Source organism: Sorex fumeus, unplaced genomic scaffold (genome assembly GCF_029834395.1).
Source record: "Sorex fumeus unplaced genomic scaffold, SorFum_2.1 ptg000002l, whole genome shotgun sequence".
Lineage (NCBI taxonomy): Eukaryota > Metazoa > Chordata > Mammalia > Eulipotyphla > Soricidae > Sorex > Sorex fumeus.
The window spans coordinates 44,671,917-44,960,274 of record NW_026606059.1 but is presented as its reverse complement, the minus strand read 5'-3'; positions in this window follow the sequence as shown (position 1 = coordinate 44,960,274).

Here is a 288,358-nt window from a genome sequence, read left to right as displayed (position 1 = left end):
AATAAGTTTAGCTTAGTTTAGACAATGAGTGCTGCAAATGTGCCCTCAGGCAGGAAATATCCTGCTAGAATAGAATAGGAGACAACAATGACTTTAATGCCATATATTAAAAGTGTATAGCATAGTTTATTACTCAATTACTATCGCTTATGAAAATATTCTAGCTTTTGCTCTTAATATACCTGCAATTATTCTTTTTTTTAAAAAATTTTTATTAGTGAAACACCATGAGGTACAGTTGTAGATTTACAAATTTTTGAGCTTGGGTTTTGATTATACAATGATCAAATACCCATCCCTCCACCAGTGCCCATTTTCCACCACTATGGATAATATCCCTCCCACCCCCATCCCTCCCATACCACCCTGCCTCTGTGGCAGGGCAATCCCTTGTGTTCTCTCTCTCCATTTGGGTGTTGTGGTCTGCAAAAGAGGCATTGAGTGGCAAACATGTTCAGTCCATAGTCTACTTTCAACATGCATCTCCCCTCCTGGGAGGATCCTCCAAACACCCTTTATTTGGTGCTCCCTTCTCTATCTGAGCTGCTCTTTCCCCTAGAATGCCCGGCTAGCCTCTAAGCTATGGAGTAATCCTCCTGGTGCTGATCTCAGCTATTCTTGGGTATTAATCTCATATTTTGTTACTTTATATCCCCCAGATGAATGCAATCTTTCTATGTCTATCCCTCTCTTTCTGACTCATTTCGCTTAGCATGATACTTTCCATGTTGTACCACTTGTATGTAAATTTCATGACTTCATCTTTTCTAAGAGCTACATAGTACCCCATTGTGTATATGTACCAAAGTTTCTTTAACCAGTCATCTGTTCTTGGGCACTCAGGTTTCTTCCAGTTTCTGGCTATTGTAAAGAGTGCTGTAATGAACAAACAAGTGCAGATGTCACTTTGACTATACAGTTTTGCCTCTCTGGGATATATTCCCAGGAGTGTATACCTGCAATTATTATTAATGTAGCTCTTTTTTTAAAAAAGTTATTAGTGAAAAAAAAATGAGGCACATTTATAGACTTGCAAATTTTTGTGCTTGGGTTTCAGTTATACAACGATCGAGTACCCATCCCTTCACCAGTGCCCATTCTCCACCACCACTAATCCCAGTATCCCTCCCACTCCCCACGCCGCTATCCCACACTGCCTCTGTGGCAGGACATCCCCTTTTGTTCTCTCTCTCATTTTGGGTGCTGTGGTTCGCAAAAGAGGCAATGAGTGGCAATCATGTTCAATCTATAGTCTACTTTCAGCATGCATCTCCCCTCCTGGGCGGATCTTCTCAACACCCATTGTTTGGTTCTCCTTTCTCTATCTGAGCTGCCTTTACTCCCTAGGGTGTGCGGCTGGCGCCAAAGCCATGGAGTAACCCCCTGGTATTTATCTCGGCTATTCTTGGGTGTTAGTCTCCTATTTTGTTACTTTATGTTCCCAGATGAAAGCAATATTTCTTTGTCTGTCCTCCTTTCTGACTCATTTTGGTTAGCATGATGCTTTCCATGCAGTACCACTTGTATGTAAATTTCATGACTTCATCCTTTCTCTAACAGCTACATAGTACTTCATTGTGTAGATGTACCAAAATTTCTTTAACCAGTCATCTGTTGTTGGGCACTCAGGTTTTTTCCAGATTCTAGTTATCGTAAACAGTGCTGCAATGAACAAACAAGTGCAGATATCACTTCGACCATATATCTTTGTCTCTCCGGGATATATTCCCAGGAGTGGTATTGCTGGGTCAAATGGGAGCTCAATTTCTAATTTTTTGAGAATCGTCCATACTGTATTCCAGAAGGGCTGAACCAGTCAGCATTCCCATCAGCAGTGAAGGAGGGTCCCTTTCTCACCACATCCGCGCCAGCATTGGTTGCTTTTGTTCTTATGGATATGGGCCAGTCTCTGAGGTGTGAGATAGTATCTCATTGTGGTTTTTGATCTGCATCTCCCTGATGATTAATGATGTAGAGCATTTTCTCATGTGCCTTTTAGCCATTTGGATTTCTTCTTTGAGAAAGTTCTGTTCATTTCGTTGCCCCATTTTTGATGGGGTTGGATGTTTTCTTCTTGTGGAGTTCAACCAGTACTTTGTATATTCCTGATATCAGCCCCTTGTCAGATGTGTATTTGGCGAATATCCTTTCCCATTTTGTAGACTGTCTTTGTACTTTGGTCACTGGTTTTTTTTTTTTTGAGATTCAGAAGCTTCTTAGTTTAAGATAGTCCTATTTATCTATCTCTGTTTTCACTTACTTGGCCAGTGGAGTGACGTCTTTGAAGATATCATTAGCTTCAATGTCGTGGAGTGTTTTGCCAACTTTGTCTTCAATGTACCTTATAGATTCTGGTCTGATGTTGAGGTCTTTAATCCATTTTGATCTTACTTTTGTACATGGTGTTAGGCAGAGATCTGATTCCACTTTTTTTGCATGGAGCTGTCCCATTTTGCCAGCAAAATTTGTTAAAGAGTCTTTCCTTGCTCCACTTCACTCTTCTTGCCCCCTTATCAAAGATTAGATGATCATATGTTTGAGGGGAGATGTCAGTATATTCAACCCTGTTCCATTGGTCTGCAGCTCTGCCTTTGTTCCAGTACCGTGCTATTTTAATTATTACTGCTTTGTAGTTGAGTTTGAAGTTAGGGAAGGTGATTCCTCCCATTTTCTTTTTCCCAAGAATTGCTTTAGCTCTTCGTGGGGGCTTATTGTTCCATATAAATTTCAGGAGTGTCTGCTCCATTTCTTTGAAGAATGTCATGGGTATTGTAATAGGGATCACATAGAATTTGTACAGTGCTTTGTGAAGTATTACCATTTTGACAATGTTAATTCTCCCGATCCATGAACAGGGGATATTTTTCCATTTCCTTGTGTCCTCTTTTTTAATGTAGCACTTAATGTAAATAATGGGTCACATGTTTGGAACTAAAGATCCAGAATGAGAGATCAGAGATTGTATTCAATAAAAGCCTAGTTTAATCCTTGGCTTGGAGCGATGGATGTTAGCTTGTTATCTGGAAAGCACTATCTTCTCATTCTTTGCAACTGATCTTCCTAGAACTGAGGCTGAAAGTGCTAGTCCAGATGACTTTATTGAGGTGGATCATAACAATATCTAATAAGGTATTTTGCTATTTTGAAAGACAGAAAGGAGAGTAGAGGGGGAAAATGAGTGAAAAAGAGAACTACATACACATAATTTTTATACTAGCCATTTTTAGAAGTTTTTTAAACAATTTTATTTATATATTTATCTGTTTAGGGGCTGCACCTGTCAGTGCTTAGGGCTTACTCCTGGCTCTGCTCAAAAAGATCACTCCTGCTGAACACTCCAGGGGATCATATGGGATGCCAGGATTGAATTCTAGCCAGCTGTGTGAAAAGCAAGTGCTTTACCTGCCATACTATCTCTTTGTTCCATATTTTTGGCTTCATTTTTGGGATCACCTAGCGATTTTTAGGGTTTATTCCTGGCTTTACACTCATATAATTTCTTTTGATGCTTAAGGGATCAGAGGTGGTACTCAAGATCAAATGGGGTCTGCTGGAAAATTCCTGTACTATCTCTCTAGCCATGTTTTGTTTCAGTTATTGCTGTCACTCTTGTATTTTATTCATAAATAAAACTGGAAGTAGGCATACATGATATGTAGGCATAGGAAAAACATTGCATATATGTGCACTATTTCAAATATTCCCTGAGAATATTGGAATTTATGTCTTCTGTGGAACATGATATTACCATAATCAGGTTCTGTGATGTGAGTGTTTTCATCAATCTGTTTTCCAGAAGAGGAAGTCAAATCCAAGAGACCCAGCTGGCATATTCATGAAGCAGTAGAGATACCATTCACCCCCTGTCTTTTGATTCATGCACTCTGTCTCTAGACTCATGCTGTCTTTCCAAAGGAAAGATTCATTAAGAGCTAAAAACTCAGATACCAAGGCATAAACTTAGAGATCTAATGACCTTTCTGATGTTCTTGTGGACTTGTCACTTTGACCTGACTCATCTATTCTATATGTGGAAATAGATAAAATTCCTGAAAACTGTTTCCAGTTGAATAACAGCCCCCAAAGTCTTAAAACCAGATAAATTCTTCCCACGTATAACTAATCTACACAACTCCTATTTTTTACTTAGGAAAAAGGCAAAAGCCTTTACATTTTACTTCAAAAGTCAGTATTTGGTCTTTATCTGTAGCTGAATATAAAGTCCCTCCTAATGTCTGATTCAATAAATTGATTCTGTCCTTCAAACTTTGCAATGACCTCAGGCTACCAAAGTATGTGAAATACCTTCACAAATATCAAAGGCACAGCAAGTATTTATCTTTAAATGCTAAATCTGAAATAACCAGGACTCTGGGGCAATAGACCTTCTTGCTCTACTGGCCTCATTGCTGGAGGCTGTGGTTCTATCTTGGGCTACCAGAGTCCCCCTTTCCCTGAAGAGAGGTCTGAGGTTGTGTAGACTTGCAGCCTGCCAGGAGGCCTTTGAACCCAGGATCCAGGGAAGATCATTTTTAAGGTTTTCTGTGGCATCTATGACCTTCTCCACTGGCATTTTATAATATGCCTAAGATCTAAGAAACTGAAAGCAGATAAAGAATTTATTTCTTGGTCTAACAGATTGGCTAGTATCTCTGAAATGCCAATTCTTTAGGAACATATATTATGAGAATTGCAATTATATTTAGTCAAGCTAAAAAACTTACACAGATAATAATTATTTCATAATTTGTTATTATTTTCTACCTCGTGTGCCATATGTGTTTCATATCCATTATTTAATTTCTGTTGCATAGTTCTAAGCAAGATATAGCATCTAAAAGTTACAAATGAGAAACAGAGTATGACAGGTAAGTAATTTTTTCTGTACTCACATGTTAGGCTGGTAATAGAATTATAATTTTCATTCTTAGTCTTATACAAAAGGTAGCACTTTTCTTCATCTTATTTATTATTAGCAGTAGTACTAATAGTAGTAGCAATAGAAATATTCATTGTTAATACTGCATCATTTCTGTTAGATGGACTATATGATGCTTCATTTCGAGTGTCAACTAGATCTAGTTACTCACGTCTAACAATTGGTGAATGTTTCTTCTGAGATCAGGTTAAAAAGAGATGACAGCTTCTAACAGTAACTCACTTCTAACAGGAAAATGATGGGATATATTTTCTGAGATTAGGCTATGAAATGATTAAGTTGTCTGTCTTATATACTTGCTCACTACTCATATCCCCATTGGGAGATGAAAGATTCATATGAAAAGGTCCATGAGGACTTACCAACAGTAGGTGATCTTGAGAGTAATACAGACAGTCTAGAAAGTTGGACTGTTCTTTACAAGAGAATCAGAATCAGAATCAGAATCACCCTGCTAATTGATGCCCCAATCCTGTCTCATTGAAACTGTGAAATAATGTGTATTATTTCCAGTCAGAAGGCTCTGGGATAGTTTGCCATGCAACAGTAGAGAGTTAATACACCATTTATGAGGTAATTCTGAACTGATATGAATGTAACAATAGTCATTACTTTTGAATATTTTACAATGTAATAAGTACAATCTAAGTGTATCCAATGTAGCAATTCAAATTATCTTTTCACCAATGATGTTATGTGTGCATTGATTATAATTGGAGAATGATAACCAAGGATGTTAGTGAACAAGGTCCTGGAGCTCACACATCTGGCTCTATTTTGAAGATATTAATACTAAGTGGGTCTTGACTGGCAAGAAGGCTTTGATGAGAAGGACTAATCATGTAATAGGAGTTTCTCAAACATAACTTGATACTTCTAAACCTAGGTGGACTCTGTTAGACTCATTGTGGGATTTGTATGCTGGACTTCAGGGTACAGACTGCAGTTTAGTGCACATTTCCTCTATATGATATAATTACCCAGAAGAAACATTTTTTAAAATTTTTTTATTAGTGAAACACCATGTGATACAGTTGTTGACCTTACACGTTTTTGTATTTGGGTTTCAGTCATACAATGATCGAGTACCCATCCCTTCACCAGTACCCATTTTCCACCACCAATGATCCCAGTAACCCTCCCATGCCTCCTATACCCCCATCCCATCCCGCCTCTGTGGCAGGGCATTCCCTTTTGTTCTCTTTCTCCTTTTGGTTGCTAAGGTTTGCAAAAGAGGCATTGAATGTTCAGTCCATAGTCTACTTTCAGCATGCATCTCTGATCCTGGGAGAATCATCTGAACACCCTTTACTTGGTGTTCCATTCTCTGTCTGAGCTGCCCTTTTCTATAGCATGTGCCTTCAATTCATGCCTTCAAGCCATGGAGTGAAACCTCCTGTAACTTATCTCGACTGTTCCAGGATGTTAGTCTCCTATTTTGTTAAGAGGCATTTTTTTTTAAATATGTCTCACTATTAGGCCAACTAAATGGGTGGTGTCTATCTAGAGTTTGTTCTTCCAAGGTAGGAATTTGAAGTTTCTAAAAAGGCAAAGTTCATAGGCAGGACTAGAGAGATGGCTCCAAAGACTGGAGTATATGCTTTATATTTGGCATTACTGGACTATAGTTTGAGCATTACATGAGTATCATTACGAGTGACTCTTGAGCAACAAATTGGCATTAGAAATAAAATATCTGTCATTCTAAGGTTAATAAAGTTCTCTGATTCTCTAGTCAACAAATAAAATTTTGAGCTGACATCAAGATGCTCCAAAATAATCAGTAATTCGTAGATTAGGAAAGGAAGTTAAATTTGGAGTAAACAAAAACTACTTAGATTGTAATATGTAGTTCTGTAGCACTGGGTAGGAGCGATAGCACAACACGTAGGGTGGTTGCCTTGTGTGCGGCCGACCCAGGTTCAATTCCTCCGTTCCTCTTGTAAAGCCTGGCAAGCTACCGAGAGTGTCCCGTCCCCATGGAAGAGCCTGGCAAGCTCTCTATAACATTCAATATGTCAAAAAGAGTAACAAGAAGTCTCACAATGGAGACGTTACTGGTGCCCATTCGAGCAAATCGATGAACAACGGGTGGGCAGTGCTACAGTGCATCCTAGTTCTCAGATTGTAATATGAAGGAAAACAAATAGACTGAGCAATATGGAAACAAAGGACAAACAGGATTATTTTGTATTGTTCTTGTGGATAAATTCCAAGAATACAGTCTGATAACAGTAGAGATTAAATGTATAGTTTTGAAATAAGTGAAAAGAAATATTTAAAATATTAGTAACAAAGAGATGCTAATGATTAGGATAGTTAGGTAAATCCAGGGCCCTTGAAACAGACATGCCAGTGTAGTTTGGACCGTCAACTCTGTAAACTTGGGCAAACAACTTACTCTTATTGACTCTTTCCCTCATTAACATATACCCTGTTAACTATAAAGTACTGATGGCTTTATCACATAAATATTCTGTCATTCCACCTCTGCTGTTGTTTCTATCCAATTCACTCTTCTTCATAAAATCTCATTAGATAAAGGAAATTTGGTGCTATGTTGACCTAGGAAAGACACGTTAAAAATTGAGGGTGATGTTTAGCCCATTGACGTTGAGAGAGATTATTGTTATGGGGTTTTGTTCCACTGGTGGTAGGGAATGTGCACTGGTGGAGGGATGAGTGTTTGATCGTTTTGTGATTGTAACCTAAACATGAAAGCTTGTAACTATTTCATGGTGATTCAATAAAATTAAAAATAAAATAATAAAAATAATAAAATTATTTTTAAAATTAAAAAAAAGGAGGGCAAGGGAAGGTGCATCAGTGAAGGTTATCAGGGGAACTAATCATTGGAATAAACCATTTAGGGTGAGAAGAAATGTGTAGAGGGAGAAAAGCAAAATACATTTTCTAGGAATAGAAATCAGCATGTGCTGAGTCAGGAATTTCCACGGATTATTCTGATGACTGCCTGACAGATGAGAAGTGGAGGAATGTGGAAAAATCTGCAGAGGAGCTAACTTACTTGAATGATTAATCCAAACCTCTTACCACTTCCTTTATTCCTTACTCTTTCAATCTAGGGAACCTGGGAGAAGATTTAAGGAGAAATTAAAAAGAAAGATGCTTTATTTTAAATTTTGTTTAATTACTATTATAGTTTAGATAACATGGTTACAATAATGCTAAGAATTCTGATGCACTTTAATTTGATTAATTTATTTTTTCGGGGGTATTACACCCAGTAATCTCAGTGATTTCTTCTTACTCTACTTAGGCATTGCTCCTGGTGGTGTCCTGAGTCCATATATGGTGTCAGGGATTGAATCTGGGTTGGTCATGTACAATGCAAGTAATGTGACTGTTGTACCTGCTATCCCTGTAGACGCTTCTGATGTATCTTTAAAAGAAAGAAGCCTTTTTTGAGTTTTATAGTCACCCATCATTCATTCATTTATTCTCTCAGCATGCATAATTGAGACCCTATAGCATATTAGTTAATGAAGTAGTATTACAGCACTGCACTGCACTGCACTGTTCTCCCATTGTTCATCGATTTGATCGAGCAGGCCCAGTGATATCTCCATTGTGAGACTTGTTGTTACTGTGTTTGGCATATTAAATATGTCACGGGTAGCTTGCCAGGCTTTGTCATGCGGGCGAGATACTCTCAGTAGCTTGCCAGGCTCTCCGAGAGGGGCGGAGGAATCGAACCCAGCTTGGCCGGTCTGGCTATGCGCAAGGCAAACACCCTATCACTGTGCTATCGCTCCAGTATTACAGGAGTATATTAAACCAATGAAAAGGCTGCAAGTTTTATCCTACAGAGTGCAAAGTCAAGTGGAGGAAACTTGTAAACAAATTGTACAACACACTGTCTTATATCTTATAACAAACCAAAATACAAAGTATTGTGGGAGAAGTTAGTCTGGAGAGGTATAGAATAGAGTTGATGCCGAACAACTAGAGAATATAACGGAGAACAATTTCTGAATGAGGAAGGACATTGCCTGGAGAAGACAAGGTATGTACAAGAGCTCTTCAACCAGACAGTACCTTGTTCAAAGGTGTGTGGAGTGAAAGGTATATTCCAAGAATAGTAAGTTCAGTGATGCTGGCAGAGAGAGAGGCAGTCAGTTACTGAGTGACAGAAATCAATCAATAGACAGTAGAGACAAAGACTCCATTTGGCTTTCTACTTCACAATTCTTGTTGTCAATGTTTTTTCTATCTCATGTCTATGTGAGCATTCTTGCTATAATTGATTTAATGGACTATTGGTGCACATTAATGCTAATAACAAGCTTTGCTATCTAAAATTCCTTCCTACTCTTCAAGCCATGAATCTCATCAAAGACCTCTATCTACTGGATTAAATGAAGATGAGTTATTTTCCTTTTTACTTTTTTATCTGTGTGTTTGTGAGAGAGGGGTAATATCCAACAGTACTATGTATAACTCCTGACAATGCTCTCAGGGATCACTCCTAGTGGTTCAGGAAGTGCCTGGGTCAGCCATGTGCAAGGAAAATGTCCTACCCACATACTATCTCTCTGGAATGAAAGATGATTTCTTCCAACTTTTCCTTAGTGCTTTGGTTAGATTAGAAAATTAATGATAAACAGTTATTTGTAAAATGCATTTTTTAAAAAGTAGATATTAAGACTCTATAGTGTTTTATTTTTATCTTCAGCCTGCAAAGTCTACATGAGACAGGATGGAAGTTAGGAAACTTGATTGAATAGAATAAGGGAAGTGAGACTTGGGGAAAGGGAAAGACATCTGCTAGGCTCTGTGCAAGGTGTTTGTCATGTATAATTTTCTAGAATCCTCCCAGTATCTCTAAAAGGTATTATTACTCACCTCAGTTTGCAGATGTACAAATACAGGAAGGTTAATGTGATTTTCCCAAAGTCACATAGAAATAGGTAAATCTATGTCTGAGCCCTTATCTATCTGATCTTAGAGTTCAACTTTTCCTCATTAAATCTTGTTAACTCTCCATCTACCCAACAAAAGTTGATGCACTTTTAAGTTACATGGTAATGCCTAATGCTCACCAACAACTGAGCCAAAGATTTTCAGCAATCAAAAAATACACATGTGTGGACACTGCAGCACATATTACTTTATTTTTTACTAAAGATAACCCAAACTACCTTCATTTTCAGTTTTCCTAACCTGGACAGGAGTGATAGCAGGTAGGGTATTTGCCTTGCACATGGCCGACCCGGGTTCAGTTCTTCCGTCCCTCTCGGAGAACCTGGCAAGCTACTGAAAGTATCTGCTACTGAAAGCAGAGCCTGGCAAACTCCCATGGCATATTCGATATGCCAAAAGAGTAACAAGTTTCACAATGGAAACATTACTGGTGCCTGCTCGAGCAAGTCAATGAACAAGAGGAGGACAGTGCTACAGTGACAGTGCTAACATGAAAAGATAGATTTCATTTAGTTTCCTCGTTTCACAAATGGTAAACAGTGATAATACAGGAAATAAATATTGTACTTAGCACTCTTTTAAAAATGATGATATTGGGAGTTGATGAAGGACAGGCGGGCGTTACGAATGCTTTTCACGGCTTCTGCCACATCTACCAGCACTGCTGCTCTTCTCTCTTTGAGGTCTCCCTTGATCGCTTCTCTGCACTGCTTTGCGAGCTCGGACACTTGCTTGCGGTTGCCTGAGCCAAGCCATGTTGACAAATAAGCTCAAGAGTTTTCGAAGGCAGGCTTTTTTTGTGTGTGGTTATCTCTCTCTTGGCGTTCCTCTCAGCTGAACCATTCAATTGTATCCTTGTCAATGTTGTCAATGATGGCATCTTCCCATGTTGCTGCAACAGAGCCAAAGAACTCCCATTTGGTGGTCATTCTGGGACTTCTCTTCTTAAACTTTGTAGTCCTTTCTCCCCACTCTGTGAAGTAGAATTTTGCTCGAAGGGGATGGTGGACTGATCACGTTTGGAATTTTGGGACAACAGCAACATCAGTCAGGCAATACTGTCAATTGAATATGATGTGGTCAATTTCATTGTGGAACCGTTCACTGGGAGATTTCCATGTCAATCATTTAGATTCAGCCTTTTGTAATTGTGAATTACCATGGATGTTCATGGTTGACATGATGAACTCAGACAGTCTGTCACACTGCTCATTCCATTCTAGGCCATGGGTGCCGGTGTGGAGTTCTTTGGCTGATCTTCTCAGTCCGATCTTGGCATTAAAATCACTGACAATGGTCTTGTATAAGGTGTGGTCTTCTTTATAGAACTTCTCCAGCTCCATGTAGAACTTCTCAATTTCTCCTTCATCACAAATGGATATTGGTTCGTAGACAATGAAGACAGAAACTGCCGGCAGTGAGCCACATCTCTTCAAGTGTAATTGTTCGATTCGGGTTGATAGGCATTCGAATGAATCAATGCTCATGGCCAAGTTTGTCTTGACAAGGACACGGACACCACCGATGACTCTTTTGTCGCATGTTTTGAGGAACAATTCTCCCATGTGGAAAATGGTGTGATGTGATTGATGCCTTCTGATCTCGGTCAGACCAACGATATTGTACTTGATCTTTCGAGCTTGCACCAGCAGGTCCTCTATGGATGCATATAATGCCAGCATTCGTGCATTTAAAGTACAGACAGTCATTTTTGTCTTTCTTTGTTTTGGCAGCATAGTTCAGATTTGAGATTTTCTTCAGCCTCTCCTTCCACACTCTTCTCAATGCTGCCATATTGGTGGCTCCTTCAGGGTCAGGGGAATGAGACCCATTATATTTGCTGGATTTGGAATATCGAATATTCCTGTCCTTTACCAACTACAAGACCAAGATGACTGCCCCCCGATGTCCTGGTGAATCAATCACATTTTCCAAAAGGGCAATGGAGAAGATTATTCATGACTTCTACTCAGATCTCTTTGATAGCCACGTCCACCTGCCCACATACCAAATTCCACAGGATGGATATGTCATTCCCAATGTTCTCCCTTCCGAAATCCAACATGCCTTCTCATTGGTAAAGAAACAAAGAGCACCTGACCCAAACAAGGTCAGACCTGAACACCGGAAGAACCTATTGTCAGTACTCATCAATACACTGGCTCGGCTCTTCACAGGCTACCTATCCGAATGCAAGGTATCCTCCCAGTGGAAAACCAACAGGACCGTACTACTGTACAAGAAGGGAGACATCCACGACATTGGCAACTATCGCCTGATCTGCCTATTGTCTGTCATCTACAAGCTGTTCACTCGAGTCACTCCTGAATAGGATTGGCAGACACTAGATAAAGGACAACCATATGAGCAAGCCGGGTTCTGAAAAGGATTCAACATGATCGACCATATCCACAAGATAACCAAGCTCATTGAGGTTTCTCGGGAGCTCAAGATGCTGCTCTGTCTAACGTTCATTGATTTAAAGAAGGCCTTTGATTCTGTTGAGACGGAAGTGATCCTCAAAGCCCTAGCCAAGCAGGGTGTTCAAACTTAATGCATCAGGATCCTCCCTGAGCTGTATTACAGATTATTACCAGGATCTCACCATTCTACAAAGAAGTGATCATCAATGTCAAGAGAGTGGTTTGGCAGGGTGATACTATTTCACCGAAACTCTCCAGTGCCACCCTCAAGAACATCACGCAATGACTGGAATGGGAAGGAATGGAAGTGAAGATAGATGGCCGGCAACAACACCACCTCTGCTTTGCTGATGACATCGTTCTAATAACACCAAACATTAGCCAAGCAGTAAAAATGCTGACCAACTTTGACCGTGAGTGTTGAAAGGTCAGATTATAGCTGAATCTCACAAAGACAATGTTTATGAGAAACAGTCTTGTTCCTGACATTCCATGTGCTCTCAACGGAATGACCATTTCTGAATGCAACAGTTATGTATACCTAGGTAGAGAAATCAACATGATGAATGACCTGGCACCTGAGTTGCGCAGGAGGAAGAGAGCAACTTGGAATGCCTTCAAGAGTGTTGAAGAAATAGCTAAGAGGACAAAGAAGCTCTAGCTCCAGGCACATATCTTCGATTACACTGAACGATCGTCAAACTGAACGATCGGTTTGACACTCTTCATGTTCCTAGAATGAGCAGATGCCACTGGGCTACACTAGCACGTTGCAGGGACTAATGAAGATGTTACTGGCGCCCGCTTGACCAAATCGATGAGTAATGGGATATCAAGTGATCAAGTGATATTCGGAATCACAGGTATGGGACAATAAGAACAGATTAGGAACTATGTGACTTTTGGTAAGTCAATAATCCTTCATCCTCAAATTTCACTTTGACAAACTGAATGAATGTAAATTTAATTACCATTTTGCACTGCTCTGTACTCCTATTGATAAGTGTGATTGGCAATGGCAATACAGTATGTATTGGGACAGGGAATGAACAAAATCCTAGTCTTTCATTCGATGGATTAAACATACTCAATCTTCCCAGTTCCTGAAATTATGCTATCACTGTCACTGTCCTCCTGTTGTTCATCAATTTGCTCGAGCGGGCCGAGTAACATCTCCATTGTGACACTTGGTATTTTGTTCTGGCATATCAAATAGGTCACGGGTAGCTTGCCAGGCTTTGTCATGCGGGCGAGATACTCGTGGTAGCTTGCCAGGCTCTCTGCTATAATGAAAATAAATTAAAACAGCTTGAAATCCACTAAGGGGACAATATATGATATAAACCAAAACATAGGTAGACACCTAAAAGTTGATAAAGGACTTGAAAAACTAAAAAGGACAAGAAATAAGAGTATCTAAATTTATAAATAAATTGTGTCACATCTATTAGAACCAAAAATAATCTGAGATTAAGATATGAAACATAGGGAAGATAAGGCTGAAAACAAGGATCTTATGAATCTATATAAGGTGCAGCAATTCCCTCACCCCATATAGTTAGCTTACTTGAAAAACAATGTCTAACAATACTTCTTTTATACCTCACCTCCACCCAAATCTCCCACCAAAATACTAGACAGTCATCCTCAGGTAAATCACTCTGAAGTAAACAAAACAAAGTTGTTAAGAAGTCCTATCCATCTCAAAGAACTCTCAAGGAATTTTATTGACTTTCTTCTTAAATGTGAACAGATAAGATAGAATTTCCATGCACAGATCACATAGTAAAGTAAAGTAAAGTAAAGGCCCTCCCGTTGATCATTGATTTGCTCGAGCGGGCCCAGTAACGTCTCCATTGGAGACTTTGTTGTTACTGTGTCTGGCATATCGAATACTCTCGGTGGCTTGCCGGGCTCTCCGAGAGGGGCGGAGGAATCGAACTCGGATCGGCCATGTTGGCTGTGTGCAAGGCAGACGCCCTACCCGCTGTGCTATCGCTCCAGCCCAAATCCTTTAATATCTTCATTGAAATTAATGGTCTTCATTTTTTTAAATTGAATCAATTAAATCAATTGAATTTACTTGGGATATACAGTACAAAGCTGCTCATGACTGAGTTAGTCACACAATGATCCAACACCTATCCCTTCACCAGTACACATTTCCTGTCACCAATATCCCTCATTTCCCTGCTGCCGGTGTTTCCCCACCCTGACCCTGCAGACTGACTCCATGGCATCTCTCTCTCTCTCTCTCTCTCTCTCTCTCTCTCTCTCTCTCTCTCTCTCTCTCTCTCTCTCTTTCTCTCTCATTTTCCTTTTAGATACTGTGGTTTGTAATATTATTACCAAGAGGGTATTATGCATATTTGTGACCAGAGTGATCATTTTCAACTATCATTGTCATAGTGGTCCCTTCTCTGTTTCTAAAGGCACTCTTTCTCCCTCTTGGTGGCATGCTTCCTACCATTGACCAGTTCTTCAGGCCCTTGTTTCTCGTATCTTTCTATATTAGTCCCATGATATGTTTTTGTTTTAGTTTTTCATTTCCCACAAATGAGTGCAATCATTCTATGTTTGTCCTTCTCCCTCTGATGGATTTTACTCAGCATGATACTCTCAATATTCATCCATGTATAAGCAAATTTCATGACTTCTGAGGTATGTGCATTTAATGTAAAGCTTTGGAAATTATGACTTTAAAAATTAAATGGCTTACATATATGGAAACCAAGTTCCCAAATGCCAACATTTAGTTCAACTTTGGATGAGATTTTTTTCATCAATGTATTACAAAATAACATTGCACCCCAAAAAAGTCATTCTTGGACCTTGGATTTTCAGTACCTGAAGAAAACCTCCAGTGATGAAAAGAAAATAAAAAATTTAAATTAAAAACCAACTTGAAGAAATAGAAACAATATAAAAAGCATAATAAAACTACAAAAAAGATATAATCTGTATATATATATGTAACTTTAATTCACCCAGGAAATATGATTAGGAATCAATTGACTATGGAAGTCAGAAAATAATGTAATTCTATTAATTTAAAAAATGAAACTGGTAATTTGTAAATGAAAGGTAAGACTCCTATGTGTAAGACTTTTGTGAAAAAATAGCATGAGTAAATCACTCAAGGGAAGAGATGGAAGACTAAAGAAATTTTCACAGTTCAACCAAAAGATGAAAGATATGGGGGAAAGGAGGATATAAGAGTAAGCTGTAGGGTCAATTCAGTAAATCAACATATTATTTAGAATCAAATAAATTTATTAAACTATGTTAAAATATATACATAAATATGTCTGCTACAAGGAAACTGAAGTAGATATACTTTTCCCTATTTATATCAATATGGTCAGTAAAAATTTGTATTTTGTATAAAATATAGGTGGAGAGAAAGCAGGCTATCTAGAGACTCAGCACCCTAGCAGAGAGACAGCAAAGTCCTGGAATTTCTTTCTGAATCTCATATCATGGACTTGAAAGAGAAGAAGGCATATATTTAGAAATATTAGTGGTTAGAGCCAAGAAGAAGAGACACCCTTGGAATCAGAAAGGAGCATCCCTGAAAGATACAAAGTTTTGTCCAAAAAATGTTCCACTCCACCTAAACACCAAAGAATAAAGGCATAATTCCACCATATTTTTATCAGCAAAGGTGAGTGAGGAGCCTACACTCTTGATATAACTGAAATGGACAGCCAATAACCTGCTACGGGTAGAATATAAATGGGACAAGAGGGATCCTGATCCTTCATGTCTACAGTTATTGGGTGACCTCTTTCAGACCCCTGCAGTGTTAGAACAGAGAAGATGTGGTAATCCTGTTCTCTTTCTTCTGCCTGTAGTAATGAGAAGATTCCCTATTTCATGCTGGATAGCTTCATAGGAGGTTTGGGGGGAACATTAAGACTTTTCTCTCATTATTCAGCACTAACAAGGTCAACACCATCATAGTATCAGACATCATCATTTGGAAAGCCAGCTCTTTGCCAATCTCGAAGTAATAAAGAATCCCACTTTACGTGTCAATAGATGATATATTTGGGTAGCTGAGGTTATAAATTAACTTGGAAATAATGAGGTGGATTATTCTTTCTTAATTTACTTGACCAATGTCCAAAGAATTGATCTAAATGAGAAGTTTTTAATAAGAAAATAGTGTTTTATAACATAAAGTGAAAATGTTCTGGGTTAAAGAGAAAAATCACTATACCAAGTACTGGAGAATCTCAAATTGGATAAAAGAAAATATGTGCTAACAATAAATGATGGTGAGGGGGCAGAAGTGTTAGAATGATCTGACATAGATCTTAAGGAAATTATTATACAATGTATCAAAAAGCATTATAAATATACTTGAAATTAACGGAAAGATATAAAACATCAGGAAAAGTTAGCAAATTCATAGAAGATACCAAAAAACCCTAGACATGTTATAACAAATATAACCATCAAGTTAAAAAGAAAAACTGTAGTGAATAGATCCAACAGCAAAATGGAAGGGACAGAGGAATTAGTGACCTGGAAGATAAAGTGAAATTACCGAATCTGAACATCAGAAATTAAACAACTGAGCAAAAAGGGTAATAATATTTCCTAGGAGTCAGAAGAACTATAATTAAATATGACACATATCTTCATAGCTCCAGAAAGAGCATCAAAAGAGGTAAGGGCTGAAAAGCATTTTAAGAAGTAAAAACTAGAAAGCTCCCTAAATCTACCTAAACATAAATCTACAGATTTAAGAAGCAGAGAGAAACTAGCATAAATAGGGTAAATCTAAAGAAATGTACATTAAGGAACATCATAAATGTCTAAAAGTTAAGGAAAAAGTATTGGCATTTGCAGAGAAAAATCTTACATCTTAAGTATGGTGAAAAACAATTAGAATTATACTGGATTTTTTTTCATAAACCATAAAACCAGGAAAAAGGAAAAATATGAAGAACAAATTATTATTGAGAAGGATATGTTGGATGGGGAGAGAATAAGAGTAATGGGACAAATGAAGGCTATTTATAGTGATATTTACTGATATGTAGTATCCTTGTAATATTACATGATGATTTTGAAATCTGTTTCCATTGGAAAAATGTGGGCAAAGGATAAAAATATCCCTCTGTATTCTTTTTCTGATTCTTTTAAAATGTAAAAGTATAACTAAAGTTTAGGTAGTTCGTATGGTTACAAAGTATTACTGTTTATGGTTTTGATGTACCCAAACCTTCTAACTACTTATGTTTTTACTTGTAATTTATCTCTTTCTTCTTCCCAATTCCCATCCTCTACTGCTAGATAATTTAATTTTTATATTCTCTTTCTGTCTCTCTTTTCCACAAAAGCATATAGCTGTATAAAGATCTCAATCTTAAATTTTAATTAAAAATTAAATTAAAAATTTTAAACTTAAAAATATTATGGGACTATTTCCTAGAATTAAGATAATATGTTTCTGCCAGGGTTCACCTGAGTGTCCAAAATAGACTTATAGCAAAATCTAATTTTATGTGTAATTTTAGAATAAAAAGTAAAAATATTATTAACATATACATGAAATATAGTAAGGACAAAGGAGACCTGAGGGGGAACAGAGAGGTAAGGACAGAGGGAGGAGAGAGATGAAGTGGAGGGGAAGGGTTGGAGGGATAGAACTGGTCATATAGGAAAGATTGATTATATGAGTGATATTCTTAATAGCAACTCTGGTGGCAAGGAAAAAATGAATCAATGCATCTATTTTTTTAAATTGCATTTTGACTTAAAACTTCAGGATGTTCCAATCATGACACACAATTGCACTGCACTGTCCTCCCATTGTTCATCGAGTTGCTCGAGCGGGCCCAGTAACATCTCCATCGTGAGACTTGTTACTGTGTTTGGCATATTGAATACGTCACGAGTAGCTTGCCAGGCTTTGCAATGTGGGTGAGATACTCTCAGTAGCTTGCCGGGCTCTCCAAGAGGGGCAGAGGAATGGAACCCAGCTGGGCCGGCCAGCTGCACGCAAGGCAAACACCCTACCGCTGTGCTATTGCTCCAGCCCGACATACAATTAAGATAAGATATTTGATTTATTTTGATCAATCTAGTATTTGCTTTAACATGATAATATAAGTACATAAATCAAATTGAACTAAAACCACAGGTTTTTTTTTTTATAGAGTTTTGTTTTTCCCCCAAAAAAGCTGTCAGTGTTGGGAATTTGCCTTATTATATTCTATGATTCAAATTTTCCAACAAGATTGTACTTTGTCGGGGGTATGATGCTGCTAACAGGTCAACCTGTATCTGCGGGCAAGTGCATCCACAGTTTGATGGTGCCTTCATATTTCCTAAGATTCCATCAAAAATGTCATAAAATATGTCCAAAATCAAGAATGAATCATAACCAAAGCATTTTAGATAATATATTATCTGGTGATAATAACTAAAATTTGAAATTGGTCACTATTGAGGAATGAGAGAGTTTGAATAGCTATTTGCTAATTTGATTTCCAGGCACAGTATTTGTGACATTTTTAAAATGCATATGTATATATATATATATAGCATTATTTAAAATAAATGAATTTTAAAAATTGAGAGGAATTATGAAGGCAACTTTCCTTCATTCAGTTACACTGTGGTCTGCTTCAAGGCATGCAGTGATCTAAGGGTATTTCAGAAAAGGTACTTTCTAGATATTTCCTCAGCAACTTCCACCAACCATCTGTGCTAACAGTCACCATGGTGATATGCCTAGATGCTCTAGTGGCTGAGTCAGTGAAGATGGTACAGATGGGAAGATGGTAGGTATGATCTGATATTTGTCTCCCTGGCTCTTGCCTTTTGTTTTTTTGTATTTACAAAGACAAAGGATTTGGGATTGTGATAATAGAGCAAATCCATGTACATCCAGATAATGATCTTGTTTTTCTTTTCTTTATGAGTTTCTGAGAGCTGAGTGATTAAAAACCAAATGTGTTAAAATTCAGCAGCTATCACAGCTATATCAACAAAGAACAAGAGAAAGAATTAGCCCTAACAGATGCTGCTTTTATATCTGACCCAAGAAGGACATTTTTTTGTGACTCTACACTGTATAGGCTAAAATTTTATTTCTAAGTTGCAACATGATTTTCTCATTATCCTAAAATTTCTGCCAATAGGTAGATAATTCTTTATGTCTCACTGAGCTGAAAGTTCACAAAGCACCAGATGTCTTGTCTGCATGGAAGTAAAGAAGATGTTCATATTACAGATGAAGAAAATAAGCTTTAAATTTATCCACCAATATAGCAAAAATGTTTAACAAGAATCAAGTAATAAACAGTCATTTTCCTGGGCACCTAGGTATGGAGATAAAATTCAGGTGCTATGCTGAACACAAGAGGGCTGTTATCTATCCCTCTGACCATCTTCCCATTCATTGTGTCCATCCATCTTTCCATCAATCAATCCATCAACCCACCCACCCATCCATCTATCTGTAGTAGTTATTAGGACTTAGGGTTAATTACTACCTGGGATTCTAAAGATACAGATAAAATCAATGTGATTTAGTTCTTGCTTTCATGAAACTTACTGTCAAATCAGGTAACTGTTTCTAATAAAAATTCATGGGATTCCATCTGGGTTACAAAGAAAGTCAGGTCTTAGGAAATTCTAGCATTTCTATAAAAGGAAGGAAAGAAAATAGCAATTCTATTTTTAGTAGCATTCAACCATTCTGCTATTTAAAAGATGTAATGGAGCCTTTTATAACAACATAGATAGAATTTGAGGTGATTATGCTAAGTGTTTAAGTTGAGAAGTGAAAGACAATTATCAGATGGTTTCACTCATATACGGAATATAAATAACCAAAGTCAACAAACTTGCAAAATTCAACAAAATAACTCTCAGATTCTGTAAAATATATGGTGATTGCTAGAGGGAAGTGAAATCGAGGTTAGAGGAATCAATAGAGGGAATTATTTTGATGGTGCAGTGTCACTAAAGGCTTGGTTGTGGATACAAAGGGATATGTATGTTTAAAGGGGCATGCAGCTGAATTATTACATAGTTTTTAGAGCATTATATTATAGAAATGTTTGTATAGTATTGTAAATTAATGGGAACTTGATGCAATTTATTCATAAAATTGAAAAACTGCTTTAACTATTTAAAAAATTTTAAATTATTCAAAATTTTATCATTAAAAATTTTAAAACATTCAGTGTACAGAAAGACATAAAAGACAACAGAGAGTATAAAGGGTAAGGCACTTGCCTTGCTTGTGGTTGAACCAGGTTCAATCTGTCCTATGGTTCCCTGAGCACTGCCAGGAGTGATCTCTGAGAACAGAGACAAAAGGAAGATGTGAGCACTGATGCGTGTGGCCCCAACAAATATAAATAAATAAATAAATAAATAAATAAATAAAGACTACTGCCAAATAAAGAAAACAAAAACCCAACAAAACAACCCATAATATTACTGGTAGAAGGTAACCACTGTTAAGAAGTGAATATGTGAACAGTATTTTATCTAGTTAATTTAGAGAGAGACAGAGACACAGAAAGAGACGGAAAGAGAGAGAGAGAGAGAGAGAGAGAGAGAGAGAGAGAGAGAGAGAGAGAAGAAAAGTGCCAGCCATAGAGGCAGGCTGAGGGTTGGGGGGTAATGGAGGTAATCTGGAGATACTGGTGCTGGAAAATGTACACTGGTAGAGATATGGGTGTTGGAATACTGTACAACTGAAACCTCATCATGAATAGTTTTGTTAGGATCTATCTCATGGTGATTCAATTAAAAAATAATAATACATCACTTGATCACTTGACATCCTGCTACTCATAAATTTTCTTGAGCAGACACCAGTAAAGTCTCCATTCATCCCTGTCAAGTGCTAATGTAGCCCAATGGCGTCTGCTTATTGTAGGAACACGAAGAGCCTCAAACCAATCATTCAGGCTCTTGACAAAGAAGTCTGACCATCTCATGGGTGGGCGGCCATGCGATCTTTTGATGTCCCATGGAATCCATCAGTAATGGCTCTAGTCCAGCAGTCATCTCCAAATCTCATTATGTGTCCAGCCCATCTGATTTTCGACACCTTGGCAAACGAGACAGCGTCCCTGATTCTTGACTGTCGACAGAGGTAGGAACTTCAGATTCTTTCTCTCATTTGAGTGAAGCATAGCTCTTTCAATTCCACTTTGGGAGACCCGAATAGCGTTCCCATCTTGTTTTCGTAAGGCCCAGGTCTCTGAGGCGTATGTTAATGCAGAAAGAACAGTGGAATCGAAGACATGTGTCCAGAGCCGGAGGTTCTTTGTCCTCTTAGCTATTTCTTCGACATTCTTCAAGAATGGCTTTCCAAGCTGCTCTCTTCCTCCCGCGCAACTCAGGTGCGGGGTCATTTGTCGTGTTGACTTCTCGACCTACATACACATAACTGCTGCATTCGGAGTTGTTTGTCGTGAGAGAGTGAATGGAACATCAGTAACGAGACTGTTTCTCATAAACACTGTCTTTGTGAGATTCAGCTGTAGTCTGAATTTTCCTCACTTACGGTCGAATTTGGGCAGCATTTGTGCCGATTGGCTGATGTTTGGTATTATAAGAACATTGTCATCACAAAGCGGAGGTGGTATAGTTGCCGACCATCTATGTTCACTCCCATTCTTTCCATTACAGTCATCACATGACTTTCTCAAGGGTGACACTGAAGAGTTTCTGTGAAATGGTTTCACCCTGCTGAACCCTTCTCTTGACACCGATGATCACTTCTTTGTAGAATGGTGAAATTCTGGTAGTGAATTTGTAATATAGTACATGGAGGATCCTAATGTATTAAGTTTGAACACCCTGATTGGCTAGGGCCTCGATGAGCACTTCAGTCTCGACGGAATCAAAGGTCTTCTTTAAATCAATGAATGTTAGACAGAGTGGTATCTTGAACTCCTGAGAAACCTCAATGAGCTTGGTTATCATGTTGATATGGTCGATTGTGCTAAATCCTTTTCAGAAACCGGCTTGCTCTCATGGTTGTCCTTCATCTAGTGTTCTTCCAATCCTATTCAGGATGACTAAAGTGAACAGCTTGTAGATGACAGACAACAGGCAGATCAGGCAATAGTTGCCAATGTTGTGGATGTCTCCCTTCTTGGACAGTAGTATAGTCCTTCTGGTTGTCCATTGGGACAGAACCTTGCATTCAGACAGGTAGCGTGTGAAGAGCTGAGCCAGTGTATTAATGAGTGCTGAGGGCAGGTTTTTCAGGTGTTCAGGTCTGACCTTGTCTGGGCCGGTTGCTCTTCACTTCTTTACTGACGAAATGGTGTGTCGGATTTCGGAAGGGAGAATGCTGGGAACGACATATCCATCATGCAGAATTTTGTATGTGGGCAGGTGGATGTGGCTATCGAAGAGATCCAAGTAGAAGTCATGGATAATCTTCTCTATTGCCCTTTGGAAGATGAGATAGATCCATCAGGACGTCAGAGGGCAGTCATCTTGGTCTTGTAGTTGGCAAAGGACAGGTGGGCATTACAAATGCTTTCCCCAGCTTCTGCTGCATCTGCCAGCACTGCTGCTCTTCTTTCTTTGAGGTCTTCCTTTATCACTTCTCTGCACTGCTTTGAGAGCTCGGACGTTCGCTTGTGGTTGCCTGAGGCTTGTGCCAAACTACGTTGATGAATGAGCTCGAGAGTTTTCAAAGACAGGCGTCTTTTTGTTCTATCTCTCTCTGGCGTTCTTCACACAATCATGGAGGTGCTGACCCAGTCGATCGTATTCATCATCAATGTTGTCAACGATGGCATCTTCCCATGTTGCCACAATAGTGCCAAAGAGCTACAAGTTGGTGGTTGTTCTGGGAGAACTCTTCTTAAACTTTGCAGCCCTTTCTCCCAACTCTGTGAAGTAGAATTTTGCATGAAGGAGATGGTGGTCCGATCCCGTTTGGAAATTTGGGACAACAGCGACATTGGTCAGGCAAAACCATTGATTGTATATGATGTGGTCAATTTCATTGTAGAACAGTCAACAAGGAGACTCCCATGTCCAATGTTTAGATTTCGCCTTCTGGAATTGTGAGTTACCATGAATGGTTTTGGTTCACATGATGATCTCGATCAGTCTCTCACCCTGTTCATTCCATTCTAGGCTTAGGGTCCTGATGTGGAGTTTTTTGCCTGATCTTCTCAGTCCCATCTTGGCATTAAAATCACTGACAATGATCTTGTAGAAGGTGTGGTCTTCTTTATAGAACTTCTCCAGCTCCATATAGAAATTCTCAATTTCTCCTGCATCATAATTGGATGTTGGTGTGTAGACAACAAAGATAGAAACTGCCGACAGTGAGCCACATCTATTCATGTGTAATTGTCCTATTTGGGTTGTTAGGCATTCGAATGAATCAATGTTTATGGCCAAGTTTATGTTGACAAGGACACCGACAACGCTGACACCTTTTTGTTGCATGTTCCAAGGAAGAGTTCTTCCCCAGTGTCGAAAATGGCGTGATGTGATTGATGCCTTCTGATCTCGGTCAGACCAATGATATTGTACTTGATCTTTTGCGTTTGCACCATCAGGTCCTCAATAGATGCATCTGATGCCAGCATACGTGCATTGAAAGTACAGACAGTCATTTTTGTCTTTCTTCATTGTGGCAGCCTAGTTCAGTCCTGAGATTTTATCAGCCTCTCCTTCCTCATCCTTCTTGATGCAGTTATATTGGTGGCTCTTTCAGGTCAGGGTAATGTGACCCATTGTATTTACTGGTTTTGGCATATCGAATACACTATGGATAGCTTTTCAGGCTCTGCTGGGTGGGCGGAACACTTTCGGTAGCTTGCCAGGCTCTCTGAGAGGGATAGAGGCTTTTAGGGTGACCTCTAATCATCCTTGCAGGTGTTCCCATGGTTCAAACCATATTTAAACGCAATCAAATATGGTGGTGCGGTAATCTTGTATTAAAAGTGTTTTATGATGTGATGGCCACACAATGTGGCCACGTGTTCCTGAAAGCATCCTGGAGTGTGTCGGCAGCTGGGTAGTGGAGGTAATGGAGGTCTGCCAGGCTCCTGAGAGGAGGCAGAGGATTTCTGTTCCTGGGTCCGTTGAGCCTGGAGTCTGAGGTCCAGAGTTCCGCTTCCCTCGCTCTGTGGGGCTTCACACGTATGTGAGTCTCAGCCTGAGTGTCCGGAAAGTGTCCTGGAGTGTGTCGACGGCCAGGTAGTGGAGGTACTGGAGGTAATAGAGGTCTGACGGGCTGTTCGGAGCAAGCAGAGGATACATAAGTTTTTTTTTAGAGGAATAGACATCTCTCTCTGTCTCTCTGTTTCTGTCTCTCTGTCTCTGTCTCTCTCTCTGTCTCTCTCTCTCTCTTTCTGTGGAGAGTGTGGGAAGTAGATTGTACATGAGCGTAAGATGGAACTTAGAGTCTCACACAGGTAAGCCTGTGCTCCACTACTAAGCTGAAACCTTGGTCAATTATTTTCTGGTTTTCTTTTTTCCTGTTTGTTCTTTAGATCATACTCAGTTGTGCTCAAGGCTTACTCCTGGTTCTACATTTAGTGGGTCAGTCCTTATAGGGTTGTGGGAACTGTATAGGGTGCTCAGGTCAGGCAAGCAACATCTCCACAGTACCATGTCTTCAACCTCATATTTTCCTGTTTTCTTTGTTAACTTTAAGCATTAATGATAATATTTTAAGCATTGATGATAATATTCCTCGTGGAGAGCCCGGCAAGCTACCGAGAGTATCTCAACTGCACGGCAAAGCCTGGAAAGCTCCCCATAATGTATTCAATATGCCAAACACAGTAACAACAAGTCTCACGATGGAGACATTACTGGGCCCGCTCAAGCAAATCAATGAACAACGGGAGGATAGTGTTACAGTGCAGTGCTATGATAATATTGAGGTCTAAAAAAAATTCACTTAATCACTTACTCACTTAATCCCCGTTATTCATCGATTTATTCGAGCGGGTGCCAGTAACATCTCCATTCATCCCGGTTGCGTGCTAGCGTAGCCCAGTGGTATCTGTTCGTTCTAGGAACATGCAGAGCCTCAAACCGATCATTTAGGGTCTTGACGAAGAAGTCTGACCATCTTATAGGTGGGCGTCCAGAACAACTGGACTCCCAGAACAACCACCAACTGGGAGCTCTTTGGCTCTATTGCGGCAACATGGGAAGATGCCGTCATTGACAACATTGATGAGGAATACGATCTAATGATTCAGCACCTCCATGATTGTGCAAGGAATGCCAAGAGAGAGATAACCACAAAAAACCGTCTTTCTTCGAACACTCTTGAACTTATTCGCCAACGTGGCTTGGCACGTGCCTCAGGCAACCACAAGCGAACATCCGAACTAGCAAAACAGTGCAGAGATGCCTTCAAGGATGACCTCAAAAACAGGAGAGCAGCAGTACTGGTAGATGCAGCAGAAGCTGGGAAAAACATTCGTAATGCCCGCCTGTCCTTCACCAACTACAAAACCAAGATGACTGCCCTCCGACATCATGATCACATCTTCCAGAAGGGCAATGGAGAAGATTATTCATGACTTCTACTCAGATCTCTTTAATAGCCACATCCACTTGCCCACATACCACATACCACATGATGGATATGTCGTTCCCAATGTTCTCCCTTCCGAAATCCAACATGCCATCTCGTCGGTAAAGAAACAAAGAGCACCTGGCCCAGACAAGATCAGACCTGAACACCTGAAGAACTTACCATCAGTACTCATCAATACATTGGCTCGACTCTTCACATGCTACCTGTCTGAATGCAAGGTTCCATCCCAATGGAAAACCAGCAGGACTGTACTACTATACAAGAAAGGAGATATCCACGACATTGGCAACTATCGCCCAATCTGCCTATTGTCTGTCATCTACAAACTATTCACTCGAGTCATCCTGAATAGGATTAGCAGAACACTAGACGAAGGACAACCATGTGAACAAGCTGGATTCCGAAAAGGATTCAGTACCATCGACCATATCCACACAATAACCAAGCTCATTGAGGTATCTCGGGAGTTCAAGATGCCGCTCTGTCTAACGTTCATTGATTTAAAGAAGGCCTTTGATTCTGTTGAAACGGAAGCGGTCATGGAAGCCCTAGCCAATCAGGGCGTACAAACTCAATACATCAGGATCCTTCGTGAGCTCTATTGCGGATTCACTACCAAAATCTCACCATTCTACAAAGAAGTAATCATCCATATCAAGAGAGGGGTTCGGCAGGGTGATACCATTTCACCAAAACTCTTCAGTGCCACCCTCGAGAACATCATGCGACGACTGGAATGGGAAAACATGGGAGTGAAGATAGATGGTCGGCAACTACACCACCTCCGCTTTGCTGATGACATCGTTCTAATAACACCAAACATCAGCCAAGCGGCACAAATGCTGAACGACTTTGACCGTGAATGTGGAAAGGTCGGACTATAGCTGAATCTTACGAAGACAATGTTTATGAGAAACAGCCTTGTTCCTGACGCTCCATTCGCTCTCAACGGAACCACCATCTCCGAAAGCAACAGTTATATATACCTAGGTCGAGAAATCAACATGATGAATGACCTGGCACCTGAGTTGCGCAGGAGGAAGAGAGCGGCTTGGAATGCCTTCAAGAGCATTGAAGAAATAACTAAAAGGACAAAGAACCTCCAGTTATGAGCACATCACTTTGATTCCACTATTCTTCCTGCATTAACATATGCCTCAGAGACCTGGACCCTACGAAAACAGGATGAGAACGCTATTCGGGTCTCTCAAAGAGGAATCGAAAGAACTATGCTTGGAATATCATGATTCACTCAAATGAGAGATAGAATCCGGAGTTCTGATCTTCGTCAATGCTCAAGAATCAGGGACGCTGTCTCATTTGCCAAGACATCAAAAATCAGATGGGCTGGACACGTAATGAGGTTTACAGACAACCGCTGGACTAGAGCCATTACTGATTGGATTCCACGGGACATCAAAAGATCACGTGGACGCCCACCTTAAAAAAATTGATGTCTAAAAATTATTAACCCTTATTTATTTGTCATTTTCATTAGTGTTTAGTGTTTTTTTGTATTTATAATTGATTTTAAGCATAAATGATCATATTGTCTAAAAAAGTTAACCCTTATTTCTCATTTTCATAAAACTAGTGCTTTGCTGTACTTATAATGATCATAACTTATACTTATAAACTGATCATTATTGACCAGTAGCCAAGAATATTACATAAATGATCATATTATCACATCTAGTCACAAAAACAACATTTCATGTGTAAGTGACAGAGCAAGCTTTGGAGAAAATTCTGTCTGATTTGACTGAGAATCCAAATACTTAGCGTCCCACTGATCTCTTTCTGCAATGGTTTGTCTCCTCTGGGGCTCATGGTGCAGATTGAGGGAGGTACTTAAAAAGGGAGGCTTTGTAAAATCCCACAGTATAGCTTAATTTGGGTTTCTTGAACAACAGCCCTTTGTGTTTGTTTATTTGTTTCTATTTTCCCTCTTGGTAAATTCCAGAAAGAAACTTCACTTTCAGACTCTTCTATTTTTTTTCTGCCTGCACTAAAAATTAGAACTCAATGAATGCTAAGTATTGCAGCTTATTCCATAGCAAAATGACTCAAAATTTCTCTTTTGAGTGAGAGTTACTTTTAAAAATTTTACTATAGAAATGTATAGAAATATTCTGGATGTCTCCTGAATAGAATAGTGCCTTATACATGATGTGTTAGAATAGTACCTTATACATGATGTGTCACCTACTGGTATCTATTGTCCTTGCTCTTCAAAATATGTTTGACCCTTGCCCACCCATTGTATAAATAAGATAAGAGACAAAAATTGTCTGGAGGCCAACCCGTTTGTACTCAGTGTTCAGAACTGCCCCAGCAAAGGCTATTTGTACTTGCTATCTAATTAACTCAATTTTGACCCTTTCCCAAATAGATACATTTGTCATAATTTTTTTGGTCAGAATTAATAAGAAAATTACCCCAATGAGCTTAAGCACACAGGAAATCCATTAGTTTACATAGCATTCAAGTATAAGTCAAGTATATGACTTCAAATATAACTAGATCTCATAATGTCAATGATACTAAGGACCATATTTCTTAGTATATTTTCTCTGCCCTCTTTTCTGGGTTAGATATAACTTTGGATATCATGAAGGACACAATGACTAAACCTAGAAGAAACGACAGGAGTTTATTCAGTAATTGTTCAAATCAGGGTTAATTCTCCTCCCATTGAATAGGAAAACTTAAATGTTGCAAATACAGCTGTTCTCTGCAAGTCAATAAGCATTTTCATAAAATTATCACTAGAAAATTTCTAAAATGTCCAGTGTTTTTCAGATGTGACACCATTAAATTTGAGGTCTCAAGTTGTTTTCTGGCTCCATCTTTTTCCTCTGAGGAAAGGCAGAAATTAAGGCTAGAAACGAGAAAGGGTGAGGAGCAAAAAGGATGATGTAGAGTTCGTATGTAGATAATGGGGTGGGACAGAGAGAATGGAGGGAGACAGGAGAGAGAAAGAAAGAGAGGAGAGAGAAGGGAAAGCGCTAGGGGAGGGGGGAAGAGAGAGGTGATATTGCAAAGAATTTGCAGTAGGTGCTGTGTGATTGTAGTCAGGCTCTTTTATATAATGCCCCTAGTACTGGTCAGGAAAGCATCATCCACTTCGCTTTTACTTGAGGAAACTGGTGACTTGGCCACCAATTAGATAAGTCTACCTCAACCTCTGCTTGCTTTTTTTCCTAAACAAAGATGCTAGGTTAGAAGATAGTGGCTACTAACTTGAAAAACCTGAAGGTGGAATGCAGACTGGAGTAAGTGTTAGGTACTATGATCATGTAATGTGCTTTTTAATTTCTGGGACAGCTTTGAAATCGATGGGTTTGCTTTCAAAATTGGCTTTTAAAGTCACTCTAATCAAAATAAAATCTATGAAGCACAGGAGTTTTCTTTTGCTCATCTTTTGCTCATGAGAAAGTAGAGTCCCAAGTCTCAGAGCTTCCAAGTGGATAAGACAGAATTCTCATTTAGGTTTGTATGTATGTTCAGACACCCTCTTTGTACTCATTGAAATGCCCTCTGAAGCCCCTGAATTCCACTTTTTTAAGTTATAGCTCCCAATAGAGGTTGATGGGTAGAGCTGGGTACTGCCAACAGCACCTCTCTGCCAATGCATTAGGGCCACCAATCCTTGAAATCTGTTATTCCCAGAAACATCCTGTCCTCACTTCCCCAGATGGAGGCTCCCTCTGTTTCCAACCCGGGGGACTGGGCAGGAGGAGAGATACCTTCTCTATTGCAAATGAAGGAAACCTAGGATTCTTTTTCCCATCTAACTACCTCATGTTTGTTCCTTATTCATCTACACCTATCCTGGCATGCTCATATATTCATCTGTTAAGTTATAACTAAGTTATAATTAAGTTATAATATCCATTAATCACCAATTTAATTATTGGAAAAGTTATTGAGTGATAACTCTCTGATTTAGGATCTTTGTTATATGTTGGAATTAAAAGAAGTAGGAGGGTCATGTTCTTTGTTTTCAAGGAGGTCACAAGTCATTACATAAGGAAAATTGTCCACATTATGTAATCAAGCAAATGTTGAGAGCAAAAAATGAATGTGGCTATTGCCCCTTTGGTATGGGGGGGTCAATGACATTTTCTTTAATGGATAAATATAAGTATTGGGCAGTTGTACCCACTAATTTACTCAGGACCCTTTCTATCCACTCAACAATTGTGCTTAAGTCTATTTGTGCCTAATGAGACATTACTGCTTAATGTAATATTTTCACAAATGCTTAGATCTTCTGCATATCATTCTCTGTGCCAGACACTGTTTATGATAGAAAATGTGCCTTTTCTATATCAGCTGCTCTTGGATCCTGCATTATGCCCAGCATAATGGTAAGCTGGGGAATTTGTTATCAATGCAGATTTGCAAACTCACTTCTAATAATAGGGACCTTCACTACTTAGGATAGTGACTTCAGAATCTTCACTATTACAAAGCATCTCAGGCAGTTTATAGTTTTGAAGCATTACTCTATTGATGTATAATGGAAATACAGCCTCATATTCCACCCACACACCATTCAAAACTGAAAGCATGGAGTACAAAATATCAATGGGAAGGAGATTCAATGAGCAAATAAATAAGGCTTCTAAAACTGGGGCAACCAGTAAACTAATGAATTGAAAATGTTGAAAAGAAACATACTTTTTAAAAACAAAATTGTTATTCTTGAGATAACATGATTTATAACAGTCTTAATATTTATTTTAAAGATTACAGTGTTATCACAGAACACTTACCACCGAAGTTCCAATATTCCATTACTGTCCCTAGATTCTTTCTCCTTCACCCTTTATCTCTCCACTTCATCCCTACCACCCCACAACTTGGTTAACACATTTCTATTTTCAGAGTCTAAAGATTTGTTTTCATTGACATTGTCTATTCTTTTGATTTGTTTCTTTATGTACCATCTATAGTGACACCATCATCTGGTATTTGTCATTCTCCTTCTGACTTAGATTTTGGTTGCAGGGATTGGGACCTCACATCACAAGATTAAGATTTATCTTACGGGCAAAGAAGATCATTACTAAGCTTCAACCATTTTGAAAATCTTTATGAGCATTACTGTTTTCATCTGTGAATGGCAGTTTGCTTTTCCATTTAAAAATAGAAATATCTAGCTTAAAGGGTAACCTAGAAATCTGATGAGATTAAGTGGCACATAGATTCCTCAGAATCTAGTAGTGTTCTTACTTGTATTATCCTTTGTGTTAAGGACAGAGGATGTGGCAGTTATTACAGGATATGTGTGAGACAAGATGAGAGATTTACTGACTTAAATGTAATCACATAATATACAAATATGTGGGTTGGGTAATATACAAATATGTGGGTTGGGTATATGCACCTTGTGCTCATTGAAGAGGATGATATAAAGGTAAAGAGAGTAAATATTTGGGTGTCAGTATTTACTCTTAATGGTGACAAGATTTCCCAATAGCTCTAGTAAAAAAAAACCCAAAACACACACCAAGATTTGTTCACCACCCTAGCCTTTACCCTACTGTACTCTCTATGCTTTCTCCTTCTCTCTTCTCTGTGTTCCTCTTCAACCTCCTGAATATCTGTTCTAGGCTGCCTCTTCTGCTATAGCCAAGGTCCTTGAGGGAGAGTTGGCTAGTGCAAGCAGTCTCCAGGCTTCTCAAATTCCTGGGGCCTAAAATAGGTGTCCAGGGTATCAACTCTGCCGTTGACATCCATATTCTGTACTTTTTTGAACCTTGGACACCTCTTTTTGGCAATACCTAGCTCTTTTTCCCTATGGGCAGAGTACTAGGTTCTGGAAACAGGACCACTTACAGGGTCCGCTTCTCTCACTAATGAGGGAGTTGGGTAGGTGCCTAGAAATCTATTAAAGTTGTTGATTCACTAATTTTTCTTTATCCCTTGGCCAAAAGACTCCAGAATAATCACACTATAATCTGGTGACTATTGCTGGGTAATTCAGCAAAACGTGGAAAACTGGAGTAAGGAGAGACTCTAGCTGCTGGGCCCTCAGTTATATTCATCTCGTATTTTAGATTTCATGGGATAACTGCAATGGGTCCAAGAAAACGAGTTCAGTAATGAGAAAAATATGATCCTTGCTTCTTTACAATTCTCATTTCAGGAGAAAAGACTTATGAGAGAAACAATAGTCTATCCTCCTCAAATTATTGATCTGTTTCCTTCATCTCCTTATCAATTTCTCTTTGGGGCAGGCTCATAAATTATATGTATTAAAATTCTCACATAATGATCTTATTTAGGCGAATTAAGCAGATAGAGGGCAAAAGAAGGAACACTCATGCTTATAGATCCATATATACATATACAAAAGATAGAATTTTGAAGAGGTAGCATTGTAGCCATGTGCTAGTGTCCTTAGGATGAAAGGTCCCAGAAAGCCAAGGTTTTATATTGCCAAATATATATTTTTATTTAATTAATAAATTTTAAGTAAAATGGTTTTATTTAGGAAATATAAGGGAGAGAGAGAGATTAACAGATCAGTAGTGATATGGGTACCTGCAGAATGGAATGCACCACAAAATATATATTTCTAGAACTTCAACATCAGAATTTTCTAAGTCCTAAATACTCAAGATCATTTCAAGGTCACCCTTACTTGCAACGGTCTCTTGAAGCCTGGACTTAGAAGTAGCCAGTCCTTTGGAACCATGACTCACCCATTTCCTTATGCTGGGAAAGAAAACACAGGAGGTAAAGACAGAATCCATTTCATTATGCTGTGCTAGCATCAGTCACAGGACTCATGTGAATGAGCTCATTTTGCTGCAAAATGAGTTGTTTATATTTTTATTTTCTGTAACAATATGGGGGGTGGGGTGATAAAGGAGGATCAAATTCCAGATTAAAGCAAACTGATTATGCAAAAACAGGGTGGTGTTGGAGGGGAGCGGGTTGAGCTTTCCTCCCCGCCCCGACGGGGGCTCCGTCAGCCGAAGACTTCCAGGACCAGCCACCACCATGCTGAGACCACTCTCCACACACATGAAGGTACTGGCAGAGGGACAAAGCCACGCGGGTTCCGGGGCCGAGATCTCCAAGCCTACTTGGATTGGGGCTGAGCATCCTACACCCAGATCCTCCAAATTCCAGTAGGCGGGGGTCACACCCACCAACTGGCCTCCTGGCGCCATGTAATCCCATCAACGGCCAAGACCCAGAGACTATAAAAACCAGCTCCCGGAACCGCGCTTATTATGACATCTTATTATCTCATTCCTACTTTGGACAAACTGGCAGGCTATCGAATGTAGCCTGCCCACACGGCAGAGTCTGGCAAACTCCCCGTGGCGTACCCAATATGCCAAATATCAGTAACAATGATGGGTCTCATTCTCCTAAAGAGCCTTGAATATAATCTCAGGGCTAGGATGAAAAAGACGTTACTGGGGCCTGCTCGAGGCAATCAACGAATAACAGGATGATTTGTGATTGTGTGATTTGTGAGGGTGGTGTCGAAAAAAGAACTGTCAACCAAAGAGCAGTTCTGAATCTACCAGAGGCAGGGATTCACGTTCAGTGATTGAGTTACTTATCTCTAGTCTATGCAGTTCCTTTTTCGACTGTTGTGGCAAAGAATAAACTTCTCTATATGTACCAAAGTAGTATGTAGCAGGACATACCACATGCTCCTTCTCTAAACAATTTTCCTTCTGAACCATGAGTTGTGAATATTTGCTCTCACTTATGCTCTTCATGCTGGAAAGGCAAGTTTGCTCAATGACCAGAGAATCTTATTATTGGGAGATTATGTGGACATATATTAACCCAGAAAATGCTATTCAAGTTCTGCATTTTTTCTTTCTTTTCCCCATCCATTTTTTGGAGGTATCCAGAGGACTCTTTTGTGTGATCAGTTCTCTTTCTTTCCCTCTTCTCTACAGATATCAAGTGATTCAATTCCGTGTCCTTTCCTTCTGGTTTCTTTTTTTTTTTCCTCTTTGGGTCACACTCGGCGATGCACAGGAGTTACTCCTGGTTCATGCACTCAGGAATCACTCCTGGCAGTGCTTGGGGGACCATAGGGGATGCTGGGAATTGAACCTGGGTTGGTCGCGTGCAAGGCAAACGCCCTACCCACTCTGCTATTGCTCCAGCCCCTCCTCTAATTTTCTTTAAGTGGGGTTAAAGCTCCTTCTGGTACATGTGTGTATTAGGCAGTACTGGAATCTGTGGCATATGAGAAAGCCAAGAGTCAGTGTAACAATGTAACAATGTGAGGTGTGCACACTTTCTTATATGAACATGCCCCACAGAGGCCACTGCAGAACCTGTATCCATATCCTGGCCATCAGTGAGGACTTGGGCTTTTCTTTTACCACTGGTCTGTAATGTGTGACTGAAGTTTAATGATTGTAGAGGGCATCTGGGGCTCTAATCACAATAGTTTCACTCTATTGAGCAGGAAGATGGGGGCTTAGAAAAATATACCCTTTCTAAGATCTTTCTTCAAAATTCCAGAGGACACCTTAGAATTTAGTCATGTGGCAAGAGTCAGGGAAACCTAATCATATGTATAGAAGCCCATGTTTTCTAAAAGTCATGGGCATACTCCTAAAGTGGGAAGAGAGAAAATAATAACAGATATAAATTCAGGGATCAGCTTCATAGGCACGCTGGGTTTAGGACTTTGGCATAATTTTAGGGGAGACATGATTAACATATAACTCTCTGATGTGATGCATTACTATATCCCGACCCTCTGCTCCTTGTCTTTTGAGTTTACACAGTATATGAACTAGAAAATTCTGAGCACTCCCCGCCTAGGTCTCAGTCTAAATCCACAATGTATCATGTTCGAAATTTCACTAAGGCACATGTGAAATTCTGAACATTAAATCTGGATACCCTTTCCTGGCAACTAATCCTCAGCCTTTCTTCCTAAAAACCTTCTCCTCAGCCCCATTATTATCGGATCTATTACGATCATATTGCTTGTCATTTCTCTACAGCCCCACACAATACATCTGTATGTGCAGTATTCCCAGCTCCACGTAATGTATTTGTGTGTGCATCTGTTTGTGCTTTATTTACTCACCTTGAGAAAGGGTGCTGTTTGTCTGAGTGCAATACTCAAGCACCAGAGTCAAGTTATTCTCATCTTTTGACATTACTTCAATCCAAATAAATCAAAATCATTTGCATATTTTCTTGGTTCCCTCAAACTGTGCACACCTTTGCTGATCACTTTGCTATGAGCTACAGAAAAGCATGTCTGCTTCTAGAAAAGCACAAGCTCCTGAATTTCGGGGATTCAGGTTCGTTCAGTTCAGTTCTGAGTTCCCATGCCTGTTCCAGCACTTAGTACAGATAGAGACTGTAGATATTTGGGGTATAAATGAGTGAATTAGTGGATAGATAAATGGATAATCAGAGCTCTGATTCATTTATTGTATAGATTTTGTTATTATTACACACCCTCTGTAATATCAGTAATTTTATCTTATTTAAATCTAAAATTTGCCTTATAGCTTCTGACTTATATACATGATGTGAATATGTTATTGCTATTTTTATTATTTTATTCAACATATAGTTGATATGTTGATATCACACAAATTCATTAGACACTAAAACAATGACACTGAATTTCTTTCTTTAAAAGTAATCACGCAAAATGTACACAAAGCAACATTATTGTGTGATTCAGTGAGCATGAATATAGTCCAAACTTGCAGCTACTTCTTGTTCACATAGAGCAATATGAACAAATCCCAATAACCAAGGTGATTTGGAATCTCCTGGGATTTGTTGATGAGAAGTTCTGGAAACCTCCCAAGGATGAGAGATACAAAGTTTGAGTACTCTTCACTCGTGGAGTTAATTGATTCAAAGTCCTAGAAACCTCAGGAGTCTAATTGCTGGCAAGAGCAATGTTCACTTCCAGCCTTCAGAGGTCCAATAAGCAAGGAGAAATATTCATGAGCAAAAGTGTTCACTAGAGAACTAATGGATTGATTGAGGGGAAGGATAGTAATTAAGGAGATGAAATAGTTATCAGTAAAAGGCTTGGAATGCAACTTGATGGAGACCAAGAAATTAAGGAGAAAAAAGACATATTACTCACAGACCTAACACACCAAGTACACAGGTTAATCAATAAGATTAAGAGGGGGAAATTGAAGAGAATTAAGAAAGAGGGTCTCTCAACTTCACAAGTCCCTGGAGAACATATCCCACCCCAGAAAGAAATATTGAAATCAAATATTCTCCTTATGAACATTTTCTATTTTATGTTCTTATTCAAATAACTTTTGTGTTTGTTTTAATAAAAAATTCTTATAGTTATTTTACCCTTGAAAAATAAGGTAGATAGGTGAGAAGATGAGGTCATCGAGACAAAGAAACCATGCCCAGTTTGTAGAATGTACGATTTTTATTGACCAGTAAAGTCTATTTCAACTTATTATACATGAGTATAATAAGTATAATATTGTATAAGCATAATAACTTAATAGTATTACGTATGATAATAGCACTGTAGCACTGTCCTCCCATTGTTCATGGACTTGCTCTAGCGGGCACCAGTAACGTCTCCATTGTGAGACTTGTTACTGTTTTTAGCATATCGAATACTACATGGGGAGCTTACCAGGCTCTGCTGTGGGGGCGAGATACTCTTGGTAGCTTGCCGGGCTCTCCGAGAGGGGCAGAGGAATCGAATTCGGGTCAGCCTTGTGCAAGGCAAACACCCTACCCTCTTTGCTATCATTCCAGCCCAGTTATGATAGTAAGTATAGTCATATAATATAGTATGAGTATAAATGATCTAAATACTATAATAAGCATACTGTCTGTCACCATCCTCCCGTTGTTCATCCATTTGCTCCAGTGTGCCCAGTAACATCTCCATCGTGAGACTTGTTGTTACTGTGTTTGGCATATTGAATATATTCTCGGTAGCTTGCTGGGCTCTCTGAGGGGGGAGGAGGAATCAATGCCAGCTGGGCTAGGCTGGCTGCGCACAAGGCAAACGCTCTACCGCTGTGCTAATCAGCATACAATAAATATCACTTGATCACTTGAGTTCCTGTTACTCATCGATTTGCTTGATACAATAAATTGTAAATATTGTAATACAATAAATATAATAGTACATACAAAGCATAATGATAATTTCTAAATATAGCTTATTATAGAACTGTCTTCCTGAACAGGGTTGTCTTTTTCCCAATATTTTGTTAAAGTGTACATCTAGAAAAGTACGTACGTCATAAATGTAAGTTATATAAGCTTTTGCACCATGAAAATACTTATGTAACCACCACACATATCAAGAAACTGAACATAAAAGCACAAAAAAGCTTCTGATGCCTCCAGCCAGCAAGGCCATTGTCCTGACATCTATTAGCATAATTAGCTTTTCTGCCTAGGTAAATGGTTGATGAGCACAACCCTTTGCTCTGCATGGCATTTATGAGATTTTTTAGTTTGTGGTTGTAGGTTTTTTATTCTCATTCTTGATTGTATTCTAGTATGTGAAAATTCTCTATTTTATAAATGAACATTTGGTTGTTACCAATATTAGCCCATGTTATTATGAATTTTAATATCTGATTAAATACAGACTAATACATAGGATTAGAATTGATTGGGACACACACATATTTGCTTTTAGTAGATATTTCCAGAAAAATTTCCAAAGCAGTTTGACTACTATAGTCTTAACGTCCAGTGTAAGATCATTCCTGCTGCTCATGATTTTCCCACCATTAGCTATTTTCTGTCATTTTAATCTTAACCATTCTTTTTCATTGAAGTTGTACAATATTTTAATTTTAAGCTTCTGATATCAAGTGAAACAGAGCATAGTTCATAATTCTATTAAGCCCATGTTTAGCATTTTAGTAAGCTTCAATAGCAAAGTTGAGTGGTCTAAGTTACATGTTTTCTCATGTAGTTCTAAAGGTTGGAAGTCTAAGACCAAGACCAAGGTGGTTGGCAGATTCCATGCTTTTCAGGAACCTCTTCCTACCTTCTTATCTGCTGTCTTCCTCCTTTGGAGAAGAACAAGGTTAGGAGAGAGAGAATGAGAGGAGAGAGAAATAGAGAGTGAAGGGTGAGCATAAGATTGAATGAGAGAAAGAGAATTCAATGTGGATTGGGAGGTAGCATCAACATAATGAATTTTTAAAGTGTGGTCATTCATTCTATAACAACCTGGAAAAGATCTTGTTTATCTCACCAGGCGCCCAAATCTTGATTGCAATTGTCAATAGGAATCCCCTCTTCCATGAGTTCAAAAGGGAACTTGTAATTATTCTTCAACATGGAACTTACTCAAACCAAATTCATCAAACTATTTTAAATGATCTAACATTAATCCTTTTATCTCTTAATTCATAACAGGCACTGTGTGTCTCATATTTTAAACTGTACTAAAGAATAGGTTTAGTTATATTTTTAAAATTTTGTTTTATTTCATAAGGCAGTTCACAATATTTTATTGCATTTAATATCCAAACACCAATGCCACCACCATTACACCTTCCCCCCACCAAAACATCCCAAGCCCCAAGCCCTCCTAAAGCACAACCAAAATAGCATATTTTGTATTGTCTGTTATGGAAAACTACTGAAAAATGCTACAAAAACTATCCATAGAGGAAACAGGGTGAAGATTGTTCTATTGTAGTTGCTATTAAGACATTCTTTAGGATATCATTAACATGTTGTTAAACGTTGAGTGATGAGAGCTTTGTTATATATACATATATCTGAAAATATGTATATATGCATATTTTGTTATACAGTGCCCTTGGGAAAATACACATGCACATGTCTACCCTCAGGCACATATGTATATTCAACACACACTCTACTCTGCAAGCCTACTTCACTCCTCCCCACACCATCTTCCAACCCCAACCACAAGAGGATGTATAAAGTCATGGCCAGATATGAACAATTAAAATATTTCCTTCCTGACCTTATTTGGGTTCTATTATTCATCCATATAATAGTTATTTGCTTAGCATATATATTACTGGTTGCTATTTTTTCCACAGGACATAGCAATAAGCAATCCTGACAAGGTCCCACGTAACTGAGATTATAGTATATGGTTTTATAAATGTTATAAATGTCAAAATATGTACAGGAATTGTCAAGAAAACCAAGTCATAGCACAATGCATCAGGGGTTTCTGTGAATATAGTCTGTAATGAACAATTCTCAAATGAATCTAGATTTAAGTTCATTTTCATAGCTTGAGAGGGGACACGCCCTCTATTTCTTTATCCATATTCTGTCACTTTAAGCCAGGATTCTCCTCTATTGAGCAAATGAAGACAGGTTTTGAGTGACTCCAAATTCATTTGATTTTATCATAGATATAAAGCAAATATTAGAGTGAAATGCCATTTTAAAGTGAAGCTCTGTTTTAAAGTGAAGTTCTGTTTTCAGAAAGACCAGCTTCAGGAAAGATAAGTGACTGATTGCAGGGGTTGGGGGCATATCTGAATGATCTGTGAAAACACATATACAATTATTTATGGTGTTCTTGGCAGGCTTTCTTCACTAATGAGAGATACAAGGAGTAACTCACACAGTAAATCTTCAGTGAAAGACGACATCATGTATTTCTAATAAAATTATGAGGAAAAATACATTATTTTTACTTTGCAAGCACAGTTTGGACTCTTCCCTGTGCTTTAGATGTTCTTTTGACCCTCAGTTCAATTGGAAACTTTTTGAGGAAGACCTCTTAATTCCATAAGATCCAAATAAAAAACACCTGCCCCAAACTGCACTGTACAATCCTGGTAAGAATTTCTTTGGTTGCTACAAAGTCAGACCTATTGGGCTTTTTCATCATATTTTTGACCCAGTGGAGCTTCTTTACCAATTATGGGATACTTAGCTTTCTCTTCTGTGAGATGAACATTGTACTTTCTGGTCCTTTATTTCCAGAACTAGGTTAGGAACCTAAAACATTTCTCATAGTGATAGCACGCATATAAGCATTATTGCCTATTATAATAGATGTTCACATATTAATATACCTGCTACTACTATGGGATATAGTAATTTCCCTGTAGAATAATATCTAGAAAAACACATTTATTTATTTTTATTATTATCATTTGTAAAGAATAACGTAACTATTGTAGAGAAAGTGGAGGTGCAGCACATGGAAGCTGCCAAATTTTGAAATAGAGTCCAACATTGCAAGAAGGGGAACTTTGAAACTAAAGAAGTTGAGATGCATCATTGCATGGTAGAGAAGAAATCAACTCTCTCACTCTTCTTAAATCTCAAGTTTGTGGAAATGTCACCTTGCAAAAAAATCTGGAGAGTGATGTTGATTTAAAATTTTTTCAGAATCTTCCCACCTGCTATGAGAATTATTGGCAAGGAAGCTAGCACAGAACACATCAAAAATCATGGTTGTCAGGGCACCAGTCTGCCAGGAATTTTGTTTTCACTGGACAAGTTTTTATACTCTAAAGGCAAGAACTTTGTCATCTCCCTAGCTCAGAAAAAGACACTTCAGTTTTAAGGTTTTCACCAAAGTCAAAAATAGAAAAAAAATACTTTTTTTCCTGTTTGACAAGGAAGAGTGTCCATCAAAGCTGAATTCAGAGTTGTATTCAGCAGAAGATGCCCATGGGAAAGGGTGTGTAAAATTGGAAACCTGTCTAACATTGAAGGTGACTAACCTCCCCCTCACTAAGGAGACAATTCAGAATGGAGGTGAACCTATGCCCATGGGACATTATTTGAGCAATGTGGGTAGAGGAGCCCATCAAACTTTTAACTTCATCTTGGATTTCTATCATTAAAAGTCATACCCTTGATACTCAAGTGATTTATTAACTGTACAGTCCCATGGGAATGTCCTTGGGAATGTCCTTGTTCAGCATCCATCTTTGATTACCTACTGACAATATGGTCATGATGGTGTATGACTGAACATGCTTTGTTGTGACCGTTTCAGCAGCATTGGTGGCATTTGGTGACTTTCTGAGTTCTGAGTGGTGGGTGCTCAAGCATGGCCCTAGGATTACTCATTTTGCAAATGCAGCAGAGGTGACAAATTTATAGCAAGTTGATTTCACTTTCTGGATATTTTTGTATTACATAAAATCATATATTAAATACTTTCCTACTTTATATTAAGTCCTTTCCTACTTAGCACACTTAGAATGCTGTTTATTTCCTGCTATTTCCTTCACAAGCCCTGACTGATGCAGGAAAACTATATCATATCTCTTTTGTGGATGAGAAAAAAGAATCACAAAGAGCTTAAATAGCTTCCACAAAATAGCAAAGCTAACATATAATCAAGCTAGGGCTCAAATCTAATTCAGCATGATGAGAGTTAAACTCATATTTTAACTTCTTTAGTCCAAACTAACTAAATCTAGAAACTGTTATTGTGAAACACAAATAATATGGCTATTTCTCAGCAAGACCACATTCGCATGTGACTTCTTCAGTTTCACTTTCTCCTGGTAATCTCTGCCTATTGTTGGGGAAAGAGGATCTGTGCTCAATTAGACTCTAGAAAAATACTTAGCATGAGAGTTGGTGGGGGGAAACTCTAGTATAATCAACACAGGATTCTTTCTAGTGAAGAGCAGATTAAAGTGTTAAGCGTTTTGGAAATCAACTTGTAAATTATCTTGGGGATGGGTGATCACTTTTCAACATTCTTATTTCTGTATTTATGAATATCCAACAATTTCATTCTCTAGAACCACAAGTCCCCAACTTTTTTTTTGATCTGTTGCTCCTTAAAAAAAAAAGGAAGAAAAATCACTCAGCTTTTCTCTAGAAATTGACATGCTTTAGTGAACAAATAGAAAATGTCCCCTAATTGCACTTGAAGCTATATCCACCTCCCTGGATCATTCTAGCCCTCTGTCAGGCCAGGAAAATACTACCCACTTTGGGAAATACTGCTATAGGTGATATTTTGTAATGAAATGGTTTGGTTACCAGAGTTCTTCCTGATGTGAGCCACAAATGTCCAATTCAAACCAGTTCAAGCAATAGTCAAAGATTTGGTTTTCTAGGTCCAGCTCACATTCTCATCTTTCATATCTACTTAAGACTATCCCCAGGGATGGTACAGAGCTCTCTTGACTTGGAGGCAGTTTTCTACTTCCATGGTTCTGGGTCAGAATTAATTGGGTGTGCTCGACTGGTTTTCTTAACTTTGAATTTTAGAAAGAAGGGATAAGATTCATTTAATATATCCTAGCAGACACTTGAACATGTGAAAAATAACTTTTTTTCCAGAGGGCCATTCAAATATGAGATCTGTGGTGTGTGTGTGTGTGTGTGAGAGAGAGAGAGAGAGAGAGAGAGAGAGAGTGTTTCTGTCTATGTGTCTGTGTGTCTATGAGTGTGTGAATTTCCCCAGAACATCAGAGGCTTAGGAGCCGCTCCCAGCAATACTTGTCCTCTTGCTATTGACTGGATGATTAAGACCTGATGATGCTACTTGATTCGAAAGGTTCTAGGGGATTGAGTTTGAGATCTTAAATTTGCAAAATATGTACTCTGTGCCTTTGCGCTATGAATCTGGACCAGAGTTTTCAAGTCACATCACGCACACTCAGGCACAACTACATACACATGAACACTCACCTGATACTCATGGTGCCATGGAGATGTCTCAGGTTATTCCTTGTTGCTAAGAAAAGATTTCGGAGAAGTGTATAAGGGGCAGACTTGTTGGGAAAGTGGAGAACAGCCCCTGCTCCTAAAACTAATCTTGGACATTTTAGCTGCCAGGATAAGATTGATGTAAATGACTTCTTGATGAGTAAGAGACAATCTATGCAGCCCTACTGTCTTCCTGGCTAGTCTCCTGACTACTTTATTCACATTGACTGTATCTGCCTTCTTCTGTCCTCTCCCCCTCTGATATTCATGGGCATTGTTTTTAATGGAAAATACTCCAGGAATGCTTAGAATCTGACCCTGGCTCAAAGAATCATAGTTTTGCTATTTCCTCTGGGAAGGCATCCCACAAGTGACTGCCTCACTTCTTCCGAGCCCTCTGCCAGGTGGCTGTCTTGAGTTAGGCCCTTTGAAGCTCTTTGGCAGAGATATGCTTGATTACACATTAAATTAGAACACACATTAGCACATTGGAAATGATGGAAAGAAAAATTTCAGCACAGCAGGATGGGAAGATTATAGTTCTAGAAGGAGGGGAATCTGAACTGTTATATGGTAGTGACCTTGAACTAGTATTTTTGCCCTTCTGAACCTAGACTATTGTGAAATGCTTGGCTTGGACTCAGTGAGTTTTAAAGTGTCCTGAAACTTCAGGGAAAGTGCTATGACACATACTGTATTGGATGCATTAAAAACATAGTGTCCTCCAGACTTTAGTGTCTGTGGGGTCATGGAAGTCTCCATTAGTAAGGAAGTAGACCAGTGTGGAGATTAGCCAGAGAAAACTCAAGGGTTTTCTGAGGGACTTTACTAGGGTTCCATCTCAGCCCCACACATCCTGTAAACTATATACCATCTTTCCCTGTGCACCATTTCTTAGCTAAGTTACCATGTTACTATGCTAAAGACCAACCCAACTGGAATATAATCATGTCAGTAGTGAATTCTAGATTTCAGTTTTTGACTATCTATAGGTCACGCAATAGTAAAAGGTGATGTGGGATGGTGAAGGGAATACAGAGAGAGGAAAAAAGGATGGGAGAGGAAACTGAATGAGAGAGTGAGGCAGATGGAGAAGGAGAACAGGGGAAATCATGATCACTACCACTTTTTTTTTAATTAATTTTTGTTATTAGTGAAACACCATGAGGTACCAGTTGTAGATTTACAATTTTTTGTGCTTGGGTTTGATTATACAATGATCAGATACCCATCTCTCCACCAGTGCCCATTTTCCACCACCATGGATAATAATCCCCCCACCCCCATCTCCCCATCCACCCCTGCCTCTGTGGCAGGGCAATCCCCTGTGTTCTCTCTCTCCTCCTTTTGGGTGTTGTGGTCTGCAAAAGAGGCTTTGAGTGGCAAACATGTTCAGTCCATAGTCTACTTTCGACATGCATCTCCCCTCCTGGGAGGATCCTCCAAACACCCTTTATTTGGTGCTCCCTTCTCTATCTGAGCTGCCCTTTCCTCTAGAATGCCCGACTGGCCAGTAAGCTATGGAGTAATCCTCCTGGTGCTGATCTCAGCTATTCTTGGGTATTAATCTCATATTTTGTTACTTTATGTCCCCCAGATGAATGCAATCTTTCTATGTCTGTCCCTCTCTTTCTGACTCATTTCGCTTAGCATGATACTTTCCATGTTGTACCACTTGTATGTAAATTTCATGACTTCATCTTTTCTAACAGCTACATAGTACTCCATTGTGTAGATGTACCAAAGTTTCTTTAACCAGTCATCTGTTCTTGGGCATTCAGGTTTCTTCCAGTTTCTGGCTATTGTAAAGAGTGCTGCAATGAACAAACAAGTGCAGATGTCACTTCGGCTACAGATTTTTGCCTCTCTGGGATATATTCCCAGGAGTGCTATTGCTGGGTCAAATGGGAACTCAATTTCTAATTTTTTGAGAATCGTCCATACTGTTTTCCAGAAGGGCTGAACCAGTGGACATTCCCACCAACAGTGAAGGAGTGTCCCTTTCTCGCCACATCCACGCCAGCAACGGTTGCTTTTGTTCTTTTGAATGTGGGCCAGTCTCTGAGGTGTGAGATGGTATCTCATTGTGGTTTTGATCTGCATCTCTCTGATTATTAATGACGTAGAGCATTTTCTCATGTGCTTTTTTGCCATTCGGATTTCTTCTTTGAGAAAGTTTCTGTTCATTTCATTGCCCCATTTTTGATGGGGTTGGATGTTTTCTTCTTGTGGAGTTTAACCAGTATTTTGTATATCCTGGATATCAACCCCTTGTCAGATGTGTATTCGGCGAATATTCTTTCCCATTCTGTAGATTGTCTTTGTATTTTGGTCACTGTTTCTTTGGAGGTGAAGAAGCTTCTTAGTTTAAGATAGTCCCATTTATCTATCTCTGTTTTCACTTGCTCAGTCAGTGGCGTGGCATCTTTGAAGATACCATTAGCTTCAATGTCATGGAGGGTTTTGCCAACTTTGTCTTCAATGTACCTTATGGTTTCTGGTTTGATGTTGAGGTCTTTAATCCATTTTGGTCTTACTTTTGTACATGGTGTTAGGCAGAGTTCTGAGCCCATTTTTTGCATGTAGCCGTCCAGTGATGCCAGCACAATTTGTTAAAGAGTCTTTCCTTACTCCACTTCACATTACTTGCACCTTTATCAAAGATTAGATGAGCATATGATTGAGGGGAGATGTCAGTGTATTCAACCCTGTTCCATTGGTCTGCAGTTCTGCCTTTGTTCCAGTACCATGCTGTTTTAATTATTACTGCTTTGTAGTACAGGTTGAAGTTCGGGAGGTTGATTCCTCCCATTTTCTTTTTCCCAAGAATTGCTTTAGCTATTCGTGGGGGCTTATTGTTCCTTATAAATTTCAGGAGTGTTTGCTCCATTTCTTTGAAGAATGTCATGGGTATCCTTATAGGGATTGCATTGAATTTATACAATGCTTTCGGTAGTATTGCCATTTTGACAATGTTAAGTCTCCCGACCCATGAGCAGGGGATATCTTTCCATTTCCTCATGTCCTCTTTTATTTCCTGAAGTAGCTTTTTGTAGTTTTCTTTGTACAGGTCCTTTATTTAGTTAAGCTGATTCCTAAGTACTTGATTTTCTGGGGCACAATTGTGAACGGGATTGTTTTTTTCATGTTGCTTTCTTCTCTCTCACTGTTTGCGTATAGGAAAGCCATGGACTTTTGTGTATTTATTTTATAGCCTGCAACTTTACTATATGAGTCTATTGTTTCTAGGAGTTTTTTGGTGGAGGTTATTGGGTTCTCTAAGTAGAGTATCATATCATCTGCGAATGGTGAGAGCTTGATTTCTTCCTTTCCTACCTGAATGCCCTTAATATCTTTTTCTTTCCTAATCGCTATTGTAAGTACTTCCAGTACTATATTGAACAGCAGTGGAGATAGAGGGCATCCTTGTCTTGTCCCGGTCTTAGAAGGAAGGCTCTCAGTTTTTCCCCATTGAGGATGATGCTTGCTGTAGGCTTGTGGTAAATGGCTTTAATTATGTTGAGGAAGGTTCCCTCTATACTCATTTTGGCTAGGGTTTTCATCATAAAGTGGTGCTGGATCTTGTCAAATGCTTTCTCTGCATCTATTGATATAATCATATGCTTTTAATCTTTTCTTTTGTTGATATGATGGATTATGTTGATTGATTTCCGAATAGTGAACCATCCTTGCATCCCTGGGATGAATCCTACTTGGTCATGGTGTATGATCTTTTTGATGAGTAGTTGGATTCTATTTGCTAGTAGTTTGTTGAGGATCTTTGCATCTGTGTTCATCAGGGATATCGGTCTGTAATTCTCTTTCTTTGGATCACTACCACTTTTGACATTTCAACATATAATTGGAAAGACATATCTGAGCCTATTCCTTTTTGTTTATAGATACCAGGCCTGTGAATGAATGTGCAGTGGGATTTAGGAGCCGTGGGACTATGATGCTTCATTAAAAACTGTTTTTGAAACTTCACCACCACTGAAGTGCCTAAGACTCTCCACGGCTGTCCTTGTCTCATTTATGATTTGTCCCTTGTTTCATCCTCCACCCCCACCCTCACCTGATATTTAAGCCAGACTCTGCACTGCTCCAAAGTTCCTCTATAGTCCATAACACTTTCAATGCCTTACATAATATTTACTTGACTTTTTCTTCATACAAACTGCAAATGACATGAGGAAAGAGACTAAGCAAAAAAAAATGAGTTTTAGGATCTTAAAATATTTTCATCTCTCTGTCTTGTCTGTGGTTCTTTGATCTTTGTCTGATAAAGCTCTGGATAGCTTATGGTTATGGAGGTATATTGGTATATTTTAGTGGTGGAAAGGGTGTGGTAACATTATACCCTGAAACCTATAAATATTTATGCTCTTATAATCCAATGTTACCTTAAATTATTTTATATAAAAAACATGGAGGGAAAAGAATTTCTGATGAGTCTGATTGAACTACTGGATTATAAATTTACTCTCAAAATATTCAAAACCACTGTGTAGTCTATTAACTTCATCTTTACAGAACTTTTTTCTGGAGTCTTATCATTTGCACTTATTTAGAAACGTTGATTTCATACCTGGTGTTCAGCCACTATTCTTAGATTTTCAGTTACTGTCATACTCTGAATGCCTTATACCTCTCTCCTGTCCTCAAAATCCACGTCTTTCCTTTTTAGGTCTACATCCTTACCTTACTACACCATAACAACCTCCAGAAGTTTCAAATAAACTTTCTAACCCTTTTTTATTTTTATAAAATGTTCATCTAAGTCATAAAATGGTTAATTACTAGGTGACAGCAACACAGGTGCTCTTAGTTTGCAGTATTTTAGTCAAGGTTTAAAACATAAAATCAAAGAAAGCTTAGGAAAATGAGATGAAAGATAATTCAGGAACAAAACTAGGTATCACACATCAGAAGCTACATTTTAAAATGAATAAGAAAACCACAACCAAGAAATGACCTAATTGTTTGTGCAAATAAAGTTTTAATAGAATACAGCCACACCAATTTATTTAAAGGTTGATTTATCATCTTCACAATTTTAATATTAGGACAGACAACTCCATATTCAGGAACTTTATTATGTATTGTAAATGGTTTGTGACATCCCTGGCTTTTACGTACGAAGCAAGCAGCATTGCATCAATGATGACAACTGAAAATGACTTTGAACATTCCCAACTGTCTTCTGAAGAGTACAGAAAAAATACAATCTTTTTTAAAATTTGTTTTGGGGTCACATCTGGTATAACTTAGGAATTACTCCTGACGTTGTGGTTAGAGTCACTCTTGGTGGGCTTAGGAAACCATGTGGGGTGTCAGGGATCTAAGCCTCATTGGGATATTCAAGGCAAGTGTCCTACCTACTGCTCCAGCCAACAAAATCATATTTATTGAAAGCAATTTATTTAGAGGTGAGTGAGAAGAGAGAAATTGAGGAATATGTACAGGTTGGGAGAACACAGATTTCTCCAGAGTGGAAAGAGGCTATATTTTATTAGTTTTTCATAGTCTTTGATTATTCCTTCTAAAAATGTCATTTTATTTTGAGAAAAAAAACCTGTATTTCCTTACCTTTCCTGAGCAAATCACTAAAATTTTAAGCATTTTCTTTGTATAATTTCCATTCTATGTTTTACTGTTTTTGGTCCTTATTTCTTTGTTAGAAAATTCTTTTGATATTTATCCTTAACTATTCCACTGTTTCTTTAAGAGGGTGTCCATAAACAGCTGTATAGAAGACCACAGGTGGGATTTGTAAACACTGGATTTTATTATGGGGTCATAGAATTCAATCAATTACTTAGAGAAATCTTCCTAAACCAGTATATTTAAGCTTTTCATTTGTATTAATCAGATTATTGACATAAGGACCCAGTGACCTTTTACCTTAAAATTTCAGGTTGATTATCTCAGTCTGGGAACAGTAAGTATGTAAACATTTACTTCATCTATCTGTTTTCATTAAATTAATCCTGACCATAACTACCTTACATCCAGAAATTTCTGTCTGAAAATTCAGTTTACTCTGGAAGAAACCTGAATGCCCAAGAACAGATGACTGGTTAAAGAAACTTTGGTACATCTACACAATGGAGTACTATGTAGCTGTTAGAAAAGATGAAGTCATGAAATTTACATACAAGTGGTACAATATGGAAAGTATCATGCTAAGCGAAATGAGTCAGAAAGAGAGGGATAGACATAGAAAGATTGCATTCATCTGGGGGATATAAAGTAACAAAGTATGAGATTAATACCCAAGAATAGCTGAGATCAGCACCAGGGGGATTACTCCATAACTTAGAGGCCAGCCGGGTATCCTAGAGGAAAGGGCTATTCAGATAGAGAAGGGAGCACCAAATAAAGGATGTTTGGAGGATCCTCCCAGGAGGGGAGATGCATGTCGAAAGTAGACTATGGACTGAACATGTTTGCCACTCAATGCCTCTTTTGCAGACCACAACACCCAAAAGGAGAGAGAGAACACAGGGGATTGCCCTGCCACAGAGACGGGGGGATGGGGGGATGGGGGTGGGAGGGATATTATCCATGGTGGTGGAAAATGGGCACTGGTGGAGGGATGGGTATCTGATCATTGTATAATTGAAACCAAAGCACAAAAAATTGTAAATCTACAACTTTAAAAAAAATAAAATAAAATAAAGGGGGAAAAAAAAAAAGAAAATTCAGTTTACTGTCAGGAAAGGTAAAGGTCAGTCACACATGGGAATCTAGAACCTAAATAATCATAAAGCAAAATTGGAATTTGTATATTTTTAATTCCTCTTTATTCTCAATTCCCTCCTATTTTGTGGGTTCTCAGTATGGGTCATGGTTCTCTTTGACTAGACACTGAAAAACTAAGATTCAGCTTTATAGATCTTTGTTTTTAAATGATCACTTTTTCATATGCTTCACAACTCCCAATAAATTTTCTCTGCTGTCTCTTCTCACATTCTCTTTGTGCACATGATGTTATATCTTTCAATAAATCCCTTCCCTGTATCTTTAATACATTTTAAAAGTGTGGTTAGAGAAATGTGTGTTCAATAATCACCTTTTACTCGACAGTCTTGTTTTTTTAAGATAAACTAAAATATTTTAATGAATTTCTTTCTCGAACCCTCTTGGGATGTATGTGCCTTATGTTCTTAAGATTTGATGGGAAAGTTAAAACAAAACAAGAATAAAATACTATACTGATATTAGTTCTTCTTTTCTTTTCCTTTTTTATCTACTAAAGATAAATGTTTTGTTTAAGTGACTGAAAAATTGAATCTTTCTTACCTTTACCCCCTGAACTAAAGAACTCTTAGAGAAATGATGGCCAGAACTCTTAGAGAGATGATCACACCTGGCCAAGGTAGACGTTCAAAGGGTAAAAGTCAATTAATTTAAATGTCAATGTCAACTTAGTGTCAGACTATACAGTTAGGATTTTCCTCCACTCAAAATGTCAAGAACTCCGTCTGTGTGATTGGTAGGAAATTGGAAATTACTTATCTAGATAAACATATGTCCAAAGTAAATTCTAAGGGAATTTGATTTAAGAGTTGGGCAGGGGGGGCATTCAGCCATAACTATGAATGCAAAGGTACATAAATAAAATTGTAATAGTCATGGTAATTGTGTATGCTTGACATACAAAGGACTAACTTATCCTTTGTTAGAGCATATGAACAATTATATCTCTGTTGGGGACACAGGAAATATCTGTGTCCTGTTACCAGGCTTGGTATTAAGTCAGGAATGGAGACTGGTGAGGTGAGAGGACATTCAGCCATGGAAGTCAACTAGAGGGAATTCATGTTGGCTCTAGGCAGGATGGAAGTGGAGGAGTTGCTTAGATAGAATGTGAGGTGACACCATTTTGTGAGCATTGTTTCTTCCAGGTGATTCCTGGATGAAATAGGACCAACGGCTACCACAACAGCACTCCGGAATCAAAGTGAATAAGGACTCAAATATTTGCAGATTTCAGTACTTTTACCTAAGCTATTTCAGTCTCTCTGTAAATCCAGGAAGACATTTCACAGGAGAAGACCAGGAAGAACTTTCACAGGAGAAGACCACAAAGAGATTTCACAGAAGAACAATGTTTACAAAACTTAAATTGATAATAGAATTTGTATGGGCTCATTGGGCATTTAACAGGCTTTTTTAGTTCTGTGTTTATAATGATATCAAGATTTTACAATCTTGTTTCCCTTCTTTTCCATGTCTCTGATTCTCTCTGTCTTTCTTTTTTCATTCTACTTTCTTAGTTAATAACTCATGGAAATACGTTTCCATGACCATTAGGGAAAACGGAAAAATTCTTTTCTGGGTTATGTTATTAAATAGACCTTTGAGAAATAGGAAAAATTTGATTGGTAAAGATCAAAGAACTAGAAGAAATAGATAATAATTTCTTTATCTGCAAAAACTTATATAAATGTAAATTACATAATAAAAAGCTAAATAACATAAATAAAATCAACATAACATAACTAGAAAGTCAATACTTTCTAATTTGAAAGAGAAAAATGCACTTGTCTCTTTTTTTTCATTGTAGCACCATTCACAGTAGTCAAAATTAGGAAATAGCCCAAACATCCAACAACAGATGACTGGATTAAGAAATTGCAGTGTATATACATGATATAATGCTATTAAACTCTAAGAAAAGATGAAATCATGCAATTTTGCATTATATGGATGGAAGTGGAGAGTATTATGGTAAACAATGTCAGGCATAAGGAAAGGGGAGTATGCAGAATGATCTCTCTGATATTTAGAAAAGCATAAGTTGATAGGATCTGAAGACAGGTTTTATCATGGTGGGGAGACAGTGAGGGAGATGAGATTTCAAGAAAGCAGAATCCATGAAACAATACTGGGGGGGGGGTATTTTGTTTTGCCTTGGGGTCATACCCAACAGTACTCAGAGTTTACTCCTGATTCTGTGCTCAGAGATCACTCCTCAAGTAGATTGGGGGAATATTTGGAGCAGCGGAGATCAAATCTAGGATGGCTGCATACAAGGTGAGAGAACCCTGGATACTGTATTATCACTTTGGCCCCATGAAACATTATTGGAGGGAAATCGATACTTTGGTAGAAGATGGAAGTTTGGAATGCTGGATACGCAAAATCTTTAACCAAACTTGATCATTAATTGTGAATCATAGTAGCTAAAATAAACTTCTAAAAGTATTTTATATTTGTCGATTTCTAATAAGCATTTGATACCTTGGCTCTCTGTTATTCCACAGCTTAGTCTTATTAAATTGGAAGTTATGTATTAGACTGCTGGTTGTATCCCAATATCAGTTTTCTCATTTATTGAATGATAAAGTTTTAGTCAGCCACAAGGACGTCCAGTTTTAAAAATATATTTATGAGCACACCTTGCAGGTAGGTGTGCTCATATCACTGAGCATTGACCAATGAAATACACACCAAGGTGATGCGAACTACTTTGGGGATATTTTTTCTTAAAGTAATTGGATGTAGACATTCCCTTCTTCCTGCTGAATGGGAGGTTATAAAAAGTGAAATATCTTAGGTCTCACACAATAAGTTGAAAATGGGATAGCACGGTGGTAGGGCGTTTGCCTTGCGCACAGCCAGCCCAGCCAAGCTGGGTTCGATTCCTCCGCCCCTCTTGGAGAGCCTGGCAAGCTACCGAGAGTATTCAATATGCCAAACACAGTAACAAGAAGTCTCACAATGGAGACATTACTGGGCCCGCTTGAGCAAATCGATGAATAATGGGAGGGCAGTGATTGTGATTGTGATGGTAACTATCATACCAGGTGTGGGGCATTCCAATTCTAAGGCTTAAAAGTGATGACATCTCACATTTGGTCCTTTATTGACTTTCAGCACTCATCTCCCATCCCAAATGATTCCTCCAACCATCATTGACATAGTGATCCCTTCTCTATTCCAGGTGCTTTCTCACCAAGTTCATGAGGCCAGGTTTCCCTGATAGGCTCTCAGTATCTGTATTGCAAACCATAATGCCCCAAAGTAAAGAGAGTACTGGGGAAATTGTCTGCCATAGAGGCAGGGGGAGGGTTAGGATGAGGGGGGTACTGGCGACATTGGTAGAGAAAGATGTGCACTGGTGGAGGGATAGGTGTTTGATCATTGTATGACTAAAATTCTAACACGAAAACTTTGTAACTCTATCTCATGGTGATTCAATAAAAAAAGTGATGACATGTCTTATGAATGTCATCATAGTTGGATCTCTGTCATTATTATGACTACAATAGCTTGCCCTGTGCCCAAATCTCTAGATCTATGCCAATTCCAAATAGGAATGGAGCTCTAAAAACAAAGGTTATGGGGCCGAACTCTCAAGATAAGTTCTTACAATGTTTTTATATGTCCTTATGTGTCTTTGTTTTGACATTACTCTTGAAGATATTTTTATTGGATATAGAAGTCTCGGTTGAGTCTTGTTTCCCCATCCCTTCTCAACTCTTTAAAGATATCTTTTCATTATCTTTTGGATTTCATTGTTTGTAGGGAAAAGAAAGTAATTTAAATCATTGTTTCTAGATGATTTTGTCTCTCATTTGGTAATATATAACATTTCTTTTTCTGAGTTTTGGAGGAGGTGGTTTACTATGAGGTATTTGGCAGTGAATTTTTAAAAATTTATTCTTCATAGAGTTTTCTTGGTATTTAAAATCTGTGAATTTGGGTTTTTCAACAAATCAATTAAAACACAAAATTATTATTTAAATTTTTCTTCCCTATTATCTACCTCTTATTAAAATTCTAATTACATGTATTTCACACTATTTTTGTCAAACATGTCATTGAGGATATTACCATGTTTTCTTCTCTTTTTCATATTGCCTATTGCTTGCATTCATTATCTTTAATTTGGGCATTTTTTTCCCTGTGGGGATGGTATTCATCTTTTTTATGTCTAATAACTTTGTATTCTATTCTGGAAAATAGGTTGTATGAATTGTATATTCTTTAAATTAGTAGTGATTTCCATTTTCCCTTTTATTTTTTCTTTTTAAAAGAATCATCAAGTTAATATGGTTCAGCTTAAATTCCAAAAATCTGCTTTTCCTTATGGTAAGCAGCAGTTGGGCTGGAGCGATAGCACAGTGGGTAGGGCGTTCGCCTTACACGCGGCCAACATGGCCGACCTGAGTTCGATTCCTCCGCCCCTCTCGGAGAGCCCGGCAAGCTACCGAGAGTATTCGATATGCCAGACACAGTAACAACAAAGTCTCCAATGGAGACGTTACTGGGCCCGCTCGAGCAAATCGACGATCAACGGGAGGGCCTTTAAGCAGCAGTTGAAAGAACAATTCATTCTTTTAATTTTAGCTGGACAGCTTGTAACCTGCTCGATAGCTATGTAGTTCAGCCATAGAAAGAGGAATAGAGGAATTGTTATATGCAGAAGTTAGGACACTCCTCTATGAAAATCTCCTCCCAGAGAGTTCCCTTCTTGCACTTTCCAGATGTAGTGATTGCCCTGAACACTTCTTTTTCATCAATATTTTTGGTTTGGGGATCAGGGAATGTAGAAAAAAGACTGGAATAAATGGTTTGCATGTGAGAGTACTGAGTTCAATTAACATCATCACATGGTACTCTGCACACTACTAGCAATGACTTTAAAGCAGCCCCAAGCACAACAGGGGGTGCCCTGCACCCCTAAGCTTGAAAAATTCTCTGGATCTTAGGCTGGAGAAATACTACTGGGGTTAAATCATTTGTCTTGCATGTAGTCAACCCAGTTTCTATTTCTGGTATAATGTATGGTCACAAGAGCACTGACAGAAGTGATGCCTGAGCACAGCTGGGTGTGACTCCTAAGCCCTTCCCACCTTCTTCTCAAAATGACTCTGTACTTCTATCTAAATCTCATACTTGCCTAAAGGATAAAACTGCATTAATCTATCATCAAGAAAATCTTCATTAAAATAGGAAGGTCAACTACCACCATGTTTTTTTTTAAATACAAATTTTGTTTTTATTAAGATATTAAGATTTATCAAGTTTTTCATAATAGAGTTTTTAGTCATACAATTTTTGAACACTAGTCTCATCATCAGTGTTCTCTTCCTTCCACCAATGTCCCTAAGTTTCCTCCCATTTCCAGTCTGATGCCTTGGCAGGCACATAGCAAATTTATTTCGTATTACTTGCTCCTACAGAACTTAAAAGAATGGTAAATGGAATTCTAAGAAAAAAAATCAACAAAACTTGTCTTGTGATGATTGATTGCCATAAGATTTTAACCTCTGTAAATAAAGAAATTAACAAAATTTAATACAATATAGTATACTAATTATTCTCATTTTCATACCTAAATTTTCAACTCTGGCATCAAAAATGTATTGAGTTAAATTTTATTTTGTACTTGGATCTTATTGTGGTAACTATCTCATCTTCCCCATCATAAATAAGAAACTCTTATTTAATTTCTATATGTTTTGACTAACCTCTAATACTTTCAGATATTTGTTTTATATATAGTTTACTTTTTAAATCTATACCATGTCTATATACATGGTAAAGGTAAAGGTAAAGGCCCTCCCGTTGATCGTCGATTTGCTCGAGCGGGCCCAGTATCATCTCCATTGGAGACTTTGTTGTTACTGTGTCTGGCATATCGAATACTCTCGGTAGCTTGCCGGACTCTCCGAAAGGGGCGGAGGAATCGAACTTGGGTTGGCCATGTTGGCCGCGTGTAAGGCGAACGCCCTACCCACTGTTCTATCGCTCCAGCCCTGCATATATATGTATATATCAACTAATTTACAGATTAGAGAGATTATAATTATTATTTTTATGAGACTTGGTGCCATATGAGGTAATTCACCATTATTGAAAGGAGTGTTCTTAAATTCCATTTTTCTGAGTAGCAAAATGTTACTAACAAAAGAGAGGAGAAATCATAACCATTCAAATTTTACTTATCCATTTTAGCTATTTTTAAGCTACAGTAGCAGAATTTAATGTTTTACCTCTTCCCTCCCTCCCTCCATCCTCCCTTCCTCCTTCCTTCCTCCTTACTTTCTTTTTCTTTCTTTCTTTCTTTTCTCTTTTTACTTTCTGGGCAACACCTAGTGGTGCTCAAGGCTTACACTTAGCTATGTGCTCAGGTGACACTCCTGGCAGGCTTGGGGAACTATATAGCATGTCTATGATTAAACTAGGGTTGGCCACATGGAGGATAAGTACCCTACCCACCGTACTATTTCTCTGGCCTGCAGCAGAGTTGAAAATTCTCAATAGAGATGTACAAAACCAAACTGTATATGAAATCTAACATAGTTACTGTGCGATCCTTTTCACAAAACTTTTTACAATGATCATTAGAAACATAGATAAACTATACATGGTAGGCAATTGCCTATGAATACAGTTCTTGTTATTAGAATTTTTCAAAAATTAAATAGTAAATGTTTAATGCTATATTTTCTTTCTAGCAAGACTTTGAGATTTAAAAATTATGTTTATTAAATGAAGGTCTACCTATACGTTCCAATAAGATAAATAAGAATTAGTGGGTAATAATTCTACCCACAAGCTATGTTCCCACAGATTGTGTTCCAAAACAGGTGTCATTTATACTACACCCACAGGACAATTTCAATGTTGGGGAGAGACAACATTTTTTCTGCCTTTTGTGAAAATTTGTGGAGAAAGCAATGAAGCTATGACTTGAACTACTAGATTCTCATCAATCCTCTTCAGGTTAAGAACTTTCTAAGATCAGAGGCCAATTTATGGGTCTTCTCCTTGACTTCTTCTCCTGTCCACTTTTATCCAAGTCTCTTTTCCAGGTGACACAGTGGCTCCTCTGCTTCTTTACCTCCATTCCCATACCAGCCTTGGCAGCTGCGAAAGACTTATCCTACTGTCACTCATTTTTTACATGTTATATTATAATCTGCTAAGCTATAGCCTGCTTATCTTCTGTTTCCTGAAACTGTCTGCTTTTGAATGAAGCTGAGTAAATATCTCCCCCATTGAAGATTAGGAGTCTTGTCCTTTTGTCCAAATTTCCCTATTCTTGCAAATCCAGAAAGTGTTTTTTCCAAATATCAAACATAAAGAAAAAAATTAATGGTGAATTTTTTAAATTCTTAATTCTTTCTCCAGGCATGTACTTTCTAGAATGGAAGTATTCAAAATTTATTCCCACTATTGCTCCTTAGTGAAGTGCAAGGAATGATATCTAGATTAAGGAAGTGGGTGTGGCATTTGTGAACATAATTTTACTTGCAATTACTGATAAATCCAGATGAAAGGAGTCAAATGAGTGTATGGAACACTGACTTTGGGAGGTTACTGCATTTTTCTGTGGGAGGAACATCTGAATTTATTATAGTGGCAGTCCCTGTGGGTACTTTGCTGTCACTGAGCGATCATCTAACTTTAAATAGGAGGTCAAGAAAGGGAGATTTTTTTTTTAACTTTGCCCTCTTTGGAGTGCTAGGGATGCTTGATTATTGTCAGGTATAGTTGAGAAGCATAGAGAACCAAGGTCATGGGAGATGAATTAGTATAGTGCTTTATTCCTAAAGGAGAAAACCCTCCTCTAATTACCAAAACTTGTAATCCTTCTCATTAAACTGGGAGGAAATTTTCTCTGCTCTTATTGCTGCCCTTCTGAGATAGTTTATTACCTACTGACCAACTCTCACTCCCCTGGATTCTGCTTCCAAATGAGTCCATAAGGCTTCCAATCATGCACTTAGGCTGGGGTCTGACTCTTGTAAATTATTACCTGGGAATATGACTAGCCAGAGGATTAGGGAAAGTGCTTCTGAGAATGATTTTATTTTTGTGAATGTTTGTGTATGTAAAAGGACAGGAGGTATCACAAAGAGACTCTGTTATAGAGATTATTCTGAGTTTCCCAAATCCCATTTCATTGTTTTCTACTGCTTTTGTACACAGTGCACTACATTTATCAATCTTCATTAAAGTCAGATCAGAGTTATGAATTGCATTTTGGTGAATATAATATTTATAAATCATGCTACATCTAGGTGTGATACTTAAAAATCATCCCAAGAGCATTTCTATTATCAGTTTCCTTGCTGCAACACTTTTATAAATTATAAACTGAGATGTTAGTATCACCATAAAGAGAAAAGTGTGACCCTTGAAATAAAATTGTACCAAATAATCTCCTGGCCATATTGGAATTCATATATGAAAGTTAAGGTGTCAAGATGTTATTGTTTCTAGCATCCAAGGACAGTGGAGACAAGGGCCAGGAAAATTGCTCCATGTTTAAAAACCTGCCTCATGAGCTGGGTGAGAAGGCAGCTAGGATAGAGAATCACTAAGAGAGATCACTAAGTCAATGATGGTTGGAGGGATTGCTCGGGATGGGAGATGTGTGCTGACAGTAGATAAAGGACCAAACATGATGGCCTCTCCGTATCTGTATTGCAAACCATAATGCCCAAAAGAAGAGAGAGAGAGAGAAAGAAGGAAATTGTCTGCCATAGAGGCAGCAAGTGGGGTTGGGTGGGGGTGGTGGGAGGGATACTGGGAACATTGGTGTTGGAAGATGTAGTTTGGTGGAGGGATGGGTTTTTGATCATTTTATGACTAAATCTCTATCATAAAAACTTTGTAACTATCTCGTAGTGATTCAATAAAAAATGATGCTATTATTTTACTCTTTAGGTCACAATAAGTCATTTTATACTGATTAATGTGTAGCTCATGACATAATTCCACTCATATGTGAAACCACAGATAATCTGAAATATATTTAAACATTTTCTACATATAAGGTACACATTGTAAGGATATGAACGTACAAATACATAAAAAGAGTTATCTAATTTCTAGTCAAATGCTCACAGCTTAGGCTACTTTAAATCCCAACCAATTTGATTTATTCCAACACTCTGACAATCCCCCTCAATTGATAAAGTCTTTATTTGTGATTGTTACCTAGGAAGTAGAGATCTATTCATCCATGTTCCTTTCAAATATAAATCTTTCTAGAAAATAAGAGCTTTTGATACCACAACTTGCTGTGAGAAATAATCATCCTAAGGGACAGAGACTATAGGATCTTCTCAGGATGGTCAATTAATGCAAAGTGTCAGGAGACCTGGAATTAATATATGTCTCTAATCTTGGGGCAATCCACTCAATTCTTTGAGTTTTAGTGTCTTGCAAAATCAAGGGTAATATGATCCCTACAGTATAGCTTTATGAGGAGACACAAGATAGTTATATAGAGCCGGAAGAGAAGGGCCACATGGAGGGCGGGACCCACAGCTTCCGGAGAAAAAGAAAAAAACAGGTTCCAAAAAGAGCCGAGATCATCGGGAAGTCCCAGATGGGGTAGGTACTGCATCCCACCTCCCCCAGATGGAACCCCGGTGACCAGAAGCCTCTACAAGCACAGCTCGAGTATGCGGGAACTAGGACTTTTCCTCAAAACCGCGCGGCCTCTTACGTGGCTGCGTGACATCTCTCTCCCACGAACGGCTCTCCAGCACGGCCACAGCCCCAGGCACAAGGACTTAATGCAGAACCCAGCAGCTTGGAGCAGAAAAGTGAAAGGACTATGCGTTAATCCAGGCCATCATATCTGCCCGGAGGGGAAAGGGTGTTGCTCCCTTCCGCCCTCCTCCCTCTGGAAAGAAAGATGGCGGCCGCAAGTGGAGCCTTGTGGACAGCAGGTATGAGCCGGGGGTGTGGGGGCGACTAAGACTTCATGGGAAGGGGGGCGTTCCGGTCCGTCCTTCATGCCCTACCGAGGTCACCAGTTGCCCCCCGCGAGCGGCTCTCCAGCACAGCCACGGCCCCAGAAGCACAAGGACTTAATGCAGAACCGGGCAGCTTGGAGCAGAAAGTAAAAGGACTATGCGTTAATCCAGGCCATCATGTCTGTCCGGAGGGGAAAGGGTGTTGCCCCATTCACCCTCCTCCCTCTGGAAAGAAAGATGGTGGCCACATGGGAGCCTTGTGGACAGCAGGTATGAGCCGGGGGTGTGGGGGAGACTAAAACCTCATGGGAAGGGGGGCGTTTTGGTCCGCCCTTCATGCCCTACCGAGGCCACCAGTTGCCCCCCAGGAGCGGCTCTCCAGCACGGCCACGACTCCAGAGCACAGAAACCAATTTCTTAACTATCTGACTTTCAGTAGAAGTACTTCCAGGGTCAATAAGTAAAATAGCAGAAATCCAAAACCAACATTTAATTCTTGAACCCAGCTGTAGAAAGCAAATCACTTCACAATGCTTTTTCAGCATGTCTGATTTGGGGGGGGGGTAAACTCTAAATAATAGTGGTGAAACTTTTAATGAAATAATGAATCTAATCAAAGCAGATAGAGTGTTAACTAGAATTCATCTGCCTCACAGGGACTGGGAGGGGTGGGGGGTGGGGTCTTATTGGGGTTCTTCATGGTAAAAAATAAGTATTGGTAAAGGGAAATGTGTTTGATATTTTCATGACTGAGACTTAAACCTGAAAGCTTTGTAACCTTTCCCACAGTGATTCAATAAATAAATAAATTTAAAAAAAGATAGTTATATAAAAGTTTACTATTGATACTTTAGCTCTACAAAAATGGCTTGAATGTATTCTATGTGTTACATTTGGCTAGATACTGGGATTATAGAGGTAAATAAGTCAGTATCTCAAGGTCTTGATGCTTTTAGTTAGGCAAGATAAGATAGTTATAAATCAATGACCCCCCCCCAGCCCCCTTATGTGAGTTTCAAAAGAAAGGAGCCAGGGTGCGCAAGGGACCAGAGCATTCAGTGGCCGAGAATTGTTGTCCTGGCCGGCCCAGGTGACAGATGGATGAAGGACCAGGGGAATGGAGAAACGGCCCCAGGTTGCTTGGTAGTCAGTTTATTTCTCTCCTCCCCATCGTAGTTTGGTCTCTTCCCTTACAGCACAACCATTGTAGCTATAGTTTTGGTCGTAGTCCCAGTCATCATAGTTCCATCATCCTAGTCTCCTTGTACCTCAAAGTCCTCTACTTCATTATCTCGTCTCTTTCCCCTTACAGCATAGTTATATAGAAATCCTGAATGGTGGGAGTACATATAGGTGGGGTTGAATATTGTCACAACAACAAACAGAGGCAAAGTCACTTCAGGGGAAGTTCTAGGAGATTAACCCAAGGACAAAATCTCATCTGAGGGTTCAGCACTCTTGATTATTAGGAAATCCATTCAAGGGCAGGATTCCATCCAGGGCATATTGCTTTCTCTTTTCCTCAGCTAGTGATCCATTTAAACAATCATAGTAAATTTACTTCTTACAAATATTTCTAGTCATATTATCTGAACACAGTCAGGATATATTAAGCTCAAAGTTTGGCTCTTCCTGGGGCCATCTCACTATATATTCCAGCCACAGTCCTCAGGCAAGGTTAGTCTTTCCTAACCCCAGCAGGGTTCTTATTCAGTTACTTCTTTTTGGGTCATGACAGAGTTTTTCCCAAGAACATGCTCTTATAGTTAGAGTGCTTAACTTGTCTGCTTTTTATGCCAGGGTAGCATAAAGCTTGCCCGGGTCCATCTAGTCCCTTTGTTGGGACCCTGCTTTTGGAGTGCTAGGAACTAAGGGTAATTGAGGCTTAAGTCAAGTAAATATGGATGGATGTCCAGGAGTAAATATTGTTTTAGAGTCAATTAACTCCCATGTTGCAAAGCATAGCATAGTCTGTATTCCTGTGTTTGTACAAAAAAAGGACATTGCTAAACCATGCAAGTGACATCAAGGAAATAGGAAAGCAATATAGGATTATTAGTGCTTGAGGAAATTGAGTGTGCCTCAGGGGCACTGTTGTGGGAGTAACTCAATAAACCTAAGCTCTCTGCAGGAGCATCAAGGACAACCCCATGTTATCCAACACCCTTGAACAATGCACAAGGTACTAAAAGTGCTTTGGAAGTAGAGGAGTGAATGCAGGCGTCTTAGAAGAAGTACTACCCAGATACCTCTGTTGAGAAGAAAGGAAGAAACCATAAGTAGAGGAATAGTATTCACAATGGTCTAGAGTCATAAAATCCTAGCCTTGGTGGAAAATTGGCCTGATTTGGTCAACTTCAGATATATGTTTTCCATATTTTAGTATTTTTTAATTCTATACAGCTCTCAAATCTAAGGTAATAAGATGTAATACACAGATTGGCCTTCATGGACCTATGTTCCCCCCAAAAAAACATAAACATAAAAATGTACCCTACAAAACCAAAAATTCAAGGGGTAGACATCGAGGATTTTTGTTGTCATTTTATTTTGTTTTTGTTTTTAAAGTTTTGTTTCAGTCACCACGCTTTACAATCTTACAATACTGTCAATGGTAGTGGTTGCAAGCATACAGCATTCCAACAACAGCATTCTCCACCCAGCAGAGTGTCCCTCCCCTGACCTTACTCCAGACCCCCAATCTCACTACCTGAAAGCTTCCACTTCCTCCTGCACAAACCTTAACTGCTGCATCTGGGCCTGGATGGCTAAACCTCCCTCTTGCTGCTTTCACAGCCTTCAGAAAAATAGTCATTCCACTTTATCCCTCACAGCCCCTGGAGTAGGGAAGAATCCATCTCCTTAGCAACAACTGACTGCCTTTGTGAGCTCCACTGTCTTCCAATCCTCTGCAGAAGCCCACTGCAACCACTCTGCTGCCACCTCCCAGAGACTTGTAACCAGTTCATCTTCCCCTGATTCCAGCTTTGGCAGAGCTTGTTGTTTACTCACTGGGTCTTGCCAACTACACCAATTTAATTTGACCAAAACTAAAACTTCCCAGGAAGGCTTTGGTGGGCCAAAGGCTGACTGGAAGAATGCACGAGGAGTTGAGAAGAGCTAAACCATTCCAAGTAGCCCCTCTCTCTGTGAAAATAGTGCACGGTGACTGATGAGGACAGCAAAACAAAAGTGACTGATTGCCGACCTCCTCTAAGTAGTAGTATATTACTCTTTGCCAAACAGTGACAGGAACATGGGTGCAAGCAGTAAACTGACACATTCGAGAACAGTGCACACCAAAGAAGCAAAGGGCATCAATCATCTTTCAGCATATGAGCCTAGAAGTGCCCAGAGGTTGTGCCACACATCCACAGAATGACTGAGGCTATTTTCTGTATATATTCTTAATCGATAGCACAGGGGGCTGGAGCGATAGCACAGCGGGTAGGGCGTTTGCCTTACAAGCGGCCAACGTGGCCGACCAGAGTTCGATTACTCCGCCCCTCTCGGAGAGCCCGGCAAGCTACCGAGAGTATTCGATATGCGAAACACAGTAACAACAAAGTCTCCAATGGAGACGTTACTGGGCCCGCTCGAGCAAATCGACCATCAACGGGAGGGCCTTTACCTTTACCTTTATTCTTAATCGATAGCAAAGCAGGTAGGGCATTTTCTTTGCACGTGGCTGACCTGGCCAAACCAAATTCGAGTCCTCCACCCTTCTCAGAGAGCCTGGCAAGCTACTGAGAGTATCTTGCCTGCACTGCAAAACCTGGCAACCTACCTGTGACGTATTCGATATGCCAAACACAGTAACAACAAGTCTCACAACGTTACTGGGCCTGTTCAAGCAAAATTGATAAACAATGGAGGACAGTGCTACAGTGCAGTACTACTCTTTATTTATGGATAGGAGGGAGAGATACTTATATGTCTTAAGGCAAAAATTTGGCTATTTTGAGTTTTGTTTTGATTGCCTCCAGCAGGCCCCAGTAACGTCTCTTTCGTCCTAGCCCTGAGATTATATTCACGGCTCTTTAGGAGAATGAGACCCATCATTGTTACTGGTATTTGGCATATTTGGTACGCCACGGGGAGTTTGCCAGACTCTGCCCTGTGGGCAGGCTACATTCGATAGCCTGCAAGTTTGTCCAAAGTAGAAATGAGATAATAAGATGTCATAAAAAAAAAAAAGTTCTGATAAGATGTTGCGCTGCCGCAAATGCGGCAGCGCGGTTCCAGGATCTGGATTTTATAGTCTCTGAGTCTTGGCCGCTGATGGGATTACACGGCGCCAGGGGACCAGGTGGTGGGTGTGACCCCCGCCTGCTGGAATTTGGAGGATCTGGATGGAAGATGCTCGACTCCAATCCGAGTAGGCTTGGAGGTCTCGGCCCCGGAACCCACGTGGCTTTGTCCCTCTGCCAGTACCTTCATGTATGCGGAGAGTGGTCTCAGCATGGTGGTGGCTGGTCCTGGAGGTCTTCGGCTGCCGGAGCCCTGGTCGGGGCAGGGAGGAAAGCTCGACCCGCTCCCCTCCAAGGGGTCCCGGCGAGGGACACCCAGGCGCGGGGGCAAAAGACTGCAAGCCACGCGGGTTCCGGGGCCGAGACCTCCAAGCCTACTCGGAGTTTTGTTTATTTGTTTGTTTTCTTTTGGGACATACTTGGTGGTACTCAGGGCTTACTTCTGACTCTGTGCTCAGCCATCATTTCTGATGGGTCTGGAGAAACATATAGGGTTCTGGGGATTGAACTCATGTCAGTCACATACAAGGCAAACATCTTACACACCATATTATCACTTTCGCCCCCTAAGGGATCAATTTGAAAATGGCATGGATCACTCCCACTATTGTCTAGCAAGTTGGATTGTGTGATTATATTGATTACTGATGGTGAAGAAAGGTCATTTGTAGTGAATACTTGTCACCAAAATATTACTATCATAAAAATAAAATATGCTGGCAGCCTGAGTCCCATACTAATTTACTTAGAGAGGACTACTGTTAGAACTTATTTTATTTAGCATGTTGCTTCTATCCATTCATTGAAGGCAGAAACTATATTGTCCATCTTTTTTTTTTCTTTTTGGGATACACTGGATGGTGCTCAGGGGTTACTCCTGGTTCTGTACTCAGGAATTACTCTTGGTGCTGGTCAGGGGACCATATGGGATGGTGGGGATCAAACCTGGGTAAGCTGCATGCAAGGAAAATGCCCTACCTACTGTGTATTACTCCAGCCCCTATTGTACATCTTCTGGCCCTTTATGATGTCTTCCATATAATTGACATCAGCAGCGTTATATTCAGATAATACATGAGCCCAAAGAAAGGGGAGCCAGAGAGATAGTAAGAAGCTAGGGTGCTTTCCTTGCACCCAGCTGACCCTGGTTAAATCTTCAACCCTTATGGTCCTTTGAGCACCATCAGGAGTAATTCCTGAGTGCAGAACCAGAATCTCTGAATATAGCCACGTGTGACCCACCCCCAAAACAAAACAAAACAAACAGCAAAAATCACAGGTTTGGGGGGCAGAGAGATAGTACAGTGGGTAGGACACTTTCCTTGTACATGGTTGACCCGACATCCTTTATGGTCCTCCAAGCACCACAAGGAATAATTTCCAAATGCAAAACCTGGAATAAATCCTGAGCAATGCTGGGTGTGGTCCCCCCAGCCCCCAAATGAAGGGGAAACTGTCTCTTTATAAGCAAAGTTAAGGTGACTTCCACTTTTTTTTTTCCAGTCCTTGGGAAAATTAGGAGAGTATGCTTGGTTGCATAGTGGTTTTTATTCTGGCCCTACATGATGGACTTCTAGAATGATAGGGTCAGCAGGCCTGGCCATATTCAGCTAATTGAAGAGAAAAATGGAATAAAACAGTTTTCATTACAAACTCAAAGGGGGAACTAAGTTGAAGGTCACACACATCTAATGTGTATAAATTTAAATGCCTGAAAATTCTACCTACATCAGTGTCTCAGCTCTCCTTGCTTCACAGCCCATTGATGTCCTTCAAAGGTGTGTTCTTGTTTCACTTCTTCCCGCAGGTGAGTGCTGCCTAGGGGACCTTAGACAGCCTAGCCAGACCGCCCTAGTCCTTGATGTCTCTAGAGATCACTAGTTCAACTATAAGCTCAGAAAGTATTTTTGTTAAGAAAATTCTTTCACATTCTTTTCTAAATTGCAGCTGCATTTGTTGTGGCAGAATCTGGACATGGGAGAATCAGCTTGTTTCTGACTGCGCTTTCCCTGACTCTGTTAAATCCCAGAGCCAGGATTGTACAGGTTATCAGGCAGCTGTTACAGGCATACTCTGAGTTCTCCTGGACTGGATCAATTCCATCTTGTTGCCAATTGTCGAGTTACATGCTTGGGGGCTGGGGTGGGTAGGACCTTAAGGGTCATTTTATCATGGGTTCATGGGGTCTGTAGTTCTGCTCTCTTCTTACCACTTGTGGTGCAAACAGTCTGTCCCTGGAGTCCAAGTCTTAGAGAAGGTCAAAGCAGCCAAAGGAGGAGGCCAGCTGAAGGAGTAGAAATCTAATTATTTACTGGAGTCACAGTCCAATCATCTCATTACAGCTCCCATTTTGTTCTCTAGAGAGCTCTCAGGGCTTACCCGTGGCTCTGAGAGGTCCAGGATAGCAGCTGACAGTAAAGGCAACTGCCAGTTGCTCTTCCAGCCTCTCTGAACTCTCTGGGCTTGTCTCAGAGGACAATAGCTCCCCTTGCAGCAGCTGTACCCCAACAGGTTCAACGGGTTCTAGCTGATTTTCTAGCTGTAGCTCTAGACTCCTCCTAACAACAACTGCTAAGGCGCCTCTCAGCTCTCAGAGCTCTCTCTGGGGACAGCTGCTTCTCTCTTTCTCTCGTTCTCTCTGGGCTCTCTAGACTCATCTCTGCTGCTGGGGTCAGGGGCAGTATAACTGGTCCCTTTAGCTAACTGTGCTCCAGTAACTTGCTCACTCAGAAGGATCCTTGTGCCTCAGTCACTCTTAGGGAGTCCTCACAGTCCTTGTAGGGAACCTGAAAAACCCAGAAAAATGCCAAAGTCTTCTCTGAAAGCCTGTGGGAAAACAAGTACCAGAAGTTCTGTTTCCAACGTCTGCTATTTTTCTTGTTATCATTCCCAGAGTGCAATCTCCAAGGTCTTGAATGTGAAATGCATGTGGGGTATCATGTATACTGAAAAACTCATTTCTGTCCTAAGACTCCTAAAATGTGCAATCAGACAGGTAAGTTTCTTCAGATCAAAGTCCAACTATACTATTGTGGAGAGATTAATTCACTTCCATTTTACCTAAGCCGGTACACAATAAAGAATCTTTAATTCATTAATAGTACTATGGACTTGCCATATTTTCCATCTATAGAAGGATGTCAGAGTTGACACTCAGCATGTAATCCAATCCTTTCATTTTACAGATGATTCCAATAAGGCTTGAAGTCAAGAACTCTAGCCAAAGCTTTAGAATGAACTTAGGACCAACATCTCTATAGTCCCAGCCCCAAACTCCGTTCCTCTTGTCTCAGTGGCCAGCAGGATTTTATTTTGTGGAAACTACAGCCACATTATCTTAATTCTCATTTCTTTCTGAAGCACCCTTTGCCTTTCCCTACCTAGTCTAACACCACTGTTATTCCTTTTCCATGGTGTTTGTCCATGCTCATTGTTTCATTTTTAATGATCATGTCTCTGGATTCAGATATTTTTCCAGGCTCCCTCTCAGTAACATATCCCTGTTCCACCCTTTGTCTGACCATTTTGACTGTTTTGTTTTATAGGAGGGTGAAGTTACTGAAATGAATGCATGCTTTTGGGTCTATTTTATAATATTAGCTTAAGTATATTATATGACCTCAGAGACAGACGTCATACAATATACTTAAGCTTACATAACATGCTTAAGTATATTATATTTTATTATAAGCAGGACAGAGACTGCTTGGCACTGGCCTCAGGTCACAGCAACTCTAATTATTTGTTGAAAACACGACTGAATGGGTATAATTGAGAATTTTTAATGGAATACAACTGAGATAAAACAAAAGATCAAATATTTCCCTTTCCATACAACTTGAATAGAAATAGAAGGTACCAGACTACAGTAAATTAACCAGAAATAGAAGGACTATTTGCTAGATGATCTAACTTCTATGTGATACATAAAGAAACAAAGCAAGGGAGTAAAAATGACTGGAAGAAAACAAACTCCTCTTCTTTAACAACAGAACTGAATTTCCCAAGTAGAGGACTGGGGGAGGGAGGGATGCACAAAAAAAAAAGTGGCATATAGTTAGTGGTAGAAGGTTTCTGGTACTTTAGATAATAGTGGCGCATCAACTTTGTCTACCAAAAGCATAAACATCAGCATTAACCCTATTACAAACCATATTACACTAGTAATAATAAAATTAATTCAAATAAAACAAAGTCACAAGAAAAACAGACATTTAAAAATATACTTCATTCAACAATGGATATATTATATTTAAATACATTTAATCAGAAATTAATGAGGTGCCAAAAGAGATGTACAGGGGTTAGTTGCCGGCCTTGCTCACTGTTGATCCCAGTTCGGGGCCCTGAGCACTGCCAGGAGTGATCCCTAAACACAGAGGCAAAGGTAAGCCCTGATCGCCACAGATGTGGACTTAAATCTCCTCCCCATTAAAAAGAAGAATATTATTAAAATCTCTGAAATAAATCAGAGCTTGTTTAAATACAAAGAAAATAGAATTCTCTAGTCACCTATTGTTGCTCTGGTTTTTAGATATTTTTCTTTCATTTCACCTTCCTTTTCACACAAAGGAGACCAAGTCTCAGAGGACTGTGTAGCCAAGATGAGGTCAGCTAATTAGTGGACACAGAGATCAGCCTGAATACAAAGTCCTAGTGTGTCTGTCCCTATCAAAAAGACTGAACATTGTTGAATTAACAATAGGGTAACCTTTCACCTCTTTTTTGACAACTAGACTCATGTTCAAGGGAGAAATGGGGACAAAGTGATTATGAACTCTGGGTGCTTTTAAATCTATAACTTAGGACCCTTATTTGTCCTGTCTCATTTGGGTCTTAGTCTTTTACCATTCTTAATGAATTTTCTTTAATGTGAGACAAAGGTGTGTTAAAAGGGAAAAAAATATATTCCCATATTTAGCCTTCCAGATGCAGGAGAAAAAAAAGAAAACACACTGGTAAGAAAGATGGAGTGACCCATCAGGGTTTAGTAGCCTGGAGCTCAACATCAAGGGTCAGAGAGAAAGGATCGTGAGTAAGGCCCTTGCTTTGCATGCTCCTGACCTGGGCTGCAACCACATATGATCCCTCAAGCCCTGCCAGAAGTAATCCCTCAGTCCAGAGTCAGGAGCATACAGTAGCACTGCCAAGTGTAGCCCTAAAACAAATAAAAATCAGATCTACAACTTTGGTAAGTTTATTACTATAGACAAATCTTTTCTTCTCTTTCAGTAATGAGATTACCATAGATACCTTTCTGGTTTATTTGGGAAATGAGATTATGGACATAAAAATCTCTGAAAATTGCCTGGCTCTTAATAAACTGTAAATGACAGCGATTATTATTGCCACTATGCTGCCTTTCTGGGGTTTTCTAAAAAATTTTAAATAAATATGGGTAAGCATCTTTAATAAGTATATATTACATTACAAAAGTATTGATATATCATAATAAAACTAATTGCCATGCTAACTGCATATTCAGGTTATTATACAGAGAAATTCTCATAAGGTAGTCTGGTTTTATTCATCAAAAATGATAAGACTAAGACCCAAATGAGGCAGGACAAATAAGGGTTCTAAATTATAGATTTAGAAGCATTCAGATTAGCTACAGACTAGGTACAGCATCCAAGATACAGACTACCTCCCTCCCTCCCTCCCTCCCTCCCTCCCTCCCTCCCTCCCCTTCCTTCCTTCCTTCCTTCCTTCCTTCCTTCCTTCCTTCCTTCCTTCCTTCCTTCCTTCCATCCTTCCTTTCTCTCTTCCTCACTCCCTCCCTTTCTTCTTTCCTCCCTTTCTCCCTCCCTCTCTTCCTCCCTCCCTTTCTTCCTTCCTTCCTCCCTTCCTTCCTCCCTTCTTTCCTCCCTCCCTCCCTCCCTCCCTCCCTCCCTCCCTCCCTCCTTCCTTCCTCCCTTTCTTCCTTCCTCCATTCCCCCTTCCTGCTCTTTTTACTTCCTTCTTTTTCGTTCCCTCCTTCATACGTTCCATTCCTCCATCCCTCATCCCTCCATTTTTTCTTCATTCATTTTGAAACATTCCATTCCATCATCCTGTTAATCGTCGATTGCCTCGAGCAGGCCCCAGTAACGTCTCTTTCATCCTAGCCCTGAGATTATATTCAGGGCTCTTTAGGAGAATGAGACCCATCATTGTTACTGGTATTTGGCATATTTGGTAGGCCACGGGGAGTTTGCCAGACTCTGCCCTGTGGGCAGGCTACATTCGACAGCCTGCAAGTTTGTCCAAAGTAAGAATGAGGTGTATTTTTGAAACATACACCTATATAATAAACATGTTGAGGCTGCTTGTTCCATAAAAATAAGTACACAATGGCAAAGCTTGCAAGAAAAAGAGGGATTATAAATATGCTTAAGAGAAGAGACTAAGATGGACTAACCTAGCTCAAGTTTTATTCCCTAACAAAAACTTTCAACCTTCAGGCAAGGAGTCAGGGGTTGAGAGTGATGGAGGGAACCTGGAGACTCTGGTGCTGGTGCTTGTGCTGGGAAATGTACACTGGTGGAGGGATAGGTGTTGGAACACTGTATGACTGAAATCTAATCATGAACAGCTTTGTAAGGGTCTATCTCTGTTACTTAATAAATAAGTAAAAAAAACCAACCCCCTCAACAATAACAGAAGGCAGTTACTGTTACCTCCACAAACAATCTTATAATAATGAACAAAAGTCAACGTCATTTAAAACATTTATTGTAACTTTTAATATATACAAAGTGAAATGCTTGGAATCTCAGCTTGGGTTCTAAATTTAACTGTGTGTTCTGGCAGCAAAGATACAAGGACCAAACATGATAACCTCTCAGTATCTGTATTTCAGACCATAATGCTTAAAACTAGAGTGAGATTATGGGGGAAATTGTCTGTCATGAGGCAGAGGGAGGGCTGGAAACGGGGGCACATAACGGGGACATTGACGGTGGAGAACGTGCACTGGTGAAGGAATGGGTGGTTGATCATTGTATGACTGAAACTCAAATATGAAAGCTTTGTACCTGTATCTCATGGTGATTCAATTTTTAAAAAATGGATACAAATGTGCATAGAACACAGTGAGTCTAATCATTGCTCTTATTCTGATACAAGGCAAATTCATTTCATAGGAAAACTATGGATTCACACTACAAACTATGGGTCTAGCCACAGTTCCTAATTAGAATACACATTCATTCATATATAAACTCTTTCAAAAGTGATATATATTGTATGTCATATTGTTCTGGATGATGTCATAACATTGTTAGTATATAGGTGGGGGTTCATGGTATTTAAGAAAATTAGAAACAATAATTAATTCTGCACAGTCTAACTTTTGACTTTTGAGTTTCTTTGTTCTTGTGCTGTGAACTTTTTGCCAATAATTTAGCTCCAATTTCTACAGAAACTTCTTTCTTGTTGAGACACCATTCAGTTTCCATGAAATATTTATCCCATGGCCTCATGTGTATATTTAACCACAGTCAGATCCACCTAGCAATATTGTCTTTGTCTAGATTATATTCTTTATTAGGGCTCCTTGAAGCACAGAGTCAGCTCCAGAAAGAACCCAGATGAATGAGCACAGCTTGGAACTCAGTTCTTCTGCTGCTCTTTGTGACTTTCTTCGCATGATATTTCACTCTTCTGAGGCATGCAAGTGACCTGCAAGTACATGCAAGTACAAATCACAGAAGTGTTGTGACATGTGCAGGGGGCTTTGCAATTTGCAAATCAATTTCCATACTTCATGCAGACTAACTTCTGAGACTATTTTTCAGTAGTGTTTTCCCCCACTTAATGTTATATAGTATATCTTCATATTGTTTTCTTAAATATTTTTTGTGAAAACCTCTCCAAAGACACAAAGTCTCTAAGTTCCTGTACTGTTGAAAAATTAGAACATGTCCAGTTTTTATTTATAAAACTTTTTTGAGAATATTTATGAAGAAATATGGGATCCATAGCATAGATCATTTCCCAAAGTTGGGTTGTTATCAACAGGATTTCTGAAACAAAGATTATATAGCATTTTAAGATCCTTAAGAAATATTTAATCTTTGCATTATTAGTAATGTTTTCAAGTGGATATACTAATTAGATGACATGAAAATATTAATTTATAAGGACAGATTAATTAAAGTGTTGTCATATACACACACATACACATGAGTTCTAGTCATCTAATTTCAGCTCTTTCTCACTGGGAAATCAGTAAAGTTCCTATTAAAGTATAGCCAAAGAAGTTATCTCTATTTCAATCATTGGGTCAAAAATTTTTATTTTTATTTTTGTGTGGGATTCAATCTCTGTCTTCTAAATATGTGGGTTATCCAGCCACTATCTCTTGCTTTAACCATTTTTACTTCACCCGTTTGTAAAATAATAAAATATAAATATCCTTACCCCCTTCTTGTAAATAGATGATCTGTTCACTGTGACTGTGTTTTTTTTCTGCCTGGATTCTAGAATCTACAGATCTTGCAATATTTTCTATAGATCCAATAGCCCAAAGCTATTCATCCAAAATTCATACTTTTGATGAGACTCAATTCCTCTCTAATATGTCCTCTAACATTTGTTGTTAGACTTTTGCTGTTTAAACCATTTTTTCATTCATGGGTCACTGCTACCATCTGAACAGGTTTAAATTTTAGTTGTTTGTCCAACTTTGAGATATTGGCAATTATTTTACTTTTATTCTATCATAGTATATTTTGCAATACTGAATAGTGAACACTTGTCATTTTCTTCCCTGATGTTTCTCAATGACATTTTCTGACCAACAACATATATCAGTGCCATGGAGCAGAGGGAAGGAGGGAAGCTACAAGTAGGGGGAGGTATTTTTAGGCAATAAAAACATCAATGCCAGTCCCTCATATTTCACAATGGGGAAAAAATACACAGAGTGTTAGAAACTGAGGGAAGAATTTAGCCCATATGTTTGGGTTTATAACAAGCTACTTTGCTCCCCAAAGAGAGCTCTGCAAGGGAAGTCAGTCAATGCAAAGAAAGCCAGCATCAAGGATTAAGAGCATTCCACGCAAGTAAAATTGGTTGAGAAGAAAGCTCTGGTGAAAACCATTAAACATATCTTTGCAAACAACACTTCAGCACATTGCTCGCTCAGGACTGGAGCATAAAGTAAACAGTGGCTTTAATGTACATAGATAACTCTCTTTTACACCAACAATATGGCCAAGGTCTCTACCCAGACCTAAGTTATATCCAGTCTCCTTCTTCTCACTTCCTTTATTAATTTCTCTCCTTCTTCACCAACATTTCTATAATTGAGGCCAGTAGAGCCAATGATACTGTAAACAAGCCCCCCAAAATGTATCTGGTAAGGAGGTGGGAGGAATGCTGACAATGGTGATAGGACAGGAATTGGAACACTTTATGTCTTAAATGCTATTATTAACATCGCTGTAAATCATGGTGCCTAAGTAAAGAGAGAGAAGACACTACAAATGCAGCACTTGACTGTCCCTACTTAAAGCTAAGGAAAGGACTAATAGAATTGAGATGTTGGTTGGCTTCTTAGGGAAGCCGAGGAGAAAACCACACAAAAGAACTTATGAGGCTTCATGAAAGTTTAATTTGATTTCTTGAAAAGGGAACTACTTATATCTGGGCTTGCTGTGTTTAATATTAAAGCAAGGTTGGTCTCTTATGACAGAGATGGAGCCAGGTAGAACCATAACTGGTGTGTGTGTGTGTGTGTGTGTGTGTATGTGTGTGTGTGTGTGTGTGTATGTGTGTGTGTGTGTGTGTGTGTCTATGTGTGTAATAGAATATCAACTAACAAAAAGAGAAAGAGATAAAAAGATAGAACATACAAATCACAAAAGCAGTGATGGGCATGTAGAGAGATAATTCAGGGGGATAAGGTGCTTGCCTTGAATCAGCTGACTCAGGTCTGATCTTGGCATTGCATTTGGTAACCCAAGCCCCACCAACAATGATCCTTGATTGTAGAGGTGGGAGCAAGTCCTGAGAACTAATGTGTCTACCCCACCCAAAAAACCTACTGAAATTGAGAGAATGAAAGAGGTAGTGGGTGATGAGGAAGAGGGAGAGAGACAGAGAGAGAGGGAGAGGGAGAGAGAGAGAGAGAAAAAAAGAGAGAGAAGGTAAGGGTGGACATCTGGTTCAGTAGCAAATTCACAAATGAAAAATTAGATATAGTCTGTCTAAATGAATGTTTTGAACTTTCTTTGGTCTTAACAAAACTGACAGTAGTCAATTATTTCAAACAAAATTTAAAACTCATCAGGACCTGTTGTGCACTTCAAATTAGAGTCTTGGAATAAATTCTATAACTGTTCATTGCAATTCATTATTTCATTGTTTTGTCATTGTGCATGCTAAACTATTCATACATTACATATTTAAACCATCTCCTTTTTTTGTAAGTCTGTTTTGGATTCTTTACAGATATACACATATATATTCATATATATTTATGCATATTTATATATTATATTAAAATGATAAATGAATAAATCTGCTAAAAAAAGCCTATTTCTTGGTCAGATCTTCTAATATATCTGAAATGATATTGAAAGTAATTAATGGGAATGATGATGATAATAGTGATAGCCGTAACAATGACCGTAATACCAATAGCATTAAGAATAATACTTAGTCCTAATGAGACAAGTACTAATCACTCTTTTTTCTATGTATTATAACACACCCTTTTCTATAACTCCTACTAGCTGAAGCCCACTGTGTACTAACAGTCGGAGGAGTCAGGGAGACATACAAGCATTGTTTTTGCTACCAGGTGTGTCTTATGCTTATTAACAGTCAGCTGTATTTGTTCTCAAACAAGCTTCTCCAGTTATCCTTGTTATCAAATTGTTAATTACCTACTAGGTAAAATGAAATACAATAAAGAGATACTGTTGGTATGAATATCACATTGAGTGCTTTAAAACCGTTTGTTGAACTTTTACTCTCACTCACTTCTCTACTAAGAGGGACGCATATATTAAGTCCTTTTCTCCTCATATTAACACCTCTCAGAGTTTGATATTATCTCTACTATATGTAGTAATAGCCAAAATGAAGACCATATTGCCAAGTACTTCAGGCGCTCCCATTCCCCTTCATCTGTCTTTCTGTGGGGCACCAGGGGTGTTCCCAGCAGTGAAAGCTTGCTGCTGCTGCCCTCTGAGCTAACTCCCCTGTCCCTCCCCCTTTCATATTTAAAGTTAATCATCCCTCCTCCCTTCCCTAGTTCTTTTACAATTTTTTTTTTCAGTTCAGTTCTTGCTTCAGCTATGTGGAATGACCTGTTTGGTTGAAGTAGTTAAGTCTGGATAGAACAACAGATGCCCCCTTTGTCTCCATTGGATTGGCTCATTTGCAATTCTGAGAACTATTGACTGGGAGGCAGCCTTCTGTTGGGTCCTTTTACCAAAAAGGGACTCCCACTCCCTTGCTGGTTCCCCTTCTGTGTAGCTAAAAAAGAATAGGGACAGTGTGAAGAAGAATAAGGGAAATGGCTGTTGTTAAGTATTTTATTTAATTTTATTTATTTATGTATTTATTTAATTTTCTTTCATATGTAAATGGGTCGGAGCAATAGAGATAGCATGGCGGGTAGGGAGTTTGCCTTCCATGTGGCTGACCTGGGTGTGATTCCTCCCTCCCTCTTGGAGAGCTCAGCAAGCTACCAAGAGTATTCTGTCCGCAGGGCAAAGCCTGGCAAGCTATCCCTGATGTGAGGTATTCGATATGCCAAAAACAATAACAAATCTCACAATGGAGACGTTACTGGTGCCCTCTTGAGAAAATCGATGAACAATGGGAGGATAGTGCTACAGTGCTACAGTGCATTACTAAGTAGCTCATACAAGGTTATCCATCCAATAAATGATGGTGCAAAACTATGAATTCAGTGTAGTACTCCACCAATTCTGTGAGCATCCCATTATACTGCAGAAACCAACCGGCATTCACTTTGCCCCTTCCTGGCATGGAACCAGGCTGCAGAACAAGACAGAAAAGACACCTCCCTTTGACCTTGAGCAGTGCAATCTTGGGGCAGGGATGAGAATGGGCAGGCTAACAAGTGAACAGACTGATTTTGAAGTACAGTTGCCTCTATGAAAGAAGCACCTGGGATGCACTGGAGGTTCAGATACAAGGTTTCTAACCAGAACTGGAGGAGGAGCCATTGGAAGATTCTGAAAGGCTAAAGACGGGATTTGCTATCAAAACATGAACAGACAGGGTCAGTTCTATGTTCTGTAGAACTGTAGAAAATTAGAAATTGAGCTCCCATTTGACCCAGCGATACCACTCCTGGGAATATATCCCAGAGAGGCAAAAATGTGTAGCCGAAGTGACATCTGCACTTGTTTGTTCATTGCAGCACTCTTTACAATAGCCAGAAACTGGAAGAAACCTGAATGCCCAAGAACAGATGACTGGTTAAAGAAACTTTGGTACATCTACACAATGGAGTACTATGTAGCTGTTAGAAAAGATGAAGTCATGAAATTTACATACAAGTGGTACAACATGGAAAGTATCATGCTAAGCGAAATGAGTCAGAAAGAGAGGGATAGACTGCATTCATCTGGGGGACATAAAGTAACAAAATATGAGATTAATACCCAAGAATAGCTGAGATCAGCACCAGGAGGATTACTCCATAGCTTAGTGGCCAGTCGGGCATTCTAGAGGAAAGGGCAGCTCAGATAGAGAAGGGAACACCAAATAAAGGGTGTTTGGAGGATCCTCCCAGGAGGGGAGATGCATGTCGAAAGTGGACTATGGACTGAACATGTTTGCCACTCAATGCCTCTTTTGCAGACCACAACACCCAAAAGGAGAGAGAGAACAAAAGGGAATACCCTGCCACAGAGGCAGGGGGGGATGGGGGGATGGGGGTGGGGGGGGATATTATCCATGGTGGTGGAAAATGGGCACTGGTGGAGGGATGGGTATCTGATCATTGCATAATCAAACCCAAGCACAAAAAATTGTAAATCTACAACTGTACCTCATAGTGTTTCACTAATAAAAAAAATTAAAAAAAAACATGAACAGACAGGGTCAGTTCTATGTTCTGTAGATTCTGCTCTAGATCACAGCAATCCATTTCAGAGATTCGGTTCCTGGTGAAACTCAACCCTCACAATCTAGCTTCACGCATCAGGTGCCTAACAGAACGAGAAAAGCAGCAGATCTGGGTGACTTGCTGCCCTGAGGTCTCTTACATACCATTCTAATTTTCTGCAAGGTAAATAGGACTCTGTCAAAAAGTTGAGAATTGCTGACCTTGTCTCATTCATCAATTTAAAAGCAATGAGTGAGGAGGGTAAGAGGGGGCACGGAGAGGCTCCAGGGACTCTTCCAGGCTCATTTGAAGTGAGAAATGCTAAGCCTGCCATATTTAATGGCAGGCCTGGGAGTTGAGTTGAAAGCCTACAAGCAGAACTCCCCCCTTGACTCTCACTTGCCCTGTAACACTGCCTCCGGGCCTTGCTAAGTGGTGGCCTCACCATGGATGGGGGCCAAGGGACCCACAAAGGTTCTCAGACAGTCCCTTACCTGCCCAGCCTGCTGATTATTTTAAGCAATTTTCTTTCTTTTTCTTTTTCTTTTCTTTTTTTTTCAAATTGGCTTTTTCTCAAATGGGATTTCTGAGATTCTTTGGAGGCTATGAAAGGCTTCAGAAACTGTTCAGAATGCAGTGCTGCAGAGAAGTTAGGTGGAGAGGACAGCCTTTAATGGAATTTGAAGTTATAATAACAGTTTGGGAGTCCCAGACCTCATTGCCCCTGTTTCCAGCTGTCTTTTTTTAGAGATGAAATCTTAATGACTGGTCAAGATCACTAATTGGAAGTAATCCCATTACAAGGCATTCTTGGATTAAAAGCTCTCTGGGTACCCTGGGATATCAGTTTGATCATCTTAACTATGTTTCATTCGGTACCAGATCCACTAGCAATTTCTGGATGCCTTATCCATTTGTTTTAGGGGCTGAAGTCTGGCCCCTATAGTGAAGAAGCTTCTTTTCCTACCTACTGGCATCTGATCAAAGCTCTGCCCATCAACTACAAAAATAAATAAAACTATATAAAGTAAAAGCACAGTATCAATAACTTTAAAAAAGCCTTTTTTCTGACCTTTTCAGGTCATCTCATTAATGATGTGAGTTTTATATAGCCTTGCTGATGAATTTATCAAATTTTGAAGCCTTGTTTGTTTGCTTCTCAATTCAATTAGTTAAGTGTGAGTTGTCACAGGTAAGACAGAACTCTGGGAAAAGTCCCTGCCTCTCATAGTCACGGCACTTCCTCCTAACTTTTGGGTGCCATTATTATTCTATTTCTTTATGTTGAAATGCCCAGACTGGGTTCCTGACAGACCAGCCAATCTCAATTTCTCTGGTATGCACGGAACAAAATAGGCTCAAGTTCAGGACAGAAGCCACAATTTCATTTCTTGTCAAAAAAAGGTCAGAGTGCCTGACTTACTTCCAGTACTCCCCAACCCATTACTTGATTATACTCAATTTAGGTACTTATAACAAATTGACTTGCTTTCTAATTAATAACAACAAGGGCTCACATGTTCCTAGTGTGTCATCATTTCTGGAGTGGCTTTTATACCTGATGAAAAGTTCAGGACAGTAATTATTATATTCTCCACTTATCAGAGGAGAAAATGGATGCTTGAAGAGTAGACATAAATTGTCTGACTATACTATATCATTTAATTGCAACAATTGTAATACATAACCCCCACCCTGAGAAATCAGTGACATGCAACAGAAAACGTTCATTTAGTGATGAGTCAGTCAGTGTAGACTGAGTTTAGCTGGGATGGTTGGTTATATTCCCTGCTCCTATCATTCTCTTCCAAATACAAAGGACTAGACAGAGCATACTCTGTTCATGATAATGATAGAGACAAAGAGCCTAGATTTGGGGCTGCCACATACTTACTCACATCTAATTTTAGTCAAAGAAAAGTCCTATGACTAATTTAAACCAAGGACTGTGGAAATACAATCTATTTACTTTGGTGGTAGATGCTGCCATGTCACATGACAAGAGGCTCCAAAGAGGGTGAAGAGTTGTGTTCAATAGAATAATACAGAGAGTAAGAGGGAATGTGCCTGCCATAGAGGTGGGCAGGGAATGGGAGGGTGGCAGGAGGGATACTGGGAACATTGGTCGTGGAGAGTGGGCACTGGTGGAGGGATGATGGGTACTCTATCTTTGTGTGATTGAAACATAATCACGAAAGTTTGTAAGTCTGTAGCTGTATCTCATGGTGATTCAATAAAAAATTTTAAAAAAAATAGAGTAATTCAACACTTTCACATTGGAAGAATAAGCAGAGCCAAAATTCTAACTATGATTGCATTTCAAACCACCTATTTTTTATTGTATAAATATTTCCGGGCACCTACACTGTGCCTTTAAAATGGGTATAGAGAAATAGTGGGGAAAAAAGCAATAAAACAGAAGTGTTTAAAGAAGAGATTAATAATCGGTGAAGAGAGACGGTGAAACTAATAGCTAAATAGGAGGGAAAAGAAAGTAAGTTTGTGACATGAACAATGGAAAGCAGGAGATGGAAAATTTCTGTGACAAACCAAATGATTTAAATACTTTAGATTTGGGGCAATGGGGTCTATGTTGTAACCATTTACAACAAAAATACAGCAGGAAGTAGTCAAATGCTGTGGTGAGAGTGTGTGTGTGTGTGTGTGAGTGTGTGTGTGTCTGTCTAAGAATAAATATAGAAGGAGAGACAACAGCAAGATTTTTTTTCCTGAAAAGACTGTCAATGCTTAGTGTCTAGAATCAAAAGCCTGATGGCATGGAATGATCCGGATTAATTAGATGAGATGAACAGAATGAGTATTTCTGTGATGATGATGCTTAGGACATATCTAAACAAGAAAGGGTCATTCAGGTGATAAACAATGTTCAGAAGGGAAATAGAGTCAGTACCAAGAAACCTAGGTGAGAAGGGACTCAAAAGTCTAAGGAAATAAAAGATGACCACGTGTTACAAATAGTTGTGGCGAGGAACAAGCAGAATCAGAAGATAATGGATTGGAAAAACAAATGTAAATGTACAAAGAGAAGCCACTGTTGATGAAGCCTTGGATAATGAAGTGCCAGTCATCAACAAACCCCACTTAGAAGCTATTTGGAAGGCCAGGTTTCAAACAATGACTCCTGGAAACAACTAATGCAAGGAAAAACGTCCCAAGGGCAAAACTCTGAGGAAGAGAGCTCTTAGTCTTACTCTGATAATCTGCAATCATTGAATTAGTGCTTCATCTTCTAGGACAGAACACAAGTAGTTGCTCCATAAATTGATTTGAAAAGTTGTATAAAGTATTCTAATTTCTCCAAAATCCTCACAAGTTATCCACTGTTGCTCTGACTTGTGCTATCCTTTCACATGAATGTCCTTGTCTCCTCAGTTAAGTATGAAGAAGGTGTAAGTAAGGCTTCAAAGACTAAAAAATTGTTCTATTTTGAAATGTAATGAAAAAGAAAAGTCTGAATTTGATGGGATCTATATTAAAGAGGATAAGGATAGTTGTCCAAAAATAAAATCAAGATCCAAGCTTCTGTGGAACCTGAGAACACAGAAGGAAAACTTATATGAGGGACAGGAAGGTTCCTGAAACATCTTCTCATTGTAATATAACTTTCACAACCTTCAAATTTCTCATTTATTTATCTACCCATACATCTCTCAATTGATTTTATCATTGTCAGTATTTAGTAAATCTCTCTGTACTGTATAGAGTTTAAAACATCTTAACCTTGACCTCACAGATTTTGCAGTCTAATGAAGAGAGTAAATATTATTCATACAGTTACTATGTGAAATTAATGTTTGCATCAGCAATATGTGATTAGTCTGGGGTATCAGTCACTGAGAAAGTCTTATGGAGCTTCAACCAAATAGAGTTAGTACTAAGAAACCTAGGTGAGAAGGGACTCAAAAGTCTAAGGAAATAAAAGATGACCAACGTGCTGCAAATGTTTCAAGACTCTCGGGATACTTTTGTAAGAAAGTGATAACTGTTCTGAGATCTGTAGGAGAAGGAGGAATTGACAAGGTGAAGGTGGCAGAGAAGAACTTTCATGAAGATGGGCAACCATGTGCAAAGGAGCTATGGCAGTCTAGAGCTTGGCAGTACAAGAAATTGGATCAGGATGACTTGAGTAAAGAGAGTAAAGAAAAGAATTGAGAACAATATACAGAAGGAAAATGGAGCTACTCCCCATACTAATTGTATGCCAAGCTAAACATTTGCATAGATCCTAAGTATGAGAAACCACTTAAGATATTTAAATAATCAGACTAAATAAATAAGGGTCAACTCCCTAAAGAGAGCAAAATAGAACACTAGAAGCCAGGCCATCTTCACCAGGGTGACTCGAGGGGGACAGGTGAGTTTCCCTTCCCACTATTACAGAGCCCTAGTAGCCGAAAATCTTCAGAACTCTATCGTCATCATGCTCACAGCTGCTCTCAACAGGCTCGGACAAGCCTCACCCATGAGTGAACCTGCAGAAAAACCCAGGTATGTGGGACCCGTGACTGAAATCTGGAGCAGGAATGTGTCTTCCTCCCCCTAAACTGCCCGCCCCCATCTCCCAAGTTTACCAGGAGCTTGGCAGTCACACCCACAAACTGCCCCTCGCACCATATAATCCCATCAACGGCCGTGATCCAGAGACATAGAAATAAAGCTCCCAGAAGAGAGCAATATAGGCCTCACCCATAAGTGAATCTGCTATATAATCGTGTAATATCCTGTCTCCGCGCCTGTCCTCACTGGGGCTCCATGAGGAGGATGGGTTGAGTTTCCCTCCCCACCCTGAGCAGAGCCCTGGCAGCTGAAGACCTCCAGTTCCAGCCACAGCCTTGCTTAAGACAACTCTCCACACGTTCGCACGAGCCTCACGCATGAAGGAAGTGGCAGAAGAACCCAGGTGTGCAGGACCCAGGGCATAGATCTCAAAACCTACTCAGATTGGGACTAGGCCTCCTCCACCCAGATCCCACATCTTCAGTATGTAGGCATTATACCCACCCACTGTCCCCAGCACCGTGTAATTCCATCAACAGTCAAGACCCAGAGACTATAAAAACCAGCTCCCAGAAGTGGGGCATCTTATTATCTAGTTCTTACTCTGGAGAACCTGGCAGGCTACCAAAAGTATCCTGCCCATATGGCAGAGTCTGGCAAACTCCCTGTGGAGTATTCAATATGACACAAACCAGTAACAATGATGGGTCTCATTCTCCTGACCCTGAAAGAGCCTCGAACGTGGCACTTTCGAAAATCTCAGTGCTAGGATGAAGAGATGTTACTGGTGCCTGCTTGAGGAAATCAATGAACAGGATGACAGTGATACAGTGAATCGTATTCTAAATTCTAGAATTCCCGGAGAGGCTTCATACTCTACCCCACTGATGTACCAAGAGTAGCACACAACATTTAATTGGGTTTAACAAACATGTTTGTAATCTCATATATAGGGGTTTAATAGCTCCAGAATGAAATACAAAAATCTTCACACACTTTCTGCTAAGGAAACTTTATTGGATAATTTTTAACAGATTATTCATAATCAGCAATCATGATCACGACTGTGACCATTCTGTTGTTCATAGATTGCCTCGAGCAGGCCCCAGTAACGTTTCCTTCATCCTAGCCCTGAGATTTTTTAAAAAGTGCCATATTAAAGGCTCTTTCAGGGTTAGGAGAATGAGACCCATCATTGTTACTGGTATTTGGCATATTGGGTATGCCAGGGGGAGTTTGCCAGACTCTGCCGTGTGGGCAGGTTACATTCGGTAGCCTGCCATTTTGTCCAAAGTAAGAATGAGATAATAAGATGTCGCATGGCCCATAATCAGCAATACAAAATTAATTGTTTTGATTATTTTTTTGGGGGGAATGGTTTGGGGTTTGGGGTGGAAACATTCAAAATATGATGGTGGGAAGGTGCAATAGTGGTGAGATTGGTGTTTGAATAATAAATGTAATAAATTATTGTGAACAACTTTATAAAATAAAATAAAATTTAAAATAAAATAATTTTATTTTAAGCACTGTAAGTTACAATACTATTAATGGAAGGATTTCATGCATAAAAAAGTCTAGCACCACACCCTCTACCAATGTCCACTTCCCTTCACCACTGTTCCACTATCCTCCACCCTGTTATAACTTCCCTCCACCCCAATCCTTGCACCATGGTAATCCTATTGAAGGTTGCCTCTGGAAATGGTTTATCTGCTGCTTTATGGAGATTATCTAGGAGGGGGACAATCTTTAAGTCAGGTGAAAAGAGAATTGCATTGCCCAAAGATGAGCTGATTGTGGTTTCCCCATGATGATGAATGAAGAAGTAAAGCAGAGTAAACAGATGGGAGAAAACTTCAAGATAAAAATCTCAGGGCTTGAATGGTGGGTTAGTGAGAGGGGTAGAGGTAGCAGAGAGAATGAATAGATTCTGGCTTGTCCAACCAGATTACAGGGGGTACATTTACTGAGCACGGGTTCTGGAAAAAGTCTAGTCAACTATAAAGTGGGGGTAATCTTGCTAATCCTGTGCCTTCGCAGAGTTGTTGCATAACCCTAATAAGATAAAGTGTGGTGATGCTTTGTTAATCATGTGGTGCTGCAGACCTGCAAACTATTATTATTTTCCTACCTATTATTGTTAATGGCCCAGCAGTACCTTGTATTCAAATTTTCTAAAGACATCTGAGTTCTAACTGAGGAGTAAACACAAGTGCACTTCATATTGGCAACAATCAGAAGAAAACAAACAATAAGATCCATGGGACAGAAAATATCTTTTGCCAAAACTTCAGCCCACTCAGAAACTTCAAGTTCCAAGTTTTCAATTCAGCTGAAACCTTTTCCTAGTTCTAGTCCTAGTTCTATTTTTTAGTTTTCCTCACAGTTGACAAATATCAATTAGTAAGTGAGGAAAGCATTACTTATTATTGAACTTTTTGTATCCTTTTGTTCTTGAAAAACAGTATTTTGAATGAAAACCAGGTGTCATTCAAAATATCTCAACTGGCTTTGCAATACTGCCACTTCTGTTCCCAATATGCACAGTGAATCTTTCTTTCTCTTTAAAGAGACATCTTCCTGTCTCTCTTATTTTCAAATAGAATAGAACTTATGGAATTCATAGTGTCCTCCAAACTATGGCCCATGAGGGAGTTTAAGAGTATAAAAGTCATCAGTAGATAGCATCAAATTTTCAATTAGATTTACTAATTTCATTGAAAATTAGTAAATTTTTAATGTTCAAATCTTAAGCATATTCTGACTTCTCTTGTTCCTGATGTTTCTGAGAACATAATTCATACACGGTGCTAGAATCACATTAAAGGACATTAGGATATGAACTGTTTTTCCTTTTGATGTTCTCTATTACTATTCCTCCTTAGAGACATATTATCCTCTGACCCTACAAATGTACTACTTAACAAAACCTAAAGGTGGAAACCTTTTTTTCTGCCAAGAGCCATTTGGATATTTATAGCACCATTCATGAGCCATGCAATATGCAGATGGGTCAGAGACAGCCCACAAGAAGCATATGTCTGCCCTTTCATGTGCCAGGACCAGAGTACATGATTGCACTGGCCTTATATGGCTTGTGGGATGAAACTTCCCCACTCCTGCCATCATCCATACGGACTCACTATCAGATGTCTTTTTCGGGCTAGCTTCATCTCCCTCCTTTTAGTGATTTAAGATCATTTTCTTTTCCATGGAACCATTGCTAGTCCTCATCTGAGCATCCTCATTAACTTGCTTTTCATTTCTTAGAACACATTCTTCATTTCTTAGGGTTTGTGGGAAGATAAGACATGGCATCAAAGCCTAGCTCAGTTTATGTGGTAGATTCCTGTAATGATAGCCATAAGTAATACATGCTTTCCAGCATCTACCCTGTGTATAAGACCTTCCTACATTAATTCTGGACTTAACCATGAATTTGCTGCAATATGAGGGTAACTGGAAACTCTATCTAAGAGGCTTCATAAGCACTTATGCATGGGGTCTTGCCCTTTTAAATATTGTTCTGTTGTTAAAAAACAAAACAAAACAAACAAACAAAAAACACCCACCTCAGACTGATCTCTTTGAAAAGTCATATAGAGAACATAAGGTGACATAGAAAGACTGTCTTGGACTATATATTTCTATTAAACACATGAGTAATCCCAGGCATGACCAGTCTGTCTGGTTGTGCTCAGTTCAAACTGAAAAATTGTGAAATAAGTCAATTAATGTTGTTTAACTGCCAAGTTTGGAGAGATTTGACACACAGTGGTAGATCACTGGCATCTTTAATAACTTAGGGTCCCTTGCAGAAGACCTCTGAATACAGAAATGGAGTTTCAAGAAAAGCAAAAGATACTCCACTTTGAGGGGCTGGAGCGATAGTACAGTGGGTAGGGCGTTTGCCTTGCACACGGCTGTTCCGAGTTCGATTACTCCGCCCCTCTCAGAGAGCCTGGCAAGCTACTAAGAGTATCTTGCCTGCACGGCAAAGCCTGGCAAGCTACCCGTGACATATTGGATATGCCAAACATAATAACAAGTCTCACAATGTTACTGGGCCCACTCGAGCAAATTGATGAACAACGGGAGGACAGTTTGAATTTCTAATTTCGTCACACTAAATGATTTTGGACCACTCAATATTGGGTCTTAGGTTTACCATCTATAAAATGGGCACAGTGATATTTACATCAGCATCCAAGTATATGCTATAGCATATATTCAGTTAAGAGATAACGTTATTTTGTTTTATTGATTCCTATCAGTAGTCTGGTGCAACCTTGCTTATAGGAATAATCAATTAATCATCTCAATATCTCTAAGGCATGTCATAGTGGTATAGTCACAGATCCCATTAAGGCCTAAGGAAACAGCATTTATTGAGCAACTAAATGAAAAATGCCCTTTCTTGTTTAATTGGAGATTTCCCAATTAGTCAAAGACTGAGTTTCTATGATCTGGATGCAGTACTGAATGACCCATTGAATGAGTAAGTGAATGGCCTAAAAAACTGGGTCCCTGGACATAGAAGAGCTGAGCTGATGTACTTAGAACTATTGGTGATCCTTAACAAGTTAGACCAATTCCCTGGTTCCCGAGTTGATTACATAAGGAAATCAACTGGTGAGCTTAAAAATATTAATTCACAAATTCCATTCCCAAAGATTTATAGAATTTGTTTAGTGTTTTACTTGGCATCAGAACTTAAACTTCCCAGGTACTCAAGTTTGAAAGATAGGAGAACAGGGGCCATAAACTTTGGCAATGTGAAGCAAATCCATTTGCTTATATATGTCTATGACTGCTTTTGTGCCATTCTAGTCAAATTAAGTTGTGACATAGACTATAAGATCTACAAAGTCTGAATATTTACCACCTAGTCTGTTACAGGATGTTTACTGATGCCAGCTTTAGACTTTCAGAAGATATTATATGACAGGCTTCATCTCCTACTAGATAATCCTTGTACCTTAGATTCAGTCAGAGTTTGATGTACCAAGTCTAACTTGAACTCTTCTACATCCATTAGGAAGGACTTCACAATTGAATTGTGTGGAGGCTAAGACTGATGTTTTATTTCCAGCTGTCTTAATTACTTTGTTTGCCTCAATTTTTATGCTTGTCTCACAAACATAGCTCTAAACTCACTACCAACTGTGTAAAACATCTCTGGGTGCAGTCAAATGCTTAAGATCATTCTAACCGTATCTAGAAGATTCCTTTTATTGCCCTCCAGTTCCTGCTTTTCTGTGGGTTGAATTTAAAGTTTCTTAGGCCCGTTATATTCTGATTTCTTTAAATGCTCATTTTTAAATGACACTTTACTCAATGAAATGGCACATCTCTTTTATTGCTCTCCTAATTCTCTTTCTAATTTTTTATTCGTGAATGTTGTTGTATTTTCTACTTTTTTTTGCTAATATTTACTCAATGTTGTCTTCCAGAAATTTTTCATAGTTTTTATTTTAATACCAAAAGGTTAATTTCCAGAAGTTATAGACTTTTTCTGGAACTGTTACAATTTTTAAAAGAATCATCTCGTTTTTGTGGGGATGTTAGTAGATAATAAGGAAATAAAAATGGAAGTGAGGCATCAGTTGGGTATTGCATTAACAAAATAGGAAGTTGTAGAATTTTCAGAAAGCTTGAAGCACTATGTAAATTCTGACTCTCCTACCTTTGTCTACTTTCTCCAGAATCCTTCTTTAGAAGACCCTTTCCTATAATCTGGGAGCTTCCCTCCCTTCCCCTGCCCTCCCCTCCCCTCCACTCCCCCCTCCACTCCCCTTCCCCTTCCTTTCCCTTCCCTTCCCTTCCTTTCCCTTCCCTTCCCTTCCCTTCCCTTCCCTTCCCTTCCCTTCCCTTCCCTTCCCTTCCCTTCCCTTCCCTTCCCTTCCCTTTCTCTTTCCCTATATAAAATATTTCCTGAATTTAAAACAATAGGAGAGAAAGCAAGCAAGCAAGCTTTAAGTATTTTAGACGACTTAGGAGGCATCGGCCAATTAGACTTAAAGAATTCTGCTAAAAAAGAAAAATAACTACTCTTTTTAATTTTTATTTACATTATTCTCAGATTCAGCTTTGATTGTTGGCATATTTTTAATTTCTATGTTTTGGGGCTGGAGCGATAGCACAGCGGTAGGGCATTTGCCTTGCGTGCAGCCAACCTGGCAGAGCCATGTTCGATACTTCTGCCTGTCTCGGAGAGCCCAGCAAGCTACTGAGAGTATCTCATTCTTATGGCAAAGCCTGGCAAGCTACCCGTGATGTATTCAATATGCCAAACACAGTAACAACAAGTCTCAAAATGGAGACGTTACTGGGCTCACTTGAGTAAATTAATAAACAACTGTAGGACAGTGTGTTTTGGGGACTAATGATAGCAAGTTATTTTTTCCTAGAATTTAAAAGTATTTTATCCAGAGTTCCAAATATTCTAACACAAATGATTTTCATTATATTACTTGAAACTATTCTGCAACTGAATCTGGTTCTAATTAAGAATGTGGGATCAGGAATGAGATGAAATTGTTCCCAAATCCCAGATATTCTACTTATTAGTTCTGTGATTTTGAGTAAGCTACTCAACCTCTCTGACCTTCATTGTAATTCTACCTTATGAGAATCAAACATGCAAACCACTTAAAGTATTAATCCTGTAATCCATATAAAGTACTTAACAAAGCTCAGTAAGTTCCTAGAGAAGTTTATATGGCTCATAAACTCAAGCATGGTTTTATTTTTTTATTTATTTTTTAAAAAATTTTATTAGTGAGACACCATGAGGTACAGTTGTAGACTTACAAATTTTGTGCTTGGGTTTCAATTATACAATGATCAAAAACCCATCCCTCCACCAGTGCTCATTTCCCACCACTGTGAATCCCAGTATCCCTCCCACCCCCCATCCCCTCCATCCCACCCTGCCTCTGTGGCAGGACATTTCCCTCCCCTCTCTCTCTCTCCTTTTGGGTGCTGTGATTTGCAAAAGAGGCATTGAGTGGCAATCATATTTGGTCCATAGTCTACTTTCAGCATCAAGCACGATTTTAAACATTTTTAAAACAGTGGGCCAGTTCTGGTCCTCCAACGGGTGGCTGAAACTTCAAGGGCCTGAATTAGATATAAGAGAGTATCCAGTAGACAGGGAAATAAACAGCATACTAAAAGTCATAAGAACAGTGAGCAGATTCTTTGCTCTAATTGCTGATTTACTGGGTCTTGTTTTTCCTTGCTTTGTTCTTGTTTAGTTAACTTGAGCTTTGCTAATGAGCTTTCCAGCTCTGAAATTCTCTTATCAGCTATGATGACTACCTCTACATTTCCAGGTTACCATGTAAGAAACACACAAATCTCTACTAAACCTGATCCAAAATATCAGAATGAAGAATGATTATTTCAGTTTGAACCAAGTTTCAAAAACAGTTCCTAAGATGAGAATGAGGCTACTTGATCAAATATGACTGCCAATGAATCATAGTCTAGGAAATTTCAAAGTAACCGGAATTCTTGTGTTCCAGATAGATTCTTTATGATTTTTGTACTAGGAGGCATTAGACTCTTAAGTCCAGGTAAGTGCAAATGATTAGCAAAGAGTGTTATGTGATAAGTGTCAAGATTCAGATAAATTTGAGAAAGTATATTGGGCAAGTATTTAACTTTATTTTCCTTATCTGAGAAATAAAGACAGTGATTCAATTATTTATGTGTATCCTTAACTGGGAAACAGTGTTAATCTACCTTCAGATCTATTCTTGAATCCCAATATAGCTGCATTCACTGTCAATTCCAATGTTTCAGAAAAAAATCTCCAATTTTCATAGCATCCATCTCAGGCCAGAAAGTGTTGAAAAATATTGTAACTGGGAATGATAAAAACCTTGTTCAGGTACAGAAACACACAGTTGCTGTATCCTGGGACATACTAAAGATTACAAAGAAAGACTAATAAAAAAAATGTTTATACCACTAGACTCACTGAAACTAAATATTCTTGAGAAAAAGTCAGAAAAGGTGAACTCATCTGAGAAGATGATCAGGATGCTCAAATGAAGATGGTAATGTTCCTAAACGAAGAAACTTGACAAATGGACTGTTGTAATCCATTTCCCCAAGTTATGAAGCTTTAAGCCTTCAGAGAATATGTTCTAAATCCTCCAAACATCCCCAACCATTACCCCATTAGTACCTTTGTGTGCATGAGCGTGCTTTGAGGCATCTTTTCAGCTGAAAGATCATTAAAAACAGAGAGATCTGCACAGCCTAAAGATCTAAGGCGGCTCAAGTGCTTAAGTGCTTCTGCCTGCAATCAGCAACTGCTGAGATGCCTGGACTCAGATACAAAATTAATTGAACAATGGAGACTTGACTGAGAATGGAGGAAAGACACAAAACAGGCAATTCGAAGAACTGCTGATGCTTTGATGTAACTTCCCATTTGTTTGTTTCCTAACAGCAGGAAAACTATGTCATATATGCTTCATTTTTTGTTTTTAATAACAGCTTGCACAAAAACCAGACACAAAAGAATCAGATTGCATGTGTTGTGCAAGATGTGTTTGAGTTGAGTAGTGATGGGTTAATGTGACTACCGAAGACTCTTAGCTCAGTGGAGTCTTTGTTTTCAACTTGTTGTTTAATGTTATCCCTTAACCAAATGGGGTGCATTAAGATTTTCTCACACTGACTTCATTTGTCCTGTGAAGTCATGCTATCTTGGTGGAGAGAAGCTTAATGAACTGGGTACATGCTTAGCATGCAGGAAGCCCCAAGTGACCCTTGGTCCTGCTAACTATTTCAGCTCTTTCAATCCCAAGCACAGAGCAAAGAGCAGTCTTTAAGTAACTCTGGGTTTGACCTAAAAGCAAAAAACATAACAAAACAAAACAAAAACAAACAAATAAACTTGACATATGATCTGATATATCCAACTACCAATGTGGTGGGTTTTTTTTTGTTGTTGTTGTTCCTAATTGATATGAGGATCTTTCTGATTCTCCTCAGAAGCATTTTAATTAATCTTGATCATTATAATTAGAGCAAAGTTTAATCACAACCAGTGCTCATCTTGTCCGGCCTTTTAGCAAATATTTCTAGGCCAACTTGTAATACTTTTTTATTTTTTGAGTTTTGGGTCACACCCGGCAATGCACAGGGGTTACTCCTGGCTCTGCACTCAGGAATTACCCCTGGCGGTGCTCAGGGGACCATTTGGGATGCTGGGAATTGAACCCAGCTTGGCCGTGTGCAAGGCAAACACCCTACCCGCTGTGCTATCACTCCAGCCCCATAATACTTTTTTTAAAATTTCTTATATTAAACCTCTCTCTCTATCTCTTTCCCAGTTCTGGCCACTGAACCAAGGAACTCACACAAGCAAAGCAAACGCACTATCATTGATCTGCAATCTGTTTTGAACCTTGAACTTGACATATATTTTTGCCTGTAAACCTAATGTATTCTACCTCCTCCTTTCCAAGCATATTGATTTTCCTTTTTTACCAGTTCCAAATATTTCTAATTCCTTTAGGATTTAGCCCATATTCAGGCTCCTCTCAATTGTCTCATTAACTCTTCATTTATACCTCTATTATAGCCCTTGTCTCTCTATGCTGATTTATCATTTTATCCCTTATCTCCTACCCATATTTCTGTATTGGTAGCTGTTTAACAATTGAACTTTTGTTCTATCCATCACTATACGTGTACTTCATATGACCTAACATGTATATTTGGGTAGCCATCATGATATATTTAAAAAGATTGAATGAATGACATTATTAGTTAACAGTCTATTCTGTTAACCAATCGAAGAAAAGTACACAAAAAACCTCATACGTTAATAATACCATTCTCTTGATTTCTCTATTGGTGAATTTTGCTATATCACTATATTAAAGTCACATTCCTGATCTTTGAAATCCACAGCCATTATCAGCATTTATTTAAGAAAAACTTGAGTCAATTTTAAGGTTCCATATAGGGATATCTTAGTAAATCTATAGGGGAGTCTATTGGGGAAAAAGACTGTATTCTTCCATGGCTTCCTTCTTGATACTGAACTATGGCTATAATATTGATGACATTGGGAAGTAATTAAATAAATTAAATGTCCTATATCTCTTGCCAATGCTTACCATTTTTAATAATATATGCATCAAAGCTATCATACATAAAAGTCTTCTTATTTGGGGGATGAGCATAAAAGGAGAAGGTATACTACCATAGGCATCATGAAAGTAGTTTCTTGTATGGTTGGAAATTAAATAGTGTATATCCATAGCTAGTTATGTATGAAAGGAAAATAGTGAGCATGTGGATGAATAAATGGTGGACAGAAGGATGGGTGATGCTTTGTGCCTGTCTGAAAAAGAAGAGAAGAGGAAGGAGGAAAGTAGGAAGAGTATGAAATAGAACTAGAAAAAAATGATTTAGCTTGTTATGTCATTATATATAGGGGATAAAAGATTCAGAAAAATAAAATATAATTAGGAATTTTCAGTCTTGGAGAAATAGAAGAATAGTTATAAAAACTAGAGGAAGAGAATATACTACTTTGAAAACACCTTTATGTTTCAAAATGCATGAATGATATTTTTTACCCTGCCTAAGGTATTTATTTTGTCTATAGAGGTAGGAGAAATTTCACTGAATAAGGTTGCATGTTTCCATTATTCCAATATAAACTTCAAATTTTCTTTCCACAATATTTTGCTCAAAGGGCAAAAGTACTTTGTTAGTAGTACCTAATTAGTATCTAATTAGTATCTAATCCTCACATGAGTGTGAGAATATCTAATTTAAAAATGTGCTAGATATTCAGAAAAATCAGAGGTGCTGGTGTTTTACTTATTAAAGCTTTCTGGTTATTAGAACATAACCATTTAGGGTTGTAGACCTGAGTGTGAAAAGAGGTTTAAATCAACAAGGAAACTCCTTTTATATTAATAGCTACTAATAGTCACATAAATAGCTACTGTCATAGATATAAATAGCAAGATAAATAAAACACTTATAGAGAACAGTGAAAGAAGGTATCAATTTTGACCAAGGAGATGAAATAAGCTGGAGAGCAATTTAAGGGGCAAGAATCATTCATTCTGTCACCTTCTCCTGGACCTGCTACATTTGGCAGGACTCCAGCTTTGGCGAAGCAGTGTCATGGAATAGGACTATGCATGTGAAAATTATGAAGCTGTATATAGCATCTGCATTCATCAGAATTCACACTCATACCTATGAAAAATAAATTCATCCCTGACAACCTCCAAAGAGAGAGACTTAAGGGTATGTTAATATTAAGCATAAATTGGGGCTGAAATAGTGTCAAGAGGAAAATTATCTGTAATAAAAGCCATTTGTCAAGTTAAAGCACAGGAAAGGGGGCAGATCTCCTGGCGGCCAGCGATTGCAGGGTTCAGCAGGTGGTCTCTTTAATGCAAGCTGCTAGCTGTCACTTACTGAGTTACCCCTTGTGAAGAATGGGGACATTTCATGGGTCACTTGAGAACATTCCTAATATCAGTTCCCCTGCCTGAAAGTCCAACAAGCTGCTTAAGTTTATCTATTAAGAATGAGGGTTCAGACACATTATTTGTCAAATGATGTTCCCTCCTACCCCCCCCCCCAATTATTACTATTTAGTTGGAAATTAAAATGCAAAAGAACAACAAGCCCTTTCTTTTACAGAAACTCAGCTTTGTTTTGGGAGTGACACTGGTGTGGAGGTAAAAATCTCTCTGCAATCCAGAAAAATAATGGAGCCTTGATTTGTTCTTTCTAAAGAAAGGTAAATTAGAATCAGTCTAAGGTTTCCATAGGTAGAGAACGAAGACAGAAAAAAGATCTTTCCTGGAGAAAGAAGTTTAAGAAAAAAGAGAGTGTACAGGAGCATTCTTGGGGCTTGACTAAAGTAGAAAACACTGTCTGGCTAAGGAATTACAGTGAAGAAAATTAAACCCCAGATTTGCAGTCAAACAGCTCTGGCATCAAATCCCAGCCAAGTCATTCAGCAACAGGATGGGTGGGAAATGGAGGTCATTTACTTAAATTCTGAGCCTCACTCATTTACAAAAGAAATCTCCCTAAGAATACCCAAGTACAACATTCCACCTCCCGCATGTAAGGTCTCAGGTCAAGGAATGAAGCCCAAGAGGCTTCAAGAAGAAGTGTCAGAATTCAGGGCTGAGTTTTAAGGAAATTGAGGCCACAGTCTGGAAGCTCTGGGGAAAGATTGCAAATTTGCACTTGGTTTCTCTGAGTCTCCTCACCTAGCAAGTCTGTTGCATCTGTGAATTTATTCAAGTCCTCACCTCTCTGGAGTTGAGACTGAATTTTCAAAAGTATAGCCAGCATTTTTGCTACAAGTTTTTTATTTTCCTAATATTTCATGTACACCCACTACCTGGGATCTTAAAACAGCTCACAGGCATTTTTCAATCTGCTTTTTGTTCCTGCTCTAATAAGTAAACGAGGAACCTCTGGGCATGAGCTCAGGAATAAGTGTGACAAGCCCCTCTGAGGCTTGTCTGAACTCACAGTGAGGAAGAATCAGAAGAAATGGTTGAACTAGTCTAGGGTCTCAAAACTCCCTAGAGAACAAAACCCCCAGGTTTTACATCCCTGTGACTGTTTTCTTGCCAAAGGCAAATATGGCAATCTACTTGGAAAACTGAAAGACTACAGTCCCCTCTTCTTGATTTGGCCATAGGATTGAGAGTTCTTTTCTTTCCTTTTTTAATTTTTGGCTTTTTCAATGAGATCAGGAAATTTCATTTGCCAGTAAAAGATCATTCACTAGTTATTTTGGTTAGAGAATGTCTTTTTTAAAAATTTTATCGAATCACCGTGAGATAGTTACAAGCTTTCATGTTTGGGTTACAATCACACAATGATCAAACACCCATCCCTCCACCAGTGGATTCCCATTCCACACCACCAGTATCCCCGGCATATACCCCCCTCCTTCCCCATTCTCCCCCTGACTCCATGGCAGACAATATTCCCCATAATCTCTTTCTACTTTTGGGCATTATGGCTTGCAATACAGACACTGAGAGGTTATCATGTTTGATCCTTTATCTTCTATATGACCCCACAATACACTTCTCAGAATATCCTGAGGATGCAAAAAAGCACAGTAGAAATGACATCTGTACCTATATGTTCATTGCAGCACTCTTCACAATAGCCAAAATCTGGAAACAACCCAAGTGCCCTACAACAGATGACTGGTTAAAGAAACTTTGATACACCTGCACTGTAGCACTGTCCTCCGATTGTCCATCGATTTGCTCGAGCCGGCACCAGTAACATCTCCATTGTGAGATTTGTTACCGTTTTGGGCATATCAGGTACATCATGGGAACATGCCAGGCTTTGCCATGCAGGTGGAATACTCTCAGTTGCTTGCCGAGCTCTCCAAGAGGGGTGAAGAAATTGAACCTGGGTTGGCCGAGTGCAAGGCAAACCTGCTATGCTATCTGCTATGCCCTACCTGCTATGCTATCACTTGGAACATCTACACATTGAAATACCAAGCAGCTGTCAGGAGAGATGAAGTCATGAACTTTGCTTATAAATGGATAGACATGGAGAATGTCATGCTAAGTGAAATGAGTCAGAAAGAGAGGGACAGACATAGGACTGCACTAATTTGTGGAGTATAAAACAACATAACATGAGGCTGACACCTAAGGATAAGTAGATACATGGGACAGATAGATTGCTCCATATCTGGACGCCTGCCTCATGAGCAAAGGGGAGAAGGCAGCTGGAATAGAGAAGGGATCACTAAGAAAATGATGGCTGGAGGATGGGAGATGTGTAGAGAATGTAATATTTAGTTTATAAAAGAAAGTTGTGTTCTTTCTCAACTTTAAGATTTGAGTTATAAATTTACTATATTTTCTTTTTGTTTTCTTGTTTTGTTTTATTTTGGGGGCGCTATACCTGCTGATGCTCTGAACTTATTCCTAGTCCTGTGCTCAGGGATCACTCTTGGCAGGGCTCGAGCTTGAGGACCATATGGGGTGTCAGGATTCAAATCCTAGTCCACTGCATGCAAGAAAATGCCCTACTATATGTACAGCTTCATAAATTTTATATACAGCTTCATAAATTTAATAGTTTGTAAAAGTCTGGCAAAAATAAACAACATGTAAGAAAACCTTAATACCTAATCTAACTTGTTAAATTAGGGATTTTAAACTATCCTTATAATTCTGATATATTCCATTTTCAGTACTTTAATTGTCTGATTAACAAAGTTTCCCAAGTACTCAACTTATAAATCTATGATAACATAAACAAGATGATATCATAAATGTTCAGATACAACATGTAAATCTGGGAAAATTTCTATTTACAACACCTATTCTAAATAAATTCTTAAATTCCTCATTTTAATTATAACCACAAAGTTTAACTGCTCCCAATAGACCAAACTCTGGTAAATAAAAAATGTATATATGAGTCACATATTACTTTAATTATAATAATCAATTGCATACCATGTATAATTAATTCTGAGGTAAAAGGGTGTCTAAACAATTGCATAAGCATATACACTAAGAGGTCAATAACTCTTCATTTGGGATGGTGAATTTGGCTGATTTTTAATTTTCTTCTGTTCTGAATGAATATGTATCACTTTTTAATATAATGAAAGACATGATTTTATAATACATTGTATAAGTATCTATTCTGGGAATGGGTTCCATGCTGGGTCTTATGGGGTGGTCCCCGGATATTTAAGACTCCCTAACTAGCCTCCTTCCTGGGCCATCTGGAGCCTGAATTCTCTCAATCACTGTAGCAAGTCTCATGGGGCATGTGCTTTATGAAGTTATTTGTGCAAAGATAGTTCTTACATCAGGCTGTGTAGTTATTATTTTTAACAAAAGAGAAAATTTATATCTAAAGTTGTACTTCATAATCTAAGCCTTTGAGACCGTTGTGAAAATTCAAGTTTTACTGAAGAAAAGAATAAGTTAGAGGCTGTTCTCTCAAGCCTGATCGACAAGTTCATTATGAAGAGTAAATTATAGAGTATCTGCCTAGATGAAGGACTGATGAATAAATGAAGATGTAAATGAACATGAACTAGAACTATATGCAAATGTGCAAATGAATGAATGAGTAAAATATAACTAATTTGTTACTTAATAATTGTCAGGGTTTAGGACTAGTAGGGTAAGTCACTGTCACTGTCCTCCAGTTGTTCATCGATTTGCTCCAGCGGGCCCAGTAACGTCTCCATTGTGACAATTATTACTGTGTTTGGCATATAGAATACATCACGGGTAACTTGCTAGGCTTTGCTGTCTGGGCGAGATACTCTCGGTAGCTTGCTGGGCTCTCCAAGAGGGGCAGAGGAATAGAACTCGGGTTGGCCATGTTGGCCGCTTGCAAGACAAACACCCTACCCACTGTGCTATTCCTCCAGCCGAGTAGGGTAAATAATTGGAGTAAAGGATTCAGAGGACTGCCCAGGACTGAATGCATATAGCACTGTAGCACTGTCCTCCTGTTGTTCATTGATTTGCTCAAGTGCGCCCAAGTAACATCTCCGTTGTGAGACTCGTTGTTACTGTTTTTGGCTTATCAAATACATCACAGTGGCTTCCAAGGCTTTGCTGTGCAGGGGAGATACTCTAGGTAGCTTGTCGGGCTCTCCGAGAAGGGCGGAGGAATTCAACTCAGGTCAGCCAAGTACGCTGCATGCAAGGAAAATGCCCTACTGCTGTGCTATCACTCCAGCCTGGGACAGCCCAGGACTGAATGCATATAATTAATTAATTTGTTGAATAAATGAAGTGAGTGAATGGATGAAATATTAAATGATTGGGGCCATAGTGATAATACAGAAGGTAGGGTGCTTACCTTGCACATGGCTGACCTGGCTTTGATCCCAACCACCATACATGGTCCCCTTCACCAGTGTACATTTCCCACCACCAACGTTCCAATTTCCTTCCCACCACCCCACATCAGCCTGCCTCTATGGCAGACACTGTTTTTTTCTCTCCTTCTCCATCAGGTTGTTGTGTATATTGTTACTTTACTTCCTTCGTGACTCAGTTCTTGTCCGGCATGATCATTTCCATCTATCATTGTCATAGTGACCCCTTCTCTGTCACACTCGCAATCTTTCACCCCACCCCACTTGTGGGAAGCTTCCAACCATCGACCCATACATCTGGCCCTCGTTTCTATTGTCTTTGGGTATTAGCCTCATACTGTTTTTTTATATCCTGCAAAAGAGCGCAATCATTCTGTCTGTCCTTCTCCCTCTGACTCATTTCACTTAGCATACTTTCCATATCCATTTATGATAAGCAAATTTCATGACTTCATTTTCCCTAACAGTTGCTTGATATTCAGTCTGTAGATGTTCTATAGTTTCTTTATCCAGTCATCTGTCCTTGAACACTTGGGTTTAAGATTTTGGCTATTGTGAATAATGTTGCAGTGAACATAGAAGAACAGAAGGCTTTTCTGCTGCATATTTTTGGATCACTACAGTATTAGTGGGTTATATGTCTGTTCAAGTTCTGGGTTTTTTGAGAGATGCCCATATTTTTTTCCAAAGAGGCTGGGCCAGTTTTCATTTCCACCAGCAATGAATTAGAGTCCCCTTCTCCCACCATCCACACCAGCATTTGTTCTTGGGGTGTGTGCAGTCTCTGTAGCATGAGATGATATCTCATTGTTTTTATGCGCATTTCCATCAGGATTAGTAATGTAGAGTACTTTTTCATGTGCCTTTGACCATTTGTATTTTTTCTTTGAGAAAGTTTCTATTCATACTTTTTTTTATTTGTATTTTTTTAACTGAATCACCATGAGCTACACTTACAAAGCTTTTATGTTTGAGTTTCAGTCATTCAATAATTGAACACCCATCCTCCACCAGAGTACATTTTCCATCACCAATGACCCTAGTATCCCTAGCCCCACTGCCGTCTACTCCGTCTACTCCTCCCCCTGCCTCTATGGTAGCCTGTTCTCTCTCTCTCTCTTCCTCTCTCTCTCTCTCTCTCTCTCTCTCTCTCTCTCTCTCTCTCTCTCTCTCTCTCTTCTTCTACTCTATTCCAGCTGCCTTCTGCCCCCTTGGGTCCAGCTCATAAGCTAGACTTCCAACCATTAAGCAATCTTCCTGGCCCTGTCTCTACTGTTCTTGGGTGTTTGTATCATATTATATTCCACAAATGGGTGCAAACATTCTATGTCTGTCTCTCTCTGACTCATTTCACTTATAAGCAAATTTCATGACTTCATCTTTTCTAACACCTGCATACTACTCCATTATGTAGACGTACCAAAGTTTCTTCAACTAGTCCTCTGTTCTTAGGAACTAGGGTTGTTTCCAGATTCTGGCTATTGTGAACAGTGCTGCAATGAGTTTCTGTTCATTTCTTTTCCCCATTTTTTGATAGGGTTGGGTGTTTTTCCTCTTCCTTTTAAAGTTCTCTCAGTGCCAAATATATCTTTGATATTAATCCCTTATGAGCTGGGTATTGGATAAGTAATAGTTACCATTCCATGGACTGTCTTTGTGTTTTGGTCATTGTTTCTTTTGAGTTGCAGAAGCTTTTTAGTATAATGTAGTCCCATTTGGTTATATTTGCTTCCACTTGCTTTGTCAGTGGTGTTTCATCCTTGAAAATATCTTTAGCTTCAATGTTCTGGAGAGTTTTGCCTATGTACTTTATTTTTTAATTTAATTTAATTTAATTTAATTTTTGCTTTTTGGGTCACACCCAGCATTGTACAGGAGTTACTTCTGGCTCATACACCTAGGAATTACTCATGAAAGTGCTTGGGAGACCATATTGGGTGCTGGAATTGAACCTGGGTTGGCCACGTGCAAGGCAAAAGCCCTATCTGCTGTACTATCACTCCAGCCCCTGCCTATGTACTTTACAGATTTATTGATATTGAGGTTTTCAATATATTTTTATTTTACTTTATTTACTTTTATTTTATTTTACTTTAGTTTATTTTACATTTTTGTTTTACTTTACTTACTTTAGAAAGAGGTCAGAGTTTTTGTTTTTGCATATAGCTGCACAGTTTTCCTATCTCCAGTTGCTGAAGAGAATTTCCTTCATATTTCTTACTCCTTTATCAAAGATTTAATGATCACGAAATTGATAGACTATGTCAGCATATTCAACTCTATTCAATTGATCTGGAGATCTATCTTTATTCCAGTACCATACTGTTTATTTATTTTTATTTATTTTATTTTTTATTTATTTATTTTTTAATAGTGAGACATCATGAGGTACAGTTGCAGACTTACACATTTTTGTGCTTGGGTTTCAATTATACAATGATCAAATACCCATCCCTTCACCAGCGCTCATTTCCCACCATCACGGATCCCAGTATCCCTCCCACCCCCCCATCTCCCCCATCCCACCCTGCCTCTGTGGCAGGGAATTCCCTTTTGTTCTCTCTCTCTCCTTTTGGGTGCTGTGGTTTGCAAGAGAGGCATTGAGTGGCAACTATGTTTGGTCTATAGTCTACTTTCAGCATGCTTCTCCCATCCTGGAAGATCCTCCCAACACCTTTATTTCGTGTTCCCTTCTCTAACTGAGCTCCCTTTCCCCCTAGCATGTGTGGGTGGCCTCCAAGCCATTTAGTAAAATTCCTGAGTACCATACTGTTTTAATTACTAGCACTCTGTAGCACAGTTTGAAGTTGGGGAAGGACCAAGGATTTGTTTGGATTTACCTGCTTCCTAGCTTTAATTATTTATATCTCACATTTGAAACTTTACATCTTAAGTTCTTTATCTGTTTGGTAAGAGATATTTTTCACTAATATCCATTTGGGAGATGAGGAGCTAATCTACCTCAGTGTGTGGATTAGTACCTGACAACCGGATGCACATTTTTCTCAGTCATTGGGTGGTAAAATATTGGGAACTAGGATGCACTCGCACAGCTTCTTAGTGCACGTTCTATTTAGGAATTCCAAACTTTATAGGCTAAGCCTGTTCTTAACTCACTAGGTTTTGCTATGATTTTTCTGATTTACTTAAAACAGATTCATGCCCAAAAGAATTGAAATGTTTGCTGATATAGACCCGTTTCTAGTTACCCATTTAGACTATGGCCTGAGAATGCAGTCTTCTCTCCCTCATCTCCAACCTGAAGTTATCTTGATGGTTGGCTGGATTTTGCTAAATAAGGATCTATATTTTATTGAAACATCTGTTAATTGGGAGCTCTTTTATGATTTAAAACCGATGAACACTTCTTGTTCATCGGTTTTAAATCATAAGTTGACCTACTATACAAGTTGACTTCTTTTTTTTAATAATTTATTTATTTATTGAATCACTGTGGGAAAAGTTACAGAGATTTCAGGCCTAGGTCTCAGTCATTCAAACATCAAACACATTTCCCCTTACCAATACCCATCCTTAACCGCGAACCCCAATAGAACCCCACCTCCCACCCCTCCTAATTCCTGTGAGGCAGATGAGTTCTAGTTAACACTCTATCTACTTTTACTAGATTCATTGTTTCGATAAAAGTTGCACCACGATTATTTAGAGTTTACGACCCCCCCCCCCCCCACCAAATTAGACATGCTGAAAAAGCGTTGTGAAATGATTTGCTTTCTACAGCTGGGTTTAAGAATTAAATGATGTCGGCTGCGCGGTTTTGGATTTCTGCTATTTTACTTATCAGCCCTGGAAGTATTTCTATTAAAAGTCAGATAGTTAAGAGATTGGTTTCTGTGCTCTGGAGTCATGGCTGGGCCAGAGAGCCGCTCGTGGGGGGCAACTGGTGACCTCAGCAGAGTGTGAAGGACGGACCGGAACGCCCCCCTTCCCATGAGGTCCCTGCCTCCCCTGACCCCCGGCTCAAACCTGCTGGCCACAAGGCTCCAGTGCGGCTGCCATCTTTCTTTCCAGAGAGGAGAGGGCGAATGGGGCAACACCCTTTCCCCTCCGGGCAGGCATGATGGTGCGGTTTAATGCATAGTCCATTCACTTTTCTGCTCCAAGCGGCTGGTTTACTGCATTAAGTCCTTGTGCTTCTGGGGCCGTGGCCGTGCCGGAGAGCCGCTTGTGGGGGGCAACTGGTGACCTCGGTAGGGCGTGAAGGACGGACCGGAACGCCCCCACAAGTTGACTTCTTAATGAAGAATTTCAAAAGGTATTTATTCTTAACAAAAGATCTGCCAAAATCCATGGCAAAGAGATTGAAAATAGACTCAGTATTTATTTGTCAGCAGCCTCACTGGATATGTTATGAACTGTTGGCATGGAATTAGAACATCACCTCTAAGTGCTAGCTGGAATGAAGGTGTGGATGACATGACCATGAAGATAGAGTTTGATAACTATGTGAGAAATAGCCTTGCTTGATTTGAAGCTAATAAATAAGGAGATATTTTAACTAGGTATTAGCTTTTTCCTCAGGACTTCTGAGTAAGCTTAACTTCTCATGAATCTTCACAGATGTGATTACTCTCTGTGATCTAGTGGTAGGAATAAAGGGGAATTAAACCAAACTCAGAATCCTGCTATCAGGTTCTAGGAAATCCTCCTGCTTTCCATTCTTCCATTCTCACAGTCTTCTGTGCCAAATTATACATCTGTTTTATTCACTTCCTGTAAAGACTAGAATATGACTGCTGCTTGATAACTAGTTTTGATAAAATTAATAAACGAATAAATGTCAAATCCAATTTATCCTTTGAGTTTTGATTCACATTTCATATCATCATGTAATTATTTCTTAAATTTGTTTATAATTGTGCACAAGAGAAAAATCAAGAGCCTTGGAGATAAGCCAACATATTCACACCCCAGTTCTCTTACTAATTATTTGTGTGTTTTACTTCTCTCAGCCTGTTTCTTCATCATTATCATTACAATAATAATTTACATCATCACACTAATGGATACTCTTTATCACGTGCCAATTTAGCACACGGCATGCATCATTTTTCAGTATTTATAAAATTTCATTTTGTGCTATTACATGTTTTAAAAGAGAGGGACATGGAAGACCAGCAGCAACAGCAACTTTTTATGAAACTTACTGCTTTCCAGGCACTGTGCAAGCACTTTTTGTTTTGTTTTCTTTATCATATGCAGCTACACCTGGAACCACTCAGGTCTTACTCCTGATACTGTAATGAGTGGTTACTCCTGGCTCAGGTAATGTTAAGGAGTGAACCAGGATCTCTGCTAACATGGTCATATATAAGGCAAATACCTTATTACTTATATGCAATTTTTAAAAAATTCATTCAATATTTGGATAATGAATGTGTCCTATTTGTTCAAAACTTTGTTTCTTTATCACTGAAAGTCCCATGTTCTGGGGAAAAAATTCAGTCATGAGAAAACCAGGGTAGTTGATTAGGCTACTAAGTACTTTCAACAAAACAGAAGGAAAATGGTATTTCTTAAACTACAGGTAAGAAAACTGGAATAAAAGCAAGTGAATGATCTACCCAAGTTCATACTATTAATAGATGGCGGTGCCAGATATTATAGTTCTCTGAATTTCAGTTTTATTTGAATTTGCAGTTGGTATTTGAATTTAACCATGATGTATTTTACCTAAAGAAAAATACTCTTATTCTCATTGAATTTTGTAGGTATTAAATACGCTTTAGATGAAGTCAGACTATATTATGTTCAAAATGGAATAATAATATTATTTTACTGAATTATTATACCTTTCTTACTTTATTTTTTATTATAATCAGTAGTCTCAGAGTACCACATCTGGTGGTGGTTGCCTGTTAATCTTCTGCTGACTTCTAACTGTTTTAGTCTTGTATCTGCACCATCCCTTGTCTGTAAAAAAAAATTGATTTATTTTTTTTCTTTTTTGGGTCACACCCTGTGATACAGAGGGGGTTACTCCTGGCTCTGCACTCAGGAATTACTCCTGGAGGTGCTCGGGGGACCATATGGGATGCTGGGGATCAAACCCGGGTTGGCTGCATGCAAGACAAATGCCCTACAACTTCTTAAAGTCACTGAATCACCTATGGGCTGTTCTATCTGGTCTCAATGTTTTATTCTATTTCCCAGGAATAGAAAAAGAAAATTTATCTGGTAGTCTATGCTTCTTATTAAAGCAAAAGGAAATAAATTCAATTGAGAAAAAATCACAAAGGATTTGAAACTCTCTTAAACTTAATTTTTTAATATTACTTTAATTATTTTGTTAAGGGTGTATGTTTGGGCTACAATTAGTAGTGTTCAGGGCCGTTCCTGGTTCTATACTCAGTAAACACTGAGTATAATGCTTGGGGTACCATTTGCAATGCTGGGGATAAAATCAGGGTCTTTGACCTCATTTATCTGGGCCCTACTCTCTTAAATTAACTTACAATTAACTTATAATGTTATAAAAATTTGAGGAGGTTTAGCTTTTGTATGAGTTCAGTTGCACTAATTCCATCACAAGCTTTCCTGTGCCGTTCCAATACCTTGTTAACAGGTCATTCTTAGTTCATTCACAGATGTATTTTCTCTTTTCTATACTTAATTTCCCTTTATTTTTATTTATATTTCTCCTTTATTCTTCTTAAATATTGCTATTTTTACTTTTTACCTCTGTCTAATTATATTATTAAACCGTATCATTTATTTCCTAGACTTAATTGCCATATTTATACTGGTGAAATTTGTGTAGTTTCATGTGAATTTAACACATATATACCCAACTATATTAGTAAGTTTAGCATGTGAGATTCTGAAATAACAAACAGACCCTTACCTCATATTTTTATATATCATATAATAGCTGTAAAACAACATCTTATCAGAAATATTTTATATTTTTGTATCAATCTCTGAGATTACCCCTATTACTCGTGAAAAATCTTCTCCTACTGATTATTTCTCTCTAAACCACAGTCTCTATGACTGTCAAATATTTAAAAATTTGTCATAATCCAATCATGTAATGGCTTTGCATAAATACCTTTAGAATGCCTATAGATTTCCCAAATTTAAACTGTCTGACTGATAAAGCCCTATCTTCTTCATATCAGTTCCTCCTAAAAATTTCTCCATCTCAGGCAAAAGATCTCTATTCAACCACAGGTGCTTACCCAGAAACCTTGGGATGGTATTTATTTCTTCCTTTTTCAAATTTCTTTTTGTCCATCATAAACTTAATAGTTCTACCTCTTCAAAATGTGTGTGGAATTGAATCCATCCTTACTAATTCTTTTGCTTTAATTGGTTACAAGCCACCGACAAAATTCACTTAAATAAACACAAGACTAATCTTCCCCTTTTTATTTGTTTCTTACAAATTTACAGAAGAAATACTCTTATAAGTAACTTTTATTATTACAGTTCTTACAATTATTCAATATCTTACATATTATGTCATGTTGAAACTAACCACAAGTGTGTGGGGGGCTGAGTGTAGGTAAGATAGAGAAGAGACCGCTATGACCATAACAGACGGAAATGATCACGCTGGACAGGAACTGAGGGTTAAAAGTGACCTCCAGGCTGCCAGCACCACTCCGGAGGTCCGCTCAAAACATTAATTAATTAAACATATGAAGGTCTTTTTCCAGACCCTTCCTTTTCTCCCTTCTTTTCTCTCTCTTTTGAAATATCAACTGGTTTTATAGTAACATACTAAGATAAAACAGTGTGACTCCCCCAACTCCATTTTCTCTTATTAAATTGCTTTGATGTCATTCGCTTTATGTAGCACTGTAGCACTGTCCTCTCATTGCTCATCGATTTGCTCGAGCGGGCCCCAGTAATGTTTCCATTGTGAGACTAGTTGTTGCTGTTTTTGGCATATTGAATACACCACGGGGAGCTTGCCAGGATCTGCCATGCAGGCAGGATACTCTTGGTAGCTTTCCGGGCTCTCTGAGAGGCACAGAGGAATTGAACCTGTGTCAGCCATGTGCAAGGCAAACGCTCTACCCACTGTGCTATCGCTCCAGCCCTCTCTTCACGTAAATCCTAAAGGTAAAAGGTAAAGGCCCTCCCGTTGATCATCGATTTGCTGGAGCGGGCCCAGTAACGTCTCCATTGGAGACTTTGTTGTTACTGTGTTTGGCATATCGAATACGTCACGGGGAGCTTGCCAGGCTCTGCCGTGCGGGGGAGATACTCTCGGTAGCTTGCCCGGCTCTCCGAGAGGGGCGGAGGAATCGAACTCGGGTTGGCCATGTTGGCTGCGTGCAAGGCAAACGCCCTACCGCGGTGCTATCGCTCCAGCTCCTAAAATCTGTTTATTGATTTCTGCAAAAAATATTTCTGGGATTTTGAAAAGAATTCTAGTGACTATCAATTTGGGAAAAATTGATACCTTCATATAATCTTCCAGGAGGCACAGTGATACTACAGTGGATTAGACATTTCTCTTGTATATGTCTGACCTGGGTCCAATTCCCAGCACCCCATATGTACTCCCATGAGAACTGCCAGGAATGATCTTAGGGATCATTGACAGAGAGCCAAGAGTAAGCCCTGAACACACTGAGTACCACCACCCCAGCCAAAACAACAGACACAAGAAAAAAAATCATATTTCATCTTCTGAGGCAAGCTGATGAGGGGTGAGAGGGAACCAGGAGCAATGGTGGAAGGAAGTTGACACCAGTGGTGGTATTGGTGTTGGAGAATTGTACACCAGAAGCTCTACTATGAACAATTTTGTAAATCACAGTGCCTTAATAAAAAATAAAAATTAAAATGCTAATACTAAAAAAAAAGTAAGTAAGGGAAAGTCTGGATAAACTTTAAGTGTCAATATTGCAAACCATAATGCCCAGTAGGAGAGAAAGAGAGGGAAAAAAAAGCAACTGCCATAGAGGCAGTCACTGGTTGGGGGTGGGGTATTATAGGAGGAACACTGGGAAATGCACACTGGTGGAAGAATGGGTGTTGGAATACTGTATGATTAAAATCTAATCATGAACAGCTTTGTAAAAAATAAATTAAATTTAATGTAAAAGCCAAACAACGTTAAACAAACAAACAAATAAGAGACCATTGAACACTGTATTTCTTCTGCAATCTGGACCAGTTAGAAGACTTTCATCCATCAACATTCTGCCCTTGGAATTCCTCTATCTGATCACACTACTCTTTTTGAATTCACTAGAGTACTGTGTTTCCACATTTGTGTTATTCTTTTAGACGGGGCAATCATTCACAAATCAGACTGACTCCCATCCTTTAGGTATTTGGTTATCTCTCTGACTAGCTCCCAGCTTTCCTCTACTTATATCTCTGTCTTTAATATATTTTTTATTGATTGAGGCTCTGTGATTTAAAGTACTATTAATGATGGTTTCTCATGCATCTATTTCCAATGTGTTCCTTTTTAATAGTTTGGTATCTTTTCTTTTACTCAGGAAAAGACGGGTTCCGTTGGTCATGATGTGTCTGTCCTTCCTTTTTAACTTATAGATCTTTAGGGTCTTGACTATGTCAGTGATATGATGTTCAATAAATATTTGTAAGTTGTCTCCAAGAAAATGGCCAAAAGTCTTAGGCTAATCAATGTCCATTTATTGCTTCAATATCTTTCATGCCAGACTAACTTTTTTGTCTTAATCTACCATTTCTGAAATCAGAATCTAGGCAATTCTAATTCTACTTGCACAAATGCCTTTAGAAAATGTTTGAGAAATGGTTCATACTCTTGCCCATTCACCACCCCAAAAAATAGGCCCAGATTCATAATATACAATGGCATATATTAAATCTAAAAAGTGTTATAAGAATTTTAATTGTTTCTAGGATTATTAATTTATTTTTTCAGATGATATTCATTAATATCTATACAATTACAGACTGGGTCTGAAATTTCTTGCTGTATAACAATGTTAGATCTCTTGAAATTCCAAGAATGTATCAAACTGTTTTGTTTAGTTTTTTTCTCACTCTTAAATTACTAATCACTTCCCCCTTAAATACATGTGCATGTGCAAACACACACACACACAGACAGTACAGTACATTCCTTTCTCCAAGCAGTCACCTCTTCTACAAAGCACACTGATCTCTTAAGCAGCATATTTTCTTAAGTCCCTGCAGACCTGAATGATGTTTATCAGAGCATCTAATTTTATTAATTCCAGCTATTTAAACACATACCTGTTTCTGATTAGCTCTTAGCTTCCCAAATACATGGGCTGCATCATATTGTTCTTTCACATTCACTCTGTAGTCCTCTATCTCAGACATAGAAGTTTAGATTTCACTAATAAAATTGACAGTTTGACTCTTCTGTGGATAGGTCATAGGAATACTTTAAAGTTTCTGCTCAATTCTCTCAAACATCTTCATGGGACAAATCTCAGAACCCGTGCACTTTCTGTGAGAATACTAAGGCACAAAGTCACTTGTGAAATATTCTGGACAGAGTCACAACTGAGATATAATGAACAGAATAACAACAGGCATCACCTGTCAACCACAGGGAACATCAGTCCCAGCCCCACTGAGACTTCAAATGACTGTAGTCCCAGTTACCACCTAAGTCCCACCACATGAGATATTCCAAGTAAGAATCATCAGTGAGCACAGTCAACAATATATGTTCCACAAAGTTAATAATTATAAATTTCTTAACTATTGTTTAATTATAAATGAATCTACTATCATGTAGTAATACAATTGGAATGGTTCCCCTATACCATCTTGCTATCTTCATTGTAAAGAAGTCTGGTTTTAACTTTCCCTTTCTCAACAAACCTCATGTTTTCAACAAAATAACTTGTAATATGAATGTATCCCTTCCCACTCAAAGTTTTATAAACATTTACAATGGTCTGTTAGTATTAATAATTTTTTCATTTAATTATACGGTGGCCATCATGCTTTGCTTTTATGAATATTCTTTCCACCCATTCCCTTTTCAAGCCTCATTCTATTAGGAGAACTTTTACAAGCCCCGTTCTGTAAATATAATATTCTCTTTAGCAAAGTTTAAATGTGCTCTGTACCCTGGATTATAGCATCTGGTGGAAAGAAAGAGAGTGGCAGGAAGAAGAGAGGAAGAAAAAATGAGGGAAAATGAAGAGGAATTGGTAAAAATAAGGAAATAATAAGGAAGAAAAAAGGAATAATGGAGAATAACATTTCTTCTCTTGTATTACACATTTTAAAAGCTCACTATATGACTCCCAAAGCTGAAAGACCATAAGGCATGGCATAATTTATTGTAGAGGCTTTTAATAATTGCCTATACAATACCAAACATTGCGCTAGTCATCAAGGCTATAAAGATAAAAAATGAAGTTCTTGCTCTAAAATCTCAGTATAGTACAGGGACTAGGAAAATAACTTTATGATAAATGAATCAGCATCACACACAACCAGTGGGTACAAAACAATTATATGATACACACTGTGATACTGTGACTGTGGAGAAGGGTGATTTGTGTTACCCAGAAAATGTGTCTCCATCCTTCCACTGCCATCATATCTGCATGGTCTTCCACAATGAAGACAAAGACTATTTTGACTTGTAGATGTGATGTTCGCAGCCTTCGAAGGCATAAGTAATGAATGTGAGATGATAGTAAGACCTGTTTTATCAAGAACAAACTTGATTTCCATTTGCTTTTTCAGTGCAATACTAATAGCACTCACCATTGCTACCAAGTCTTTCTCAACATTGATGATAAGTTTTATGGTGAGCCAAGTTATAAAACATCCTGATTCAATTTTTTTCAAGAAAAAAACTTCTTCAAATTTTATATACCTTAAATCTCACTTGATATCCCAGCTCTTTCCTAATTTCTTTCATTCTTTCATTCTTTTTTTTCTTTTTTTTTTTGTCTTTTTGGATCACACTCGGCAATGCACAGGGGTTACTCCTGGCTCTGCACTCAAGAGTTACTCCTGGCGGTGCTCAGGGGGCCATATGGGAAGCTGGGAATCGAACTGGGTTGGCTGCGTGTAAGGCAAATGCCCTACCCGCTGTGCTATCACTCCAGCCCCTCCTAATTTCTTTCAATTCAGGCTCCTTACATTACTATTGCAAATAGCATATTACGGTCAATAAAGGAAATGATTCCTGGTACTAATGAGAAGATAAAAGGAAAAACACCTGCGCAATTCAGGTGCCAGGTCATTTGTCATGTTGAGTTTTCAACCTAGGTATACATGTACACACAACTGCTGCATTCAGAGATGTTCATTCCATTGAGGGCAAATGGAACATCAGGAACTATATGTTGAGTCCGTATATGAATACGGACTAGTTCCTAGTTCCTGAAGTATATATTAGGACTCAGTATATATGCGTTTTAAAAGGCAAAGTAGTTCTAGGGAGATAGTTCAAAAAGAAGTGTATGCCTAACGTACACAAGGCTTTGGGTGAGATTTCTGTCACTACATGTCCACTGTTCATGGAGCACTGTCAGGTATAGCCCTGGAGTCCCTCAAATACTGCTGAACCCAAATAATGGCAGTCTGCATAGCCAAATTGAGTCTTGCCAAGAGCACTGCTTTAAGATCATCTCTTCAACCCCCATTTCCAAATAGAGTCAAATAACTATATGTAGTTTCATTATAAAATATGATTTAGCCTATTCCCATAACTATTTATCTTTGTGATTCCTGTCCTAAGATATTCCCACTTCCAAGGTCTAATTAATTATAGGTATTTCTGGCTAGATAGCTAGGTACAGTGACCGCAATCCTTATTTTTTAGTAAGGAGTGGGAAATCTGAACAGCTCCAGTCATGGTTTAAGTGTTTATATGTTTGTGTTACTCAGGAAAGAGAAATCAAACATGGGTTTGAACTGAATTCTCTTTTCTTTTATTAGACAATAAAAGCAATTGCATAGACTGAAACTTAAAAATTGAATATACCTTCCTGATCGGTTCAGTTATCTTGTTTTCATAAATTAGTTATTTTTTAATTTTTGTAAAACAGTGGAATGACTAATGGAGGATCCTGGTAAATCTTCTATGGTAGGGGTATGGCACATATTGAAAGCACAAACACTGGAGCTTACTCAATATTTTCCCCCGAGTTTCTTAGCTTCTCTGCTTGCCTCCACATCTATAAAATGGAGGGCTTTATAATTGACCTCATGTGGGTTACTGTGAGTATAATGTGAGAAGCATGGGGAGAGAGAGATAGTACACTAGGGAAGGCATTTGACTTACTTACAGCCAGTTGGGTTCCATTTCTAGCATTGCATATGGTGCCTCAATTCCTACGAATGTTCCTTGAGCACAGCTAAGAGAGGACCACAAAATTTAAAGAGTGCAAATAATTTGTCTGATTATAGTTAATATTTCCAGATATAGAACTATATCCCCAAGTTTTGTCCATAGTAGACACACTACTATTGTATATATTTGTGTGTCTGATACTTATGTTGAACATCTGGGATGCTGAGGATAAACATACTGTGGAGTAGGTGGGACAATTACAGAAAACTAGTTCAATGTTCTTTGGTACCCATTGCTTCTCCCCGGACTCATGAAGCTCCACCTCCATCTTATCGCATGACTTCTTTCTCTCCACTTGATGTCAAACTCCAACAAGTTCTAATAATCTGTATTTTGTCATGAAATTGTTTCTGGTTTTGAAGGAAAACTGCATCTTTCCATACTCTGAGGAGAAACTGAAAACACTATTTTGTATGCTTAAAAAGACTGCCAGGCTGGAGCCAGAGCACAGCAGGTAGGGCTTTTGCCTTGCATGCGGCTGAGCTGGGTTTGATTTCTCCATCCCTGGGAGAGTCCAGCAAGCTACCAAGAGTATCCCATCTGGACGGCAGAGTCTGCCAAGCTCCCTGTGGCATATTCGATATGCCAAAAACAGTAACAACAAGTCTCACAATGGAGACGTTACTGGTGCCCACTCGAGCAAATCGATGACCAACGGGAGGACAGTACTACAGGACAGTGCTAAAAAGACTGCCAGAAAAAATACAGGGTATCCATTTAATTTTTATCAATGACATACAACACATTACTTTTTACTCTTATATATACAAAATCTTAGTGGAGCATACTATAAGTAAAACTTTAATTATTTAAAAAATTTAACTGGGTATCTTATGTATTTGGGGGAGAAGGTGAGGGTCCTTTCCCAACTGGGGTTGCTAGCGTTGCATTGGCATTTTCAGGTGTCAAATTCAAGGCTTTAAGCCTGTAAGGAAAGTACTCCAGAGCCTTGCACCATATCGTCAGCTTTTGCCCTACACTTTTATTTGCTAAATATGGTAACCCTTTCTCTTAGGCCATTCTATCTTGTACATTCTAGTTATTTTCCCTAGCCTTTAAATGGCTCACAACTCTCAATAGGAATTGGGAGTATTTCTTTTTTTTAATTTTTAATTTTTTTTAAATTTTTATTTTTTTGCTTTTTGGGTCACACCCTGCGATGCACAGGGGTTATTCCTGCTTTGCTTCAGGAATTACTCTTGGTGGTGCTCAAGGGACCATATGGGATGTTGGGTCAGCCGGGTGCAAGGCAAATGCCCTACCCGCTGTACTATCACTCCATTCTGGAATTGGGAGTATTTCACCTGAACAAATGCAGTATCATTTTCTACTCATTCTTCTATTCCACCTCAGGTGCCCACACTGAGACACACATCAGCAGCTTTCCAAGTATAGGCTTCTGTTTCACTTTTTTTTAAGCACCGCATGCAGTTTAATACAGAGAAGTCCCTGCCCCTCCCTTCATGGCCTCATATCATCTCAGTGTCTCAGGAAGGTCTTGAAATTGTGAAAGGTCAGAACCCTCCAATCTGTGCTGATTTGGGTCACCATTTCCTTGAGACTTCCTTCGCCTCTTCTTTGATTAAAGCTGTGTTTGCCTCGCCTCCTGCTTTTTTAGCAATTACACTAATTAAGCTAATTTTTCTTTGTTCTCTCCTTGCAATTTGCATAAATGGCAAATTTATATATAGTGTCCTTAATTCTCCTGTAACTGCTCTGTAATTAACAGGATGCTCAGGCTAAATATAAATAAGTGCAGAAGGAAAAACAGCCTTCTGCTAAAATACCCATGAAGACTGAGGGAAAGGAAAAACTGATAGAAGAAAACAATTCTAAACCCTGTTTCAAACTCATTATGCCTGATTGGATGAGGGTTGGAGGAGATGAGCTAAAGGTCAGCTGCAGCAGGCGTGTCTTTGTGAGCACAGTCTCCTGGAGGACAGAATCTGCTCTCTTTGCTTCCAATAATAACATGATAGAAATTTTCAACGGATGGAGCGGTGTGGTTGGTACAAGGAAGAGAGTAGTGTGGTTGTCACTCAATTAGACAGGAAATCCTGTTGTAGTCTTGACCCACCAGGTCACCTTGAGCTGAGAAATAAAACTGCATACTTGGGCTCCAGGCAATGTCCAGCCTAGTAGCATTCATGATCCTCGATAATCCATGATTTTCCACAGATGTAAAAATTTATCTAAAATATGCGACTAATCCTTTCTCAGTTACAGGATTCTGGTTTTGATATTCAACTTACACAATAGTCTCTGTTGAATTAGTTTGTTATGGAGACAACAAAGATTTTAATTCTTGGATCCTGGTTTTAATTCTACCCTTAGCTTTGCAGCCATGGGGAAATTACATCAGGTTTTAAGTACATCTCCATTTCTGTAGGGTGGGATATAACAAAATCATGAAGTTGTGGAGACCTTAATAAAATTAGATTTTTTTTTGGCTTCTTGGGTCACACCCAGCGATGCACGGGGGTTACTCCTGGCTCTGCACTCAGGAATTATCCCCTGGGTTGGCCACATGCAAGGCAAACGCCCTACCTGCTGTGCCATTGCTCCAGTCCAATGAAATTAGATTAACAATAAGTCAGGCTGAATCTATGAGATTTTTTGATGTAATTTATCTAAAATACTGTTTTTTTCTGTCCACTGCACCCTTTCTGGTGTTTATTTACAATATGTGTTATGAATTGCTTAAAATGCCTTTCAGGAGACTATCAGCAAGGCATTTTTTATTATTAATTTTATATGAGGGGGGTGGGACACACTTAGGTGGTGTTCAGGAGATACTTCTGGCCCTGTGCTCGAGTGATCTCTGATAGTGCTGGGGTGAGGAGAATATGTGTTTTCTTGGATTAAACCAAGATTGGTCACAAGCAAGGCAAGTGGCCTTTCCCTCTGTATGATCTCTCTAGCCTCACATGCATATTTTAGCTTCAAAGAGTTCTGTTTATTATTTTCAGCTTACAATACTACCACTGATACTTTCTCATGTATATAATTCCAACACCACAAGCATCTTTTAAAATACTACAATGAAGACTGATATTGCTCAAAGTTATCAGTCTATGTGAATGGAGGTATCCAAGAATTATGGGGTACCCGAGATACTGCTTCAGTCTTCTAGTCTTCCTGTCAGAATTCAAAGATTCCTAGTTTTGTTACATCACCGTGGAAATGCTCAATGTAAAAATTTTAAAAAAAAATTAAAAAAAATTAAAAAAAAAAGAAATGCTCAATGTATTCAATTATTTAGAAAAAATTTAAAAACATATTTTTCATCAGGAGAATTATTTACAGCCATTTTGAGGGAATGGCATTATTTTTGGTACTAACTTGGTTTGTGAGAGATATTTCAATGGTCTTATAAGGCAAAGTCTTTTGTACTGAATGCAACTCATTACAGACTCCTCAAAAAGAAGTCTTTGTTAGTTCCCTCGAAGCTGATGAATACTATTTTAGATCTGAAGCAAAGAACAAAAATTTTGTTGGAATTTCAATTCTACTTCAAATCCTGGTTAGCCTTTATGTGACCTTGAACAAGCTAGTGGAATGCTGAGACCCCATGTCTTCTGTAAAGGGTAATAGAAATATTTATTGTATACTTAAAATGGTGAATTTTATTAGATACATCTTTTATCACAATAAAATGGTTTTAATTTAAAAATTAAGACTGTAAGGTAAGATAATATATACAAATAATCCACAGAGTAATTCAATATTAGTTCTCTCGTGGGAGGTCTGATTATTTGAGATATTGTTTTAAAAATTAGCCAATTTTAAGAGCCAACTTCCAAGGAAACTTGGCTCAAGGATACAACTAATGCTTTCCCCTATTACATGTTGAAGTACCAATGTTGTATTAGACATTTTTGTTGAGTGACAAATGGCTTCTGAATTTCAGCCTCTTACAACAGATTTATTTTTAGATCTCATCACCTACTTACTGAAAGCTTGATTGTGATTACCTAGCTCTCATCTACACATCTCCCTATTATGGCATCCTTGGTGCAGAAGCAGGAAGATCAAGTCTGAGCAACTAACCACTTTAAGCATCTACTCAGGTGCATCTGCTCCTATTACATTAGCCGGACCCCGAATCGACAGGAAAAAACCCTCCTTCTAAGGGATGGGAATGTAGATATCCATGAATATAATATGCCCTGTTCCATTTTCTAGCATATTTAAAAATATCTGCTTATTCTTCCCTTTTCCTGATGCCTGTAATTATTTCTCAGTGAATTAAATTTTATCATTCTTTTTTTTTTTTTTTTTGCTTTTTGGGTCACACCCGGCGATGCTCAGGGATTACTCCTGGCTCTGCACTCAAGGACCACTCCTGACGGTGCTCAGGGGACCATATGGGATGCTGGGATTCGAACCCGGGTCAGCCGCGTGCAAGGCAAACACCCTACCCGCTGTGCTATCGTTCCAGTCCCAAATTTTGTCATTCTTATTGTCTTAATTCAGAATAGGCATTGAGACTTAAATGTTGGGTACAGCCTTAAAGAGCATCTATTTTCTGAAGCATTCAATTAGATATTATTTGGTTTTTTTTCCATGCTTACTGGACTGCAAGATCTCCCCACTCCCTTATCCAATCACATATTATTTGGAACATACTTTAAGAAATGCTAGTTTATAGCATACATGGTAAATTTTAAAAACAACTGTGTTTCATTAAATATGTCTAGGTCCAAGTGACGGGGGTCAGAGATAGATCCACTGGGTCAGAGATAAATATGAGGAATCCCTTCTCAGTACAACTTAAGATGCTACGTGATGGAGCAATAACTACAGCAAAGTTAGGAAAAGACAAAGTCTGAGTAGTTGAAAGAAGAAAGCCAATACTGGCCCTGAACCTGACTCAAAACATGGATCAGTACATATTTGTTTTATGACTGATACATGAAATGAAATCTGGGGTTAAATGACAGAATGTTGGGTTGAGTAGGACTGAAAGAGGCAAATGATATAAATGATTCTAGGAACAGGAAGAGATGGGAAAGAGAAGTATCTCTTCTGTCTCCTCAGCCTCAACTCCTACTCCATGTGTGATTCCTCCAGTTTCATGCAGGTGTAACCAAACAGCTCTAGCCTTTGGTCTCTTTCCTATATCCTTATATTCTTGACTCCAGGGAGGGATCTCTAGATGTTTTGTGCAAGTGCTCCTTCTGAGATGCTTTCCACAGGCCTCTCAGTTGTTCCTTAGTTGGAATGATTGGCTACCCTCAGTGGTTATTTGATAACACATATTTGCTTACTTCCTCTCATTTTGAGTACAACTTTGTGAGAGTTGATACTCTGTCCCAACTCTAGTCCCCTGGTCATTACTCATATTTTCCACCAAGTCTTTAATCTTTTGTCTTAAAATCTGCTTTCAAAGCAGTCAAGCCCAAATCTAAAATACTCATTGACTGTATTTACCACTCAGAATATAGATGGGCAGGTCTCACACAGATGTAGGTAGGTATAAGGACATGGATGACACCTAAGAAATCAAATGAATTCTGGGGACACTGGTGGTGGGAGATGCAAAGGGATAGGTCTTGGAACATTATATGACTGAAACCTAATCATGAAAAATGCTGCAACTGTGTATTTAAATTCAAATGTTATTTAATTAAAAAATAATATAAAGAAGCAAAAAAAGAAATACAGTGAATGCTATTATCCATTTATTATCCACAAGAATGCTGGGATTCAGAGAGATGAAATAGCTGTACTGACCAGTTACCCAGTTGGTAAGGGCAACCCCAGCACTGGTATGCTACAGTGCAAGGGTTCTCTGCATGACTTACCAGATTTCCTTCTCCCTAGAGTTCTGATCTCATGTGATCAGGACTTCTGTGTCCTCGTTTTCAGAGCCTCTGGGCTTAATTTGTTCATATCTACATCATATATCTGCTGGCTCCAAGTATAGTTCTTGTCATCACACTCCAGGAGATGAAGGCTATGAGAATTGCTGGATCTCTCTCTCTCTTTATATATATATATATATATATATATATATATGTGTGTGTGTGTGTGTGTGTGTGTGTGTGTGTATTTGCTTATATTTTTTATATAAAATGGTAAAAAGAAGATGAATAGATGTTCAAATTTCTCCTTATACTAGCACGGGTGGCCTTCAGACTGAAGGGACTACTTGCCTGATTTCACATTTTTGGAATGCAAAAATGGGAATCAATCCTATATGTACTTGATGACCCACATGTGTTTTGTTCAACACAGAAAAATATAGGGTTCTTGCTTTGTGGAAAATAGCAGAACCTTGGGGACTGGATCTTGGGAATGAGACTCAGAAAATCATGGGATCTTGGAGATGAGACCTTGGGTGCTTGTTTGTGTATGTGCCTACTCTACAGATTTATAGGAAGGCATTTGAATTTTGCTGTTTTATTCTGTTTCCACAAGAAAGCTCCCTGAGACCGTGGGGGAGGGTCTCTGAGAGAGACTGAGGCAGGAGAGAACCATGAGAGCAAACTGCTGTCACAAGTGCTAGAGGTGGTTTCTCACTTAGATGAATCCAGAGAGCTCAGGGATGGTGATGGAGCCTTCAACCACACACACACATAGAGAGAGAGAGAGAGAGAGAGAGAGAGAGAGAGAGAGAGAGAGAGAGAGAGAAGAGAGAGAGAGAAGAAAAATGCCAGCCAGGTAGTCCCAAATTGTGGGACATTTAGTGATTTCATGAACAATTGGCAAAGACTAGAGAGTAAAATCCACATATCAAAGCTAGAGTGGATTTTCTCATGTTAATTCCACAAGTTTATTCAGAGATTTCCAGAGGAATAAAGCTTGAGCTATAAAAACTCCTTTCCATTGGCCTTCCCTCACTGTCTCACTAGCTCCATTTCTGTATATGCTATATGGGATCATGTAAATAAACAATATTCCTTCAAAACCATATCCCAAGATTTCTTTTTGGGAAAAGAAACAAAGTTGCACTGAGAGTTATCTGGAAGTGAAAAGAATCTACGTGGCACAGTACAAAAGTTATACTTCTGTACAGATGAATCTGCACAACACAGTACATAAGCTGAGAACAAATCTACAGAAACATCTCGACTTAAAATGTCAAGTGAAGCCTGGAAACAAGCCATGGGGTTATGTGAGACAAAAAAGGGAGAGTGTTCATCTTGAAGGTGGGTGGCCAGAATGACATGGTGTCTGGTGAATATGACAATTAGTTCAATCTTTTAGAAAGAAGTCATCTTTCTCAAGATGAAAAATATGGATTCTGAAGATGAGAATATTTCCTCCAACACATCTCTATGGGAGAGAAGCTTATTAGATGACCATACAATACATAATTCTTATTTTTATTTATTTTTTTTATTAGTGAAACACCATGAGGTACAGTTGTAGACTTACAAGTTTTTGTGCTTGGGTTTCAGTTATGCAATGATCGAATACCCATCCCACCACCAGTGCCCATTCTCCACTCCCACCAATCCCAGTATCCCTCCCACCCCCCCATCCCCCATCCCACCCTGCCTCTGTGTCAGGGCACTCCCTTTTGTTCTATCTCTCCTTTCGGGTGCTGTGGTCTGCAGAAGAGACATTGTTTTTAAACTTTTAATTTATTTCATTGAATCAATGTGAGATAGAGCCTTACAAAATTGTTCATGATTGTCATACAGTGTTCCAACACACATCCCACCACCAGTGTAATTTCCCAGCACCAGTGTCCCCAGTTTCCCTCAACCCCTTCAAGCCACCCCCTACCCCAACCTGCCTCTATGGGAGGCACCTCTATTCTCTCTGTCTCTCTCTGTCTCTCTCTGTCTCTCTGTATCTATCTATCTATCTATCTATCTATCTATCTATCTATCTATCTCTTTCTTTTTCTCTTGTGAGGCCCAAAAGCAGGCACCTCAGGAGCCATGACAGCCTATAGCTAACATTAAGTCTCAACGAGGTCTCAATTTCTATTTCCCCAAAGCAGGACTTACAGTTTCTGGTGAACTCCCAGTTGAGCAGTTTGCTGAGATAAGGAATTGGGCAGTTGAGTCTGGCTAGTCATGAAGGGTCATTGTACCCTCCTTAGAAACTGCTACTAGCCATTGCCTAATTGCTGACCACCGTAGTAATAGGGCCAATGCTAAAAATAGATCAGTATATAAATTGCTTCTTAACTCTGAACCCTATATAAACTGCTTGTGATTTGGAGTCAGGATTCTTGTCAAGACTCCACTGTGTTGGATGAGACTTGTACTCTAGCTTCAGCTAGCTCTGGCTCAGGCTAGTAATAAAGTTCTTTTGGTTTTGCAGCATCGTGTGTGGACTTGGTCTCCACAATTGGGGATCTGAAACTCAGGCACAACACTCTCATATTAGGCATTATTGTTTGCAATGCAGATGCTGAAAGATTATGATCTATATTCCTTTATCTGCTTTCAACACTCAGTTCTTGTCCAGGGTTATCATTTCCAACTAGTATTGTCATAATGAACCTTCCTCTATCTTAACTACCCTCAATCCTCCACACCACTGACCAATTATTGATGAGTCCTCCTGAACTGTTTTCCCTGGCCTTGAATGTTAGTTTCATACTGTTTTATTTTTATACACCACAAATAAATGCTGTCATTTTATGTCTGTCCCTCTCCTTCTGACTATTTCACTCAGCATGATACTTTCTAAGTCTATCCATTTATAGACAAATTTCTGACCTTATTTTTCTTAACAGATGTGTAGTATTCCCTTGTGTAGATGTACCATATTTCTTTATCCATACTCATATCCATTCTCAAGCACACAGGTTGTTTCCAGATTCTGGCTATTATGAATAATGCTGCAATGAACATAGAAGTGCAGATGGTGTTTCTGCTGTGTGTTTTTGGAGCCCCAGGGTATATTTCAGAAGTTGTATTGCTGGGTCAAATGGGAGCTCAATTGCTAGTTTTTTGAGAAATGTCCATATTGTTTTACAAAAAGGCTGGACCAATCGCATTCCCACGAGCAATGAATGTGAGCCCTTTTCTCCTCGCATCCATGCCAGCACTGGTTGTTCTTCATTTGTATGTGTTTCAGTCTCTGTGGTATGATATGATATCTCATTGTTGTTTTGATATACATCTCCCTGATGATTAGTGATGCAGAGCATTTTTTCATATGCCTTTTGGCCATTTGAATTTCTTCTTTGAGGAAGTTTCTGTTAATTTCTTTTCATATTTTTTCATGGGTTTGGGTGTTTTTTTCTTGTGAACTTCTACTAGTGCCTTGTATATTTTGAATATTACCCCCATATATGGGTATTGGGTGGATAGTTTTCCAGTTCCATGGGCTGTCTTTGTATCTTTGTCACTACTTCTTCTGAGGTGCAGTCATTAGGGACAAAAAATATACTAAGGGCATCCATGAGGGAAAGAAAGCAAGCAAGCTCTCACCATTTGCAAATAGCATGCTATACTTAGAGAACCCTAGATTGCTACTAAAAAGTTCCTGTCACTGTCACTCTCCTCCTGTTGTTCATCAATTTGCTCAAGCGGGCACCAATAACGTCTCCATTGTGAGGCTTGTTGTTAATGGGTTTGACATATCGAATACATCACGGAGAGCTTGTCAGGCTTTGCGGGATGGGTGAGATACTCTCGGTAGCTTGCTGGGCTCTCCGAGAGGGGCAGAGGAATCGAACTCGGGTCAGCTTCTTGGGCTGCATGCAAGGCAAACGCCCTACCCACTGTGCTTTGCTCCAGCCCCAACCTCTACCTCATTGTCAATAATTTTTGATACTAAAATTATGTGATTCTATAGTCTAGTTGTGATAGTCTTGCTCATTTACACTTTTAGTGCTGTACATGCTATTTATTCTACCCGTAACCTAAATGCAATCCATTTGAGACTTCCTGTCTTGAAACGCCCTAATCATCTTTCAAGATCTCATTCGAAAATACTTCTTATCTAAAGAATTTATGCCTTTCCAATCCAATATATGAATATTTGTTATCAATTTTTGAGTGGCCAAGAGGAAGAAACTGGATTTCAGGTAGGGTTAATCTGTGATTGTAAATTAACAGTGTGATCAATGTGATAGTAATTCCTAGAAATAATATATTTGTATAGTATAGCTTACAAAATCAAAACCCAAAAATCCAGCACTTTTCTATATACAAATAATTAATAAGAAGAAAATGACATTAAAAAAATCCCATTCACCGTTGTACCTCACAAAATCAAGTACTTTGGAATCACCTGAACTAAAGAGGTAAAGGATCTATACAAAGTAAACTACAAAACACTACTTCCAAAATAAAAGAGGATCTGAGAAAATGGAAACACATCCTCTGCTCATGGGTTGGGAATATTAAATCCCCAAAGGCAATACTCTTCAGAGCATTATACAGGTTCAATATCATCCCTATAAGAATATACATAACATTTTTCAAAGAAATTGATAAAACACTCCTGAAATTTATATGGAACAATAAACCTCCACCAGTAGCTATAGCAATCCTTGGGAAAAAAGAAGATGGGAGGCATCACCTTCCACAACTTCAAACTCTACTACAAAGCAATAGTAATTAAAACAGCATGGTAATGGAATAAAAACAGACCTGCAGACCAACGGAATAGAGTTGAATATCCTAGCTCAGACCCTAAAATATATTATCATCTAATATTTGATAAGGGAGGAAGAAATGTGAAATGGAGCCAAGAAGCCTCTTTAACAAGTAGTGCAGGGAAAACTGGACAGCCACATGTTAAAAAGAAAAGAACTTTGACTTCTACCTAATGCCACACACAAAAATCAGATCAAAATGGATTAAATACCTCAGCATCAAACCTGAATCCATAAGGTAAATGAAATAAAACATAAGCAAAACTTTCCGTGACATTGAAACTCAAGGCATCTTCAAAGATGAAACACTGCTGACCAAGCAAGTGGAATCAAAGATTAACAAATGGGACTGCATTAGACCATACACAATTCTTCACTTCTGTTGTTGTGAAAGGTTCTGAGGGAAAGTATACTCTCTGGGGAGCCCTTACCCTTTCATGGCTTGTCAAACACATCCTCAGCAAGGTACCCAGAGCCTGCTGTAACCAATTGAGATTCAAACAGAAATAAGATCTAAATAAAGTGTTGCAGGGAAAAGACTGAGTTTGTCACTGCTCCCTGGAATCCTTGGCAAACTTCACCAGAGGAATTTTAGCAATGAGCTCATGGTCTGCCAAGCATCAAGAGACTGGTTTCTCATCCAAGAGAAAAACACATCTGTGTAAATGGGAAAAGGTCTGTTACCATAAATAGGAGACTGGTGCACTTCAGGACAAGTCCTAAGTTTTTCTTTGATATTTCTCTCTTAATAATCTTAGACTGATAAGGACCCAGTTCTGATTATGATCTCTTGACAGACTGCGTTTAGAAGATGAGGAGATATAGGGATCTCTTTTCATACACACAAACTCTCACACACACATGTATGTGTATATCTATCTATCTATCTATCTATCTATCTATCTATCTATCTATCTATCTATCTATCTATCTATGAGGAGGCAGGGGCTCTCATACAATGTTCCTGTGGCCCTGGATGCCTCTCCAGTGATTCTTGACCAACCAATTCAGACAAATGATGCAAGGGCCTGAGGATGCAGTGTTACTTGGGCCCTGCTATGACAGGGATTACCCATGCCACCCAGGGAGTGAGTTCCAGGACAGAGTTCATTGATACTTTAAGTATCATGTGGAGTCAAGTCCTAAAATGTAACCACTGTGCTGCTATCTGCTGGTCCCTCAAAATTCTCATTTAAGATGAAAAATTAAGGTCCTAATAGGGAATGAATTATTCCAAGATCACCTAACTTGGAAACAACAGACCAGAGACCCTTTTTAACCCCAATAGCACAGAAATAGGATGGTGTTAAACTTTTAATGTTTATTTCCACCAGAGAGCTTCAGACAACTTGCCTAAATTCTAATTCCTCAAATATAATGATTCAAATAGCAAGTCTCACAAAAATATACCTGGAACTTAAAATAGTATGTGTATTTATGGAATGTTAATCATAGGACATATCTTGTGTTATATTTCAGATGATGAAAGTATTTTAAATTTTTTAAAAAAAAACCCAAAATAAAGTTTTCTTAAGACCTTATATATTACTAAGATACATAAATAATTTGATACATTGCAAAGAAAACCAGTCAGAGCTTAGAATTTCAGTGTATGCACAGAACAGGAGAAAACCATGAGGGTTGTTATAGGCATCATGATTTTACCAGTGTGACCAGTATTCCACAGAAACACTTATTCAATCAACCTCACAATGTGAATTTATGTGGAAAACGGTTTCTGATTGATGTAATTAGTTAAATAACTAATCACTTAAATAACTAAAAGTGGTTTTAGTAGACAAGGGTGTCACCTAAATTCAGTGGTTAGTCTTTAGTGAAGTATGCCAAATAAACTAAGGATTACCAAGCATTCTGACCACCAAAAGAAGCCAGGAGAGAACCATGGACAGACACTTGCACAGGATCTTCAAGGAAAATATGTTTTACAGATACTTAGATTTTGAACTTCTGGTTCTCAGAATTGTAAGAAAATTTTTGTTTGTTGTTTTCAGTCATATTTAGGTGTGATTTTGTTATGGTTTTCGTAGGAAATGGAGACTAATCCTATGACTAATCCTAAAGAGCTAAGAAACTTGATTTTATCCTGATGATTGCTGAAAGAAAAACTTTGTCTTTAATATATAGCTGCTTCATATATATTTGCCTGTTCTCTTTTAAAAAAATTAATGAATCACCATGAGGTACAGTTACAGACTTACAAAGTTTCATGCTTACGTTTCGGTCATACAATAATCGAGAGCCCATCCCTCCACCACTGTCCGCCCTCCACCACCAATGTTCCCAGTGTCCCTCTCATTCGCCCCTTCCACCGGCCCTCCCCACCTCGCCTCTGAGGCAGGCACATTCCCTTTTACTCTCTCTCTCCTTTAGGATTATGTGGTTTGCAATGCAAGTATTGAATGGCCATCAGGTTTGGTCTAGAGTCTACTTTTGGCACGTATATCCTGTGGCCAGAGGATCCTCTAAACACCCTTTACTTTGTGGTCTCTTCTCTATATGAGCTGCCTTTCCCCCCCAGCATGTGAGGCTGGCTTCCAAGACGTGGAGCAAACCTCCTGGCCCTTATCTCTACTATTCTTGGGTTTTAGTCTCTCATTCTGTTACTTTATATTTCACAAATGAGATATTTGCCTGTTTTCTTACTTTCTCTCACATTCAGGCTTTCCAGACTCCACTGAACCTCCCTCCCTATATGTATATCACAATCCCATTTATACAGAAGCTTAGTCCAACCCGTCCACCACCCATGTGGGTATCCTGTCTGAATTCTTCTCCTACCCATCCTGTGATTCATGTCCCTCTCAACATCCTCTGAAAGGAAAACTAGTATTTTGTTCAATTGCACCTCAGTTTCTTTAGAACTCGGTGAAAATGGTCATTTTCTAGTTGAGGATATGTCCACGTCCACATTCTCTTAACAGTACATTGGGAGCCTCATCTTGGTTTCTTTTCTAAAGGCAATCCCACAAACGAATCATTCGAGGCAGGCTGGCTATGTCTTCCTTTTAACCTGCCAAAGGTAATAGCTGCTTTTCAACAGAAGAGTCTACAAAGGTCTCAATTCTTTGGTTCACAGACTTGCTGCTCAGCTTTTTAGCATGTAGTAGAATTGTATTTGCTAAGAGGTTAGGAAAAAATAGGGGCTCTGACATGGTACGCCTTGGGGCCTTAGTCCCTTTAAGCTGCATTTTTAAAGGTTTTCCTATACAAAAAATTATTTATTATTATTTTTTGAGAAACAAAAGTGAATGTGAAGTGCACTATATCCATGTTCAAGCACTGGGCAGGCTATGCTGGGAGTTGGAAGTAGATAGAACTCAGTAAGTTTAAATATACATTACTATCCAACTTTACCATGGTAGTAGTAAAAATAATCAAGATAGCTACCAATTATTAAACTCCCAGCAGGGGCAGATGTTGTGTTTGGTTCCTTAAACAGATGCTATGTAATCCTTTCAACAACCACAGGAGACAGTTTATTTTCACTTTATGAACAGCGATTCACAGATAAAGCTCCCCCTGCTACATGACATAGCCTGCTGACATTACAATGTGCTCTACTGCCTCCAAATCACCAGCACCCACATTTATTACTTTTTTATCACCCATGGAGTCCAATATAATCTTCATGGTCAGTCATTGGCTCCTGCTCCTTCCCCAAGTCAAAGGTGTGTGCCAATAGGTTCATAACTAAAAATTCTTCTAAATTCTATTTTTTTTTAAAAAAACACCTCATTTGCTTCTATGAGAAAATCTTCTATAAATATTTATCTCCCTCACCTTGGTCTGAAAATCATTTGGGTTTTTATTCCCAACATGAAAATATCTTCCTTACTGTAAAATTACTCAAAGTCTTCTTTGTCAAGACAATTATAATGATTTATAAGTTATTTATTAGATATAAAGGTTAATACTTTTTGAAAAGTATGGAGCCCTTACAATCAGCTATCCAGGATAACATTATGACTTGGTCAAAGTCCTATTAGCAATAAACAAAAAAGGGGCTAGAATTTATTCTTATCTTTTCAAATCCTCTAAGCTGTCTATGAACTACACAATTGTCAAAATGAAGACATAAAAGTAAAACCTCTGGTATGTGTGCATTTCAGGAAAAAATTATTGCCACTAATTGCTCAGCAGGGTTCTGGGTGCTCAAACTATTAAGGCAATAAGACCTATTCACTGCACCAAAGAGACTGGTAGTTTAATGGCTCTGTTTTTGAAAGACATAAAAGTGTCCGTTTTTTTTAGCAACTTCTTGATAAGGGAAAAGAATTTTTATGTTACTATCCCAGGGTAATAGATGAGGAGAAGTTACAATGGAACAATCCAATACAAAAGGAAACTGAAAAATACTTGGTACAAGGTAGAAAGGTTTTAGGTGGAAGGGATTGAGGTGGATGGCGAACTACCATATAAAATGCACTTGGTTTGTTACTGAATACTGCTCATGGGAAAATCACATCTTGATGCCTTTGCTACAGCATATCAGGAGTAAAAATGATGTATCCAGGTGGAAATATAATTTGGGATGAAAAACCAGACACAAAGAAAGAAGAAATAAGTCATAAATAAGACACTGAACATCACCAGCAGACAGACCAAAGATATTGACTTCCTAGAAGCAATAGAAATAAAAGTAGAAATTTAATGAGGGCCAACAAAAAAGCTGTAACAATAAGTGATATTTCTTTTAAATTTCAAGAAATACAAGACAACTCTCCTAAGTTTTTACTTGCTCATCAGATATCCACATATACACAGTATGAACAAGCATGTGTGTACAGGCACATACATGCATATACAAATGCATGGTTTTCCTGGAAGCACTGCACTACAAATAAACGTAAGATAATTTTCCCAAAGAAAAAGCCTAGCATATGCAGGAATATCTAGTCTTCAGATATGCAGACATCATAAACGAACTCACAACTGGTTTATGATGAAACAAGCAGAAGTCAGAGGACAAGTCTTTGCAGTACTATCTCAAATGATGCCTCATCACAGAGGAAGAACCTTCCCAATATTGCCACTTCTATGTAATTTCTCAGTTCTTCTTCAATTAACCTGGGCATCAAATGCCATACTATCAGATGAAAGACCCCTGTGGATGGGACTAAGACAATATATCACCTACTAAGAGAGTGTGACAGAATTCAGGTGAAGAAAAGAGTTAGAGTAGGAAGGTGTGTGTGTGTGTGTGTGTCTGTGTGTGTGTCTGTGTGTGTATTTTGTGTCTCTGTGAACATGCACACACATATATGGGAAATGCTACTTATAATAGTATCTGAAAAAACTAGAGACTTGGTAGAAGGTCTAAGGATTCTGCTCAATGTAGGTAGGAGGCAACATAATCAGAGGACAGAAACATGGGTCTAGAAGTAGACACGACTCATTATGGAAACAAAGAGAAGCTGACTAAAGTGGGACCATGGGAAGTTTCTAGACAAGGTGGTCACTGACGGGATGTGGCTTGTAAAATGTAAAGCTTCCATTACTTGACAGTAATGGAAGATGAGAGTACACAGAAAGACCATATGGGTGAAGGGTTGAGTCAACTAGTAGCACTTTGTGTATTCATGTACATGTGTTTACATGAACATATTGATATGGACACAACTGTTTTCCTTCATTAATACATATGGATTATTGTCTTCAAAAAATGGCTACAACTTTGTGAATTAGAGGCAAGAGGGAGAAAAGTAGGACATTCTTCAGACATGATTCTTATCTCTAATACAATATGGTTATAAAAATTTCATCAATATATTTTTCTAATATTGATTGTTCTTTTATTCTTGATATCTATATGTCTCTCCTCCCCTTTCCCCCCTCCTCTCCCATCCCATTTCCTCTTTTTCTTCCCCTTTCCTCTCCCTGCCCCTCTCCCCTACCTTCTACTCTCTTACCCTCCCCTCCTTTCCTCTTTCCCCTTCTCTCCTCCCAGTCCTGTCCTGTCCTCTACCCTACCTCTGCTCTCCCTTCTCTTCTCCCCTGTACTGTCCTCTTCTCTTCTCTCCTCCCTGTGAATACCTTGCTAAAATCAATTAGCTAATATTAAGAAGTTTAGTGCTTTTTTGTTGTTCAGGTGGCTACACTGGTTGTGCTTAGGGGCAACTCCTATGCTTGGGTATCATTTCTGGAGGTTCTTGGGGACCAGGTAGTTCAGGGATGAAACCCATACCTCCTTGCATGGAAGGCATATAGTCAGCTCATTTAGCTATCTCTCCAGACCAGTATTAGGATTTTCACATACTTTAAAAGTGATAATACCAATAGTTTTCCAGCTACTGATTTGGTTTTATTATATACACAACAGAGCAACCTACATTGTTTTCTCTGGCCTCAGAGTTTAGGTCTTTTAATACCCACTAGCAGTGATCTTAGTTGCAATTATATATTTCTTTTCTAGATCTGAGTAGGCTACACTCTCAGGATGCCGCATCAAAGGCTGCAGTCTGGCAACATGTTTCTGTGGCAGTTTTAATAGCAGAGCAGACAGCAGTTTATTGGTTGTCTTTATATCATCCAAGAGACTGCTCAGGTGCAAATCTAGGGGACCAGCAGATGGGTTTAGGATTCATTTAGCTTGAAAGTATCCGCCTTTTAAATAGAGTCAATATAGCTATAATAACTCCATAAGTATTGTTTCTAGTTTCTCATATACAATTTGCCAAACTACAGATAGTGGGTAGGGAGCTTTACTTGCATGCAGTTGACCTGGGTTCAATCCCTGGCACTACAAATGATCCTCTGAGCACTGCCAGGACTGATCCCAGACCACAGAGCCAGGAATGATTCCTTAGCAGTGCTACTTGTGACGCCCCCAAAACAAATGAAAAGCAAAACAAATACAGATACCACATAGGAAACTCAAATTTACAGATTCCTGCCAGGCATTTAGAGATTTTTCAGCATCCTGGGTATGATGCAGTTTACTAATCAGAAGTAACTTTGCTTGGAGTAGAACAGACCAATATCAAATTTCTCCTTCAGGAAAGAGGAGAAGTTTTAACTGTTTTTACTTAGTCTCCAGAAGAACTTGTTTAAAGGAGCTTTTCTTTCCTGGAAGACCTGATAAAACTTATCTTTTGCAGATACTCTTTTAGAGGGGGGGGGGAGGCAGATTTTGACCACTAATTTCATGTATGGAATGGTTAACTGAGGTTTTCTATTTTGACATGAACTAATTTTGGTTATTTCTATTTTTTTTAAAATGTTCATTTCATCCTACTTATCGAAACTATTATCATAGTATCCTACAGTGTTTTAATGATTGCTAAAATTTCTCTTGAATCTGTAGCTATACTTCCCTTTTCATTATTAATATTGTCTATGTCATCTTTTTGAATAATCTTGCCAATGAATTATTTTATGAATTTTTGCAATGAGATATCTTTTGGAAACAAAAACCTTTATCTTCTTATAATTTATTTAGCTGTTCCTTAATCTTATCTTGATTTGATATCTTGAAGTGTTTTTGATTTATTCTAAGTTTCTTTGGTTTCTAAGTTATTTTGTAGTTATTTTTCCAATTTTTAATAAAAGTTATGGTTTCTTAAAGTGTTACAGGAACAGTAGTAGCTCATCTTGAGTTTATTGGTGGTGGTGTAAATGCAGAACTTTGTATCACAGAACCATAAATGTTAATGCTATTGTAACCATGATACCTAAGATACAATGAAAATTTGAAAATAAACACATGAACGCTATTGGAAGCAGACTACTTAAACAATAAAACTAAAATAAAATAATACTAAATTATAAATACAATAATAAAAATAAAATAACATTAAACATCAAAACTATTTAACAGTATCACAATTAAAATAACCTTAGAAAAAAGTGGTGTTTTTTTGGCGGGGAGTTACACCAGGTGATGCACAGAGTTTAGGGACCACATAGGATGCTGGGAGTTGAATGCGGGTTGGCCACCCTACCCACTGTGCTATTGCTCCAGCCCCTACCTTAGAAAAAAGATTTAATTTTTCCTAATACAGACATTCATGGAAATACTTTTGCAGTATTATTTAAATTGCATTGCTCAGATTTTAATATGGAATACCTCTATTATTATCCATGCCTATGTTTCCATTATGAATTCTGCTAAATGAATTATTAATTTATTTTCAATGGCTAAGCATATGTTTTTGTTATTTTTTAGTAAAATTTCACTCAGGTAAGAAGATGGTGACCCAATTCTAGCAATAAAGCAGAAGATCCTAGCAAAGGGGCAGATTACTATGGGTAATAAATGCACTGGGTTTATGTCAATTAAAAAAATATAGCAGTCACTTTCTGAGATCAGGTAAACAACTGCATAGAAGGCAATCTACTTACTACTGAGTTTAACTCCATTTTCCAGGGAATGTTATAATTAATAACTCAGTATTAGCAAGCAACATGCAGGGGACTGGGGATGCAATTCAGATTCAGAGTAAGAGATCAAACATTGGAAGGAATTTATTAAGGAAATTTCTCAACAGGAATCTGTTTGGATTTCCTCTAAGCAAAGGAAACACTGGGTTGTAGTAAAGGCACTAGAGAAGTAGGTGAGTAAGTAGAAGGACCCTCAGAGGCTCCTTAGATGGTCTGGCTGAACTGTGCAGTGAGGAAGGAGCAGAAGTCAACCCAATCATGAGGACTACTTTTACAAGCCTAAAAGCAGACCTGGCAAACACCTGGCGAAGCACAGTGTAGATGGCTTTTGGTACCAGGCAAAAGGGGCTAGAGCATTTAGTCATGTTTAAGTACTAACTAGAGATAGAAGAACAATTGGATTCAGAGAAGGGCACTAAATTAATAATTCATTTAGCAGAATGAAAAATGGAAACATAGGCGTGACCAACAATAGAGGAATTCCATATTAAAATTAGATGATCTTTTGAAAGTTGAACTTGGCTTTTGTTTATAGCCCTTCAACCTTTCCAAGGACTTACATGCCGCCCTCTGCAGTGAGGCCTTGTAGGCATTCCTTACCTTCCAGAAAACAAAGTCAACCAGTCTCAAAGCAAACTGAAAAATCACTCAACTCCCTCACAACTCTACAAGTGGAGAACAGCACTGTGCTGGTGGGACCCTTTTCACGCTCAGAACACCATCTTACAAGCTTTCCATGCATTGTCTCTTTCAATTCAAGCTGGAATAAGTCCTGCTCCTATGCTTGATAGTGCAAATGAGAAAATTAAGTTTCAGGGTGGTATATATTTGCCCAATAATATAGTTAGAAAGTACCTGGAATCAGATTCAGTACTTTTTTCTCATGAAAAATGCCCATACATTTCTGGAAAATCAGTGTTGCTTTTTCTCATGGGTTTTCCAAAGGTAAATAAGCAACTCTTCAACATTACCAATGGCTTTGTAGCAGTTGTGTAGAATTATGTCTCACAGGTGACCAGAGTAATCACTAACTCATTAAACAAGTAAGACCATATGTATGATTTAAGTTTAAAAAACAGATTATCTAACTAAACATAACTTACACAATGATGCTCATTAATATGTATACATACATATATTTATATAAAATTATGAAATACAAGATGACTAGAAGCAGGTGATTCCAAACTGATTCAGTAGCTCAAAATACCATCAAGGACCCATGTTTTTTTTCCTCTCTGAGATGGTTTACTCGGTATAGAAGTCATTACTACATATAGTCCCAAGATGACAATGCCAAGAGAAAATGGAAGGCACAGTAATTTAAAATAGTCTATTTTTATCACAGAACTGGGAAGAGTATGTTTTAGAAATCTCTTCTAAGCACAGAAATTTCTCTATATGTTTCATTAGCTCACACCAATCCTTAAAACCAACACTTCACTGCAAGGAAAGATGAGAAGCAAGGATGAAGCACTCTCATGCAGTGTTACAAGAAATGGGCTCTGCTGGGACAAAGACAAGGGATGATGTCATTAGTTACACTGCAGCAATATTTGCTGCAGTCAGTCAGTTTATTACTACTTTATTGTTGTTTCCTATCTTAAATTTACTGTCTGCTAATCTAAACATAAGTATGATTAATTTGGGAAAGAGAAACAATTATTTATTAATTAAGAAATAAACTTTGGAGAAAACATTCAAAGCCACGAGTCAATCTTTTATTCACACTACGCAAGAAATATTTCCTAAGAAGCTGCTTCATGCCAATCTAGGTATAGTGAACAGAAAGAAAAAGAATGGGTTATGCACATGATAAAGTGACTCTTTTCTTAAAAAATAAAATTTTCTAGGGTTCATACCTAGCACTTCTTAGGGGCCTGTGGCCGCTCCTCACATCAGTGCTCTACTCATCAAAATAGTTTGGAAATGTTGTAGTTGATTCTGTAATGCAGTGCTAGTTCCCACCAGTGCTCAGCGGTCACCCTGTTGATACTTGGGAGTCATTAGGTCTATATCAATCAGTGCAAGGAACAGTACAGTACAGTGTGAGAATTGACTCAGGACCTTACCTGTGCTAGGCAAATGTTCTATCACTTGAACAATGACGATGGCCCTTTCCCCTCCTTTAATATCTTTGGACCACACCATGAAGTTGCTCTGAGGAATGTTTAAGAGGCTCACTCCTAGAGGTACTCAGAAGACCACTCAGTGCTAGACGTTGAATCTAGGGCTCTTTCATGGGAATATCTGTTGAGTTAACTTCCCAGCCCCCACTTAAAAATGGAAAATGGAAAACCATGCCACCGGACCCCGCCTGGAAGGGGACTGGTGAGGCCCCTCCCTGCCCCAAGGGACCTAATCCCATCAGCTGAAAACCTCCAGATCTCAACCACTGCCATGTTAATGGCCACTCTCCACATGTTCCAGAAAGTGAGGAGTAGGCTTTCACCTTTGCTCTAGCCTACATCTCAGATAATACCCTCTAATAAAGAAGGAGGGGAGAGAAAGAAGAGGAGGTGAAGGGGAAGAAGATATAAGGGAGGGGGATTAAGAGAGAAGTAGAAGAAAAAGCAAGAAGATTCTAAGACCTTACTTTGGGAATAGGAGAGAGAGAGACAGTGTGTCATATATTTACCATCTCAAGGTATCACAGAATTAGAGATGCACAGAAATAACATGTGCTCAGAATTTTGGAGAGTAAGAACCACATGTAACTTTGTTCAAGGGCTATTTCTGGCTCTGTGCTCAGGGGAGACCCATGGTAGTGACCATGGAACCACCATGTAGTGGCATGGAATGAAGTTACATGAAAGACAAGAAATTCACCTCCTGAGGTCTCTTTGGCTCTTCCCTACTATTTCTATTCTACTATTTGGAGTTATTAAGCAACCTTAATAAAATAAAATAGTTTCAAGAAGTAGTGGGAATGCTGAAGATGACACAGATGAGGAGATTTAAAAATAAGATTGATAGACCTCTATGTTCTGTTTTCCAGAATGAATATATCTTTCTTCAGAGGTGAGACATGCCCTATCCTATCCATTTCTATGTCATAACCACCTCTGGCCCATCAGATGCCCATGAGTCTCTCCTGATAAAGATTATTTGGGGCTCCAATTTAAACACAGAGAGCTTTTTTGTAACTTTCTATGTTTAATATTTGCTGTGTGAGCAGGGTGGCAAGATGGGTGTCACCAAATAAAATTATGTAATAAACACTAAGTGACATAGTTTTTAGAGAATGTATCCCTTGTGCAAAATGCGAAATCTGGCAGCACTCCTCCATGGAATTGTATGAAAATTGAATTTGTCATTGCTGAGAAGAGATGATTTGTGTTGTTGCTGGGTTCTTTAATGTCTTGGTGCTTTTAAGTGGATATGGATTTTTTTATTTGTTTATTTCTATATTGCCACTTTTTAAATCTTTGAAGACTGATACTCCCTGGTCTGAATTTATTTAGTTTGCCATTTGTAATAAAATAAAAATTCATTTTCTATCTCTGAATATATTCTGTTTTCCTTCTTCTTGCCTCTGGGAAAATCTTGCAGACATATTTGTCCTTGACCTCCATAATAAGGCAGAAATTATTATTCATTTATAATATAAATATATACACATACGTGGTATATGTATACATATACATGGTATATGACAGCTGACTTAAGTTATAATTTAGTTCCTTTCCTCCAGTTGATGGCAAGAAAGCATAATTTCTGAGAATGGCAAGGTTTACTAATTCTTCAATGCAATTTATGCATTAAGTTTTCAGTTTCCATTGGTTTCTGAATGTTTACCAGTTTTCAATTATTAAGTAGCTGTGTGTTCAGTGACAAGGATGGATCATGGCTTTTTATCAGGCACAAACTCAGAAGAACAAGTATTTTAATCATTGGATTGGTAAAATAATTGACAATATTTTGCTCTTAGAAAATATGGTAGAAGAAATAATATAACTTGGCCATATACTATAAGAGGGACTAATTACCAATAAGGTCAAAGATAAAAGGATTCTTCCATACTTACTCTTTCTCACTTAAGAGGAACCACAGTTGGAAGAAACTCTGTAGCTTTCTTTCAACTAGCCATTTCCAGGACAGTGTTTTAGGGATAAACTTACCCTAAGAAGAAAAATACACAACAGCCACGTGGTCACATTCTAGAGAAAGGAAAGAGTACCAAGAACTTAAACTGGTTGGATGCTCATGACCTCCTTTCTTTCTCTCTTAAGCTATCACATGCTCCAACCTCTGAGGATTGACTGTGGATTTCTAGTGTACTAGAGAAAATTCTGTGTATCTTGTCAGGATTTTGGCTAATGACTGGGTCTTCATCCAGCTGAACAATATATAGGTGACATAAGTAGATGAGGAGTGTTTCAGGCAGAGAGATGACAGTTACTTTAGAAAAATCTGAGAAAAGAATGGTAAAAGAAGAAATGAAGAAGCTATTTATCTTTGTAACTTTAAATAGACTTGAAATATCTATTAAAATTTAAATATATATTTCTTCCTAAGTTTTTGTTATTGGTGGTGGTTTTTAGCATCACAGCTGGCAGAACTCAGGGCTTACTCCTGGATCTGTGCTCATAGATTACTCCTTGCAGGGCTCTTGGGACCACATAGATACCGGGCAATTGAATTCCAGTGAGCTGCATGCAAGGAATGAATGTGACCTCCTTTACTATTTCTCTGGCTCAAGGGCTTTCTTCTTCTAAATTTTAAGAGTTGACTTATAATTTGGAGAGAAGATAATTTAAGGCATGTGTATGTATGTGTATGTGTGTTTGCTTTTTGATTCATATGTGATAAGAGAAAATATTTAGGCAACCAAATTCTGTCAGTTCAATTCAGGCAGTAGCAAATAAGACATGACTCAGAAACTTAAAATGGTCAAGGATGCAGGTGATCAGTGGAAGAGTCACACACACATGATTTCACTGCCCTGCTGTGCCTGAATATTCTGTTTCTAAGAGGACATTTGGTTGAGAATTTTAGGATGACCAGACAAAGCTCTGGAAGAGAAAGAACAGGAAGAAATAAGAGTTGATACTACAGATAATACAAGGGACACTTTTCACATATTAAGCACATAATACCAAGCATTATACCATTGATATCTATTTACCATTTCTTACTTCTAAGCAATTTTTAAGTATCTCTTTCACAAAGTTTCAAAGAGATGCTTAAAACTTCTTTCAAAAAATGTAGGTTGAACAAAATACAGCCTGTGAAGTAAATAAAATGCACCTCTATTTGTTTCTACCACCACTTCCACCACTTTTTAAAAAATTTTTAAATTTGTTACATGTGGAAAACTCTTCTTGCCCCTAGATTAAAATAAGGCAAATCCAAGGCAAATTCAGTAGCCGTTGGGTAATTAGGAGTTCCGTAGTCATTTTTAAGTTACAAATATTGTCTTGACATAGTAATCTAGTGCCCAGCCAAAAATATAAACCATATTTTGTATTCTCTTCCCCCTTTCCCTAATTTCAATATTTTTCAGATGGAAGGTGTTTGGGAATTGCAGTCTTATTTCTCAATATGTTTAAATTTCAACAGTGCCCCTACTTCTGAAAGATTCTCACCGGTCCAAAACTGAAGTCTGGGGCATTGAAAGAGAATTCAGAGAATAGAAAACTATTTGGGTGACATTATCATCAGCTCTCATAACTCTCAACGTGAGAGAAACATAGGTAATTTTAGGTTCCTTAGAAATTCTATAACTGAAAACACCCCTTGGGGTTTCTCTCAACCCAGCTGGAAGCAATTCAAACTTTAAGAACCAGGGTTCTCACTGATGGCACCCCACCCCAGAATAATGGAGTATCATCACCCTGGCTTTTCTAACTTCAAGGAAGTACACACTGATTCATGGGAAAATTGACCATATCCTTTTTTCTAGGACACTGAGTGTTCCACATTGATATTTTTCCAGCTTCTTTCCCAACAATGCCACATCAACCATCCTCTGTTCTATACATATCTTGGTTAGCCATTAGGTCTCAATTTTAGAGAGCAAACACTTCACATCTCTTGGAATGACTCCACTTAAGACTTACCAACTATGATCTGGCATTTGAAAAGATAGTGACATCTCTAAAGGAATTGTGCTCATTTTCCTTCATTTCCTTGCCTCCTTTCCTGTGAAGAAGAGGATCTAACAATCTGACATTTCCTTCATAAATTCCAGACACTGGGTTCTGAGTTTGGATTTCTCATCTTCTATCAAATGGTGCCTAGTGGAGGCTTCACTTTCACCATTATTTTTAAGATCCGTTTCCAGGGAACTTGTATGCCAAGAAGATTTCTAATTTTTTTAATCCTTTGGTCTCTCGTCCAAATCGTCCATGCCTTTATAATGTTATGACTCTAAGACATATGCTCTAAATTACAAAATAAAATAACTCTTGCCTAGTTTGTCCTGTCTGTGAAGTTCATAAAATATATTATGACTCTTTTGAAAATCATCTGGATGTTTTAGGATTCTAGGTAAAATGGGCCCAGAACAGATAGAAAATTTTGTGTGCTATGGACTTTGCATTATTCTCAGAAGCTGATGGCTATATCTAGGTAAAAGTACATGCAAAATTAAATATTAAAAATTATTATGACTGCCATGAGTTTCAATTGTCTGTTATCTACTAGCTGTTCACTCAAGTCATCCTGAATAGGATTGGCAGAACACAAGATGAAGGACAACCATGCAAGCAAGCTGGGTTCCACAAAGGATTCAGCACAATCGACCATATCCACATGATAACCAAGCTCATTGAGGTTTCTTGGGAGTTCAAGATGCCGCTCTGTCTAACGATCATTGACTTAAAGAAGGCCTTTGATTCTGTTGAGATAGAAGTGGTCAACGAAGCCCTAGCCAATCAGGGCATTCAAACTCAATACATCAGGATCCTCCATGAGCTGTATTGCAGATTCACTACCAGGATCTCACCATTCTACATGGAGGTGATCATTGACATCACAGAGGGGTTCGACAGGGTGATACCATTTCACCGAAACTCTTCAGTGCCACCCTCGAGAACGTCATGAGACAACTGGAATGGGGAGGAATGGGAGTGAAGATAGACTGTTGGCAACTACACCACCTCCGCTTTGCTGATGACATCGTTCTAATAACACCAAACATCAGCCAAACAGCACAAATGCTGGCCGACTTCGACCATGAGTGTGGAAAGGTCGAACTCCAGCTGAATCTCACAAAGACAATGTTTATGAGAAACAGTCTCGTTCCTGACGTTCCATTCGCTCTCAATGGAACGACCATCTCCGAATGCAACAGTTATGTATTCCTAGGTCGAGAAATCAACATGACGAATGACCTGGAATCTGAGTTGCGCAGGAGGAAGAGAGTTGCTTGAAATGCCTTAAAGATGGTCGAAGAAATAGCTAAGAGGATGAAGAACCTCCAGCTCCGGGCACATCTCTTCAATTACACTATTCTTCCTGCATTAACATACACCTCAGAGACCTGGGCCCTATGAAAACAGGATGAGAACGTTATTTGAGTCTCCCAAAGAGGAATCGAAAGAGCTATGCTTGAAGTATCACATTTCACTCAAATGAGAGAAAGAATCTGGAGTTTCGACCTCCATCAATGGTCAAGAATTGGGACTCTGTCTCGTTTACCAAGGCATCGAATATCAGAAGGGCTGGGCATGTAATAAGATTTGAAGACGACCGCTGGACTAGAGATATTTCTGACTGGATTCCAAGGGACGCCAAAAGATTGTGTGGCTGCCCACCTAAGAGATGGTCAGACTTCTTCGTCAAGACCCTGAATGATCAGTTTGAGGCTCTTCATGTTCCTAGAATGAGCAGACGCCATTGGGCTCCACTAGCACGTGACAGGGACAAATGGAGATGATACTGGCGCCTGCTCGAGCAAATCTATGAGTAACAGGATGTCAAGTGATCAAGTGATCAAGTGACCATGAGTTTCACATACTGTTTACTACCTAATCATCAAAACTACCATGAATTTTCCCTATGTTCCATTCAATTTTTCTGATTAGATATAACTTTTTCTAAGAAAACTGACTCCAGTCTGTGTTAAATGATCCTCCTCCATTCTCCCGGAACAAACTGTATCTTAGTAAATATCACATTGTATTGTTAATTGTCTGTTTACTTCTCTATTATTAGTTAACTAAATTAAAACTGGCCTCATAAGGGCCTTTCTTGTCATTTATCCTAGCAACCTTGTATTAAAGTCAACAATAATAAATGCTTACTAAATAGGTCTCTTAATGAGTAAATTAATATAATTAAGTAACAAACACCCCTGAAGCTAAACAGTGTAACACAGCAAAGGGTGAGTGCTTACTCATGCAAAGTCCTGTTGTCTCTCCAAGGCAGCTTTCCTTCATGCGATGACTCAGCAAGTCAGGAGACATTTTACAAAGGGTTGTGTAGTGGAGAAACAAGCAACAGGAAGTTGTGCATCAGTTCCTCCAGGTTTCAGCCGAGAAACAGCTCTCTCATGACCCATGGGAAGAATTAGACACATAAAATTCTTGGTGAGCCTGATTATGGCTTCCCAACATGCTCCCCAAGGCCCAATTTTTGTCGTTTTACACAGAGGTCATAGTGTGTTGAGCTCCAAAGCTGATCTAGTCTGGCAGCGGTTTCTAAGTTAGAGGGAAAGATGCTAAGAAGCCTGTAGAAACTCAATGCCTCAACAGCTTTCTGGACGAGGTTGAGAAGTCAGAATTTTTCTTGTACATACTGTATGAGTTGCCCTTCATGTATGACTGTGCTTTAATAGTTTTATTTCTGCCATTTGAAATACTGTGTCAGGCAAAGACTGTAGTAGGCAAGTGGCAGAGCTGATATTTGTCGATTTTCTTTTTAATCAGCTTAAAACTTGCATTTGCTGAGTGCCTGTTAGGGACAAGTGGGAGCAGAGTGTCAGGAGAGACTATAGATGGGAATCAGACAAAGCCCTTGCACCCCAAAACTCAGCACCTTGAGAGAAAACACCACTCATTTAGGTGGGTGCCGCTGAAACAGCGTGTTGCCAAGGCACACAGGAATGAGAGTCCTGAGGAATATGGATGCATATGGAGGTGGAAGCTTCTGAGTAAAGGTTCCAAATGAGAGTCTCAATACCAAGCACACGTATGGAAGGGAGATTAGATTAAATTAAAGATTTAAAAAAACAAGAGTAATCTTTCACTTTCGAGAGTTACTGTTGTAAAAAATACACCCTGGTATCTCAGTGACAAAAATGTGGCATAATGGAATAGATGCGGGGCCTATGACATCCAAATCTTGAACCTGCTCAGCTGTCAACTTGTTTTGTGTCCGAGGGCAAACATACCCCACCCCTACTCAACACTAGGCCATTCCTCCTGTTCACCTGCATCAGAGGCAAGGAAGGACCTGTTCTTCTCATAATGCAGAAAACAAAATCATGTGTTAGGGTAGTGAGGAACGAGCACTGTGATGTGAGCCTGGTAGTTGTCCTGGAGGCACACAATCAGTCCCATTCTCATAGATAAGACAAGACACTGAAAAGATTAACTTATTTCCCCAAACGTGTGCAGCTGTTTAACAAAGTAGGTGTTTCAAGCCATCTCGGCTAGCATCCAAAAACATACCCCTCCTCTTCTGCTCACGCATTTGCAGTACAAAATCTTGGGCGTGATTTTCAGAAAATGGAAACATCTCTCTTCAGAGCAAAGACTTTCCCTGCTTTAAAACATTTGTCGGAAAGTCTACCTTCTGTAGTGTCTGTACATCTCTGAGGCCATTTCACAAGTGAAACACCAAGGAAAAGGTCACTGATCTTTAAAATTCCTCAAGTCTTTAAGGAACTCAGAAATTTTTTCTTTCTAAAGAAAATTAAATATTTAATCAGCAAAGCATAATTAATACACCTATAAAAATGAAGTTCTGGTTCTCATTAAAATAAAAGCCCACATTTGCTTGCCATCATTTACGGAAAATTTCCCATGACCTACTGGATTCCATATCACTTAAAGGCTCACAAAGAATATTGCACTATTAGCCTCTCAAGCCTTTCTTCTTCAAATATTGTTACATTTATAAAATCTTGAGTAGAATGGCTTTGATCTAAGTTCCCATTTAAAAATACCTCATTAGGTTATGTGTCACTACTTCCAAAGAGGTAAAAATCTAGGTTTAGGCAGCTGGAGTTGACTTATTACTTTGTATTTTTCTAAAAGTCAAATAACTGCAGATAGATGATTAACCTTATATCAGCAATTAAGTATAATGGGGGATTTCTTCCCCACTCTCCTTTATGTTTGTCTCCCATCTCTACATCTTTACGTTTCCACAGAATCTCTGACCAAGTCTTGGGCTAATTGTTCCAACCTCAATGTCATTAATGCTCAAATCATGTCTAAATAATGAAGCTAAGTAACTTACCTAATGTGCAAGTCAAATGACTCTTTCTCATAACCTCTACATTGTCAAAGAATAATGTTCATTCTCTAGCAGGCTTATGGCACCCTTTGTACTCCACACAGCTTCCTTTTTCTACACTTCCTACCCACTCTGATTTAATTTTTGTCTGAATTCTGCTCAATGCACATTAAAAACATCATAATTCCTCTTTTTTTCTGCTCTGTATCTACTCATGTTGGTACTTATAACTGAAATAGCACACCTACCTCACCTCTTTGCCAATTCAGGGTGACTCCAGTTTACACTCCAGTACAGACAAAGAATCACCCTAAAATCTTTCAGAAATATTTGCTTGATGCCTCTATCCTGAGAAAGCAAGACAACCAGGTATTCTTATTCCCTCTTATATTGTTCCCTGTTATTAACACATTTCTATCAACTGTTTTCTGTTTATGCATTTTTCTATATCCCTTAAGACCATAAGCTCTTAAAAGTTGAAATCTTCAGAGAGAGTTATGAGGAGAGTACCTGATAATTTCTAGATAATCTATATTATTTGAACAGACAGTTGAACAAATATAATCCCCATGATAGTGCACATGAATACTGAAAATAAGAAAACCAGCTCAGAGACTTTGATAATTATTCTAACCAAATGGAACTTTTACTATTCAGCAAACTTGATCCATATGTGAATTTCTAGAAGTACTACCATAGCATTATGGGCATACTAGGTACTCAGTAAGTATTTTTATTTAATAATGTGTGGCAAGCTGGTTCTGACTCTGAGTGTGTAGTTTTTAGTAATTAGTGAGACAGGAAGTTGATTGACGGAGAGATTCAGCAAATTTCAATGACCTAAAAGTGAATCTGATTTTGTCTTCTTCTCTAGGTTGTCTCAAAAAAAAAAAAAGGGAAGAGTAAAAACAAACAAACAAACAAAAGAAACCCTGGGTGATTTCATAAACAACCAATGTGCTTTAGAATGCTGAATGCTTTTGAAACCCAAGTACCACTAACTTCCCATGGGTCCATTAACCTGCGGCTGAAATCAGATTACACAGAAATAACATTAAGAACCACAGTTCTCAGTTAATTGAAAGGCAAACTTGTGAATTATAACATCACTTTCACTGAAAGACAAAATATTACATCATCTCAAGACCCAAGGGAACCCTCTTGAGTGTCATCTTAAAGTTCATTTTATTAGAGAAAACACATTTCTTACAGGGATCCTTAAATTGTACTTTGTTGTAGAAAACAATATGAAATGAGAAAAATTAAAAATTTAGAATTACATCAAGTTATGGTAGGTTTATATCCTGGATCCACATTCATCTAGGTCTGTGATTTAGAGACATTTTGTCCCTAACTTTTGTCCACTTATTGGTGGTGGGTGAAGCCTTCAGGGTCAGGTGAATGAGACCCATTGGAATTACTGGTTTTGGCATATCAAATACACAACGAATAGCTTGCGAGGCTCGGCCGTGTGGGCGGAACACTCTCGGTAGCTTGCCAGGCTTTCCGAGAGGGATAGAGGCTTTTGGGGTGACCTCTAATCGCCCTCATAGGTGTTACCATATTTGAACCCTATCAAATATGGTATGGCAATTCCGGAAGATGGGTATTTAGTGTCTTTTAATGTGTCAAAAGCGGCCGCTCGGGTCCGGAAAGGAGTGTGGCAGCGGCTGGGTAGTGGAGGTAGAGTCGGTAGTGGAGGTCTGCCACTGAGGTATTTATCTGGTCCTGGTAGGGGTAGGGTGAGTCTTCTGTGCGCAATCCAATCCCTGGGTCTCTGGTAGTTGATGGAAGCAGACAGGGCAGGGTAGGGTGGGGCTCCTGATTATAATCCCTTCCACACCTGTGGTTGGTGGGAGCAAGCAGAAAATCTCTGTGCCTGGGCCCGTTGAGCCTGGAGTCCAAGGTCTCAGAGAGTTCCACTTATCTTGTCCTGTGGGGCTTCAGTTAGCATGAGTCTCGGCCAGAGCCGATAAAATCTCAAGGCCGAACTAGGCCACAACGAAGGAATATAAAAATGATCGTCTGTACTTTCAATGCATGTACGCTAGCATCAGATGCATCCATCGAGGACCTGATGGTACAAGCGCGAAAGATCAAGTACGACATCATTGGTCTGACCGAGACAAGAAGGCACCAATCTCATCATGCCGTTTTCGACACTGGAGAAGAGAGAAGAATTGTTCCTCGGAACATGCGATAAAAAAGGTGTCGGAGGCATCCGTGTCCTTGTCAACACAAACTTGGCCATGAGCATTGATTCATTCGAATGCCTAACAACCCAAATTGGATGTTTACATTGGAATAGATGTGGTTCACTGCCGGCAGTTTCTATCTTCGTTGTCTACGCACCAACATCTAATTATGATGAAGGAGAAATTGAGAAGTTCTACATGGAGCTGGAGAAGTTCTATAAAGAAGACCACACCTTCTACAAGATCATTGTGGGTGATTTTAATGCCAAAATAGGACCAAGAAGATCAGCTGAAGAACTTCACATCGGGACCCATGGCCTAGAATGGAACGAACAGGGTGAGAGACTGTCTGAGTTCATCATGTTGACCAAGACCATCCATGGTAACTCAAGATTCCAGAAGGCCGAATCTAAAGGTTGGACTTGGGAGTCTCCCAGTGGACGATTCCACAATGAAATAGACCACATCATATTCATTCGAGGGTTTTGCCTGACCAATGTCGCTGTTGTCCCAAAATTCCAAACGGGATTGGACCACTGTCTCCTTTGTGCAAAATTCTACTTCACAGAGCGGGGAGAAAGGACTGCAAAGTTTAAAAAGAGAACTCCCAGAACGACCACCAACTGGAAGCTCTTTGGCACTATTGCAGCAACATGGGAAGATGCCATTGTTGACAACATTGACGAGGAATACGATTGACTGGTTCAGCACCTTCATGATTGTGCGAGGAAGACCAGGGAGAGATAGGCACAAAATAACGCCTGTCTTCGAAAACTCTTGAGCTTATTTGCCAACGTGGTTTGGTTCATGCCTCAGGCAACCGCAAGTGAACGTCCAAAATCGCAAAGCAGTGCAGAGATGAGATCAAGGAAGACCTCAAAGAGAGAAGAGCAAAAGTGCTGGTAGATGCGGCAGAAGCTGGAAAAAGTATTTGTAATGCCCGCCTGTCCTTCGCCAACTACAAGACCAAGATGACTGCCCTCCGACGTCCTGATGGATCCATCACATCTTCCAGAATGGCAATGGAGAAGATTATCCATGACTTCTACTCAAATCTCTTCGATACCCATGTCCACTTGCTGACATACCAAATTCCACAGGATGGATATGTCGTTCCCAAAGTTCTCCCTTCCGAAATCTGACATGCCATTTTGTCAGTACAGAAATGAACAGCACCTGGCCCAGACAAGGTCAGACCTGAACACCTAAAGAACCTGCCATCAGTACTCATCAATACGCTGGCTTGGCTCTTCACACGCTACCTGTCTGAATGCATGATTTCATCCCAGTAGAAAACCAGCAGGACTGTACTACTGTACAAGAAGAGAGACATCCACGACATTGGCAACTATCGCCCCATCTGCCTATTGTCTGTCATCTACAAGTTGTTCACTCGAGTCATCCTAAATAGGATTGGCAGAACACTAGATGAAGGACAACCATGTGAGCAAGCTGGGTTCTGCAAAGGATTCAGCACCATCGACCATATCCACACGATAACCAAGCTCATTGAGGTTTCTCGGGAGTTCAAGATGCCGCTCTGTCTAACGATCATTGATTTAAAGAAGGCCTTTGATTCTGTTGAGACGGAAGCGGTCATTGAAGCCCTAGCCAATCAGGGCGTACAAACTCAATACATCACGATCCTCCGTGAGCTGTATTACGAATTCACTACCAGGATCTTATCATTCTACAAAGAAGTAATCATTGATGTCAAGAGAGGGGTTTGGCAGGGTGATACCATTTCACCGAAACTCTTCAGTTCCACCCTCGAGAACATCATGCGACGACTGGAATGGGAAGGAATGGGAGTGAATATAGATGGTCGGCAACTACACCACCTCCGCTTTGCTGATGACATTGTTTTAATAACACCAAACATCAGTCAAGCGGCACAAATGCTGGCCGACTTTGACCGTGACTGTGGAAAGGTCGGACTACTGCTGAATCTTACGAAGACAATGTTTATGAGAAACAGCCTCATTCCTGACGCCCCATTTGCTCTCAACGGAATGACCATCTCTGAATGCAACAGCTATGTGTACCTAGGTCGAGAAGTTAACATGACAAATGACCTGGCACCTGAGCTGCGCAGGAGGAAGGGAGCAGCTTGGAATGCCTTAAAGAGCGTTGAAGAAATAGCTAAGAGGACGAAGAACCTCCGGCTCTGGGCACATCTCTTTGATTCCACTGTTCTTCCTGCATTAACATACGCCTCAGAGACCTGGGCTGTACACAAACAGGATGAGAACGCTATTCGGGTCTCCCAAAGAGGAATTGAAAGAGCTATGCTTGGAATATCACGTTTCACTCAAATGAGAGAAAGAATCCGGAGTTCCAACCTCTGTCGACAATCAAGAATCAGGGATGCTGACTCGTTTGCCAAGGCATCAAAAATCAGATGGGCTGGTCACATAATGAGATTTAAAAAGGTGGCCGCTGGACCAGAGCTGTTACCGACCGGATTCCACGGAATGTCAAAAGACCACATGGCCGCCCACCTACCAGATGGTCAGACCTCTTCATCAAGATCATGAATGATCGGTTTGAGGCTCTTCGTGTTCCTAGAGCAAACAGATGCCATTGGGCTACACTAGCAAGCGACAGGGACAAATGGAGACGTTACTGGTGCCCGCTTGAGCAAATCGACGATTAACGGGAAGTCAAGTGATCAAGTGATTGGTGGTGGGATGGCAATAATATATATCTACCAGTCATATGTGGGAAAAGAGTACACAAATAGATTGTTGCAATACTATGGTCACTACTACTTTTCTTAAAGATTATCTAGCTTCTGATATAAGAAATGGAAATCAGAATACTGCTTAAACTCCATCCCTTCCACTGCCTCACATTTGCCCTGCCTGTCATCTTTTCAAGCATCCATACTATTATTTTCTAATTTTTTAACATAATGCTCCTGTTACTTCTCAATAAAACTTGAAAAAAATATCAGTGGATGCTGAAGAAATAGTATACTGAGTGTGGGGCTCAGGTGCATACCTCACACTTGACTGACCCAGTTTGGTCCCCAGCACTATATATGATCACCTGAGAAATTCCAGGAGTGATCTCTGAGCACAGAACCTGATGAACTCCCTGAACACAGCTGAGTTTGGCTCAGAAAAAGGTCAAAAAAATCTAGCAATGATTCTCTTGCTTCCAATGAAATCGATCTTTTTATTCTGTTTCTTTCCAATAGTACAAGTTCTTGTTAATGATTGGGAATTGTCTTCATTTTCTTTTGCCATAGGAAGATAACAGAAAATATTGTGTTCTTACAAAAAAGTGTAGAATCTGCTCCAATAACACTGAGTCCTCTCATGGAAGGCATCCAGGAGACTGGAATCCTGCACCTGCCTTTCCAAAACATAGGGACATTCATGACTCAAAATAATCTAGCTGAGAAGTCTTACCCCATACAGAAATAATAAAGTACCCCATACAGAAATGGGTCAGAAGTACAAGGAACTGTGCTAAAAAGACAACAGGCTCCTGAAAATCTCTCCATTATTTTCATTGTACTGAAGGTAATGCAGGTGGCAGAAGCAATTATAATTATCTTATTTTATGGGTAAGGAAATTTGAAGCTCAGAAAGGCTTAGCAATGTTGCCCAAATTGCACATGTATTTGGATATTATAGATTGCATGACTGGTCTTTTAAATTCAATTCTATTTTACCATGATATACTGTTGACTATATTTACAAATACCCAGATTTGACCTAGTCTTGATAAATAGCCTTGGAGTTTGATTATATTTTCATTTTCTAATCTTGGATTTTCCCATACCTAAGTTACAAATCAATTTTCTCCTACAAAATCTGTCCCTCCTTTTTATAGTCTACATCTTTATTTGGGTACTATTTTTAATCCATCACCCAAGCAAAAACCTGATAACAATTTTTCAACCCTCTATATTCCTTAAACTTTCTCTGTCTTCTGCCACCCACTTACCATAAACCACAGTTCCTGTAGCTTTGATTTTATAAATACATATTGCACTGGTTCCTCCTCTCCACCTCAATCTAATCCAATCTCAGATTCATTATTGCCCAATAAAGGGCAATGCCCTTTAAAATGATTGCTTTTATCGCAATCTGAAGTTCATGCTCCAAAAGTCAATGTAGTTCTTTTCCCAACACCATCATAAGGATTTTCAGCAACTCCTCATTTTGTAGAACTCTTTATGTTCATATGTCCCCAAGCGAATTCTTGTAGCCACATTCTTTACACAATTTCTCTAATATTCAAATTAACTCTACATGAGAAACTGTACTTCCTCAAAGTAGTAATAGTTGTAGTAGTAGTAGTAGTAGTAGTAGTAGTAGTAGTTCCAACACAAGAGGCTTTGACTGCACAGCTCTGTTCTATTGACTACAGCACATAGTCAACCACATAGAATATTATATCCTTGACATAAAATACAACCTTACATCTTCATGCCCAGACACGTTTCACACACTATTTCTCCAAAAATCCACCATTCTTGCAGTTTATCACCATCTACATATGGTTCTGCATTCCATATAGCCTCATGTGCACTTTCTCTGTCTGGGAGTTTTTTCTCTTTTTCTTTTCTTGGCTTTTTGAGTCACCCCCAGCGATGATCAGGGGTTACTCCTGGCTCTGCACACAGCAATTACTCCTGGCATTGTTATGGGTACCATATGGGATGTCAGAATTGAACCAGGTTGGCCATGAGCAATGCAAATGCCCTCTCCACTGTACTATATTGTTCCAGTCCCTCTTTTTGTTTTAACTGTCCTTCCATACTCCACTCAGCTGCTAAAGTTAGAACGCAGGATCTTTTCTCTCTTCTCCAGTGCATTTCTTTTCCTCTATAGCTGTGCCTCCCAACAGAGAATTTTCACTTCACTGTTAAGTTATAACACAGTAGTTGGCATAGATGAATATGGGGGAAAATACCACTAGGAACTGTTTCAACTGGTATTAAATGTAAAGGAACTCTTGACCTTTATAGGCTTCTTGTGAAAATTATATAAAGATTTTTTTAAATTCTGAAAAAAAAACTGGACTTTATTCTCTAGTCACTAATTATTACACTCCTAAGTCACATTGAAGAGATGTCTTCAGTAAAACAACAGTTCTTCCACTGTGCCAGAGGTCAGAAAGAACATGGTGCTTCTTTGCAGACAAATCATTGCCAGGGTAGAACATGCTATTTTTCTATGAAGACAACAATCAAAATTAAATTTTTTAGTGTTTCTATGTGGGATGCAGTGAGAAACATACTGCAAGACAGGTTGATGTGCACTGTGCACATCAACTTTTTGAAAACAAAAAGTAAATAGGAAATAAGAATTCATCTTTTAAAAGCCATTAAAGGGGCCTGAAGCAATTGTACAGTGGGTAGGACATTCGCCTTGCTTGTGGCCAATCTGGGTCCTAACCCCAGCATCCCATATGGTCCCCCAAGCACCACCAGGAGTAATTTCTGAGCACAGAGCCAGGAGTAACCCCGGAGCACTGTCAGTTTCACACAAAAAGCAAAAAAAGATCATTAAAGATGAAAACTATGACGTTTTATTTAGACCTCTATTATTTTAAAACCATATCCTTCAGCTGTGTGATGGACAGAAACTAAGGCATGGTAGTGGGCCTCTTTTCCACACAGATGGATGGAATATACAGAGACAGATCCAGAATCAGGGACCTGATTCTAGTTCAGATCTGCAGGTAAGCCACAAGCTAACCTTAAGAATGTTCTCTTGGATCTCCCCCAAATCAGATACCAGTCCAGTAAGGGTGGCATCAGGAGCCACGTGGCTGGGCACAAGCAGATCCAGTTTTCAAGCTCAAATCCGAGGGACTGGAACTCAGGTGGGCTGCACCACTAGGAGCCAACTTTCAAGGATTCACTCATCTCCCCCAACCGAGATACAGGCCCTGTTGAGGTGGTGTCTGGAGCCTCAGCAACTAATGAGGCTGTGAATTATTTTCTTCTTCCATATCCCATAAGAACCATAAATTAGACCCTCTTAGGTGGAACCTTCATTAGGGAAGCCTGATTTCCAAAGACACTAATTCATTAGCCCCAACTGAATTAATATTACACCAAAAACAACATTAACAGTGAGTGTGAAAAATCTAAACCACACAGGTTACAATAGTAAAGCAACACAAAAGCCCACCAAGCTTAGGTAGTGAAGAAACTAGGCCAGACCCAACCAGTAATGGTGAGCTAGACAACCTCTCTGACAAGGAATTTAGAAAGGAGCAGCAGAGGATACATAGGGAGCTAAAAGAAAAAATGTATTGCACTGCCAATAAAATACAACAGGATTTGAGAGTAGAGGTGTTGAAAATGCAAAAAAAAAATACAAACAAAAATAACAGATCTGAAAAACCTGGTAGGTGAACTTAAAAACTCAGTGGTTCACTTAGACCAGAGTAACAACTGCTGAGGACAGAATCAGTGAGATCCAAGATGAGATGCAGAGAATCTCCAGACAAATGCAGAAAATAGAAAAGAGCCTCAAAATGAACCATCAGGTGATAAGAGAAAATTGGGATGAAGCCAAGAAGAATAACATAAGAATCATTGGAGTCTCAGAGGGACAGGAAGAAAACTCTGATGAAGAAGAAACTGTCAAAGACATCATTGCTAAGACGTTCCCAGAGCTGAAGTGCACATGCGACCAGATTCAGAAGGCCCCATTGGTTAGCTAGAATAAATCCAAATAAAAATACTCCAAGACACATCCTGATCAGAATGACAGAAACCATAGACAGAGACACAATTCTGAAAGCAGCAAGATCAAAGGAAGAAATTGTCTATAATGGAGCATCCTTAAGATTTACAGCTGACTTATCTGATGAAACCCTCAGGACCCAAAGACAGTGGTGGAAATAGTAAATAACTCAATGGAATAAATGCATCACCAAAAATACTTTACCCAGATAGACTCCCATTTATATCAGAAGGAACAACACAGACAACAATTTCATAGACTCAAAACCACGGTTACAAGAACAACTAAACGGGCTACTTTAAGACAAGGCACGCGCCATTCTCTGGGTTGCCACCCTCAAATGTCTCCTCCAACTTCTGACTGACCATGATCCCAGAGGCACACAAACTAATCTCGGAACCCAGGGGCCTTTGACAGTAATCCCTTTAGGTTTATTTACTAAAATATCAGATATCCAAATTCGTGTGGCCACTATTGTGGCCACACGACATCATATACTCTTCATAATCAGCAATAGAAAACAAATTATCTAATGATGTCTTTTTGGAAGGTCTGAATGTTGGGTAATATCCCAAATAAAAATGTAGGGCTTGTTGTTGTAATATTGAATGTTATCAACGTAGAGAGAGAGAGAGAGAGTAAAGTGGAAATCTGCCACACAGGCGGGGTGTGGGTGGGAAGGGAGTATACTGGGGTTCTTTGTGGTGGAAAATGTGCACTGGTGAAGGGACGGGTGTTTGATCATTGTATGACTGGCTGAGACTTGAACTGACAGGCTTTATGACTGCTCTGAAAGTGATTCAATAAAAAATAAGACAAGACAAGCCCCTCAAATACACCTGCTGAGGACAGATTCTTCAGAAAGATGGGACAAAACCCATATAAATAATCTCTCTCAACAAAAATGAGCTAAGTGGACCAATTAAAAGATACTGAGTGGCAGGATGGATCAGAAAATTGAATGCAACATGCCTGAAAGAAACAGATCTGAACAGTCAGAGCAAATACAGATTCAAAATCAAAGGCTGGAAAACAATTCTACAGGCAAACAACTCCCTTACAAAAGCTGGGGTGGCCATTCTGTTATCCGACCACATTGATTTCAGACTGATGAAGGTCACAGGAGACAAAGAAGATAATTTCTCATAGATCAAGAGATATGTACATCAGGAATAACTTATACTCCTAAATATATATGCACCTAATTTGGAAGCAGAAAAATACTTAAAACTACTCAAATACTTGAAGAAAGACATCAATAGCAACACAATACTAGTGGTAGATTTCAACACAGCTTTATCACCTCTTGATAGATCAACCAGACTCAAGCTTAGCAAGGACATACTTTATCTGAGGGAAGAAATAGAAGAAAGGGTCTTAGAAGATAGATACAGGACACTTTGTCCTCAAAAAGATGAATACACTTTCTTCTCAAGTGTGCATGGGACATTCTCCAAGATAGACCACATTCTGGGCATCAAAGCATACCTCTATAAAATTAAGAAGATGGCGATTGTATCAACAATCTGCTGAGAACATGCTGTGATGAAATTAGAATGAACCACACACACAAACAGAATCTAATCAAATTCCTGGAAATTAAACAACTCACTACTGAACAACAAGTGACTTAGAAAGGAAATCAAAGAGAAAATCAAAGGAAACACACAAGAATGAAATCTCGAGTTACCAAAACTTATGGGACACAGCAAAAACTGTATTAAGCGGAAAATTTATAGCTCTACATGCATTCCTCAGGAAATAAGAGTGAACCCACATAAGGAACCTAAGCCCACAACCTAAAAGCTTGGAGAAAGACCAAAAAAGGACCCCAGAATAGGAAGAAGAAAGAAATAATAAAACTTAGAGCATAAATTCATGAATTGGAAGCCCCAAAACAATCCAAAAGATAACTGAGACCAAGAGGTGGTTCTTTGAGATATAAACAAGATTGAGAAACCTCTACCAAGACTACAAATGGAGAGAGAAAATCCTAATAAACTGAATCACAAACTAAAACGACACATCAAAGCAGAAACTACAGAAATTCGAAGGATGCTCAGAGATTACTTTGAGAATCTACATGCCACAAAACAAGAAAACCTCAAGGAAATGGATAAATTCCTGGATTCCTATAGCCTCCCGAGGCTGAATGAAGAAGACCTGCAGTACCTGAAGAGATCTATCACCTTCAAGGAAATTAAAATGATAATAAAAATGTCTCCCTGAAAACAAAAGTCCTGGTAGATGGATTCACTAGTTAATTCTTCCAAATCTTTAAAGAGGCATTATTCCCAATCCTTTTCAAGCTTTTCCAGGAATTTGAAGAATCAGAAACACTTCCAAACAGTTTCTATTAAGCAAATATCACCCTGATACTAAAAGCAGACAGAGATACCACAAGGAAAGAGAATTACAGGCCAATATCCCTGATGAATACAGATGCAAAGATTTTCAATAAAATGTAGCAAACAGAATCCAATAACTCATCAAAAAGATCATACACCATGAACAAGTAGTATTCATCCTGGGGATGCAAGGATGGTTTTACATTAGCAAATCAATCAATATAATCCATCATCTCAATAAAAGATGGGTGGGTAGTGGTGGACCTGCACTACCCAACTGCTGCCAAGCTCCAGTCTGCTTTCTACATGGTTGGGCCGAGCCTCACATTGAGTGAACATATTCCTGAACCGCACTTTCATGGCCGTGTGACACATCATATGACTACTCATTTTCCATAATTACCATACTGTATTTGATGGGATTCAGACATTAGGAGTATTCCACCCCCATGGGCAGAGCTACCCGTGGCATATTCGATATGCCAAAAACAGTAACAATAACATGTCTCATTCCCCTGACCCTGAAAGAACCTCCAATATGGCAGCATTGGGAAAGATGAATAAGAAGAGGCTGCTAAAATCTCAGGGTTGCGATGAATGGAGACGTTACTGGTGCCCGCTCAAGTAAATTGATAAACAATGAGATGACAGTGATACAATGATACAGTAATCATTAAAAGAAAAGATCAAAACCATATGATCATAGTGTCACCCCTGCAAGGGAATGCCCTGCCACAGAGGCGGGGTGGGGTGGTTCGGGTGGGGGAATGGGGTGGGGGGGTGAGAGGGATACTGGGAACACTGGTGGTGGAGGAATGGGCACTGTTGGAGGGATGGGTACTCGAGCATTGTATGACTGAAACATGAGCATCAAAATTTTTAAGTCTGTAACTGTACCTCACGATGATTCACTAATAAAAATTTTTTAAAAATTGAATTGTAAAAAAAAGAAAAATATTACGAGATATTTCTCAAAAAAACCCATATGATCATATCAATAGATTCAGATAAAGTATTTGACAAGATCCAGCACCCATTTATGATGAAAACTCTCAGAAAAATGAGCATTGAAGGAATGCCTTTCAATATAGTCAAAGCCATCTACCACAAGCCCATGACAAGCATCATTCTCAATGAGGAGAAAATAAAAGCCTTCCATCAAACTTTGGGAATAAGACAAGATTGTCCGCACTTGCCACTCATATTCAATATAGTACTGGAAGTTCTGCCATATCAGTTAGGCCAGAAAAAGATATCAAGGGCAAACAGTTAGGAAAGGATGACATCAAGCTATCACTATTTGCAGATGATATGATGCTATACTTAAAAAATCCTAAAGACTCTACAAAAAAACCTCCTAGAAACAATAGGTTTGCATAATAAACTGGCAGAATACAAAATCAACATTAAAAAGTTCATAGCTTTCCTATATACGAATAATGAAAGATAAGAAAGAGATATTTAAAAATAATAGTCACAATAGTACCTCAGAAAATCAAATACCTCGGAATCAGCTTAACTAAAAAGGTGAAGGACCTATACAAAGAAAATTACAAAACACTACCTAAAGAAATCAAAGAGGACACTAAGAAATGGAGAAACATCCCTTGCTAATGGATAGAGAGGATTAACATTATCAAAATGAAATACTCCCCAAAGCACTATACAGATTTAATGTAGTCTGTATCAGGACACCCATGACATTTTTCAAAGAAATAGAAACACTATTTCTTTTCAAAACACTCCTGAAATTCATATGGAACAATAAACCTCCGAATAGCTAAAGAAATCCCTGGGAAAAAGAAGATTGGTGGCATCACTTTTCCCAACTTCAAACTGGAGTACAAAGCAGTAGTAATTACAACAGTTCAGTACTGGACAAGAAACAGACTCCCAGTGGAACAGAGTTGAATATTCTTTCACAGACTCTGAAATATATGGTCACTTAATCTTTGATAATCTTCGATAAAGGAGCAAGAATTGTGAAGTGGAACAAGAAAGCCTCTTCAACAAGTGGTTGCTTGTTGAAAAACTGGATAGCTACCTGCAAAAAAGTGAATTCTGACCTCTGTCTAGTACCAGGCACAAAAGTCAGATCAAAGTTGATTAAAGACCTTGATATCAAACCTGAATCTACAAGGTACCTAGAGGAAAATATAGGCAGAACCCTCAATGACATTGAATCTAATAGCATCTTTAAGGATGAAACACCACTGACCAAGCTCGTGGAAGCAAAGATAAACAAATAGGACTACATTAAACTCAGAAGCTTCTGCACCTTCTAAGAAACAGTGACCAAAATACAGAGAGAGTCCATGAAATGGGAAAGAATATTAACCTAATATTCAACTGAAAAGGGGTTAGTATCTAGGATATACAAGACACTAGTAGAATTGCTCAAGAAAAGAAACCTCCAACTTCATCAAAAATGGGGAGAAAAAATGAACAGAAGCTTCCTCAAAAAAGAAATACAAATGGCCAACAGTGCATGAAAAATTGCTCTACACCACTAACCATCAGGGAGATGCAAATCAAAACAACAATGAGATATCATCTAATGCCACAGAGACTGGAAGACATTGAAAAGAACAAAAACAACCAGTACTGGTTCAGATGTGGAGAGAAAGGGACTCTCTTTTAACTACTGGTAGAAATGCTGATGGCCACCTTTTTGGAAAAAAATACTGGCATTCTTTCAAAAATTAGAAAGTGAATTTCCATATGACCCCACAATAACACTTCTGGGAATATATTCCAAGGGTGCAAAAAAGCACAGTAGAAATGACATCTGCACCTGTATGTTCATTGCAGCACTGTTCACAACAGCCAGACTCTGGAAAAAATTTGAGTGCCCAAGAACAGACGACTGGTTGAAGAAACTTTGGTACATCTACACAGTGGAGTACTATGCAGCTGCTAGAAAAGATGAAGTCATGAAGTTTGCTTACAAGTGGATGGTCATAAAGAGTATCATGCTAAGTGAAATGAGTCAGGAAGAGAGACAGACATAGAATGACTGCATTCATTTGTGGAATATAACATAACATAACTTAATATGAGAATGACACCCAAAGACAGTACAGACAGGGCCAGGAATATAGCTCCACAGTCAAAAGCCTGCCTCATGAGCTGAGAAAGAAGGCAGCTTGGATAGAGTAGGGATCACTAAGTCAATGATGGTTGGAGGGATCATTCGGGATGGGAGATGTGTGCTGAAGATAGATAAAAAACCAAACATGATAGCCTCTCAGTATCTATATTGCAAACCATAATTCCCAGAAGTAAAAAGATAGTATGGGGGAAATTGTATGACATAGAGGCAGGGGGAGGCTTGGAATGGGGTGTGGGGATGCTGGGGATATTGATGCTGGAAAATATGCACTGGTGAAGGGATGGGTGTTTGATCATTTTATGCCTGAGACTCAAACATGAAAGCTTTGTTACTGTATCTCACAATGATCCAGTAAAAACAAACACACAAACAAACAACGAATTTCCTTTGGTACTGGTCAGCAGTTGGAATCAACCACAGGTGTGTGGGGTGCTGAGGATAGGTAAGGTAGAAAAGGGACCAGTATAACAATGATAGCTGGAAATGATAATACTGGACAAGAACTTAGTATTAAGTGTAAATAAAGGGATATACCTTATAACCTTTCAGTATATCTGTACTGCAAATCACAATGTCCAAAAGGAGAGAGAGAGAGAGAGAGAGAGAGAGAGAGAGAGAGAGAGAGAGAGAGAGAGAGGATGAGAGGATGAGGGAATAGAGAGAGAGAGAGAGAGGAAGAGATTGGTGTGGGTGGGGTTGATGGGAGAAAAACTGGGGACACTTGTGCTTGAAATATACACTGGTGGAGGGGTGGATATTGTATTACTGTATAAGTGAAATCTAATTATGAATGGCTTTGTAACGGTCTATCTCACAGTGATTCAATAAAAAAAAACCTTTGAAAAAATGTCCTCCAGCCTTACACACCTGTTTTGTAAAATATACGGCGAATAGATGTTCTTTGTGTTCCTCATCATCATAGTTGTAGGCATTCACACACTGCTAGTTCTCTAATGTTTGCCTTTTAATTTAACTTAAATTATGTTTGTTTTAAAAGGTTGCTATTGCCTGAGAAATTATGTTTATAAAATCATCTTGAGTTTGATTTACTGATTACATATTTCTCTGACTTACTTTGTAGAAGTCAGAGAGGGTTATTGGAGGAAGCATGTGAAAATCATTTCAGCCATTTTCAGCAAAAAGAAGTCTTATTGGAGGCTTATTGTAACCTTAGATAATTTTCAGAAGACAAGATAAGGCTTGAAGCCAGTGGGTATAAGTCTGTTCCATATGGCTGAGCAGAACCACAGAAGCACCTCACTGTATAAACACTGAAGTCTGCAAAATGCAATTGCCATGCAACAGCCACTGCAAGTATATGACCATTACAAGTTTTCCAATTATCACTGGGATATCTGCTCAGAATTGAGAATCCCAACAACATGAACTATGTACCAAATCCAATTCATATTTACATCCTGCCTATTTTTGGATAGGGGTGAGGATAATTAGAATCTGATCCTTTCTACTTCCAGATATGACCAAAGATCCATGGAACTACACAAAATAGCCTACCTCATAGGAAATTTTAAAAATTTGTACATACATGGAAAGGTAGCTTGAGTAGTGAATAGTGAAATAGAAAAAGATAAAAAGGAACCGCCCCAACAGAATTATCCATTATACTCACAAAATAAATATATAGCTACAAAACCTTAATCCCTGGTCCAGGGTAAACTGTTCCCAGCAACAAGACAGTTTATGCAAAAAAATAAAATATAATTTTATAGAGCTAAGACTACCTAGAAATTGAGTGGACTTAAATGTATGGTCTCATTTATAAATAACAATAAATCAGCAACAAAAAATGTATGGTCTCGGGGCTGGAGCTATAGTACAGCAGGTAGGGTGTTTGCCTTGCACATGGCCGACCCAGATTCGATTCCCAGCATCCCATATGGTCCCCCGAGCACCACCAGGAGTAATTCCTGAGTGCATGAGCCAGGAGTAACCCATGAGCATTGCAGGGTGTGACCCATAAAAGCCAAAAAATAAAAGTATGGTCACATCTATAATTGACAATAAATCAGCAACAAAATATTCAAAACACCAAAAAATGGGGAGAGGAAATGAATAGGGAATTCTCTGAGGAAGACTGAAGTACACTCAGAAGAAAAATGTTATAATCAGTCTTTTATTTTATTTATTTATTTGTTTTATTTATTTTTTTGGTCCCTCCTGGTGATGCTCAGGGGTTCTTGGGGGCATATAGGAGATGCTTAGGATCAAGCCCAGGTGAGCACACATGCAAGGCAAATGCCATACCCTATATTCTTGATTTTGCCTTTATAACCAGTTTTGTAGACTTCATTTACTACCAGAGATGAATAAGGAAACATTAAAAAAAAGAAATTAACTAGCCAAACTCCTAATGATCTTCTCTGGTGACCTGATAACCAGAGTTCTTGCCAGTAAGTTTTTCAGTAGAATATATTCATTCAGTTTAGGCTGCTGACAGGAAAAAAGAACCTGAAATCGATAGATTTCTAGTCATGGAATGCTGTAAAAAGTCAAGTTTCATGCGTACCATGATTTTAAGACTAAGATACTTCATGTTGAAAATTTGGTAACCCACACGTGCAACTTATAAACCCCATTATGTTATGTTGGAGCAAATCCTGATATAAAAAGAACAAAATACAACTGAAACGTAGCATTGGTGATCCTGGAATTTCTTCGTGGGTCTCCATAATCACCTGTATTCTTTAATTATTACTAAATTTAAAAAAGGTAAAGGCCCTCCCGTTGATCGTCGATTTGCTCGAGCGGGCCCAGTAACGTCTCCATTGGAGACTTTGTTGTTACTGTGTCTGGCATATCCAATACTCTCGGTAGCTTGCCGGGCTCTCCGAGACGGGTGGAGGAATCGAACTCGGGTCGGCCATGTTGGCCGCTTGTAAGGCGAACGCCCTACCCGCTGTGCTATCGCTCCAGCCCAGCCCTGGAGTGATAGCACAGCGGTAGGGCGTTTGCCTTACAAGCGGCCAACATGGCCGACCCGAGTTCGATTACTAAATTTATGTACTAAGAAATGCTCTGTGATTCTTGTGAGTCTAATTTGACCATGACTTCTGTATAATTTAATAGCAAATACAGAAGGTAAAAAACATCAAAAAATTTTTGCCAGTCCTATGTATTCTGTATTCTGTCCCACCACGCACCCACTGTGTCTCTGGGATGAGTCACATGACTTGTCATGGCTACTAGAATATTATTCAATGTGAGACAAAGAGTCTTGGAGAGCTCTGGAGACAGCAATTGTTTTCCCTTCCCTGTAGCTGGAAACCTGTGCTGTGGGAGCAAACCTGGGCTAGCTGGCTGCAGGATGAGAAACAGCTACATGACACACAAGATGCATTAGCAGAGACGTGCAGCTCTGGCAGCTGGTGGGGCTGAACTGCACTAGGGGCCCCCAGATGAGGCCAGACTAATTGTGTTACTGAGTCAAGAGCTACATAAATGTTGCTGTTTTAAAGGCACCTACAATTGATTGTATTTTGCTGCACAGAAAAAGTCAACTTTTTTTTTAAAAAAACGCTTTCTATTTTTTAACAGTTGCAGCATTTATTTATATAATCAATACTTGCCACATGTGCTATTGTATGATTTTCTATATTTTATTTCTCCAATTGTTAATTATCAGATATTTAAATTGTTCCTATTTTATATATTTTTTCAAAATTTTACTTTTTTAAAGCACTGTGAGTTACAAAGTTGTTCATAGAGGGATTTTTGACATATTGATCCCATTATTGTGTCAACTTCCCGCCACTATTGTTCCTGGGTTCCCTCCCCTACCTGCCACACCCCACTGCCGCAACCATAACCTGCCATCTTGACAGGAATGTTTAACACTTGGTTATTAAAATTTGGATCTCATGATTTCAGTGTCGTTGATTCTGGGATTGGATATTCAGCTATATCATTCTAACACCTATGTACCTGAATCCTTTCAAATCAAATTCTAACCATCTTCTCCAATACTCCTACCTACCCTTACTGATCACTCCTCTCTTGAATATTTGTACTCACAAACTGGAGGTCTCTGGGTCAGTATAAACTGGTATTTAACAAAACTTACTGGGAAGACTACACTTGCTATGTCATGGAAGCCTGATATTTTTATTGAAGTAACATTAGGATGTAGATGTTTTAGGGTACAGTATTACCATACCTTGCTCAGGGATGTGTTGCTATCCATTCACTATTCTCCCATAGGACACCTTCTGCTTATCCCACTTGGTAGCATTAGTTCTGTCATCAGAGTTAAAAAGCTTTGATATCACTGGAAATTTTCTATGCCTCGGTTATTTACATAAGTGCAATAACTTGAAATTTGCCTTTTTCCTTATGATTTATTTCACATAGAACAACAGCTTCACAGAATATATTCATATTGTAGCAAAAAGCAAGATTTCACCTTTTATTATAGCCATGTAATATTTATTGTGTGAATTTATCTCAACTCTTTTATTCACTCATGTACTAGTGGGCACCTGGGCTGTTTCCAGATCTTGGTCATTGTAAATAACACTGCAATAAATTTATATAACTTTTCAAAGCAGCGTTTTTATGTTCCTGGGATAGGAATATTAGATAGATGTACATGGCAGTTTAAAATTCATTTTTTTTAGAAATCTCAACTGTATTTCTTAGAGACTGATCCCCAGTATTCCCGTTTCTCTATCAGTTGTTGCCTCTGGTCTTTTCTGGTATAGGCTGTTCTTACTGATATGGGACTATATTTCACTATAGAGTTGATTTGTCATTTCCCTCAAAATCAGCCATGAGCATTTTTTCCTTTGCCTGTTGACCATGACAGTGCCTTTGAACCTGCCTTCTCCCAATTTCGTTTGTTTTTGTTTTGTTGTTATGAGTTTGGTGGGTGGTTTATAGAGTATAAAAATCTCTCAGTCCATAGAATTTCCTGATGTTAAAGTGATAATTTCTTCTGCAGTGCTGAAACGTTTTAAATATGGAGCGATAGCACAGCAGGTAAGGTATTTGCCTTGAACGCAGACGACCAGTCGGCCCTGGTTTGATTCCTCCGCCCCTCTTGGAGAGCCCAGCAAACTACCAAGAGTATCTCGCCCGCACTACAAATCCTGGCAAGCTACCCGGGATGTATTTGATATGCCAAACACAGTAACAACAAGTCTCACAATGAAGATGTTACTGGGCCCGCTGGAGCAAATCGATGAACAAGGGGAGGACAGTGCTACAGTGCTATAAACACAATCACATTAATTTATTGTTTTTTGCTTCCTTTGCAATAGAATAAAATAATATCCATTACAGTCAATATTATAGTATTTTTAAATTTTCTTCAATATACTTTATGTAAATCTAACTTTTAAATATTCTTGATATACAAATTGCTAAATTTTTTTTTAGCAATTTTCGTTGATTCTAGTTGTGTCAGTTATTCTTTTTTTTTTAAATTCAAAACCTAATCCAGAGAAAATAAGTGTACTTTCTAATATTTTTTCATAGAAATGTGGATTTCTAGCTTCTCATAAAAGAAAAATTCTGATTATTCTGAGTTAGGATTCTTCTGAGTTAGGATTATTCTGAGTTAGGCAAGGGTGAGTTTTATTTTAGAGAGTTTCTCATTTAAATGGGATATGCTGCCACTTCACCCTGTTTTTATCAATCATGGATCCTATATACATGGAAAACTTATATATGTTTAACTTTGATACATTACCTTTTTGATCATTACAGAAATATAACTATATTATATTAGAACTTATAAATATATTGATTAATAAATGGCCTTGAGGCATGACTATATGCTCTTACTATTTTAGTTACTTTGCCTCAAATGCTCATTTTCCACTAGACATTTCCTGAACCTTGCATGTTTTTTTTTTTTCTTTTTGGGTCAAACCCATCAATGCTCAAGGGTTACTCCTGACTCATGCACTTAGGAATTACACTTGGCAGTGCTTGGGGGGCCATATGGCATGCTGGGAATAGAACTCAGGTTGGCCGTGTGCAAGGCTAATGCCCTATCTGCTGTGCTATCGCTCCAGCCCCTTTTCACATTATTAAAACTTTTTACAGCCTCTTGTCTGTGAAGCCATCCACTTGGATCTAGATAAGCCTGGGCCACCTTCCTCTGTACTGGAAGTCTTTTCACCTAATCTCATCTAACCACCTATCATATTGCTCATCATCATTGTATTAAAAAAATGCCTACACAAGTTAATAATGAAATCCTTGACTGCAGAGCTACACACATATTGTCTCTATCCCTTAAGTGTAACATGTGGCAGGAATCACAAAACTGTGAACAATAAAGGAATTAATAAATTAGACATGCTGGCTGAACTTTAGAGAACACATTTTATTTGTATGTAAAATCAAGCTTACGATTTTCTGTTTGTGATATATACTAGCACCAATGTTATATTTATAATTTTCAGAAATCTTTTTTTGGCTCTATGATTAGCAGAGTAGAAAGAAATAAGAAATTGTGGAAATATAAAAGAATCTGTGTCAAATAGTTCAAAGAAGCACAAAGAAGAAAAGAAGATATGGACAGTGAAACAATTATTATAAACTCCCCAAATACCCAATAAAAATAACATCCTCAGGGCCAGAGTGATAGTATATTTGCCTTATATGCAGCTAACCCTGTTTCAATTACCAACATTCCATATGATCCCTGAGCCCTGCAGGAGCTCCTGAGCACAGAGTTTGGAGTAAGCCCAGAGGATGACCCCAAGCCTAAACAAACAAAATATCCACATTTATTAGTGAAAATTTTTAAGTTAAGACAGAGTATACTATACTTCAGTCATGATTCTCAGATATAAAAGGCTTAACTCCAAATATTTATTAATTTACTGATACCACAAGAACCGCATGGGTAGGCAGAATATGGTTTACTCATCTCAGTCCTTTGGAGAACTGGGATAATAGAAGCTTCATCTCAACACATGCTTCCATGATCACTCAAGCAGGGTACAGAGTTCTGTGTTCCACCCACTGGCTGTTAATAAATGACCATATGGAAGGGACATACATCATTTCAGATTTTTTTTGGCCCAAAAAAGTCACATGGTGAAGCCTAACTTCAACAAAACAAGAGCAATTCTTTCTTGTATCAGGAAAGAAGATAATTACCATATTTGTGAATAAAAAGGTAACTACCATATTAATGAATTTGCAAAAGAAACTTCAGCCTTCAAAATGTATTATCATTGATTAGTTATGCAATAGAATTTTATATTAATACATAAGATTAAGGTACTTCTTCGGTTTCTTCAATAAGTTAATAGTAAAATTAAAGAGAGATAATTGAGTTTTACTGTTTTTGGCCCAGTCCTTGCAATGTATTGATAGGCCTTGCAGCACAATGTGGAAAAGTTTGTGTTTTATGGAAAATATTGATATTGTAAAGGTATGGATTAGAGACTGAGAGTTTCAAAAAGCAGTCAAGAAAATAAAAGCTGAATCAAAATGACAAATATCTTTAAATGGAATTTTTCATGATCTCTAGTTGTTTAGTCAATGGACGTGGTAAGAAAGACAAATATTTCCAGACAAGGTGAGTGTGGATGATGACCTTAAGACCATGACTTTGGCCAGGGCAACAGCTCTGAATGAAAAAAAAATAGTTCAAAAACATGGTAAGGAGGCTGGCGGGATAGTACAACTGTTTGTACTGAGGTGACCTGTGCCCTACCATGAGTGATACCTGAGAACCACCAGGTATAGCTCTAAAACCAGAAAAAAAGAGAGAGAAAAAACAAAAGACAGTATGATCAACTTATCTTATCAAAAAATAAAATTGCATTTTTAAAAAGACAGGAGTTATAGAGTCAGAGATCACCTAAAGGGCTGGCTGAAGCAGTAGCCCTGGGTTAGATACCTAACACCACATGGTCCCCAAACACTGCTGAGTGTGGTCCCCAATATATTTTTTAAAGGAAGAGGAAGGAAGGAAGGAAGGAAGGAAGGAAGGAAGGAAGGAAGGAAGGAAGGAAGGAAGGAAGGAAGGAAGGAAGGAAAGAAGAAAGGATTGTAGAAAATGGGAGTAGGTTGAGGGAAGGTGATGGTAGATATCAAGTGTTTCCTTAAATAGTATTTTCTTCCTTTATAAAAATGATATTTTTTTGTATTTTGAAGACAATCTTTTAAGTTTAATGATAGATTAAAGTACGTATGCACCAACAAGACTTCTAATTCAAATATTCTGATTCTCTAATTTTATACTCCAAACAATGGGAAGCATGGGTCACGCAGAGCAGTGCTCAGGTCTTATTCCTACCTCTACTCAAGGATCACTTTTGTTGGTGGTCTAAGGTGACCATATGGGAATCAAACAGGGGTGGCCCATAGGCAAGGGAAACACCTTATCCCTTTCACTAACTCTCCAGTCTCCCTATCTCTATCTCCCAAAAATTGCATTTTGAGAAGACTTGCCTGATCACACATAAAAGAATTCTTGGATAAACAGCTCATATTGTACTGTCTTGATTTCTTGTGCTACAAATTTATTAATTTGCTTATTTGCAGCCTGTGTATTTCTTCAATTTTTCTCTCAACCATAGAGTCAAACACTCAAAACTCAAATTTCTTTCTCCCTGAAGATCTTTATTATTTTTTCCACTTTTCTGACAAAAGTTGGTTTTTAAAACCTTTTCTTCTCTGTTTCTTACTGAGCCACTAGAGAGGTCATTTGCAGCCTAAAACCCTTATTTTCTGTTCCCTCAGTGTGGTAAGCAGGAGAGAGAAAATTATACCCAAGTTAGAAGTTGTATTTCTAGCTATAACATAGTTCTGGGGATTCACACTCTTTGAACTTTAGTTTTACACAAGCCATTTGGAGACATCAGAGCAAAGATTCTTTAAGACCACACACCAAAGGGTGTCCCCTTCTTTCTGACACCCAAGGACAGTAGATAGAAGGGTCAGGAAGATTTCTCCATAGTTGAAAGCCTGCCTCATGAGCAGGCAGGGAGAGGACAGCTGGAAGAAAGGATCACTAAGAAAATGATGGTTAGAGGAATCAATTGTGGATGGAAGATGTGTGCCGAAAGTAGATAAAGGACCAAACATGATAATCTCTCAGTATCTGCATTGCAAACCATAATGCCCAAAAATAGAGAGAATGTATAGGGAACATTGTCTGCCATTGAGGCAGTCAGAGGGTGGGAAATGTGGGGGTATACTGGGGATATTGGTGGTAGGGAATGTGCACTGGTGGAGGGATGGGTGTTTGATCTTTGTGTGTGAATGTAACTCAGACATGAAAGCTTGTAGCTATATCTCACAGTGAATAAATAATTTTTTTAAACATGGAAAAGAAGACTACATCCAGTAATGGGCACCTAAGATCTCCAAGTAATTTTGGGACTCAAGAGCTCAATCATTTATAGGAGGGAAAATCATAGTCTAAGACCCCCATGACTTTGTATGTCTTATGACCTCCATGTGGTATATAGTTCTTCTTATCTTTTACCTAGTCAAATCTTATTCACTCAGCTAATCATTCAATACTGGAAACTACTAAATTCAATGTACAAACTACAATAATTAAGATGAATGTAGCTTCTAAGTATTTTACAGCATGATGAAGGAGACAGACCCAACTCAACACACAAAAGTGAATGTGTAGTTTTGTCTTGTACTTGGTAGAATGACGATTCTCTTTCTTCACAATGAGTGAAGAAAATGTCCCAGTCAACCACTTCTCTAGGAAGAATGAGGGGCATGTGCATCAGATTCGGTTCCTCCCTGAAACCTGAAATCACCTAGTCTGTCCTAGCCTGGCTCCAAAAATCCCCAGCTGAAGCAGAGACAAGTGGGTGGAATTAATCTATAGAGTTATATCCACTGAGATGTTATAGTTGTTTTGTTTATTCACATAGGAGTAATAGGTCAATAAATACAAGAGTTCCAAAGTGAGACCAGAAAACCGATAGATGCTATGAATTATTTTTAAAAAAATCAAGAGCGAGCAGTGCAAAAGAAAGCCTTAAAAGGTGAGAAAAAATTGACTGCAAAAAAAAATGAGAATGTCAAGTAGCATTTTAAACAGGTGTAGGGTTTAATTTTATACCCACTGTGAGACAGAATGATTCTAAGTCAATGTTTTCCTGCATCTGCATCACCTGGGGATTGCTGAGTAATGCAAATTTTCAGCCTATCAAGAGACTTTGGAGTTGGGGCCTTAATAAAAGCTGCAGATAGTATGAATTCTCACTAAAGTTTTAGAACCATGCTCTAGTTAGTAGATTAAAACTAAATTTGATCCAAAACAGGTAAAAACAATATCTTAAAGAAATCCTAATTAAAATTTTATTGTAATTTAGGCAACAATATTGTTATTGATTCTGCTGTACAAAGTCACTGCACTCTCTCACCCTCAGAGTTCCTAAGACCCTCCACCCCTCACCTTATGTCATTATAGTCCTTCTCTCCCTCCTCCTCCCTTCTGATTCTCCCCACCATAGTAGTCTAGGCTTTGTCAACCAAGGAAAAGGTTTTAATTATTTAATACTATCTATTCTTTTTGCAACAATATATGGTATTATATTCTACAACATTGTGTTCTGTCTTCTTGATTCACACATAAGACATAATCATGAATTCCAGATGTCCTGGAAAATCACCAGCTCTACAGATACAACGTGATTGTGAATTCCAGATATTTGTGAGAAGTGTAAATAGATGCCACAATTAGAATCTCCCCCTCAAAAACTTTAGCAAAATGGACTATATAGGTGTCATTTTAAAGGAAATTTAAAGAAAATTGAATTAAAAGAAGCCATAAATCAATGACTATTACTAGAACCCAGTGGGTAGAAATTTTGAAATGCTGCTAACCCTATCCTAAAAAACACAGGAAAGCCCCCCACAGCAAAGAACACTATCACTGTCCTCCCATTGTTCAATGATTTGCTCTAGCAGGCCCAGTAACGTCTCTATTGTGACAATTGTAACTGTGTTTGGCATATCAAATACGTCATGGGTAGCTTGCCAGGCTTTGCCATGCAGGCGAGATGCTCTCGGTAGCTTGCCGGGCTCTCCAAGAGGGGTAGAGGAATCGAACTCCGGTCTGCCATTTTGGCCGCTTGCAAGACAAATGCCCTACCCACTGTGCTATTGCTCCAGCCCACAGCAAAGAACAACCCAATCCATATAGCCACTAGTACTAAGATGAAGAAAAACCAGTCTTTGAGAATCCTAATGTCACCACAAAAACTGTTGGTACATTATTAAAATACAAGATGAGAGCTTGACAAATTGGCAGCATTAATTTTATGTGCTTGACCCGCAGCCATTCCGCTCTCATCTGCTATATCAAAACTCAATATCATCTTTATATTTCTCTTTTTAAAAACCTTTAGTAGCTCTCCATGACCTCCACACTCAAACTTGTTTATAAGACTTCTAAGCCCATCATGAGCAGGCTTACTCCATTAGTCTCACTTCAGGGTAGTCTCTTCTATGTTCTTTTTTGTTTTGCTTTGAGGGAGTCACACTTTGTGGTGCTCATGGGTGACTCCTGGCTCCGTGCTTGAGGGTTGCTCCTGGCAGTGCTAAGGGAGATCAGGATCGTACTGTTGGAATGAAACTAGATTTTTCTGAGCTGGTGGATTCCTGAGAATTGTATGAAAGTTTTACATACAAATCTCAGAAGATTAAGAAGTTTGAGGTGCTGGAGTGGTAGCACAGCGGAGAAGGCATTTGCCTTGCACCTGGCCAACCAAGGTTTGATTCCCAGAATCCCACATGGCCCCCTGAGCACTGACAGACAGGAGTAATTACTGAGTGCAGAGCCAGGAGCAACCCCGGTGCACTGCCGGATGTGACCCAAAAAGCAAAAAACAAACAAACAAACAAACAAAAAACATAGAAGGTTGAGTCTATGGTATAGCTAAAGTAGCTGGATCTGGATCACTCCCTAAATGCCCAGGCCTTTCCTTTACATATGAACAATGTCACTTGTCTTGTCTCTGGCATTGCCATATCACATGATCAAACTTCCTGCCCTGTCCCACACAGTCTACTCACCTCCAGAGTATGATGGCCCTGACTCTCCCTGTATTGCTCTATTCCCTTGTAGATTTTTCTCAGTCTACAGCCATGGCCACAGGTGTGTGGGTGAGATCCCTGTGCTCTGCACCCCTATCCCAGCTGTACCCCAGCAGTTCTTGTCATCCTGTCCTGACTTTCCTAGTCTCTGGCCATGACCACATGAGTGTGGGTGAGACTCTGTGCTCAGTATCTGCCCTGCCTCGGCATCCCAGTCCTGCCTGAATCTGGATGTCTGAGTTCTGCATGTATTCTGCCTCTGTCTGGGCCTCAGAGGCCTCCCAGTGCTTAGACATCTGTCCAGGCAGAGAGCCCTAACTTATCCTGTATTCTGCTGGACCAGTGGAGAAAAGAAATTCTGGAGTGCATGGGGCAGGGGTTGGGGGGAGAGATAGATGGAAAGAGACAGAGAAACAGAGACAGAAAGACAGAGAAAGAGAGACTTGAAGACCTCCTTTAACTTGCTCCCCCAAATATCCCATGATCTGTTTTGATTGGCTACTTGTCCAGTGGAATACTTGTTCCCTGGGTGAGGTTTAAAGTGATCAACTAAATTCACTTGCTGCTCCATCCTCCCACTCCTGCCATAGAAATGAGGCTTCCTGCGTGTAAAATCATGTGCTCCAGTATGTCAGACTGTGCCTCTATCTCTCTGGATCCTCTTCTACTATTTAATACACTGGACACTGATTTGTTACAAAAGATAAATTTTTGGTCTGGACTACATCCAGCAGTCCTCAGGGCTGTGTCCTGACTCTGCACTCAAGGATTACTCCTGGTGGGCTTAGGGGGTCATATGTGGCATCAGGGATTGAACTGGTTAACTTTCAAGTAAGAAAAGCACTCTACCTACCGTACTATCTCTCTGGCCCCAAAAGATAGCTCTTATCTGCACTTAAACCATACTCATCTTTAAAGTGTTCTCCACCTCTTCTGCCTTTATGATCGCTTGCCATTGTCCTTTACGTTTCTATTAGGGTTCTTATCCCTCTGCAGCTCTTTGTATCCTCAGTGAGGCTTGCAGCTCCTCTCTCACAATCTGGGTGCTCCTTACTAAGCTCTTTCTGAAGCAGAACTATACTGCCCATTTTTCTCCACTAGCCCCCAGTAGAAGCGATAAGTTTTACATAGAACCTTACCCTTGGTTGCAACACAAGGCTAATACAGTACATGAAACTGGAAAAAAGAGACTTTTCACAACCCAACACGAAGGACTCTGAGAACACGAGGTAAAATAGTCCCATTGCAGGATTACAGAATTTGTAAATTCCTTAAAGCTATGAAATTTGTATTTTAATAGAATTCCTTTTATCCAGCTTCTCAATGATTTAACATCTTAACTTTTGTCCTTAAGGATTTAAAAGCTTGTTTCAGGGTCAGGCACCCTTAAGCAGGAGAGAAAAGGAGGTGGGCAGGAATATGGGAGCTATGCCTAAGGAAGTCAGATCTACAAAAGACTAGTTTAGCACTTAGAGTGCTCCTTTCCTGCTGTCTTCTTTGCCGACTCAGTGTTTCTTAGCCTATCTATTGCATTCTACTCTTTCTCTAACCCTCTTGGAGGCTTTGGATTTTAGCAAGGTGGCTTCCTTCATCTGATAATCTAATCCAAGACCCATCAGAGGCAGTTTATTTAGTTGTTTATGTGCTGAGACTCACAGACTTTCTTTGTAAGGAAGTTTGAACAAACAGACTTGATGCAATTTTATTTTCTTTTACTCCCTTCCTCTGTAAAAACTGTCACTTTCCCCCTCCTCTCTTTTCAGCTAGCTTTTTGACTTGTTTACTTGTTTTTTATTTATTTATTATTTATTTATTTATTTATTATTCATTATTATTTATTATTATTACATATTTTTAATCACTGTGAGTTACAGTTACAAAGCTTTCCTGTTGAATTTCAGTCATACAATGATCATTCACCCAACCCTCCACCAGTGTGCATCTTCCACCACCAAGGTCCCCAGTATCCCACTCCCCATCGTACCCCTCCCCCTGCCTCTATGGTAGACAATCTCCTCCAAAATATCTTTTGTATTGCTTGTTATGAATAGCATAAGATGTCTAATGGCTGCGAAAGCAACCTCATGCTCCTGGAATTCTAAAATTTTAGATTACTAGGGTCTGGAGATCTCTGCAATAAGCTGCTGCTCTGTTCGAAGACTTTTTTGTGTGTCTCTGGATCATGGCCATTAACGAGCTTAAGTAGCAGCTGGAGACAGTTTTTGGGCATGGGCGTGACCTCCAGGTTCCCATGGGGATGGGAGGATGAGAGGGATCAGCCAATCCCCTATCCCTTGAGGCCTGGAGTTTGGAGTAATCGAACCTGCATACCTGCACTTCTCATTGGTTTCTGGAAATTAGCAGCAGCCAGGGTTTTTTAGGGGGAAGGGTGGAGGGATGATGCCTACCGCTATCTGAGGCACTCTGGTGAAGTCAGCCTAGTGAAGTCTCCAGAAGTCCGGAGACGTCTCTGCAGCGAGCTGCTCAGTTCAGATTCTTTTGTGTGTCTCTGGATCATGGCCATTGTTTCCATCTTTTCCAAAAAATAAGCTATTGAAAAATGCCAGCAGGGCATGCCGTTTTGCGTGCCAGCCCTAACTGTGGCCTTTGATCTCTTTTGAGATTTAGGGCTCTCTGAAATAAGGCCAATAAATGAGCTTGTATAGCTGAGCCAGAGGTGGTTTGTGGGTGTGGCTCCCACATACCTAACTTTTGGCCATTTAATTTCTTGATAAACTTGGCCCCAGGTTGTTGGGGTCTGTCCAAAGGCACAGGAATAATTTTGGGATATCAGGAAGTCTGAAGGAATCATCAGGCTGCTGATGCACTCGTCCTTCAGGTACAGGTTGACCTGCTGGCACCACTATACCCTCTTTGTTTTTAATCATTAAAATTTATTTCAGATACAAAGAATAGTTCAAGAAAGATGTTCAGTATTAAACTACTTTCTGAAAATGAATGAATATTATTAATATTATAAATTATTCTTTGTATTTTCAAATTCTTTATTTTTCACTTAGACACTCATTTAAAATAGTTTCAGGTATATAGTGCTTTAGTATCCAGTCCTATCACCCTGTAATTCCATACCTCCACCAATGATATCAGTTTCCCTACCAGTCCCCAACCTGCCTCTTTGACAATTGCATTTTTAAGTTTAATTATTAAATTTTGGGCCCTATGATTTCAAATGAGCCTATAAACTGTGTTACTTTTAGGCCTTCTCTCTTGCTTCACCCTAGACCCCATGTTCCCACCCCGTTTTCCTCTTTCTTCGGTGTTTTTGTTTCCATAATCTAGAATCAATGTTTTGTTCACCTTTGAAAACTTCCATTCCTTGGGCATGTTATTCTGTGTATCAGTTTAGTGATAACATTCAGTGTTTGACTTTGTCCTTCTGATTTAGTTCACTTAACATGAGATTTTCCAATTCCATTCAAGTTGCAGCAAATTACATGCCTCTACCGACTTTACTGACAAGAGCCTCCAGTTAAATATCTCAATCAGAATTTGAGATATACTTTATAATGTTTAATGCCTGGCTCTGTAATATTCTGTCTTGAGCATCTGAAAATGGCAAAAGTCCCTGTTATCTCCTCCCTTGTGTGGTCAATTCATCAAATGTGTCAATTTTCACCATGAATTAATATTATGCACCACATCTTTGAAAACCATAGGAAGTCAAGAGTTGCCAAAAGTGTCTGGGATTCCAGTTTGTAGAAAGCATTAAGTGGTACAACATACAACAGTGAAAAGGATGTGTGGTTTCATTTTAGAAAATCCAGGTCATGTTCAGCCCTCTATCTTCCTGAATAATGGGGTGCTTTTGTTCCCTGCAGAACAGTATGCTGTAGGCACAGCAAATACACTGCTGCTTACTGCTAACTTCTAGGCAGACAACACAAATCAAATCCAGAATCCATCTCAGTATTCTTCAGAATTGTCTCTACCTGAAAACAGTTGACAATCAACCAAAGCTGGACTCTGCATGTTATTACAAGAAGAATAATAAGCACAATCAGAAGTCAAATCAATGTGATTTGAATCCTGATTCCTTTGAAATGTTACTCAAGTTCAACATTTTCTTCATAACTTAGTGTGCCTCCACATCTCTAAGAGTATATGCCTTCTCTTCATAGGATTTCTGTTATAATAAATAATAATAAACATTATAAAAGTAATTGCATGGGCCATAGGATGCATTTTAGATGTCTTCATCTTATATTTCTTTTCTAGAACTTAACAATTTGTCTTCCTGATCCCCCTTTCTCACTAAAATAAATTATTACTAATGCCATTCTCATAAAGTTATTTTTGGGAGTCAAAGGGTTGTCCCCTGTGTCTGACACTTTGAGATTCCAATAAGGGAGATAAACTAAATTCAGGATTCTTTGGACTGTTGTTCTCAAAACTCCTCTTTAAATGAAATTAAATCCCAACTAAGCCTGCCACGAGAGAGAGAATGGGGGAGCAGTGTGTGAAGGCAGTTAGGATAGAGAGGGGACCAACATGACATTAATTGTTGGAACCGATCATTTCAGACATGAATAGAATGTTGAAAGTCAGTAAAGGGATGTACCTGATAACCTTTCATTATCTGTATTGGAAACTCAAGGGTAAGGCCCGAGAGAGAGAAAGAAAGACAGAGAGAGAGAGAGAGAGAGAGAGAGAGAAGAAAAATGCCTGCAAGAGTGGAGGAGAGAAACTGGGACCATTGGTAAATATGGGAAATATATACTGGTGCAGGGACAGGTGTTGGAACATTACGTGACTGAAACTCATTCATGAACAACTTTATAATTGTGTATAGCATTTTTATTCAATTTTTAAAATGTTAAAAAAATAATTCCCAACTGAAGGCCCTCTTGTCTCAGTTTAATCCTCCAGTTAGTTTTGAACATCAGCTACCATAAATTTGGGAAGAGTCTTTGTCTCTAATCAAGCTGAAGATCTAGATTCTAGTTGAAAGTATAGGTATGGGGGTGGGGAGTGGATGCAGAATCCATATGTAGTTGGAATTCTTGGAGCTTCTTTTCTTCCCTCAGCCTCTCTACCTCCCCCCAGCCCACAAGCCCTGAGTCTTTAGGACCTCGGGAAATAAATCTTTCCTTGGAAAAGAAGATAGCAGATCTGAAGTTCCCAAACCTTTTGCACTTCACTCATTTTTTTCCATCTTTATTCATCCTAAGAAGGCATAACCAGAGTGGATTAGGATGATCTACATTTAAGGAGGTCCTGACCCTCAGAGGTTCTAGAAGGACTGATGCTGCCCGGAGCATGAGAGCTTCCTTAGTGAACACACTCAGCTCCTCCTTAATATACCCTGGACCTGGTCTGGAAAGGTGGGAGGGAATTAAGGAAAACAGCTACCTTTGTATTAAATAAGAACTTTGCAGTTGTAGGATTTGGATTCATCACCATTACAATTTCAGCACTCCATTGAGCTCACATATTTATTTGTCATGGTGCTCACCAGGGACTGCATATCAGACTGCCTTGCTCACACACACTCAGCCTCGGTGCTCACTGGGGTTTGTATCTCTAGCAGAAAGCTCACAAAGTGCTGGTTGAGATCATACTTTTCAGTTGTGGCACACAAGTTGTGGTTGTAGTGCTTGCTGGTGGTTGCTGCAGTGCTCCTACACATGCTCACCAGGGATACTACTTTCTGGCTGACGCTGGCATATATTTTTAGTTGTGCTTAAATCCCTTTGTGATACATGTACCTAACTGCACTGTGGCTAGAAGTCACTTGTGGCACTCTGGATTGCAGATAGCAAGCTGTCAGCCTCAGTTCAGTGCTACCAGGTTTGACCTTTGTGTATGTGGTGACACTGGGGATTTAAACTCATGACCATACATTTGCAAGGCAGATGCTCTAAGCTGTTACAGCATTACTTGGTACTTTCTTCCAATTACCAACTTTATAATGAAAAGCTCAACATCAACTCTTCAAAGTTTATTTCAATTCTAAAGGCACTGTCTATCAAACTATGGTCCTTACTTTGTTTGTTAGAAAACGAAGGCCACAATGAGTGAGTCACCTTCCCTAGAATGCTAAATTGGCTTAAAGATAGATTTTTGGTATTTGATACTCTGAAATTTTCTGAATTTTCTGAAATTTTTAATTCCTTGGTCTCTCCTTTCACCCTGAATCTAACCTTGATTTGAAATCTATAAAACAAAATAGGTATGTAATTGCTCAGTAACTTGTTCATTAGAATTATCACTGCATCTTCTTAAATGTACACTTGTCAGAGTGTCTCTCCTGCATTTGCAGCTGATTGGCAAACTGTATTTCTTTAAAAAAATTTTAATTGAGTCACTATAAGATACACAGTTGCAAAGTTATTCATGATTAGGTTTCAGTCATGGGGTGTTCGAACAGTGTTTTAACGTCCATCCCTTCACCAGTGTACATTTCCTACCATCAATGTTCCATTTTACCTCTGCCATACTCCAATCCCAGTCTGCCTCTGCTCTTTGTAACTTTTCTTCTTCTTCCTCTTCTTCTTCCTCTTTCTTTTATTCCTCTTCCTCTTCTTCTTCTTCCTCTTCCATTTCCTCTTCTTTCTTCTTTCTTCTTCTTCTTCTTCTTCTTCTTCTTCTTCTTCTTCTTCTTCTTCTTCTTCTTCTTCTTCTTCTTCCTCCTCCTCCTTCTCCTCCTCCTCCTCCTCTTCTTCTCTCCTTCTCCCTCCCTCCTTTCCTCCCTCCCTCCCTCCCTCCCTCCCTCCCTCCCTTCCTCCCTCCCTCCCTCCCTCTCTCCCTCCCTCGTTCCCTCCCTCCCTCTCTCTCTCCCTCCCTCTCTCTCTCCCTCCCTCTCTGTGCATTATCATTTGCAACACGGGTACTGCAAGGTTATTACATATTATTATATATATGATACTACACTTGATCTTAGCCAATATGATGGCTGGATCAATAGCACAGTGAGTAAGGCATTTGCCTTGCACCTGGCCGACCTGGGTTCGATTCCTCTGTCCCTCTTGAAGAACCTGGAAAGCTACTGAGAGTATCCTGCCTGCACAGTAGAGCCCGGCAAGCTACCCTTGTTGTACTCAATATGCCAAAAATAGTAACAACAAGTCTCACAATGGAGACGTTACTGGTGCCTGCTTAAGCAATGGGATGACAGTGATAGAACAGTGCTCTCTCTCTCTCTCTCTATATATATATATATAGTGGTAAAGAGATATAATATATAATACATTTTCAGCACTCAGTTCTTTTTCAGACTGACCATTTTCAATTATCATCTCCATAGTGGTCCCATCTCCATTCTAACAGCCTTAGAAATTTATATATTCAACAATTAGTCCCAAGACTAGCATAAGCTACCAGCATTGGCATCACAAGAGGCTGGGTGACCTCAAAGATACCTTCCACTTCCGATTTTCTAAGTATAGCCTCCTGAGAATGTGTAAATGTGATTATCAAATTGCAAGAATAAGTACTTTGCTCAGAAAAAAAAAACTGGCCCTTTCTAAGGGACATATAATTAAAGCCCAATAGATTAAAATTTCTTTAAGAAAGGAGTAATACAAAGATTAAGGCACATCTGATATGGTTTCTTGAAGGGCTGCTCAAAAATTTATTGCCAGAGGATAAATGAGCTCTGATGAGAGAGAAGAAAATGTCTCTTATCATCTATGCCTCTCAGCGGAAGGTAAAGTGGGCAGAAAAAGAAAGTTAGCCATCATTGAGCAAGGCACCAGAAGCATCTTTGCCAAGACACTCTTGACAAAGAAAATGAAAATCCCCTTGAAGTGTGTGGGGAAGATTTTGCTGTCAGTCAGAGTGAATGACTTGGCATGTCAATTCCCTTTCTTGGTCTGTATTACTATTTTTTTAATCACACAGAAGATGAGCAAAGGAACTTGGAGTAATTAGGAGGTAATGAAGTTGTCAGAATAAGCTATTGACCAAAGAACAGACAAGGGAGTAGATAAAAAATTTAAACGTTTCTAATTTAGTGGATCTGGAAGCTGCATCGCCTTTGTCCATGTGGGAATTATCCTGAGTGCCTAATGAATGAGTTTTTCTGGGCAAAGCAGGGAGTGGCCTAAGAGACAATGGAAAAAGAGAACTTGAATTGAAGTCCAAAATGGTAATGGTGATAGTAATAGAAATTGTAATTAATCCCTTACATTCTTACTCATCTTTGCAAAACACTTGAACATGCATGACCTCAATTTTCTCAGAATTCTCAGAGGGAGTTAAAAACATCCAGAGATGTAAGTGTGGAGTCTCAAGGTCAGAGAATATAATGATTTGCCTGAGGGTCTAACAACTTACACTTCCTAGTGTGGAGCTGAGACTTGAATTCTGGTCCTTCCAGCCCAGAGCAAGAGGTTTTTCCATTATAAATTCACCTGAGGGACACTGAGGGTAATTGGAGTAAAGAAATTGATGGGCCGGTTAAACTGAATTCTAAAGGTAAAGCGCCAGAGACCCTGTCTCCTTCTTTGTCCTTCTTTTTCTGCCTCCCTGCTCGTTTCTCCCCACTTTTCATTGCTAAGGAGCCTTAACAGAAGGATGCTTCCTCTAAGAAGAACCTTGCCATTTTATTTTTATTCTAACTGGTGCTATTAGTGGGAAAAAGAAGCCAAGAGAATAACCATCACTCCAGGGCTCATGCTTTGTCCCCAGGATCTCATTCAGGCTTAGGATTGCTCTCAGTGTAAATATATTGCTAGCATGAAACTAACTGATTCCCGGAAGAATCCTTGAATTTCATTTATAAAATTAGCATCCAAAACTCCGAGTGCTTATAATACTAAGTTTTCTTCATTGCACAGCTTAGGTAGGTTTAGGTCTCTCCACAATGACCAAACCTTTCTTTCACCCATGTATGATGTCACTTGTCTAGTACTCTAGCTGACTCCTCCAGGCCTCTGAAACAGAGCCCTGTCTTCTTTTGTTTTTTTTTTCTTACTTTATTTTTGTAAAGTTATTCACAATATTTGTTTGCGTTTAATATTCGAACACCAATCCCACCACCGCTACACCTTCCCACTACCGTATTTCCATCCTGAACTCCAAATCCTGCCCCCAAAACAGAATTGAAATGATTTTGTGTTGCTTACTATGAATAATCTACTGAAAATGAGGCAAAAAATGTTTCTTAGAGAAAAGTGTGTAAAAATTGTTGAATTTAACCCAGGAGTATTAAAAGTCCTTCTATAAGAGATTCATAACATGTTAAAGGTTAAGACTTATGTGCTTATTTCTGTATAAATATATTCCTGCCTACTACGTCAATACCAATCAAATGTGTTGTTCTACTCTTGAAATATTGGTTGTATAAAGTATGAGATGTCCAGGAATAGGTTCACTCGGGTGGAGCATGTGGAGATCAGCTATGAGCATGGTGGTGGTTTAGTTCTGGAGGTTTTCAGCTGCCGAGGCTGGTTCCATTGAGGTGAGGAGGGGAACTCACCTGTCCCCCTCCGGGTTGCCCTGAATAAAACAGCCTGGTGTGGGTTTCTATGGTATGGCTATGGTTTATCATTTTATGTTCTCTTCTGGGGCTGAAGCGATAGCACAGCAGGTTGGGCATTTGCCTTGCATGCGGCTGACATGGCTGGCCTGAGTTCGATTCTTTCACCCCTCGCAGAGAACCTGGCAAGGTACCGAGAGTATCTAGCCCACATGGCAAAGCCTGACAAGCTCCCCGTGGTGTATTCGATATGCCAAACACAGTAACAAGTGTCACAATGGAGACATTACTATGTCCACTCGAGCAAATTGATGAACAACAGGAGGACAGTGACAGTGACAGTGATGTTCTCTTCTGAGATATTTATTTGATTCTCTCGAGTGCTGTGTTCTTTGCTGTCTTCCTGGTCTGTATGTAGTTAATGCTCTGAAATAGGTCTCTGGAGTTCTGGAACCTGTCTCTAAAGGCCGATAGACCCAAGCTCCAGGCTTTTTGTCCCTGGGACTTTCCATTGTCCTCGGGACTTTCCATTGTCCTCGGGCCATATGAATGAAAATTGTTGCTTTCTGGCCATCTGCTCTGGTACCTGCATTCCCATTTTATAGGTTTTCTATCTCTGCCCCTTAGCCATCTCCATGATCTGTCTCACTGACTACCCCTCAATGTTGTTGAGACTAATGTTGACTTAATTAACCAAATGTCTTTACTAGATTACCTGGCACTCCACCTCCAGAGTACCTTGATGATCTCCTCTGTTATGGATATACTTAGTACTTTAAAATAGACAAGTGTACATAAGACAACGTGTGCAAATGACATCGTACCCCACCTCCCTAGACATACCTTAATCCCAGTCCTTTCTTCAGACGTTCTGCTTGCAAAATTATTCCAAGTGGAGAACAATAGACTGCAAATATTGTAATTTATCATGAAAACTTAAGGCCAAGACACAGTATGTTTCAGGATTGAGGTTGCAAAATTCCCTCCCATTACTGGAACTCTGCTGCCAAGGTTGTTGGTCACCCTATAAATTAATGTTACTAGAAATATGGACTCAACTCTCCCATCTGTCTGACCTAAAAACCTCCCCATTAATATCTTCTGTCTAACTGTGGAGTGACGTATAGCCCTCTCAAATTCATATTATAAAGATCTAACTCAATGTGTTCATAGTTGGGTTATTGGTTCACATCCTGGGTACTCAGGGACTATTTCTACTTCTGTGTTTGGGAGTTTCTCCCAAAGAATGATGTTGGGACTCGAACCCAGGTCACCTTCAGGCAAGGCTCTCTGCACTATCTCTCTGGCTTCCAAATGTATTGGAATTTGGAGGAAAGTGTTTGGAATGAAAGTAAAGTTACCAAGGTAATAAAGTTTGGGTCATCCTGATGAGATTATTGCCCTCTTAAGGATCAGACATGAACTTTCTGGCCTTTTCCTTCTTCCTTTCCCTGTCTTCCCAATACTTCTGGTACACAAAGAGGTCACCTGAGGAAACAGTGAGATCTCAGCCCCTACAAGCCAAGAAGAGTACTTGTCACAAAAAGATAGTGTATATTCAAACTGAGTTAGTGTCATACAAACCTCTTGGAATAGCTCAAGGAAAATAATAATATTAATTGTTAACTAAGGTGCAGTAGTACTGAAAATGTATCATTCAAGGAATTTATACTTATGGGAATTCTATGCTTGTGGGAATTTTATATGTGTGAATGTAAACTAACACAGCTATTTTGAAAAACAGTGAGTCAATTTCTTATAAAATTAAACATTCACTTACCATATGACCCGGCAATCCTACTCCTAAATATTTACCCAAGAAAAATAAAACCTGGATTTACCTATAATTGTACATAAATATGCATGAAAGTTTAATGACAATTACAAAAATCTAGAATTAACTCAAAATTTATCTTTCAACTGAATGAATAAACAATCTCTTCACAACTAAACAGTGAAGTATTCAGCAGTTAAAGGAAAGGAATTCTCTAACCCATAGGGCATGCCTAAGACTTAGTGTAGACCAGACCTGCAAAAGCATTTTGGGAACACACTAGCATGTAGTTGGCAGTGTGTACTGAAGCAGACTATATTGTTCTCAGTTTGATGAACACTCTGAACTAGACAAAGACATGAAACAGATTCTGAGATTGGGGAAGGGCATTCCCCCCCAAGGAGAATGCAGGCATTATTCACTGAAGAAGAGAGAAAGGCAAGAAAGCAAACAAACAACAAAGGTCCACTCCAGGGAACACTTGAGCAGGGAGAAGAGAAGGCTGGAGGGTTAAGCAAGGGCTGATTTTGACAGAGGTCAATTTCTAAAGCTAGGAAGGAAACCACGCTGATAGATTTGTGGTTTTGAAAGCAGAAAGTGGATGGACTTGAACTGTTTTTTTGTTTGTTTTTTAATTTATAAAATTTTAGCTAGGGGAAATGTTTACAACAGTGTTAATATTTGTGGGCGTTTTGGGGGTTTATTTCATTTGGGTTTTGGCCTACAAATGAAAGGTGCTCGGGGTTTATTCCTGTGTCTGCCCTCAGAGATCTCTCTTGACTGAGCTTGGGGACCATGTATGATGCAGGGGATCAAATACAGGTAGCTTTCTTACCCACTTTACTATTTCTTGCTCAATATTTCTAAGGTTTTTATTTTAACAGGATTTTATCAAATCTGGGTTAAATCATATAAGTTAAAGTACAAATGAGTTTACAAAAGACACATACACACAAATCAGATTTTCCCATCGTCATCACTGGTAGGTTTGAAAGCATGTCTGGCCATTCTTGGCTATTGCAGCATTGATTCCTCAAGTTTATAAATGTCAAGGTCACTTGGAGGTAAGGAGCATGTGATCGAAGGAAAAAAGAGAACTGAAGGAATGAGAAAATGTCCAATATATATATAAAAATATATATATACTTGGACGAAATGTAAAAAATAAACACATAAAATTTTGGTGCATGCTTTTTTTTGTCACTATTTGAAAAGGTAAAGGCCCTCCCGTTGATCGTCGATTTGCTCGAGCGGGCCCAGTAACGTCTCCATTGGAGACTTTGTTGTTACTGTGTTTGGCATATCGAATACTCTCAGTAGCTTGACGGGCTCTCTGAGAGGGGCGGAGGAATCGAACTCGGGTCGGCCATGTTGGCCGCTTGTAAGGCGAACGCTCTACCTGCTGTGCTATTGCTCCAGCTGAATACTAACTAAAATCCAAAGTCTTAATATACTGAGCACAGTGGAAAAAATAAAGCTGTTTTCAATGAGCAGATTATAGATTAATAGCAAATTGATGTCCAAGTGAACAAAGTACATCACAAACCTATAAAATATACCTATTTCATTGTATTAAGGAAGACTTTTTGGAGGGGGTGTAGAATTATTTTGTAAGGATTCTTCCAAACTGAAGGGACTCTGAATGGATGGTACGTTCTGTTCTAAGGGACATCTAAACAAGAGTGAAAAGCAGTACAATGTGCTTAATAGTTCAGTCCTGCTGGTGTACAAAAATAAGTGGAAACTAGTTTTTCACTAATGGAATATATGTGCGAAAACTTATTTATTATGTGACAGAAAATTGTTACTTATTATTTCAAAGAGAAACTAATGTTAATTTTTCTACACCCCATCAGGCAAATAGCAAGTGTTTTGTAAATGAACAATTTCAGATGGAAGGGTGAGCCTTTATTTTGTTTTCCCTTTGAATTTACATGAGTTTCACAGAGTCCAGCTGTTATGTCAGGTAGTCTATATTGTATTTCTCTAGAGAGACAAGAAATATATTGAAATTGCATTCTTAGAAACACTGTTTTGGGACTTTAGTGACAAAGTCAAATTGGTCACTAAGTTCTGATTTTTCACATTTGTTTAGTATCTTCTGAATTTTATCTATATTATTTCTCACCTAGGCTTCTGACAAACTTCCCACCCACCTTATTTTTTACCTTTGTAGGCAGCAAATTGATTTTTCAAAGGTGCAGAGGTGATTTTATTCTGGTTATAAAATTGTTGCCCCCTGCCCCAATATTCAGGATAAAATCTAATCTGTTTAGAGGAGAACTATAGCTTCAACTCCATCTTGTGCCTCTACATCAGAGTTCATTTTACTACCATTTCTTGGATTGCTTTTTATGTTATTTTGAAGTGCTAACCTTTGCTTGAACTAAATTTTCTTTTCTTTCAGAAAAATAAATTCTGTTCCAATTCTCTGAGGAGCTTCTCTTGATATTTTTTATTTTATTTTATTTTTATTGAATCACTATGAGATAGAGGCTTACAAAATTGTTATGATTGCATTTCAATCATACAATGTTTCAACACCCATCCCACCACCAGTGTAATTTCCCAGCACCAGTGTCCCCAGTTACCCTCCCACCCCTTCAAGCCACCCCCACCCCCTCTCTATGGCAGGCACCTCTCTAATCACTCTCTCTTTCTCTTTACCTCTTTCATTTTAGAAATTGTGATTTGAGATACAGATGCTGAAAGGTTGTGATCTATATCCCTTTACCTGCTTTCAACACTCAGTTCTTGTCCAGAGTGAGCATTTCCAACTAGTATTGTCATATTGGACTCTATTTAACTAACCTCAATTTCTCACACTATTGACCAACAATTGATTAGTCCTCTTGGCCCATTTTATTTGGCCTTGGATATTAGTTTCATACTGTTTTCTTATATCCAACAAATGAATTCAGTCATTCTACATCTGTCCATCTCCTTCTGACTCGTCGCTCAGCATGGTATTTTCCAAGTCTAACCATGTATAGGCAAATTTCATGACCTCGTTTTTACTAAAAGCTATGTAATATTCCATTGTGTAGATGTACCATATATATGTATCTATATATTTGTTCTCAGGCACTTGATTATTTCCAGATACTGGCTTTTGTGAATAGTGCTGTAATGAACATAGAAGTGGAGATGGCATTTCTGCCAGGGTATATTCCCACAAGTGGTATTGCTTGGTCAAATGGGAGTACAGTTGATAGTTTTCTGAAGAATGTCCATATTGTTTTCCAAAAAGGCTGGACCAGCCACATTCCCACCAGCAACGAGAGTCCTTTACTCCTCGCATCCGCACCAGCTCTGATTATTCTTGTTCATTTGTATGTGTGCCAGTTTCTGTGGTGTGAGATGATAGCTCATTGTTGTTTGGATCTGCATTCCCTGATGGTTAGTGATACAGATGATTTTTTTCATGTTCTCTTTGACCATTCCAATGTCTTCTTTGAGGATGTTTCTGTTCATTTCTCTTGCCCTTTATTGATGAGGTTCATTTATTTTTTTCTTGTAAAGTTCTTGTATATTTTGCATATTAACCCTTTATCATATGGGTATTTGGTGAACAGTTTTTCAAATTACTTGGGCTGCTTTTGTATCTTGGTTACTGTTTTATTTTAGGTGTAGACACTTCTTAGTTTAATGTAGCCCCATTTGTCAATATTTGCTTCAACTTGCTTGGTCAGTGGTGTTTCATCTTTAAAGATGCCTTGAGTTTCAATGTTATGAAGGGTTTTGCCTATATTTTATTCCATGTACTTTATGGTTTCAGGTCTGATGTTGAGGTGTTTAATCCATTTTGACCTGATTTTTGTACATTGTATTAGGCAGAGGTCAGAGTTCTTTTTTTTTCTTTTTTTTTTTTTAACATGTGGCTATTCAGTTTTGCTGGCACTACTTGTTAAAGAGGCTTTCCTTGCTCCACTTCATTTTTCTTGCTCCCTTATCAAAGATTAGGCAATCATATATTTTAGGGTCTGTGCTAGGATATTCAACAATATTCCACTAGTCTGCAGGTCTGTCTTTGTTCCATTATCATGAAGTTTTAATTACTACCGCTTTGTAGTAGAGTTTGAAGTTGGGGAAGGTGATGCCTCCCGTCTTCTTTTTCCCAAGGATTTCTATAGCTATTTGTGGGTGTTTATTGTTCCATATGAATATGAGGAGTATTTTATCAATTTCTTTGAAAAATATCATAAGTATCCTTATAGGGACAATATTATATGTATAATGCCTTGGAGATTGCCATTTTTATTATGTTAATTCTCCCAATCCATGAGCAGGGGATGTGTCTCCATTTCCTTGTGTCCTCTTTTATTTTTGAAGTAGCATTTGGTAGTTTTCTTTGTACAGTTGTATTTCCTCTTTAGTTAAAGTGATTTTGAAGTACTTGATTTGCTGTTGCACAGCTGTGAACAGGATTTTTTTTTAATGTCTCTTTCTTCTCATTCATTATTTGTGTACAGGAAAGCCTTTACTTTTGTGTATTGATTATGTAACCTGCCACTCTACTATACAATTCTATTGTTTCTAGCAGCTTTTTGGTAGAGATTTTAGGGTTCCCTAAGTGTTGTATCATGTCATCTGCATATAGTGAGGGGTTGGTTTATTCTTTTTCTATCTGGATGCCCTTAATATATTTTTCTTCCCTAATTTCTATGGAGAGTATTTCCAGTATCATATTGAATATAAGTGAAGAGAGTGGGCAACTTTGTCTTGCCCTCGATCTTAGAGGGAAGGCTTTTAGTTTTTTGCCATTGAGAATAATGCTTGTTGTGGGCTTGTGGTAGAGGCCTTTGACTATATTGAGAAAATTTCTTTTGAATTCCATTTTATAGAGTTTTTACCTGAATAGGTGATTAATCTTGTCAAAAGCTTTTTCTCATCTATTGATATGATCATATGGTTTTATCTTATCTTTTGTTGATATTGTGTGTTATGTTGATTGCCTTGTGAATGTTAAGCTATCCTTGCATCTCTGGGATGAATCGTACTTGGACATGGTATATGATCTTTTTGATGGTTGTTGAATTCTATTTGCTAGTATTTTGTTGAGGATCTTTCCATATGTGTTGATCAAGGATAGAGGTCTGAAGTTTTTCCTTTTTTCAGATTCTCTGTCTAGTGTGGGTATCAGGGTGATATTTACCTCATAAAACTATTTGGGAATGTTTCTGTTTCTTCAATTTCCTGAAAAATCTTGAAATGAATTAGCTATAGGTCCTCTTTAAATGTATGAAAGAATTCATTAATGAATCCATCTTAGCCAGGACTTTTGGAGAAGAATTTTGATTACAATTTCAATTTCCTTGATGGTGAGTAGTCTGTTCAGGTATTCAAATTCTTCTTGATTCAACCTTGGAAGATTATAGGAATCCAGAAATTTACCCATTTCTCCAAGCTTCTTTTATTTTATTCCATAAGTATTTTCAAAGTAACCTCTGATGATCCTATAAATTTTTGCAGTTTCTGTTGTGATGTCCCCCTTTGCATTTCTGATACATTTTAGTAGGTTCCTCTCACGTGTTTCTTTGTGAGTCTTGTTGGTTTATAGATCTTTTTTCATTTTCTCAAAGAACCACTTCTTGATATTGTTGATCTTTGGATTTTTGGGGGATTCCAGTTCATTGATTTCTGCTCTAAGTTTTATTATTTCCTTCCTCCTGCCTGGATTGGGCTCCTTCTGTTGTTCATTTTCCAAGATCTTAATCTGTAAGGTTAAGTTATTGATATGGAATCCCTTTTCTTTCCTGATGAAAGTTTGAGGAGCTATAAACTTTCCTCTTAACACTGCTTTTCCTATATCCCACAAGTTCTGGTAGCTTGTATCCTCATTCTCATTTGTTTCCAGGAAACTTTCAACTTCCTCTTTGATTTCCTCTCTAACCCGTTGGTTGTTGAGTAATAAGCTGTTTAATATCCCGGTGTTTGATTTGCTTCTTTGTTTCTGTGTGTGATTCATTTCTATTTTCAGTGTATCATGATCTGAAAGGAAAATTAATATAAATTTTATCCTCTTAATTTTATGAAGGTATGGTTTGTGGCCTAGCATGTAGTCTATCTTGGAGAATGTTCCATGTGCATTATAGAAGAATGTATTTTCAGCCTTTTAGAGATGAAAAGTCCTGTATGTATCTACTCACTTCCTCTCTTCCATTTCTTCCTTCAAACAAAGTATCCCCTTACTGAGCCTTAGCTTGGTTGATCTAATGAGAGGTAACAGAGTGCTGTTAAAGTCTCTAACAACTATTGTTTTGCTATCAATATCTTTCTTTAAATTTATTAGCAGTTGTTTCAAGTATTTTGCTGGTCCCTCATTAGTTGCATAAACATTTAAGAGTGTGAGTTCTTCCTTGATAATTAAGAAATGACCTTCACTGTTTCTTATAACTTTATTCAGCCTGAAGTCTATACAGTCTAATATGTCCTGGCTTTTTTAAGGTGTTTGTTTTCTTGAAGAATTGCTTTCCAACCATTGAGTTTGAGCCTGAGATTGCTTTGATTGTTCAAATATGTTCTTGTAAACAGCAGAATGTTGGGTTTAATTTCCTAATCCATCCTGTCACTCTGCCTATTGATTGGTGCATTTAGTCCATTGACATTGAGAGAGATTATTGTGATGGTGGTTTGTGTAATCTTTATATAGGACTTTGGTGCACTTGTGGAACTTATCTTAAAGTAGCCCATTTAGCTCTTCTTGTAACATTGGTTTTGTTATTATGAAGTAAGAAAGCTGTTCTTTATCCATGAAATTGTGTATTGTTCCTTCAAATCTGAATGATAGATTGACTGGGTAATGTAATTTTGGTGAGGTGTTCATTTCTCCAGCTGAATCTCACAAAAACAATGTTTATGAGAAACAGTCTCGTTCCTGATGTTCCATTCCATCTCAACAGAAGGACCATCTTCGAATGCAACAGTTATGTGTACCTAGGAAGAGAAGTCAACATGACAAATGACCTGGCACCTGAGTTGCACAGAAGGAAGAGAGCAGCTTGGAACACTTTCACGAGTGTCAAAAAATAGCTAAGTGAACAAAGAACCTCCAGCTCTGGGCACATCTCTTCGATTCCACTGTTCTTCCCTCATTAATGTACAGGAAGAGACGTGTATGTTAGAGACCTGGCCCCTATGAAAACAGGATGAGAACGCTATTCAGGTCTCCCAAAGAGGAATTGGAAAACCTATTCTTGGAGTATCATGCTTCACTCAAGTGAGAGAAAGAATCTGGAGTTCCAACCTCCGTCTATGGTCAAGAATCAGCGATACTGTCTCGTTTGCCACAGCGTCGAAAATCAGATGGGTTGGACTTGTAATGAGATTTGGAGACAACTGCTGGAATAGAGCCATTGCATACTGGATTCCAGGGGATGTCAAAAGACTGCATGGCCGCCCACTTACAAGGTGGTCAGACTTCTTCAAGACCCTGAATGATCGGTTTGAGGCTCTTCTTGTTCCGAGAACAAACAGACACCATTGGGCTACACAAGCATGCGACAGGGACACATGGAGATGTTACTGGCACCCACTTGAGCAAATTGATGATTAACGGGAAGTCAAGTGATCAAGTTCATTTCACTGAGTTTGTTCTCTATATCCCACCACTGTCTTTGGGACCAGAGTGTTTCATCTGATAAGTCTGCCATGATTCTTCGGGATGCTCCATTATAAGCTACTTCCTTTTTTGATCTTGCTGTTTTTGCTATCTCTATGATTTTTCATCATTCTGATCAGTATGTGTCTTGGGGTATTTTTATGTGGATTTCTTTTATCTGGTGCCCTTGGACTTCCTGGTTTGGGTACATGCTTTCTTCAGCTCTGGGTACTTCTCAACAGTGATAGCTTTGATGATTGCTTCATCAGACTTTTCTTCCTGCCCCTCTGGTATTCCAATGATTCTTATGTTGTTTCTATTGGTATCATCCTGATTTTCTCTTGACATATGGTTTATTTTGAGGGTCTTTTCAATCTTCTGATGTACTCTGTACCTCATCTTGGAGCTCATTGATTCTGTCCTCAGCATCTGTTACTCTGCTGCTGAGGCCTTCCAGTGAGTTTTCCATTTCACCTACCATGTTTTTCAGGTCTGTCATTTCTGCTTATATTTCACTTGCATTTTCCTCAATTCTCCTCTCATATCCTGTTTATTTTGTTGGTGTTGTGTTTCGTGGTTTCTTTGAGCTCCTTATGCATTTATAACTGTTCCTTTCTAATTCCTTATCAGAAAGCTTATCACTGTCACTATCACTGTCCTCCCATTGTTCATAGGTTTGCTCAAGCGGGCCCAGTAACATTGTGAGACTTGTTACTGTGTTTGGCATATCGAATACGTCACGGGTAATGTGCCAGGCTTTGCCATACGGGTGAGATACTCTCGGTAGCTTGCCAGACTCTCTGAGAGGGGTGGAGGAATCGAACTCGGGTTGGCCGTATTGGCCGCATGCAAGGCCCTACCCGAGAGCTTATATAGCTCATTATTACTCATTGTGTCACTTTGGCTAGATTCTTCACTCATTAAACCTGGTGGGTTTCTGTGTTGCTTTATCATCATGACCTTTGCCATTTTTGCCATTTATAGCTGATATCTGTGTGTTTCTGTGTGATTAGGAGTATAAATTAGGATGTATTTACAAGTGTGCTATGGGTGATAGAGTGATGAAGAAATGAATAGCCACAGAGCACCTCTTCGAGGTGGTCCGATTGGGAATGCATCTGGGAGACCAACACAAAGGGCGCCTTCCAATGTCCGTTCATGGGCCTGCTCTGAAGTCCTAAATTTGCAGTTCCCTCTCTCTCTCTCACTTCTCCCGCACTCTTCAGGGCTGTCTAGACTGGGGATGTACCTGGTAGATGGACACAAAAATATATTTGTAGTTTTTATTGACATAGTTACAACTCTGTCACTACCACCATGTGAAACTTTTAAAAATACTGCCATTACACAAAACAGTGTGTGACAACTATGCAGTAATTATATTTCTGTATTTCCAAATACAGTAAAGAATGGAATCACATGTCTTTCATGCTCTAGGTCCCAAGTTTGATACCCAGAACTGCCTCTGATCATCATCCGATTGCAGCCCATTGTCTTCCCAGGATCATTGCTCAAGAAGCACTGAATCACTGGAGCCAAGCACCTGTTAGACTCAGTATGTTTGCTTGACTATTGGTGGGAGTGATTCCCACATCTCTGAATGAGTAGTTAGGAACAACACCCTTCCTAGAGTTCTCCATGTTAACAACAGCTTCCTTAAAAGTAAAAACAAAAGCCAAGTACAATAAGACAAACCTCTGGAGTTAAAAATAGGAAGAAAAGACACAGTTTATTGTTATATCTTCCTCAGGGTCCTCATGATACGTGGTCTTGCTCCTTACTCGTCTTTGACAATGAAGGAATTGCTGTTCTTCTCTGGACTTCTATTTGTCATCAGCAATTTGAGAAGAATTCTAGCCTACTTATGAAGTTATTGTTAAGTTAGAATTAAAATGTGTTTGATTTTTATACTGCGTCTGGTAAACCTTTGTATTGCGTGTGACCCAACTAACCTCTATTTTGACTGATCTTTGCCAAACTGCTTGCACTTTTCGGGGCTGAGTAGCTACAGTTCTCTAGAACTTCTGGAATAGCTGGAGAACTCCCTGGAGATATTTATCTTAAATGTGCTGCCCAGAATTAGACATGACCTTGTCCCTAAGCAGGTATATAACATTTCTTTAGTGTGGCCCATTAACAGATCAGCAATAGAGAAGCACCATCCTCCCCTGGGATCCGGGCTATTAACTATGACCTGCAGAGTTCAGGTTCCCTAAGTATACAAACCTAAGCCCAGGCCCTGATCACAACTGTTTGCATTCCAAGTCCATTATATTGCACTCCTATGCTCCTATGCATTATAAACCCATCTTCCCTTCCTAAATCTTGGACTGAGTACTACTTAAGGTTTCCTTTGTGACTCAGGAAAAAAAAAACAGCAGTCTTCCATTACTACTTTTAACTCTTCATGATCCTCTGCATTATATATTGTCCTTCAAGCCCAGTCAAGGAAGATTCCTAAGGTTAGAGATAGGAATAAACCCTGAGCAACTCCAAGTGTAACCCAAACAAAACAAAACAAAATAAAACAAAAAATCCACAAAAATTAACACTATTATAACTATGTCCCAAAGTAAAATTTAAAAAAATTAAAAGCAGAAAAATAAAGCTTCACATAATCACACTCTATATTTTTACAAAAACTTTGGCATAAAATCCGCAATGATTATGCTGTGAAATGCATTATCTCCTCATCCACCCAAATAGAGTACTTTAATGTGCATAATCCCTAGCATTGTCTGCACATTTTAGTGACAGAAACAATCAATAAAATGCATGTTGTTCCCCTGAGTTTGCTTTTTGGGACTTTAAAGGAAAACATTGATCTTTTGGTGGAGAAAGAGATTCTCAGTACTATGTTATATTGAATCTCAGCATCGGGAAGGCCCTAAGAAAGGAAGATGTGAAAGAGTAGTCCCCATTGAGCCTGAATCATGCACACCAACACACACACACACACACACACACACACACACACACACATCTCTTTTATTTGTATACTAGCACAGCGGGTAGGGCGTTCGCTTTACAAGCGGCCAACATGGCCGACCCGAGTTCGATTCCTCCGCCCCTCTCGGAGAGCCCGGCAAGCTACCGAGAGTATTCGATATGCCAGACACAGTAACAACAAAGTCTCTAATGGAGACGTTACTGGGCCCGCTCGAGCAAATCGACGATCAACGGGAGGGCCTTTACCTTTACCTTTACCTTACTAAATAAAGTGCAAATCCCTCATTTTCACCAGAAGGCTTTAGTTACTTGGTCCGACTAACTTCAGCAAGTACACACCCATCGTTCACTCAGCTCTGCCACTTGTCATGCTTATTTGTGGATATACTGTTTGTTGTCATCTCATGATTTTGCATTTTGTGTTTATCAACCTGTAATGTAGCCCCTCTGCATCTTCATTGGACTTTTCATTTTCCTAAGAGCAGTTTTCCAGACTCTTCTTTCTGGTAACACTAGATCTAGACTTATCTATCTCTAACTTTGGCTTTGTTTTTATTTTGTAACAGAAATACTTGATGAAAATTTTATGCAGCTATCCTGTGTATTGTTTATTCTGTGTCTCCCTGTACATGTAAAACATCAGGTACTTACTGCTCCTCCCCCAAATATAGTCTCCATTACCACAAGTAAATGACATTGGGAAAGCAACGTGAAAGCATGGCAGGTGGAGAGACTTGGTATGATTTCACTACTATAACATATAACACATAGAATTCCAGAACATTGTCTCTTCAGAATCCTAAGATTTTGAAGTATCCCAAGTGTCGTAACTTCCATTTTTCCTCCCTCTAATTACCTCCACATAAATGCCAACTGCAGTGCTTCTTATAGATTTTATCATCCTCAGCTCCACTCCTCCAAGAGTTCCACTCTTTTATGGGTCATATGTGGAGGTGCTTAAGGTTTCATTAAGGCTCTGTGCTTATGTGTCACTTCTAGCAGGCTTAGGGGACCATATGTGGTACAAGGGATCAAACCAAGTTGACTACATGGAAGTAAACACTTTATAGTAATCAGGCCACAAGTATTCCATTCTTTCTCCAACTTAGCATCCACAAGGTTAGTAGCTACCTTTGGTGGTGGTTGTGGTAGAGGAAGAGGAGGAAAAGGAGGGAGAGGAAGAGGAGGAGGGAAAAAGAAGAGAAGAGGAAGGTGAAGGAGGAGATCTTCTACAGACACACACAGACGCACACATACCACCACAACTTATTCTTCATCACCATGTACTCACACAGAAGCAATTTGCACTCTGCCTTTTCTCCTGGGCTGCTTCTATACACTTTGGTTCACACACTACATTCATTATTGCCTTGTGACACTGTTTTGGATGGAGACACTTATCCAGTGGCAGTATTTCTCAAGCTCCTGAGAAAACTGTATTTCTCCTATCTTATAAGATAAAAAGAGGCCTGCTTCCCAGACCCAATCTCTCCAAAAAGCCAGGAACTAAATTCTTTCTCCAACATCGCCCCTCCAGTACCACCAGCCTGCTCTCTCTCAGGCGTGTGAACCTCTGGCAGTACCTGTGCCCCAGCCTGAGGACACAGTTATTTTCCCCTCTTCCAGCATTCTGGACTCACATCTAAATCTCCATACCTAATCCTGTATAGAACATCCTGGCTATCTTAAACACAATAGACCAATAGTCCACTAGCCTATTCCAATTTCACCAAAATTCTGGTGGACACAAGAAGCTGTACAAGCCAAATATAAAAGAACACATCCTCCAAAGTTTCACTAGAGGCCTCACATAAGTCACAAAGGAGCATGTGAGAGGAAGGTGATATTCTAGAAGGGGAAAAAGGTGACCACCATCAACTGACGTCATCCAGAATTCTTTCTCGCAGCGAGAGGGGAATATTGATAGTGAAATGAAAGGTCTCACCTCCATACTTCCACAACAATATGAAGAAACAGCACAAATCCCCACCATGAGGGGAGAATGAAGAAAAGAGTCCAAAAGCCTCAACAGGGATTACTTACAAATATGGTCTTTCAGATAAAGAATTCAGAGATGAAATGTTTAAGATGTTCAATGAACTCAAAAAAACCATGGAACAGACATCAAGTAAATTAAAGGAGGACATAAAAGAAACAGTGGAATGGACAGCCAAGAAAATACAAGAAGAAATGAGAGCAGAAATAAGAAAGCTGCAAACGTAAGTGTCACTAATAAAGGATTTGGTAGATGAAATAAAAAATTCAGTAGGTGCCCTCAACAATAGAGTGGCTATAGTGAAGACAGAATCAGTGAACTTGAATATGAGCTGCAGAAAGCTTACGTGTAACAATAAACGGTAGGGAAGGACCTCAAAATAGCTCTAGGGCAAATCAGGGACCTAAGGGTATGAATCCAAGAGAAACTACCTAAGAATCTCTGAGTACCAGAAGGACAGGAAGCCAACTCCAATGAAAAAGCCACAGTTAAAGATATTGTTGCTGAAAAGTCCCCAGAGCTGGAAAATGCAGGCATCCAGATCCAAGGAGATGTAGGATACCAGCTAAAAGACACCCTAATAAAAAGACTCCAAAACATGAATGATGGATGCCATGGATAAAGACACAATACTACAAGCAGCAAGGTAAAAGAAAGACATCACATACAAAGGAGCATCCCTTAGATTTACAGCAGGCCTATCAGAGGAAACCTTGTAAGTCCAAAGACAATGGTGGGATATAGTGAAAAAAAAAAAAAACCTCAGTGAAATGAATGCCTCTCAATGAATACTTTACCTGACTAAACTCTCACTCAAACTCGAAGGAACAATGCACTATTTCATGATAAACAACAACTCAGGAACTTCATAGACTCAAAATTAAACTTAAAAGAAGGACTAAAGGGGCTACTGTAAGATAAGAAAAACTCCTACAAGCACAAAAACCTCTACAGAAATATGGCACAAAACCCTATGAAAATAATCTCTCTTAATGTCAATGGTCTAAATGTATCAATTAAGAGATACAGAGTGGCAAAATGGATTCAGAAACAGAACCCAACATTCTGCTGCCTACACGAGAAACATGTCTGAACAGTCAGAGCAAACACAGACTCAAAGTCAAAGGATGGAAAACAATCCTGCAAGCCAAAAAGTCCCTCAGAAAAGCTGGATGGCCATATTAGTATCTGACACCACAGATTTCATGTTGGAAAAGATTAGAGGAGACAGTGAAGGTCATTTTTTAATAATCAAGGGATATGTACAGCAGGCAGAAATAACACTCCAAAACAAATATGCACTCAATAAGGGACCAGCAAAATACTTAAAACAACTGCTTGGAAAGAAAGATGGCGGCCGCATGGGAGCCTGGTGGAGAGCAGGTCTGAGCCAGGGCTGGGGGTGCGACGGATACCCTTATGGGACGGGGGGCGCTCCAGCCGTCCTTCACACCCGACCGAGGTCACCAGTTGTCCCCCACGAGCGGCTCTCCGGCATGGCCACAGCCCCAGAAGCACAAGGACTTAATACAGAAATCCAGCAGCTTGGAGCAGAAAAGTGAACAGACTATGCATTAATCCGCACCATCTTGCCTGCCCGGAGGGGAAAGGATGTTGCCCCATTCGCCCTCTCCTCTCTGGAAAGAAAGATGGAGGCCGCATGGGAGCCTGGTGGAGAGCAGGTCGGAGCCGGGGGTGGGGGCGCGATGGATATCTCATGGGACGGGGGGCGCTCTGGCCCGTCCTTCACGCCCGACCGAGGTCACCAGTTGCCCCCCACGAGCGGCTCTCTGGCAGGGCCACAGCCCCAGAAGCACAGAGACCAATCTCTTAATTATCTGACTCTCAGTGGAAATACTTGCAGGGTTAATAAATAAAATAGCAGAAATCCAAAACCGCGCAGCCGCAATAGCGGCCGTGCGACATCATTTAATTCTTAAACCCAGCTGTAGAAAGCAGATCATTTCACAATGCTTTTTCAGCATGGCTGAGTTTGGGGGGGGGGTAAAGTCTAAATAATAATGGTGCAACTTTTATCAAAACAATGAAGCTAGTCAAAGTAGACAGAGTGTTAACTAGAATTCATCTACCCCACAGACATTGGGGGGGTTGATTGGGGTGTGGGGATTTATTGGGGTTCTTCGTGGTGAAAAATAAGTATTGGAAAGGAAATTGTGATTGATATTTGCATGACTGAGACCTAAACTTGAAAGCTCTGTAATTTTTCCCACAGCGATTCAATAAATAAATAATAAAAAAAAACTACTAATAGATTTTAAGGAGGACACTGTAGCAACACAATAGTAGTTGGAGACTTCAACACCAACTTATCACCTCTGGTTAGATCAACAAAATTAAAACTCAGCAAGTAAACATAGGCTTTGAAGGAAGAAATAGAAGAGAGAGGGCTAATAGATTTATACAGGGCTTTGCATTCACCCCCAAAAAGAATATACATTCTTTTCCATTGGACACAGAACATTTTCTAAAATAGACCACATACTGGGCCAAAAAACATACCTCAATAGAATCTGGAAGATAGACATTGTAATAACTACCTTTTCAGACCACAATGCAATGAAGATTGAAGTTAATTACACACAGACACAGAGAACAAATTCAAACACCTGGAAATTAAACAACTCAATATTGAAAAATGAGTGGGTCAGGATGGAAATCAAGGAAGAAATCAAAAGGAGCCTGGAAACAAATGAGAATGAAGACACAGCACCATAACCTGTGTGATGCAGTTAAAGCCATGTTAAGAGGAAAATTTATAGTTCTGCAAGCATTTCTCAGAAGGAAGAAAAGTACCACATAAAAAATTGACTTCACAGCTCAAGATCTTAGAAAAGGACAAAAAAGAGCCTAAACCAGGCAGAAGGAAAGAAATAATAAAACAGAGCAGAAATTAATGACACAAAAATCCATAAAACAATCTGAAAGATCATTGAAACCAAGAGCTGGTTCTTTGAGAAAATAAACAAGATTGATAAACCACTAGCAAGACTCACAGAGAGAGAGAACCCTCTTAAACAGAATCAGAAAGAAAAAGAGGGACATCACGACAGAAACCACAGAAAGAGAAAAGATCATCAGAGACTACTTTGAGAATCTGTATGCCTTGAAACAAGAGAAGCTAGAAGAAATGGATAAATTCCTGGATTCCTATAATCTCCCAGTCTGAGCCAAGAAGATTTGAATACCTGAATAGACCTATTACTATCAAGGAAATTGAAACTGTAATCAAAAGTCTTCCCCCCCAAAAAAGCCGAGCTCCAGATGAATTCACTAGCAAATTCTTTCAAACATTTAAAGAGGACTTATTACCATTTCTTTTCAATCTTTTACAGGAAATTGAAGGAACGGAAACTCTCCCAGACAGTTTCTATGAGGCACATATCTCCCTACAAGCAAACAGGGACACAGCAGAAAGAGAGAAAGAGAGAAAGAAAGAAAGAAAGAAAGAAAGAAAGAAAGAAAGAAGGAAGGAAGGAAGGAAGGAAGGAAGGAAGGAAGGAAGGAAGGAAGGAGAAAATTATAGGCCGATATCCCTGATAAACACGGATATGAAGATCCTCAACAAAATATTAGAGAATAGAATCCAACAACTCATCAAAAATATCATACACCACAACCTAGTGGAATTCATCCTGCAGATGCAAAGATGGTTTAACATTTGGAAATTAATCAACATAATTCATCATATCAACAAAATAAAGATAAGCCATGTGATCATATCAACAGATACAGAGAAAGAATTTGAGAAGATCCAACACTCATTTATGATGAAAACACTCACAAAAATGGGTATTGAAGGAACATTCCTCAATTTAGTCAAAGCCATCTACCACAAGCATATGGCAAGCATTATCCTCAATGTGGAAAAACTAAGAGCCTTCCCTCTAAGATCAGGGACAAGACAAAGATGTCCACTCTCACCACTTCTGTTCAATATAGTACTGGAAGTACTTGCAATAGCAATTATGCAAGGAAAAGATATTAAGGGCATCCAGATTGGAAAGGAAGAAATCAAGCTCTCACTATTTGTAGATGATATGATACTATATGTAGATAACCTTAAAGCCTCTACCAAGAAGGTCCTAGAAACAGTAGACTTATATAGTAACATCGCAGGCTATAAAATCCATGGCTTTTCTATACACAAATGAGGGAGAAGAAAGTGACATGAAAAAAGCAATCCCATTCATAACCAGTTCTCAGAAAAACCCAAGTACTTAGGAATCAGCTTAACTATGGAGGGAAAGAACCTGTATAAATTAAACTACAAAATTCTAGTTCACAAAATAAAAGAGCACATGAGGATATGAAAACATATCCCCTGCTCATGGATTGGGAGAATTAACATTGTCAAAATGGCAATATTCCCCAAAGCATTATACAGATTCAATGCGATTCCTCTAAGGATACCCATGAAATTCTTCAAAGAAACGGTCAAACATTCCTGAAATTAATATGAAACAACAAACCCCTACAAATAGCAAGATCAATTCTTGGGAAAAAGAAGATGAGAGTCATCACTTTCCCCAACCTCAAGTTCTTCTACAAAGTGGCAATAATTAAAACAGCATGGTACTGGAACAAAGGCAGAGCCGCAGACCAGTGGGATATCCTTACACAAACCCTCAAATATATTACCATCTCATCTTTGATAAGGGATCAAGAAATGTGAAGTGGAGCAAGGAAAGCATCTTTAACAAATGGTGCTGTCAAAACTGGACAGCTAGATGCAAAAACAAAAATGGGTTCAGAATTCTACCTAACACTATGCACAAAAGCAGATCAAAATGGATTAAAGGCCTCAACATCAGACCAGAATCCATCAGGTACACTGAAATAAAGGTTGGCAAAACCCTCCAAGACATTGAAGCCAAAGGTATCTTCAAAGATGACACTCCACTGACTAAGCAAGTGGAAAAAGAGATTAACAAATGGGACTATCTTAAATTAAGAAACTTCTGTCAAAGCCATCTACCTCAAAATAAACAGTGACCAGAACACAAAGACAGTCTAGAGAATGGGAAAGGATATTCACCCAATATCCATCTGATGAGAGTTTGATATCAAGGATATACAAGGCACTGGTTGAACTCTACAAGAATAAAACACCTAACCCCATCAGAAAATGGGGCGATAAAATGAACAGAAACTTTCTCAAAGAAGAAATTCAAATGGCTTAAACGACATGAAAAAATGCTTATCACTAATTATCAGGTAGATGTGGATCAAAAGAACAATGAGCTATCATCTCACACAACAGAGGCGGCACACATCCAAAAGAATAAAAGCAACTGGTGTTGCCATGGATGTGGGGAGAAAGAGACTCTCCTTCACTGCTGGTGAGAATGCCTACTGGCTCAGCCCTTTTGGAAAACAGTATGGACATTTCTCAAAAAATTAGAATTGAGCTCTCATTTGACCTAGAAATACCACTTCTAGGAATATATCCTGGAGATTCAAAAAAGTATAGTAGAAATGACATCTGCACTTGTATGTTCATTGTAGCACTATTTACAATAGCCAGAATCTGGAAAACACTCAAGTGCCTGAGAACAGCTGATGGGTTAAAGAAACTTTAGTACATCTACACAAGGAAATACTATGCAGCTGTTAGAAAAGATGAAGTCATAAAATTTGCATTTAAGTGGATTGACATAGAGAGTATCATGTTAAGTGTAATGAGTCAGAAAGAGAGGAACAGACATAGAAAGATTGTACTCATTTGTTGAATATGAAGTAACATAATGGGAGACTAACACCCAAGGATAGTAGAGATAAGGACCCGAGGGTGGGGGGCTCCATAGCTTGGAAGCTGACCTCACATGCCAGAGGAAAAGGCAGCTTAGATAGAGAAGGAACCACCAAGTAAAGGATGCTTAGAGAGCCCGCTTGGGATAGGAGATATGTGCTGAAAGTAGACTATAGACTGAACATGATAGCCACTTAATACCTGTATTGAAAACCACAAGACCAAAAGGAGATAGAGAGAGCAAAAGGGAATGCACCTGCCACAGAGTTGGGCAAGGAAAGTTGGGTGGGTGTGGTGGGAGGGATACTGGTATCACTGGTGATGGAGAATGGGCACTGCTGGAGAAATGGGTACTTGATCATTGTATGACTGAAACTTAAGCACGAAAATTTGTAAGTCTGTAACTGTACCTCATAGTGATGCATTACAAAAAAATAAAAATACATTAAGTCAAGTGCACAGAATAAATGGCAATGGATTTTCACTATTTTCAGAAAAGAAAAAGTTTGTACTTTAAAAAAGTACAAGACAAAAAAAGGAAGTTTAAAGGTCTAGAGGCTAGAGCAATAGCACAGCAGGTAGGGAGTTTACCTTGCATGTAAGCAACCCGGGTTCAATTCCCAGCATCCCATAAGGTCCCTTGAGCACTGCCAGGGTTAATTCCTGAGTGCAGAGTCATAAGTAACCCCTGTGCATCACCAGGTGTGACCCAAAATGCAAAATAAAGGTCTAGAAGGAGAATCTAGATAGTACACTTCTCCTCTGCTTGAATAAATATTGATTGTCTCTCTATATTTGAGTTCCTACAGCTCAGACTATAGGTTTATCCTAGGTTTATATCAGCTAACTCATCTAATCACAGGATGCATTGCAATTAGATCTCTGTCCTGTCTGAGAATAGCAAGGTTCTCCTGTGATTGTAGAGCCAAGGGTTAATCTGTGAATCACCTACTCATCTTTTTTTCTTCTGCTTTTTGGGTCATACCTGGCAATGCACAGGGGTTACTCCTGGCTCTGCACTCAGGAGTTACTCCTGACAGTGCTCAGGGGATCATACGGGATGATGGGAATCAAACTCGGGTCGGCCTCTTGCAAGGCAAATGTCCTACCCACTGCGCTATCGCTCCAGCCCCCATCTTCTTATCTCTTTCATCATCTGTGTAGCTCATTCCCTGAATCAAATTCCTAATTGGTGTAAATAGAGAAAATAGTCCTAGTCTATGTAGGTAAACCTTGAGTAGTAGCTTCAACAACTAAAAGTGCAGGTTTGTCTTCTACCCTTTGGCATCAATTTTATTAAGGTATCTGATTAAATTCATCATAATATAAACTCATGCTCAAGGTTTATTCTGCATTTGGAATCAGTAAGAGAAATTAAGAGTGGTTATATAAATTAACAATCTATAAGTCCATAATTCAAGTCTTGGAGAGTAGCAGCAATTTCTGTATTCACAGGCATGAGGTATAAGCTTTGAACCAATGACAAATAGCCAATGTCATATCTCCCAAAATCAGAACACTACACTGAGTAGAAAATAATAGTAGACCCTTTCACTACTATATTACCTAGGAGAATTTTCGTGCCTTATTCCCTCAACCCTGGACTCTGCTGGCCTAGACACTTTTATTCTTTGGGATGTCTCCTCAAGGACCTAGATATGGGCATGATTGAATCACTGCTCTGATTAAAATGGAAGAGGAGATTGATAGCTGGCTATGGGACTGTTAAGATGCTACTACACTGAATGGATGGTTGAGCCTAACTAGAGGTTTCTTACAGAACAAGAGAGGGAAAAATGCTTTATAACAATCAGAATCATCAGGATGCCTCTCAAGGCTTCAATATCCAATTCTGAAGGTCAATTGAAACTCAATAAAGGAAAGAGAGATTCCAGGGAGGAAATTTGGGTCATCCAGCTTTCTCAGAAAATTTACCTGCCAAAGTAATCCATGAAGGTAAGTGGAACATGGAGTAGGTGAGTTGAAAAGTGAAACTGCAAGTATCAACCGTGATTAATTTAGTAAACATAAACAAAAATATTTTGCATATCTTTTATGTATATAATGAGCAAGAGTTGCTTTCTCTTTTCCTACTGTTTTTTTTAAATTATTTTTTTATTAGTGAGACACCATGAGGTACAGTTGTAGACTTACAAATTTCGTGCTTGGGTTTCAATTACACAATGATCAAATACCCATCCCTCCACCAGTGCCCTTTTCCCACCACCAGTATCCCTTCCCCCCATCGCCCCCCATCCCACCCTGCCTCTGTGGTAGGGTGTTCCTCTCTGTTCTCTCTCTCCTTTTGGGTGTTGTGGTTTGCAAAAGAGGCATTGAGTCGCAATCATGTTTGGTCCATAATCTACTTTCAGCATGCTTCTCCCATCCTGGAAGGATCCTCCCAACATCCTTTATTTGGTTCTCCCTTATCTATCTGAGCTCCCTTTTCCCCTAGCATGTGTAACTGGCCTTCAAGCCACAGAGAAAAATTCCTGGTACTAATCTCGGCCACTCTTGGGTGTTAGTCTCCCATTTTGTTACTTTATGTTCCCCAGATGTATGCAATCTTTCTATGTCTATCCCTCTCTTTCTGACTCATTTCGTTTAACATGATACTTTCCATGTTCCTACTGATTTTTATGGGAACAAATATTAACATTTAATTTTATTACATATTTCTAAGTCCTCACACTTTAAGAAACATGTTTGTAGCTGGTGCATTGGGCAAATATAGGGTAAGAGGTGGACCTTAACTCCCCTGTTCAGAGAAGGTAAGAGTTCCTTATTATTACAACAGTTTATGAGTCTTCCTAAACTGAAGGGAAAATTCTATCATTATAGTAAAAATAGAAATATAAAAATAAATGTTGAATAGCAAAATGATATATTTGTCTTTTTCCCTTCCTAGGATGGATACAAAAATCACCTTGATGTGTCCCAAAGACTCGTCCATACCTTCAGGTCCCCTCCTTTGAATATGGATCCTTTCTAATTAACTTATAGAATGAAATGACTTTTATGTAACAGGAAATGTTACATAAAAGCCTTAAAAAGGCCTGGTGAACATTGGAATCAAACAGCTTCATGAAAGATGTTTAACGATCATGGCTGAGACCACCAAGCTGTGACAAGTTTTAATCTAGTCACCTGGAGAGGTCTCTTGAAGGAAAATCAAGGAACTCAGCAACAAGAACCCAGGTTCCCTGGAAAGTGATGTTACTTGACCTCAGAGCTTTGATTCAGTATAATTTGCCATCACCTCAGTGAGCCAGCACAGAAGGAGGATCGGCTCACTGGTGAGTTTCACTGGCTGAAGCCTATGAGGGCTGTGATGTGCTTTGTTTTGTTTTGTTTTGTTTTCAATGTGGGAGTACTGCTATTTATTCTGTGATATGCTTAGTTGGCTGAGCTCTGCCCAAACGAAGGGGGGTGGAAATGAGCAAATAAAACAAGTCACAGAATTGTAGGACAGTTTGTTAAATTGCAAGCGATCCCTGGAATGCCTTACTAGGCACTGCTCAGAGAAGACTTATTCCAGCATGTGATATTACCCATGCAGAGTTTAGAAGTTGAGTGCCACAGGAAAGAAACTGAAGGACAGATGGAAAGGGAATACTTCATATGGGGCTCCTGGAAGAGATTGCCTGTTCCTTGTGATTTCCACTCTTTCACTGACCTTCTGCACTTCAGCTTTGCCAGTTGATGCCCATCCTGTCTCTTCCTACTGTCTGCTGCCCAGAGCAGGAGTGACTTACTGCTATTGCTGGTCATGGACCTCCATGTTTCTAATTCTCCCATCAGTTGTGATATTAATGCTGCACATTAAATTCCCTCTGCAGGAAATAACTTACTTGTGTTTTCTTAGATAGATCCTGACAGATACATTATGGATTAAAATACATAAATAATCCATGTTTTTTTTTTTCTACTTGTACAATCTTCTGTTATACCTTCAACGGACTGGAGCGATAGCACAGCGGGTAGGGCGTTTATCTTGCACACAGCTAACATGGCCAACCCAAGTTTGATTTCTCTGCCCCTCTTGGAGAGCCCGGCAAGCTACTGAGAGTATCTTGCCTGCATGGTAAAGCCTGGCAAGCTACCCGTGATGTATTCGATATGCCAAACACAGTAACAAGTCTCACAATGTTACTGGGCCTGCTAGAGCAAATTTATGAACAATGGGAGGACAGTGTCAGTGACAGTGATACCTTCAACCTGCATCAGAGCACAGGGCACAAACTCAAATTCATCAATGGCCCATTCTGAGCTTTCTGTCATGTTTCTGACTCACTTGCTCTTATTCACCCTCTATTTATGCCTCAGGGCATTGGCAATTGCTCTTTGCCATGCCTGGGTGTTCTGCTTTCAGGGGTACAGTTGCTCTTTCTTTTACCATCACTGATTGTATCACTTCTCAGCAAGGGTTACATCATTACCTACTTTAGTGCTGCTCCTCCATCTCCATCCTTAATCCTGGGCTTTCTTTTATATCTCATAAAAGATATAAAATTGTTCATCTTGAATATACTATGTCCATTTATTTTCTACCATCTCTTCTATATCAAATTCAATGAAGTCAGAACATCAATTGTCACCAACTTATCCCAAGTTCCTCTAACAGTGCTGAAATATGTTGGGTATTCAGTAAATGTATGCTGAATAGTCAATGAATATCTTATGTAAAATCTCAGTGTTCAGAGGCATGAAAAGCCTCTGAAAAAAAAAGACAAAGAAGAAGAAAGGAAAAACTTAATATGAGACTAATACCCATCGACAATAGAAACCAGGGCAAGGGGGATTAGTCTATGGTTGGAAGTCTCAAGTGCTGGGGGAGAAGGAAATTGGGAGAGAGAAGGGACCGTTATGACAAAGATAGTTGAAAATGATCACTTTGGATAGGAACTGCATGCTGAAAGTAGGTAAAGGAACAAACATGATAACCTTTTAGTATCTGTGTTGCCGACTACAGAGACTAGAAGAGGAGAGAGTTCATGGGGTGGGGAGGGGGTGCTGAGGCTGCAGGCCGACAAATGGGAAACTGGGGAAATTGGTTATGGGAAATAGATACTGATGGAGAGATAGCTGTTGGATAATTGTATGACTGAAACCTGATCATGAAAAGCTTTGTAACTATGTATCTCACAATAACTCAATAAAAAAATACTTTAAAAAAAAAGCAAAAAAGCTGAATTGAAGAAAGGGAAAAAAAAATCTGTGACTGAAGAAAGGGACCAAGACCTCAGGTATGCCTACTGTCCACCAGGTTCTCTTATATATTTCAAACCAAATGAATCCAATTTAAAATGAACAGGTTTTCAGTGGGAAATCCTGAAAACCCCAAATTATTTTTCCATATATTTCAATTGTGGGCTCATATTTTATTACCCATCTATTAAAAATTTGTTCCATAAGCACTTTCACTGAGTTTTAATGGTTATCCCTCAAGACATAGAAACAATTTTATTTTTCTGTTATATCTCAGAGCATTTTAATATTCTCTTGAGTGTTATAAATTTCTAGGAGAGACTTAATATTTCCCAAACTTATATCTATACAAAACTTTTTTTCTATGGAATGTCAGGTAAGACACATATAGGGAAATTCAGATCTACTGCATAATATCAGTCATAAACTTGTTACTAATACATGAACTTGTTAATCACTACGAACATTTAACATATAGCTCTTAACTCATTTTCTAATACTGCTAGTAACTATTAATATCAACTTTTCCTTCCTGTGATCATAATTATTGACTACTTATTTTAAACAGCTAACTGAAGATGAGCTCAGTCCACATCAATTATATTTAGTCCTGAAAAGTGGTCAAAATGTGGAATAAGTATTCTTATTGGATTCTGACCACCTGAATATATTGCATATAAATGTATCTTGGGTTTAGCCTATCATGATAACAAAGATCCTGATCTGGTTTATATATCATTCCTCCCTAAACACTTGATATTCAGTCCATTTATTAACTTTCATAAGTTCTCTTAGATGTGTCACAATGAGGAAAGGAAGGAAATATCTCCCAGTCCCACACTAAGTGGCTCTGTTGCCTTCATCTGCTTTATACTAGCAGACATGCATTGCTGACTATCTCCCAGGCACTGTCCTAATGGTCCCTATCACAATGCCTACAGAAACAAGTAGCAAATGCTCCAAATAAATCAGGGTAATGAGGTAGAGAGTAACTGGGGATACTTCAGTCTTTGAAATTTCTAGCTTCAATTTCTGCTACATCTAAAACGCCTTTTGCACATGCATTCATCAAATGTGTGTGTTCTTATCGAATGTGTATGCCCTAAGTATGCGTATGTGAATGTGTGTGTGTGTGTGTGTGTGTGTGTGTGTGTACTTGCGCGCACGTGTGAGTTAGTCTTAGTGGGCTACCAGTGATAAAATAAGATGTTTCAAGAATTTAAATGAGCTTAAGACAACAACCTTCAAGCTGATGTTTAGAGAGAGGAGAGATGATCTTGTCAGTACCCTAAGGGTGTTCTTTCTCAGCCCTAGTATTTCCATCTACACTGAAAAGGTGATTCCCAAATGTTGAGAGTGAGTCAACAGCCCAGAGAAGGAAATTCAGCAGGATCCCCTTGGTGGTTCAGAGTCCAGATTAGAAAAGAAGAAATGCTGCCTGATGTCCCTGAGGAATCATAAAGCAGATAAATATCTATATATTCTTGATCTGATTCCTCAGCATAGTGGCAACTAGTGGTTAGATCCACATCTTAATAGAGAACAATACATAAGACTTAAAAACTTCTATCCACAATGTCATGGAGCCTGTCTGAATCCGGTATTTGATGTAAGAAATGCATCAAGAAATAAAAACCCCAAAATTTATGTTTGTACTCACTTAGGCTGGAGCCATAGCACAGCGGGTAGGACGTTTGCCTTGCTCATGGCCAACCCAACCCCAGTTTGATTCCTCAGCCACTTTCGGAGAGCACAGCAAAGCCTGGGAAGCTACCCGTGATGTATTCAATAGGCCAAAACATACTAACAAGTCTCATAATGGAGACGTTACTGGGCCCGCTAGAGCAAATCAATGAACAATGGGAGGACAGTGCTACAATGCAGAGCAACTCACTTGTAAATTATAAATGTTTCCTCCAAATGTCCATACTCTTGATTATCATAAATCAATCAGTAATGATAACTATTGTTTTTTCAGCTAATTCAATCTCAATGTATCTGGAAGGTACAGGATGACGGGTCTGAACCACATGCAAAACATTACTGGAAAAAAGCTGTACAAAACAGTGGGCCTTTTTTAGACCAAATCTGGTCCTCCCACTAATTCCTCTTAAGACTTTTGTCAGGTCCTTTTCCACATATTGGGCTTCAGTCTGTCCTTTTTGAAGGAATTAGTCCAAGATAAAAAGTGTAAATACATACTAAAGATTCTAACATCTACAGTCCTGTTGAAAAGACAGGCATTCAATCCAAACATTCTTTTCTGCTAAATACAGATGATATCTCAAACTTTTCTTTACACATGGTTGCATACAAGAAACTACACCAAAGATGTTATAAGCATCCCTGAATAAATAAGTATAAAATTATTTTCAACATACATGTGATTTTAAATGAGGAATCACATACTTCTTATTGTGCAAAGACTTTGACCATTAAATTTTTATATTTTCTTCTTTAATTATTTTGCTTCTTTCAGGCTTAGAACTGCTGCCCCCAATATCTTCATAATGACTCAAAGTATTTGCACCCGAAAGGTTATTTGTAACCCAAAATACTCAATGCGTGTGAGCAATCTTCCTGATGAAGAATTCATAATGAAGATGAAGTCATAGGTGATGACAAGCATCTTAATAACTAAATCTCGACCGCTTTTACAATCAAATATGTTTTTAATTGGCCTTCCTTGGAGATAACCTTCTCTGTGGTGTCTTGAGGAATGATCTTGCCTCGTATTCTTCTGTGACAGACACTTTACAATTCTCAGTACTAATTATACTCTGGGGAAAATAGGTGTGAGACCCTGGTCAGCAGCCGGTCCATAATCTAGGTCAACTCTCTTGTGTTAGTCTTCTGTTATTTCAAGTTTTTCCAGTTAATTATTAAGAAGAACCTATAAATTCTGATTTAACTAAGCCCTAAATGATGAGAACACTCAGTTTCTGGTAAAATTGAGAAAATACTAACAAAAGAAGAAGGAATTCAGAACAACAAATGATGCTTAGAGGAGAAAACATATATGACCTGTATTATGGTGCAATGTTATTTTGCTTTAGTTGTTAAAATATCAAATGCATCTTTGCATATGCTTTTGTGGATCAGTGTTGAGGCCAGGCTCAGCGGGGATGTCTCATCTCTGCTCCACGTGGTGGCGGCTCAGGCACCTTGGTCAGCATCCAACATGGCTCCACTTATATGTGGAGATTTGGTTCTGGCTTTTACGTGAGAGCTAAATTAGACAGTTCTTTCTTTCCAGATGGTCTCTCATCTATAGGGAATCCAAACCAAGCTTTTTTAAATGGCATTTGCCTTCTAAAAATAACAACTACTTTCAATGTTTGTATCTGTTCTCCTTCCAAATTATCAGTCATGTAGGACCATTAAGAAGTTGCAGGTAACAGTGGTAAAGAAGGGTTGTGGTTTCTTAGATACTTTCAATTTTTCTATTTTTTGCTCCTTTAAAGATTCAAAGTAACTAGAACACTTAGACTGAGAAAACATTGAATAGCCTGCATTAATTTACTTTCTTCTGTAAATTGCCTCAGTAGAAGTCTATCTCAGTGAGAGATTTTTCCAAACTTTTCCCAGTACATAACATTATAGAGTGTAAACCATATGTCTGTTAGAAGCCCATCCTTCGAGTCCATTGCCCACATCTACTGTTTTTGAGTTTATCTCGTTGCTAGCTTGGCTGGAGACTTTAACAGCTGTTCAATTCCCCCAAAAGAATCCACATTTTCAAAGCATTAGTGAGCAATGTAGATTAAATGACAATTATAGGATGGGAAAAATTATATAACAGAACCTCTCAGCAAAATTAGGGAAAAATATATCCCTTGTTAGATATTTGTCTTTTTCAAATTCCTTTCTCCACAAGATCCCTGAGAGTTTTTCCTTCCTTCATACTAAAGATCCCTAAATCCTGCTTCTTCTCTGCCAGATGTTACAGGTCGTTTCAATTTGTCATATGTATGTCATTCATAACAGTGAAGTTTTTTCCTTCTAAATTCTTTACTTATCTCAAAAGGTAACAGAAACTTCTTTTTTGGATGAGAGCTTCTGTCTTAAGAGAACAGTTCATAAAAAATATAAGATAGAAAATAAAACATTTCAACCCAAGTCTACCTACTGGCCCTACCACTGGTATCACCTGCATCATTACAACTAGAACAACAATCTCTCATGAAACTGGAAGTCATTTCAGGCACATGTCTGATAATTAACTCATTTAATCAACAAACACTTTTATTTTTTAAATTTTTAATGAATCACCATGAGGTACAGTTATAGACTTACAAACTTTCATGCTTATGTTTCAGTCATACAATGATCAAGTACCCATCCCTCCACCAGTACCCACTCTCCACCACCAATATCCCTTCCACCACCGCCATGCCAACACCCCACCTCTGGCTTCTGTGGCAGGCACATTTCCTTTTGCACTCTCTCTCTCTCTCTCTCTCTCTCTCTCTCTCTCTCTCCTTTTGGGTGTTGTGGTTTGTGATACAGGTATTAAGTGGCCATCATGGTCGGACAACAGCCTGCTTTCAGCATGCATCTCCCACTCCCTCCAAGCATCCTTTACTTAGTGGTTCCTTCTCTATCTGAGCTGCCTTTTCTCCCAGTATGTGAGGCTGGCTTCCACGTTGTGGGGCAATCTTCCTGGTCATTATGTCTACTATCCTTAGGTGTTAGTCTCCCATTATGTTACTTTATATTCCACAAATGAGTGCAGTCCTTTATGGCAGTCCCTCTCTTTCTGACTCATTTCACTTAGCATGATACTCTCCATGTCCATCCACTTATATGCAATTTTTTAATGACTTCATCTTTTCACTGCTGGTGGGAATGCCCACTGGTTCAGTCCTTTTGGAAAGCAGTATGAACGTTTCTCAAAAAATTAGAAATTGAGCTCCCATTTGACCCAGCAATACCACTTCTTGGACTATATCCTGGATATGCGAAAAACTATAATAGAAATGACATTTGCACTTGTATGCTTATTGCAGCACTGTTAACAAACATTTTTTTGAGATTCCAAATATAGTTCAAAAATTGTGCTAGTCACCACTCACACATGGTGACTAACATGCATACATGGGTCTCACATTCTAATACTCCTCCCAGGATGGGAGAAGCATGCTGAAAGTAGACAATAGACCAAACATGATTGCCACTCAATGCCTCTCTTGCAAACCATAGGATCCAAAAGGAGAGAGAGAGAACAAAAGGGAATGCCCTGCCACAGATGCAGGGTGGCATGGGGGGACAAGGGGGTGGGAAGGATGCTGGGACCCGCGGTGGTGGAGGATGGGCGCTGCTGGAGGGATGGGTACTTGATCATTGTATAACTGAAACCGGAGCACAAAAATTTGTAAGTCTATAACTGTACCTCGTGGTGTTTCACTAATAAAAAATTAAGGGAAAAAAATTTTTTAAAAAATGAAACATTAAAAAAGTACAATGAACTGTGCTTTTTTTGCCCTTTAAGAGAGAACTGTGTCAAGAAATAAGGTAAATTTCCTTAAACAGATTGATTAAGAAGGTTCTCATGACAATGAGGCATTTCTGAAAAATAAAATCCCTAAACTTTCTGTACAGATGTACTTGGAAATTTTACTATATAATACAAATAATTCAGAAATATCAATAGAACAAATTAATATAAAAATTATTCTTGAATGATGGCAAACCTGGAATCCTTCACATGAACTCAAAATGCTCAGAAGCACAGATTCATTCCCCCAAATACTTATGCTTCCCAGCAGATATAGAGCTATATCTCAAGAGATGTCTCCAGACATTGTGCCAAGCTGAACCTCACTTCTGGGGCACCTGGTGAGCCCAGCACCAGCCATAACAGAGCCCTGGCAGCCTAAAAGCTCTAGAACCCAATCGCTGTCATGCTTACAGCAGATCTCCCACACGCTCAGGATGAGCCCCTCACACATGAGAATGAATCTTCTGAAAAAACTCAAGTACACGGCTTTTGTGACCAGTCTCCAGGACCTCAAGGAGTTGGAAATGTGTGACCTCCTCCCTTCCCCTGTCTTTTCCAGAGTCTGGTGGTCATGTCTACAAATTGCCGCCAGAGCCATATAACCTCATTAGTGGCCATGATAAAGACACTTAAAAATAACTCTTGGTCAAATGGGAGCTCAATTTCTAATTTTTTGAGAATCGTCTATACTGTTTTCCAAAAGGGCTGAACCAATTGGCATTCCCACCAGCAGTGAAGGAGGGTCCCTTTTTCTCCACATCAGTGCCAACACTGATTGCTTTTGTTCTTTTGGATGTGGGCCAGTCTCTGTGGTGTGAAATGATATCTCATTGTTGTTTTGATCTGCATCTCCCTGATGATTAATGATGTAGAGCATTTTCTCATGTGCCTTTTAGCCATTCTAATTTGTCTTTCAGAAAATTTCGAGAAATCCAAGCACAAAAATTTGTAAGTCTACAACTGTACCTCATAGTGTTTCACTAATAAAAATTAAAAAAAAGAAAAAGACAGATTTTTTTAAAACTTATTTTAAGGTAGAAGCATTGTACTTTGGTGACGAGTTGGATAAGTAATTGGAAAAACTAAAGACTAAATAAAAACCCTCTAGTGTCAGTGTCTGGATGGTTAAGAAAAAAAAATCTCGGAAGAGGACCACAAATTACAGAGACACTTCTGTATCCCAAAGTCATTTCCAGTTGTATCTCTCTACTTAAAATTTTAGAATCTTTGAAAAATGTGGCCACATTTGCAGTCACGCAATTATTTCATACTCTATTCCACTGATGTACAAAGAGTAGCACACCACATTTGGTGGGGTTAAGGTAGAAGGCAGTCTATCTCAATCCAAAAGTAAATGAATAAAAAAATATTAGCACACAAGGCTCAACATAAAACAACATGCTAGTAATCTCTTATATAAGGACTTAATGGCCCTAGGGTGAGATAGAACAAACTTCACACATTTTCCTCTAAGGAATTATTTTTTGATCATTTTAACACATTATTCGTTATAAGCCATATAGAAAAAATTATTCAGGACCTTCTTTTGGTCAGGCTTAGGTGGTTGTGGAAAATTTGAAAGGAGCGATAGCACAGCGGTAGGGCGTTTGCCTTGCTCGCAGCCAACATGGCCAACCCGAGTTCGATTCCTCCGCCCCTCTCGGAGAGCCCGGCAAGCTACTGAGAGTATTTCGCCCGCACGGCAGAGCCTGGCAAGCTACCCATGGCGTATTCAATATGCCAAACACAGTAACAACAAGTCTCAAAATGGAGACGTTACTGGGCCTGCTCGAGTAAATCGATGAACAACGAGAGGACCGTGACCGTGAATGTTGGTGGTAAGGTATTGGATTATTTAATGTAATAAATTATTGTAAAGAACTTAACAAAAGTATAAGTACCCCCAAACTATATATCACCATGCATTAGTTAATAAAAAAATTTTCAAAATATATGAAGAAGTGACTCACATCAAGGGGATTTTAATAATCCCAGTTATCAAGGGAACCAATACTTCAAAGAATTTGAGACAAGTAATCAAAGGGGAAGAGTTCAAAAGGAAAAACTAAGTCCAAAGATTGTACAAAATACATATCTTCTTAGACAAATAAACAGAGAAAATTAAATAAACAGAAGAATATTAAGCAATAAGAGAACAAGAAGATATAATTAGAAAGCATCATTTTTCTCTGACATTAAATTACATTAAAAATTGAGTTCCTGAAATTCAAACTCCAATGGAATATTATCAAAATAGACACTACTGAAGAGATTGTTAGTTGACTGGAAGAACAAACTGAAAACATTGTTCATCACAGCTGATCACAGATCACAGGAGATCAAGCAATAAAACCCAATGAAACATAAGGAGACCTGGTACATAGAATAACAAAATCTATCACCTAGATTTTGTAGAAGTTGGATCGAAAAAAAAAATGACTGAGGGATGGCAATGTTTAAAGATGTGACCATAAAATTTCCAGACCTAATAAGGCAAAGTCCTCAGAACATAAGCTATATTAAGAAGTGTTGTAAAACATCCGTAAAGCCACCTACCCAATAACTAGTATAATTATATTCAGATTAACCCATTATGAATGTAAAACTATATTTTAAATAGTATACCTATACCATGCTGCAAGCAATCTTTGTTGTTTTTTCCCCCTTCCAAGGCTCAAATTATAACTAATTAATGGAACCTTTATGTTGTAGCAAGTATAAAATTCTATTTGGCCCAAATTAATGATTATTATAAAACAGTTATAGCAGTATTTAAAAAATATATATGCTTCACTGAGCTTACCAAGGGCAGGGGGACAGGTGTACATGGGTGGGGACCCTGAGACACACTTAACTAGAAGGAAGTTTAGCATCCTATAGAGAGTGTTGTGCTGGAATATTGTATGCATGGAACTCTACCATTAACAACATTGTAAATCATGGTATTTCAAACATACATATACACATATACATATATATGAATATATACATATATTTTTATCATTTGTCCCACAAGATGTTCTATTGAAGCAGTGAAGGGAGAGTTTTATGGTCATGCAAGTTTGGAAAACACTTGGCATATTCTTTTATGGAAGTATAGTAAATATTAGTATATTAAACTTTCTGCATAAAAGACTTTGTTGGACTCTTAGACCTCCTCTTCCCTCAAATTTCAGAACAATAATATATCAGATGATGCTTTATTTCCTGCAATCCTATACTGAAAACAAGAAATTATTCTGATTTGCTTGAATACTTTATTTGTCAAAGTATTCAGTATCTACCAAGGCATTGCTCTTTATTTTCAGACAAGTTTTTACTAGTATAAAATTCTGCCTTATATTGGAAGAAAATGTATCATCTCTCTCTTGTTACTCACTTAATACCATGAAATTACAAATAATGCTTTACTATGATTAAATTACACCGCAGTAACTAATGATTCTTAGATTTTTGTGATTTAAAACAATAAGCACTTTTGTTTGCTTGCTCATATACCTATCAGGTCCCGGCCAGCTTAGTCTTGGCTCTGATCTTCATTTCAGTATATAGACTGAAAGAGCAATTCCATCTTGGCTTTGGTTCAAATAGAAAATTAAATGAATGTATTTAAGGCCCAGTTATGGCAAATCATATTTCATTGACCAAAAACTTCATATAAATAAGCTGGGAGTCAAAGAATGAAAAGGTATAATCTTTTCAAAGTGAGATAGCCAATATTTCAGAACTATAATATAGTCAACAATATAGTCTGGTTGGAAGTACTTGACGAAGACTAACATGCTCTACAATAAGCTATTTTCTACCTTCTTCAATTAACAATCTATTTTCTGTTCTTCTATGATTAGTTTTGATATTTTAGCATCTTCTTCCCTGGATATGTTCCCATGAATACTACTAATAATGATAACCACTGAGAAATGTAAACCTATGTCTATAATTTATTCTTTACTGGTATCATTAATAATCTTTACAACAGCACTGGGGGCAAGTATTATTATAGTCATATACAGATATAAATATGCATAAATGTAGGTAAACATGAATAACTTAGGTAAACTAAATTCACTTTACCAAATTCACACTGCTGGTATGACCCTTCCTTCCTTCCTTCCTTCCTTCCTTCCTTCCTTCCTTCCTTCCTTCCTTCCTTCCTCCCTCCCTCCCTCCCTCCCTCCCTCCCTTCCTTCCTTCCTCCTCCCTCCCTCCCTCCCTCCCTCTCTCCTTTCCCTCCTTCATTCCTTCCATCCTTCCTTCCATCTTTCCTTCCATCCTTCCATCCTTCCTTCTTCCTTCTTTCCTTCCTTCCTTCCTTCCTTCCTTCCTTCCTTCCTTCCTTCCTTCCCTCTCTCCCTCCCTCCCTTCCTTCCTTCCTTCCTCCCTTCCTTCCTTCCCTCCTTCCCTTCCTCCCTCCCTCCCTCTCTCCTTCCCTCCCTTCCTCCCTTCCTTCCTTCCTTTCCTCCTTCCTTCCTCTTTCCCTCCCTCCCTATCTACCTCTCTCTTTTCCTTCCTTCCTTCCTTCCTTCCTTCCTTCCTTCCTTCTTTTCTTCCACCTTCCTTCCTTTCTTCCTTCCTTTACTCTTTCCCTTCCTCTTTCCCTCCTCCCTCCCTCCCTCCCTCCCTCCCTTCCTTCCTTCTTTCCTTCCTTCCTTCCTTCCTTCCCTGCTTTTCTCTCCCTTTCTTTTTCTTTCTTACTCTTTTTGAGCTACATACAGATATACTCAGAGTAGCTATGATTTGAGAGATGGTCATGCAGGTTCACTCAGAGATAACACACGGCTGTGTGCTCAGAAATCACTCCTGGCAGTGCTCAGTGGACCACATGTTATGCTGGGAATTGAACCCCTGAGTTGGCCACGTGCAAGGCAAACTCTGTACTCTGGCCCCTAGCACAGTGGTCTTATAAGCCAACATTACATCATTTTTTAAAAAGTGGTTTAATAAACAGTAATGTTTGTTAGGAAAAAACTAAAAAGGAAACTATGCCATACATACTAAGCATCTGTCATCTCTATTAAATCACACATATCTAAAGGGGCTTTGTGGAAAAGCATTAAATAATGAATATTTACTTTTAAAAAATGAATAATAAAATTAAGTTATTTTAACGCCAGCCATTTAGCTTATTTTTTATTTCATTTACTATCTATTTACAGCACAATGCAAAAGGTTGATAAACTTACTGCAAAGTCATGAAGATGAAGATTCAAAGATACCAACTCAACTCTCTAAAGATCCATAGCTATTAAAAAATGTTAGAGCAAGAATCAACCTTTATGTTTCATGAAGTTTTGATGATAAACTACAATACAAATGTATTTTAACCTGATCAAACTTCAGTAAGATGCCCCATTAGCTGTCTACCATGAAATGGTTCAAGTCCAATATACTCAGCACCTCTCATTCCTGTATTTTCTTTAACACACTGGTTGAATAATCAATGCTCTCAGAACACAGATTTCTATAAAATAAGACACTTCATGTTGGTTCTGATCCTGCCTCCTAAAGGTGGCAGGTTTGCATCACGATTTTACATAAATTCTCTTGGCACTGGCAGCAGGAGGCAGGCAGGAATGTGGCTTTGCCATGTGACAAATATAGAGCTGATGTCCTTAAAGCTCTAACAGGAGACTATCCTCAAGGGAGATGCCATGCAATAAATAATTTTTTGCCATAACACATTCCTTCTCTTTGCATAAATTTAACACCCCACTCTCTGTGCAATATGTGATCTTCCTGCTAAATCCCCATAGACAGAAATAGCTCTGGTAAGATGTGATAAAAGACAAGTAGCAGAAAGGAAGGGAGACACAACCCATTGGAGAATCTGACTTTAACGCCAGCCTTTCTATAATGGATATACATTTGCATTCGTTGCTAGTAACAATATATAAAGGACAATCACAATAGTGCAGGTGACCTTATTAGTTTGATGTGCTTCCCAACATGTTAAATAAATTCCAATTTTATACTCTAAAATGCAGGTGTTCTTTTCTCTGCCAGATATTAATTGACTGCCATCCTTCTCCTTATTTCACTCTAGACAATGGTCATGAGCCACTTTACTCACCTTAAGCATATGGTCTTGGTATCTGCCTCAACCCTATCTCTGGATAAAAGGTTCGGAGAGTTTCTAACACAAGACATATACTTCATTTTGTTTTGATTTTTTCTCCATTTAGATTAACATAGAAATCTGAAGAAGATATACAAATATTTATAAAATATTTTCTGGAGATCAGCTCAAGAATGAAAAAAATAGTGTTCTTGAGAAGTTTAAAATCAACCTAAGAATGGGTCTCATGTTTTATAATTTTCAAACAAGCTCCCTTATTACCTGGAAACTGGTGGTTAGTATCTCATTGTTCTCTTTGATCAGTTACAGAATCTTGACATTTTCATCTATAAAGAGGAAGCCCACATGCTGTTTGGGAACTCCTGTGTGCAGACAAAGATACACTGATTAGGTAAAGGTATCGGTCTGATTTTCCTTTATTCCCAGATCTTGGTAACAACGTCCTTTTCTATGCGTGCATCTCCCTCTTCCTATTCCGTCATTCTGTTCTTAATGCCAATAACAGTAACCAATTACTTTTCCACTATGAAGATTATTGGGCCATGCTCTATACTCTGGATATTAGACAACGACAGACCCCTCCGCTCCCCCCCCCACAAAAAATAAGGATTTAAGCGAGGAAAAGGCAATAAAATCACAGACATTTAACTGACCAGAAGTGTTCCAGGTTCAAGTGAGAAAAGTCACCAAGCCAAATTTGTTTAAATGGAAATATAAGTCTATGTAAAGTGAAAACAGAGTTGACACATCTGAGAAAGAGTTAAAATCTTCAGTTGTGATTTTATTAACTTTGCTTTCCTTTACCACATGCCCAGATCCTTCTGCACAATTTGTGTTGCTTCACTGTCTTAGGCTACCCTAAGATAAGTCAGTACAAAAAAACCTGAATTGTAAGAGATTTGATAAATAAATCAGCCATATATCACTTTTCATATCTTTAAACTAAAGCATTAGTTTCTTCCTATGAGCTATGTGAACAATTTTGACCAATGTTACACCTGTCTGGTTCAGAACAAACTTCTCTATGGTTAGTAAGAAGTCATTGTCACTGTCACTGTCCTCCCGTTGTTCATCGATTTTGCTTGAGCGGGCCAAGTAACATCTCCATTGGAGACTTTGTTGTTACTGTGTTTGGCATATCGAATACATCATGGGTAGCTTGCCAGGCTCTGCCGTGCCGGTGAGATACTCTCGGTAGCTTGCCAGGCTCTCCAAGAGGGGCGGAGGAATTGAACTCGGGTTGGCCATATTGGCTGCATGCAAGGCAAACGCTCTACCGCTGTGCTATCCAGTTGGTTAGTAAGAAGACTTGGGGTTTAAATATTTTGCAACAATTTACACTTGAACACAAACATTTCTTCCTACCACATTACTGATTGGTGACAATTATGGAGTCTTCTTTTCTACTGCTACATTTACTATAATGATACAGAAAATGATTTTTGTAAGTACTAATCATTGATCTCTGGCAACATTCTATAATCAGGTTCCCATTTTGTTTTCAATTCCTTTCTACATTATGGTTCAAGTACAGTTTGGGCTATTTGGGTGTAATTTATCCTCTAGGACAATACACTATAAATTTGAAGCTGTGTACTTGAACTCTCACAAGTGGGTGAAGGGGTGGTGGTCATTGTATTCTGCCATTCCTACATCCAAATGAATGAAAATCATGAAGAATTTGGCTTGATTACAAGTATTGCTTGGCATCCCCAAGAAATGGAGATATATACTTGGCATCTCTAGTTCAACAGGTTGTGAATTGTTATATAAAACAATAAATATCTTTACTGTTCACCGATACTCCAATACTGTCTCAGTAGATGACATCATTATCTTGCCATTTTCCCAGTTCTGAAATACAGACATCACTTTTGACTCTATACTTTTTGTTGTGCTTCTTTACAGTCCAACATTTAGTCCTGTTGATCCTACTTTGTTTTTCCAACTGTCTGTATGTTCAACATCTGTCACTATGATTACAGGACTGTTTTCTACCTGCCCTTTTCCAGTCCCAGGTGCAAATGTGTCCATCCAATTTTCCACCTCTCAGGCACTTTGTCTCAGTTTTTATCCATCCTCTAGTTCTTGTATTAAACACAACTTTTCCAGTTCAATATTCCCTGAACACTTTCATGGTATTCAATATTAATATTTATAATATATTAGAACTGGAAAGTACCAATTATTTGTGTTACTATCTATTTGTTAACTGCTCTCACAGGTAAAAAAAAAAACTTTATAGAAAGTGAGCAATGTAGAAGGTGTTTCTGTTTCCCAGAACCCAATTCCTCATAAAATAAATGCTTAGTAAATATTTAATGAACAGAACTACGGAGAGCCTAGTAAGCTAGTGAGAGTATCTCGCCTGCACAGCAAAGCCTGGCAAGCTACCTGTATTCGATATGCCAAACACAGTAACAAGTCTCACAATGGAGGCGTTACTGGGCCCGCTAGAGTAAATCGATGAACGATGGGAGGATAGTGCTACAGTGCTACAGACCCATAAAGGAATATCATAGCACATTCAAACGGTGTACACATTACATAAGTAGTTATCATTATGCAGTGCAATAATGAGAACTCTGTTTTGCAGGATGGACTAGGTAGTGCTTAAATTTATGTCAAGTGATCCTTTTGATTTTTTCTTAGAATTATTGTCCTAATGTTAAGCAGTAGTATTTAAAGCTCACTGTAACAACTGCAAATATAGAAAGAAGATGCAAGGGAATCTCAGTGCTGACTAAATTATCATCGGAAGTATAATTGGTGTTATAATGTCTCATTAATATATGATATTTTCATCCTAATTCTAATATTTTCCACCTGAATGTGGGAGAGGGGATAAAGTTCTATTGACGTGGTTCTCTAAAACAGTAAGTTCTCTCTGAGGGCATTTAAAATTGGATTTGATTTACAAAAATTTGATTTGTACATAACTATTCAGGGACATATTGATTGTTTAAAGTGAGGTACATCAGGATATAAATACCTTTAATCTTTTATAATAGAGGCAGCAATTAAAATTGCTTTTGCTAAGCAATTTTTGAAATGGAACCTTCAGTCTTTGCCGGCTTCTCTTTACTGAGAGGAATCCATCTCTCCTCCATACACCTTTCTCCTACTAATTAAATGAGATAATCATTTTTGGCTTCTTTGTAGAAAGCTGCTTCTGACAGAATCATGCTCCCATCTTATGGATAGTGCAAAAGCTGTGCTAGGGGTTTAATTTCATTTCCCTCCCTCTTTGTTAATACAGTCCCTTCTTATTTTCTCTTCTCAGAAGCTTTGTTAGAGAGGAATCGATTTGTTGCTTATTAAAAAATAGTCAATTACTATGGTATTAGTTGGCCTTGTATTCCCTAACCACAGTGTCATTTTCATTCCCTGAAAAAGTTTGCCCTTTGTGTCTATGTCTGTTTGTTTGCTTTATTTTGCTTGTGGTATGGAGTAGCTAATAAGGAATCCTGACGATAGTTTTCTCCATCTCCAGATTGAATTTCTTTATAGATCAGCCTCAGTAATTCATTTCCCAACTGGTTCTAATCAATACAGCTTGACTCGGCTTAAGGTTAGGGAAACTAACAAAACCATGCTACTGATTGGGTGTCTCAAAGCACCTTCTTCATAAAAGCTCTCTTTGATGGTGACCTGTCAAACTGATCCACAGCCTCTTAGTGGAGTCAGGACCTGAACTCTACCCAAGGCCCCAAAGCTGTCATTGTCTTGTTTCCTTTGATTCTGGGAAACCAGAGGCCAGAGAGGTTTTACAAAATCAGCATGGCATGAAAAAAATGCATCTGGTCATACTAAGCACTTGCTGTTAAGCTTCAGAGAGTGGTTTAACCTTTCTGAGATTGCATCTCAGCATCTAAAGAATAAGGCAGTTGTACCTGTTGATATCTTTGGTCTTATTAAACTCAGATGTGCCAAGACACTATGAAGGAAGAAAAACTGGATGTGTTCCGACTTATTTACCTATTTTTGAAAAGTACCAACAGTGACTGCCTTTTGGATAAAGGGATGAAAAACATTGTTTCTAAATCAGAATAAAACTGTTTACAGCCTGCCACAAGATTTCTGAAACTTACGCTCTGGTTCTTCCTGTTTTGTGGCTATGACCAAGTAACAGCCTCTCTCCAAGTCTCTGTATCTTTATCTACAAAATGGGGGCAAGAAATTTTCCCTTCATTAATTCAAGGAATAATGTAGCAGTTAACTGAAATCACAGATGTAACAAGCACTTTGAAAATTAAACATAGTGCATAAAAGGGACTGTTAATCAGCTGGTCATTGCATTGCCAGGAAATAGAGGCTTGAATATCACCCTAGAGTTTTATAAATCTGGCTCCCTCCTGCTATCCTCTCTCCCAGCTTCTCCACCACTGTTGTAGTTCATGCAAGCCAGAAATCATGGCTTGTTTATAAGCTATTCATGTGCAGAAACTCATTAGTGTAGGCAGTGACACTATCCTCAGGGAGTGCTGGAGAGATACAGCCATGTTCAGCCAGCCTATCCATTCAAGTAGGCAAAAGTTCTAACACCCACTGGTCAATCAACTAATCATCAAATCAATATGTTGCCTAACAAACTGGGAGCATGGCCTCACAAATCCTCCAGGCACTGGGTAAATAGAGAGCAAGAGCCAGCCCAACTCATTTTTAGACCAATAATGGCATTGATAAACTGTCAGTGAAGGTCTAATATGAAGCATGTTTGTGTTACTTTCCTAAGCTACTACTATTCTATTTTCTAAAATTATGTATCTATAGACCTAAGGACTTATTAATATAGTTATATTTGACCACCATTTCTTCCAATTATTTATAGTCCTGGATTTTTACCTTGAGCCACTTTTTGTGTTGACCATATTATAAATGTTCTCATATAACTGATTCTCCACAGCATCTTTTTGATGTAAATAATTACATAATGGTATTTCTCAAATTAATGAATGAAAGCAGCTAAATAATGAACATATGTTGAATAATTACTCCATGTTAGGTAGCGTGATAGTCATTGTAGATTTAGAAATAAGTAAGAAAACAAGGCAGCTGCCTTCATTGAGCATATGGCTTGAGTATTATGATACTCCTTTGTAAATAAACAAACTAAAACACAGAAGATAACTTAACTTGCCAAAGATCACACAGTAAAACAAATTTAGATTAGAGAGGACAAGAAACTCTAACACTAACCATAATAGAATAACTTTTACACATTTACCTTCCTGACCAAACTAATGCTAAAAACTGTGTAAAATATATAAAAACAACTGTAATAGGCACTTAACACCAAAAAAGATAATGTTATGATTCACAAGGAAAGAGAATAAAACAAAATGAGTGTATTTAATCTGGCTCACAGTCTTGACACATGTTCCCAATTTTAACCCAGAAGCTACATGGCACACAGGGTGAGACACATGTGGGCAGATTCCCACGGCATGCAGGTTCCCACAGGACAAGACTCCACAAAGTCTAACAGGGAACACTCTATGGATGGGAAATGGTAAAGAAACTGTAGAAGTCATGGAAATCAGATAATACTGGCATTCCAGTCCTGCTAGACTGAAGATACTTCTCCGGACACTTCAAACTTTCAGTTAAAACCAAAAAGAGCAAGTTGGACCTAGCCGTGAGTCATAATCAACACCTGGGATAAGGAGAAAATGATAACAAACCATACATAATAAAGTAACCTAATTGTTTGGGTGGTATGGTCACAATGCATTAATATTTATGGCATTAATATACAAAGATACCGTTATCAATCACCACTGAAGTACCCAAAACACCAATGCCCTTGTGTTACTTCTAGTCCACCTCTTTATTTCTTCTCTCCACCATTTGGTGATCAAGAATTTGTCATTATTCCACGTTATCTATTTTCTCTTATGGTAATTTAATACTTCAAAACAGAATTTAACACTTTTTAAAATAAGACAGCATGATTCATATGTTCTATAGTGTAACTTTCCAAATACTCAGGTTATATCCAAAACTTATTATGCTATTCAGAAACAAGGAAACACGAAACTTAATTTATAGAAAAAAATCAGCAAATACTAAGAGGATATAAACACTAGAATCAATAGACAGAACATGAGGACTTTAAAATAGTTATAAATGTATCCAGGGAGTATCATGCTAAGTGAAATGACTCAGAAAGAGAGGGACAGACATAGAAGGACTGCACTCATTTGTGGAATATAAAATAACATAAGACTGACACCCAAAGATAGTAGACACAAGTCCAGGAAGATTACTCCATAGTTGGAAGTCTGCCTCATTTACAGTGGAGAAGGGGTGGGGAAGAAGGCAGCTGGAATGTAGAAGGGATCACTAAGAAAATGATAGTTGAAAGGACCTGTCGGAATGGGAGATGTGTGTTGAAAGTAGACAAAGGACCAAAAGGGATGCCCTCTCGGTATCTGTGTTGCAAAGCATAATGCCCAAAAGTAGAGAGAGAGTATGGGGAAAATTGTCTGCCAGGGAGACAACGGGAGGGTGGGAAAGAGGAGGTATACTGGGGAGATTGGTAGTGGGGAACGTGCACTGGTGGAGGGGTGGGTGTTTGAACATTGTATGATTGTAACTCAAACATGAAAGCTTGTAACTGTATCTCATGGTAATTCAATAGAATGAAAAATAATAAAAAATAAATAAATGTATCCAGGGATGTAAAAGAAAAGATAGATATAAAGGACATACAGCATCTCACAGAAGATAAATAAAACTATTAAAATATAAAAAGTATGAATATGATAAAATTAAAAATTTAATAATTAAATAAAATGTATCCAATAGTATATGAGAAATGACAGAAAATATCAATAGATGAAATGGATTAATGAAAGCTATAAAATGGAAGAATATAGGGGCTGGTGAAAAATCTTGAAATAAATTTTAAAAATTCTTAGGGCACAGTGTAAACTGTCTTAGCATATGTTATAACTGAAGTCTCTCCCCCAAAAATTAGAAAGAATTTGTCAGAAATAAATTTCAATGAAAAATGGCAAAAATGTTCCTAATTTGATAAAAATATCATTCCATAGATTCACTAGCTAAGCAAGTCAAAGTGGGGCCAATATATAAGAAAGTCTTGCATGAACAGAGGATAGATAACACTGTAGATAATGAGAACATTACGAAAACACCCGATTCTATAATTAAGATGAAAAGGAAAAATTTCTAATAAAACACAATGAGTCATTTTTTTTGTGGGGAGGGTAGGGGAGTGGGGCTGACATCCAGCTGTTCTAAGAGGTTACTCCTGGCTCTAAAGGACCACTCCTGGCATGGGTCAGGGGACATATGGGGTTCCAGGGATCAAACCCAGGCTGGCTATGTACTATCCTACCCTACCCTCTGTACTATCTCTCTAGTCCCTAAAGCAGTAACTTTTAGAATTCAAAATTTTTTATTTTATATAAGAATAAGACAATCTTAAAAACAGAAAACATATACTTTATTTTTTTTATTTTTAGCTTTACTTTGTTACTATGTTACAGCGGTAATAAAGTATAGTTTTTGCCTTAGGGTAGAAAAATAGATCAATATAACAGAATGAAATAATCTAAAAATAGTTTCATACATTTTATTTTTTAAAAATGCATGCAAGTGATGAAACAAGGAAAGAAAATGGATGACAAGAAATATAGCGTTTTCCTAAATTAAGCAACACTAAAGAGGGAACATGTGAACAAAAACAAAAGCAAAGATGGACCATGAGGAAATAAGTAAAACCTTAATCTTAATCTTAATTGTAACACTGTAGCACTCTCCTCCCATTGTTCATCAATTTGCTTGAGCGGGCACCAGTAACATCTCCATTGTGAGATTTGTTGTTACTGTTTTTGGCATATCGAATATTCTATGGGGAGCTTGCCAGGCTCTGTTGTGCAGGCAGGGTACTCTAGATAGCTTGCCAGGCACTTCAAGAGGGGCGGAGGAATCAAACCCAGGTCGGTTGTGTGCAAGGCAAACGCCCTATCCGCTGTGCTATGACTTCAGCCCATGAAACTCATAATCTTAATTAAGAAAAAAAAACCCTTTAAACTCTATTATGGCAAATTTTATTTCAAAAAATAGGCAAAATCAAACAATTCTTTCAAAACTTAAGCCCCTAATCATAGAATTAAAAGTTTGATAAATTAAAAAGACAACCTACAACCAATAGAAATTATTCCAGTAGAAATTAGACCAGTAGAAAATAATAATACATAAACTCTATCTCATTAATATTAACTATTTTTTTATAAATCATTAATTTTCTTAAAATCATACAAATAGATCAAAGACATTAACAGACATTTCTCCAAAAAGTTGCATAAATGGACACTAATAGAAATAACTTTTTGTTCTAAGTCATCAGGAAATGTAAACAACAATGAAATACCAGTATCATTTACTAGAATGGCTTAATTGAATCAATAACATCAAATGTTGGTTGCAATGTTAAACCACCAGAACCCTCAAATGTTGCCAGTGGGATGCTAGGTTATAAAAGCCTTGGAAAATTATTATAAAATTAAACACACATCTAGCCCATGACTTAGTATATCTACTCCAGGTATTTTACCCAAGGCAAATAAAAAATATATATATTCATGAAAAGACTTGAATACTGTAACAGCCAATTTAATAGCTCTAAACTGGAATTAACACATCAAAAAGATAGCACATAAGTATATTGCAATGTTATGTTAGTACATACATTATCTTATTTCAATAAAATCGAATCATTAATAAATGCTATGAAGTACTGATAGCCACAGCAACATGAATGAATGTAAAAATGTTTTACTGAGTGATAGTTTACTCATCACATAAACTACATTCTATATGAATACAAAGCTAGAGTACAATTCATTTATATGGCCTTTAAGGACAAGCAAAGCTAATGTTTATGATTGAAATCAGATCACTGGTTGCCTCTGGGCAATAGGGTAGGAATATGAAACAAATGTTTAGGGTGATGAAATGTTCTTGATTTTATTAGTGTTTTTGTTACTTGGGAAACTACATTTGTCAAAATTCATTGAGCCACCTATTTAAATTTTGTTTACTTCCCTGTATGTACATTTTATCTCAGTGAAGATAATTAATTCAGCTTGGCTGACTCCAATAACCACAGTTTAGTCCGCTATACCATGTTGAATCTCAGGCAAAAAGCTAACATCTGTAACTCTTTCTCATGGTGATTTAATTGAAAAAATTATTTATTATTAAAATTTATTAAAGCACCATGATTTACAAAGTTATTCATAGTGGAGTGTTAGAAATATATTCCAGCACCAGTCTCACCACTAGTGTCTTCTTCCCTCCAGGCACCATCCCCAGCCTGCCACTTTGACTGACACATTTTTAAGTTTTGTTGTCGAAATATGAATCTATCATTTCAGTGTTGTCTACTCTGTGGTTTAGATATGTAGCTAAACTCTTCCTCTGCATCACCACCAGGTCCTTGATGCTTTAAAATAAGACAGCATGTGTGGGGGAAAAAAAGACAATGGATTCTTTTTATCAGAGTGAGCAAGCTGTTCTAAACTCTAACAGTGACAGAAATATTTATAGTTATTACAAACTATTATCTTAACCTCTTAAAGTAGTATTATACCTGAGAAGCTTCAAAAAATGGGCTATCTGTATAACTTTTTTTTGTGGGAAATGACTGTAAAACCAACAGACTTAAATCAACTCCTGTTAGTCTCTCCTTTTCTGTGAGAGAGGAATGTGGGACTGGCTTAGCTGGGTGACCTAACTCAGGGTGTCCTTGTGGATTCAGTCAGCCATGAAAAGAGGTACACAAATCTGAAGGTTAGAAGGTCTCTTTCAGAGTCTCTCCACAGTGGTCGAGAGACTGAATTCCTTTCTGTCTGTGGGCAGGAAGTCTTAGGGTCCAGCAAGTGGGCCTTTTCATGCACTACTGCATATCAGTAGGACAAGGGAGCTGAGGATGTAAGAGAAAGAGCACAGGATCAAAACGGAAGCTCCATTTTCTCAAAGGACTTGCCATTCCTTCTCAAATAATCTTTTTCCACATGGTCTTGATGCAACTGTGGAGGGAAAGTGCCTGAAGGGAATACCAGAAGCAGACTTCATTGAGGGTCTTCTTGTAACTCAGCTACCATGGCAACTTTTTATCTCTGAGGCACAGCTCATTAGATAAGTGACTTGGAAAGTTATGTGTTCTCTCTACAAGCCCCAATTTAATAATAGATGAAATGGAAAGGAGTTATTATATTTATCTCAGGGACTGAATTCGTTAGCAATGTTCTCAGGATGAAATCCTGGAACCGAGTAAGTACCCATTAATTTTATTTTGAAAACACAAACAAATTAATATAGTTTTAGGCAGTATCTGGTATCACTCTCCTGACCAGAGAATCTACATAAGCACTTTAACACAGACTGAATATCTGGGTGACTTTTTCAAGAAGGTGTGTCGGGGGGGACTCTCTAATTTGGACCTTGGGATCTTAGTTAAGTTTTATAATCTCAAATTCAGGAACTCCTCTTCATTTCTACTTTATTTACCTCATATATTTTGTATCTTTTGCCTTCTCTCTCTAAACCATGAGGCCTTTTGAAGGAATCCTGCACTTTAATCTTCTTTTATTTTCCCAATGCCACGGTTTGAACTTCATATTGATTTTCACAAAGCCAGTGTTTGTTGGCTATAGACGTTTTACAAAACAGAACATTCAGAAATTGAAGTCAGTTGTCAAAATATATATCAATCAATTATGATAGAGTATAATAAACCACCACAAAAAATCTTAAAGTCATACAAAAATAAATACTTATTCCCTTCTCAGCTGATTATAGCTCCTGAGAGAATGGATTGCTTCTGGACAGACTTTTCTGGGTAGCTCTGATTCAGGCTAGAAACTGACTGACCTTGTTCCCTTACTGCATGTTAAACTCAGACCTATTGAACTTTGGTTTATTATGGGAACTGGACTGAGAGGTTAGGGCACTCTAAGGGAAACTCTTCTTAGGTGGTGACAGGAACAATGTTCTTGGGTGGTGGCAGAAACAAAAGAGAATAAAGAGAATCATGCAAAACGTTTCAAACTACCTCCTTTTTCATGGATGTTTCTGTTTCAGTAGTCAAAGATCACATGGTTAAGTCCTAAATCAGGGAAAAACTTAACCCACTTCTTGAGTGTAGACTGTAAAAGTCACATGGAGAAGTGCATGAGCAGAGGGCCTGGAGTTAACCACGCAGGGCATTGCCACCATTAGGACTTGAGCCACAATGACCCATTTTCTCCTAATCTGTGTAAGAGGCCTGGTGGGTGTGGTGTCCATAGCAAAGGCATAGAACCAATCTCCCCTTCCATATCTCAAAAGAGTCATAAATTAACCTCTCACGTGTAACTTTCAGTAGGGCAGCCTGATCATCAAGAACACATTAGATCAACAATTCGTTAGTTTCTACATCAACTAATATTATATGAAAATCAAAATAGCAACAGTGAGAATGAAAGTCCAAATCATACAGATAACAATGGTAAAGTGATGCAGAAACCCACAGGACTTAATGAGTAAAGAAGCTAGCCCAGATGATCCAATCAGTAATAGGGAGCTATAGAACCTGAAGCCTGAAGACAGTGGTGGGATATAGTGAAAAAACTCAATGAAATAAATGTCTCATCAAAAATAGTTTACCCAGCTAGATTCTAATTCATATGGTAAAGAACAATGCGCAGCTTCCCAGACAAACAACTCAGGAACTTCATAGATTCAAAACCATGGTTACAAGACAAACTAACTGGGCCACTTTAATATGACAAGCCCGACAAATAAACCAAACTTTGGTAGAAACATAGGACAGAACCCCATAGCAATAATCTCTCTCAATGTCAGTGGGCTAAATATACTAATTAAAAGACACAGAGTGGCAGGATGGATCAGAAAACTGAACCCAACAATCTGTTGCCTGCAAGAAACATCTGAACAGTCATAGAAAACACAAACTAGACTCGAATTCAAAGACTGGAAAACAATTCTACAGGCAAACAACTCCCTCAATAAAAGCTGTGCTGGTCATTCTGGTATCAGGACACATTGATTTCAGACTGAAGAAGGTCACAAGAGATGGGAAGGTCATTTCTTAATGAACAAGAGATTAATGTACATCAGGAAGAAATCACACTCTTAAATGTTTATGTATCTAGTGAGGGATCAGAAAAATACTTAAAGCAACTACTCTTAGACTTGAAAAAAGACATCGATAGCAACACAATACTAGTTGAATTTTTCAAATCTGCTTTATTACCTCTCAAAATATCAAACAGACTCAAGCTTAGCAAGGACATACTTTATCTGAGGGAAGAAATGGAATAAAGGGCCTTAGTGAATATATATATATATATATATATATATGACACTTCATCCCCAAAGAGATGAATTTACATTCTTCTCAAGTGTTCATGGAACATTCTCCAGATAGACCACATGCTGAGCCACAAAACAAACCTCCATAAAATTAAGAGGATATTGTATCAATGATCTTTTCAGACTATGAAACACTGAAAATAGAAGTGAATCAAACACCCAAACAGAAAATCAAATCAAACACCAGGAAATTAAATAGCTTCCTACTGAATAACCAGTGGAAAATCAGGAAATCAAATAGGAAATCAAAAGTTTCCTAAAATAAAATGAGAATGAAGAGATAAGTTACAAGAATTTATGGGACATGGCAAAAGCTGCGTTAACAGGAAAATTTATAGCTCTACAAACAGACCTCAGGAAGGAAGAGTGAACCCACATAAGTAACCTAACTTCACAGTTTGAGATCTTGGAAAATGACCAACAAAAAGAGCCAAGTGAGGCAGGAGGAAGGAAATAATAAAACCTAGAGCAAATATTAATGAATTGTAAGCCCAAAAAAATCATCCTAAAATCAATGAAACCAAAAGCTGGTTCTTTGATGAAATAAGCAATATTGATAAACTTCTAGAAAGACTCACAAAGAAAGAAAGAGAAAAAACCATAATAAACGGAATCAGAAACAAAAAGGGGGGCATCACGACAGAAACTACAAAAATTCAAAGGATCATCAGAGATTACTTTGAGAATCTTTATGCCAAGAAACAAAAAAACTTCAAGGAAGTGGATAAATTTTTAGATTTCTATAGCTTCCTTAGTCTGAACCAAGAGGACTTAGAGTACCTGAACAGATCTATAACTATTGAGAAAATTTAAACAGTAATATAAAGTCTCCCCCCAAAAAAAGTTCTGGCCCAGATGGATTTACTAGTGACTTTTTCCAAATCTTTAAGGAGTACTTACTTCCAATCCTTTTTAAAATTTTCCAGGAAATTGAAGAATCAGAAACACCCCCTATCAGTTTCTGTGAGGCATATATCACCCTAATAGCAAAAGCAGACAAAGATACCACACACAACAAAGAAAATTGCAGGCCAGTATCCCTGATGAACACAGATGTGAGGATGCTCAACAAAATCCTAGTAAACAGAATTGAACGACTCATCAAAAAGATCAGACACCTTGACCAGGTAGGATTCATCCCAGGGATACAAGGATAGTTTAACACTCACAAGCCAATAAGCATAATACAACATATCAATATAAGAATAGATAAAAGCCATATAATCATTATCAATAGAGCAGAGAAAGCATTTGACAAGATACAGCACCTGTTCCCTCTCCAAAAAAATGGTAATTGAAGGAGCTTTCCTTACTATAGTCAAAGCCATCTACCATAAGCACACAGCAAGTATTATTTTCAATGGGGAAAAGAAAGGGAAGACTAAAAGTCTTCCCTTTAAGATCATTGAAAAGGCAAAGTTGCCCACTCTCACCATTAAAATTCAATATAGTCCTGGAACTTCTTGCCATAGCAGTTAGGTAAGAAAAAGGTATCATCAAGGGTATTCAGATAGAAAGGAAGAGATCAAGCTATCATTTTTTGCAATGACATGATATTATAGTTCGAAAATCATAAAGACTCTACAAGAAAGCTCCTAGAAACAATAGGTTTGTATAATAAAGTGGCAATTCACAAAATCAACACCCTAAAGGCCACAGTTTTCCTATATACAAATAATGAAAGAGAAGAAAGAGATATTAAAAAAATCTTGTTCACAATAGTGCCTCAGAAAATTAGGTACCTCAGAAGCATTTTAAATAAAGATGTGAAGGAACTATACAAAGAAAATGACAAAACACTCTTCAAGAAATAAAAGAAGATACTAGGAAATGTAGACACATCACCTGCTCATGGATCAGGAGGAATAACATTATCAAAAAGGAAATACTCCCCAAAGCATTACACAGATTTAACCCAGTCCTTATCAGGATGCCCATGACATTCTTCAAATTAATAGACTAAACACTCCTGAAATTCATATAGAACAATAAACTCCCATGAATAACTAAAGCAATCCTTGGGAAGAAGAAGATGGGTAGCTTCACCTTCCCCAACTTCAAACTGTACTACAAAGCAGGAGTAAGAAGGAAATTGTCATATAGGTAACAGGAGAGGTGGCTGGAGCAGGAGGGAAACTAGGGACGCTGGTGGTGGAAATTATACACTGGTGGAGGAATGGGTGTTCCATCATTGTATGACTAAAACTCAAACATGAAAGTTTTGTAACTATCTCATGGTGATTCAATAAAAATAAATATAAAAAATAAAATGAAGTCAATAATCTATTATATAGGATAGAAAGAAATAAAAGCTAAGAACCAAGTGCTGTTGTAAAAAATCTTTTGAGAATAGTTATGAATCATTATTTTACTTCTAGATTCAGGAACCCTTGAAAATGTGTTAAACTGGGAATATCCATGAGGTTAATGTGATCTAAAACATCGATTTTAGAGAGCCAATCCTACTTTCTTACACTGACTTCCTATGCCTCCTCCTTTAGGCCTTTTAATTTCTCGAGTCTCTCTTTCCTCAAATACAAAACTAATGCAAACATTCCTATAAAATTTCTTTTTTTGCCCCCGGTCCGTCTTGGCCGAAGCTGTGTATTCTCCTTTCACCGGGCGAGCGAGGGGGGATTACACATGAAAGGATGTTCGTCGGCTCTCGGGACAGCTCTCTCTTGCCCCCCTGGTTCGGTGCTCTCGAGCCACTTCTCTACCAAGAATGGCTGTTGCCCTGGATGGACAAAGGAAGAATGAGGGCCAAGCTGGTCGCTGATCAGTTGCCATTTATTCAGTCTCCCATCTCTCTCAGCTCTCTCTCTAACTCACTCTACAATGCTCTCTGTGACTCCTCTCCAATCTCCCAAACCACTCTTACTCTCAGCTCTCAGTCTTCTCTCTAACTCGCAACCTTCTCCTCTAATTCTGTATCTCTTCTTCTCTCCATCTCTCTCTCCCTCAATCTTTCTCGAACTATTAATTGAACTCAATCTACTCCTCTTTCTTTCTCTCTGTGTCTCCTCTCTTCTCTTTCCTCCTTCTTCCCTGCAGCCACTCTTTTTCTTTTTCTCTCACCACAGTAAGTGCACTGGAGTGATAGCACAGCGGTAGGGCATTTGCCTTACAAGCAGCCAACATGGCTGACCAGAGTTCAATTCTTCCACCCCTCTCGGAGAGCTCGGCTATCTCGCCCACAGGGCAAGCTACCCGTGACATATTCGATATGCCAAACAGAGTAACAACAAAGTCTCCAATGGAGACGTTACTGGGCCCGCTCGAGCAAATCGATGATGAACAGCGGGAGGACCGTGACCACAGTAAGTGCAATCAAAATGTTTTTCCAGTCTTTCCGACCACCTGCATACCACCAGGGCAAAACAGCCCTTAAGGTGTGTTACTTAGACCTGCAGCTTGATTAACATCTTTAATTCTCCTTCCTAATATTTACCATTCTGTTTGGACACAGTAATAGACACTTTTAGACCTGTAGGGTGACTCTCCTGAGGACATCTCACCACAAACTCAGACTACAGTGCTCAGGTCAGATCAATCATTCCTGACCCCAGCAGGGTCCAAATCTAGTTATTACTTTTCAATCATGACAGAATTTGTCCATGACCAAGCTCATAACTTATAGTTAATCATTATGGCACTTTCGCCAGACCCATTGCTTAATGCCAGGATAGCTAGTTCACCACTTTTCCTGGGTCTATCAAATCCCTCATTGGGACCCTGCTTTTGGGGATCTAGGAAGTAAGGGCAACTGAAGTTTAAGTTGAGAGAACAGATGTCCAGGAGATAATATTATCTGGAGTCAATCAACTCCCAAGCCATAGTTCTGTCTTTTTAACTGTCTTCCTGTACCCATACAAAAAGCAGTTGCTCTGAAATAGCTAACCATGCAAATGATATTAAGGAGAAGAGAAAGACAATATTTACAAGTCAGAATCTGATCAGGAGACAAACGTAATTGACAGGTTGAGGGAGTAATCAACAAACACAAGCTCCCAGCGGCCAGGGAGAGAGGGCAAACCAATATTATCCTACACATTCCCATATTGTGAAAATTAACAAAGGTTAATTTACCATTACTGTGTTCTCTCTGTTTCTTTTCCTAGCTGACCTGCTAGAGTGGTGTGGATTCCTGGATTCCTAATAGATCCCTTATTAACTCTTGATCTATTGCATTTACTTCTTTCACAGTTCTTTATTCAGTTGGATATGATAAATGTATTTGTGTCTTGACTTTTTATATTATTTTCCTTTTCTAGGTCTACCAATGGCTCTTGGGTGCTTAAGGTCTAAGGGTCCACTCACAAAGGTACTTGACTGGCTTTCCATTGCAAATCTGAGAGCTTAGAGCCAGGTCCCAGGCATGCAACAGTGCCCTAGTCCAGGGACCATCAGAGCTATGTCTCATGTGCTGGGGCTTACAGGACCAAGAACTGAACTCAGGGTCTCAAATATTCCATATTGATTACTATACTCCTTTAATCTACTTCCTCAGAGTTATTTTGACTTTTTAAGCATCATATTCATTCATTATATCTAAGCCCCATAATGACAGGACTGTGATAACTTATTTGGTTCACAATAGTCTTTCAATAAATCACCCTGTGCCTGACTCTGGGAGATGTTCAATAATTGTTTAAGTGGATAGATTAATGAATGAAGGCAGAAATAAGACATCAATACTTACCAAGCATCTTAAAACCTGAAATTTAGAGATCTTTTCAATTTCAGTTTCCTTTTAGTTAAAACAAAGGTTTGTAATCAATCTCAGGATATTTAACCATGTCATCCATTTTCCTCTATGGTTATGCATTTTATTTTACCTAGAATATCTGTGTTTTAGGAAATTATAAAATATTCTTAACTAAGAAATTTGGAAGTTTTACAGTAGGTTAACTCTAATGTTTATATGGCTCTGACAATTTGTGTTCCTATAAAAGGGGCATTAGTCAATATTAGATACAATTATATGCAGCAAAAACATGACAGTATTTTTTAGCAACTCTGAGGTTCATCTGTGACTATCTTTCCATTAGATCTGGAGGTGAGCATTTCAGAATCAGTAGGGATTACAAACTGCCATCAATTTAAGCTTTTATTTCCTTTCTCTATCTGCTCCCACCCCTTTAGTCCTAAATCCTCATCTGAACAGATACTCCACATGGATGGGTGCATATTTCAGTCAGCAAGATTAACATATGTAAGTAAAGGACTGCCTCCTGTTTTTAAGAATACAAGTGGAAATATCAGTAACATTTCTATGGACTTCCTATTGTCTATATCTAGCTAGAAAATGCAGATTTTATTTTGGGCAGCCATTTGTTCTGTTAAAAGCCAGAGATTCTAATATTTTGGAAGGCTGAAGCTAGAAAGAGCCTTTGCCAAAATCAGAGAGTCTATATGAGTCTTAAGTAAAGAGATTTGTCAATGATTGTGATCACAAAAGACAGGAATCCACATCACTTTAAGTTAGTTTTACAAAAAGAAATTAAGGTTTTCAAGTGCTTTTCTAAGTAAGCACAGAATTTATAGAACTTGGAACACAATAGAATCTCAGATTGCAGAAGAACTTGGAAGTTGTATCGTCAAGTCCTTTTTGTTTGCATATTTCCTATTTAGTATTGTTTGTAATTTCTTCCTGAAGCTTATTTACTTACATATAAATATTTATTGGGCACCTAAACCTATTGCAGGTGTAGGCTCTGTATCAAACACTCTAGAGTCCTTGCTCTCAGGAAGTGCACAGTTCAGCTGAGGCAATAACACAGCTTTTCACTGTTATCACATTATTAGTTCTTAGAGACAGCATCCAGAAAGATGGAAAGGTTTCAGAAATCATAGCCAGGGGTTCATATTTAGTGAAGGTCAGTGTGCATGCTGAGAAGAGGAAGAGAACGATAGATTCTACAAAGTATCCCAAGTTCTTTTAATTCCTGAGATTCTACACAATGTTTAAGTTCTATAAATTCTGAGGTAACCAAGGGCGTGATCACATATAGCTAAGCCAGCACTCATCACTAGTAGCACACTGAAGGTAGCTCCAGACTTTCTTTTCCATAACTATTTTTAACCATTGACTAGAATTACTACCATATTATGGTTAAAAGTGAAAACATACTTTCTAGTCCTGCCACTTTCTATTATTATGAACTGAGGAAGGCAATTAAATTCTCTATGAGGCAGTTTTCTTGTCTGGTAAAATAAAGTACAAATGCCCATTTCATAGGGTTACAGGGATTTTAATGGAAAAAATTGTATGGTGTTTTGATCACTAATGCTGAATACTATTACTATTGGAAGCGGAGGAACAAGAAAGTGTTTGATTAATAATGATTAATAAATATTACCAGAGGGACAGTAAAGCAGGTAAGGCACTTGCCTTGCACATGGCTGACTGGATTCAATTGCTGGCACCACATATGGTCCTTTGATCCCTACTACTATTGTACCTTGAGATCAGAGCCAGGAGTGAGCCCTATGAACCGCTAGGTGTAGCCTTTAAAGCAAAATAAACTAAAATAAATAAATTTTTATTACTGTTATTATGGTGATGATGGTGATTGTGATAGATGGATAGTGAATAGCTATAGAAATGATAGATAGTGTTGGCTCCTGAAAGGAAATCAAATGATATGATTTATAGAGTCATGAAGTGTGAAGTGGAGGGCAGCAGTCTGGAAGGTTCTGAGACCAGTTCCATCAATCCCATGGGTGAATAATCCAAACATTAGTGGAAGAGGTCACACAGAAATAAAATATATTTTATTCTTGGAACATATGCAAATTATTTAATATCTCTCAACATTAGTTCATTAATGGGAAAGAATAACTAGGAAAACAATTCTCATAGGGATTTTTGTGAGTAATATACAAAGCATATGATTAGTGACCAAATATTTTTGATTTGGCAAACAACAGATGCATCTAATTCACTTTCCTTTACCTTCCTCATCACTAACACACCCCTTCCATGTGTTAAAACCTCTTTAAAATCATACTCTTAGATTTTATAGGGCAATATAATTATAAAATTATTTCCTAATCTAATCATATGTCATTAAGAATGTACCCTGAATTCAGAACTAGGCGTAAACCCTGAGCACAACTGGGTGTGGCTCTAGAACATTTATGCTAGACTATGTAAGGATTAAATAGAAGTACTAGACTAGGAAGATGAAGAAAATGAAAATAATATTTAGCAGAGACCCATTTAGTACCAATTTTTTCTTTACATATATTATTACAGAGAATGTTTTAAGAGCTTCAGCTTATGTAAACAGAAGAGAATCAAAGTCTCACAATGAGTAACTAGATGGGCAAATTCTCACTACCAGCTCAGTGAAAGGCAGAGATGGAGACTTTCCTTGTTTGTCTAATCTTAAAATCTAAATCTATTACTTTACCCTGTCACCAGTTAGCAACCATAAGGGTATAGAGAAAGAAACTAATTGTCAATGAGTAGTTCTTAACTTTAATTCTTACTATTCTAAACTTTGAACTCTCTCCCTTGTCTGTTTTCTTACTCCTGTGTTTGACTCCTATACTTACAAAATTGAAACTGGAAAAAAAGACTTAAGTTTCAACTAGTTATAAGAATGAAAATAGGTATTTTTCTATGGACAATGGGAAAAATCAACATGATACAACTATTCTCTTTTCACTGAAGAAACAAAAAGACCAGAATCCAGATAGTAAATGTTCTTCATATGTTGTTGAATATCATAAAATCCCAGTGTTGTTGGTTTGATTTCTGTCCCTACACCTACTGCATATTGCTGATATAAGATAAACTGAGATTTATTTCAGATGGCTGGAAAGATGATAGAATTGGGATAATTAAAGTATGGGAAATAATAAGAGAAAATGTTTGAGACAGAACTTCAGATCCAGAAAGAGTTGAAGTATTCAAAATGAAGCAATATTAAGTAGCTAAAAAGGTTTTAAAAGGAATACTGAAGGTCCTGGGAAATAGAACAAATGATGAATCAAGTGACTAGCATGATTAAGGCCCTGAAGTTGATAAAGGTCTATGGCTTCCACTGTTGTAACTCCAGTGGCACCCAAGAATAGCAAGATGCCCACTCATGCACCAAGCCACCATCAGTCTCATGCTTAGAAAATGGAATCTCCTACTCCCCTTCTCTGAACTCACCTTAAGAGGATACTATTTTTTAAAAAAGAGGAAATGCAGGTCATCTAATAAGTGAAGCTCACTTAAAGAGAATCAATGACAAGGGAAGATCTAAGTCCGTAAAAACAGAAGATAATAGCAAGATAAACCCAAGAGAATAAATAAACATTTAACTTACTCCTAGAGATCAGAAGGATGTGGAAGTTAATTGAATAGCCTGATGATTACTTGGGAATACACAAACTCATTCAGTTATTACACATTTTTTATAGGCTAAGTATTCTAACTTTCTGTTACAGATAAGGAATCTGAGTCCCTGAAAGATAAATTACTTATCACATGATTGAGACTGGCACTCTGACATACTATATATAGTAAATTTGTCTTTCTTTTATGCCACTGAATCATAGTTCAAGGTCTCTTTGCCCTATCAGAGTAAATTTTTATTGACCAGAGAGAATTTCAGTTTCTATGGGCAGCTAGCTGGTGATCCTGATAAATAATCTAAAATGTACAGGTCAGCTTCTATCCCACCCAAAATATTATTTAAACACCAAAGCAAATTGATGAATAGAAACTGCTTGTATTTAATGAATCCAGTGTGGTACATTGTAAAATATCTGTTACAATCAAACTAATTAATCTATATAACATCTCAAATGATAGGATGCATCATATTAGTTGAAATGACTGTATTTATAACATCCTCTTAGCAAGTTATATATGTTTCAATTAGAAAATATAGTATTGTTAACTACATATAGTTAAAGAGTAAAGAGTAGAATCTAAATTTAAAGAGTAGAAACTAAAACCTTGTACACTTTAACCATCATCTCTCCCCAATTTACATACCTTCCAGTTTCTGGAAATAACCATTTTATTTTTAGGTATCCCATGTATAAGAGAGATCATACATGGTTTATCTTTCTGTTTTTAATTTATTTCACTTAGCATACCAGGCTTCTCCACATTGTGCGAAAGGCAAGATTTTCTTTCATTAAGGTTGAATAACATTTTGAGGATTTTTATCCAAACTCTGTGTGTGGTGTTTATATTGACAAATTCACTGAACAAACAGTTCCCTTTTAACAGAGCAGAGCCATGGTGGTACATAATAATGCATACAAGGAGAAAAATTGAGAGGGTTTCTCTAAAGGAAATTCAAAATTTGGTGGAAGATAAATAGAATTATTTCTGAATAGGCAGAAGCATATTAACTATCATGATGATTAGCTTTTTTATATTTTGAAAGAACATTTTCTAGTTTTCTTCTACTCTTAAAAATAACAAATGTTTATGTCATCCTAACAAGGTTCCAGGTATTGTTGTAGGCACACTAAAGGCATTGATGCATTTAAACTTCAGCATAACTGTATGAGGTAGAGACTATGGAGATCTCCATATTATGAATAAAGAACCTAATGCTAAGAGATTTCTCCAAAGTAGAATTAGTGCAAGTGCATTTTGTACTAAGAATAATATTTTGTGGTTATTTTCTGTATAAAGAAAAGCTAACATAGGTACAGAGAGATGAAGGGGTTTAGCCAAGCTTGAAAATATATGAAGCCACCGGTGAATGCTGAGAAAAGGAAGGAATAGGTGCAGGGTTAGCCAAACTCTACCTCAGCATTGTCGGAAACTATAAGATTCTTTGCTCCAACAAGACTCAATTGATGTTCTCCTGCTTTTACCATTTGTCATCTCTGTACTGTAAGCTTCTGTGAGTGAAACTACATGGGCTGGTGTGTTCAGTGGAGACGGTCACCATGTCTTTGCTGTTTTCCAAAGGCTAACCACCCATGAGAAGTAAAAGTCAGCCTCCTGCCTCTCTACATTAACATTTCTTGAGAACGGCTTCTTCAGCAGTCCTTGAGAAATCAACCATGGACCCAGACAGTCAAATAAGCATGTTTCCCTCTGGTATCCACACAGACTACAAAAGAATTAATGAGGACGAATTAGGGGTTGTCAGAGCTTGGGGAAGTCAAGCTATTTTCTACCCAGGAACAATCTGTTAAGATCATAGAAATCTGGTCAAATAACTAGAAAGCACATCTCAGGGAGCAATTTTGGACAAGTGAGCAATAGAGAATGATTGCCTAGTTAAATCTTGTCCATCCCTATACTTTTAATACTACTTTTCGCAGGTCTCTGTAGAACCATCTAGTCAATATCATCTCACAACAGGGACCATCCACTGGACCTGCCTGGGAATTTAAAAATACCCTTTCTGTGATTCTCACTCTTCCCATTTTATCCAGGAAAATTCCATAATAATTTTTTATATAAATTTGGGTCACACATGGTGATGCTCAGGGCTTACTCCTGGCTTTAAAATCACTAATCACTCCTAGCAGAGCCAGGGGGAACCATATGCTGGGATCAAGCCCAGGTAAACCACATGCAAGGCAGATACCCTACCTTTTTCATGCTATAGCCCCCAAATAAAATCTTTAAGAAGCAAGAAATCACATTTCTAATTAACTCTTATTCATTTTAAATAAAGATGATATAGATGATATATGGCCACTGAGAAATCAGACAGGATGGGAGTGTTTCTTTATATTTAGCCATTTGAGTAGGGTTTTCTGATGGTTTCTAAAATGTGCATTACAGTAGTTAAATATAGTCATAACTATAAATAGTTATGATCACACATTACACAGGAGAAACATAAACTCATCTGGATTTCAAGGGATATAGAAATTGAAAACAAAAGAAACAAACACCTGTGCTAATTCAAAAGAAAGGATATAAAGTAAGGATGTGCTTATTCAGTTCTAAGGGCAAGGAAATAGCATGAAAAGTCAAGGTCCTTAAGAAGTAAGAGATCTTAAACTGAGTCTTGAATTTGTACTCTGGGGACACAAAAGAGAAGGAACATATTCCTGGATGAAGAATTTTCTAATCTAGATCTCACTATTCAAAATGTAGTCTACACCAGGTTGTTTCACTATGGGTGCCCCAGAGGGAGGTGGGTGAGAGCCCTCCCTGTCCCAAGCAACCCAGCCCCAGCAGCTGAAAACCTTCAGAACCCAAAGGCTCAAGGCCACTCCCCACATGCTGGGGTTGAGCCTCACCTATGAGTAAACGTATTCTTATGACACATCATAAGACGGTTTTTCATAACAGACAATACGAAGTATATTCTTTTGGTTGTGCTTTAGGACAGGGATTGGGGCTTGGGATGGAATATCACAAATGTGGTGGTGGAAAGGTATAATGGTGGTAGGATTGGTGTTTGAATATTAACTATAATCAAATATTGTGAATCACCTAATAAAATAATTTTTTTTAAAAGTGTAGCCTACAGACCAGCTACTACAATACCACCTAGGAGCTCATTAGAAATCAGAGTTTCTTGGAGCCGAACAATGCATACTTTACATGGGGCCAACTGGGGTTCAATCCCTGGCATCCCATAAGGTCCTCTGTGCACTGCTAGGAATAATTTCTGAGTGTAGTGTCAGGAGTAACCTCTGAGTACAGCAGGGTGTAACCCAAAAAGAAATAAAACTACAGAAATTAGAGTTTCATGCTGACCTCAGACTTAAGGATTCAAAACCTTCATTTTAACAAGATGGCCTGGTGATCTCTATGCAAATTAAAGTCTGAGAATCACAGTTCTTAGCAAATGGCTTTCATATTTTATTGCATGTTAAAAGTTATCCAAGGAAGCTTTTAAAAATCATGATACCCAGGCCACACCTTCTGGCAATTAGAATAGAATATCTGATGTTTGTATCACCTCACTTTAACTTTGAAACACCAAGAATGAAGAAAAACCTTACAAGTTTTCTTCTTTCCCTAACTTTGGGTGCTTTATATTCAGCAAATACTCAACTGTTTCATAAGAATTGAATTTATGCAATGAGAATGCTTAACCTTAATTTTATAGATTTGACCACCTTGATTATAATCCTCAAAGAGCTAAATCATAGGAAAGAAAATTTCCAACTGGGGAGGAGGAGGATTTCCCTGCTTGGTGACAAGCTGGCAGATCCAGACTCCTGCAGATGGCTCAGCTGTTGCAGTTATAGTGCTGCATATCTGACACATACGTGTTGGGCATAGTGTTCCTTTCTGAGCCAAAGCAGACAGATTTGGGTGGAGAGGACAGCGGGTCTCTAGAGAGAAGATCATGCTGTCCCAAGTCCTCACTGACAACAGGCTCTGTTCTTGAGGAGCAGCCAAAACACATATTTCTCACCAAAATTGAGTCATAATCAAAAAGCAAGAAGTAGAGCCAAGAGCAAACTTTTTCAAGAACTTTCTTTCCAGATTTTCAGTCTGGTGCCATTTGACTACTTGTTTCCGTTGAGTCATTCCTTCCTACATTCCATCACCTAACTCAAATCTATAGGAAGAATCAGAGTTGAAAGCCAGGAGCAAAGAAAACTTTCTGGGTGGGAGTATCTGAGCTTTAGATATGATCCCTGGAAGTGATAGTACTTGCTATTATGTCTTGGAAAAAAAGAGTGATAAGTCTCTTAATCTTATCTTTTGGAATATTGTAAAACATAACTAACTTCACCAATTTATACCTATGCTTATACCCTCATCTGTTTCCAACTGTTATTAGGGATGAGGACCAATCAGGCTATGATATATGTGAGCAAGGAGAAAACTGAAAGTCTGAAGTTCCATATTCTTCTTTCACTGTGTCATAAATCAACTCTCAATCTCCATTACTAGCTCCTGGTAACTTTCTCTCACTCTCATATCATTGAATATTGTCACCCATTTGTGTGTCTATTCCAGTAATTAAGTCATTTTCTCCAATTTTGATTTAGATCCTTGTTTTGGGCTACTGATTGCTTCAAATTTAAAATGTCCTCAACTAAACACTGTAGTGTTCCTGTACCATATATATAGTCATATACACATATACATGCACTCAAACACACATATGCTTAACAAAATTTGAATTTCCCCCATTTGAGTATCCTTGGTTTAGATAAAAGTAGCCAATCACTAGCCAAGCCATGAAGTCCATCAATCACCCTTTCTCAGCATCAGAGTAAAATGTAACTTGATTAATTTACCTTCTTCTCAAATCAGCTGGATAGCTTCCCATTACTCTAGAATAAAGTCCAAATTTCTTGGTATTTCTCACAGGAGACTCTTTAAGAGCAGCCCCTTAAAGCCCTGTAGCCTTCCTCAACTTTTCCTAGCAACTCCTTATTCAAGAGTTCTCAACAAACCAGAATTCTTCCATTTCTCAGACACACATAGCAAATATAGGCATCCTTGCATTTTCCTTTCCTTAAGCACTTCTCCTTTAGAACATTTTCCCTACCTTTCAGGTTGCAAAATTAATTCTTTATTCTCTAGAAAGCCTATCTCTAAAGATCCTTGGTTTTATGTCCCTAATAAATTGCTTTCATAAACACCATGTTGTTACAACTTAGGAGATATCTGCTGTTTAATGGCAAAAAAACCTGGAGTAGACAGTAATCTCCTAGAGAAGATAAGCCTTTCTTCTGTCTTCAGAATAGATATTCACCAAATATTTATCAAATAACTAAAAAGCTTCTCCTGATTTCTTAGTTCTACATCAGATTGAAGCCCAGTCAACTTCTAGATATCACTTGCTTTCATCCTTAATACTCATCATATTTGAGTCAAACTCCATTACCAAACCTTTCCAAAATATTTCCCTGTCTTTAGTTTATCATGTTTTCTATCTCTGAAACATATTTCTTCCACTGTGCCTTTTTCTAAAATGCAGATTTGGTCATTTTTCTCCCTCTGTTAATTGTTTTAAATATAGACGCTATTGTCCTCAGGGTAAAGTCTAGTCAGTTCAACCTTGAACAAAAATCCCTCTGTAACCTGACCTGGGATCACCTCCTTTACTTCATTGATCATCATCTCTCCACCAATTTCATACCTTATTATAAGGTAATTTTGCATTTATTGAAGCTTCTCAAATATGCCTAAGATATCCTTCTGCTTTTTAAAATATTGCTCTATATGCCTTAAATGATGTTTGCATTTTCCCCTCTGTCCTGGCTTTAAAACACCTCATTTATTGACTTGAGAAATTAATCACTTATTAGATAAATATTTCATGCCTATCATGGATTATACCAGGCACTATGGGCATGATGTTGAATAAAAGTGATATTTTCTCACAGAAAATTTAGAAACTATTTGAGAAGAAAGTATGCTTATGTTTTATCTTCTAGATTGTACCTTTCCTGATAATTACCCCCCAAATTTGCTTTTTTTATACTCTCTTCTGTGTGTCCAGACTTCAAGTCTTTTTTTTTCTTATGTTTACAGAACAGTTAGGCCAAATAGAAACGGATTTATCTCATATCTCCATCCCTTGTAAAATCCTGGTATCTAATAGAAAGAGATTCATTCAAAATCATCATTTTAAAAATATAACAGATATAAAGGATTTTTATCCACTACTAACTTGTTATAAAGTACATTTACCCCTTGGCTCCAGCAGTATTCTTAGATTTCCATAGCTTATATTCTCAAATTTCCATAGCTTATATTCTCAGATTTCCATAGTGTTTCCCTTCCCATTCCCAAATATCAAAATAGTAATTGGCAACTTCTTAAGACCAGAGTTATGAGTAAGAAACCCATAACCTAGTTATTCAAAGGATATTTTCAAAGGGCTAACATAGAATAGAACAGTACCTGAATTCTCATCTAAATGATGAAGAAAGATGTCTGATAAACAGATCATGCTGAATTAATGCTCACTTCAGAACTATAGCACACAGCTAATTCTTATAGGAAGCATAAAAAGATAATCATTTCACCCCCATTTTATATGTGAGGAAATCAATATTCAGGAAATTCAGTATACTGCATATTCTGAAAAATAAAAGCAAAGTACCCAATAAATAGTGTAAGTGTTTGAACACAAGTTTAATTTATTCTAAAATAGTAATGCTCTAATATAGTAAAATGACTTTCGGGAGACAGAAAGTAGTGCACATGACCTCATTTTAATTTAATTCCGCAAATAGTACTAGAAAGCAGAGATTTATTCTTTACATGAATGGCACCTTGAAAATAAGTTGGAGTTATTGTTGGTGAAAGTGTGGAAACTTCTGCATCAAACTCATAAATGTCAACTCTACCACAACCATGTCACCCAAAATAAGATAAAAATAAAATTTCAAAAACAATTCCTGACAAAAACCAGTCATGTTCTCATGTAAGTAACATAACTGGTGAGTGAAAAACTTGCATTTCAACTGAACCCCAAGTTTTTGTTGTTAAGAAAAACATTTCCTAAATAGTTCCTTAGCCAAACTCAAAATCAATGACAACTGTTTTTTCTCTTTCACCTCAGAAATATCTTGACTAGTATGACTCCAATCCTGGCTCTAGAACAAATTAAAATTTTAACTAAACCCACCCCATAAATTCATTGGTGCTTTGACTTTAGAGACTGAACACTTTCTGGAGCTCCATTCATTTTAAAGGCTTGGGAACTGAAGCAAAGGATTCAATTTTGTTTCTCCTTAAGTTCCTTTCCTATAAGCAGATGTACAGACTATCATGGTAGAAAACAGGAAGAAAAAGTTAAGGACCTGATTTGAGCTGCTGCTGACAGGGAATCACACTTTACCACTGTACTAGTGTAATCTGTAAGCTGCAAATAATAGTGAATAGAAAACTGACATTTTGACAGATTTGTATATTGTGTAAATTTGAAATTGTAGGGGATCATGTAAAATGAAATGAGTCAGAGGAAAAAGCACAAATACAGGATGATAGCACTCAACTCTGGAATATAGAGATACAACAAGAGGAAAGACAGGTGAACAACAACAAACCCGAGCACTGAATAAAAAAAATTACAAATAATGGGGGAATGGTTAAAGAAGAAAACACTTGAATTAGCAGAGGGTTGGGGGTGTAAAGTTGAGGGCATAGTGGTGATGGAGGGTTAGAAAAAGCTTTGTAGCTCCATGTCCTGGAAAGCCGGTTTTCTCCCCTGATCTGCGCGGGACGGGCACGGAGGCCCACCTCTGGGCAACCAAGCTGAACAGCTCCTATTCCAACCAGGTACAGCCTGCCCCCAAGGGCCTGGGACCCTCTCTGCGCATGCACAGCTAGCTCCATGTCCTGGAAAGCCGGTTTTCTCCCCTGATCTGCGCAGGATGGGCACGGAGGCTCAGCTCTGTGCAACCAAGCTGAACGGCTCCTATTCCAACCATAGACGTTCCCAACTCCTCGCTCAGTGCCAGGGACTTTTTCCGGAGCCGCAGCCACTAACGCGGCCGTGAAATATTTTCCCACTAAATATGCCATAGGAACCATAAGCTACCTTCTTAGATGGAAACTTCTCTAGTTTAGCTCAGTCACTAGAAACACAGTAGCCAATAACTCATAAGCCTATCTTAACTCACACTGCATATCGAGCAGAATAGTAACAGTGAATGTGAAGGACTAAACCACACTTCTCACAATGGTAAAGCAACGCAAAAGCCCACCAAACTTTCTTATTGAAGAGTCTAGCCCAGATGACACCAACAGTACTGTAGTGTTAGACAACCTCTCTGACAAGGAATTCAGAAGGGAGCTACTTGGGATGCTTAGGGAACTAAAAGAAACAATGGAAAGCAATGCCAATAGAAGACAAGAGGATTTGAAGGCAGAAATGAGGAAAATGCAATCGGAAATGTCAGACCTGAAAAATCTCGTAGGCGAATTGAAAAACTCAGTGGAAAGCCTCAGCAGCAGAGTAACAGCTGCTGAGAACAGAATCAGCAAGCTTGAAGATGAAGTTCAGAGACTCTCCAGAAAAGAGCAGAAAATGGAAAAGAGACTCACAATTCGGGAACAGATGGCAAGAGAAGATCGTGATGAAGCCAAGAGGGGTAACATAAGAATTATTGGAGTCCCAGAGGTACAGGAAGGAAACCTCGATGAAGAAGAAACTGTCAAAGACATCATTGCTACAACGTTTCCAGAGCTGAAGAAAACTTGTGACCATATTCAGGAGGCCCGAAGGGTACCATCTAGAAGAAATCCGAATAAAAACACCCCAAGACACATTCTGATAAAAATGACCAAAACCTTAGACAGAGACAAAATTCTGAAAGCAGCAAGATCGAAGAAAGAAATCTCTTACAAAGGAGCATCCTTAAAATTCACAGCTGATTTTTCTGATGAAACCCTCATTGCCGAAAACAGTGGTGGGACATAGTGAAAAAACTCAATGAAATAAATGCCTCTCCAAAAATACTTTACCCAGCGAGACTCTCATTCATAATAGAAGGAACAACACACAGCTTCACAGACAAACAACAGCTCAGGAACTTCATAGACTCAAAACCGTGGTTAAATAACAACTAAATGGACTACTTTAAGGCAAGAAAGGCCCCTCAAATACACCAAATTTCAACAGAACAATGGGACAAAATCCCATAACAATAATCTCTCTCAATGTCAATGGGCTAAACGCACCAATTAAAAGACATAGAGTGGCAGGATGGATTAGAAAATTGAACCCAACATTCTGCTGCCTGCAAGAAACACATCTCAATAGTCAAAGCAAACACAGACTCAGAGTCAAAGGCAGGAAAACAATCCTACAGGCAAACAGCTCCCAGAAAAAAGCTGGGGTAGCCATCCTAATATCAGACCACATCGATTTCAGAGTGAGGAAGGTCATAAGAGACAGTGAAGGCCATTTCTTATTGATCAAAGGATCTATACAAAAGGAAGAACTTACAATAATAAATGTATATGCACCTAATGAGAGACCAGCAAAGTACTTAAAACAACTACTCATAGATTTGGAAAAAGACATCAATAGCAACACAATACTAGTGGGAGACTTCAACAATGCTTTGTCACCTCTTGATAGATCAACCAGACTCAAGCTTAGCAAGGACATACTTCATCTGAGGGAAACAATGGAAGAAAGGGATTTAGTAGATATATACAGGACACTTCATCCACAAAAAGCTGAATACACATTCTTCTCAAGCGTACATAGAACATTCTCCAAGATAGACCACATGCTGAGCCACAAAACATGCCTCCATAAAATTAAGAAGATAGAGATTGTACCAACAATCTTCTCAGACCATAATGTGCTGAAATTAGAAGCAAATCACACACAAAAACAGAAAACTAAATCAAACTCCTGGAAATTAAACAGTGCTCTATTGAACAACGAGTGGCTTAGAAAGGAAATCAAAGAGGAAATCAAAAGATCCCTAGAAACGACTGAAAATGAGAACACGAGTTACCAAAACTTATGGGACACAGCAAAAGCTGTGTTAAGAGGAAAGTTTATAGCTCTACAAGCATTCCTCAGGAAGGAGGAGCGAGTGCACATAAGTAACCTAACCTCACAGCTTAAGAGCTTGGAGAAGGACCAATCAAAGGAGCACAACCCAAACAGGAGAAAGGAAATAATAAAGCTCAGAGCAGAGATTAACGAGATGGAAACCCAAAAAACAATCCGAAAGATCAATGAAACCAAGAGCTGGTTCTTCGAGAAAATTAACAAGATTGATAAGCCTCTAGCAAAACTCACAAAGAAAGGGAGAGAGAAAACCCTAATAAACCGAATCAGAAATGAAAAGGGGGTCATTACAACAGAAACTACAGAAATTCAATGAATCCTCAGGGAGTACTTTGAGAAACTTTATGCCACGGAACATCAAAACCTCGAGGAAATGGATAAATTCCTAGACTCCTACAGACTCCCAACGCTGAACCAAGAAGACCTGGAATACCTGAACAAACCTATCACTATCAAGGAAATTGAAATGGTAATAAAAAGTCTCCCCAAGCACAAAAGTCCTGGCCCGGATGGATTCACCAGTGAATTCTTCCAAATCTTTAAAGAGGAATTACTCCCTATCCTCTTTAAGCTTTTCCACGAAATTGAAATATCAAAAACACTTCCGAACAGTTTCAACGAAGCAAATATCACACTGATACCAAAAGCAGACAGAGATACTACAAAGAAAGAGAATTACAGGCCGATATCCCTGATGAACACAGATGCAAAGATCCTCAACAAACTACTAGCAAATAGATTCCAACTACTCATCAAAAAGATCATACACCATGACCAAGTAGGATTCATCCCAGGGATGCAAGGATGCTTCAACATTCGGAAATCAATCAACATAATCCATCATATCAACAAAAGAAAAGATAAAAAGCATATGATTATATCAATAGATGCAGAGAAAGCATTTGACAAGATCCAGCACCCCTTTATGATGAAAACCCTAGCCAAAATGGGTATAGAGGGGACCTTCCTCAACATAATTAAAGCCATCTACCACAAGCCTACAGCAAGCATCATCCTCAATGGGGAAAAACTGAGAGCCTTCCCTCTAAGATCAGGGACGAGACAAGGATGCCCCCTCTCTCCACTGCTGTTCAATATAGTATTGGAAGTACTTGCAATAGCGATTAGGCAAGAAAAAGATATTAAGGGCATTCAGGTAGGAAAGGAAGAAATCAAGCTCTCACTATTCGCAGATGATATGATACTATACTTAGAGAACCCAATAACCTCCATCAAAAAACTCCTAGAAACAATAGACTCGTATAGTAAAGTTGCAGGCTATAAAATCAATACCCAAAATCCATGGCTTTCCTATATGCAAACAGTGAGAGAGAAGAAAGCAACATGAAAAAAACAATCCCGTTCACAATTGTGCCCCAGAAAATCAAGTACCTAGGAATCAGCTTGACTAAGGAAGTAAAGGACCTCTACAAAGAAAACTACAAAATGCTACTTCAGGAAATAAAAGAGGACATGAGGAAATGGAAAGATATCCCCTGCTCATGGGTCGGGAGACTTAACATTGTCAAAATGGCAATACTACCGAAAGCATTGTATAAATTCAATGCAATCCCTATAAGGATACCCATGACATTCTTCAAAGAAATGGAGCAAACACTCCTGAAATTTATATGGAACAATAAGCCCCCACGAATAGCTAAAGCAATTCTTGGGAAAAAGAAAATGGGAGGAATCAACCTCCCAAACTTCAAACTGTACTACAAAGCAGTAATAATTAAAACAGCATGGTACTGGAACAAAGGCAGAACTGCAGACCAATGGAACAGGGTTGAATACACTGACATCTCCCCTCAACCATATGATCATGTAATCTTTGATAAAGGTGCAAGTAATGTGAAGTGGAGTAAGGAAAACCTCTTTAACAAATTGTGCTTGCATCACTGGACGGCTACATGCAAAAAAATTGGCTCAGAACTCTGCCTAACACCATGTACAAAAGTAAGATCAAAACGGATTAAAGACCTCAACATCAGACCAGAAACCATAAGGTACATTGAAGACAAAGTTGGCAAAACCCTCCATGACATTGAAGCTAATGGTATCTTCAAAGATGCCACGCCACTGACTGAGCAAGTGAAAACAGAGATAGATAAATGGGACTATCTTAAACTAAGAAGCTTCTTCACCTCCAAAGAAACAGTGACCAAAATACAAAGACAGTCTACAGAATCGGAAAGGATATTTGCCGAATACACATCTGACAAGGGGTTGATATCCGGGATATACAAAATACTGGTTAAACTCCACAAGAAGAAAACATCCAACCCCATCCAAAAATGGGGCAATGAAATGAACAGAAACTTTCTCAAAGAAGAAATCCGAATGGCAAAAAAGCACATGAGAAAATGCTCTACATCATTAATCATCAGGGAGATGCAGATCAAAACCACAATGAGATACCATCTCACACCTCAGAGACTGGCCCACATTCAAAAGAACAAAAGCAACCGATGCTGGCATGGATGTGGCGAGAAAGGGACACTCCTTCACTGTTGGTGGGAATGTTGACTGGTTCAGCCCTTCTGGAAAACAGTATGGACGATTCTCAAAAAATTTGAAATTGAGCTCCCATTTGACCCAGCAATACCACTCCTGGGAATATATCCCAGAGAGGCAAAAATGTATAGTCGAAGTGACATCTGCACTTGTTTGTTCATTGCAGCACTCTTTACAATAGCCAGAAACTGGAAGAAACCTGAATGCCCAAGAACAGATGACTGGTTAAAGAAACTTTGGTACATCTACACAATGGAGTACTATGTAGCTGTTAGAAAAGATGAAGTCATGAAATTTACATACAAGTGGTACAACATGGAAAGTATCATGCTAAGCGAAATGAGTCAGAAAGAGAGGGATAGACATAGAAAGATTGCATTCATCTGGGGGATATAAAGTAACAAAATATGAGATTAATACTCAAGAATAGCTGAGATCAGCACCAGGAGGATTACTCCATAGCTTAGTGGCCAGTCAGGCATTCTAGAGGAAAGGGCAGCTCAGATAGAGAAGGGAGCACCAAATAAAGGGTGTTTGGAGGATCCTCCCAGGAGGGGAGATGCATGTCGAAAGTAGACTATGGACTGAACATGTTTGCCACTCAATGCCTCTTTTGCAGACCACAACACCCAAAAGGAGAAAGAGAACACAGGGGATTGCCCTGCCACAGAGACAGGGGGGGAAGGGGGGATGGGGGTGGGGGGAATATTATCCATGGTGGTGGAAAATGGGCACTGGTGGAGGGATGGGTATCTGATCATTGTATAATCGAAACCCAAGCACAAAATATTGTAAATCTACAACTGTACCTCATCGTGTTTCACTAAAAAAAAGAAAAAGCTTTGTATGTTGATATTATAAACTTTAACACTACTTTAGCTACCGAAATTATGATAAATAAAAATAATTTTTAAATATTGTGAAAATTTAAAGAATACATATTAAAAGACATGATGTATTAGAGCATCTTTATCCTGAGGAGTCACTGGCCAAGGGGGAAAAGAGTTGGTCCAACAGCTGATAATTTTTCTAGGTGCCTGAATCTTTATTCAAGATGTTGTTTACCCCCAAATGTCATTTTCTTGCCTTTGCCTCTTTCAGAGATACTAGGACACTGCAGGGAATGACCTCATACAGAGACCAAACAGATGATTGACTGAATGATGTGATTTAGCCCCTAATTTTCTCTGCAGTTTTTCATGAAGCCTAAAATATTAACATTAGAGGCACAATTTGAATTAGGAAGACAGCATTGTAAAATAGAACTATGATGTTGTGTCATTAAATACCCTTTGCAAATATGACATTTAATGAATGCTTCAGTCTATTGAATATTTCTATTAATGGAAATTATGGCATCTCCATCTTTCACTATTTTAGTGATGCACTAATTTAATACTCTCAAAATAATACATATCTATCAAAGTCTATTATTATTTACTTGAGAGAGTTCAAAAAGTCAATTACTAGGTGAAAGGTTTGGATACTGGTGCAGAAGACATATATTAGTAAAATTTCTGAAAGACATTCATCAATCTATACAATTTTAATTTTATAAATACTATGTATGTGAGCTATCGCTCCAGCCCGAGTTCGATTCCTCCGCCCCTCTCGGAGAGCCCGGCAAGCTACCGAGAGTATTGGATATGCCAGACACAGTAACAACAAAGTCTCCAATGGAGACGTTACTGGACCCGCTCGAGCAAATCGACGATCAACGGGAGGGCCTTTACCTTATGTATGTGAGCTCCTATTCTTTCACATATATATTTATATATATATAGTATTGTATTCTCATTGGGTTATCCCATTATCATATTATCAAATGTAATCTTATTAGTTTGAATCCATTGTTTCAGTCTGGCGTCCTTCAGAATTTTTCTATTGCCATCAATCATGTTATAGCTCTCACAACTTCAGGTAAAAGTTAGAATTTCCTTTGAGCCTCTGGCTGGGTCATAATTGGAGCACACAAAATGAATAGATAGAAATGAATTTATTAATATTCATGGTGAATAGAAATATTCATCAAAGTTGAATCTTTGTGCATTAGGTCAGGAATAGCCATAATGATATTTCTGAAAATAATTGTTGCTCATATTCTTTTATCTTGTAGTTTTTCGGCAACAATGTCAACAATGAAAAACAACCCAACATAGGAATTACATTGAATACTTGGATTTACGGCTTCTTCTGTTTTCCCCACTCATCCCCAATCCATAGAATGCCAGGTCATGGAATGTTTTCTGCACATGTGATATTTTCTTAGCGACATGATATTTATTTATATTGGGGGGTCACCCCCAGCAGTGCTCAGGGGTCATTCCTGGCTCTGTGCCCAGGGAGGCAATCAGTCTTGGCTTTATGCTTAACAACTGTTCATGGAAGTCATCCCGGAGAGAGAAAACTGGGGTTGGCCATAGACAAAGCTGGCACCCAATACAAGCGCTCTGACCCTGTTTACTAAACTTAAGATATGTATGACAAAGGGGACTAACAGGAAAAGGGAAATGTCAGGACTTTCATTCTCCCTGGATCAAGATTGAGGATTGAGGAACTGAGTGGAGTAGTTAACAGAGAATTACAAACAGGGTCTTAAATGGATGGCAGGTGGGGCTGAAAGGAGACAACAGCTGGAAGGATAGTGGAAACAGCAAGCAGTGAGCGGATGCTGTTTATATGACTTTTTCTTTAAGTGCTTTTGCTTTCTGTTTTAAGATTTTGCTCTTCAGTTCAACTTAGAGTTCATTTTCCCATTACTGATGATGTTATATGTCATATATTTGTTTATTCCCTTTTGGCTTATACCAGAAGGATTCTTGACCTACTCTAAACATAGGAAAGTATTTGTGTAATCATTTGTGTTTTCTTTCAGAACATCTCATGTTCTTAAAGGGTGGGAGATGACTTTTGAGACAATTATAGCGCTTACCAAGAAATCAAAGCTGCCCTAGGAACTCATTATATGGTGAAGAGATTTTGGGTGAGTTGCAGGGTTTTTCCCAAGTTTGATTAAAATATGCCTCCTGTAAGTGTAAAGAAGTAAAAAGAACGAAGTAAAGAAGTCGGAAACAGGCATCTAAATCCTAGTTTTGTCACTTTCTGACCTTATACAACACCCTTTACTTCTATGGGCTTCCATTTCCTCACGTATAAAATAATGGTCCTTTATTGAAGTTCAATAAGCCTGAAGTTATGCCCATTTTCGTCAGTGAAATAAATCACCTGCTACAAAAATCATTTGAACTCCCAATTTCAATACTTCATAACTCTTGTCCTATCTTTTTTTGAGTTGCATGTCATTTCTTTTATTAAAAATTTTTTTAAGTTTTAAATTATTTTTAAAAATTTTTATTAAAGAAATACCTTGAGATAGAGTTGTAGACATACACATTTTTGTGTTTGGGTTTCAATTATACAATGATCAAGTACCCATCCCTCCACCAGTGCCCATTTTCCACCAACACTGATCCCAGTAACCCTCCCACACCTCCCCATCCACCATCCCACCCTGCTTCTGTGGCAGGGCGTTCTCTTTTGTTCTCTCTCTCCTTTTGGGTGCTGTGGTTTGCAAAAGAGCATTGAGTGGCAATCATGTTCGGTCAATAGTCTACTTTCAGCATGCTTTTCCCATCCTGGGAGGATCTTCCCAACACCCCATATTTGGTGCTTCCTTCTCTATCTGAGCTGCCTTTTCCCCCAGCATGTGCAGCTGGCCTCCAAGCCATGGAGTGAAACTTCTGGTACTTATCTTGGCTATTCTTGGGTGTTAGTCTCCTATTTTGTTACTTTATGTTCCCCAGATGAATGCAATCTTTCTATGTCTGTCCCTCACTTTCTGACTCATTTTGCTTAGCATGATACTTTCCATGTAGTACCACTTATATGTAAACTTCATGATTTCATCTTTTCTAACTGCTACATAGTACTCCATTGTGTAGATGTACTAAAGTTTCTTGAACCAGTCATCTGTTCTCGGGCACTCAGGTTTTTTCCAGATTCTGGCTATTATAAAGAGTGATGCAATGAACAAACAAGTGCAGATGTCACTTCAACTATACATTTTTGCCTCTCTGGGATATATTCCCAGGAATGTTATTGCTGAGTCAAATGGGAGTTCAATTTCTAATTTTTTGAGAATAGTCCATACTGTTTTCCAAAAGGGTTGAACCAGTCGGCATTCCCACCAGAAGTGAAGGAGGTTCCCTTTCTTGCCACATCTGCGCCAACACTGATTGCTTTTGTTCTTTTGGATGTGGACCAGTCTCTGTGGTGTGAGGTGATATCTCATTGTTTTTTGATCTGCATGTCCCTGATGATTAATTATGTAGAGCATTTTCTCATGTGCCTTTTTGCCATTCGGATTTCTTCTTTGAGAAGATTTCTGTTCATTTCATTGCCCCATTTTTGGATGGGGTTGGATGTTTCCTTCTTGTGGAGTTCTACCAGTACTTTGTATATCCTTGATATCAACCCCTTGTTGGATGAATGTTGGTCGAATATCCTCTCCCATTCTGTAGACTGAATTTGTATTTTGTCACTGTTTCTTTGGAGGTGAAGAAACTTCTTAGGTTAAGATAGTCCCATTTTTCTATCTGTTTTCACTTGCTTGGCCAGCAGTGTGACATCTTTGAAGATACTCTTAGGTTCAATGTTTTTGAGGGTTTTGCCAACTTTGTCTTCAATGTACCTTATGGATTCCGGTCTGATGTTGAGGTCTTTAATCCATTTTGATCTTACTTTTGTACATGGTGTTAGACAGAGATCTGAGCCCATTTTTTTGCATGTAGCTGTCCAGTCTTGCCAGCACAATTTGTTAAAGAGGCTTTCCTTGCTCCACTTCACATGTCTTGCTCCCTTATCAAAGATTAGATAATCATATGTTTGTGGGGAGATGTCAGTATATTCAACCCTGTTCCATTGGTCTGCAGCTCTGCCTTTGTTCCAGTACCATGCTGTTTTAATTAGTACTGCTTTGTTGTAGAGTTTGAAGTTATGGAGGTTGATTCCTCCTATTTTCTTTTTCCCAAGAATTGTTTTAGCTATTTGTGGGAGCTTATTGTTCCATATGAATTTCAGAAGTGTTTGCTCCATTTCTTTGAAGAATGTCATGGGTATTGTTATAGGGGTCACATTGAATTTGTACAGTGCTTTGGGAAGTATTGCCATTTTGCTTGTCCTACGTTTTATTCTCATTCTTCTGGGATGCCATTTGAGTGCTCCCTAAACTTTTTCTCTATCCTAGTGATTGCTCTTTACTCACAAGTTTTTCCAATATCTTGATTCTTCCAGACACCTAATGTTTTTCTATGGAGACACCTTTAGCCTGGAGACACTCTCTAATAGAATGGAACAGGATGAAGGAGTTCATGCTTTGAGTGAAGGTCTAGGCTATGTTAGAACACTTACATGTGCTTCATAAATTCTTTTTTTGTTTCTTTGCTTTTGATTTACTATTTATTGAAAAATTTTTGAACACTCTATAGGCTCATCTAAGTTTTGAAAATAGAACAAGAATTTTATATTGGAACAAAATGAAAGCTTTGAAAGTAGAGTCACAGTCCTTTGAGATAGGTGTTGGGAAATTCGTATTCTCACTTTGTTTTGTTTTGTTTTGTTTTGAGGTCACACCCAGCAATACTCAGGGGTTATTCCTGGCTCTGCACTCAGGAATCATACCTGGTGGTATTCAGGCGAACATGTGAGATGCCAATCACTGAATTCAGGCTGAGTGTGTGCAAATCAAGTGCCCTACCTGGTTTACTATCCTTACAGTCTGTCATTTTTGAGTTTCTACTTGAAGGTTCTCTGACCTTTTTCCAGTTCCAAATTTCTTAGTCCAGGTAACTCAGAAAGGGAAGTCAATGACGTGATGAGTGAGATGAGAAGTCACTAAGCCTTCTGATAGCTTCAGGAGACCCATATTTCCTGCTTTTCATGTGATAAATCCAGAGAAATAGCAGACATCTCTTGCCCTGCAGTGTTAAGTATGAAGGTTGGATTGGATATGTTCAGTTTAGTGGACTAATAGGGGAATAATAGAAAGTTTAGAGTTTATTCAAATATCTAAGCTATACTCTCCAGACCAGTCAATTTATATATAGTGCTGATATTTAATTTTAATTTTTCTGACATTTGTTTGTCTTTCTTGATTTATTGCTATCTCTGAGGGTATAAGGATGTTATTTAAAAATAGACCCCTTAACTTACACATATTAAAATGTTTGCCTGAAATCATTGAAAAAAGGCATTAAACTTGTCATTTGGAAAGCAGACAAGATAGTGCAGTGAGACATTGCTTCTAACATTGCCAAGGCACTTCAGAAAGCTCTCATTTTACTAAATTTTTACCTAAAGTTTGAAGCATTTTCTAATGTATCTCTTAGAATTATTGTGAAATAAGAGGATCCAGACTACTAGTGAGTTGGAATTCTCAGGTCTTGCTGGCTGATTTTGAATTGAGAAAGCACCACTAATGCAAAGAAGAAAGAGATCTGTAAATCTGTAAATCAGAACACACAGAGCTTCAATTCACAAACTTTTTTGTCAGCAGTAGGAGGAATAATTTTTTGCTTCTTTTACTGTGTTTCTTAGCAGGAATTATAAGCCAGAACTTAAAATTGGAAATGTGGCTAAATACGACATGAGCTGCAGAGGCACTAATGTATGAAGGTTAGGATTGAAAATGGTAATAGTGGGACATGAGTGGCTACCCTTTGGTCTTAGAAAAAGATATTCAAACTATCACATTATCTCAGGATATTATCTTAGACTTCAGAAATCCAAATTGTTATTCCATGTAATACAAGTTGTTGAATGTTACCAAAAAGAAAAGGAGGAAGAAAATAGGCAGCATAGTTTTATTTCCAGGGGGTTCCCAAGTAGTTCTAGGGAGACCCAGGGTTTCCTTATAGTCTGTCTGTGAAGAGTTTTTCAGTGCTTGGACCCAGTGATCTGGTGGTGTTTGAGCCCAGGTCACTCTGGATTTTGCTGTGAGAGGAGACTGACTTCAGGAATAGGTGCATCATGGATGTGCTTCTGCCCTAGGAGCTATTATCTCCAGTTCATGGCATAGATTGTAACATCAATTTCTCATGTTGATCTAGACCATAAGGTATTTCCTTAAAAACAGGAAATATGTTTAAAAATTCTATACGTGAAACTCTCTCTAAATCATGGATTATCTCTAAAATTAGAGAACAATTTAGCTGATTGAATATGTGCTTCAAATTTATTAACAAGATGGGGGAAATAAAGAGGTGATAAAGTGAAGGAGAGGAAGCTGGTTTCTTTTGTAGGGCTTGAGATATAGGTTCACGTGAGGAAGCTGAGAAGGCAAGTGACATTTGGAGGAAAATCTGAATAGATAAGGAAATAAAATTAAAAGATTGAGGTCCAATTATCCTTTAAGGTGGAGCCAGCAGAAAAAAGTTTTTAGTCATTATTGAATCATAAAATGTGATGGGACCAAATATATCTCATAGAGAAAGAACAGTCTAGTATGATTCTCAGGAGGGAATCTAGACAAGTCTATTCTTTATTCTCAAAATCTCAGGTGTAGACACCATAATTAAAGCAACTAAACACTCACTTCATACGCTCTGGGCAAAAGTGTCTATACATAGGCAAATGTGTCTATACAGATTTTAAAAGGGTGACTTGAGAAGATTGAGAACATTAAGTCAAATCCAAGGAGAAGAACATATTTGGAATATAAAGACACATATTATGGTAATTACAAATGGAGCGTTTGCCTTGCATGCGGCCGACCCGGCTGACCCTAGTTCGATTCCTCCACCCCTCTCAGAGAGCCCAGAAAGCTACCGAGAGTATCTTGCCCACACAACAAAGCCTGGCAAGCTACCTGTGACGTATTTGATATGTCAAATACAGTAACAAGTCTCACAATGTTACCGGGCCCACTCGAGCAAATCGATGAACAATGGGAGGACAGTGACAGTGAGGGTGACAAGTGGTCAAAGACAATAAAACGTGAGAACTTATTTATAGAAATAAGCTTAGTAAAGGCAGGACTTGGTGGGGGTGGCGCCTAGTAGGCTGTAGAGAGGAACCTTCAGATAATAGTGAAGGGCAGCAAGCACTCTATTATGGTGTTGGAACATTGTATGCATGAAACTCTATTATTAACAGCACTGTAAATCACAGTTTCAAAATAAAATCAAATTAACTTTTTTTTTTAAATATGAGGGAAACATTATAGAAAATATGCTTTGGTAATGTACAAACAAATAAATTGGGTTATATATTTATATATTGAGAACCCCTTTAAGATGTGGTTACTCTAGGATAGCATGCAATTTATAGGAAATAATGTCAAAACTTAAGCTAGAAGCAGCCTGATATAGGAGTAATTTTAAGGGAAATGCACAACTTTCATCTAATAGTAGAATTAACTGGAGCTGAACAGATAGTACAGGGATTAATGCTCCTATCTGTCGTTGCATATGGCCAACTCCTCATTCATATGGTTTCCCAACCACCTCCAGGAGTGACCTCTGAGCATAGAGCCATCAGTAAGTCATTAGCTATACCACAGAAAGTAAGTCACTGTGTTACACTGTGGAGTATAACCCAAAACCCCAAACCCCGCAAAATATTTGCATAATTATGGAGTTTTCTGAAAGGTATGTCTCTCTTTGCCTTTATTTTGCTGTGCTGTACTCAAAAGACAAAATCTAGACAGTTTGAAAAATTAGTCAATACAACAGCAAATTGAAAAAAAAAGAAAGAATTCAGCTAAAATTGGAGGGAGCATAAAAAAGTGAATCCACTATGAAGCAAGTTAAAACTTTAACAAATGATTTTGAAATGAATTTTTGAACAAAGGTAGAGTAGAACACTTGTGACACAATCATGACTACAGGGAAATATATGCACATGGTCACTGAAATCATTCTTATTACACAGACCTGTACACAATTTCAATCCTGGGAAAAAGCAAAACTCTGTGAACGAGGTCATAAAGAAGGCATCAGAACACACACACACACACACACACAAGCACGCACACATGTACACACACACACACATACCAGTTGGTTCAGAACTTCAGAAACTTCAGTACTATTTTCAGTTCAAAGGCTACAAAGGATAATTTCTTCAGCTACAATAGGTTGGCTTCACCGGCCAAGTGATGCCATGGTTAGAAGAAGGGACAGTAACCACTAAAAGCTTGGAGCAGTGGCACTGGACAGAGCTCACGTGTGTGTGTGTGTGTGTGTGTGTGTGTGTGTGTGTATGTATAAAGATAAGAGAATGGGGACAGAAACAGGGATCATAAGCATTTCCAAATTGATAAGAGGCATTTTCTTTTCTTTTTTTTCTTTTTGGGTCACAGCCAGCAGTGCTCAGGGGTTATTCCTAGCTTTGCACTCAGGAATTACTGTTGGCGGTGCTCAGGGAGCCACATGAGATGCTGGGAATCGAAACCAGGTCAGCGGCATGCAAGGCAAACACCCTACCTGCTGTACTATCACTCCAGCCCCTAAAAGGCATTTTCTTAAAGACAATCTTAATATATTTCATGGGAGAGAAAGAAGTGTCCTGCAAAAATAACATATAACAGCCACTATTTCAATGTTTGACTATACAACAAGGTAGAAATATATCAAATTGCATCTCTGAAAGATGGGTAGCCTATACAAGGAGATATGGTTAACATAATACCAAAATTAACCCACTTAAATAAGAAGTTCTTAATTCATAATTGAGGAACCTTAAAGATGCACCTATCAGCAAGAAGCTGGAAACCAAATTGTTTCTCCATATTCCCTAAAATGCACCAAGATTCTTCTTTTATGTTGATGTGAATTATGTTAAAACGTCATGCTGTGAACATACAGGGAATGGCCTCTCTGAAAGAATACATAATAACATTTCAAGTATTTTCTAGCAGGAAATACTTGGAAGCGTTGCATGCAGGGTGCACCGTGCCTCTGTGGAACAAGTGCTGGTCTACTGTTTGTGGTGTTCAAGTTGAACTCAAAGGCAAGTTGGGCATTAGAAATCTCAGACATGTTTAAACAACAAATATCCTTCATTAACTCCAATTTTTCAAAAGTAAAAATTATATAATTCAGTAACTTTTTTCAGTAAATTTTCCATTTGCAAATCAGTGTGAACCAAAGTGGTGGTACAGTGGTGCCACAGAACCAAAAAAACAGCCTATTGAGTGTATAGTATTAACAATTTTGAAAGATATTTGGGAAAATGATGATCAAAAGATACTCCTGGGTTTACCTGCTCCCACAGCCAAAGACTGTTTTATTTTGCCAAAAAATTTATATATATATATGTATATATATATATTCCTGACAAGTTAGAAGGTATTGCTCTAATGCAATGTAATTTTATGTGCTAATTTAATTTTGCTTCATATTTTAGATTGCAAGCTTTATTTCATATCATGCAATGAAATCTTTAATAGTTCTTCTGAGGAAACTTTTAAAAGGTCAAATAACTTGTCTGGTGTCATAACAGAAGCAGGTGGCAGAGATGAGGATCAATTAAAGTTCATTCTAACATGGAGTCTTTTAATTGTGCCACTCTAAAACCTTGTCAGAAAAGATAAAAAGCTTTCAACACCATAAAGAAGGAAAGATGGGGTTTCCACGCTCATCCTCAAAACAATGCCATTTGGACTTTACAGTAATGAAAGAGTATTGACAATAGAAATTGAAAACAATGCCTTTTTGTCAGGGACATGGTTAAGCAGAACCTCACATATGTTATTATATAAATTTATGTGTAGAGCTCATAGATAAACAAGAGCTCATTTAAACTATTGTAGAAATCTAAGCTCAGAATTCAATTTATTGATATGCAGGAATTTGTTCTAAAAATAATTGTAGCAGGACACAAAGATTTATGTAATATTCTCTAAAACGTTATTTGTAACAGTGAAAAATAATTAAGCTACCTAAATATTTGAATAGATATTCCCATGAGGGCTGGTTGAATAGATATTCCTGTGTAGTAAATCAATCTGCACAAGGCTTTGGACATTTGCAATGACAATATCGATCTGTATGTATTGACTTGGAAATATATTAACTGAAAATGGCAAGTTGCATAAAAGAAAGTGTAGAAGAATCCTATTTCTCTAAAAATTTAAAACTATGTGTGAATCTTTACGGGAAAATGCTGAGGAATTGATTCTAATCCACTCTTAGCAGTAAAGGAATCTAGATAAGAGGTAAAGAGTGAGCACTATATAGCTACCTAGAGTTCCTGTTCCTATTTCAAGAGCAGACAAGTTCCTATGCCCCTTGGCCGCCGTTTCAGCATCTGAAAAGTGGAAATTTCATTTATTACATTAAATGCTGTCTTAGTGACTATATGTCATCACAAATATCAAGTCTCACATAGAATGAGATACATTTGTATTTCTTCTGTGAGGAAATTTCTATTCATTTCTTCTCCCCATTGTTTTTTTTTTTTGATGGGATTGAAGTTGGTATCTATAAAGTTCTACCAGTGCCTTATATATCTTAGATATTAACTCCTTATCTCATGGGTATTGGGTAAATATTTTTTCCATTCCATGGGCTGTCTTTATATCTTGGTCATCACATCTTTTGAGTAAAAAAGCTTCTTAGTTTAATGTAGTCCTATTTGTTTATCTTTACTTCCACTTGCTTGGTCAGTGCCTTTAGCTTAAGTTATGAGAGTTCTGCCTATGTTTTCCTCCATGTGCTTTATGGATTTGGGTCTGATATTGAGAACTTTAATTTATTGTGATCTGACTTTTGTGCCTGGCATAGACAGAGATCTGAGTTCATTATTTTGCACCTAACTGTACAGTTTTCCCTGCACTCCTTGTTAAAGGCTTTTTCCTTCCTCTGCTTCACACTCTTGCTCCTTTGTCAAAGATTAAGTGATCATATATTTGAGGGTCTGTGTTAGTATTTTCAACTCTATTTGATTAGTCTGTAGGTCTGTCTTTATTACTATACCATGATGTTTTAATTACTACTGCTTTTAACAGTTACTGCTTAGTATAGTTTGAAGTTGGGGAAGGTGATACCTCCCATCTTCTTTATACCAAGGATTGCTTTAGCTATTCATGGAGGCTTATTGTTCCATATGAATTTCAGGACTGTTTTATCTATTTCTTTGGAAAACCTTACAGGGACCACATTGCATCTTTACAATGCTTTGGGGATTATTGCCATTTTGATGACATTAATTCTTCTGATCCATGAGCAGAAGACACATTTCCTCATGTCCCCTTTTATTACCTGAAGCAGTGCTTTGTAGTTCTCTTTTTACGGGTCCTCACCTCTTTAGTTGAGCTGATTCTGAGGTACTTGATTTTATGAGGCACAATTGTGAATGGGATTGCTTTTTTTAAAATATATATCCTTTTATTTTATTTGCGTAAGGAAAGCGATGAATTTGGGTTATTGACCTTTTAACCTGCCACTTTACTATACAAACCTCTTGTTTCTAGATGCTTTTTGTAGAGTGTTGAGGGTTTTTTAGGTATAGTATCATGTAATCTGCAAATAATGATAGTTTGACTTCTTCCTTGACTGTCTGGATGCCCTTTATATCTTTTTCTTGCCTAACTGCTATTACAAGTACTTCTAGTACTGAATTAAACAGAAGTGTTGATGGTGGACAACATTTTATTGTCCTCAATATTAGAGGTAAGGCTTTTAGTTTTTCCCCATTGAGAAAAACAAATCAAAACAATAAGATATCCCTTAAACCACAAAAACTGGCACACATCAAAAAGTGAACAACCAATGCTGAAACAAATGCTGAGAAAATGAAACTCTCATTCATTGTGGTAGTAATGCTGACTGGTCCATCCTCTTTGTAAAACAATATGGGCATTTCTCAAAAAAATAAAAATTGAGCTTCCACATGACCCAGAAATACTACCTCTGGGAATATATCCACAGGGTTCAAAAACACACAGTAGAAATGACAACTGCACCTGTATGTTCACTGCAGCACTGTTAACAATAGTCGGAGTCCGTGAACAATCGAAGTGCCTTAGAACAGATGACTGTTTAAAGAAACTATGGTACATCAACAAAATGGAATATTATACAGCTGTTAGAAAAAAAATGAAGTCCTGATATTCACTTTTAAATGGATGGACATGGAAAGTATCATGCTGTATTAAATAAGTCAGAAGGGAAAGAACAGACATAGAAAAACTGTACTCTTTTGTAGAATATTAAAACAAAACCACAGTAAGAGACTAATATCCAAGGACAGTAGGAACAAGGTCAAAGACAAATTGTCCAGGGTTGGAACCCTGATTCAAGGGGAAAGGGAAGCTAGGATAGAAAAGGGACCATTATGACATTGATGGTTGGAAGACGTGTGCTGAAAGTGGGTAAAGGACCAAACATGATGGTCTCTCAGTATTTGTTTTGAAAGTCACAATGTCCAAAAGTAGAGAGAGAAAGGAGAAGGAGAGAGAGAGAGAGAAAGAGAGAGAGAAGAAAATTGTCCCCCATAGACTAACACCCAAGAATAGCCAAGATAAGTACCAGGAGGTTCACTCCATGGCTTGGAGGCCAGCTGCACATGCTGGGGGAAAAGGCAGCTCAGAGAGATAAGGGAGTAGCAAATAAAAGGTGTTGGGAGGATCCTCCCAGGATGAGAGATGCATGCTGAAAGTAGACTATAGACCAAACATGATTGCCACTCAATGCCTCTTTTGCAAACCACAGCACCCAAAAGGAGAGAGAGAACAAAAGGGAGTGCCCCTGCCACAAGTATGGGATGGGATGAGGGGGTTGGGGGGTGGTGGGAGGGATTCCAGGAGCATTGGAGGTGGGGAATGGGCACTGGTGGAGGGATAGGTACTCAATCATTTTATAACTGCAACCCAAGCACAAAAATCTGTAAGTCTACAACTGTACCTCATGATGTTTCACTAATAAAAAAATAATAATAAAAGAAAATTGTCTCCCATAGAGGTGGGCTTGTGAGGGAAAGCAGTGACAGGGGGGTATGGGGGATACTGGTGATGGGAAATGGACACTGGTGGAGGGGTGGGTGTGGGAACATTGTATGACTGAAACCCTGAACATTCTTCAAAAAGCTAAAAATTGAAGTTCCTTATTACCCAGGAATACCACTCCTGGGAATATACCCCCATGGTGCAAAAACATGTATTGTATGACTGAAACACAATCATGATAGCTTTCTAACTGCATCTCACGGAAATTCATATAAAAAATTTTTCGATAGGATACAAGCTGGACCCAAGATAAATGGCAGATATTTTGACATTATGTTGATATCTCTTCCATTTATATAGTATACTAAAGTAGGCACTCCCAAACTTCATAGCTTCAACAATTTTATTATACCTTATAAATTCAGTGGGTTCCCAAAGCCGAAGTGTTTGTATAAGTCTTTGCTTTCTCTAGCACCCTCTGGAGTCGTTTGTTGGTACTTAGATGGTGGATGTCTCAAGACTGAGCATATAAAATAGCTTCATTGAAATATGTGATAGTTTGGAATGTGTGGATGGAAGAGAAGGCTCAGCTAAGATGCTTGGATGTAGCATCATGCAGGTCTTTTCAGCCATCTAAGGAAAGCGAAAACTTTTCATGGGGATTTGGATTTGCATGGAATCCATGCCCCATGAGAAACTAATTGAGACTTTCCAGTCTTGTCTAGCTTATACATAAAAATCTAACTTATACATAAAAAATCATATAGCTTCATTTTCACAACTTCTTCCTGTATACAACAGAAATAACCCCTGTATGAATCAGGCCAAAGACTAACTCACAGACACTTCTGGGTCAAGGAAAGTATATCAAAGTCTGATTGTAGACAAACATGTAGAACGTGGGATATTGCTGTTGACATAGCTAATATCTAATCTACCATTGAACTTTACCTATTTATTTTAGGCAACATTTTTCAGATATGTAATATATTCATTCATAATCCCTTACATATCTACATGCAGAACAGTAAGTCCATTTTATATAGCTAAACACTTAAACACAAATAAACATACAAAGACATGTATAAATTCCTTGTTCAAATTGCTTGCTTTATTCTTCTTGCTTGTGAAGACTGAAATGTTTGAAGAAAATGATGGAAAGAGGAAGGAGATGCTTGCTTGTATATATAGCATAGGATTTGCTCTTTACAATAAGATGATGCATTTCACTTTGCTTTCCTGTTGCTATGGTATCTGTCACTTTATTTTTAACTGTGTCTGTTCAGTTGTTTACATGTGTTTGAGAGATTTTCTGCTTAAGAAAGAACTACATTTACTTAGGAAGCTCCTAGAGCAAGGAAGGGAAGAAAAGTGTGGATGAGGCCCAGTGCACTCCCGTTCATTCTTTTTCACTGTCCCGTGAGAGCTTCTCTCCAGAACCTCAATATCTCTTAGGCAGAACGTTTTTAGCTTTATCCTTCAATTGATTATCTCAGACCTAAGGTTTTCCTGCTGTTTTTGTGACCTAGAATGACAAGCAAGCTAAAGCTGACTTCTCTAAAGCCCCTTCCCAATCTGCCATTTTCTTGATTCTTTCAGTTTCTGAAGACTTGGCTCTTTACCCCAAAGGTATTCCAAAGGTCTGGCTTCCTCTGCCTATTGGATCTGCCCCGCTGTTCTTGGTCTTTGAATGCTCTCTCTTCCTAAGAGCCTTTCCTACTCTGCTCATATATAGTAGTTACACTCACTGCTTATATGCATCCTGTGGTCTCAAGTTAGATCCCTCTATTTTTTTGCACAAAGACTTCATGGGTTTTTTTTTCACTTTTAACAATCAGCACTTGAGTTTCTTCATTGAGAGGTTGCTCTGGGCTCCCAGAAAATCAATTGTATCAATTTAAAGGTATTAAAAGTGCCTGGTGTTTGGGGCTGGAGTGATAGCACAGCGAGTAGGGCATTTGCATTGCATGCGGCCTGACCGGGGTTTGATTCCCAGCATCCCATATGGTTCCCTGAGCACCGCCAGGAGTAATTCCTGAGTGCATGAACCAGGAGTAACCCCTGTACATGGCTGGGTGTGACGCAAAAAGCAAAAAAAAAAAAAAAACTGCCTGGTGTTTAACATTCCACAGGGACAGTCCTTCACTCATGACTAAAATTTTGGGAATGTCATTACTTCTGCTCTTTACTTTTGCACTGGAAAATTGCCCAACATTCTCCAGAGCTTCCTTATTAAGATCCATGCCCCCTTCTTGAATTTTGCTTGAATTTGTTCATTCGCTTCATTTTTTTTTCTATTGTACCGCTTTCCTATTCCATACTAAGTCACCCTGAGAATAGTTCATAACATATGAACTATTTGTTCTGTATAACTCATATTTTGGGAAATCAAACTTGAATACTATTAAATGAGACTTCTCAGCAAGTTAGCCTAACTCTGTCCTGTGTTCCTGATTAGCACATATTCCAATTTATAAATGCTTGGAATTTTATAAATCTTTCTCCATTCCCTAGCCAGGGACTATTTTTGTCACATGTGCTATTTTCTATCATAATAAATCTCTTGGAATAGGGATGTGAAAAAAATAGATGAAAAAATAGTCGAATCATTTGATTTTTTTAGAAAAATTTCCTCATTGAACTAACCCCCAAGAGCTGCCGGGATTAGTACCAGGAGATTTGCTCCATGTCTTGGAGGCCAACCACACATGCTAGGGGAAAAGGGAGCTCAGATAGAGAAGGGAGCACCAAATAAAGGATGTTGGGGAGGATCCTCCCAGGATGGGAGAAGCATGCTGAAAGTAGACTATACACCAAACATGATTGCCACTCAATGCCTCTTTTGCAAACCACGACACCCAAGAGGAGAGAGAAAACAAAAGGGAATGCACTGCCACAGAGACAGGGTGGGATGGGGGGGATGGGGGGTGGGAGGGATACTGGGATCCGTGGTGGTGGGAAATGGGCATTGGTGGAGGGATGTGTATTTGATCATTGTATAATTGAAATCCAGGCACAAAAGTTTTTTTTAAAATTTTTATTAGTGAAACACCATGAGGTACAGTTGTAGATTTACAATATTTTGTGCTTGGGTTTCAATTATACAATGATCAAATACCCATCCCTCCACCAGTGCCCATTTTCCACCACCATGGATAATATCCCTCCCACCCCTATACTCCCCATCCCATCCTGCCTCTGTGGCAGGGCATTCCCTTTTGTTCTCTCTCTCCTTTTGGGTGTTGTGGTCTGCAAAAGAGGCATTGAGTGGCAAACATGTTCAGTCCATAGTCTACTTTCAACATGCATCTCCCCTCCTGGGAGGATCCTCCAAACACCCTTTATTTGGTGCTCCCTTCTCTATCTGAGCTGCCCTTTCCCCTAGAACAGGCACAAAAATTTTTATTTATTTATTTATTTATTTTTTATCATTTTTTTTATTAGTGAAACACCATGAAGTACACTTATAGACTTATAAATTTTTGTGCTTGGGTTTCAGTTATACAATGATCAAGTACCCATCCCTCCACCAGTGCCCATCCTCCACCCCCCACGGGTCCTAGCATCCCTCCCAACCCCCGTCCCCCCCCCCCCCCCGTCCCACCCTGCCGCTGTGGTAGGGCATTCCCCCCTGTTCTCTCTCTCTCTTCTTTTGGGTACTGTGTTTTGCCAGAGAGGCATTGAGTGGCAATCATTTTTGGTCTATAGACTACTTTTAGCATGTCTCTCCCACCCTGGGAGGGTCTTCACAACACCCTTTATTTGGTGCTCTCTTCTCTATCTGAGCTTCCTTCTCACCTAGCACATGTGGCTGGCCTTCAAGTCATGGAGCAAAATTCCTGGTACTAATCTGAGCCCTTCCTGGGTGTTAGTCTCCCGTTTTGTTGCTTTATGTTCCCCAGATGAATGCAATCTTTCTATGTCTATCCCTCTCTTTCTGACTCATTTCACTTAACATGATACTTTCCATGTAGTACCACTTGTACGTAAATTTCATAACTTCATCTTTTCTAACAGCTACATAGTACTCCATTGTGTAAATGTACCAAAGTTTCTTTAACCAGTCATCTGTTCTCGGGCACTCAGGTTTTTTCCAGATTCTGGCTATTGTAAAGAGTGCTGCAATGAACAAACAATTGTAGATGTCACTTCGACTATACCTTTTTGCCTCTCTGGGATATATTCCCAGGAGTGCTATAGCTGGGTCAAATGGGAGATCGAATTCTAATTTTTTGAGAATCGTCCATACTGTTTTCCAAAAGGGTTGGACCAGCCTGCATTCCCACCAGCAGTGAAGGAGGGTCCCCTTCTCGCCACATCCGTGCCAGCACCTGTTGCTTTTGTTCTTGTGGATGTGGGCCAGTGTCTGTGGTGTGAAATGATATCTCATTGTTGTTTTGATCTGCATCTCTCTGATGATTAGTGATGTCTACAACTCTACCTCACTGTGTCTCACTAATAAAAATTTAAAAAATTTAAAAAATAATAAAACCTGAAAAAAAGGATATTTTAAAATAAATAAATAAAATTTCCTCATTGGCATCTTCCATCTTTGATCATGGTGATAGCTAATATTTCCTCACTTTCAATTCATTGTCTTACCACTGTCTTTTCACTTACCATAACTAGTTTAAAAAGTTCAAATATACAATATCATTATTTATTAAATTAAAATAATGTTAAAGCCAATATATAAAGAACTCTCACAAGTCAATAATAAAAGATAAACACAGAAGTAAAAATTTGAAAATAACCTAAATTCACATTTCTCCAAAGATGGTAAGTGTAAAAGGCCCCTGCGTCATTAATCATCAGTGAAATGAAAACCACAACCATCAAGCTATACCACTTCATACATTCTAGGATTCAAAAGGTACATTCAAAAGGTCAAATAAGTTAGAATGCGTGTTAAGACATTTTAGCTCTCAGATGCTCCCGTGTAAAATAGCAGAGTCATTTTGTAAAAGACTGTCAGTTCCTGATAGTGAAATATTAAGTTGTCATCTTATTCAGCAATCCTGCTCTTAGCTATATACACAAAGGAAATAGAAGCATTATCCACATAAAAATGTGCATCCATTATTCATAATAGCTAAAAGATAGAAGCAACACATATCCATCAACTGGCCAATGGATTAACAAAAGAAGTACAGTGATACAATTGAATATTATTTGATCATAAAAAATGGTATACTGATACATGTTAAGGAATAAATAAAGCCTAAAGCAGTAAGTGAAAGAAACTTCTCACAAACATTATATAATATATAGTCTCACATAAGATAAAATGTCCAGACTAAGCAAGTCTATAGAGTCAGAGAGTAGATTAGAGGTTGCCCAGGGCTGGCAGGAATAACGTATTAGAAGGTGATAACTATATGCTAGAGTTTCTTTGGGGACTGATTAAAATTCCCTAGAATTTACTTAGAATTTTGATTATGTTTACACAACTCTGAAAATGTGTTAAAATCCCTGAATCATTAGTTCAATATGGTTAAATTTTATAATTCTTTTTATCTTAATGAAATTATTTCCAAAAAATTAGCAGTAGACAAATAAACCAGTTATTACTATCTTAACTTACAATACTTTTGGGGGTCTGGACCACAATCAGTGGCACTCAGAGCTTACTCCTCACCCTGTGTTCAGGTATTAATCCTGGTTGTGGAACATATACAGTACTGGGAATTGCACCAGGGTCAACTGCAAGCAATGCGAGTTACTCAAACCCATATATTATCTCCCTAATCAAAAATAAAATACTTTAAAATTTGTGCTAACTTTAGTTTATAAGAGCATATGTTTTAGGAGTATAATTTCACTTCTCATTTAAATAAGTTACCACACCACACTCACCACCAAAGTATCATTATCCTTCCACCACAATCTGTTCTACTTCCACTACCTATAATCCCTTTTTATTTCTGGTAACTTTTGTTCTATGGTCTGAGTTCATTAAAGGTTATGTTTTCATTTGGCTTTGCCTATATCCTTGTTTTCCTTCTGTATATTCTATATATGTGTGAAACCAATAGACTATAAAACCCAGCTCCCGGAAGAGAACAGCGCAGAGTCTCCTGCCCCCACGCCTGTCTGTCCTCGCCAGGGCCCCTTGGAGGGCGGTGGGTTGAGTTTCCCTCCCCACCCCGAGCAGAGCCCCGGCAGCTGAAGACCTCCAGAACCAGTCACAACCATGCTGAGACCACTCTCCACACTCATGAAGAAACTGGCAGAGGAACACAGGCAAGTGAGTCCTGGGGCTGAGATCTCCAAGCCTGCTCGGATCGGGGCTGAGCCTCCTCCACCCAGATCCTCCATTTTCCAGCAGGCAGGGGTCACACCCACCAACTGCCCCCAGCGCTAGGTAATCCTATCAACGGCCAAGCTCCAGGAAGAATGCAGCCACGCGGCATCTTATTATTTCATTCTTACTTTGGACAACCTGGCAGGCTACCAAATGTAACCTGCCCATACGGCAGAGTCTGGCAAACTCTCTGTGGCATACCCATTATGCCAAATATCAGTAACAATGATGGGTCTCATTCTCCTAACCCTGAAAGAGCCTTGAATATGGCACTTTTTAAAATTTCAGGGCTAGGACGAAGGAGACATTACTGGTGCTGCTTGAGGCAATCAACGATCAACAGGATGATCTGATCATGATGTGTGAGACCATTATTTTTCTACTTGTGACTTAAAATAAAAATACTTATGAAGAGTGAGATTGTGATCAAATTAATACTGTTATAATTTGCTGATAATATTGTAAAGTGAAATAACCGTTTTATAAAGCAAGTTTACCAAATTTATTAGGAGTCATCAAAATATTATGATTAATATAAACATTCCTTTGATCCTTATTCAAGACTTAATTCAAAATTAGAAAAAAACAAAAGAAAACTAAAAATTGTGATTTACTTGAAGATGTTCACCTTGATGCTATTAATAATAAATAATAATTCAAAAGAAACATAAATGTCTAACAACAAGGAGTAGTCAAATGTTACAATGTGTAAATATAAAGCAAACATGAATTAACATGTACACATTATGTTATTTGAAGTTTTTGAGGAAAAAGATGGTAAGTGAAATTATGATTATGACCCAAAATTATGATTAGAGTAATGCAAGACAATGTGATATACATACAGAATGGGATACCACTGGGCTGGAGCAATAGCACAGTGGTAGGGCGTTTGCGTTGTACGCAGCCAACATGGCCGACCCGAGTTCGATTTCTCTGCCCCTCTCTGAGAGCCCGGCAAGCTACCGAGAGTATCTCGCCTGCACGGCACAGCCTGGCAATCCACCCGTGATGTATTCGATATGCCAAACACAGTAACAACAAAATCTCCAATGGAGATGTTACTGGGCCCGCTCGAGCAAATCGAGGATACCACGAGCCATAAGAAAATATGAAATTGTGCAGTTCACTGCAACTTGGATAGAACTAGAGGGCATTGTGTTAAGCAAAGTAAGTCAGAGGAAGGAGAAATGCTATGTGCTCTTGATAATTTGTGGTATACATAGAAGCAAGACAAGAAAATGGAAGTTATTAGATGATGAGAAACCTTTGATTTTGGATACAGAACTGAGAATGCCAAGTAAGGTAATCAAGGTCCAGAGGATTAAAAAATGGACTGAATGTAATGAAAAGAAATGGTGTGCAGGGGAAATATTGGAAACTTTGCTGGTGGTCCTAAGGAAGCTGCTTGTATCAAAACAAGCTGTAGCACTATAGCACTGTCTTCCCGTTGTTCATCGATTTTCAGTAACATCTCCATTGTGAGACTTCTTGTTACTGTCTTTGGCATATCTAATACATCACCGGTACCTTGCCAGGCTTTGTCATGTGGGTGGAATACTTTCAGTAGCTTGCCAGGCTTTCTGAGAGGGGCAGAGGAATCGAACCCAGGTCAGCCATGTGTAAGGTAAATGCCCTACCTGCTATTCTATCCCTCAGGCCCAAAATTACCACTATTTACAATAATCACATTTTCAAAGATAGGGGCTGAAGAGGTAGTACCTTTGATAAGAAATGTGCTTATCTTCACATTTCTAACACCAGTTCAATTCCTGACACAAGATAAGATTCTCCCAAGCAACAACCGAAATGATCACAGAATCAGCAGTAAACCTAGCATAGCTAGGTGTGGCTCAACCCTATCCCCTCACAAACATTTGCCAAGGGAAGAATGAGAAGGAACCTTGAGATATTGAACACTGACACTCTTGTTGTCGGTGTGGAATTGGAATATTCCATACCTAAAACTCTATCATTCACAGCATTGCAATTCACAGAGCCTGAATAAAAACTGGGGGGGGGGGGGGTCAGTTTATAAGAACCTATCTGTGAGTTTTCACACCACCACAAGATACAAAGAAGATAAAGGGTAGAAAAAAAGGTTAGGTTGCAGAGGTGGGCCTGCGTATGGATAGGATGCGATGGTGGTGTTTGGTGGCCAGGAGCCACCTTCCCTGGCTCTTCCAACCAACAGACGAAGGACTGGTGATAAGCGAACTCCCCAGCATTGTCTGATCTCTCCCATTACGGCTCAGGCGGTAGTCCTGGCCATCAGAGTTCCGTTATCCAAGTCTCCTCATAGACCTCAAAGTCTCCAAAGTCTCAGTTCTCCTCCTCGGTTTCAGCATCTCGTGGACCTTCTTGTTTTCAACATTCAGTCTTCAGCATCTAGTCTTCACTCTAAGTTTTCTCTGGGTGTCTTCTCTATCCCCATGTCTTCGTCTTCCCCATCAGTCTCCTACCTCTATCTTCGTTTGTCTGTCTCTATCTCCTGGTTTCTAGTCTGCCATTGTGGTCTCCTTTCATGCATCATCTTTTTCCTTTGTATCCCTTGCCTCTATCTTCAGTCTTACTCCATTGTCTTCAGACTCCTCTGGTCCTCAGTCTCTACCTCTGCAATCTCTCCTTTTCATTCTTTCCCAACAATCCCTTAGAGCACAGTTACATAGGAATCATGTAGGGTGGTGATACAAAGGTGGGGTTGAACATTAACAATTCAACAAAGAGATGAAAAGGCCACTCCTTCTCAAGGACAAAATCTCATCTAAAGAGATTACTCAAGGTTACTAGGAGATCTGCCCAAGGGTGGGATTTCATCCAGGGTCTATTACTTTCTCCTCAGCTAGTAACCCATTTAAACAGTCAAAGTAAATTTACTTCTTAGAATACTTCTAAGCTGGAGTGATAGCACAGTTGGTAGGGCATCTGCCCTACTCATGGCCTACCCAAGTTTGATTCCTCCACCCCTCTCAGAGAGCCCAGCAAGCTACTGAGAGTATCTCGCCCACACGGCAAAGCCTGGAAAGATATTTAATATGTAAAAAACAGTAATAAGTATCACAATTTGTTGTGAGACATTACTGGTGCATGATCAAGCAAACTAATGAACAACGGGAGTACAGTGACAGTGATAGTATTTCTAGAAATGTCATTTTGCATGAGCACAGTAAGAGATATATTAAGCTTAGAGTTTGGTTCTTCCTGGGAATATATAAATCTCACTATATATTCCAGACCATAGTCCTCAAGCCAGGTTAGTTTTCCTAACCCCAACAGGGTCCTTATTCAGTTACCTCTTTTTTGGGTTATGATAGAGTCTGTCCATGACCATGCTCTTAACTTACAGTTAAGTATCATGGGGCTTGGCCTTGATCATTTTGATGCCAGGACAGCTCACAGCTTGCCCTGGGTCCATCAGTCTCTCGTTGGGACCCTGTTCTTGGAATGTTATGAACTAAGGGCAACTGGGGCTTAAGTCAAGTAAATATGGATGCCCAGGAGTAAATATTATTTTGGAGTCAATTAACTCCCATGTTGCATAGCATAGCATCAATTGTCCTTCTGTGTCCATATAGAGAAAGGACATTGCTAAAAAAAACCATACAAATGATATAAAGGAAAAAGAAGAGCAATGTAGGATTATTAGTTGTGCCTCAGTTGCACTGTTGTAGGAGTGGCTCAATAAACCTTAAGCTCCCTGCAGCAGCAGCAACAAAGACCATCCAGTGTCATCCTATACTTATCCATGACAACAGTTTCTCTCTTTCATTCTCTCTTTCTCACTCAGTCACATACACATATACTCTTTCTATATACTCTATATGCTATATACTCTTTCTCTTTGTGTATATAGTCATTGTTTTATCTGTTCTGTCAGGCATTTGAGACCTGACACCATAAATTCTATAGAAGCTGTCACTTTTAAAGATGAGAAAACTAGTCATTCTTCAAAGAGGTTAGATCTCTTGCCGATAAATTACAGTTGAGAAGAAGCTGGGCCAACACTGGAGCTCAGAATATGTGCTGAACTTTCTCACAGTCTCATGATACAGTGATACTGCAGTAGGCCTCAACATGTCATTTGTCACCATGTGAAAGGTGACTTACGTTCTTATGTCACCTTTGACCTGACCTCTGTGGGTAGGATACCAGTTTGCTCATACAAACAGGCTCAGCTAATTGAGGGTGGTCTTTTTCTTGTTTGGAAACACCAGGAAAAGGAACAGGTATTCAATCCCATCAGCACAGACCTACTTCCAAATATCAATCACTGACAGCAAGGAAATAAGGTCTCAAAATGAAAACAAGCCAACTTACATACATTAAAAAAGGAATAGCAGGGCCGAAGATATAGTACAGCAAGTAGGGATTTGCTTTTTATGTGGTTGACTGGGGCTTAATCCCCAGAATCCCACATGGTCCCCCAAGCACCGCCAGGAGTAATTCCTGAGTGCAGAGCCATGAGTAACTCCTGAGCATCCCTGGGTGTGACGCAAATATCAATCAATAAATAAATAGATAAATAACTAAGGAATAGCTCAGGGTCCTGGTGAAGGTTCAAAAATCCTATGCAGTCAACCTTTAACATCTAGTGCAGATTACAGAAGACATGGATGCAATGTACCAGAAAATGGGGGTCCCCCTATTCAGGGATTTCAATTTTGTGACATGAGACCATTAAACAGAAAGTTGGAAAGAGTGGAGTCTCAGCAGACTGAGATATGAAATCTGTCACTCACCAGCCTTGTCATCTTGTTTACTTCACATCTTCTCCCACATTCATCCTCAAAATGGTCACCATTTTTGTTTTCCTTAGGGTTTCCAGAATCTCAGTTATGGCATCTAGCACTATGTCTGACACAGTACAGGAACTGGAGCCTCCTGGTCCTTTCCTTTCACTGAGCCATAACTTTGTCTTCAAATCTAAAACAAGATGGGCAGAGAAGGGCCACATGGCGGGCTGGCTCCACAGCCCCCGGAGAAGGCACCAGCTTCCAAAAAGAGCCGAGATCACCGGGAAGTCCTAGATGGGGTAGGTGCTACATCCCGCCTCCCCCAGATGGAACCCCGGTGACCAGAAGCCTCCACAAGCATAGCTCGAGTGTGCGGGAACTAGGACTTTTCCTCCAAACTGTGCGGCCACGTAAGCCACGCGACATCTCTGTATATACAAAGTGATCAATGGGAAGTAAATCACCCAACTTTCTCCCTGAAAATCAGAGTTAAGTTTGGAGCACGGCCACAGCCCCAGAAGCACAAGGACTTAATGCAGAACCCAGCAGCTTGGAGCAGAAAAGTGAACGGACTATGCGTTAATCCAGGCCATCCTGTCTGCCCGGAGGGGAAAGGGTGTTGCTCCCTTCCACCCTCCTCCCTCTGGAAAGAAAGATGGCGGCCGCATGGGAGCCTTGTGGACAGCAGGTATGAGCCGGGGGTGTGGGGGCGACTAAAACCTCATGGGAAGGGGGGCGTTCCGGTCCGTCCTTCACGCCCTACCGAGGCCACCAGTTGCCCCCCACGAGCAGCTCTCCAGCACGGCCACGATTCCAGAGCACAGAAACCAATCTCTTAATTATCTGACTCTCAGTAGAAATACTTCCAGGGTTAATTAGCAAAATACCGGAAATCCAAAACCAACATTTAATTCTTGAACCCAGCTGTAGAAAGCGAATCACTTCACAATGCTTTCTCAGCATGTCTGATTTGGGGGGAGGGGGTAAAATCTAAATAATAGTGGTGCATCTTTTATTGCAACAATGAATCTAATCAAAGCAGATAGAGTGTCAACTAGAATTCATCTGCCTCGAAGGCATTGGGAGGGGTGGGGGTGGGGTTTTATTGGGGTTCTTCATGATAAAAATAAGTAATGGTAAAGGGAAAGGTGTTTGATATTTGCATGACTGAGACCTAAACCTGAAAGCTTTGTAACTTTTCCCACAGTGATTCAATAAATAAATAAATTATAAAAATTAAAATAAAATCTAAAACAAGATGAGGATGTGAATTTCAAGTTCTGTAGGATATATCAAAGGCAATCCCCAGGGTTCAACATGGGAAGATTATCCTTGCTCTCACTTTTCTCTTCTCATCCGTACACTCCTTTTCTATTTAAGAATGAGACCCCAGTGGTTATGGCTCTGCCCTTGAGTGCAGGAGGGAACAGGAAGTTGTGCATGAGCCTACAACTTAATGGTCATCCTACAACAAGCACTGAGGAGAGGGTGCATAGGTCACCAAGAAAACCGTGTGCAGTCTAGGTGCAGAGATAAAGTAGAGAGGCCAGTGGAGTTTAGAGACTAGTTTAACTTCAAAATGGTCCTGGATTATGAGCAGGTAAGGTGTTTGCCTTGCAACTGGTTGGCCCAAGTTCAATCTTCAGCATTCTATATGGTATCCCAAGCACTTCCAGAGATAATTTCTGAGTTCAAAACTAGGAGCAACTCCTTAGAATCTCTGGTTGTGGCCCAAAACAAATAAACAAACAAAAATATCCTGGAAGCTTGGATATGCTGGTGTCCCCTAAAGGTTCCCTTCTAGTAATAGCCACTAGACACTTTTTGTTTACTATCCATGAGAATTCTTTCTGCCCTAACAAGAAACATCACTTCACATGGTTATAATCCAGAGGAGGATGAAGGGGGAACACAGGGGACAGGGTGTCTAACCTAATTTCTTCAGGGGCTTTCAGAAAAGTGTTGTACTCAGGTCCTCCCTATCCTTAAAGCTGTCCCCACGCCCTCCAATGCCTATAATTTATTCTGTGTTTCTTGGTCTGCCTGTGAGTATATCACAGCCTGGTAAAGCCTCTTCATGTATCAGTGTACTCAGAAAAGTGGTGTGAGCCCTTGGGAAGCAAGGCACTCCAGAGATTTCTTAAATCAATATACAAGGTCGAAAAATTGTCAGAGGCTTACAAGAACTAGTTGACTCTGAACTCTACCTAATGTGAAAGTGAAGAGTGAAAGAAGTTAGTCCACTTTAATATCTATTCCTTTGCCCTTTTAAAATAATAACAAGAATCTGTTAACCTGCAAGTGGTCCTTGCTCTTCTAACTGTAAATTCATCTTTTAATGAAAGATAGCACAAGTTTTGAGACTCAAGAACCAGAGTTTAAATTCCACCTTTGCTCTGAATCAAAGAGCTGCATCATTCTGGAAACTTATTTAACTCTTCTAAATATCAGATTCTTTCATAAAACTTAATTCATAATAATAGCTAAATCACTTAAATGATTTTTGCCACATAATTGTTAAGTTCAAAATTTAAGACAATGAAAATGGAAGCAATAAAACATTTAATCAAGCAAATAAGTGAATGAATGCATCTCTAAATTTATTAGCTGATCTTAAAACCTGAAGATAAAAACCTGAAGTGGGCTCCAAAGCTCTCTTTGGAGTACAGGATGGTCATCTCACTGGAGAAATCTGGTCTTATACAGACACAGGCTCAGGAGAACATTTTAGTTTCAAAAGAAGCTCAATGCAGAGTGACTCACTGACAGCTGCATGACTGGATGGGACACAGAATGGAAAGTGAGTGAAAGAAGAAGAATTGAAAGTAATACCCTCACTGTTCAAAACCAAAGTTCCACACTTAACAATGTTAGAGGTAAGCACCTCTTGGTCAAGTTGGTCATACAAATAGTTAAAGAAAGGACAACTTTGAATTGACTTTTTACCTCTTTTGTGGCTGTCCAAGCTTAGATTCTGGCCCACTTAATGTGGTGAGATACGAGGAGAAAGAAGCTAAATCTCTCTTGAAATAAGATGAAACAGAAAATATTATGCAAAACAATGAATGACAGAGGAAACACGTCCCTGAATCTGAAATGTTGACTCCATCTTCTGCTGCTGGTCACTGTCCAACGTCTTTGTTGGATGACTAGGCTGTTAGAGTACAAGGTCAGGCTCTAAGCCAGCAGATATTCCAGTTTTAGGTGGCGTTAAGTACAACACACTTGGAAAAATTGAGATAAATTGAACAAAAAGGAACGCTGTAGGTGCCCAAACACTGTCAGTTTTTGTGTTTCTGCATGTGTCTGAGATTTCTTCATGCTGTTTCCCACTTCTTTTATCAGTGGACGAGTCCGGCTCCTTCTTGGCTTTAGAAATTACAGGATCTCTCCTCCATGTTCCAATAGCAGCACCTGTGCAACTCTTCCTATGACTATTTCATATTGGTATTGTCTCCTTCTGGATGGAGAAACTCGAAGAAAAATATCAGAGCACTCAATATTGACACATGTTGATGGAAGAAAAAAGTAAAATGAGTAAATAGATTTCAGAAACAATCCCATAGGGATTGCAGCTCTCACCCCTGCAACATGTTGTGCAACTTCTTTAAGACTCAGTTTCCTCATACAAAGATAAATACAAAAAAAAGGAAAGAATCCATGCTTTATTTAACCCTATACCTACCATTGGCTACCAAGAATTTATAGAGAATTGTATGTTCTTTTCATTATTCCTATTTTTTTCCTTTCTTGGGGTGTGTGGGGGTCTACAAAATGGTTCACTGGACGTTAAGGGGCTCCACCTTTGTTTGAGGCCTATGGCTCAATAAAAAGATTTAAGGGTTCAAGAATTCTGTGCTTTTTGGGTTCTGCAGTGCCAGGGCCACCTAGGCCACTCAGGCATCATTCGGGGAACTTCAAGGGCTATACCTATTGATGCCTAAAGGACCATATGGTGCTGGAGTGAATCTTACAAAGATCTCAGTCTAAATTCTAACCATTGTGGTATATCCTGTCCCCAATTACCCCAATTACTTTTAATTATTTGATTTTGTTTGGGAGTTATTTCTGGAAGATCTCAGGCTTATTCCTGGATCTGTGCTCAGGGATCTGTCGTGATGGGGCTTCGAGGACAGTATGTGTTGCCAGTATTTTGAAACTGAGTCAGCCTCATGCAAGTCAGGAATCCTATCTGCTGTATTATGTATCCAAACCCTAATTTCTTTATTATTTTTTCCAAGTATATGATTTATTATTAAAACATTTAATTTGTTTTGATAAGTTCCCTGTAACTTCTCCTAACATGCTCTATTTTCCTCTCTTGGAAATCTTTGGTTATTCCTTATCTACCCACCAATGTAAAGTTGTCTCTATTTCTCAAGGTTGATTTCTTTCAATGTACTCATTCTTTGAAGTATCTTTCATTGTGAGGTGTTGGTATAATCTGCTGTCATGAAGTTTAGGAGCCAACTAAGAAGATAAGCAATAAGCAAGCAGTTAGGAAATGTTGACAAGGCTGTGGCCATGATGAAGAAACCTTGTGAGGAGTCAGACACAGTTCTAAGGGACCTTTTGCAGCATCTCATTGCAACCTCATGAGTTCCATGGAGAACAAGTGTCATAGTCCTTTCTCCTTTTCCTAGTGTGCAAACTGAGCATTTTCAGGATCAGGTGATTAGTGTTGAAACTATAGTAGATAGGTGGTGGATCCGGGACTAAACCTTCATGAACTATTTCAGTCTATATTATTCACATTTAGGTTTTATTGTGTCCTATATAGGGAAAATCCAGGGCACATAAGAGTGAACAAAAGTAGTATAAAAGCACATACAATGCAAAAAGGTACAATCACAAATGCCGTCTGAGGAAGTCTGTCATGTCAAAAAGTCAAGAGCAATGTAGAAAGAAATTCTGAAACTGGACATGCACCTCTTTTTCTGTTTCTCTAACTGAAGAAAGAGGAAGCCATTGGAAGTTTGAGAAGCTTCCAATGCTCCAACTGAGATGACTTTCCTGGAGCCATACATCAGCCCAGTCCAGAAGCCTCCTAAAAGCCAAGAAGTATTCCTACCTTTCTACCTCCTAATACTGTCTAGCCTTTACCTTTCTACCGCCTAGCTCAACAGCTCTCTCTCTCTCTCTCTCTCTCTCTCTCTCTCTCTCTCTCTCTCTCTCTCTCTCTCTCTCTCATTTCTTCCATTTTTACCAACCAGACTTGACTGGCACAAAGATGAAGCAACCACTTGTTTCATAATCATTTGATGAGTACATAATGAGAATTACTTATCAGATAAATATGCTGCAATTAGCCTGGATCCACAATGCCATCTGTGTTTTTTTTACATCCAAATCTGGTATAAGTTAATGGCAAGAACTTTCCTGATGATGTGCAAAGAAACAGGATGGCACCTGAGGGGCTCCCCAGTGCAGACAGATACTCAGGACAAAAGCCGTCATAATCTGGAACCTCTCCTGGTGACTTGGGTGATGAAAGTTTAAAGTCACTTCTGTATGAAACTGTCATTTCCTGAGATTCGAGGTTCCTTTAAAAAGAAAGATGGGCAGTGACTCATGAAAGATGAGTCCTTTAAAGAGAAAGATGGGTCTGTTCTTTCTCCTTAATCACTTGCTAATTGCTTCACCAAGGGAATAAATTTTATTTGATGCTGAAAACAGAACGTTTTTCATAGTTGGAACTTGATAAATATTTGCAGCATTGAATTACATAAATAATTCTCCTAGGTGAAGGCAGACTCTCTAGATGTCTAAAGCTAGATACCCAAACTCAGACAGTTTCTCCAAGCATAATCTCTGAAGGCACAAGTAAGACTCAGTGTGTCCAAATTAGAACAAATTCAAATTAGAAAAAAGGTACTTTGAGGTTAGTTGGAAAAATCAAGTATTATGTTGAGTTTAAATACTCATTATCCTCCCCAGGCAAAATTGTGAAACCAGTGAAACCTGGAATTTCAGGTGTTCAACACTCCCTCCTCTTCCCCAATTCCCTCCTTTGGACTCCAGGAACTCCTTGGCTATGAATTACATGTGGCTACTTACAATAAAAACCCAACCAGGGTGACTTTGCCAAAAGGGTAGCTGCAGGAAGGCTGTTTCCATCAGAAATCAGTAAAATAAAATTAAGACAACACAAAGATATATTTCTCACTGTAAATTCTAGGTAGGTGATTATTTGTGAAATTGTGAAGAAACTGAAACTTTCACAACTTAAGAAATGATTTATGGGGGGGGGCGGAGAGATAGTATAGGGAGTAGGGCATCTACCTTGCACGCAGCTGCCCTGGATTTGATCACTGGCATCCCATATGGTCCCCCATGCACCGCAAGGAATAATTCCTGAGTTCATAGCCAGGAGTAACCCCTGAGCATCACTGGGTATGACACAAAAAGAAAGTAAGAAAAATAGAAAGAAAGATGAAAGAAAGAAAGAAAGAAAGAAAGAAAGAAAGAAAGAAAGAAAGAAAGAAAGAAAGAAAGAAAAGTGATTTATGAAAACAATGAGATAATGTCTGGTGATGTTGTAGATACTGGGTTCTACTCTCTTGCATGTCCACTGGCCAACTGCCCTGGGGAGACTCTGGGTGCTGTACCTAGCAAAAAGTCATTCCTAAAGAGGTCAGACAAGTCTGCAACGATAAGTAGAAAAATAAAATAATGACCTATTGCTCCATCAGTGGAGAATGAGTAAGAAATCATTATGAAATAGGAATCTTGAAAATTAAAATTATTTATTTATCAACAATGTTGAATGAAAAATGAGTTGTTAAAAGATTCCTATGTATGAAAATCATAGAATATATAGATGCTTTAGCATAAATGATAGAAATTATGGATTGCTTACTGACCTATATATGTATAGCCAAACAACAGTGGACTTTGAAAGGATGTGCACAATTTTTAGATTCTGCTCACTTCAAAAGTGAGAGAGAACCAATTAGAGGTGCCTTTCATGTTGTATTTTATTTCTCTTAATTTTTAATAATTTATGAAGAAAGTGTTTGGATGAAAGGTTTTTCTGAATTATGGTTTGCCCTTTAATACTCCATAATTTCACCACCTGAGGAACTGAGGAAGATAAACAGATGGTTGTATGTCTGGCTGTCAGAGACTGACCACTGGGAGAACACTGGGGTAACAAAGCCCCCCGTTAGCAGATATCAGATATCTACAGCTTCCTCCAAGAAGCCATATTTGTCCTCCTCTGCTTCATAAAGTCTTTTGTCTAACCTCAGATTTCAGATTTTAGATATAATTTGTGCCTCCACATAAAACCGCATATTTCTAGCTATCTTGTAACTTCTGCATTCAAAATCAAGTTATCTCATTTTAAACTATCATTTTATTTTTTAAAATTGAAGTAACATCAGATTATGACATTATATAGGCTTTTCAGGTATACAGCTTTATAAAATAAACATCTGTATCTATTTTGCCTAACTTTTATGTACCAGATGGTCTACATCTTAGCCAGGACCTTAAAAGGCTATATACAAAGAAAATTAAGTGACTTCAGCAGAGGTATTCTACAGCAATGTGTGAAAGAGAAAGAAAAATAAAGAGAAAATTTTATGCAGTGTCTGACCCTTTAAACTACTCTTTGAAGGAAGAAAAAAATCTCTGACATTCACTGAAAGGAGTTGGGAGTTATGAATACTTCCTGCCTACCTACAGAGCTGATTTGTTACCATTTGAATACTAAATTTCCATATAAGCATACTATTTTCAGAACCAGTCTAATCTGTGAGGTAAACTTATTTGACCCGTTACTAATAGTGACTATTGATGTAATGCTTTCAACTTGCCTGGCATTACATTCTTCACTACCTATATTATAATTTTACTCTCTACGGCAGCCTAGGAAAATGTATGATTAGTCTTGTCCTACAGGTATGAAAAGGAAAAACAAATGTGTCCAAGGAGCATATATGGTATTTCTGGGGATCACAGTATAGCTTTGGATGTATGTGGTGATTATCAATGTGTAGTCTAACATTCTTTATTAGATAGTGAATTTTTATACTTTCTATAGCCTATAGCAAAGTACGTCTCTTGTTCTTACTTCTTCCCTCTGCTTAACATTACCCACTTGCCATCCCCACTTGGATGGCTAATAAACTTCTGGGATTTTATGTTACTTCCCATAAAACTTGTTTTCCCTCACAAGCTGTTCCTTCTTTAGTCTTTCCTATTGCAGTAATTGGCATCGGAATCAGAATTCTGTAGCTTAGATCAGAGCTTTAGAAAATGACCTCAGTTTCTTTCCTTAAAACTCCATATAATAAACCAGGAAATCTTGAAGTGTTTTTCTTCCAAAAGATTATGTGTGTGATCTTTGCACTATCAAATCCTATTTTAAACCCCCTTTCCTTTAATGAGGGTAGGATTCTAAATCCACTCTCCTCTTTCCAGAACCACCTCTGCCCTAGCCCCTCCAGAATATTCAGTCATTCAAAGGAAATCATTCATTGAACCACTTGATTTCAAAGCTTCCACAGCTTCTCAGTTTTAGTAGCATATAGTAGCTTTCCAGGTACTACACAAAAGGGTGACCTAAGTAATCATACACAGAAGACCTTATGATAGGTTTCTATCCTAATAATCACAGTCTTGGAATTCTTGGGTAATTTTTAAGCTAGTAATCTGAAGTTAACAATGTTCCCTGTGAATTAATTAACTAGTCCTGTATATACTCCCTAGCTCATTAGGATTTCTTTTCATTTTTCTCTGATTATTCTCCCATCAGTTTCATCTGTTCTCACGCCAGTGATGTCCTTGCTATTGTCCAAACATACCCTACTTACTTATCCCTACATCTGAGTCTTTATATCTGCTGCTTAATTTATCTAAAATGCTTTTTTTCAGTGCATGTGCATTGTTCACTTCTCATCATTCCATTTTCAGTTCAAAGTATTGTTTCCTGACCATTCAATGAATGAAATCCCATGGGATATTATGGCTACTCTCTATGCCCATTCCCTATTCTGCTTCCTTCACGACAAGTATCTTTATCTGAAATTAATGCAAATTGTATATACTTTTACTAGAACTTAGCTTCATGAGCAGGAAATGATGTGGTTATTTTAACTACTAACAAAGGTTTGATTTCTCCATCCCTCTCAGAGAGCCGACAAGCTACCAAGAGTATCTCGCCCACAGGGCAAAGCCTGGCAAGCTACCGGTGACGTATTCGATATGCCAAACACTGTAACAAGTCTCACAATGGAGACGTTTCTGGGCCCACTCAAGCAAATTGATGAACAATGGGAGGACAGTGCTACCATGCTACCAAAGAAATTTATGAATATTGGAGAAGGTAATGATGAAGGAGGAAAAGAAATAGAACAGCACTATTGCAAGACACTCTGACTTCAGAACCCTACACCTACATCACTGAGTATTGCCTAAAGAATTCTATTTTCTCCTTTAATGTGATTCCCGTTTCTCAAGAAGTAGTATCTGAGTAATATCTTCTGTAATTTTTAGATCTTCACTAGTACATGCACCAGAAGAGCTATCCCTTTTTGTGATTCCCCAAAACTTCCACAGATTAATGCATTATCTTTGATTCACCTAACTACAAAATTCTACATGTAGTACCAGAAATGATTTCTTCATAAAAAAATGTGTAGGATGAATAACTTTTCCTGTAGATGCCATCATCCATATGAATCTCATCAAAAGTTATCAAACCATCAGAAGAACCCCTTTGAATGTTTTTTTTATTCCTACCACAAAACTGATAGATGATGATGAATACAAGTAGCCCTCCAGGATTTCAAGTCACTATTCAATAAATTAATTAAAGCATTGTCCAGGTCTAACAATTGTCCACAGTTATGGTTGCTTTCTAAATGAATGGTGACCTGCTATACCAAGTACTATGCTAGCTATGGGAAGCAAATATTAAAGAAATATGGGAAATCTGTGGCTGAGTAAGAAAAAAATGGTTGGAAAAGTGAAAAGAAAGGGCTGAATAATTCTGTACTAAGGAGACATGAGAGTGGGGTCTATGTAAATTCTAGGATCTTGAGATTTCCCATAACAATTTTCATGATCTCCTAAACTTAGCAGAGTGATTAGAATCAACCCCAATGTCCAGATAAATAAATTAAGACTTAAAGAAGTTAACAACTCGCCCAAGGAGTAAGTGGCAAGAACTGGCTTGCAGTACTTGAGATAAAATTATTTTTAGTCATGAGGAATGGGTCTGCCATGTTTCTTGATGCCTTCTGACTTTAATGAAAATGAACTAGAGTGGATGACAGAGAAAGAAACTAGTGTAATATAACATAAATAATTCATCTGAACAGTCCACCTATTTCTTTTATGTTACTTCTAGTTCTATTCTCAGGGATCACTCCTGGAAGTCTCCAGGGATCATATGGGGTACAATTCTGAACTCAGATTTGCCATAGGCAAAGCAATTGCCATACCTGTTGTGCTATGTCTCCAGCCCTTATCCAATCTGTACTTTCAATTAGCATTTAAAAATTGGGACAAAGATATCTAAACTACAATCACCAAGCTTAGTGGTTGTCAAGCAGCAGGATGAAGGTGAGATGGCAGGGTGGGGTACAGTATGGGAACTCTGATAGAGGTAAGTTGACCCTGGTAGTGGGATTGGTGTTGAAATATTATATGCCTAGAATTAAACTATTAATAACTGTAAACCAAGAGAGTTATATTACATTGTTTTTAATTTGGTCAAAGAGGCCCAAGCAAGGAGTTTAACATCCTGACTGTGCCTTGGCTCTGACACAAGCTTAGAAAAAGTGATCTTAGACATATGATCTGCCCTCTAAGCTAGTCTTCTCATATGATGAATGTGTTTACTCCCATAAGAGAGTTGACATAATAAACAAATGAGGTACTCTGTGTGATGAATTCCATGCACTCTGAACAAGTGTACATAGACACAATTTTTTTATTATTTTACTACATATTATACATCACATTATATATTTTTAAAGAGATATTATCATATTACTATTATTATCAATAAAATTATTTCCTCAAACAAGATATAGTTCAATAGGAGATTACATGGGACAAAACTTAGCTTAACTCAGAATTTTTCAAGTTTTCAAGTGACAATCCATTCAAAACAACTTATTAGGACTTTTGGGGAATGGTGTCTTCCCAATACTGATCAAAGGTACATGGAGACTTGACCTGGCAGTGCAGGTCTGGGATTCAATTCTGGGCCCATCAATTCAGGGGTGTTTAGGCCCAGTTGTAATGGGTAACTGCCATGGCTAAACACCAGTGGTGTTCTGGTGGTTATGCAGTGACATAGATAGAACACAGGACCCCACACATACAAGGCATGGGTTCCATATCTTTGAACTATCTTTTTGATCCAAGGTCAGTGTTTTGCTTTCATAACATAAGATAGTATAGTTCCGTAATAAACTGCGTTTGATACCAATGTTTCTCTTGTGAGACCATTGATTTATCTTAAAATCAAAGTAATACACAATTATTACAGAACATTTAGAAAATACAGAAAAGAGACACAGTCTTTTTATTTCAACAGTGCAGATTCCCATTAGAAATGTGCATAGGAGAGACTCATATGCATATATGCACAAACTCCTGTAACTGTTCTGTCCTTCACTAGATTATGAACAGTGCAAGTAACACCCACTCTTCTTGCTACCTGCTTATGCAAAATTTCACTTTTAGCAATTATCCCCAAAATTCTCAGAGAAAAACTCATAATATTCCCTCCACCTCTCCCAACCCTCAGTAATCTTCCCAGATGCTTTCTGGTCACCAAGCACTTCGGCAACTGGAAAGAGTCATGCCCTCCAGGTTCCACTATCTCCAGCTCAGCAGCAGACTAGATCCTTTGAAATAGCTAAGCTGCTTTCTTTTCTATTGTAAGAAGAAAATAATACCCTACCCCATCCCCCAGGATTAAACCCTTAAAGAGGGTGTCATGGCAACACAGTTTCTGTCTTAATGGTTTGCAGGACTTTAATGAAAGCACTCTTATAGCACTTTCTTACAGAGCTGCTCTGATTCGGTATGACTCAGAAAGAAATCTAACAGAAGCCCAGCTGGGGAATCACAGAATTACTCCTGTCTTCCACTGACCAAGACTTTATGTCTTAGGACAGATTCTCACAAGCAGCTGCAGACCCTTGTGCCTTTTGGGAGGGAGGTATACCTCACTGATTTGTTATTTAGGACCAGACTGAATGATATTCCCAAGGAGTCTCAAACCACCATTGCAAGATCTTTTATCTTTAACTGAGGTATATTTCAGATTGGCATATAATATTAATCTCAGAAATACAATATTCACATCTATTAAGAAATTATTTCCACAGTAATTCTTAGTACTATCATCACACATACTGTTAAAACAGCTTTATAGGCTGAGAGCTTTCATTTATTTAATATACTTTTTGTTTATGGGCTACAACAACTGGTACTCAAGGTCAACTCCTGGTTTTGTGTTCAGAAATCACTCCTCCTGACAGTGCTCAGGGGAGCACATGTAGTACCAAGAATCTGACATAGGTTGGGATTTTTCTGGCTCAGGCTGAAAGCTTTTAAGACCTAACCTCTAATCAACTTTGATATATGCGCTTGAGCAAATCGATGAACGACGGGAGGACAGTGCTACAATTATCATTACACAAATTCTAGCTCAATACTATTAATTGTTATATCCATGATATTTGGTATAATCTCATTATTTATGTGGCTACTGTATTTTATAAGAGTTCATATCCTCTGATTCTGTTGATTCTGAAAACAAGTTCCCACTTTTATAAAATGTCTATCCAGTAGTATTGTCCTTTATCATGTGTAAACACAATTTGTGCTATAAAAATTAATTACTGGTGAAAGAACCATAATAATAATAAAGGTCTTTAAAAGTCTGCAATGAATGGAGAAAGCCTGAAGATGTGACAGTAAAATATTAACTATCTGATTTTAAATAAGTTTTCAAATCCACTTTAAGAGATGACAAAGTCCACTCTTCAATGTATAAAAATCTGAAGAATTTACATCTGTGGAGAGGCAAAGCAGATCTTAAAATCTGGAATTTGAGACAGGCTGAACCAAGAATGGAGGACTTAAGAATTTAGATATTCAACATATACTTATCAAGTTTTTACTCTGTACCTCCAACATTTTGAGGTTTAAATTTCAAGATGGAGATCTCATCACTCCTCTCTCTCTCTCTCCTTCATAATTGCAAATTGATTGCCACCATTCCAACCAAGTAGAAGGAGTCAGTGCGCACAATGATTTTATATGCATTTTAATCTTTTAGATTAAATATGTACATTTTCAGAAAATTTCTGATTAATTTTCATAAATCTAAACCTGTTACCTGGCCACACCTAGCTCTAATAAGTGATGGGGAAAAATATGAGTACCCCAGATTAACTAATCACTTTGCAGCTGAACAAAATTGGGCTTTTATTACTAAAGAAAGAAGAAATATCATAGATCATGCAAGTGGGTAAAAGTAATTGCTACATATTGCTCTAGCATGCATTGATGTGCTTCTCTCATATATAATTATTTCAAACAAGTATATTCTTTCCTTTTGATGAAAGACAAACATATGGCAGTGTTGTTTTCCTCGCCTTCCAAATCCTTCTAGCTGACTCAAACAAGAACACATTGACAAATACTGAGACATCAATCTTGTGGGCACAATGAAAAGACTAAAACAAGACCTTCATTTGGATAACCTCCATATGTCTTGTTAGGTAGAAAGCGTAATATACATAAATAACCCACTATGTCCAGTTTTCTTTCACTTGCAGCCAAACAGAATTTCAATTGAGGTAAGGAAGTACCAGCTCCAGACATTATCCAAGTTTTCTGCCTGTTGACTTCCTTATGTAACACACCGTAAGAGCGGACCTGGAAGATTTTCACAGTAAAAAGGTCTGCGTCTCAATGGGATTCGTTGTTACTTATATATTCAATGACTAAGATATCCAGTATGAATCTGACACCTTCGATTTAAGGTTTCTACCACCAATACCATGTGTTTTCTGCCTTTACATCCACTGCTTGGCTGAAAGCCAAGTTCCTTCTGATGTGGTGTCAGACTTTGAACTATTTCCACAGTTTTTTAATCTGAACACTCGTCTCATTCTTAACTTTACTTTTCTGCTCTATCTCAGCTTGATTTCTAGCTCTCCCTTAGGAATGATCCTGGAATGGTATGAGTGTGCCTGATCATATTTCATATACTTTGGAGATGATGGGCTTTAGTTTTCTAATAAGCAGCACATTCTTGATTAATAATTTATTACACAATATTATCCCAGCTTTTTGTTCATATGATTGTTTCACAATTTGTAGGCTCCTACTTTAAATTAATGCTGATTATGATTTTTTCTAAGTGCATTATCTTATATTTATCTATATTAAATCTCATCACATTTGTTTCCAGAAGCTTGCATTCTTTTCTGTTCTTTTAGCCACAATATTCATAATGGTTTAGAATTTGGTAGCATCTGAAATGTAATCAACTTGTCTTTCTAAATTATAAATTAGCTAGAATAAGTGTGTCTGGCATGTATAGGAGGAAAAACTAGTGTTTATTGTCTATTAACTAATAATATGGGGGTGAGATTACCCTAAAACTATATCCTAAGATATACTTTTATATCTGGGATATACAGTGATAAAATCTGAAAATAAGCATGAAGGAAAGGCAATAAAATGTGTATAATTGAGTGAATTACTGCTGCTGGTTTCTGGTGGTCAGTCTTGGAGACCCTTTGAGAGACTCCACAGAGCCCATCTCATTGACTTGTCTTGTTAGTTACTAAATGATTATTCCTGGGTAGGGGTTGGAGGAGGCTCATTAAATCTCAGGTATTTACAGTCAGCTTGAGCCTGGTATGCTCCTACAACAAGAGAAGTTTCCCAGATAGATATAATTGTGAGAGGAGAAAGGTTTTGAGTGTAGAGTGTTTGCCATAAAGATTCAGATCATCCTTGCATTAGAAGGATATAAGGTAGTCCCCAGAATACAGTACTCTCTGCACCACTCAGATTCTCTCTCACTAAATTGGGCTTTCCTCTACAAGATGGTTTTAGGTATTCTAATCCCTCTTCTGCACAATTTATATGAGATTGTATTTAGCCTTGGACAATAATTTTGTTAGTTGCTTTCCTAATGGGGAAATTCAAAGTTCCACCATTGAGTATCTGAGACCCTAATTTCAATGCCTTGTCAATAGCTGTGAAATACTCACTCCATTTCCTGCGGATATGAAAGCACCCTGAGGCAGTGGTTTCACCAAGTGGATCTGCTGGGTTCTGTACTTTTTTCTGTTTCCCTTAGAAACAGTAGCCCCAGATGTCTTTAATTCCTGGAAGTAACAACTCCATTTTTTTCGGTCTCCTGGTATACCAGCAAACTGTGCTGAATATAAATAGGCAACAACCAAAACCTTAAGTTTAAAGCACTTCATGTGTTGTCAAGCAGAAATATACTTCTCCTGAAAATAAAACTACTGATTCAGAAGTTTCGGGAGTTATTGAACTTTAGACAAAAGCCTAAGAAGTTTTATTGCAGGACCACTAAAACTTTGTAATGTGCCTGTCAAGTTGACAGGTAGGAATGGGGTAGGGGTTAAGGTTTAGGAGGGAATATGGAACACTGGTTGAGGAAGTTGACAAGGGTCGTGGGATTGATGCTGAAATATTATATGCCTAAAACTCATCTATAACTTTGTAAATCACAGTTTTTAATAAAATTAAACACACACAGAGGAATTTTCTTGCAGGTATGGATATAGGATCATCAGGACCAATTCTTTTCTTATGAATTCCTGTACGGTATATCCAAATGCTTCTTCCTTAGACTTATCTATCTCCTATCTTGATCACATTCCTTTTTTGTCTAAAAAATGATTGGATTAATTCAGCATTGAATGCATCCTTTCCTTTTCACAAAGTTTATTATCAAGTCTACTTAAGGTTCTGAGCTGAGGGTTTTTTTTTCCCACCATGGTCTTTTGTTTATATTCCTGATACAATTGGAGTATACAAGCAAACTGTAATCAGTATACACCAAACTGAGATGAACCATCAAATAATAAGGATGATTTCTCTTCTCTGTAATTTGCTTTAGGGAACCCTTTAAGAACTATAAGAGTGAGTAGTGGGAGAGGTTCCACTGCAAGCTACATTAGTAATAGAAGATCTGAACATGTAGTTTAACCTCTGCTATGTAGATAAGCCTGGAGCTAATCTTGCATGGACCACTTTTATCCTATGACGTATTATTTTCTTATACAATTATATGACCTGATAAATCTGAAAACATCCAGATCTTGATGTGAAGTCCCAATTACATAGTCACCCCATAACCTATATCAAACTTTAATAAGAACTGGTCATATGTCAGAAACTACGTTTTGAGAAGAATATAATTTTAATTCAGAAATCTAATGCAGTTCTCCTATTGAAATTACCAGGCACTTCAAACAACTTTATTATATGTTTTCCTATATATGTCATCATAAAATCTGCTTGGTCACAAAGTCCATGATAGAGCAGCTTTTACTGAAGCCGAAGTCCATTACAGAGTGTTCTATTTTCTTCTAATTCCAATTAAAACTGATAAACTTTCTAATCATCCTATAAATGGTTGGTATAATACTCTTAATAGTGTACATTGATAACTTGATCACTTGACTTCCCATTAATTGTCAATTTGCTCCAGCGGGCGCCAGTAACGTCCATTTATCCCTGTCGCGTGCTAGTGTAGCCCAATGGCATTTGTTCGCTCTGGGAACATGAAGAGCCTCAAACCGATCGTTCATGATCTTGATGAAGAAGTCTGACCATCTGGTAGGTGGGCAGCCACGCGGTCTTTTGACATCCCGTGGAATCCAGTCGGTAACAGCTCTAGTCCAGCGGTCGTCTTTAAATCTCATTACGTGACCAGCCCATCTGATTTTTGACACCTTGGCAAACGAGACAGCGTCCCTGATTCTTGATCGTCGGCGGTGGTCGGAACTCCGGATTCTTTCTCTCATTTGAGTGAAATGTGATATTCCAAGCATAGCTCTTTCAATCCTCTTTGGGAGACAAAATTGGAAGAATAGTGTACATTATGTTTTTAAATCCAAATCAGCCCATTCAACACTGCACCTACTTCTTTGATAAGCCTGAAGCTCAAGATGCAATATCATGTTCTAGATGTCTAATTTTACATGGTTTCACCAATATGGGAGTCAACAAAATCTTATGAGATTTAAATACCACCTTCTGGATTGAGATAATTATGTGTCATAATGAAAACATGCACACTCTCTCTCTTTCTCCCTCCCTTTCTCTCTCTTTTCCTTCTCTCTCTCTTTTTTCTCTCTCTCCCTTTCACACATACACGCATACGTGTGCACACATAAATATGCATATTTGTGTATTTGTATAGATTTGTCAAATGGTATTTTAAAATCTTATTAAAAGGTAAAGGTAAAGGTAAAGGTAAAGGTAAAGGTAAAGGTAAAGTA